The sequence below is a fragment of the Mustela nivalis genome, assembly GCF_964662115.1.
Source record: "Mustela nivalis genome assembly, chromosome: 6".
Classification (NCBI taxonomy): domain Eukaryota; kingdom Metazoa; phylum Chordata; class Mammalia; order Carnivora; family Mustelidae; genus Mustela; species Mustela nivalis.
Genome location: NC_139025.1, coordinates 90,509,411 through 90,797,768, shown reverse-complemented (window position 1 = coordinate 90,797,768; position 288,358 = coordinate 90,509,411). Strand labels below are relative to the sequence as shown.

Sequence of the window (288,358 nt, the reverse complement as noted above, 5' to 3'; positions counted from 1 at the left end):
GCTGTAGTAACTTTCATTTTTTAAAAATATTTTATTTGATATATATAGAAAGAGAGCACAGACAGAGGGAGCAGTGGGCAGAGTGAGAAGGAGAGGCAGGTTCCCCACTGAACAGGGAGCCTGATGTGGGGCTCCATCCCAGGACCCCGACATCATGAACTGAGCTGAAGGCAGATGCTTAACTGACCAAGCCACCCAGGGGACCTGTACCTTCCATCTTAAAACACAATAATCTCTAGATGCTGATTTGCAACTGCCCTATTTTTGTTCCCCTATATAGCAAAACCCTATGAAAGTGTGGTCCAAATCCACTGTGTCTTTTTGCCACTTGTACTTTCACCATAGCTATCAGGCATCTATCTCTACCTGTCTGTTGAATCCAGTCTTGTCTAGTTCTCAATAAACCCCACTTGGCCAAGTCCAGAGGTCAGTTCCCTGTTGTCATCTCATTCTATTCAGAGCAGCATTTATTTCGCTACTTCAGTCTTCATTATATTTTTCCCACTCACTCATTCTTTATTCTTTATTTGCTTGAGATAACATACTTTCTTGGTTTTCTTTTTATCTCTAACACATAGAGATCCACAAAGGAAATTAACTGATCTTATTAAGAGTCCTTCTCCTCTTCACTTCTCTAACTTTTCTCTATAGGTGATTTTATTCCATTCTTAGATTTTAATCTGCATTGATCTGCTATGGATTTCAATTTTATATCTAGAGACCTGACCTCTTCCTTACACTCCTGACTCATATAATCATGTATCTACTTGATAGAGCCACTTGGATGTCTACCAGGTACCATAAATTCAACCTTCTCCAGCAGAAGGAAAACTGGATTTTCTCCCATCCCATTACACTTGCATCTTCATTACTCTTCCCCATCTTAATTTATAGGACTACCATTCATTTGATAGTCAAGCCAAATATCTAGACACCACCCATCTCCCCCCGCCCCACACTCCCCGCCGTTACTTGAGTGTAGTTGACACAGAATGTTATATTAGTTTCAGGTGTCAGCATAGTGATATGACAAATTTATACATTATGCTATGTTCATCACAGGTGTAGCTACCATCTGTCCCACTACATTGCTACTACAATATCACTGACTGTATTCCTTATCCTGTTCCTTTTATTCTTGTGACTTATTCACTCTATCTACCTTTCCCCTTCCCTTCTGACAACCATCAGTTTTTTCTCTATATTCAACATTTTTTGTTCTTTCATTTGTGTGTTGCTTTGTTTTTTTTGGCACTTTTAAGTGGAATCATGAGTGGTACATGTATTTCTTAGCCTGACTTATTTCAGTTAGCATAATACACCCTACATCCATCCATGTTGTCTCAAATGGCACAATCTCATTCTTTTTTATGACTATGTAATATTCTTGTGTGTGTGTGTGTGTGTGTGTGTGTGATCCATTCTTCTATTGATAGACCCTTAGGTTGCTCCTCTGTCTGGGCTATTGTAAATAATGTTTCAATAAACATATGGGGACATATATCTTTTTGAATTATTGTTTTCCTTTTCTTTGCATAAATACCAAAGAGTGGAATTACTGGATCACATGGTATTTGAGGAACCTCGATATTGTTTTCTATAGTGGCTGTACTAATTTATATTCCCAATAACAGTGCACAAGTGTTCCTTTTTCTCCAATCCTCACCAACACTTGTTATTTCTTGTCACTCTGATTGTAGTCACTCTAACTGATATAAGTTGTTATTTCATTGTGGTTTTGATTGGCATTTCCCTGATGACAAATGATGCTGAGCATCTTTTCATGTGTCTTTTGTCTAGACATCATCCTTAATTCCTACCTTTCTTTTACAGCCATTAGCAAATTCTGTTAGCTCTACCTCCAGAATGTACCAATTCATTCCCTCTTCTTTATTTGCTATCATCATCTCCTACCTCTCTAACCTTATTTCTGACTATTTTTCTCCTCATTCACTATACTGCTCCCGCCCCCAATCCTTCCTGCCTCTTTCTGCAGATCTTCACAAGCTAATCCTTAGGGGAAAGACTCTCTAATCTAAAAGTGAATACATGTCCTAATTATTCTCCATGACTGTGTCCTAATTTATTTTTCTCCTAGTATTTGTAGATTCTGAAATTATTCCATTAGTTTGTATATTTAGTGTCTGCTTCTCCAATAAAATAAAAACTCTCTAAGTTCAGGGCCATATGTTCAGCTCTAAGAATGTAGCTGAATGAATGAATGGGAGCTGAAAGTGTAATAGAGGTGGAAAGAGTAGTGATGGAAAAGGAATAAAGAAGTCAACAAGATCAAAAATGTACTTTTAAGAAATATCACTCTGGCTAGAGAGCCAGAGTTGACACCAAGACCATGGAGGAAACTGCTAGAATAGGCTGGGTGAGTGATGATGTACTAAGATAGTGGGGGCGGAGATGGTGAGAAGAGAATGGGTTCCAGAGATACTTAGGAAGATCATTTGATGTCCTATCACACTATGACATAAAAAATTGAGGGTCTGGGAAAGAGGTATTTGGAGGATGTCATCACAGTTTTGTGCTTAGGTGTAACTACTGACTTAGGGACATTGGAAGAGGCCAACATTTAGGGACAAGTCATGACTTGTTTAGGCATGCTAACTCTGATTTCTCTTGACACATTTATGAAGAGATAACAAAAATGGCATCTAGATATAAAATTTTGGAGTTTTGAGAAATAATTTTTTTCTATAAATTTGTGAATCATTTGTATATACACAGGTATGTAAATTTGTGAGTCATTTGTATATACACAGGTAGTGACTGAGGTCGTATGTATGGAAAAATGGAACTTTCTACATTTTTGCCTTCAGAAACTGGCTGAATATTTATGATGTTTCCCATGGTGGGAAAGACTCAAGGAGAAATGATTTGGGGAGATAGGTGGAAGTTAGGTCAGGTTAATAAACTATTATGGCGCTTTATTGTCTTTCACCACACATAGTAAGTCTGTATATCACTTAGTAATTCTGGTGGGTGTTTCCTTAGGTTAGTGCTGAGGACTGAGGCTCTCAAATATTTTTTGCAACATTTGAGGACAAGGAATCTCCTTGGTAATGATCTCTTATGCCTCTTTAAGGTCACAGGCACATATAGTATCATTATGCTGGGTCTTATACTTTATTCAACTATATTACCTGCTTGATAGAGTACCATCAGTACAATTCAACAATCTATTCTACCACCATTTCTCAAGGTATGAGAAAAATCATCCACTTGCCAACTATTAGTATTGGATGATCACAATGAAGTTATTCAAGATTATTTCTTGACCTGAACTACAGGAAAATGATCCTGTTCCCAGGTTTAAAAAAAAAAAAAAAAAAAGGAATCAAGAACCAAGAAGTTTCCTGAATTTAAAACAAAATCACACTAATTATTTCAAATAGTACTATGTAGGTTTCAAGAAATTTAAAATTAAATGTATTACTAAAATATCCCTTCTAATATTCATTTGGCCAACTAGTTAACCATATATTTTATCATCCATGCCAACACATTACTAGGAATGAAAGGAATTACTGATTGTTACATGTAAAGACCAGGACTGCCCAGGTATATTGGGACTTATGGTCCCTCATTTTATATAGCCTGACATCTTAACAATGAAGAGCCAGAGCAGTATCTGTTTTCATTTACCTAAATCAGGTGGGGTAATATGAAGCATAAAATGAAACTCAGGAATTATGCATCTACTTGATGTTCTTCTTTGTTTTTCATTTGGTTGGTTTAAATACATAATAGCTGATTAAGTTTTGAAAGTTGAATTTGTTTACATACCTATGAATTAAATTTGTGGTACAAATCCAGATAAGATTCTCATTTTGTTATATCAACCTAGGTCATATTTTAGTGCTTTAAAAACTTAAAGATGGTGCCCCCAGGCATATCCCTTATGCATTAAAAGAAAAATTAAACAGATTTCAGAGGCCAAAATTATAAAATTATTAAGATTAAAAACACCAATGCCAACATCTGTTGTAATCAATACATAAAATGCGTATATTAATAGGTTTGTTAAATATATGCATACAAAGGAAATAATGTTTACATATAGACTATAACTATCATGTCTAAGTTAAATCAAGCTAAATACCACATCTTTAGAAACCAAAGGGAAAAGGTTCCCCATAATGTAAATATATACTTGGGGGTGTTTATTTTCTCATTTCAGTTCCATTTTCAAAATATGCTGTATTTTCTGTGTAACCCATTTTTCATCTGCCCAATTACTAGCAATCTTTTTTCTACTATCAAAAATGATCATTTGTTTCTTTATTGTCGTAGATAAAACATCCTTTCATTGTTTCAGCTCACAAGCTGTGCAGATCCTACCCACTGTTCTTGCCTCCAGCACTTCACATTATTGGTGTATTATTTCATGCATGCCCTACTCTTTTATCAATTGCTTTTGAAGTAATGTTAATAGACTAGAAAATTGAGACATTTATGAAGTATAGGCAGTGTTTATGAAAAAATCCATAAAATATGACACAGGCAAGACAAGATAAAAGCAGCATTTTAATAGATTATGGCAAAGAGATCCTGTCAGAGTTGACAACTGACTCCTTCGAGATCACTAATTTTTATGGGATTAATTCTGTGGTATAAAAAAATGAAGTTAAATGTCCTAATTAATCTGTAAATAGCACACCCACAATTAAACCTTGTGGCCCCTTCTTGGATTGGGGCTGCAATGATTTTTGAAAAGTAATTATCTCATATTCATAATGAAGAAGGTTTTTCCTTTTTCCTTTTTTTTTTTTTCCCCTCATGGCATTTCAACTAAAAATCCACCTGGATGCAAACTAGAATAGCAGCCTTCTGAAACACAAATCAGCTTACAGCCTGGTGTGGAGCGACAGCTGCTAGACTTGTAAGCCAAATATTTATGGATGGTTTATGTATTTAGAAAATAAAATTTGGGGCAATGGTACAGAATGAGATGGTGGAGGAAAATCTAGAGTTTCTACATATTTGAGTAACTCTTCTTTGTTCCACAATTTATAGCACCCAGCAAGGTATAGAGTTCCCGTCTCTTACGGCAGGGATAACATGGCAAAGGCCTATCTCTTACAGGAGTTAAAAAGTGTATTATGTAGAAGGTGGAAAACAAAGCTATTGTCTGGCTTTTCCTGATACTGTGGCGGGCTACTCAAGAAATGTTGGTTCCCTTCCCCTTCCTGACTTCACCTTTTAATATTTTAGTTTTATAATACTTTTTGTAGACATATGATGTTATCTGTACATTTTCAAATGGAAATAATGCAATTTATTAAATATAAAATATTTTACAATATTTTTGTGAGAGTTAATGTTAACAACACATACTAGCCTTTATGATTCACATTCATTATTTCATTCATTCAGACAACAGCTCCAAGATAAGGATTACTGCTACTACCTTGTTAAAAACAAGGAAACTGGGGGCGCCTGGATGGCTCAGTGGGTTAAGGCCTCTGCCTTCGGCTCAGGTCATGATCCCAGGGTCCTGGGATAGAGCCTGCTCTGCTCAGCAGGGAGCCTGCTTCCTCCTCTCTCTCTGCCTGCCTCTCTGCCTATCTGTGATCTCTGTCTGTCAAATAAATAAATAAAATTTAAAAAAAAATAAGGAATCTGAGGCTCAGAGATGTTAAAGGAATTATCCTAATCATATCTACATAATAGGTAATAGAACGGATTCTTGAAGACAGATCTCTTGAGTTAAAATCTTATGCTTTTTCATTATAAGTAAACTGTGAGGCTGTATCTTTACAAAGAAATACTCTGTTGATATAGTAAAATATTCTGTTTTGTAAAGAAAAAAATATTCTAATTAGTGAGCTCTCAAGTTAAAAAAAGGTTAAAGGGCTACTTCTTTTCGTTTGGATATTCTGTTTCTTAGAGAAATAGGGATATAGTTGTCTTTTTTAAAGAAGGGCAGTTATTTTCTTCCTTGAGTCCCATGAGAAAGTAGGATTCAGAAAGTTAATCTTTTTAATTTTTAAAGAATTTTTATAGCCTATGGCCTGGCAATAGGTAAGCTATGGTTATAATCCAGAAGATAATATTGTAGCAAAATCATATACTACTACCGTATTTGAAAGAAAGATCTTTTAAATTGCCATTACTTGGGAAAATAGTACCAATACTAAGAAAACCGATATTGATGTTCTCAAGATATGACAATGTAGTTTTCTTTTTTCATATTTTAAAGATTTATTTATTTTTAGAGCGAGAGAGAGAGCATGTGAGAGCAGGGGGAGGGGCAGACAGAGAGGGAGAGAAGCAGAGCCCAGCATGGGACCTGATCTCACAACCCTGAGATAATGATCCTGAGATCATGGCCTGACCGAAATCAAGAGCCAGAGGCTTATCTTACTGAGCCACCCAGGTGTCCTGACAATGTAGTTTCCTGACTGATCATAGTCTTACTATAGACGCCTTAAGTGTTTTGGCTGATCAGTTGCTACGGTTAACATGATTAACTGACTTATTTATTTGATACTTAACTGATTGAATGTATTTTGCACTGGAGGAATCTACAATCCGGTTGAAAACTCTCACAGTTCATATGAGGAAATAGAGAATCAAAAGACACTAAGTGATTTGTTCAAGATCATATATGAATTATCTTGCAGATTCCTGACTAGAACTTATTACTTCTGATTCCAAGTTGAAGGCTGTCTTCCAATACGTCACCTTATCTGATTGTATTCAGTGAAAACCTTGGGTATATACATTCTAAGATTTTAGCCCATCCTCTGATGGAACATTCTTCAACAGGTAAAACATTTAAGAACAGATAGGCCCCGTATTATAAACATGATCACAAAGAGACATCCTAAGCTGACAGAAAGAGAAAATAATAAATGGCACCTTTCTCATCTCTAAACTCTCTAATACCAAGAAAACACCTTAAAGCCCTTGCCTTGGGTAAAAAATATTTGAAATGCCAAATCCAGTTATCAATTCATCTCTATGTGTGTCGGGAAGGATTACTACAGTTAAGTATATTCTAAGCCTGTTTATAGCCAGCATTACTCCTAAAGTTCCAATAAGAGTGCCTATTTTTATTTTTATTTTTGAAGTGACACTAACTTGAGAAGAAAGAAAAAAAAAAGAGTAAGTTTAAGCCATTATTTAAAGTTCATTGCCATGAAGCTTTTGTGATGGTTTAAAAAAAGAGGAAGCAGGCTGCAAGTCAATTAGGAGGTCTCGCTCTCATATTCTCTGAATATAGATAGCAGATGATGACGTACTTACAGAGTTTGATGATCACATTTGAAATTCTGTTTATTTATACAGTGATTATGTCTTAGAATTGAGCATAGAGACAACTAATTACATAGGAACACTTTTAATGCTACTGTTTCCACATCTTCATGTAAGAGTAAATGGGGAAGCTTCCTTCCATGGTATGGTGCATGTGACAAGGTGTTGTTACATGCCAACCTGTGTGCTCAGGAATGCTACAGAGATAGGCACCAAGTCTTTTGCTGAATACTTAGTCACACTTGTGGAATACATAAAGTTGGGTCCCTCTCAGTCAGGCTGTACGCTGTTGATTCTACTCTTTGTGGTGGGTGCTTCATTTCAAGTATCTTTAAAGGGTACACAGTGACTCTTTTCTAGGGCATGTAATAATGATCAGTGACATTCCTTACACTCACAAAGTGGTCAATATTATTGAATAGAAAACGATGACCACAGTCTTAAAGAATGTAGAACTATTTTTCATGATTTTAGACCGTAACACACTCAGAGACAACAAAATTAACATTTTCCAAACCACTGTTGTTTCCATTTCCTGATTACTTCCATGATTCAAACCACTTTGGCTCTAAGTTTTAGATTATTCCCTTTTACATTCAATTACCACATCAGAAGGCATATAATTGGCTTGAGATCTACCATCTCCCTACTTGCCACAGAAACACCTGTGTTAGAGTTTGAGGATTTTTGATGCAGGCATGGAGAAAATTATAGATTCTTGTATACTGTGCTTAGATGCATTTAAAAAACCTACTGAAGATCTCACATCAACAGAATTCTATACATATTTCTAAGAAAGATTTGTTATATTTCCTTTTTTAAGAACATACACACACAAATAACATTAAAATAGAAATAGAAAACTAGCATGATGGAAAAGAAACACACATTAGTCAGACCTCAAGGGTCAACATGGCAAATCAAGTTTCATAATTTTTTTAATGGTTATTCTGTTATTCTTGTGTTAGGTAATGGTATTGTTGGAACAGTAAGCCCTTAACATCTGTGCACTTTGGATCACCTTAAGCCAGCTGGTTCCTCTCAAAAATGCTCATCTTTTGTTCTTACTATGTCCTGACCTGGGCCTCTAGGCTTAAGATAGTTATGTGCTTTCTGCAGCCAGGATATCCTCTTCAAGACTGTCAGGCAATTTCAAATGATTGATGTGCTAGTCTGGTGCTCTGGTATTTTTCCCTTAGTAAGTCTCCAGTAAATCCACAGCTCATTCTGTAAGAATGCTAATTAGATCTCCCTTTACTTAACTTCATGCACATTTTTCTTATTTTCCTATATTTTTGGAGGTGAGCTTAAAGTGTATAACACAGCGTGTTTCTAAAATATTTTTTTATAATATTACATATAAATAAAACACATTTCCCACCAAGGGAAGCAATTCCAGCAGGGAATTCAGTTGACTCTCTTCTGTCCAGAACTGTGCCATGCATCTATTAAGCCAACCTGAAGCATAGAATTCCTAGGCCCACTCTAAAAATCAGTAATCATTTACTCACTTGCCTTTTATTCCCCTTCTTCTACTACTCCTTACTATACCAAATCTTATCTGAATGCTGCTTTACTCCTATCTTCATGATCAGGAGCAACCAATAGAGGAAGTCCTGGACTCATATCTCTGAAACCCACATTAGGTCTTACTCCAGAGGATCACTGATGGAAACTCACACCTCGCATAGGCCATGCCTCTAACTGAGACACAGTCTTCTATCAGTCAAAGCCCAAGCATGGCAGACATAGCTAGAAGATTAGAAAAACATACCAATTTAAAATGTACTTGTATGTAAGATAGTATTCTTATTCTTAGAAAAAATATACCCTGAAGGATGTCATGAAACTAACTTTTAAAAGGCTCAGAACACCACATGGGTGCACATACCTACACACATATACAAATACACACATAATAAGTATGTTTTATATACACACAAATAGAGGGAGAAAGAACAAGTGAGCAACCTCATTTGCTAAGGAAAAGGGGCAAAATGTCAACAGCAGGTGAATCTAAGTAAAAGATGCAGAAGTATTCCATGACTACTCTTATTCTTATCATTTTGTCTAAGTTTTAAATAATTGCAAAATAAACCCATAAAGAAACAAAAATTTTGCTTTAGAATGCTAATAGCTTCTACCACACAAGCTAGGGGCAGCTATGATGAGGGGGTAGGGAAAGGCAGGAGAATTTGTACAGTAGACAGAAATCTCTTAATTTAAGAGCTTGGTGGTCAAAGAAAGAAAGAAAATACTTGGGTAACCCGTAACTGGAAAGGCGATTCCTAGAGAGATGAGAAGTCTAGAGATGTCTTTGTTTTTTTACATACCACAACCATTTAGGAGTTGAAATATTTGTATTTTATGAAGACATAAAAAATGACTTTGTATATCAATGTCTATGTTATTTGTACTTCTATACATTAAATGTAACATATGCAACCTGAATGTAACAATAAGAGAATCAACACTATGGACACAGTTAATATGTGCTTATCTGAAACTTAGCAGATAAAGAGATACTGCCAAAATAAACAAGCCGAAAGTGAGAGCGGACATTCGAAGTGCATTATTGTGTTACTGGAACATCTGGTACTAACACTGTCAAGTTTACATATGTTCTCAAATACGTATTTATGTAACAATCAAATGCTAAGCATTCCAGCTGCACTTGTCAACTTTTTATGAACTGAAGTCATATGCACAAGCTCAGCTAAATGTACTTGACAGAGGGAGGAGCGTGAGGAAACTATTAACTCTCAGAACCCAAGTCTGATTGCAGTGCGGCCTCTCTCAGTGCTATATGGACCAGTGTTTGTTGGGAGAGTTGAGCTGCTTGGCTCACACGAAATTCACTTCATTCTGGTAGGTAGATTCACAAATATCTAGTCAATGGTGAAAATCATGATTTAGCAGCTAACTTCTTTGGATATAACTTAGTCAGGAAAGAAAATTGTATATAGATTTAAAAAAAATACAGCAGAGAACATGATATAAAGTCATTTAAAAAAAAGAGTATTGGATTCTAAGGTGGAAAAATATTTTCCTCAATAGATTCTAGAGTCAGACAGATAGTCTGCCTGTAGCAATGCATAAATTAGAAAAGATAGCATAAAAAGAGGAGGCTCTTTTGCATGATGACCATCTAATATTACTTCTAATGAAAATTACTTGTGTGAAACCTGCTTCCTTAGAGACAGAATAAACAATAACTACGTTAAGCCTTCTGAAAGAGTAAAAAAAGCAAGAACAAGGGAAACAAGTATTTCTGTGACGTTTTCCTCTTCTACAAATAAAAGGAAGAAGATAGACATGACTTTTCCCAAAGCGTGCCTAATCATTGCTTTGATCCAATTTCTAGAGTATGCCATACTGCAGGAACTTACCAAGTTCTTTATTTTATGAACAGAAGCTCTTAATCAAAGTGATTTCTGTCAGGTTGGGGATAAAAGCATATATTTTGGGGGGTGAGAATTAAGAATCACCTCCACCCTCAATCTACTGGCAGGATTCTGAAAGTTTCCTTTAGAATTAACCAGACGTTTCAGAGTTATTCCTAGATCTGTAAGTATGAAGATGTGTAATCTGTGATCCTCTGATCTGTACTTTACTTATGCCAGAACTTGCAGTCACAGTTCTTGCGCCAGAAAAATACCATCTCAGACCAATTAAATCAGAGTGAAACTCGGGCATCAGCCCCACTTGATTGTGCAGTTAAGGTTGAGAATGAGGATGGGCTTAGAATAAAGATAGACATTCTTCATTCCTATCATGAAGATAGGCATTACTTTTTATTAAAAGAGCATTATTCCAAGGCAAAATAACTTGGAAGCATTAGGCACTCCCCATACTCTCTTTTTTTTAATTTTAATTTTTTGAATTAACATAATGTATTATTTGTTTTGGGGCACAGATCTGTGAATCATCAGTCTTACCCAATTCACAGCACTCACCATAGCACATACCCTCCCAATGTCCCTCACCCAGCCACCCCATCCATCCCATGCCCCTCCACTCCAGCAACCCTCAGTTTGTTTCCTATGATTAAGAGTCTCTTATGGTTTGTCTCCCTCTCTGGTTTAGTCTTGTTTCATTTTTCCCTCCCTTTCCCTATGATCCTCTGTCTTGGTTCTCAAATTCTTCATATCAGTGAGATCATACGATCATTGTCTTTCTCTGATTGACTTATTTTGTTTAGCATAATACCTTCCAGTTCCATCCATATCATTGCAAATGACAAGATTTCATTTTTTGATGGCTGCATAATATTCCTTTGTTAAACACTGGGGCGCACATTTGTATCTTTGGGGTAAATACCCAAAGATACAAAAGTGCAATTGCTGGGTCCTAGGACAGCTCTATTTTCAACTTTTTGAGGAACCTTCATACTCTTTTCCACAGTATGAATGCCACAGTATGAATGCCAAGCTGCCACAGCTTGCATTCCAATAATGTAGGAGGGTTCCCCTTTCTCTACATCCTTGCCAACATCTGCTGTTTCCTGACTTGTTAATTTTATTCATTCTGACTGATGTAAGGTAGTATCTCATTGTGGTTTGATTTGTATTCCCCTGATGGCAAGTGATGTTGAATACTTTTTCATGTGTCTGTTGGCCATTTGGATGTCTTCTTTGGAGAAATGTCTGTTCATGTTCTCTGCTCATTTCTTGATTGGATTATTGTTCTTTACGTGTTGAGTTTGATAACTTCTTTATGGATTTTGGATACTAGCCCTTTATCTGATATGTTGTTTGCAAATATATTCTCCCATTCTGTTGGTTGTCTTTTGGTTTTGTTGACTGCTTCCTTTGCTGTGCAAAAGTATTTTATCTTGATGAAGCCCCAATAGTTCATTTTTGTCCTTGCTTCCCTTGCCTTTGGCAATGTTTCTAGGAAGAAGTTGCTGAGGATGAGGTCAAAGAGGTTGCTGCCTGTGTTCTTCTCAAGGATTTTGATGGATTCCTGTTTCACATGTAGGTCTTTTTTCCATTTTGAGTCTATTTTTGTGTGTGGTGTAAGGAATGGCCCAGTTTCATTCTTCTGCATGTGGCTGTCCAATTTTCCCAACACCATTTGTTGAAGAGACTGTCTTTTTTCCATTGGACATTTTTTCCTGCTTTGTTGAAGACTGGTTGACCATAGAGTTGAGGGTGTATTTCTGGACTCTGTATTCTGTTCCATTGATCTATGTGTCTGTTTTTGTGCCAGTACCATACTGTCTTGATGATGACAGCTTTGTAATAGAACTTGAAGTCTGGAATTGTGATGCCACCAGCTTGGTTTTCTTTTTCAACATTCCCCTGGCTATTCGGGATCTTTTCTGGTTACATACAGATTTTAGGATTATTTGTTCTATTTCTTGAAAAAAAAAAAACTTGATGGTATTTTGATAGTCATTACATTAAATGCGTAAATTGCTCTAGGTAGCATAGACATTTTCACAACATTTGTTCTTCTAATCCATGAGCATGGAACGTTTTTCCATTTCTTTGTGTCTTCCTCAATTTCTTTCATGAGTACTTTATAGTTTTCTGAATACAGATTCTTTGCCTCATTGGTTAGGTTTATTCCTAGGTATCTTATAGTTATAGGTGCAATTGTAAATGGGATCGACTCCTTAATTTCCTTCTTCTGTCTTATTGTTGGCATATAGAAAAGCAACTGATTTCTGTGCATTGATTTTTAATCATTACTAAGTAGATGACCTTAATTCTGATTACTATCTAAACTTAGCAATTGATGTTCAATGGTTTTGGACAAAAAAGCAAAAAAAAAAAATAATTAAAAATAAGAAAAGACAGGAATGGCATTTAGATCTGCTTTAAGTACTATCTTAAAATGTTCTCTTGTTTTGACTTACTCCAGAAGGAAAACTTGAAACAATGAGTAAATGAGTATAAGTTACAAAGAGGCATATTTTAGCTCAACATAAGGATTTTTAAAATAGAGTTGTCCAACAGAATGGATTGTTTCAGGAAATGATGAGCTCCTTTGCTGAAGATATCCAAACTGAGACCGGATGAGCATATGCCAAGGATGCTGCAGGAAGCATTTCTGCACTGTGTGGGAGGTTAGCCAACAGAAGATGACGTCTTAGGTTCCTTCCAGTGCTAAATTCTATAATCTTAAGACAATTCCAAACACGAATAACTATTTTAATGATACAAACTCTGAGGCCTGGCTAAGAAAATGAAAAAGATGAAAAACAAACAAACTTTACTTGGGTTCGAGGGAAAATAGACTATGGGAAGAAGCTTTTCTTTTTAAATGCTGAGATAAGGGGAGTTGCTACAGTCTAAAAGTCTGTTTTATGATATATGCAATTATTTTATAAAATTTAAGGTAAACAATAAAGCACGCATTTCCAAAAGATAAATGAACTGAAGAATAAAAAATCATTCGCTGAATTACCAAATTTTACAAAACAGGAGGGTAAGAAGCTAGGCAGAAAGCCACTGAAGGATTAAGCAAGGTTTTCCATAGTCATACAGTCCCACAGAGAAAAAAAATTAAGTTCAGAAACTTCTAAGGGGGAGAGATCCTAATTAAAAACCCCAGGATCTCCAGGTATCTGGGAGGCTTAGTTGGTTAAGTATCCAGCTCTTAATTTTGGCTTAGATCATGAACTCATTGTCATGATCTCTGATCATGAGATTGAGCCCTGCCTCCTGCTCTATGCTCAGTGTGGAGTCTGATTGTCCCTCTCCCTTCCTCTCTGCCTCTCTCCCTTCACACAGGCATGTGTGCACTCTCTCTCTCTCTCAAATAAAATGAATAAACACGTTCTTAAGCAAAACAAAAGAAAACAAAACCACCCAGGATCTCAACTAAAAACCCAGGTGTCCACAGAGGCAAAGCAGAAACAAAGAAGAGGTAGATTGAGCAATTGCCAGTTGAATCCCAGCATTAGAATGAAGTAGTCTGTCAATAGTCTATTATCCAACCAAATCCACAGAGAAAGAGGACATTATCCAGAGTCACTACAGTTTAGCAAATGTAGTATTTGGCATTAATAACACACATATAAAACACAAAATGGGACAGGGAGAAAAAAACAGATCAACGGATGAACTATTAGAAATATCAGGTTGGTAAAAAAGGCATGATTAATAAGTTTGAAAAATAAATGAAATGAAGAATTTGTAGATTCTACAGTGGCAAAGTTTATTTAGAAAGTCAAATAGGATTTCTAGGGATAATAAGATGTAATAACTGGAATTAAGAACAAGATTGGTGGCTTAAACAGAATACTGGAAGCTAAAGAGAGGATAAGTGATCTGGAAGAAATAACAGAAAGTATCTGGCTTGAATTTGGGTAATAAAAGATATGAAAATACTAAAAAGTTTGTAGCTACAATATGAGAATGGTAAAAAAAATATATTTAGTTGGTGTCCCAGACTGGGGAGGAGAAAAATAATAGGGCAGGAAACAACTGAATAAATAGGGCAAAGAATTTTCAAAGTGAAAGACATCAAGGCAAAGAAAGACGCATCATATTAAAACTGTTAAAAACTGGGGCGCCTGGGTGGCTCAGTGGGTTAAGCCGCTGCTTTCGGCTCAGGTCATGATCTCAGAGTCCTGGGATCGAGTCCCGCATCGGGCTCTCTGCTCAGCAGAGAGCCTGCTTCCCTCTCTCTCTCTCTGCCTGCCTCTCCATCTACTTGTGATTTCTCTCTGTCAAATAAATAAATAAAATCTTTAAAAAAAAAAACTGTTAAAAACTGTAAACAACAAAACAAAACCTTGAGAATAGCCAAATGGAAAAAATATACCTTACTTTGAAAGGTACAGAAATAAGAACGGTCGTCAACTTGTCAATGGGAATAATGAAAGACAGATAATGGAATGGCATTTTCAAGTTGCTGAAAGACAACTGTCTTCCTGGATTTTATACCCACCAAAAATACTCTCCAAAAGTGTTGGTAAAATAAAGACATTAGCAGAGAGACAAAAAGTAAGTGAAATTATCAACAGCATATCCTCGTTAAAATACATATAAAAGTTAGTTTTACTGGCAAATGGAAAATGGTTCCAAATGGAAGCATAGAAATTCAACAGAAATAGTAAACTGTGGATAATAAAAATGAATACTGAGCGTACAAAGCAGTAATTACACTGCCTTCTGGGAACTAAAACAAATGCAGTAGTACAATGATTGGTAACAATAACACAAAGGATGGCGACACATGAACATAAAATATTCTAAGGTCTTAGTCTTGGTCAAGAAGTTTTAAATGTATGGAATTATATTAGGTTGTAATAAATCCAGACTAGAGAATGTATTCTTTAGGATATGTACTCAACATAGTGAAAAAATGTAGAGTTAACAAACCAATAAGGGGGGGTGCAAAATAATAAAGGAAGTCTATTCAACCTTAAATAACATAAAGAAGGAAAAAGAAGAACAAGAAATAAGTAAAAAGAGCAGAAAGCAGATCATTATAAACATGAACACATGAATAATTACATTAAAAAATGTTGCTCTATTTATTTATTTATTTATTTTTTAACTTTTTATTTTTTATAAACATATATTTTTATCCCCAGGGGTACAGGTCTGTGAATCACCAGGTTTACACACTTCACAGCACTCACCAAGGCACATACCCTCCCCAATGTCCATAATCCCACCCCCTTCTCCCAAACCCCCTCCCCCCAGCAACCCTCAGTTTGTTTTGTGAGATTAAGAGTCACTTATGGTTTGTCTCCCTCCCAATCCCATCTTGTTTCATTTATTCTTCTCCTACCCACTTAAGCCTCCATGTTGCATCACCACTTCCTCATATCAGGGAGATCATATGATAGTTGTCTTTCTCTGCTTGACTTATTTCGCTAAGCATGATACGCTCTAGTTCCATCCATGTTGTCGCAAATGGCAAGATTTCATTTCTTTTGATGGCTGCATAGTATTCCATTGTGTATATATACCACATCTTCTTGATCCATTCATCTGTTGATGGACATCTAGGTTCTTTCCATAGTTTGGCTATTGTGGACATTGCTGCTATAAACATTCGGGTGCATGTGCCCCTTTGGATCACTACATTTGTATCTTTAGGGTAAATACCCAATAGTGCAATTGCTGGGTCATAGGGCAGTTCTATTTTCAACATTCTGAGGAACCTCCATGCTGTTTTCCAGAGTGGCTGCACCAGCTTGCATTCCCACCAACAGTGTAGGCGGGTTCCCCTTTCTCCACATCCTCGCCAGCATCTGTCATTTCCTGACTTGTTGATTTTAGCCATTCTGACTGGTGTGAGGTGATATCTCATTGTGGTTTTGATTTGTATTTCCCTGATGCCGAGTGATATGGAGCACTTTTTCAAAAAAAAGAACAAGAGGCAGTACCGAAGGCTAGGGACCTAATCAATACAGACATCGGTAATATGTCAGATCTAGAGTTCAGAATGACAATTCTCAAGGTTCTAGCCGGGCTCGAAAAAGGCATGGAAGATATTAGAGAAACCCTCTCGAGAGATATAAAAGCCCTTTCTGGAGAAATAAAAGAACTAAAATCTAACCAAGTTGAAATCAAAAAAGCTATTAATGAGGTGCAATCAAAAATGGAGGCTCTAACTGCTAGGATAAATGAGGCAGAAGAAAGAATTAGTGATATAGAAGACCAAATGACAGAGAATAAAGAAGCTGAGCAAAAGAGGGACAAACAGCTACTGGACCACGAGGGGAGAATTCGAGAATTAAGTGACACCATAAGACGAAACAACATTAGAATAATTGGGATTCCAGAAGAAGAAGAAAGAGAGAGGGGAGCAGAAGGTATACTGGAGAGAATTATTGGGGAGAATTTCCCCAATATGGCAAAGGGAACGAGCATCAAAATTCAGGAGGTTCAGAGAACGCCCCTCAAAATCAATAAGAATAGGCCCACACCCTGTCACCTAATAGTAAAATTTACAAGTCTCAGTGACAAAGAGAAAATCCTGAAAGCAACCCGGGAAAAGAAGTCTGTAACATACAATGGTAAAAATATTAGATTGGCAGCTGACTTATCCACAGAGACCTGGCAGGCCAGAAAGAGCTGGCATGATATTTTTAGAGCACTAAACGAGAAAAACATGCAGCCCAGAATACTATATCCAGCTAGGCTATCATTGAAAATAGAAGGAGAGATTAAAAGCTTCCAGGACAAACAAAAACTGAAAGAATTTGCAAATACCAAACCAGCTCTACAGGAAATATTGAAAGGGGTCCTCTAAGCAAAGAGAGAGCCTACAAGTGGTAGATCAGAAAGGAACAGAGACCATATACAATAACAGTCACCTTACAGGCAATACAATGGCACTAAATTCATATCTCTCAATAGTTACCCTGAATGTGAATGGGCTAAATGCCCCTGTCAAAAGACACAGGGTATCAGAATGGATAAAAAAACAAAACCCATCTATATGTTGCCTCCAAGAAACTCATTTTAAGCCCGAAGACACCTCCAGATTTAAAGTGAGGGGGTGGAAAAGAATTTACCATGCTAATGGACATCAGAAGAAAGCAGGAGTGGCAATCCTTATATCAGATCAATTAGATTTTAAGCCAAAGACTATAATAAGAGATGAGGAAGGACACTATATCATACTCAAAGGGTCTGTCCAACAAGAAGATTTAACAATTGTAAATATCTATGCCCCCAACGTGGGAGCAGCCAACTATATAAACCAATTAATAACAAAATCAAAGAAACACATCAACAACAATACAATAATAGTAGGGGACTTTAACACTCCCCTCACTGAAATGGACAGGTCATCCAAGCAAAAGATCAGCAAGGAAATAAAGGCCTTAAACGACACACTGGACCAGATGGACATCACAGATATATTCAGAACATTTCATCCCAAAGCAACAGAATAAACATTCTTCTCTAGTGCACATGGAACATTCTCCAGAATAGATCACATCCTCGGTCCTAAATCAGGACTCAACCGGTATCAAAAGATTGGGATCATTCCCTGCATATTTTCAGACCACAATGCTCTAAAGCTAGAACTCAACCACAAAAGGAAGTTTGGAAAGAACCCAAATACATGGAGACTAAACAGTATCCTTCTAAAGAATGAATGGGTCAACCGGGAAATTAAAGAAGAATTGAAAAAAATCATGGAAACAAATGATAATGAAAATACAACGGTTCAAAATCTGTGGGACACAATAAAGGCAGTCCTGAGAGGAAAATATATAGCGGTACAAGCCTTTCTCAAGAAACAAGAAAGGTCTCAGGTACACAACCTAACCCTACACCTAAAGGAGCTGGAGAAAGAACAAGAAAGAAACCCTAAGCCCAGCAGGAGAAGAGAAATCATAAAGATCAGAGCAGAAATCAATGAAATAGAAACCAAAAAAACAATAGAACAAATCAACGAAACTAGGAGCTGGTTCTTTGAAAGAATTAATAAAATTGATAAACCCCTGGCCCGACTTATCAAAAAGAAAAGAGAAAGGACCCAAATAAATAAAATCATGAATGAAAGAGGAGAGATCACAACTAACACCAAAGAAATACAAACTATTATAAGAACATACTATGAGCAACTCTACGGCAATAAATTTGACATTCTGGAAGAAATGGATGCATTCCTAGAAACATATAAACTACCACAACTGAACCAGGAAGAAATAGAAAGCCTGAACAGACCCATAACCAGTAAGGAGATTGAAACAGTCATTAAAAATCTCCAAACAAACAAAAGCCCAGGGCCAGATGGCTTCCCGGGGGAATTCTACCAAACATTTAAAGAAGAACTAATTCCTATTCTCCTGAAACTGTTCCAAAAAATAGAAATGGAAGGAAAACTTCCAAACTCATTTTATGAGGCCAGCATCACCTTGATCCCAAAACCAGACAAGGATCCCACCAAAAAAGAGAGCTATAGACCGATATCCTTGATGAACACAGATGCGAAAATACTCAACAAAATACTAGCCAATAGGATTCAACAGTACATTAAAAAGATTATTCACCACGACCAAGTGGGATTTATTCCAGGGCTGCAAGGTTGGTTCAACATCCGCAAATCAGTCAATGTGATACAACACATCAATAAAAGAAAGAACAAAAACCATATGATACTTTCAATAGATGCTGAAAAAGCATTTGACAAAGTAAAAATGTTGCTCTATTTATAAGAAAACATTTTCAAACAAGATTAAAAAATACAATCAGATGCTATTTATTTATTTATTTATTTATTCATAAAGATTTTATTAATTTATTTGACAGACAGAAATCACAAGTAGGCAGAGAGAGAGAGAAGAGGAAGCAGGCTCCCTGCAGAGCAGAAAGCCCAATGTGGGGCTCGATTGCAGGACCCTGGGATCATGACCTGAGCCGAAGGCAGATGCTTTAACCCACTGAGCCACCCAGGCACCCCAATCAGATGCTATTTATAATTGATATTCATTATATATAAAGATAGAGAAAGGGTAGAAGTAAAAAATGGAAAAATATATACCACTGTAACTCTAATTAGAAAAACTGGTGCAGTTATTCTACTTTTAAAATGGCTATATGATAAAAGGTAATCCATCAGAAAGATAAAACAATTCTAAATTTGCTTTCACATACTTTCAAATAACTAAAGCAAACATTGACAAAACTTAGAGAAGTCAAATCCATAAAACCACCTCTTTCAATTATTGGTAAAGAAATGAGAGGAAAAAAAATCAGCAAAGTTATAAAAGATCTAAAGAATACTTTTAATAAACCTACCTTAATTGACGTATATACAATATTGCATCCAACAGTAATAGAATACACATTATTTATAAATGCATATTGACCATATATCAAAACTGGTCATGTGGGCCATAAAGCAAGTCTCAACAAATTGCAAGAGGCTAAGTCATTTAGAGTACAATCTCTGATCACGACTTAATTAAGCTAGAAATCAGTAAGCAAAAAATAACAAATATCATTGTTTGGAATATCCTAAACTAATAATATCATATCCTAAATTAAGACTACAACAAATAAGAACCATCAGAAGTTTTCCACTGCAGAAACTGATCCAGGAGTACTTTTGAAAGATTTAAAACTGTGCTGTCAAATAAATTTACATTTATTTTCAGTTATTTGCCAAAAAAATCCACATAGCATATTTTTTAATTAATTTTTATAGGTGAAATAATATATAAAATTGCTTTTCTTAATTGTTTTTGCTTATAAATCAGGTTCCTTCTTTTAAAGGTGTCACTCTATATGCCTGGATCACTAACATGGTAAAGATTATAGTCAAATTGAAAACTTTGTTATTAAAAAAGAGCCAAACTGTCAACTTACTTCACATATCTAGTCAACTGCCACTAAACTAAGAAAAGTTTAAACATGTCTACTAACCTTGATAGACTGACCATATGGTCCATTGCTAGCAGGTGCCCGATGAGAAGTATTCTGAACATTTAGGATTTCCTTGGGATGAGACAGGCCATCATCAATCTTTATGTCCTTCTGAGGGGCAAGGCAATCTATTGAGACAAGTAGTCCTTCAGGCAACATAGTTTCTACACATACTCCAAAAAGGAAACTAAATTTGTTGAGTTCATTGATTCTTTGTGTTTGTGTAGGCTGTTCTTGAATTTTGGTTCTTGGTTAGCTATTTGTATCTATAGGCAAAGATCTTGGTTACAGAATATTGTTAGCCAGAGCATATTTCAAGTGACAATGTTCACCTGGGTCTGACAGCAAAGATGATGACATGGTCAACTGCCGGGCTGGCTTGTCTATATAGCATGCCTTTTGGGTGGACATATTTCCTTATTTGGGGGGCCCATGAATCAGAGGAGATCCTATCGTATTAAAATCTGCTTTGGGACTCTCCCATGTCATATTTAGAATTTCAAATTTGTGGCTTCTTCCTGTACCCAGCAACATTAGGTACTTTGAAAGCAGGGTGCTGGTACAGTTCTATCATCCTGTAATTAAATGGCCAACTAGACATAGCCTGTTCCTCTCAGTTCCTTATAGCCTTTGATCTTGGGCTTATTGAAGGTTCCTTTTTATTTTGGAAGATCTTTTCCATCTCTATGGAGCTGTAAGCTCAGCTTTGTTGGGATATGCCATCAGTCTTATCCTATTTGCTTAATGTCTCCCAGAAATTTGCACTTCTGATGGCACCCTTCCCTGCTTGCTATGGGTTTATTATTGTTTTACGTTTCTTCTGTCAGTTCAATAGAATTCGGGTAGGGAGGAAAGACAAAAGCTGTCAAAATGTTCAGTCAGCTCTCTAACCAGTATATAAATTTCTATGTCAACTCAGTTGAATTATCTGAGCAATTAAACAAATGTAATTTGATAACACTTCCTAGTTTACTGAAATGGGAGCCATCTGTCTTAATTCCAACTCCCCATCAATGTTTTAGTAAATTCATTCAGACTCTGATTTTCCAACCTTGCTTCAGTATAACAAGAGCACTATTCCATTCCCCAGCTCTCTCTTTTGTATCTCTAATCCCTCTCCTGTGGGTTCTTCTTTTCTCCTACAACAGATGATAAATCTTCTCTATCCCAAAAGTATCTCCTCAGTTTTACCTCCCTCCTGTCCTTCACAGACCTGTCATTAATTCCTTATTCCTACAGCGATGAACATTGCCAATGCCAAACACTCTTGAGTAAGTCTTCCTTGGGGCTCCATGATCCTTACTCTTTAGGCTTGTCTGAAGATAGGGGGGATGGTAGGGATTCTCTCAATAGGGAGTGGAAAGAGCAGTAATGCTGAAGACCAGAGAAGAATCATGAAAATTCTTCAGAAATGGGGAAAGGATGGAAAACAATGCTAAAAGCCTTTATAAGTCAGAGTCTATGCTCTTTCTTTTCTTAGTGTTGATCTATAGCAATGAACACTACTGAACCCTCTCTCTCTGAGGATACCTTCCATGCTATGACTTAAACTTGGTCTTCTTCTACCTTTTTGACAATTTCTTCCTAGAATGAAGGAAGTCATATAATGGGGGAGGTTTCTACAATATAGAGTGCAATCTATAGAAGTGACAGAGATTAAAAAAAAATTCCTTGAAATTCATTAGAACTTGGAAGGAAAAGATGGAAAACAGGACAAACAGGAAAACAGACTGGAAGTAAGATAAAGTAAAAGGTAGACCTAGCCGTTCAGCTGGGGAAGCAAGCAGAAGTAACACTGGGTGTCAGAGCCACTGAGGTCTGTGTGGGAAGTTGTAAACTTAGTGTTGCCTCCAGAGTGGAAGAGCTGGCAAATGTCGGGTACTTGACCCCCTAACTGTAAAGTGCCTGATGAGCATTTCTTATTTCATCTGCCTAATGGTAAAAGAGCTTCCCATATCCTGGGTCACTGTTCACTGCTTTTGGGGACAAATGGTAGTCTGCTCATGGATGAATACTGCTCATTGTGCCACCTGAAATAGGCCCAGAGCAAAGCAGATGTTCCTGCACAAAGTACCAATTGCCCTAGTTAATTCTACAATACTCTGATCATTCCTTCATCTCATACCTACTAAGTATAGAACATTGTCTCAGTGGTAAATAATTTTCTGCTTGTTAATTTGTGATGGACCTTGGGTTGTTTTATAAAATTGTATTATCTAATTCTTTAAGAGTTAGGTTCTCTAAACCTGTCAAGAAAAATCTTTTTGATTTCTTTCTTTTAAAAAATGTATCTCCCTAGTTTAGTGTTCTGCATAAAAATGAAATGAATACCAATTTCTAGAAAACTTCCTATAACATCAATTTTTCTGTCAAACTACTTTAGACATTTTCTATTATATAATCAAAATCATTTTCTTTTTATTCCTTTATTTAATTGAAAGATTAAGGATTTCAAAATAATTGCAAAATATAATTAAATATTAGTAAATTTCCTTGGTTAGTCTTATGTCGGCAAAATAAGAATGAAACATATGGTCTTCAGTTATTAAAAATTATGTCTGAAACCATTTATTTTAAGGATAAGGAAAATAGGCCAAATTACACCATTTGAAAATGAGCATAGATTGGGTGCAGAGAGATGAGATAAAAGAGTAAGAGGGAGGTGTACTAGCTCCACAAGGATTCCTTTTTGACCTCACTGCCAGTACCAGTATTAATTTTCCTCTGCTTATACTCCAGAATCCCTTTACTTCTCAAGTCTTACCATGAATGCATGTCTCCTGTGCAGATTACTAACAGTGGTTGTTAAAGAATAGTAAGAATAGCTGCAAAAGATAGGGATATAGAAGAAATATGTGAAAACAACACATTAGGAAATACGAAAGACACATAAATTTGAAAAACAACATAACCACTCTACCAATGGGAGAGAAGATGATAAAAAGCAAGCTTCAGAGCCAGGGATTGCTATATAGCAGAACATGAACCTGGAATGAGGACTTAAAGGGGATAATCAGAAAAGTTCTTAGTATTAAGCATTCACACAACTTTCTCTTCACACGACAATAATAGTTACCTACTTTCCAGGCAGGAAGAGCTTGAATTGGTCACATATGCTGAGTCAACAGCTGAGAAATTTTTCATGCTTTTAAGATAGATGGACCAAAATGATGTCTTTTCAATTCCATTCCCCTAGATTTAACAGTAGCTGCAGAAGAAACGATATAGTCATAAGTTTAGGACAATTTTAATTAAATTACAATTCTCCTGCTAAGAAAATTATTAGTGATATTTTGAGTCAACTTCATACAAAATATATTCCATATATGTTGTATATATTTCTGATCATGGGTTAGTGTGATTGTAGCATCTGGTGATGAAATAATGTAGAGGCTGGCAAACTTTCTCTGTAAAGGACTAGTAAATATTTTAAGCTTTGAGGACATGAGGCAAAAATTAAGACATCATATAGAACTTAACAAATTACAGAAAACCTAACAAAATATAGGCAACAAATTGCTTTATTAACAAAATTCAAAGTATAATAATAATAACTGAAACATTAAAAAATATATCTACTACTAAGAAGAATGGAGTTCTCTCTTTTTTTTCTTTTAGGATATCATTCCACTTAACAAGCGTTCAAAGTTACTCTTCCTGACATCAAAATGTTTGCAAGAAGTCATCTGTTTTTTAAAAAAGATTTATTGATTTATATTAGAGAGAGAAAGGGAGAGCAAGGGAGAAGGGAGGGACAGAGGGAGAGGGAGAGAGAATCTTAAGCAGGTTCCATACCCACTGCAGAGTCCAATGTGGGGATATATCTCTTGACCCATGAGATCATGACCTGAGCCAAAACCAAGAGTTGGACACTTAACTTGACTAAGCCACCCAGATGCCCCACAAAAGGACATTTGTAAAAATCATTCATATCTTGTGGGCAGAATCAAGATGGCAGGAAACTGGCTTTGGTCTAAGAGTTTTAATTTATTGACTTTGGCAGTATTGAGCTTTAAAGCTATCATGATTTGGCCTTTTATAAAAATTAAAGTGTGACTTTAAACTTTAGATTTTGGAAAATCAATTGACTTCAATTTGCCAAGTTTTTTCCTTATAAACGTTATATTAATAAGATTAAATAAATGAATTCACATTTTAAAATATTACATTATGGAAAAAATACTGGTTTTCACTTTCACGTATTTTTTTTTTAACAAAAGATTCTACTTATTTATTTATTTACTTGAGAGAGATAATGCACACAAGTTGGGGGAGAGGCAGAGGGACAGAGAAAATCTCAAACAGACTCGAACTGAGCATGGAACCCACACATGGCTCAATCTCATGATCCCAAGATCATGACTGGAACAAAGTCAAGAGTTGGATGCTTAACAGACTGGATTACTCAGGTACCCCCATTATAGCATACTTCCAAAGAGTAATCTCAATGATTTTAATACCTCATCCCTTACCAAACAATAGCCAGAATAAGGAAAGAAACCCTTACCACATTTTAATTAAAACAAGTCAAGCTTATGGTTTCACTTACTTGTGGAACATAAGGAATAACATGGAGGACATTAGGAGAGGAAAGGAAACATGAAGTGGGGGAAATCAAAGGGGGAGATGAACCATGAAAGGTTAGTCTGTGGACTTCAAGAAACCAACTGACAGTTTTAGAGGTGAGAGGGTGGGGAGATGGGTGAGCCTAGTGGTGGGAATTAAGGAGGACATGTATTGCATGGAACACTGGGTGTTATATGTAAAAAATTAATATTGGAACACTGCAACAAAAACTAATGATGTACTGTATGGTGACTAACATAACACAATAAAAAAACAACAAAACAAAACAAGTCAAGCTTAATTTTGATTTCTGAAATTGCTTGTAATGCCCTCTACAATAGATCTGAGATTTGAACATTTTGCAGTTAGATCCACCTTAGATGGTAGATTGTAAATACTAGAAAATTAAGATAAACAGCATTCTCTTAGAGTGTTAATTGTTTATACACATTGTTATCCCTACTTTCTCCAAAGCTCTAAGCAATAATGAAAAAAATCTTCCAAGAAACAAAAAACCTAAAGGATTTAATGTGATGAAGAAGCAAGAAACCAGAACCACATCTGATGAGACTGAACATTACTGATAAAACAGAAAAGGGAAATAATATTCTTGGGGTGAACTTAATCCTGGTATGACATTTGACTTTATGGAACTCAGTTGTTAAGGAACTTGAAAGGCAGTATCTCTCCTTCAGGGTGTTCCAGTTAGAACTGAGAATTATAGGCAAAGAATGCAGAGAGGATAACTGAACAGCAAAATCATCAATAAAGCAGATAAGAGAAATAGGATTTAAAATATACTATATATTAAAAAAAAATAAAATATACTATATATTGAATAAAAGAAAATAGCTAAAAAATGAGATAATAACTTACAAAGAGTTCTGTTTGAGGATCTTAAGCTGTTTTCTAAATCAATATTATTTCATTCTTATAGACTAGAAAATTAAGCCAAAATAACAATCACTTCCTGTGCCAGAAAACAGCCATCCTTTTCTGGTCAGATCCATTTCTTTGGTGGGCACTAAACTGTCTTATTCCACATTCATTGGTGATAGTATTTCTTTAAGTACTAAGAACATGAATTAAAACTATTCTAAAGTTTTATAGTTTGAAATGCAAGTTAATGCTTAAACATGAACCAAAGATAAAAGGTTAAAGGGGAAATACCTAAGAAAGGATGAAATATTTAGCCACAAATTTTTTAAAAAAACCCATTTCTTGATGAAGGACCTCAGTGTGAGAAAGGAATCCATCAAAATCCTTGAGGAGAACAAAGGCAGCAACCTCTTCACCCTCAGGCACAGCAACTTCTTCCTAGAAACATCACCAAAGGCAAGGGAAGCAAGGGCAAAAATGAACTATTGGGACTTCATCAAGATTAAAAGCTTTTGCACAGCAAAGGAAACAGTTAACAAAACCAAAAGACAACTGACAGAATGGGAGAAGATATTTGCAAATGCCTTACCAGATAAAGGGCTAGTATCCAAAATCTATAAAGAGCTTAGCAAACTCAACACCCAAAGAACAAATAATCCAATCAAGAAATGGACAGAGGACATGAACAGACATTTCTGCAAAGAAGACATCCAGATGGCCAAGAGACACATGAAGAAGTGCTCCACATCACTCGGCATCAGGGAAATACAAATCAAAACCACAATGAGATAGATACCACCTCACACCAGTCAGAATGGCTAAAATTAAGAAGTCAGAAAAAGACAGATGCTGGTGAAGATGTGGGGAAAGGGGAACCCTCCTACACTTTTGTTGGGAATGCAAGCTGGTGCAACCACTCTGGAAAACAGCATGGAGGTTCCTCAAAAAGTTGAAAATAGAGCTGCCTTATGACCCAGCAATTGCACTACTGGGTATTTATCCTAAAGATACAAATGTAGTGATCCGAAGGGGCATGTGCACAAAATGTTTATAGCAGCAATGTCCATAATAGCCAAACTATGGAAAGAACCTAGATGTCCATCAACAGATGAATGGATAAAGAAGAGTGGTATATATATACACAATGGAATACCATGCAGCCATCAAAAGAAATGAAATCTTGCCATTTGTGATGACGTGGTTGGAACTAGAGGGTATTATACTTGGTGAAATAAGTCAATCGGAGAAAGACAACTATCATATGATCTCCCTGATATGAGGAAGTGGAGATGCAACGTGGGGGGCTGGGGGGGTAGGAAAAGAATAAATGAAACAAGATGGGATCAGAAGGGAGACAAACCATAAGAGACTCCTGATCTCACAAAACAAACTGAGGGTTGCCAGGGGGAGCAGGGTTGGAAGAGGGTGGTGGGGTTATGGACATTGGGGAGGGTATGTGATATGGTGAGTGCTGTGAAGTGTGTAAACCTGGCGATTTACAGACCTGTACCCCTGGGGCTAATAATACATTATATGTTTATTAAAGAATTAAAAAATTTTTAAAAATCCCATTTGTAAAAACTTCTTATTGTAAGAATTATGAAATATTTGACTACTGGAAAGATTTTTGAGTTTCATGCTTTATATTTTTCGAAGACTGCCTACTATTTTTCCAAGTTCAAGTATAATTCTGCCCAAGAGTTGAGATTTGGCCCAGACAAGCTCTTGCTATTCCTTTCTGTTTGGTGATCCTTTGTTAAATATGACACTCAACAGCATTTACATCTAGGAGACAGGGGATACCACTATAAGGCAAAGGATCTGAAGCTCTTATGTCAGAATTTTTCTCCAACTTCTCCTAGTCTAGAAGTAACAAAGAGAATTAGAAACTTTCCTCACTCATGTCTGTGTTTTCAATTGTGTCTGACAGCTGGAGATAATGAATTTAAACTCATGTTATACAAAATGTGTCTAATTTTAGGATTTGGAGTTCCCAACCCAAAGTTATTCCCTAAAAGGAAGATAAATAGGTGATTAAAGTTTCCTGACCCATTTGCTCGTGATACCTGGCTGGTTTGTTTGCCACCTGAAAACACTTGGTATGGAGCTGCTTCCACTCGTGATGGTCTATGGATACTGATGTTCTTGCACTACCATGCTGAGAATACTAAGTGTCCTGATTACATGCAGTTCCCCCAACAAACATTAGTAGATAAGAGATGGGCTGTAAGTTCCACTATTATCCATACATTCTCAGAAGATGAAGTCCATCTGTTACTGTAGCAATCTCCTTTATCTCAAAAATTTGAATAAGAATAGAATGCTATAACCTACTTAACCATATTAGTGAAAGATATTATTAATAATAGTTTATGTAATTTTTGGCGTGTGTGTAAAAAAGTTGGAACTCTCATGCACATTTTAGTAGGCATATAAATTAATTCAGCATTTTAAACAGTAATTTAACAAATGTTCACAGTCCATATTTGGAATATGGAAGATACAACAATACAGCTTTTGGAAAATTACATGGTCTTAGTGATCTTGAAATAAGGAAAATTATTCTTAAATGAAACACAAAAAGCATTAACCTTAAACCACCCTCCCAAAAGGAATAAATTGTTCATCAAAGACATCATTTAGTGAGTGAAAAGGGAAGCCACAGTATAGAAGATGATGGGGCGCCTGGGTGGCTCAGTGAGTTAAGCCTCTGCCTTCGGCTCAGGTCATGATCTCCAGGTCCTGCACATCAGGCTCTCTGCTCAGCAGGGAGACTGCTTTCCTTCCTCTCTCTCTCTGCCTCCCTCTCTCTCTACTTGTGATCTCTCTCTGTCAAATAAATAAATAAAAATTTTTAAGAAGATGATGATATTGCAACACATGTATCTAACAAAGGGATTACATCTAAAAAAGTAAAACAAATAAAACAAAACAAAACAAAAATTAAAACAAATTAAAAAAAAAACAAAACCACTCTTACTGATCCATCAAAAAGTACAAGACATAATCCTGTAAAAGTATGTATAAGAGACTAAAAAACACTTTACAAAAGAGGATTTCCAAATGGCTACAAAGCAAGTTATGAATGAACTACCAATTAAGAATACAAGGCAATTCCACCATAATCTCACTAAGATGGCAAATATTAAAAAGACTGACAATATAAAGTGTTGGTGAGGCTATGGAGCAAATGGAACTCTAGTAAACTGCTGGGAGGAAGGTAAATTATTTAAAGCACTTCAGAAAACCCAGCAATTCTTTTCAATAAAAATGCATACAAATTTGAACAAAAGTTCTGTATAAGAACGTTCATAATACAATTATTTATAAAGCCATAAAATGCCAAAATGTCATTCTTGAATGGATAAAGGATAGTATACCCATACGATGGAATATGTTACAGAAAAAAAGTTAAAAGAAAGAAGAACCTGGGCTATCTTTATGATAGCATGGATGAATTTCATAACCATAATGTTGAGAGAAATGAAATGAAAGAAGTCAGGTACAACAGAATATACAAGAATAAGCAAAATATTTTCATTTATGTAGAGTTCAAAAACGAGCAATCCCAAGTACCTGTGGTATTAATTGTTAGAGTTGGTGACTGTCAGGAGAGGAGATAGATCAGTGACAGGGAAAGTCAGAGGAGAATTTCTTGGGAATGTTTTACTTCCTGGCCTGCATAACAATGACAAAGGTATGAGCACTTCCTGAAAACTCACTCATCTGCATATTTGAGTCTTGCTCTTTTCTGTGCCTTACTATTTTAACAACAAAAAGGTAAGAAAAAAAGCAGTCATATGGATTTCCCTAAAGTGACCTCCCCAATATCACTTCATTCATGCAAGGGTGACTCTGGACAGATATATTTCTTCCTGCTTCTCACTTCACATGGCCACCATCTTCTAATAAGTTTTGGCATGTCATCTGTATTTGTAAACATTTTCTCTCACCATCCTTTCTATCTTACTTCATTTCGTTTTTTCATTGGAGTGATAGACTATAACCCTGAAAGCATCCAGGAATAGTTTTGGGCGGGAGCTTTAATCTGAATGATTATACCTTTTTAAACTAAGGATAGTTTACTTCTATTTATAAGATGATCTTTCCACTACCCATTTGTGTTCTGTTTATTTGAAAGTGGCCCCCCCCCCAATTTTTCTTCCATATCTCTCAATTTTTCTTCCATGTATTCCAGGTTGTTCTATTATATTCTGAACCATATCATTGACTGGTAGGAAATTATTAGATTACAAACTTGTTCTTGTATCTTGAACTAAATTATGAACATCCTGTTAATCCCAGGTTATATATACCTGATTTCAGGAACCCAAGTGGCTTTCCGAATGAATTTATCAATGTTTATGGAAAAACCCTTGATTTTTATTGAATTTTTAAAATTTTCACTCAAATATGTTATTTAAACATGTGAAAGAATAAAGAAAAAATAATGAAGATACTGCTCATGGATGAGTTTGAGAAAGATTTTAAACTTTCCTTTCTCAAATGTTATAAACAGCAGACATAAAGTGATTAAAATGGATTTTTAAGAAATTAAGGTCCAATTCTGAATATGGCATTTAAAAAGCATCTATTTAAAGATTAATGTTATTAAGATATAATGTGCATTGATGTGTAATTTTCCTATGTCTTTGAATCATCTTCCTTGTAGAGAATTTTGGTGTGGCTTTGAACATTTTTTTGGTTTTGTTTCAATGAACATATTTGTGGGACAACAGCCAAGAGAAGGTGCCATTTGGGGAAGGAAGGGGAAAACATTTTGTTTCTTTTTTTTCCTTGGGATATTTTTGTTTACAGAGTGAACACAGGTTGCCATCAAACTTTTAGATCTTAACAGCAGAGGTGACTTTGTCAGCATCACTTTGTTCCTAAAGTCAGTAGCTTTCCAAAATAGTGCAGTTGCCAGCTGACCTCTTTAGCTACTGCCACATTTAGACACTTTAACAAAAGCCTATTGTTTACTTTAAGGGGTATCATTTCATTTTTATGTATTGCTTGCTCAAGGTGAATTTATTTATAAGTGGGATTAATGCTCTAAAGTTATTCCATCATTAAACTGCTTTAACAACACTGAGAAATTATTTTCAGCCACTAATTAAAAACTAAATGCAGCGTCAAAATCCATCCAGTATTTGCTTGCTTCAGAACGCTGAGAAAACAGTCATTAGGATTCTACTGGAAATAATTTATTTGACAACATATGACAAATTTCTACACTTAAATTTCTCACTTAAAATTTCATACCTAAGTAGCTTGAGAAATGCACCTACATTTCTTTTTTTACACAATCCTTCAATAACAGACTTATAAGGTAGGTATTTCACTAACCCGTGGAGAAACCATATACCATTGAAGTTAAAAGAAGTTTAAGAGCCAGTGTACTTATGTTTAACCCACCTACTGACTACTTGCATGAACTCAGCCCAATTAACTTTTATTAATTAATTAATTTAAATATTTTATTTATTTATTTGACACAGAGAGACACAGTGAGAGAAAGAATGCAAGCAGAGAAGTGGGAGAGAGGGAAGCAGGCTTCCCGCCAGCAGGAAGCTTCTTGCAGGGCTGGATCCCAGGACCCCACGATCATGACCTGAGCCGAAGGCAGATGCTTAATGACTGAGCCACCCAGGTGCCCCTTAACCTAATTAACTTTTAGATACCCCAGTTTCATCATCTGTAAAATGGGGATGACAATAGTATCTAACTCATAGAGTTATTATGAGGATAAATGAGTTAATACAGTGCCTGGCACATAGTAAATATTAGACAAAATTTATCTAATTCCTCACTCTTTTTAGGGAGGAGTCAATAGAGAGTATCTGAAGATGCTAAATAAGTAGAGATATAAATGTCCTGTATAAAATTATGTCATCTTCCCAAAGACCTAAAAATAGAATCTGCTAAACTATAGAAGGGGGTTGGGAAAGAAAGTTAAATACCTACTTTTCCTTAAACCTGATAAAATAGCATAAAAATAAGAGCATAAGCTAGTTAAATATAAACCACTCCTTCCTCTCTCTGTGCCTTCTCACTTTGTTATTTCTGTTATTCACAATGTTTTTAGCAATCTCTTTATGATTTCAAACATTTCCTATACCTGTCTCCCAAAGACTGAACATATACACACAATCCCACAAAGCTGAGGGACCTGCAAATCTCAAGACAGGAAGTGAAGATTACCACATACAAGTTCTTATACTTTTCCATCTCTGCAATTTTGCTCTGGGTTGTGTAAAAATTCCTGGGCTTAACCTTGCAGCTCCTTAAACTGATGTTTAGATAATTTCTTTCTACTATTCATCCCAGTACTAAGGTTTGGATTTGTTTAAGTTTATAACTGATTCACTGTTACAACAGCAGCCCTTTTTGTTAAGCCAGCTGTGTCTTCTCTAATTTATCAGATGCTAATGGTAATAATTAGTTTTCCTCTGCTTCTCATAATAACTCATCAAACAGGTAAATTACTTCTGTGGGTTGAAAATGATGCCTGTCTTCTATGCCTGTATTGGTTTTCTTCAAATTTTTGGTGGTTCTTGGTTTTCAGTTTATGTTTATGGATAAGCATCTAGATACCTGATCATTGCTAGCTGCAGTATAAGTCTTCAGTCCAAGTGATAATCTTTTCTCTTCTGGTTCTGAGTATACTGATTATATGAGTCCCGGCCATGCTCCCAGGCCTGTTTATGTAGGCCACTTATCTGCATGCAAGTACTCCTTTTCTTGTGAGACCACCCATAGCCTATGATCTTGGGCATGAAATCTCCCTCTGAGAATCTCTCTATTAGAATTAGAGTCACATACGTGGTCTGGCTTTAGATGGCAAATTTGGCTGCTTTGAGAGGAAACTACTGCTAGAACTGTTCTACAACCTGTAATTACATTACTGGCCAGCCAGCCAGAGCTCATCCTTCCCGGTTTACCACTGACTCTAATATTTGGCTTATAAATGTCATAGATTTACGACATTTATAGGCTGATGAAACCCCTAGGTAAATTACACATTTTAAAAAATGTTAACATGAGGTATATACTATATTGATGTCAGAAGTCTCAGTATTGCAGAAATCTCCATTCTCTCCCACCTGCTTTATATATTTAATGTATCCTTGATCTAAATTCCAGCATTATTTTTGGTTGAAAATGACATGCTAATTCTAAAATTTTCATGGAAATGCTCAGGGTTAAGAATTGCCGAGATAATTTTGAAGAACAAAACTGGAGGATTTATTCTACTGGCTATCAAGACATACTTAAAAGCTGCTCGTAATTCAGACAGTGTGCTACTAGGGCAAAGATGGACAAATCAACCATCAGAACACAGCAAACAATTTGGGACACAGTGATATAAATAATTAATGAAAAATGGTAACACTGTAGACTCCTGGAGAAAGAACTGTCCCTTCAGTCAATGGTGGCGGTTCAATTGTATATGTTTATGGAAAAGATAAAATTTCAACCTTATCTCACTCTATATGCAGAAATCAATATTGGGGGGACTGCAGATCTAAATGTAGAAGTTAAATGATAAAGCTTCTACAAGATACCATTTCTTCATAGCCATGGGCTTGAAAATGTTCTCTTGAATAGGACACTGAAAGCAGTAACCATAAAGGAAAAAGTGATAAACTGGCCTCCACTAAGTGAACAGATATGATTCAAAAGATATCATTAAGACAGCAAAAAGGCAAGCTAGGGAATTGGAGAAAATATATGCAACAGACATATTTGACAAAGGTTTTGTATCTAGAATATATAAAGAACTCTTTATATAGCTAGCCCAATACAAAAATAGACAAGACACTTCAAGAGGTATTTTATAAAAGAGATGACCAAGATAGCCAGTAAATATTAAAAAAGGTATGCAATCTCATTAGCAATAAGAGAAATGCAAATTAAACACCCACCAAGATACTACAACACATCTAATAGGATAGACAAAATGGAGAAACCCAACAATACGAAGTGTCAGCAAGGATGTGGAGTGAAGACCAGGCATCGCTGGTGGAAGTGGACTAGGTGCACTAGGTGCACTAGGACTTTGCACATGGTCAGCATCATTTAAGACTGGACATGTGTAAACCTATGGTACCTTAATTTTTTATTATGTACCCTTCTCTAACATTGAGTATTTTCATGTGTATGCTTAAAAGTGTGATAAACCTTAAGTTTTAGGCATTTAATTCAGATATTTATTTATTTATTTATTTATTTACTATATTTATATATTTGATAGAAAGATAGAGAGCACAGGTAGGCAGAGTGCAGGTGAGAGGGAGAGGGAGAAGCAGGCTCTCGGTTGAGCAGGGAACCTGATATGGGGCTCAATCCCAGGACCTTCGGATTATGACCTGAGCTGAAGGCTGCTGCTTAACTGCCTGAGCCACCCAGCTGCTCCTAATTTGGATACTTAACAGCTTAAACATTTTATCTTTATTTCTTGAAAGCGGACACTATAAAAACCTATTCCTATTTGCTAACTACAAGAGAGAATCACCTACCAAATCTAACTGGTCTCTGGAAATTATGTATATGGAAATACTTAATTACATACATAGTTTCTAAGCCACATTTTACTTTTAATTAATTTAAAATGAGCACAGTGATCTTATAAGTGAAGAAGTATCTGTGTTTTATGTAGTACTCAATAAATATTTATTGAGTACCTTTGGTGTGTTTGAATCCTTTCCACTCCCTCCCCACCGTACTCTGTGGCACCAAGCTCCTGCATTCTAGCTGAGGAACAGAGTATAAGCAAAGTGGAAGAAGTAAAATATATCCCACATTAGATACAGATGAGTGTTAACAAGACATTTATAACAAGGAAGCAATGGACAAAGTGTTGGAATGGGTAGGTAGCATTCACAGATAGGGCAGCCAAGGCAGGCCTCCCCAAGGTGACACGCTCCCAGGGGCACAAAGTAAGCCACTGGGGCTATCTAGGAGAAGAATGTTCCAGGCAGGCTAAACTGCAAGTGCAAAGGCCTATAAAACTGTCTGAAATTTCCACAAAAGGAAGCTGTCCTAATCACTCACATTTTGTCTTTTGGAACTTAACACTGGTTATGCATTTGCTTTGTACTGCCAATAAGATGTTGCAATTTTTTTTTTAAAGATTTTATTTATTTATTTGACAGGGAGAGATTACAAGTAGGCAGAGAGGCAGGCAGAGAGAGAGAGGAGGAAGCAGGCTCCCTGCTGAGCAGAGAGCCTGATGCAGGACTTGATACCATGACCCTGATATCATGACCTGAGCCGAAGGCAGCGGCTTAACCCACTGAGCCACCCAGGCGCCCAAGATGTTGCAATTTTTGAAGCATTATTCATTTTAGTTCTTGCTGAGCATTTATAATCTAGCTACTTTGTAAAAGCTTTCTAAAATTGACTTTCCAAAATCAAATATAATCTTAGTACCCCAAAAGTCCTGACTAAAATCTCCAGGGAAGATTCTTCAAGCAATGTTGAGAGTGTCTGAACTGAAAGTCTGATGACGTGTGCTCCTGTCCCAGCCGTGACGGTAACCTGTTGGAAGGCAGGATTCTAATTTCTCAGTCCTCAGTCCCTCCTTTATGGAATGGGATGGGTAAGTTGATTCAGAGGTCTTAAGTCCATGTTTTGTTCAATGAACAGAGTGTTCTGGATAACCTTAAATTGAACTCTACAGTTTAATTCTCTGCTTCGCCCCAGTAAAAATCAAAACTAGCCACCTTATACCTGGCCCATTTCATCCCTTAGTTATCTGCCTGACTCCTGACCAAGTAACTTTTAGGGACCCTCCCAGTTATAAGGGCATGGTGCTATGACTGTACCTTATTTATTAAACCCTTCTAAACATAATGGCCTGCTCTGGTTAGTTCATTTATCTTCACATAACAAGAATGATCGAAACTTCCACTCACTGGAATGAAGTTAGGGAAACATTGTGAAAAAAATGATAATGAACTTCTTGTTTCCTGATTGGGAAAGGTAGCGGCAGAAACATACTTAGGACATTTTTCAAGCAGCTGCCTTTACGTAGCTAAGGCCAGTAAAGTGGCTAGGAGAGTCTTCATGCAATAAAAGTATAATTCTTTGAACAGTCTACAGAGCTTATTTTTTCTGGAAAAACAAATAAACCAACCCTTCATCTTAATCCTTTAATACAAACTGAATACACATGCTGCCAGTAGATTATAAGCTCTTTGAGGGTAGGACCTATTTCCTAGTTTTCTTTGCATCTCAGTGGCATAACACAGTACTACCACACAAAATACACACCAATATATGCCTATAAATTGATTCATGTTCATAATTTTCTGCCTCCCCTTTCTGCCACTATTTTTTGGCCCTTAAGGCATCACACTCTCTCTTGCTTTGAGAGCTCACAAGAATATGTGTTGCCTTTGACAGGCAGCATTTTTCTCCTTCTTTTTCCTATCTTCACCTGGTAACTCCCAAGACACCTAAATCCCTTCCCCCACCCCCCTAAACCTAGGTCAGGTGCATCCCCCCCATCTAGGTCAGGTGCATATATTTGTATAATTATGGGTACTGTCCTCTCTAGACTTTAAATCCTGTGAGCACATACACTAAGTCTGTTTCATTCTCTGGGATATACCTGGCACCTAGCATAGTATGTGGCACAAGATAGGTGTGGAGGCCACTTTTAGGCAAACAGGCTTGAGTGATGGAGGGGGGAAAGGGCCACAGCAACCACCTGGCTGAATACAAACAGGCTCATCAGGTGACTCACCTGATGGAAATCTCCATAGGCCCTAACTGACAAATGGGCTACTTACAACCAGGCACAGTTAACAAAAAAAGGAGAATTCAGTCGCATAACTCCTCTTCCTCACCTTCCCCTTTTAAATACAGCCCCCATCCACTGCCTCCTGGTAGACAGCCTCTCATCCTGCCCACTTCCTTGAGGAGTATTCAATAAACTTCTATCTCCTTTGCTCTACCTTAGGTGAATTCTTTCACCTCCTAGGCCACGGGCTTCCATCTGCTCTTGGGCCCACATTTGGGGTACCCATCTGATTAGACAGACACCCCATTAGGAACCACAACAGGTACTAAAAGGTGTTTGTTAAATGAATGTTATGAAAAGAAGGAGTCTTAGGAGGTAGCTGGCCAAAAGAAGAAACGGTGATGAGAGAAATAAGTGATAGGAGGAAAAGAAGACTTAACACTATTTTATCGAGGAAGATAAATCAAAGTTAAGTCTTGAAAAATTATTTAAAACTAGTGCTACAAAATGATGGGTAAAAAAAAAGTAAGCTGAAGAATCCTCATAGATCAAAATCCTTAATATTGAGATTTATTCCAAATAGGTTAGAACATAATGCCATTAGTGTGAGCAAAAATACTTCCTTAGGGGTTAGTAAAAGATATTAGAAAAGTATAAATTCATCGTTACTGAGGAGCATTTCAACATGAAAAACTAGTGTCAGATGATTACAGTGTATACTAGCCATTATTCACACCTAGAATGTATTGCCTGCTAAGATTATAATACACAAATGCTATCTGGTAATATTTGTTACTCTGTAAACCAAGGGAAAGAGAGTTGTGAAGGATGGGAGGAGTGTCAGCTTTCAAGAAAGTAATAGAAAACAACTTAGAAATTTAAGAAATAACTCAGTCTTAATTTTAATTATACTTAAGCTCAGCAATGAAATTCTAAATTCTTAAATTTAGACTTCTAAATTCCTCTGGCAAAATTTATCTTCTTTGGGGGTTATTAGATCAATTAACCTTGGAAAGGGAAGGTTAAAAGGACTTCTGTGGGCTACATTCTCACAGCATGAAAAAGAACAGGCTGAAGCCTGAGTGAACTGCTGGTAGGGTTCAAGGAAAGGTTTACACTAGCAGATGATCAGCTCTGTTCCTGCTAAAATTTGGCAAAGAAATACACTGTGGTTTCTTCAGATGACAGCATCATAATTCATTTAGCTCTCCCCTACCTTTTCACAAAAAGGCCAAAACCCCACAGGAAATGTGAGCACTGACATTTTCTACCCAGGATCAAAAACTGACTATTTTGCCAGAAATTGAAAACAATATAGCTAAAACAGTAAATACACAGTAATGTGTTGAAAGAAATAGGCTGCTGGACTGGCCAGTGACACAATCCATCATTTCTATTTTAACTTCTGATGGATAGAAAGGTAAAAAAGGAAAAAAAAAAAAAAAAAAGGAAGAAGAAAGAAAAAAGAGGAAAAAAATGTTTGGATTGGCAGACTTCCATGCAAATATAATGGAAACCAAATAAATGTTAAAGAATCCCTTTGTGTTAATTTACATACTATGCTCCATAGATTCATACTAAACACTGTACCTTTAATGGCAATTTTGATTATACATTTCTAGCTGATTTCCAGGCAGTTAAAAGCTAACTTAAGGGCCATCTAGAAGGCATGATTTCTTTTCTTACCACAAAATGCTAAAGCTTCTTTATCATTCTGTATTCAGCCATGAACTCAGCCGCACAAGCCAAATGTAAAGATTTTATGGGCCAATCTATCATGTGAATTCGTGAACAAGAATACAAGCCTACTCATGCAGACACTAAGGGTGATTTCCATTTTTATGAATGAAAAAGAACCCTGCATAAACATTCTTTATTTAAAGTTTTAAATGAAGAAAGATGCAAAACAAAATGGGAGCATTTTGTTTTATATGTCAATATCCTGTAAGAGGGGCAAAGTAAGGGATCTGGCTCACATGGTTCCCAAGACAGCAGTATCTCCTTTGCATTAAGTACATAAATGAGATTTATGGCCACTGACCTAATCTTAGATGCCAAAATGTACAGCGGGAACAGCTTTCTGAAAAACTTAATTTAAAATTATGGTGTTAACAAAAGCACTTTAGGAAGCAGACAACACGGCCGGCGTGCGTGCACACATGCACCTAAGAGAATTGACTCTAGGAAGGAGCCATGGCTATTTGCATAAAGCTTTACAATACGTTTCAGAGATAATTCAAATCCACAGGCTTTACTTTTTCTCCCTACCACCCTGATGCTTATGGATTTCCAAATAAATGCTTATCTCCAGACAGTTGATTTTCATCACTAAAGGTCATTTAATACCAGACATTCATAGGCTTAGGTTTTGAGGAGGCTCAGAATAAAGAAAAATAAATAAACCTGTTTATTCCTTTTCTGAATTTTAAAAGCAGTTTCCTTACCCACTAAGTACTTAACTAGATTAGCACCTTGTAGAAAAGAAAAGGCTTGAGCAGCTGTACCTATAACACTTTATTACTAAATGAGAGAGAGGGCTAGTATACTGCTAATCCACTGGTAACCACTTGGAGATTTTCCTGAACATTGTTTTTGACCTGAAAAAGAAAGACAGAAAAAGACGACAAAAAAAAAAAAAAAAAAAAAAAAAGAGGAAAGCAAGCAAGCCAGCAAGAAAATAGTAAATGAAACCTATATTGACAGATGTCAAGTTAACACTTCCTTAATATAGTCCCATAAAATAGAATTCCTGGAAAAAATAGCAACCTGTAGAATAAAATGTCAAGTTGAAGAAACATATGCCTTCCCTTATCATTGGATTTTAACAAGTGAACTATGCATAGTTAGAGGGGGTAAACATATAGTAAAAACTGTGTCTCAAATGACTTAAAAATTTTTTGTTTTTAAATACAGATTTGAAGCACTGAGGTGTACATTTCAGATCCACCTAAATATATCATCTCCCTGAAACAGATAAATCAGGCCACCATGTTACATGTCCACAGGGCTAAAACGATTTTTAAACAGTATCGCTGAAATTTTGAAATTAAAATGCAGGGTTTAAAAGAACATTGGACTATGTAAATTATCTGAACATTCAATTCTAAATTCCTGTCTTACTTTAGATTGTCTCAGAAGAGAGTCCAAAAACTGAACTTGGCTGTAGGTAATTTCCTTGGGAGGTAAACCCCAGGAAGCAGAGTGGGAAAGCATGGAGATTGAGACAGGGAGAGAAAAACCAATAATGCTATTGTGTTCATTAACGATCTGGGCAACCAAGAATCAGTTCTACTGGGGATTCTCTGAGGAAATCTGTAGAATGTGCCTCAAAATGTTCATCTGAAAGATGTCAGGCTGGTGCCTTTATTAACAATATCCTCTTTCCCATTAGATAAGGGCTACTGTGAATGGCAGTAGCTCCCTGACCTTTTCAAGCTTCCCTGGCATAAGGGCTGAATAAGGTTCCTTGGCTTCGGAGAAAGCCCCAGCCAGGGCCAATGGAGAAATACACAGCTCAAGCGTCTGGTAGGACACTGTTGGTGTGCCTAGAACTATCCAGTATTGTTATAGTTGGGATCAGAGGTGAGGTGACAGCATGTGACAAGGGCATCAAACAGTATACCTGAGATGCTAGATCACATACAAAAACCTTGAATCAGCTCATGGATACAGATTAGTAAGACTCTTCATAAACTCAAAGGTTTTGCTTTCATTATTATACCTAAACCTTAAGAAGCTGAAATAATCTAATTTATAAAAATAATTTATGTGTTCATGTAACCAATCCAATTTCCTTTCTGATTAACGTGTGTGTGTGTGTGTGTGTGTGTGTGTGTGTGTGACCTGGGTGACTCAATCAGTTAGGCATCTGACTCTTGGTTTCAGCTCAGGTCATGGTCTCAGTGTTATAAGATTAAGCCCAGTCTTAGGCTCCCCACTCAGCATAGAGTCTCCTTGAGATTCTCTGCCTTTGCTCCTCCCCCAGCTTGTGCACTCTCTCTCTCAAATAAATAAATAAATAAATAAATAAATAAATAAATAAATCCTTAAGCTGAGCAAAAGGATAAATTAGAAACTTAAAGAGAAAGAGGAAAGAGAAGGAGCCAATGATATTAAAGGAGAGAAATAAAAGTATTTATGACAGGTATTTACAAGTAATTTTCTCATTGTATCAGTACTACAAAATTATTTAAATGGAAAATAACGTGATATGATTCTTTTGATTGTTTTTTTTTATCTCAATAAAGAACATTCTGGTTTGGATTAATTTAACACTTTTCAAATGGTTGTGTCAGCATCATGAACACTTTGTCTTCACTGTACTTCTTTTAGAAGACCATGTATCATGGTGGTTAAAATTGCTCAGGCTTTGAGGTCAGATACTTATGTTTGAATTCTCACTCTATACTTTACCAGCTGAGCAAAATGACAGTTAAATTATGGTGGCAGTTAAATTATATTAGAATATATATATACATCTCCTCCATAAAAGTGTCTAACTCATAATAACTGCTCAGTAACACTGGCTATTATTATTGTAAATAGTCAGCAAAAATTAGGGGGTAAAAAGTCAGAACAGCAAGTTTGTAATTATATGTGTATTCATATACTATTACACTACAAAGCAATAAATGAGAAAAAGAGCTTCTGAGTAAAATACGGATTCACTCTCTTGTAGAAGGTGAGTCAATGATTTCTAAGGAGAGGTGGAGTTTTACTTCAGTCTTCTTCCTCTGTTAGAGTGAGGATGTTGTCCTCATTACAGTTCACCACACATGAACAGTTATGCATAAACGGCTTGTCTCAGGATGCCAAATGCTAAGAAAAAAAGATTAGTGAGAAGAATAAGAAATGATGAATCAGGAAGCTTTAAAAAAAAGCTGAAATTGGATAGGTAAGTATAATTTACATTTATTCAAGATAAAATGAAGAGGAAAAGCAAAAAGTTTAGGAAAATGCAATATATGAGAATGGCAAACAAATCGATATTGGTGACACTCTATGTTCAGTGACTGGTGGAGAATAAAGAAGTGCTACTACAGGCACACAAATACTTAGTGTAGCACAATCATACAAAGCAGCAAAAGCATTATATGACAACAGCATAGAGTTGTGGACTGTTTAAGGGAAGGGGAAAAATATATAGCTGTTAAAAGCAGAAGACACAAAGTAAGAGTGCATCAGTAAAATACCTTTAAAAATTTTAAAATTGCAGTAGGAGAAAAGGCTGATCATGTAGTATTAGGCCAGCATTAGAAACTTGTATGTTCGGGCACCTGGGTGGCTCAGTGGGTTTAGCCTCTGCCTTTGGCTCAGGTCATGATCTCAGGATCCTGGGATCGAGCCCCACATCGGGCTCTCTGCTCAGCGGGGAGCCTGCTTCCCCTCTCTCTCTCTGCCTTCTTCTCTGCCTACTTGTGTTTTCTCTCACTGTTAAATAAATAAATAAAATAAAATCTTTAAAAAGAAAATAGAAACTCGTATGTTCAATGGAATATTACTCAGGCATCAGAAAGGATGAATACCACCATTTGCATCCACATGGATGGAACTGACAGGGATTATGCTAAGTGAAATAAGTCAAGCAGAGAAAGACAATTATCATATGGTTTCACTCATACATGGAATGTAAGGATAGCACAGAGGACTACAGGGAAAAGGAGGGAAAACTGAAGGGGGGAAAATCAGAGAGGGAGATGAACCATGAGAGACTGGACTCTGGGAAACAAACCGAGGGTTTCAGAGGGGAGGGGAGTTGGGGGAACGGGTAATCAGATGTTGGGTATTAAGGAAGGCACATGATGTGATGAGCACTGTGCGTTATTCACAACTAATGAATTGCTGAACACTACATCAAAAACTAATGATGTACTATACGGCGGCTAATGTAATAATAAACATTATTAACATAACAAAAATAACAACAAAAAAACCTTGTATTTTAGCATCCGTTAATAAATGAGTTCAGTTAAATAAGTACAGAAACATTGTGTAAAATAGGACAAAGTAGTATAAATGAACACAAAGTACTGGGCATACCTGTAAGAAACTAAATTTACATTCAGTCTGGGTTAAATGCATTATTGCAGACTGCCATAATGGATCTAAGCTACCATAGAGATCTAATAAGCATCAAATAGTAGATACCATTTTTAGTTCTTTAAAGTCCTCTAGTTTTAAAAGTGGAATACAGAGGATACTTACTTGGGATTCTGTAATTTTAGCTTTAAAAGAAACCTCAGTTTTAAACTATTTTATTTATTTTTTTCCTCCCAGGTTTTTAAAAAATTCAAATTAGTTAACATATAGTGTAGCATTAGTATCAGGAGTAAAATCTAGTGATTCATCACTTAAAACACCCAGTGTTCATCACAAGTGCCTCCTTAATACCCATCACCATTTTAGCCCTTCCCCTCCACCCACCTTCCCTCTAGCAACCCTGTTTGTTCTCTATAGTTAAATTAAGCTTATTTTAAATAAAAACTTTCATCTATTAACCCCAACAGATGATTGGATTTATAATAAAGTTTGGTTTAAAGTAGATACACACACACAAAGTATGTGTGAAAGGTAAATTTGTGTATCACAAGAGAAAATATATTTCCCAGTTATTCAAATTGGTTTCCAAGTAGTTTTTTTAAACTGGGCTTTTATATCAAAACATAATGTTCTTATTACGTGGGTTTTCATAATGTGAACTTGAGGAGAAGTTTAATGTTTTCCTATAAAACTAACCAATAAATTTTAGAGAAGTCAAAGATGATTGATTCATGCTCATCAGGTCTGTTTTTCTCAGTAACACTTAATGGGGTTTCAGTAATTCATGGGTTATCCCTTCCTTTGGATACAGTCAAATGGGAATGCTACTCAGACTAGTACTCCTGCTACTCAGTTTAAATACATCAATTCAAGTCTAATCTTTTCACCTATAATTTCATCCATTTCTCTTTATCCTCACTGGGATTATGTTGAAGGGAATCCCAGATCTCATAGCATTTCACCCATATATATTTCAGTAACTTGATAGAGAACTCATTATTTTCTTTTTAAAATACAACCATAATACAATTATCCACCTAAAAAAAGTTAATTCCTTAATATCAACTACCTTGTTGATAGTCACCTCAAAATTTGATGAACTGTAACAATATGTAAGACATCTGAGCAGATAGTACAATAAATGGCCAAAGCAAAATCCAAACACCTACTCTGAAAAATGTGTCTTGGTTTTTAAAACACATTTGGTGGAGCCTGGGAGGCTCAGTGGGTTAAGCCTCTGCCTTTGGCTCAGGTCATGATCTCAGAGTCCGGGGATTGAGCCCCACACTGGGATCTCTGCTCGGCAGGGAGCCTGCTTCCCCCCCTCTCTCTGCCTGCCTCTCTGCCTACTTGTGATCTCTCTCTCTCTGTCTGTCAAATAAATAAATAAAATCTTTAAAAAAAAAACCACATTTGGTAATTAATTGCATGTTGTTCTCAGATGAATTATTAGTAAAGTTGTTAATTATCCAATATTATTTAAAATCTCCTTTAAGCAATGTAGAAGGATTTTGACTTTAAAATTCCATACTCACCAGTGAGTAAAAGTGTTCAATTTTTCTGTAAACAGTCACCCTAACTTGTATTTACACATGCACACAAACTACAGAGATGATGTACTTCCATGCCTGTAACACAAAAGTGCATGAGGTCTTTGTAGCTATACTGCTACCTTATTTTCCATTATATACTACTTCATGTTCTAAGAACTGTTTAATCTATGGTGACAATGAATAGGTAGGGCTCTAGACTACTGTAAAAGATGACTTTTAAATTCAGTCATCCTTTGACAAATATAGAGAGCTGGCCAATTCACTTCAAATTAATTTAATAAATATTGAGTGTCTACTAAATACCTCTGTGATATTATGTGTACTGTGATGTTAGCAGTCACTAAGAGAGAAATGATCTCCTCTCTCATCAAGCTTATAATCTAGTATAGTAGAAAACTGTAAAAATATCCCAAAGCAATAAATGCCCATGTAATCAATTTCTAATATTTAGGAAATGTGATATTTAAAACAATCTCTAGGAACATTTGTTTCTCATATGGAAAATATGATTTTATTAAGAAAAAAATGGATGAGAAGTGGAAGGTTTTACATATAGAAGGCTACTCAATTACAATTAATGGGACTAAACTGATTAACTTAGGATTTTTCTCTAGAAAAGGCATTCATTACTTTTCATGTTTAGCTGTTAGCTGTGTTTAAAGCACGAGAGATAATTTATAATTAAATCTGAAGTAATCAACTAAGATAAGTCTGAAACATTAAGTCAGTGTTTTATTATTAGATATCTTTTTTTCCCCCAGAAGTTTATCATTATCACTGTGATTAAGGGAAGCCAGACCAGCAAGAAAAATGATTGGGGGGGACATACACTAAAAAGTTCAAAGAGAAAATGTAATTGCCAATCCTAAATCCATTTGAAAATGATCTTTGTCTTTAGAAAGAATATTTGTTCCATGCTGAAAGTGCCATTATATGCAATGGAATGGAACCATAGTCTATAATTGGTGTTGAGTCAAAAGTATAAACCAGAAATTCCATAAATACTTAACCTGAATACAGAAAGAAAGTCTCCAGTTAAGTGAAAGCTGTACATTTTAAAGTTCGCAGGAGACTCAATTACTATGCCTCATTCTTTTAGTAAATACAATTCAGGAACGGCTTAAAAGGAAGTATAAAAAAAGTTTAGATTCCCAAAAGATTTATATTTTCTTGTTAGATATCCACTTATTTAAGTGAATAAATGACCAAGAGATAGATACCAAATTGAATCAACAAAAAGAAGCAACTTAATAGTATAGGATATGGATATATTATAAAATATTTTCCTACATGTGTATCTTGGTTGAAATCATAAATAAAACAAAAAAATAGGTTATCAGAGTCCATAATTTTGTTCTGAACTTTAGTTATAATAAAAAAGATAGAAAATTCTTTATTTACATATTGTTGCAGTTAAAGAATGTGCAAAAAACATAAGCGGATATCAGTTTCTATTTTATTTCAAACTGAACTTGAACTATCTTTGGACTTAATCCAAGGAAATTACTTTTAGAACAATCAGGAATCTTATTTTTAAAGAGATCTTTATCCTTCCTCCTTGGTTAAACTATTAAAAAAAGATACTAAAAATGTAATGTACAATAAATATAATGACTATGGCTAAGACTGCTGTATGATATACGGGAATGTTGTTAAGAAAGTAAATCCCAGGGGGGCGCCTGGGTGGTTCAGTGGGTTAAAACCTCTGCCTTTGGCTCAGGTCATGATCCCAGGGTCCTGGATCGAGCCCCGCATCGGGCTCTCTGCTCAGCAGGGAGCCTGCTTCCTCCTCTCTCTCTCTGCCTGCCTCTCTGCCTACTTGTGATCTGTGTCTGTCAAATAAATAAATAAAATCTTCAAAAAAAAGAAAGTAAATCCCAAGAGTTCTCATCATGAAGAGAAAATTTTTCCCTTTCTGTTTTGTTTTCTTTTCATTGTATCTATGAAGAGATAAATGTTAGCTGGATTTATTGTGGAGATCGCTCCCCTCTATGTGAATGAAACTGTCATGATGGCTTGCACATCTGAAACCTATACTGTGATGTACGTTGAATATTTCTCAATGAAATGTTTGAGTTGGCTTGACAATCCAACAACATCCACCTGTATATAAAAGGATCAACAGGGACTGCCAAATATGTAGCTGCAAAGTATCATATTAGTGTTTGTTTGCTCAATAAGGATAGAATTTTTGATGTAATGTGGTACCCGACATGCTGCTAACATTCATTGTGAAAAAACTAGCATTTAAATAACATAACAATATAATAAACATTTTTATGATTACAGTAGCCATTTTAATTAATAGATATAAAATATTAATATTGTTTAATAATGGCATTATTAAATATTAGCTTTTTATAATATTTCAGATCGATGTGTTTTGGTGAGGTGTTGCATCAATCATCATTTCTTGTTGAGACCTTTCTTTTATTCTGTCTGCAGAATAGAAGCTTGCTTCTATGCTTCCAAGAGCTTCAATTCCTAATCCCACTTTTAATAAATTGAAAAGGCCAAATATAATAAAAACATTACACTGAAAAAAATTATTTTTTAAAATATTTTATTTATCTATTTGACAGAGAGAGAGAGAGATCACAAGTAGGCAGAGAGGCAGGCAGAGAGAGAGGGAGAAGCAGGCTCCCTGCTGAGCAGAGAGCCGGATGCAGGGCTCAATCCTAGGACCCTGGGACCATGACCTGAGCTGAAGGCAGAGGTTTAACACTCTGAGCCACCCAGGTGCCCCTCAAAAAAAAATTCTAATTTTCTCACAGGAATTCTATATTTGCAAGAAATTGGGAAGTTCCCCCATCTTTAATATATAAGTATACTATGTAAGTAATAGGTAAGTAGATTCTGTCCTTAGATTATAAACCATAAGGGATTATAAAGATTATCACCTAATTTTAGCACAAATAAGAGAAATTTAGAAGCAAAAATCCTAACAAATCATTCTTAATGTTTCTTCTCGTCCTTTTTTTTCACATGCATAGATTTTACATGGCTATAATCATACCACAGACACAATTATGTCTTTCATTGAAAGGTATGTCATAAACAATTATTAATATTGTATAATAAACATTTTCAATGAATGTATTCCACTAAGTTGGTGTGCTATAATTTAACGATTGCCATTAAAAAGAAAAAGGCAAGGGTGTCCATATTTAAAATGCTTAGAAGAGTATCTGGTATATACAGTTAAGTTCTGCATTAGTGTTGGCTTTTATTATTATCATTATTATTGTTATCATTGCAACTGTTCTTAAAGTACTGAGAAAATAAAACTTTAAAAGAATAAACGAGATATAAAAATATTCAAATCAAATCGATACATATATAGTTGACCTTGAACAATGAGGAGGTTAGGGGTGCTGACCCCCCTGTGCAGATGGAAATCTGCATATAACTTTTCTTCATTTTCCAAATTTTTATTTAAATTCCAGACAGAAGACATACAGTATAATAGTAGTTTCAGGCATAGAATTAGTGACTCATCACTTACATACAATAACCAGTGTTTATCACATTAAGTGCCCTCCTCAATTTTTTTTAAGTAGGCTCCACAGCCAAAGTGGGGTTTGAACCCATGACCTTGAGATCAAAGGCCATATGCTCCTCCAACTGAGCCAGCTAGGTGCCCTTCTTAATCCCCATCACCTATTTCACCCATCCCTCTACCTACTCCCCCTTTGGTAACCCTCGGTTTGTTCTCTATAGTTGAGTCTATTTCTATATCTGGTTTGCCTCTCTTCTCCCTCATGTTCATTTGCTTTGTTTCTTAAATTTCACATATGAGTGAAATCATACGTTACGTGTCTTTCTCTGACTGACTTATTTTGAGTATAACTTTTGACTCCCTAAAAACTTAACTACTAATAGCCCACTGCTAATTGGAACCCTTACTGATAATATAAAGTCAATTAACCCACATTTTATATATTTATTAAATACTGAATTATTACAATAAAGTAAGATAGAACAAAGAAAATGTTATTAAGAAAATCAAAAGGAACAGTAAATACATTCAGAGTACTACACTGCATTAAAAAAAAATCTGTATACAATAGACTCACACAGTTCAAACCCATATTGTTCAAAGGTCATCTGTATCTCTTGTGAAATCCAAGAGAATCAACAAAAATGTTATCAGAAATTTAAAAAAAAAACTTTTGTAAGTTAGAGCTATAAAATCAATTTATAAAAAAATCAGAACTTTTATGCAAATGATAACTTGTTAGAAAACAGAATGTAAGAAAATGATAAAGTATAGCTAATATTTAGTGAACATTGTTAAGTGCCAGGCATGGTTGCAAATACCTTAAATTTATCATATTTATTCACTACCTCTTCAAAACTACCTTATTCATCAAATCTAAGACAACATCTACTGTAGGACACATAATTTCAAAGATGTTAAAATGTAGCAAAATGTGCCCTATGATCAGTAAAACTCAGTACTATCATCCTTAGTTTATTATTTTTTTTAGCGATTTTATTTATTTTAGAGGGAGAGAGAGCAGATTTGCATGAGTGGGAGGTAGGGGCAGAGGGAGAGAGAGAGAGAATCTCAAGCAGACTTCCTGCTGAGTGCAGTGTCTGACAGAGGGATTGATCCCACCTGAGATCATGACCAGAGCTGATATCAAGAGTTGGATGCTCAACTGACTGTGCCACCCAGGTGCCCCACATTATTCCTATTTTAAAGGAGAAACTGCTACAAGAGAGGTTAGAAAATTTGTTCAAGGGTAGTCAACGTGAAGGTGGAAGGCAGTCCAATTCACTTTTTATTTCTGGATGCATATAAATCAAACTTTTCTCTAAATTAACCTTGAATCCAGAAACTTTACAAAACTTGGTATTAATTCTAAGAAGTTCATAGATTTGTTTTACATTTTCTATTTATACAGTCATAATCTGCAAATAATAATAGTTTTATTTCTTCCTTTCCCTAACATATATTTTATTTTTCTTGACTTCTCCACTGGTTGAAAAGAAGTGATGATTTCAGAAATCCTTATTGTGTCTTTAAACTCAAGTGAAAAGATTTTATCAATTCACAATGAAATACAATGTTTGCTACATCTTTTGCAATGGTTATATGCTCTTGTCTTTGTTATTCTGTTAATATGGTGAATTCATTGACTGATTTTCAGTTGTTAAATCAGCCTTGCATCTCTAGAATAACCTAGCTGGGTCATGATGCAGTATTTATCTTGTATCTCAGAGGTTCAATTTGATAATATTTTATGAAGGATTTAAAAATCTGTGTTAATGACTGAGATTGTTTTACTATTTTTAAAATTTCTTAATAAATTTCTTAATTATCAGATTTCATTATTTCCAAGTACATTAAAAAAATTAGAATCATGAATCTAAGGTAAATATAGATTGAACATATATCAAATATCAGTGATATTTGACCTTACCCACTGAGTAAAGCTTTTTCCAAGGGAATCTGAGAGAAGATAAACTAATGAAATGAACTCTGGAATAAGACAGAGATAGATATGCAAAAATGGCTAATATCCTATAGGGCAATAAAATTGTAACTTTTGGGGCTATTTGTTCTACATCACAGAAATCATTCACATCCCTACTGGACAAAAATCTATATATCACTTAGTAACTTCACAGATTCTAGGCCTTAATCAGTAAATTTCAAGTGAAATAAAAGTCCCTTGACTAGAGAATTAAATATTATTGTTCAATACTCCAGAACAACACTAAAAGGACATGTGTCATCCATTCCAAAATATTTTCAACAGAAACGTCAGTTACATGTAACAGTAATCTACATTACAATAACCTCAAAAAATGAGTCTCCAATATATTTTTTTAAAGTTTATATAAAATTGTAAGTTTTTCCCTTATATGCTTGGAAAAATTTGCAAATGAAATCATTTATATCTGGAAATGTGTGGTTTTTAATAATTAATCGAATTTATCTAATGTATTAGATAAATATTTGATGTGTATTAGATAAAAAGACTATTCAGATTTGGTAATTTTTCTGGTGTCAAAGTTTTTTTTTTAAAGAATTTTTCCAATTCATTTGGTTTTCAAGTTCACTAGCATAAACCGATTGTCAATATCCTCTTTTTTACTTTTAACATCTGAATGAACTGTAATGACATCTTCCTTTTAAGATTTCTAGTACTATTTACAGTCAGCCCTTGAACACCATGCGGGGGGGGACTAGAAGCACCAACCTCTTGTGCAGCTGAAAATCCACATATAACTTTTGACTCTCCCAAAACTTAACTACCAATAAACAGTAAATTAACAAATATTTTGTATATGTATTATATACTGTATTCTTACAATAAAGTAAAATACAGCAAAGCAAATGTTATTAAGAAAACCATAAGGAAGAGAAAATGCATTTACAGTACCGTGCTGCATTTATGGAAAAAAAAAAAAGGCATGTTCAACTGGACCCGTGCAGTTCAAACCTGTGTTGTTCAAGGGTCAGCTATATTGGTGCCTTTGCTTTTATCTCAGTGTTGCCAGGTATTAATCAAATTTAGTTTTTTCCAAGAATGAACTGTTGGCCTTGGTGACCTCTTTATTAAATGTTTATATTTTATTTAATTTCTATTAAAAACTTTATTATTTTTGTTTCTTTGGGTTAAATTGCTATTTTTTATCTAACTTCTTATGATGATTGCTTAGCTCATTGATTTCCAGCTATCTTTCTTATCTAATATATATGTGTGTGTGTATATACATATTTGAAGTTATAAATTTCATTAAAAATTATTGCTTTAATGTTATTTCACAATTTTGATATGTCAAATTTTTCATTAGCAATTTGTTAAAGAAATTAAGTTCTCTCAGGATTTTCTGTGTCATGGATTACTTAGAAATTTATTGTTAATTTCCACATATATGAATATTTTTCAATCTCTATTTTTAAACAATATTTATCTACTTATTTATTTGAGAGAGAGAGAGAGAGAGAGAGAGAGTGCATGAGCAGAGAGGAGGGGCAGAGGGAGAGGGAGAAGCAGGCTCTCTGATGAGCAGGGAGCCCAGTGTCGGACTAGATCCCAGGACCGTGGTACCAGGACCTGAGCTGAAGGCAGATGCTTAACCAAATGAGTCACCCAGGCACCCCTCAATCTCTTTCTTTTTAAATAGTGGCTAAAAATATGCAACATAAAATTTATTATCTTACCATTTTCAAATGTACAGTACAGCTCTGTTAACTATATGCATATTGTTGTTCAACAGATCTCTAAACTTTTCATCTTGTAACACTGATATACACTTACTATATACTCACTGAACAAATACTCATTTCCCTCTCCCCCACCAGCCGCTGGCAACCAATGTTATACTTAACCGTTTCATAGAATTTGAATACTTCAGATACGTCAAATAAGTGGAATCGCGAAGGAATTGTCTTTTTGCGATTAGATTTCACACAGTGTAACCTAAAGTTTCACCAATGTTGTTGCAGGACTTCCTTTTTTTAAGGCTGAATAATATTCCAATGTATGTATATATCACTTTTTGTTATCCATTCATCTGCCAATGAACATTTAGGTTTTGCCACATCTCAACTATTAAGAATAATGCTACAATGAGTATGAAAGCACAAATTTCTCTTTAAGACCTTAATTTCAATTTTTTGGGTAAATACCCAGAAGTAGGGTTGCTGGGTCATGTGGTAATTCTACTTTTAATTTTTTGAGAAACTCTGTACTGTTTTAATTATATAATGGTTCCATCATTTTAGATTCCTACCAAAGGTGCACAAAGGTTCCAATATAGCTACATCCTCACCAATTGGTATTTCTTCTCCTTCTTTTCTTCTTTTTTTTTTGAAAGTTGAGGTCCTAATGAATGAGGAGATATCTCATTGTGGTTTTTACTTGCATATCCCTAATGATTAGTGATGTTGAACATATTTTTAGACATCTGTTGGGCATCTGAATACCTTCTTCGGAGAGATGTATGTTTAAGTCCTTTGCTTATTTTTAATTGGATTATTTTTGTTGCTGTGTTGCAGGAATTCTTTATATATCCTAGATACTAATATGGTTTGCAAATATTTTCTCCCATTTTGTAAGTTGCTTTTTCACTCTTTTGTTTATTTATTTATTTTTTGCTGTGCATACGTTTTTAAGTTGGATGTAGTCCATTTGTCTATTCTCGACTTTATTGTCTGTGCTTTTGGTGTCATATCCAAGAAATCACTGCTAAATTGAAGATTTTCCCATTTTCTTTTAGGGGTTTTATGTTTTCAGGATTTATGTTTAAGTTATTATCCCATTTTAAATTAATTTTTGTAAATGGTGCTAGGAAAGGACCCAAATTTATTCTTTTGTATGTGGATATACAATTTTCTCAACACCATTTGTTGAAACTTGTATGCCTTTCCTATTGTATGGCCTTGGTAGTCTTGTTGAAGACATCTGACTATATACATGAAGGTTCATCTCTGGGCTCTTCATTCTGTTCTATTGATCTACATGTCTGTCTTTATGTTGGTACCATACTGTTTTAATTGCTATGGGTTTGCAATGTTTTTTAAAATTAGTAAATATAAATCTTTTTTTCTTTTTTTCAAGAGTTATCTGGACTATTTGTGGTCCACTGATATTGCATATGAATTTTAGGTCTTTTCTATTTCTACAAGATAATAATTAAAAAAGCAATTGGGATTTTAATAGGTATTACATTAAATTTGTAGATTGCTCTGGGTAGTATGGATAATTTGACAATATTAAGTCTTCCAACCTGGAACCTTTGACTTGAACATGGACTGTTTTACATTTGTGTCTTCTTTAATTTTTTTTTTTAGCATTTTTTGGTAGTTTTTAGTGTATAGGTCATTCATCATCTTGGTTAATTTTATTCCTAAGTATTTTATTACTTTTGAGGCAATTGTAAATAGAACTGTTTTCTTAATTTCCTTTTCAGATTATTGTTAGCGTTTAGACATACGACTGGCTTTTATGTGTTATAACTGGTTTTGTATCTCGAAACTCTGCTGAGTTCATTTATTAGTTCTAACAATTTTTTTGAGTGAAATCCTTAGGGTTTTCTACATACAAGATCATGTCATCAGCCAATAGAGAAAGTTTTACTTCTTCCTTGCTGATTTGGATGTCTTTTGTTTCCTTATCTATTTGCTCTGTCTAGAACTTCTAGTACTATGTTGACCAGAAATGGTTTTATAAGGGGAAGAATATTCAGTTTTCCACCATTGAGAATAATGACAGTTTATGGGCTTTCATTTATGGTTTTTATTATGTTGAAGTAATTTTTTTCTAATTTTAGTTTGTTGAGTATTTTCATTATGAAAAGATGTTGAATTTTTCTGTATCATTTGAATCAAGTAGTTACTGTTTGTTAATGTGATATATTGTTTGATTTTCATATGCTGAACATCTTTGCATCACTTGGTCATAGCATATAATTTTTTTTTTAATGTTTTGTGGAGTTCAGTTTGCTTGTATTTTGTTGAGGATTTTTGTGTCACTATTCATCAGAGATACCAGACTATAGTTTTCTTTCCTTGCAGTATCTTTGCCTGGTTTTATGCCAGCTGAATAAAATGAGTTTGAAAGTGTTCCCTCCTCTTCACTTTTTTGGAAGAGTTTAGGAAATCATGTTAATTCTTTAAATGGTAGAATTTTTAGTGAAGCCATCTGGTTTAGGGCTTTTCTTTGTGGGGAAGTTTTGATTACTGATTTAATCTCCCTACCATAGAGCTCTGCCCAGATTTAAAATCTCATCATGATTTTATCTTGATAGGTTGTATTTTTCTAGAGTTTTATTCATTTCTTATAGGTTATCCAATTTGTTGGCATGTAATTGTTTATAGTAGTCTCTTATGATTCTATTTCTGCTACACTACTTGTCTTCTCTGCTATTTTTTATTTTTGTTAGGTCTTCTACTTTTCTTAGCAATAATCGTGCCTCGGATAAACCTCATTGGCTACCATACTGCCAATGGGCAAAGCTAGGTTTTCTACTTTTCTTAGTCTACCTAAAGGTTTGTCAATTTTGTAGATCTTAAAAAAAAAAAAAAAAAAACTCTTACTTTCATGGTTTTTTCCTTTTCTTTCATTTATCACTGCTTTATTCTTTTATTATTTCCTTTCCTCTGCTATCTTTTGGTTTAGTGTGTTCTTTTTCTAGTTCTTTGAAGTATAAAGTCAGGTTGTTGATTTGACGGCTATTCTTTTGTGTTTAATGTATCTGTTCTTTTCTAAATTTCCCTTTTAGTACTGCTTTTCCTGTATCCTATACGATTTGGTATGGTTTTTGTTCTGTATTTGTCTTAAGGTATTTTCTGATTTCTTGTGATTTTTTTTTCTTTGACCCATTGATCAAGCAAGAGTGTAATTTTTGAGAGAGTTATAAATTTTCTAGTTTTCCTTTTGCTATTGATTTCTAGTTTCATTTCACTGTAACTGGAAAAGATACTTGATATGATTTCAATTTTTAAAAAATTTACTAAGACTTGTTTTGTGATCTAACAAGTGATCTGTCCTGGAGAATGTTTCTTGTGTGCTTGAGAAGAATGTATACTCTGCGGTTGTTGGGTACAGTGCTATTTTTAGGTCCAGTTGGTCTATGGTATTGTCCAAGTCCTCTGTTTCCTTGCTGATCTTTGAATGGTTGATCTATACATTATTGAAAGAGTGGTATCAAAATCTCTACCATTATGGTGTTACTGTCTATTTCTCACATCAGTTATCTCACTATTTGCTGTATATATTTGGGTACTCTGCTATTAGGTGCATATTTATTTATTACTATGCCTTCTTTGACTTTTTTTTTTATCATCACATAATCTTTGCCTCTTGTGACAATTTTTGACTTAAATCTATTTTATCCCATATATGTATGGCAACTCCTCATCTCTTCTTGTTATCATTTTCATGGAATACTTTTTTCCATCCTTTCACATCCAGTTTATGTATGTCCTTATATCTAAAGTGTGTCTCTTGAGGACAGCATAGAGTTGTATTTTGTTCTTGTTTTTTAAAGATTTATCTATTTGACAGAGATCACAAGTAGGCAGAGAGGCAGGCAGGTGTGGGGGGGGAGGGAAGCAGGCTCCCCGCTGAGCAAAGATGCGGGGCTTTATTCCAGAACCCTGGGATCATTACTGGAGCTGAAGACAGAGGCTCAACCCACTGAGCCACCCAGGCATCCCTTGGTTTTTGTTTTTTGTTTTTTTTTTTAAATCCATTCAGCCAGTCTTTGTCTTTGATTGAAGCATTTAATCCACTTACATTTAAAGCAATTACTGATAAAGCAGAATTGCTACTGTCATATTGTTAATTCTTTTATGTCCTGTTAATTCTTTTATATTATTTTTTATAATTCTTTTATAATTCTTTTATATTCCTGTCTTACAGCTGTACGTGGTGTGTTTGGTTAATTTTGGGGTGATGGGGGCATGCTTTGCTTTCTTACTTTTATGCATCCTCTATAGGTATTTTCTTAGTGGTTACTATTGGAAATTACATGGAACATCTTATAGTTATTATAATCTATTTAAACTGATAACATCAGTCACAAATAAAACTCTCCTCCTTTACATTTCCCCCTTCCATTTTATATTACCAATGTCACAAATTATCTCTTTGTATATTTTGTATTCTTTAACATAGATTTATGGTTATGGTTATTTTAAAATTTTTATTTGTAAAATTCCATACCAGAATTAAAAGTAGTTAATGTAGGGATGCCTGGGTGGCTCAGTTGGTTGGGCGGCTGCCTTCAGCTCAGGTCATGAAGCCAGCGTCCTGGGATCAAGTCCCACATTGGGCTCCTTGCTCAGTGGGGAGCCTGCTTCTCCCTCTGCCTCTTCCGACCACTCTGTCTGCCTGTGCTCGTGCTCTCTTTCACCAAAAAAAAAAAAAAAAAAAAAAAAAAAAAAGTAGTTAATGTAACACCCATTACAGTTATAGGATTCTATATGTCTCTGTATTTATATTTATCAGAAAGTTTTACATTTTCATATGCTTTAGTATTGCTTCCTAGGGTCCTTTTTTCTTCTTTCTTCTCTTTTCAACTTAAAGAACTCCCTTCGGCAATACTTTTTTTTTTTTTCATTTTATTTTATTTTATTTTCAGTGTTTCAGCATTCATTGTTTATGCACCACACCCAGTGCTCCATGCAATACATGCCCTCCATAATACTCACCACCAGGCTCACCCAACCACCCTTCTCCCTCCCCTCCAAAACCCTCAGTTTGTTTCTCAGGGTCCACAGTGTCTCATGGTTTGTCTCCCTCTCCAATTTCCCCCAACTCACTTCTCCTTTCCATCTCCCCATGTCCTCCATGTTATTCCTCATGCTCCAAAAGTAAATGAAATCATATGATAATTGACTCTCTCTGCTTGACTTATTTCACTCAGCATAATCTATTCCAGTCCCATTCATGCTGATACAAAAGTTGGATATTCATCCTTTCTGATGGAGAGAACCAAGGTGCCCTTAAGCATTACTTTTAAGGAAGGCATGTCTAGTCGCAATGGACTCCCTCAGCTTTTGTTTGTCTGGGAAGGTCTTTATTTCTCCTTCCTTTCAACTTTTCTGTATGTTTAAAATTTTCCTTAATAAAATGTTGGGATAAAGCAAAAGTGAAGAAAAGTTTCAAATAAAAACTAAAAAAATTTATTACTAACAGACCCACACCAAAGGGCATTAAAGACCTTAACATGAATGTTATTAGCTAGAATTAAATATTTGCTTGTTTCTTGAGGAAACAAATTACAGTGAGATGAATAAACCATAAACATACATCAATGAATTCTGATGAATGCCTTACTGTCATCCTGAAAGTATTCTCACTTTAATGTCTGAGGGGTATTTTTGCTGGGTACAGAATTCTAGGATTGGGTTATTTTCATTCAGTATTACAAAATACATGATTCCACTGCTTGCGTTTCTTTCTTTCTCCACCCCCCCCCATTTAAAAGTTAGGTTTTATTCTAATAGTTGCTTCTTTGAAAGTAGCCTGTTTTTAGCATATTTCAACTGTTTTCAATTTCTTTACTTTGCCTTTTGTTTCTAGCATTTTCATCATTATATGCCTAAATATGTATTTTAAAAAATTTTTTATATAGCTTAGGGTTCATGAAACCTCTTGAATCTATACCTTGGTGTGTTTCATCAACTTTGGAAAGTTCTCAGCCATTATCTTTTGAAATATTTTACCTTTCCCATTTTCCCTCTCCTCTTTTTCTGACATTAATTACATGTATTCTAGACCACTTCATGTTTTTACTTTCTTAATCTCTAATGTATACTTTCTTTGTTTCTCACCATGTTTTCATTCTTAATATTTTCTCTTGAACTTTTTTCCAGTTTACTGAATCACTCTTTGGCTGCATCTACAGGCTTCTCACAAGCTCACTAACACTATCACCCATATGACCAAAAAGTCTGGTCTTATTACTCTGTCACCATGGAAACCCAGGATTCTCAGACTATGCTTTTTCCATAAAATCTAATCCCATTTTTATGGATAGTAAGACAACTTTCTCACCATCTCCCTTATTTTAAACATTTATTTATTTGTCTCATTCTATAAGATATAAGCTTCATGAAGGAAATAATTTTTGGATGTTTAGTTCACTACTGCATCCCTAGTGCTAGGAAACAGATGTAAGCACTCAATAAATATGTGTAAAATAAATGAGGAGTATTCTACTTTTCTTTTATAAGAAATCACCAAAGTGAAACTTTATAAAAACATCAGAAACTTTATTTTTAAAGCAACAATGACAATAACAATAACAAGCTGCATACAAGAGCTTAACAACTAAATAAATAGTAGGACAAAATATATAGTTCACTAGAATTTGAAAGCAGACAAGAAAATCAACTGACTGATTATTTTTATTGCCTCCCCCCAAACTGATAGGTCCACCATAGATTTTGGATTAAAAACACTTTTCCACTGTCCAGTTTGATCCTCTTGACAGTGGTATATTGTTGCTACTACTGAAATCCATGCATTAGGGATACAAATGAGTCAAGCGGCTCTCTAAATCTGAGTGAATCTGATGCTTGATTTATTACTCTGCTCCAATGACAATTTGCAGCAGCAGTGACTTAGTAGTACCCAAGGCCGAAATCTCTCTGAATGTCAAGTTATATCATTGAGGTTTGTAGAATTGGATTTAAAGTTTGCGATCCGCTTTGCTCCTTCTTATCAAATCATTTTTCTTCTCTTTAGCTTGAGGACAAAGGTGGGGGAGAGAGTGGGGTAGGAAAGCTGTACTGAACTCGAATGCTGGTGAGTGAAAAGTCATCATTCATCTTCCTTCCTCCATTGTCTCTTCTGTAAGGAAATATTTTTGAAGTGGCATAAAGACATGGCAGCTTGTCTCTCTGGACAGGATCTTCAAGTTTATACATGTTGATATGAGTAGTGAGAGCAATTCCCACGCATAACAAACTCAAGAGGCCCGCTATCTGAATGTTTTTGGTCCTTTTTTTATGTATACTTTCCTCCCAGCATTCTCTGTGCAGACTTTACTACAGGATCAACTAGATTTCAACCCACATTGTGGGTACTGTTTTCACTTGAGTTCTATGGAAAGTTTTAAAGAATCCTAGTATGTTTCTTTCTACCTTGACTACAAAAGTGTTGTGGAATAACATTTATGTATTTGTTTAGCACTGGAACTCATTATATCATCTCCACCTCCTGAGGTTAATTTTCTTAATCAAATATTTTTAAATTTACATGTATATACTCATTATAAGAAGCTACAGATTATAGATTATATAAGTATTAAGCTTTTCTGTTTTCCCTCTTAAGCCCCTTACCCCCAAGATAGCCAATATTATCACTCTGGTTATTACGTGCCCACCCTTACCATCTTCATTCAAATATAAATGAATATATAAGCTCCTTGACTCCATCAGTATTTTTCAGAAAAACAGGATCATATCCTATACATCACTCTAGACAGACTAGATATCTGTCACTGTAATCATGATGCTGGGAATAATGATTACCTGTAATAACTTTGATTTGAACTTAGAATTAAAATTACTCTGTAATTTGTCATTATTTATAGTGAATTCCAAGGGGTGCTAACAATTTTTTAAACAGAGTAAGTACTCTTAGGTATGTTAGATTGAACCAAAAAAAATAAAAGCACAGAGACAGTTTAATGCTATAGAGTTTTTCAAGATATTTGATGGTATTTCTGAAATAAAGCAAAATAAAATGAAAAGAGCCAAGAATGGGTTATGAGACTATGATATCTTTAAAAGTTACAACTTCTTGGAATGTGGGCTTTTACAATCATATAAAGTATATACTTGTCCCATGAGATTATTCGACAAAAATCAAATTAAGTAATAAGAAATAGTAGTGCATTAATAAAATTGGGGCTAAGTGTTTGTGAACCTGTTTCTTTAAAAATGCAGTGGCTTTGTCAACAATTAACTTGAAATATTATTTCTCACAGAGCTGTTTGGAAATTCTAAAACAACTATATAAGGAAGAAAAAGCTTGTGAATGGTGAAAAGTAGAAGTCTTGATTTTTCTGTTAAAGGTTATGCATTTTAATATGATCTTTTGGCTGATTTATGTAAAGCTTTGTATTTTTCATTTTCTCAAGCCTGTCACTGCAGTGATGTATGGCATATTTTAGCATCAAGTTTGCCATAAGCAATAAAGTCAAGGCCCCAAAGAAATTTTAATATATTTCCCCATTTTTAACCTGGAGCTTTCCATTATTCAGTTATTTTTTTTGGGATCCCCTGTTTAGTTGACAAAAGTTTTAAACTCGCATAAATAACTTTATAATTTTAAAGATAAAATTTAACTAGATTAATTATTGCGTAAGTTTACAGGTCATCATATATAAAGTGAAAATCTTAGTGATAACTTAAATTTTACAGTAACAACCTGTCTAAAGGTTATATTTTATATTCTAGCTTGCTTTAAAAGCATTTTCCTCTAACAAGATAAAAGAAAAATGAACGAGAAAGTGACTTTCATTAAATGGTAGGCAAGATGAAAAGGAAGCATATGTTGATAAAATTCTGTAAGAAGAAAAAATGAAGTAAAAAAATAACAATCAATTATAAACTCAAAAATCTTATTCCAGAACAGCTGTTACAGAGTACAAAAATGAAAAAGGAACAGTCCTCAAGAAATTTACAACCTAGTGGAAATAAGTCCTTAAATGTTATAACATAAAGCTGATTAAGTTTTTGTCACAAGAAAGGAAGAATCAAAGTATTAGGACAGTTGATCTGGTATGGCTAAATGTGTAAGTATTTGAGTTCAAAAAGGAAGGAAGACAGGTAAGACAGAATAACCAGAGTCAAGGGAGGAGAGAAGCAGAAGGCACAGTAAGGGAGAATCCATCCAATTGTTCTGTACTACTAAGGGGAAAGGATACATGAGGGGGTTCCTGAGAGCGAGACTGAGAAAAGAAGTTACACTACCATATTATACAGTCTTCAGTTAAGATCTACACATCCTGTTTATTTAAAAAACAATGTAGTTGTATTATGGATTTTTGTGCAGAGACACAAAAATAAATACAGCAGTGGAATAAAATAGGGGGATAATGAAAGCAAAGAGTTCACTTAAAGAAGCTGTATGCTGTCCAAGAGTTTGGGCAAGATATGACTTTAACTAGAGAGGTGGTCATGGAGATGGAATGGTGTAAAATATATATTAGAGAATTAGCATGTAAAGAATTAGACAACCAACTGAATGTCATGGTAAAGGAGACCCAGCTGTAACAGATGATGCCAATATTCCGTTCCTGAGTTACTAAGGGGAAGACAATTGTGTTAAAGAACAAAAACAGGCAGAAGTTACACCTGTAGGAGAAAATGGGTTCAGGCTTGTACACAATGAACCTGATACATATTGGCAGTGATGTCCAGCAGCCAGTCAGAAATACGGAGAAAGAAATAAGCAGAAAGACCAGAAAGGGAGTAACTTTAGAATCATTTGCATAGAGCTGAAAAGTAGATGGTGGGAGAAGACAAAATCCCAGAGACAGAAAATGTAGAAAAAGAAAAAAAATGCAAACTTAAAAAGAACTGGGGTTAAATACATTTGTTGAAGGTAAGAAGCAGAGGAACTACTGAAGGAGATAGAAGAAATCAGAATGGTACAGTGACATATAACCATTACAGGGGAATTTTTCAAGGAGATGGTGGTCAATATTATCAAGGAAAGGATTAATTAGGGATTATAAAGTTGAGAAAAGAGCAACAGCAGTTTATCAAAGTAACTGAGGTCAAGCTAGATTGCAAATGTGTTATAGAATGAATTGAAATAAAGGACTTTAGGGAACAGATACAGATTTTCAGAGTGATATTCAAGGTACTACATTCTACATCTCACTATTATTTGGGGTGGAATGTTAATTTACTATGAATTTGAAATAGCAATGTGATTTTGATGAAGCATGTGAAAAGGTATCTGTATTTTTGTCCTCTAGCATTTATTCATCTTTGTTTTGGAAACCATAATTTGTTTTCCCTCTAGAGCATACTCTTCTCTATTACCTGTGCGAGGACAGGAGTAAAGATGGTGACTTAGCGCAACCTTTGCCCAAGCCACTGAGATGCAGTGGGATTTCTGGGAAAGAAACTCTCACTGTTTCCTTCTGGTTCCACACTAAGAATGCCACAACAAAGCTTGTCATTTGCAAAAAAACAAAAACAAAAATAAAAACAAAACCCAAAAAAGGGCCTAAAGGAGGCAACATTTAACATAAATTTTAATAATGAAGACAAGTAAAATGTCTTAGCAATACTAATGAAAGAAATCACACAATGGAGATATTCCATGATCATGGGTAGAAAGACAGTATTGTTAAGATCTCTGTTTATTTGTTTTTTTGTTTTTGTTTTTTTTTTTCTAATTTGATCTACAGCTTCAATGCAACCCTAATAAAAATGTCAGCAAGTTACAAATTTATTCTGATATTTATATGGAAAGATTTAGAATAGTCAACAAAATATTGAAGAAAAAGAATAATCAGGAGGCTGACATTACTGACTTCAAAACAACTATTAAGTTATTAATTAAGGCATTGTGGTATTGATAAAAAAAAGAGATAAACAGAGCAACAGAACAGAGAGTCCAGAAATAGATCCACACAAATATAGTTAACTGATCTTTGGCAACGGAGCAAGGGAAATAATGGAGAAAAGATAGTCTTTTCAACAAATGGTAACAGAACAGCTATACTTCCACATATAAAAAAATGAATCCAGACATAATCCTTATACTTCCTTATAAAAATTAACTCAAAATGGAACACAGACTCAAATTAAAATGTAAAACTATAAAACACCTAGAAAATAACATAAAAGAAAATCTAGAAGATCTTTGGTTAGAGGATCACTTTTTAGATACAATACGATAGATAAAGGTACGATATATGAATGAAATAATAATTCATTAAAATTAAAACTTCTGCTTCATAAAGGACAGTACCAAGGAAATGAGAAGACAGCTGTAGACTAGGAGAAAATATCTGCAAAAGATATAGCTGATAAAGAATTACTATCCAAAATATACAACAAGCTCTTAAAACACAATAATAAGAAAGCCAACAACTCAATTAAAAAAATGAGCAAAGAGCTGAACAGACACTTCACCAAAGATATGGGAATGGGCAAATAAAGCATATGAAAAATATTCCACATCAAATGTCATCAGGAAAACACAAATTAAAACAAGATAATGCTGCACACCTATTAGAATGGAAAAAGTCCAAAATATTGACAATATTGAAAGCTGATGACGATGCAGAGCAACAGGAATTCTCATTTATTGACAGTGGGAATAAAAAAATTGTACAGCCACACTGGAGTACAGTTTGGTGGTTTCTTACAAAACTAAACATATTCTTAAACGTACAATCTGGCAATCACACTCCTTGGTGTTTACCCAAGGGAGTGGAGGACCAACACCTGCACATGGATATTTATTGCAGCTCTACTTATAATTGCCAAAACTTAGAAGTAACCAAGATGTTCTTCGGTAGGTGAATGAGAAGTAAACTGTGGTACATCCAGACAATGGAATTCTCAACACTTAAAACTCGTGAAAAGACATGGAGAAAGTTGAATGCATATCTTCTAGGTGAAAAAAGCCAGTGTGAAAAGGACATGGCTACACATTACCTGACTGCAATTATATGACACTCTGGAAAAGGTAAAACTATAGAGACAGTAACAAGGTCATTGGTTACCAGGGGTAAGAGGGAAAAGAAAGGATGAACAGGCAGAGCACTGACAATTTCCAGGGCAGTGAAACTATTTTGTATGATGCCATAATGGTGGATATATGTCACTATACATTTGTTCAAACCCATAGAGTATGCAATACTAAGAGTAAACCATAATGTAAACTATGTACTTTGAGTGATAAAGATGTGTCATTCATTGTTTGTGGGTTCATTGATTGTAATAAATGTACTACTCTGGAGCCAGATGTTGATAGCAGGGAAGGCTATGCATGTGTGAGGGCTGGGGGCATATGGGAACTCTCTGTTCCTTCTGCTCAATTTTTCCGTGGATCCAAAATTGTTGTAAAAAATTAAGTCTATTCAAAATAAAGTTGTCTAAAGTCAGCACAGATAATACCAAAATATTGTGGGTTTTTTTTTTTTATAAGTTGGCTATTGTAAGTAATGCTCCTATAAATACAGGGGTGCATGTATCCCATTGAATTAGTATTTTTGTATTCTTTGGGTAAATATCCAGTGGGGCAATTGCTGGATTATAGGGCAGTTCTATTTTTAACTTTTTGGGGAACCTCCACACTGTTTTCTAGAGTGGCTGCACTAGCTTGCATTCCCACCAACATTGCAACATTGAAAGTTCCCCTTTCTCCACATGCTCACCAACACCTGATATTTCAGTCATTCTGACAGGTATGAGATGATATCTCATTGTAGTTTTGATTTGCATTTCCCTGCTTATGAGTGATGTTGAGCATTTTTTCATGTGTCTGTTGGCCATCTCTACATCTTCTTTGGAGAAACATCTGTCCATGTCTTCTGCCCATTTTTTAACTGGATTATTTGTTTTCTGGGTATTGAATTTTCTAAGTTCTTTATGTATTTCAGACACTAACCCTTTATCAGATATGTCATTTGCAAATATCTTCTCCTATTCTTAGGTTGTCTTTTAGTTTTGTTGATTGTTCCGTTTGCTGTGTAGAAGCTTTTTATTTTGATGAAGTACCAGTAGTTTATTTTTGCTTTTATTTCCCTTGCCTTAGGAGCTTTTACCTAGAAAGAAGTTGCCATGTCTGATGTCAAAGAGGTTATTGCCCTTGTTTTCATCTAGAATTTCTGTGGTTTCAGGTCCCACATTTAGGTCTTCAATCTTTTTATAATTAATTAATTAATTTTCTTTTTATTTTTTTTTTTTCCTCACCATAGCACATACCCTCCCCAATGTCCATCAGCCAGCTACCCCATCCCTCCCACTCCTCTTCCCTCCAGCAACCCTCAGTTTGTTTTCCGAGATGAAGTCTCTTATGGTTTGTCTCCCTCTCTGGTTTCATATTGTTTCATTTTTTTCCCTCCCTTCCCCTATGAATTTATTTTTGTGAATGGTGTAAGAAAGTGGTCCAGTGCATTTGTTTGCATGTTGCTATCCAGTTTCCCAAACACTGTTTGTTGAAAAGACTTCTTCCCATTGGATATAAAAATTGCATTATTCATTGTTATAAAATACTCAGACCTAATGATATTCTTCCTGATTGTCCAATACTGTTGATAAAATGAATACTATATCGAAACAAAAAATGACAAGTCATGCCAGTAATATACAGTAGAATAAACTTGACTGGCTAAGTAAACTGCCTTTTCATTCTGATTTTCAAATGCTCTGCATCATTAGACAATTGGCAGAAATGAGAGCAGGAAAGAGAAAAGGAGAAAAATAAAACAATGGGATGAAGGAAAATAAATGTTACAGAAATGAGAGTTGGAGATGAAGTAAAAGGGGAAAAAAGACCACATATTATGTACAGGTCATGGATAGGACATGGTAACTTAAGTCAGAGAAAGTGAATCCTGAGGAAGTCACCAATAATAATGAATGAGACTTTCACATTTCCCCAATCATCAATGTTCCTATTAACTTCTCCTGATAAAGATACATATTTCTAATAAAAAATGCAGAGAATGAGCTCGATATAATAGTTGAGAAAATGTTATGTAGTTTTTTTCATATAGAATTGGCAGCTTAGTAAACAATGTTCAAAATGTTCTTCAAGAATTATGTATATAATTAGATGTTCTGTAGTTGTCAGGTACTGTGGACACCTAAAAAAAGAAAAAAAAAGAAGAAGAAGAAGAAAGAAAATGCACCATATTTATTTAGTGTCAGTGAATATTCCACCTTAAAGAAATAACATTCTTTTCTTTGAGAGGGCAAATGGACTGTGAACAAATGAAATACTAAAACAACAAGGTGAACAATGAGCTATTTAGGTATAGTTGCACATATAATGGCTGATATGTCTAAACAAAATAAGTTTCCTCAAAAAAAAACCCCCAAAAAACAAAACAAAAAATTCAACAGTTTATATTTTGTGTGTGTGCACATGGCAGCAATAGCGGCAGAGACCGAGAAAGTAAGAGGTTCCTTTCCCTGGATATGAAGGATGTTTGAATAGTACAGCTTTACTTTTTCGAGGATTACCAGCTTTTGACTTACTTTCTATCTTAATTTTGCTAGACACTGATAATTATATTCTTCCTAGAGAAACTCTTTCATCCTAATTTCTGGTTACCATTCTTTTCCTTCCTTTGCCAATCTTCATTAAACTCTCTTGATTCTTCAGATTCTCTATCATAAATAGCCTCAAGACTTGGTGATAGAACACTAAAGATGCAGAAAACTTCTTCCAATCCTTTATATTTCAAGTGGCGGACTTTAAAATTTTTTTTATTTAATTCTAGTTAGTTAACATACAGTGCAATATCGGTTTCAGTAGAATTCAGTGTTTCATCACTTATAACACCCAGTAAGGAGAAGACCCTTTAATCAAAGGGTCTAATCCAGATCTCTACCTATTCCACAAGACATCCTTAAACTGACATTCTGCTATACCTTGACAATCAACGTATTTAAAATAAAACTCTTTATCACTTTTGCTTCACTTTCCATCTTTCATTTGTACTTCTGTTTTCTTGGGTATTTTTGGAAAAGCTTTTATTTTTTCTTTTCTTCCACTCCTAAACTTTGTATAATGAACTCCAGTTCATTCTCAAACCTTTCCCCTCATGCTTATGTACAATGAAGCAATTCTTATTTTACCAGGTGATCTAATATTTGGTTGTATACTGTCCTGTCTTCTCATTGGCTAATGTATATATGATTCCCTTTTTAAGTGAGTACAAGCCCCTCAGAAATGTAATTTCTTAGGCATCATATAGAGTTCTCAAAACCATAAAAATTTGCAAAATTTTTAGTTACTGACTGAGGATCTGGAAAAAAATCATTAATGATAAAATGACTTTTTTTTTTAACCTTTTATCTGTTGTTATAGCATTATAGATACAGAGCCAATGCATATATCCCAATTTTCTCTTGAAATCACTGGGAAAGTGAATCTTATTTACTTGCCTTGTCCTCCAAGTGCAATTCCAAAAAGCGTAGATAAGCAACAGGTGCAAATGCATCAGCTGAATGTGTGACCACTTCTGATGAATCCCTAAAACATAAAAATTTTATAATGTGTTTATTTACTATGTAAATTGTGGCAAATTGTTCTCTGCTAGTGACTAGAAGAGACCTAAAATCCTACTTTTGTATTTATTTCCACTGGTAAACAATATGTAGTGATTAACATCTATTTTTAAGAATCCAATATTTTACTGGGAAAAGGATCGAGGATGCTAAATTTACAAGAAAAAGTAAAGACGCTTTTGTCTTTATAATGACATAGTTCAACTTTCAGGTTCACTCAAAGCTCTCTGAACAGTTTTGAGACTTAAAATTCCTATTCAATTTCATTTTCACAAATTTGCTTGGTAGGGGCTAACCATTAAACAATAGCACTTTATCTTCATTATTCCTTTCATTTTCAAGAGGTAATTCATTCAGTGTTTCACACAAAATCTCAATTATCCTTCACAAAAGCAGTACTGGTGACGGTTTTAAGCTCTAGGTGAACTCTTCACACTGCAATATCATTGCTATTAAAATTGATTGTCTGACATAGTAATTACCACATTCAGGTAAAATGGTATGAACTGCTTGCTGGCACCATATGGATACATGTAAATTAACTGAACTTTTATCAAAGATACCCTGTAAAGCGCATATGAATAACTAAGATTATGTGTGAAGTTCTAATAACTAATTATTTTTTATTGTTGTTTATTAAGAAAGCAATAGTGTTTTGCATTTCAACTAAATTTTAAAAATAGAATTTCCCCGTATCTCTTTAATGCCTTGGGAACTAGTTCCATTATTTATATTAATACATTGTTAGCATTTTAACCTTTGTAGGATAGCAAAACAAATTGTTAACTTTATTTGACTTTGTCACTAATGTAAGATATTTTTGAGTCAACTTTTATAATGTAAAGTTATTTAGTGGCAATAAAAGGAACCTCAAAATACTTGGCTCCAGAATATTAAATTTTCATGGACAAAATCTGTTTACTTTCCCCTTTGAAAGATCAGAGATAGTGAAAAAAAAATATGATTAAAAGAGTCAGCTACTATTCATGAACCTTTAATATCAAATATGCCTCTTGTTAATGCTTACGAAAAAATAACATTAAAAAGGGCTTCAGTGACATTACAAGGAAAGCAACTTATGTTATAAAAGAAACAGAATTATTAAACAGTCAGGATCCTGAAAGAAAGATATAACCTGCTTTCACAGGTACATCAACCAAAAGATGTCTCTGGTATAATGAGGACGAGAAAGAGAAAGTAAAGAGGCCGGCTTGCTTTCTCACACCTGCCCCTCTGGCTTGTTAGCCCTAATCTTGTTTTTCCTACTTATCCCAAAACTGTTCATTCTGGTCATATCTTAGATCATCGATCAGATGCAGATTCCAATTCCTATGCACAACCTTACTCTTACATTAAATTTCAATCTTCCTGTTCCTGATCTCAACCTTGGAAACTGACTCTGAACCTCAATTATGCCTAATCTAGGCAGCTTGGTTTTGATATTCTTGACAATGGAGTGAACCAAAACTGTAATTAACCCAGAACCAAAGCTATGTCAGTAGAAAGGGTTTTGGGCCCTCCCTTCTCATGCCAGTTATCTGCACTAGAAACAGAAGGTTGACAGCAAATAGCTCATTTAATTAATGTAATTACTGCATTCTGAATAAAGATGGTTATCCAGAGAAAATACAGAATATTCTAAGCACTAAATAAAGAAGAATATGATTTTTACAGATCCTATTAAACCCGTAATCTTTAGTTGACTAACATCATTTCATTCACTTATACAAAGTCAAACAACTGGAAGAGACTAGATCTCAAATAAACAGTTTTTAGTTTCAAACAGAATAATGCCACTATTGCTCTTCTTCTCCCTTTCAGACACTTAAATGAAACTCAGCTTTCAAGGATCTTTGGTTTCTACTTCACGGATTTCTCTGAAACCTAGAGTAGGAACTGATGAAATGTCCTTAGAGTGACCCAGAAAATTAAGACCAATTGTGCCACAGCAAAAATTCTTTCCAGTTGGTGTTCTCCTCCCCTTTCCCTGTTAATACAAATAGTCAGTCTGGGCACTACCTCTTATACAACCTTGGCTTCTTGATAGCCTCGGGGGCTAACCCATGTTTCCTTTCACTGTTCCATTAGGCTTACCCCTAGGTACAACTTCAAAAGGACAGCTGAGTCAGGCCAGGCTCCCATGGTGTGAGGTCAGGCCCTATCCCCTCACTTCAGAACAAAAAAACCTGACATTGTCTCTTCAGACAGCCATGGTCTTTGTTTCTATCATTGCTCTGAGAGAATAACATATACAGATATTCCCTGTGGACTCACACTTGTCCTCATAGACACCTTTAGTAACATTTCTGTGAAGCCTTCCTTGACATTTTCCAATAGTCCTTACTTGTCTTCTTTTATGTGCTTTTGTAATGTGTTCACAGGCCTTTCATTGCACATCCACTACATTACAATTATGTGTTTGTATGCTTATCTTTCTTCTTAGAGAGGGACGAAGTTTTGATCACCTTTGTGTGACTTCCCCCACCCCACCCCTCTTGGCTCAGTACAGAGTACACTGTCTGGTATTTCATCAGACTTTTGTTGAATAAATGATTATAGTTGAAATTTTGTTAAGTATCTTCACATTACACACTACTGAATTCTCATAAACCCACATTGATTTTTAAAATTACCTATCTTCTCATGAATAGATACTTTCTCATATGTGTACACTGCATGTATACATGTACATATATATACATGCACACACACCAATGTACCATATGCTATCTTCTAGCATAATAAAGATAACACTTAATAGGTCTAAACATTTAAATATAAGGAAAATAGTTTGTAAGTTTAAATAAATCCCACATAATACAGGATAGATGTCAGAAGGTAGGTAAGTACTTGATTCATCCCCACTGCTAAATGCCACAATGTGATGCCCTGTGCTGAATTATGCCTTGAGTGGGGAGAAAATAGGAGTAGGTGGGAAAAATGAGTACAAAGTGTTTTAACCACAGAATTTAGTACTTCCTTCCTTCCCCCCTCCCTTCATCCATCCCATGTGTAGCAACTTTATTAGTATAGTAATATTAATAAAGCAAATGAAAGATGGGGATGTACTGAATACTGACATTTTGAAAATATGTTCATTAATAGAAGAAAATCACTTTCATTAATACAACATTGAGAGTTCTGTTCTTATGTCTGATAAATACACACATGTATTTTAAAGTAAGAATAAAAAAGTAGGCTCTTTATTTGAGGACCTTCAATTGCCCCACTATTATCCTCCTTTCATAAAGGTTAAGCTGTAATTGTTTTCCTCAAGGCCTCTCAGAAAAAAACCCTTCACTCTCTGAACTAAAAATCTCTATCTAAAAGTGAGTAATCACATATTAATTGACATGAAAAGTGAATTGTAAAATGCTCTAGTGAGAAAATTTTTAAATTACTTCCAGACAAAGACTGCTACATCAGTCTTTCCTACAAGATTTTTAAAAATGTTAATTGGGACAAAATGTATCTTATAGTAAACTTCTAGAACCACCCCAATTTCTCTAAATTACTTCGATTCAATCTGTGTTTTTGAAGGGAAAAAAAAAAGCCCTAATAATAATCAAGTCATTTTGCAGGTAAAAGTTTATTTTTTCTCCCCTTAGAGATGATCTCTTTTTCATCAAAACAATTTGAATCAGACATTTGAAATGGGATTCCTAACAATCAATTAGCTTTATGAATTGTGGCAGACTACAAAACAGGAGAAATTTTAATTTGTCCAAGAATGAATTCAAAGTTACCAGATCCAGTATTATTAATAGTCAGTTTTTAACAGACAGTTATAAGAACTTATCTTTTAGTTGTACCATCTCTAAATAAAGTAACTTTCAGGGGTGCCTGGGTGGCTCAGTGGGTTAAGCTGCTGCCTTCAGCTTGGGTCATAATCTCAGGGTCCTGGGATCGAGTTCCACACCAGGCTCTCTGCTCAATAGGGAGACCTCTCTCTCTGCCTGCCTCTCTGCCTACTTGTGATCTCTCATTGTCAAATAAATAAATAAAATCTTTTAATAAAAAAAAATAAAGTAACTTTCATTTACATACAGTTTTAGAATGTGCAATGTATATTCACTCCCAGTATCACATTTAGTGCTTATCAGGTAGGTATGATGATGACATTTTCTATTTTAAAGAGGATGAAAGATTTTATATATAATAGGTGACATGCTTTTTCCACAAACTAGGATATGTTCCAACCTATCACCTCCAATTACAACCTAAAAAGGAACACATAGAAGTAAGTGGAAATGGGATAGATTTTTAAAAACAATAAATGACTGATTAATTCAACAATATTTAACAAACACTTATGAGTGACAACTATGTGTTCTAAGAGTTTAGGAATGAGAACAAGCACTAGAAGGGATGGCAACAGAAGCTTTTAAAAATGGAAGGACTTTTACAGCATAGGAAAGATAGTCAGTGGCACTCTAGTAGTAGTGCTGTATGGTGACAGACGGTGGCCATACTTGTGATGGGCAGAGCAGAACTTATGGACTTGTTGAATTGCTAGGTTGTACACCTGAAAGTAACATAATGTAGCATCGTGTGTCAACTATATTTCAATTAAAAAAAAAAAAGGAAGGATTTAGCAAAGAGGAGAAAAATGGGAAGGCAAGCTAGAGAAAAGGCATCAAATAAAAAAGTTATGAAGATAAGGTGAGGCATAGCCTATGAAGAAAGAAGCACAGAATATGTTTAAGCATCAGAATTAGATGAGTGATGAACTGATAAATGAGCAGGAATGAAAAGACAGTGCTTCCTCTGTGCTCTCAAGATACACACCTGTATATATTAGCACTTACATAGTTGATGCACCTGTCTCTCCTGTTATGGAAAAAACTTCTACAGAGCAGAGCAGTAGCTTGCAGAGTTCCACCCATATAATTCACCTCAATAAATGATTATTCAATTGAACTAAATATTTCAGCACTAAGAGTTTAAATATACCTCCCCTGACATCCATCTCTAAAAATAGCATGACTGATTTCTCCCATGGCATTGTCTTGGCCAGGCTTAGGTTCCCTTGCCTACAAATGCAGTCTACAAAAGTTTCAGTTTTCAGGTCTAAAGCACTATAATAAACAGACCTTCTGCTTATATAGTACGTCTCTTATAATTCTAGGTTCTAAAGACTTTTAGAACCTCAAGTTGTCAAATAAATGGGAAAAATTGTATTCTCTGGCATTTTCTCCTTAGCATGTCTTTTTTTTTTTTTTTTTACAAATTTAGTCTCATATTAATAAGTAAATATACTGTAAGTTCCCCAATTATACTATATTTCACCTGCGCATGCGAATACTCTTCTTGAATAATAGAACGGTATTTTCTTATGGAAGTAAGACTTAATGTACATTTCATTCATGAATTATTTTGTGATCATAGTAGCCAGAAGAACGGTCTCCTACATATGAACCTATAACTTTTATCCCTTATCATCTTGTATCTTAATTGTACATAGATGTGTCTTCCATTCAACCTCTGAAGGCAGGAGCTATCTTTGAACATCAACAGTGCCCAATAGAATGCTTTAGACATAATAGGTACTTGATAAATATTTGTGAAATAAATTCTGTCAATGATTATTAATGGAAAAGAAGTTAGAAAAACATGAAAGAAGTAAGAGTGGATGAATATTACATATACGATAATGAAAATGTCTTGGCCGTGTTTCACTAGATAAACGTATTTAAAAAAATTTTTTTTTAGTTTATTTATTTGACAGAGATCACAAGCAGGCAGAGAGGCAGGCAGAGAGAGAGGAGGAAGCAGGCTCCCCGCAGAGCAGAGAGCCCAATGCGGGGCTCGATCCCAGGATTCTGGGACCATGACCTGAGTTGAAGGCAGAGGCTTTAACCCACTTAGCCACACAGGTGCCCCGATAAACATATTTTTTAGAAAATTCACATAGAGTTGTCTTAATTTTATTTCTCTCTCTCTCTTTTTTTTTTTTTTAAAGATTTTATTTGTCAGGGAGAGAATGAGAGAGCAAGAGAACACAAACAGGGGGAGGGCAGAGGGAGAAGCAGGCTCCTAGCCGAGCAAGGAGCCTGATGCAGGACTCAATCCCAGGATCCTGGGATCAAGACCTGAGCTTAAGACAGACACTAAACGACTGAGCCACCCAGGCATTCCATTTTAATATTCTTAGATCACTCCTTCACTCATTATTAATATGTACAAAGAAATAACCCCTTAGTGGTGAACATGTTGAAGCTGTCCACTCGAAATAGGATGCCAGTCTTTCATCAGATGTGGTTCCTGAAGTCGAGCATAATTCTGCCAATCCTTCCCAAGAATAAGAGCTTAGAAAAAGCAGATTAAGTGCTCTCTTAGCATAGGAGAAGAGGAACACAAATTAGAGTATAGATTACAACGTTAACAGACTGCAAAAAAAAAAAAAAAAAGGAAGTTCTTGTTTTTCACTACACTAATTTTAACAATCTATAGCAAAGAAATCACAGTGCTTGCCAAAAACCGAATTCACTCAAAAACAAAGTTTATATGTAAAAATAACCCCAAATAATAAAAGAGAAATGTTTAGCATTACTATTCCAAGTTGTAAAAGCCAAGAAAGGGGAAAAAGAGGATGGAGTTAATGGAACCCACAGGCTACTGATGTGGCAGTTTATCAAATGTAGCTGTAATGAAAGATAAATAATACAGGCAATTCACACTTCATGAAAGGATAAAAGTGTCAGTGTGTAGGTACCAGTTTTACTGCAGGGCATAATCAGCAAGTAAACGAAAGTGCAATATCTAAAAAGTTTATAGCCTTCTATGAAGGCCTCGTCTTGTCAGGTATTGATTTAGGTATTCAGACGACTTCACTGGTATTAAACAAATTGAGTGTTTGTGAACTTGGAGGACACGTTCTATTTCTCCCAACAAAAGTTGCCTCAAGCTTAATGTTAAGTTGTTTCCATCACTTAAATTTAAAGAAAGGGAAGAAATGCTGAAATGGTATCTTACACAATTATTTTCTTCTTAAATAGAGGGCAATCCAAAGTGAATGTTTCATACTCTCCTCCTTCTCCACAAACATGGACTCCATACTTCTTAGAAAGCTGAAAGTAAGAGAATAACAACAACAAAAAAGGAAACTCAAAATTAGGCAGCAAAAACACTCATTTAACTAATATTATTTTTTCCTAAAAAAAAAATCCATGCAAGAAACTTTAATTCCAAAAAGGATCACAAGCTACAGGAAAATAACTTTGTATTTCAACTTAAAATGTGTTTAAAGCCATCTGAAAAATGTTATCATAAAAGCACAGGAGTTTTAGTAATCCCAAAATCCCTATATAAAGATGTAAAGGCCAACATTTTACATATAACGAGAAAACATAGAGATTACCATAAATTTTAGGAATGACATTAGCTTTAGATTCAAAGAAGACTAAGGAGAAAAGGTACCTAGTCATATAGTAGTAAATGAGACTATATGCAGTGGAACTGTGCTTCCCCTTTGCCCTTTGACCTATATGTGAATGGGGGGAAATAGGGTGTGTTTAGAGCATTTCTAGGAGACACATAGAAAGCAATGTAAGGCCTTTCCTTTGGCCTGTGAACAAAGGGGAGTCACAGACATGGTCATTATGCTTGAGATTATTATTAGTGAAGTTCCAAAGGTACTGAGAACTAATGCAAGTTCCAAGGCTGTAGACAAGTCTTAGGAAGGTCTAACGCCAAGAGAGGTTGGGATAGCTTATCATGTTATCTAATTAAACCTGAAATTAAAAAAACAGGCAAGCAAAGAAACAACAAACATCCTGTGATTTGCATTAAATAGAAGTTATATTACTTAAATAATCCCAAGACTGAGAGTAAAATCATTTCCCATTTGGTCCATGTATGGCTGGACTCAGGGAACACTCTCACTGACTGTGTCAGAGAATCTTCCTGTTCCTGTGTTGAGGCTTTATTACTATGTTCCATCTTCTTCACTCTGAATTTCATAGCTTTCCTTGCTTATAGCCTCTCCCTAGTCCAAAGTCCTCATTGCCCAAAGGAAGAGTGACTCCACTGATGCTGCCTGCTACTGCCAGTGCTGGCAGTATGGCACAAGTCTTCAGTTTTATTTGAATAGTTATACATTTATTTCTCTGGTTATTTTTGTAGCCATGCTGTAATTCTGAAGTCATTATATTTAAACTCTTGACTATATGCCCATAGGGACTTAAAATATGGATCTGTGTGAATTCTACTGCTCTTTTCAAGGATCAGCAGTAATGTGAATGACACTGTAAAGCCAAAGAGTAAGGAAAGTGAGGGAAAGAAAGCTGGGTGGCATTTTCTATATGAGTTCACAAGAGCAAAGCAGAAATTTTCACCTTGAGTCATGAAGTAGAGAAGCACTGAGACAGAATTATGGCAGTTGGTCCTTGTAGGAGCAGATAACAAGAACAGATTACTTTACTATATTAAATCAAATTAAATTAATGTCTGCTCTGCAATAAAAATGTAGAAATAATAACAGGATATGGGTTTCAGGGATGTTTCCTCATTCTGTAGCTAGGATCTGTCCTCTTTTTTGCTGATATCCCTTTCACTGGTTTTCCCATTCCAGGAACTTCCCATCAAATGAACCTCCTGACCTCACCTTTATGGTCAGTCTTCTTATAAGGGAGTATACCTTATCAATTATTAGCTTCCTTTCATCAGAAAATTCTTTACTTAAGCTTTGCATAATCTCTATAATCTACCACCAAAGAATAACTGGATTTTTAAATTAAAGTTGGCATGGCTGTTATCCTAGTGAAGTAGTTAGTGAAGTAGTTCTATTAGTCTCTAGTAAAAATAATGTAAGCTGCTATTTAAACGAACATACTCTCATTATAAAAAGACTGCCAGAAGGAGGAGTCAAGATGGTGAAGGAGTAGCAGGCTGAGATGACATCAGGTAGCAGAAGTTCAGCTAGATAGTTATCAAAACATTCCGAACACCTACAAATCCAACAGGAGATTGAAGAGAAGAAGAACAGCAATTCTAGCCACAGAAAATTGACCACTTTTGGAAAGGGAGGACCTGAGGAGAAGTGAATCCAAAGGGAAGGAAAGATAGACTGCAGGGGGAGGGGCCGGTTCCCGGCAAGTGGTGGAGCAACAGGGCACAAAATCAGAACTTTTAGAAATCTACTCCACTAAGGGACTTCACTCAAGAGGCTAAGCGGGGGTGGAGCCCTCATGGGGACATTGTAGTCCCGGGTCCTGCAGAGTCACAGAAGAATCGGGGGTATCTAAGTATAGCAGAGTTCACAGGTATTAGAGTAGGGAAGCCAGTTACAGAGACAGAGCAGAGGAGTGAGCTCACAGTAACAGTTAAACTGTTATCTGTGGCACAGTTGGGCCACTGCTCTTTGAGCAGGGACCCCACAAGTGGCAGACCCAGGGAGATCTCTGTTCCAAGAGTGGCAGGTATCTGCTGGGTTTGGAGACTCCAAGCAGGGCTGTGTGCCAGAGATAGAAGCACTCAGTCACAGGCCACAGGCTGAGTTAGCTTGGAGCGTGGCTGGAGACCAGGGAGAAGGGAATGATTGAGTGCTTTTCTCTGAGGGTGTACTGAGGAGTGGGGCTCTGAGTTCTCAGTAACTCTGAACGGGACACTGGGAGGCCACCATTTATATTCCCATCCCTCAGAGCTCTACGGAAAGCGTTCAGGGAACAAAAGCTTCTGAGAGCGAACCAGAGTTGATTACTTAGCCCGAACCCTGGCAAGGGAGCACAATTATGCCTCAGGCAAAGACGCTTGAGAATCACTACAACAGGCCCCTCCCCCAGAAGATCAGCAAGAAGTCCAGCCAAGACCAATCTCACTGATCAAGGAGAACAGCAGAATTCCAGAGGAGAAAGCAAGCATGGAATTCATGGTTTTCTCCCATGATTCTTTAGTCCTGCAAAGTTAATTCAATTTTTTTAATTTTATTTTTTTCTTATTCTAATCTTTTAACTTTTACTCTTTCCTCTTTTAATGTTTATTAACTAGTTCATCTTAACAATACCTTTCTTAAAAAAAAAAACTTTTTGAACCTTTATTATTATAGTCATATTTTATCCTTCATTGTATCGAACTTAATATTTTGTATATACATAGGGGTTTTTCTCCTAAAAAATTTTGGCATACAACTTCTTCTAATAGATCAAAATATACCCTAAATTTAGCACAGGGTTTGTTCTAGTCTCCAGCCTCAGCGAATTCTCTCCACTTTCTTTTTCTTTCTTTTCCCAACTAACTTATCTTGTCAACTCCTTTTTTAGAATTCTTTTTAAAAATTTTCATCCTTACAGTCATATTCCATTACTTCATTGTGATGATCCTTATTTTTTTTGATAGACATAAGTTTTTCTTTCTTTAAAATTTTGGGAGGTAGTTTCTTCTAAGAGATCAAAATACACCCAAAATCAAGTGGGTGGCTCTGTTCTCTTCATCAGTCTAAAATATATATTAATATATATATATATATATATATATATATATATTTTTTTTTTTTTAACTTTTTACCCCCTTTCTTCTCCCAGAAGAGACCTTCTGATTTGGTTACTGCACTTTTTTCTGGGGTCTTTGCCACCTCTTTAGTATTTTATTCTGTCATTCATATATTCTTATCTGGATAAAATAACAAGGAGGAAAAACTCACCACAAAAAAAAGAACAAGAGGCAGTACTGAAGACTAGGGACCTAATCAATAGGGACGTTGGTAATATGTCAGATCTAGAGTTCAGAATGATGATTCTTAGGGTACTAGCTGGGCTCGAAAAAGGCATGGGAGATATTAGAGAAACCCTATCTGGCGAAATAGAAGCCCTTTCTGGAGAAATAAAAGAACTAATATCTAACCAAGCTAAAATCAAAAAAGCTATTAATGGGGTACAAAAAAAAATGGAGGCTCTTGGGGTGCTTGGGTGGCTCAGTTGTTAAGCATCTACCTTCGGCCCAGGTCATGATACCAGTGTCCTAGGATCGAGCCCCACATCAGGATCCCTGCTTGGCAGGGAACCTGCTTCTCCCTTTCCCTCTGCATATATGCCCTTTCTGTCTCTCGCTCCGATAAATAAAATCTTAAAAAAAAAAAAATTTTAAAAAAAGCGGAGGCTCTTACTGCTAGGACAAATAAGGCAGAAGAGAGAATGAGTGATTTAGAAGACCAAATGATGGAGAATAAAGAAGCTGAGCAAAAGAGAGACAACAACTACTGGACCACGAGGGGAGAATTCAAGAGATAAGTGATACCATAAGATGAAACAATATTAGAATAATTGGGATTCCAGAAGAAGAAGAAAGAGAGAGGGGAGCAGAAGGTATATTGGGGAGAATTACTGTAGAGAATTTCCCTAAGAGGGCAAAGGGAACAAGCATCAAAATCCAGGAGGCACAGAGAACCCCCCTCAAAATCAGTAAGAATAGGTCCATACCCCGTCACCTAATAGTAAAATTTACAAGTCTTAGTGACAGAGAGAAAATCATGAAAGCAGCCCAGGACAAGAAGTCTGTAACATACACTGGTGAAAATATTAGATTGGCAGAAGACTTATCCACAGAGACCTGGCAGGCCAGAAAGAACTAGCATGATATATTCAGAGCACTAAATGAGAAAAACATGCAGCCAAGAATACTATATCCAGCTAGGTTATCATTGAAAATAGAAGGAGAGATAAAAAGCTTCCAGGACAAACAAAAAGTAAAAGAGTTTGTAAACACCAAACCAGCTCTACAGGTAATATTGAAAGGGGTTCTTTAAGCAAAGAGAGAGCCTAAAAGAAGTAGACCAGAAAGGATCAGAGACAATATACTGTAACAGTCACCTTACAGGCAATACAATGGCATTAAATTCATATCTCTAATGGTTACCTTGAATATAAATGGGCTAAATGCCCCTGTCAAAAGACAAAGGGTGTCAGAATAGATAAAAATATAAAACCCATCAATATGCTGTCTACAAGAAACTCATTTTAGACCCAAAGACACCTCCAGATTTAAAGAGAAGGGGTGGAAAACAATTTATCATGCTAACGGACATCAAGAGAAAGCTGGGATGGCAATCCTTATATTAGATCAATTAGATTTTAAGCCAAAGACTATAATAAGAGATGAGGAAGAACACTATATCAAACTCAAAGGGTCTGTCCAACAAGAAGATCTAACAATTTTAAATATCTATGCTCCTAACATGGGAGAAGCCAACTATATAATCCAATTAATAACAAAATCAAAGAAACACATCAACAATAATACAATAATAGTAGGGGACTATAACACTCCCCTCACTGAAATGGACAGATCATCCAAGCAAAAGATCAACAAGGAAATAAAGGCCTTAAATGACACACTGCACCAGATGGATATCACAGATACATTCAGAACATTCCATCCCAAAGCAACAGAATTCACATTCTTCTCTAGTGCACATGGAACATTCTCCAGAATAGATCACATCCTGGGGCACAAATCAGGTCACAACTGGTACCAAAAGACTGGGAACATTCCCTGCATATTCTGAGACCACAATGCTCTGAAGCTAGAACTCAATCACAAGAGGAAATTTGGAAAGAACCCAAATACATGAAGGCTAAAGAGCATCCTACTAAAGAATTAACCAGGAAATTAAAGAAGACTTGGAAAAATTCATGGAAACAAATGATAATGAAAACACAACTGTTCAAAATCTGTGGGACAGAGCAAAGGCAGTCCTGAGAGGAAAATATATAGCAATACAAGCCTTTCTCAAGAAACAAGAAAGGTCTCAAACACACAACGTAACACTACACCTAAAGGAGCTGGAGAAAGAACAACAAAGAAAGCCTAAACCCAACAGGAGAAATCATAAAGATCAGAGCAGAAATCAATGAAATAGAAACCAAAACTAAACCAAACCAAAACAAAAAACAAAAAACCCAACACACAAAGAACAAAAAACAATAGAACAAATCAATGAAACTAGGAGTTGGTTCTTTGAAAGAATTAATAAGATTGATAACCCCCTGGCCAGGCTTATAAAAAGGAAAGAGGAAGGACCCAAATTAATAAAATCATGAATGAAAGGGGAGAGATCACAACTAACACCAAGAAATACAAACTATTTTGTATTATAAGAACATATTATGAGCAACTATATGCTAGCATATTGACAATCTCGAAGAAATGGATGCATTCCCAGAGACATATAAAATACCACAACTGAACCAGAATGAAACAGCAAACCTGAACAGACCCCTATCCAGTAAGGAGATTTAAGCAGTCATCAAAAAAGTCCCAACAAACAAGAGCTTAGGGCCAGATGGCTTCCCAGGGGAATTCTACCAAACATTTAAAGAAGTGATTCTGATTCTCCTAAAACTATTCAAAAAAATAGAAATGGAAGGAAAACTTCCAAACTCATTTTATGAGGCCAGCATTACTTTGATCCCCAAACCAGATAAAGACCCCATCAAAAAAGAGAATTACAGACCAATATCCTTGATGAACACAGATGTGAAAATTCTCACCAAAATACTAGCCAATAAGATCCAACAGTATATTTAAAGGATTACTCACCATGACCAAGTGGGATTTATTCCAGGACTGCAAGGTTGGTTCAGCATCCGCAAATCAATCAATGTGATACAATACATTAATAAAAGAAAGAACAAGAATCATATGATACTCTGAATAGATGCTGAAAAAGCATTTGACAAAGTACAGCATCCTTTCTTGATCAAAACTCTTCAAAGTGTAGGGATAGAGGGTACATACCTCATCATCAAAGCCATCTATGAAAAATGCACCACAAATATCATTCTCAATGGAGAAAAACTCAGAGCTCTTCTGCTAAGGTCAGGAACATGGCAGGGATGTCCATTATCACCACTGCTATTCAACATAGTACTAGAAGTCCTAGCCTCAGCAATCAGAAAACAAAAAGAAATTAAAGGCATCCAAATTGACAAAGAAGAAGTCAAACTATCACTCTTTGCAGATGATATGATACCTTATGTGGAAAACCTAAAAGACTCCACTCCAAATCTGCTAGAACTTGTACAAGGAATTCAGTAAAGTGTCAGGATATAAAATCAATGTGCAGAAATCGGTTGCATTTCTATACACCAAGAACAAGAGAGAAGAAAGAGAAATTAAGGAGTCAATCCCATTTACAATTGCACCCAAAACCATAAGATACCTAGGAATAAACCTGACCAATGAGGCAAAGAATCTGTATTCAGAAAACGATAAAGTACTCATGAAAGAAATTGAGGAAGACACAAAGAAATGGAAAAATGTTCCATGCTCATGGATTGGAAGAACAAAGGTTGTGAAAATGTCTATGCTACCTAAAGCAATCTACACACTTAATGCAATCCCTACCAAAATACCATCCATTTTTTTCAAAGAAATGGAACAAATAATCCTAGAATTTATATGGAACCAGAAAAGACCTCGAATAGCCACTGGAATGTTGAAAAAGAAAGCCAAATTGGTGGCATCACAATTCCAGACTTCAAGTTCTATTACAAAGCTGTCATCATTAAGACAGTATGATACTGGCATAAAAACAGACACATAGATCAATGGAACAGAACAGAGTACCCAGAAATAGACCCTCAACTCTATGGTCAACTAATCTTTGACAAAGCAGGAAAGAATGTCCAAAGGAATAAAGACAGCCTCTTCAACAAATGGTGTAGGTAAAATTGGACAGCCACATGCAGAAAAATGAAACTGGACTGTTTTCTTACACCACACACGAAAATAGACTCAAAATGGATGAAGGAACTCAATGTGAGAAAAGAATCCATCAAAATCTTTGAGAAGAACACAGGCAGCAATCTCTTCGATCTCAGCCGCAGCAACTTCTTCCTAGGAACATCGTCAAGGGAAGCAAGGGCAAAAAGGAACTATCGGGATTTCATCAAGATCAAAGGCTTTTGCACAGCAAAGGAAACAGTTAACAAAACCAAAAGACAACTGACAGAATGGGAGAAGATATTTGCAAACAACATATCAGATAAAGGGCTAGTATCCAAAATCTGTAAAGAACTTACCAAACTCAACACCCAAAGAACAAATAATCCAATCAAGAAATGGGCAGAGGACAGGAACAGACATTTCTGCAAAGAGGACATCCAGATGGCCAACAGACACATGGAAAAGTGCTCCAAATCACTCGACATCAGGGAAATGCAAATCAAAACCACAGTGAGATACCACCTCATGCAAATCAAAACCATAGTGAGATACCACCTCATAACAGGTCAGGAAACGGCAGATGCTATCGAGGATGCGGAGAAAGGAGAACACTCCTACCTTGTTGGTGGGAATGCAGGCTGGTGCAGCCACTCTGGAAAACAGCATGGAGATTCCTCAAAAAGTTGAAAATAGCGCTACCTTATGATCCAGCAATTGCACTACTGGGTATTTACCCTAAAGATACAAATGTAGTGATCCGAACGGGCACGTGCACCCAAATGTTTATAGCAGCAATGTCCATAATAGCCAAACTATGGAAAGAACCTAGATGTCCATCAACAGACGAATGGATAAAGAAGATGTGGCATATACATACAATGGAATACCATGTAGTCATCAAAAATGAAATCTTGCCATTTGCAACAATGTGGGTTGGACTAGAGGGTATGATGCTGAGCGAAATAAGTCTGTCAGAGAAAAACAATTATCATATGATCTCCCTGATATGAGGAAGTTGAGAGGCAAAGTGGGGGGTTTGGAGGGTAGGGAAGGAAAAAATGAAATAAAATGGGATCAGGAAGGAGACAAACCATGAAACTCTTAATCTCATAAAAGAAACTGAGGGTTGCTGGGGGGAGGGGGGGTAGGGAAAGGGTGGTTGGGTTATGGACATTGGGTAATGTATGTGCTACGGTGAGTGCTGGGAAGTGTGTAAGCCTGACGATTCACAGACCTGTACCCCTGGGGCTAATAATACATTATATGTTAATTAAAAAATTAAAAAAAAAGACTGTCAGTACTTGGAAATCTAAAATTTGTATGTATCCAGTGATATTTTCAGTTCACACAAAATATTTCCATAATATTAATTCATATCACTTCTTCAACCAGTATTTATTGAACAATGATTATTAGAAAGTTTGTGTGGGATGAGGAAGATCTGCAAGTAAATAAGACAACACCCCTGGTCTTTTAAAGCTTATCAAATATATACACCTTGTATTTCAACACCACACAATAATGAAACAGTGATGTTGCTTCTATAAATGACACACACAATCTCTCCTCCCTTTCATTTACTGATTCATTAGCATGAATACAAATTCTAGGTCAAGAAATCTGAATAAAGAGCTCAGTGGTTTCTATAGCTGATGAACCAAGAAGTAGTCTCTGAATCCTTAGGATGTCTTTTGCAGCGACTCTAAACTCTACTAGCTTCAAGTTCTAACAGACCTAAGTCCTCAGAGAAAATCCTTCTTTATTGGCTTACTTTTGGCCAACTTCAAGACCCTTTGATGTTCTGCAAAAAGCTTCTGAAGAAGCAAAACCCATGCTAGTCAACCACTTTCTGTAATGAATCTTCTGCTAAGACCTAGTATTCTCTTAGAAATTGACATCCTTGCAGCACAAAAGCATGATGTATGCCTGTTATAGAAAGGGTCAGTTTAGGAAGTGGGAGAATCTAGACGTGCACATTCCGGAAACATGTTTTGGGTACAAAATATTCCATTTAGTTTCATAAAGCCTGTTAAGTGTGTGTTCCTAATACACTGTTCACAGAAAGTTGCAACTTTATTTCTAATCTGTCTCAGGTCTGTGTTTTGCTTCAACTCAAAATTGCCATTATTAGATGCTAACAATCATTCCCAATACAGTTTTACAATTCCCTTTGATAAATTTCTCCATCAATCTTATTGTCATTGAAAATGCTAAATAGGTAACAGTTTTTCTAAAGTTTAGTTTCTCACTGAATTGTCATGATTCTTTTCATAATTTAAGTACATAAAACAGCAAACTATATTGAAAAGTAAAAAACAAGTATTTTTCACATTGTCTATTTCTTTACTGAGGTCTAATATTCATTAATGATTAAAATATATTGAACAGTTTCAGTTAGTATGTAAAAAGCAGAAGTAGATAGTTATTCTCACCATAACAGCAAAAATATGCTAAACAAGTTACAAAATCATGCTTTTTTGTTTTACATATGGAGAGCTGAGAATGCAAAGAAGTCTGGATGGACTAAATTCCAGATCAAGGTGAGCCTTTTCTAGGTGAGTAAACATCAACAGCCACCTTCTCAATGGGCAAACAGCATACTTCCACAGACTAGGGATTTCTATCAGTGCGTGTAGAAAGAAGCTGAATACAGGACCATCTGTGGACATTTGTGATGGCTTCTTAGAGTCCTGAGGAGACCTGGGGAGTCTGAATAGCCTACCAGTTCTTTCCCATAGCTTGCCAATTCTTTCCTAAAGGCCTTAACCAGGTGCACTGACATGTGAGCTTTCACTGTGCCAAAGGCTGGAGACAGGGAGGAAGACTAAGATTTTTTTCCAAGGCTTGGAAGGTCAGGAGGAAGGCAAGGAGAGGCTTAGAGCAATAAGCCTGTGAAGAGGCACAAAGAACCTGTGGCAGGACAGTAAAGCAGGGGGAGAGGGAGGGAGGAAAGAAAGGAGAGAGGGAAGGGGAGGAGAGGAAGAAGAGGGGATGGGAGGAAAAAGAGTGAGAGACAGAGACAGAGATATCTAGACTCACCGAAGCATAGATCGCAAGCCCTGATAAATGAAAGCATTTGAAACAAGTGGTAAACTGAAACAAAATGCAACTCAGGTCAGACCCAGCTCAACTGGGAATTAACAGAATAAACACCCTAGACTATCTGTCAGACAGAGGAAGGGACGTGGCTTTTGGGGGGTAAATATTAATTACTTTAGTCTCTCCTGTTCTTTTTTATTGAGTATCTACCACAAAATAAATTAAAAAAAAAAAGACGTCAAAAAGTGAAAACTGTGACTTATAATCAAAAGAAAAACAGAAAAATAGAAACAGATCTAACATTAATCAAATACTGAACTCAGTAGGCAAAGACTATAATGTAACTACTGTAAATATTAAAATATTATAAATACATATATATTTTAATTTATATATTCATACATCATTTTTATCTCCATATCTATATATTTCTATATTTAATATATAATTTATATATATTTTATGCTATTTATATATTATATATTTATATTATGAATAATATATAAATTATATATAATTATACATTAAAATATTAAAGGATTTAGTGAAAAAGATAGATGAAATTCATGAACAGAGAGTAGTTTCAGCAAAGATGGAAACCAGGGATAGATAGATCTAGGTTCATACCCTGACTCTGACACTTACTACGCAAAGGACCTGGAATGAATTACTTAACTTCTCTGGATTTCCATTTTCCTAGGTAATACCTACCGTTTTGGGCATGTTGTGACTGTTCAAACAGATAAATGATACATGCAAAGCCTTTAACTCAGTCCCTAGTGCACAGGAAAACACTCAACACATGGCATTTTTTCTCTATTAGATTTGCCCTTCCCTTGGGCTTTCTGTTCTTTTATCTATGTACTCCCTTCTTTGAGGATTATGATCATTACTATATGTCTTATTTCTGTGCATATGGTTCTCAAAGCAAAAGCCCTAGCCACCAACCTCTCTTCTATCTATTAGTCCCCACTCAAAATTCTTACTGAGTGTTTTACTTCTGAGCCTTGTCTTAAATTTAAAATGAATAAAACAAAGTTCTTGATTTTCTTCTCATAACTATTTCTTCCACCTCATTTCTCTATTTCTGTAATGGTTCAATCAACCTGAATGCTTGAAATACTGAAGGACTTAACTCCTTCCTTTCCTTCTGTCATTCCTTCTGCCACAGAGCCTATATTTTAAAAAAAATTTCATTAATTCATTTACTGAATCAACAAATCTTTACCCAGTACTTACTAAGTGCCCCTAGTATATAGAATATATATACTAGGGGCATGGCAGTAAATAAGATGGATAAAGTGAACAAATGTCTTCTAACATCTTTCATGATCACTTCACATTTGTTATCTCTGGTCTTCCTGCTTAGTTTTCATAGCTCCCAATCTATCCTACATATTATCATCACTAACTTTCCTTAACAATAAATGACCATGGCACTCATCTGCTTAAAACTTTTTGGTGACTATTACCTATTCAACAAAATCAAACTCTGTAGACTGACTGACATTTCAGCCATCTGACCCCATCCTTTGCATGGATATAAAGAGATAAAGCCAATACAATAGATAAAAATTCAGAAAGATCTTTTGATACTAAATCTTATAAAATGAAATAAAAAGTGACAAATCCCAACATTTAGTTTCCTTCTCTTCAACTTAAAAGGAATTGCCCTTGTTACTACTATCTGTGTGACTATCCTGTGCTGCCTTATAATGTATTTCTACATTGTGTCACTATATACCTCCTGAACTTGAAATTCTTCATGTGTGACTTTTCCTTATGAAACCACTTTCTAAATCCCTTAGACACTCTCCTAGCTTCTTTCTTGTGGCATGTAGCTCACAGTATTTAGTGACCAATGGGGTGCCCTCCTTATGGTCCAGATACCCATGCATGCTTCCAGAAAAGGGCCTGATAGACATAAACTGATAGTTCTAATCTGAACCAGAAATAAAGCCATTCCTAATCAGAATTTGCCAAGCAAAAGGGCAGGGAAAGTTATTGACTTCTTTTTCTCTACCCTTAGAAATTGCATTTTTATCCTCTGGTGTTGGAAATCTGAAAGAGTAAATAAAATTCACATGTGATAGTCAATTTTTTCCTTATCTCATTAGCCACTGAATCAGTGATGTCCCATTCCCCTCAACCCCCACTTTTAGCGATTTGGAGAATGTTATATAGAAAAAGATTTGGATCAGCTGACCACTGGGTAAGATGAACACACATACTATTTTGTCTGACACCCACAATTTGGTCCCAACCTTTGTATGAATACAAAGATATAAAGCTAATACAACAGATAAAATAAAAGTTCTAAAGGATCTTAAACAGTTGAAAAGAAATACGTTGCTGTTTTCTAACCAGTTGGATTATTAATAAAAGAAGATCATTTTTTATTAATTATACAATGTGATTTTCATTGCATAAAAGCATGTTCATTGCTTCACATATATCTAAATTGTGCTGTGTTCTCTTTTAAATAAAGCTTACAGGGAAAGTTAACACTGGTTTGCCATCTAACTTATGTTATGATGAGCATTTTAAAAAGCATTTTGAACAGATGTGGCTGACTTGGGTCATTTCATGGATTATAAGAATGCCTTGGAGTCTGAACATTTAAAAATTCTGAATTTCTAGTAAATGAAAAGGAAATTACTTATATGATTCTATTTTCTCTGACATACTTTTTTATATAGATGAATATTCATACTCATAATAATTCCATTTGAATGCTACTGTTTATTGAGTTGAAAATGTTAAGGGCATCTGGTTTCCACTTAATTTTTATCCCTTTAAAAGACTATAATAAACCCAATTGTGAGAGTTTCTTATTAAATCTAGATTTTTTCTTCTTTTAAACCTGCCTCATATATGTTAATCATTTAAAAATTAGAATTAAAAAAAAAAAGTCAAATCAAACCACACTTCATCCCTCTCGCCACCTATAGAAAACCCTGAGGTTTATAATAACTGCTAAAATTTCATTTTATAAATGATATGCTTAACATACAAAACAATTTCATGCTGCATATAATCATTCATAGCACTTATTCAAGAAGTATTTATCAAGTATCTACTATAGGTTTGGTATTGTTTCAGATGCTGGGGATAATGATGAGAGCAGATATAAAAAATTCTGCACAGAGCCACTTACTGTCTGAAGGTAGAGACAGAAAGTTAAACAAGAAATTACAATAATGGGTAGTGATTGCTTTCGTGGATGCATGAGATGCTGAGGGATTGTAAAGTACAGTAGCTAACCAGAAGGAACCAAAAGGCTTCTCAAAGTAAAACCTAAGCTGCTATCTGAAGAATGAGTTAACCAGAAAAGGCTAAAAGGGAGAGGGAGAGGCCGAGGGAAAGAGAAGACAAGAGAGAAGGAAAGGCTGTTCCAGAGGAAATGACATATGTTAAGTCCCAGAGCACGTGATGGGTACTAGAAACTAAAGTAAGTATGGAACAGCTAGATTACAACTAGATAAATAACAGTGAGATGAGAAAGACTAGAAAGAGAACAGATCTTATGGGGCTTCATAAGTTATGCTAAGTCATTATCCTAAGGTCAGTGAGAACCCATGATAAGTTTTAAGCAGAAAGCTGAACTGCTCACATTTATCTTTTAGAAACAGTGTGGTTGCAGAGTGGGGAATGGGCTGGAGGGGAGTAAGTCAAGAAGCACAAAGAACTGAGAAGTTGCTGGAGTAATCTAGGCAGGAGGTGAAGATTTCCTGAACTGGGGAAACAGCAGTGAGGACAGAGAGGAGAGGGCAGATATTTTGAGAGATATTGTTAGGAGGCTGAATAAGTGATTAACTGAATGGAGGAGTGAGGAAAGTTCAAAAAGAATTAAGGAAAACTGCCAGCTTTCTGCATTGAGAAACTGGATGGATGATGGCTGTGTTTCTTGGTAACTCAGTATGAATAGTAGTTCACTGGGAGAGTCCAATGACCTTACCCTTTTCAAATTTTATGTGGCATGATACTATGATATATATACTATGTATGTTTCTAAGCTACTGTTAAGCTATTCTGACACCTTCCTGCTGCTCCTAAATTATAAATATCCCTCATGAATATCTGTAATATATTCTTAATCAATTTATTCCCTTGGGTATAGCCTATGCACTCTGTGGCTTCAACCATCACCTTTATGCTATTCTGCTTCTGGTAAAACCAACAGTATCACTACTAACTAAAGACTATTTATTTCATGCCTTAAAATTAAGAAAATGATATAATTCTTTTAATCCTCAAAATGACTTTTAAGAATACAAAAGAGAATAGGTTCTGAAATCAGATAGATTTAAGCACATATTCAACATTTGCTACTTCCCAGCTGTGTGACTGTGGAAAAAGTAACTCACCCTCTGAATGATCCCTCATCTGTAAAATGCAAATATCAACAGTCACAACCTCATAAGTTAGTTGATCAAATAAAGTAAGTCATAAAAAGCACTTAGCACACAGTATGCTGCTTAGTAAGCACTTACTAAATACACTAAATACACTACATACTTACCAAATACACTAAAAAGCACTTACTAAATACATAAAAGTAGACAAAGCACATATTTGTTGAAGACCTATTTGAGAGTACAAACTTTAACAAACCTTGTAAAATAACAAAAAAGAAGAATACTTTTAAGAACATTTAAGGAACAGTTCTAAACCTTTATAATTTGATGCAACTCATATATTAAAATTCGTCTACTTTTTGAACAATGAGAAAATAAATAGTCCTGGGGGGAAAACTGACAAAGGATAAAATAATTTTAGACTCCATTTGTTCACTTATCAGATGATAATTTTGGAAACTGAAGAAGTTTAAGAAGGAATAACTATCATTATTCCATAGTTAATTTAGAGTAATAAATGTACAATCCTTCAAGTATTTTTTGACCCAGGAATAATATTCCTAGGAATTCATATGAAGCAAGTAATAATCAGAAATGTATAGGAAGATTTATTAGGAAAGATCATAATTATAACATTGTTTATAAAAATTTTAAAGTATGTAACATTGTTTATAATAATTTAGAAATAACAAATATTTCTAATAAGAGGCAATTTATTGAATCTGTCAAAATACATTTATATGTGGGATGCAAATATGATGGAATCCATATAACCATTAATTAATGCATTTTCTTAGTATATTCAGTTACATGGGAAAATAAATACAACATAATGCTAGGAGAACAAAGGACACAAACTGTATGTACAGTCAAACCTAATTATGTAAATAAAATATGTACAACTATTTAACTATGTGAACTTGTGTGAAAAACTCTTAGGAAATAAACCATTACAGAGTACACCAACATGTTAGCCATGTGCGTTACAGGACAGAAAAACTATGCTTTTTATACTTCTCTATAACTTTATTATATCTCAAATTTTCAGCAATATGTAGGTACCTTATGTTGTTTTTTTCTAATTACAATTAATTTGTATACTTTATCTCCCTTTTTACCCTTATCACAGGCCAACACTTAAAAGTATTTAATATGCAACTTTTGTCTATGTCTTTGCAAATATATTATTATTTTGTGTGCCTGTATTTTTAATTCCTTTCAATGTTACTTTTATGCATTCAACACTTTGCTGCTATGTGCACAATGAATGTATTTTTCTAACTGCAGACTTGTATCTCATAACAAGTACTCACCACATTTTAACCATCTGCTCTTTCAGAAATGGACATTTATGTTGCCTCCAATAACCCCAACACCATCAAAAGTAACCCTGTAACGACTATTTTCACTAATGTCCCCTTATGGAATTTAAGCATCTCCTCGCATCTGTATTTTGTCTTGCGATATTCTTTTCTACATAGTGGTTCTCCATAGATTTTACCACTTTTCTGTTAGGATTGTTACCTACACGTTGATATGTCAGTTAATAATCTCCAGTTATAGTGTCTACTCAGTTTTGTTTTGTTTTGTATTTTGTATGGTGGAAGAATTGCAGAATTATTCTTCAGTAATAGCAAATATTATTCATAGTATTAAGCATTGCTAACACTTACTGAGCACTTAGAATGTGCCAGATGGTAAGCTAAGCACCTACTGTTATTACTTTCATTGTATTATGTGGGAAACTAACTAGACCAACATTGAGGTAAGCAGTAGCATTGGGGTCCACACCTGGCCTCCTGGGTACAGAGTTAACTTGCTGATTGCTGTCCTATGCTGCCTCTTACTTCATGTGATCTGAATAAACTATGAAAAGGACACTTGCCCAAAGGTATCTTTTCTCCACCACGTCTGCTACCAACCTGTCTGTCATTCTCACAAATAATATTAATTTCTTCAAGGGAAATCACTGTAATACACATAAATTCCCTAACTAAAAAATATTAACTCTTGGATACAATAATATATTAAAGGATTAATGTATTAGCTAAAATAACATTACATTTTGCAAGTGATGTCCACCCACATTACACAAGGGGCACCTAACAGGTGGTTCAGGATACCTGAGGCAGGTGAACAAAATGGGTTCTTCTACTTTAGCCCTTCTTGTCCCACCCCTACAAGTTCGAAGGTTCTTTCCTTTTGAATTTCTTGACTATTCAGGAGAGTTGTGTCAACAAGTCAAAAAATGAATATGTAGTTGATTTTTTATCTCATTTAATGAGGTTAATGACATTTTTCATAAAGATAAGGACTTGGGCAGTTGGGTGGCTCAGTGGGTTAAAGCGTCTGCCTTCGGCTCAGGTCATGATCCCAGGGTCCTGGGATCAAGCCCCGCATCGCATCAGGGCTCTCTGCTCAGCAGGAAGCCTGCTTCCTCCTCTCTCTCTACCTGCCTCTCTGACTACTTGTGATCTCTGTTTGTCAAATAAATAAATAAATCTTAAAAAAAAAAAAAAAGATAAGGATTTATATAGTCCTTAAACCCTGATATATCTTAGGCAATGATGGAGAAGACAGAGCCCTAGAAAATAAGTTTAAAAAATAAAAAACAGCCATTCCCTCTAAATGCTGAAAGAAGATGAAAGTTTGACAAATGACTCATTTGCTTTTATATTAGAACCATTGCACTCTGAATATATCAGGCAATTGATTGAGTCTCCTTTATGAGCATATGTAAAAATGAAAAGAAAAAGAGAAAGCAAAAAACCTGGGTTAAAATCTGGGTTGTGTCAGAAAACTGTTATACATGTAGTGAGAAACAAATTGGCAACAAATTGGTGTAAAAATTGATTAGGCACTCACTTGATAGAAAGCTCACACACACACAGATTAGACTATGCAGAATAGAAGCCAAAGAAAAAAAGGCACTCTAAATTGTTTTGCATAATTTTCTATAACTATCAGGAAAAATAATTCCTGTTCAAAGTAGGCAATTAGCCATTAATATTCAATCTTTCCCTTTTGAGCAATTTTTACCATTCTGAGAAGCTACTTGTCAAAATCAGCAAAAATAACCACAGCTAAATCCTATAGTAAAATCTCTTCAAACATTGCTTCTGTTCTTTCCTCTCTCTCCTTTACTCCTGCAACCCCAGTTACAGGTATGACAAACTTCTCTCCCTTACATCTCATAGTTTTCTCTTTACTTTCTATCCTGTTTTCTTTGTGCTTCAGCCTGGATGGTTTATATCACCCTAGTTTCTGGGTCTTTAATTATCTATACAACTCTATCAAATCTACTGGTAAACTCATGTACTGTGTTCTTAGTTTCACGTTTTGTATTTTAAGTCCTAGAATTCTATTTGATTGACTTATATAGATTCCAAATTGCCCCTAAAATAGTTCATCTTCCCACCCAATGCCACAGTCATCTGAAAATTTGATCATATGCATCCTCTGAAACCATTTCTAGTGTATGTGTTTTCTCTTGTTTTCAGTTATCTCATTGGATCTCCTCATATGCTGACCATATCTGATTATCTGCTGAATTCTGTGTAAAATGTTTTAGAGATAACCTGAGGCTCTGAATCATGTTATCTTTTTAAAGAGAGAAATGGGCAATACGAGGAGCATGAGATCACTTCAATTCAGTCTAGAGTTGATATGATTCAAAGCTGGATATAAGTATTTGCAAGGGCTGGACTATTTCTGGTTGCCTCTAAGCCCTAGGGTATAACCCATTCAGGAGTTGACTGAATACCTGGAGGGTTTTTTTTTTTTTTAATTTCTTTTTTTTTATTTAACTTTTTTATTTTTTATAAACATATATTTTTATCCCCAGGGGTACAGGTCTGTGAATCGCCAGGTTTACACACTTCACAGCACTCACCAAAGCACATACCCTCCCCAATGTCCATAACCCCACCCCCCTTCTCCCAACCCCCCTCCCCCAAGCAACCCTCAGTTTGTTTTGTGAGATTAAGAGTCACTTATGGTTTGTCTCCCTCCCAATCCCATCTTCTTTCATTTATTCTTCTCCTACCCACTTAAGCTCCCATGTTGCATCATCACTTCCTCATATCAGGGAGATCATATGATAGTTGTCTTTCTCCGCTTGACTTATTTCGCTAAGCATGATACGCTCTAGTTCCATCCATGTTCTCGCAAATGGCAAGATTTCATTACTTTTGATGGCTGCATAGTATACCTGGAGGGTTAACCAGGTTTTATTTCCTTAGCGCTATGAAGCTGCTGAAAGCCCTACTCAGCTTCTCAGCTGGAGTTCTCTCCTTAACTTCTTGGTATCCCTGTATCATTTTTTGAATTAGAAAAGTCTTAAGGGGGGCAGGGCGCCTGGGTGGCTCAGTGGGATAAAGCCTCTGCCTTCAGCTCAGGTCATGATCCCAGGGTCCTGGGATCGAGCCCCACATCAGGCTCTCTGCTCCGCAGCGAAGCCTGCTTCCCTTCCTCTCTCTCTGACTGCTTCTCTGCCTACTTGTGACCTCTGTCTGTCAAATAAATAATAAAATCTTAAAAAAAGAAAAAAAAGAAAAGTCTTAAGGATTTAGAGGCTCTGTTCTCACTGGAATTCTGGCCCCTCAAATTTTCTCATTTTTTGTAATTTCCTAATGCCTTCCAAAATTATTTTTGTTTTAATTCCATGCAACTATTCTAATTGTTTTAACTGGGAGAATTGGTCTGATTTAAGTTATTCCACCATAAATGAAAATGGATGTCTTCAATGTCTATTGCAATTAAAAACATACAGACATTCTGACCCAGTATTTCCATTACAGGATTTTATCCTACAGAGAAACTCACACATGTCCTAAAATATATGTACAGTAATGTTCACTCTAGCATTATTTGAAGTAGCAAAAGACATGAAAGAAAGCAGTAAGGAATAAAGCCCATCAATAAAGAAGAGGCTCAATATATTATCCATATATGAAGTCACAAAAACAAACCATCTGAATCCTTTTGTGTTAATATGGAAGATGGAGAATGATGTACAATACGTTCTAATTTTGGTAAAAATGAATAAACACATGCATATATATTTACATATGCAAAAAATGTTTTTGAAGAGATACCTCACAACAGAGAAGAGTGGTTATTCTGGAAAAGAAAATGGGGGGCAGGTAGTCAGTGGAAGATTTTTGATTATTTGATAGTGTTTAAATTTATTTTTTACACATCACATGCTTTAATGTTATAATAAACCACTAGAAAAAACCAGATAGCATGAGAAGTGCTATAGACTGGGAGTCAAAGAAGAAAATGTCAGCTCAAAGGAAGTTTATTTATTTATAAAGGTTTTGTTTATTTATTTGGCAGAGAGGGAGAGAGAGCACAAGCAGGAGAAGCAGCAGGCACAAGGAGAGGGAGGAGGAGGCTCGGGAGCACGATGCAGGGCCTGAAGAGGACCCAGGGTCATGACCTGTGTCAAAGGCAGATGCTTAACCAACTGAGCCATCCACGCACCTCAAATGAGGCTTATTTAAGCTAGAGTTTAAAGCTTAGACTTTCAGACAGATTGGATTTAGTTGAGTAAAGGAGAGAAAAGTCTGCAGAGACGGGGAGTAGAACATGGAGGTACAAGGAAGTACTCAGTTTAGGGAAACTATAAGTAGTTCTAAACTCATGAAGAATAGGATGGATGTAGGAGACTGCCTATCTTACAAGACTCTTTTTCCTCAAGGGTAGATGGTGTTAAGGAGCTTAAATTTTATTTGAGGGAATGGGGAATAATGCAAAATTTTATTTTGAGGGAATGGGGAACAACAACATGATCAGATTTGCCCCTCACATGTATGATGATGACAGGCCTTTGGATTGACAAGGGGTAAAGTAGGGAGGAGATAGATAGACTTGAGCTAGAAGATTGTAATAACCTAGGGGAAACCTTAATGCAGTGACAATGAGGATTCAATGGGACAGATTGTAAGATATTAAGAAGGTAGAATTAAAAGGAGCTGGGGCCTTATTTGTGAATAATGGAATATATGAAATAATTTATTGCAATTCACTTTTTATTGGTCTCGAACAACTGAGTAGACAATGGAACCCTTCACTGTCAGGACACACAAAAATGGCATAGGTATGTCCGCAAAGAAATGTTCAGTTCTGCACAGCTGAGGTTGAAATGATTGAGTACATCTAAGAGGAAGATGTCTGGAGGATAAAAAGGTGGTGGAGGAACACACTTAATTGTCATAAAAATAAAACTGGTAACTGAAGTCATGGAGGTATTTAATATCACAACAGGGGTAAGGCTATAGATGGAACAACAACTTATAAGGGGTGGAATATATACAGTAAGCCCTGAAAGGAAGTGAAGAAAATACTCAGAAAGCTTTCAGAAGTAAGTAGCAGAAGCCAATGGATGACAACGGTTTCAAGAAGGCTTACATTCTTTCAGAGAAATCTAGAAATAAAGTGCCTAAAATGTGTTACTGGTATTGAAGAACTAGGAGATGATATATTTGATCACTGTGTTAGAATTATCTAGTGCTTGTTTAAAGATTAGATTCCTGGTCATTCTTAGGGTGGGAAAAGAGTGTATATTTTAACAACGTCCCAAATAAACTTCACCCTCCCGTCTGAGAACAACTATGGCAGACTTTAAGCTCCTTTAGAACAAGGATCTTGTTTAATTCATCATGTAGCCCTAGTGCTTGCCACAGCATTTGCCATGTAACAGGTCCTCAATAAATATGAAGTAACTTAAGGATGAAAGCAGAGAATGGATAGATGGACAGATGAACACACGAATGAAAGAACTAAAGATGTCTTTGCCAAAATCTTGGTAGGATTATTAGAGCTTCCATTCTGGTGGGGTGGGTGAAAGGGTGACAGATAGTATACATGCAAGCAGATAGACAATTTGTAGAGATAACTTATAGAGATTTGTGTTAGCTGGGATAGTCACGGAAAGCTTTCCTGAGAAGGTATCGTTTGAGTTGTCACTTAAATTATGAGAAAGCATTAACCATGTGATGCTCTGAAGGCAAAAAACATTTGAGGCAGAACAAAGTCCTAAGGAGAAAACGGGTGAGTAAAGTGTATTTCAGTCATAAGGAGGCATCTGTGGCTCTGGCTCAGTGAGTGAGATAGAAGTTGGTGGCAAATAAGGATGCTGATCATAAACAGTTTCATCAGTTGTGATCTCATAGGAATTTGGATGTTATTCTAATTGCAATGAGAAACTATTTAAACTTTAAACAAAGCAGCGATGTGATCTGATTTACACTTTAAAAAAATTACTCTGGCATCTGTATGAATAATGGATCATAGCAGGGCAATGGTGGAAGTAAGCCGACCAGTGAGGGATTGATGAAGTATTCCAGACAAGAGATGATTATCTTGTGGTGGTAGCAAGAGAGACTGAGAGAAGTACCTGGACTTACAATATATTCTGGAGAGAGAGAAAAAACAAGACAAAACTAATGGGTTGGCCAGAGTAAGTAACAGAAAGAGAAGTCTAAAGAATTTGGATTTTAGCCAATAAGCAATGGGGACTCAAAGTCTTGAAGCGAGTGATTGACACAACAACAGTAGAATATATTAAAACAGGTATCTTCAAGTAGTAGGCCAAATGAAATCTTTGGGAAATAAAATGGAAGGTAGAGGTGAATTTGGAGTTGTTAGTAATACTCTAGGCCTGAACTGACAATTACTGAACTAAGATGATGACAAAAGTAATGGCAAAAAGTGACGGATATAAAGGGCCACAATGAAGTTCATGGAGATTTAATTTGCCATGACTTTAGGCACAAAGACTTAGAAAATTTGGGCTAGAAATATTTGGGAGTCATCAGAATATAGATAGCTTTTAAAGCCATGTGAGTGACTGAGATCATCCAGAAAAAGATGATAGAGTGAAAACGGAGCTTAGGCAGTTAGGAACTGGCTATAGAGGCTAAGAGTGACCAGAACAAAAGAGAAAAAACTAGGAGAATGTGGCATCACAGATGCTGATGGAAGCATTTTAAGGAGGAGTGTTTATAATGAACAAATAAGGCTAAGAAGTGTTGGTTGGGTTTGGTAAAATGGAGATCATGCATGATCTTTGTCAGAGCTGTATCCATTTAGAGGTGGAAGGAGAAGCCAGGCTCCAGGTACACGAGGCATCTGAGACATGAAGAAGCACTGACAATCAACATGGATAATACTCTGAAACTTTTGGTTTTGAAGCAAAGAAGAGAAGTAGCTAGAGGAATAACTAGAGTGGAGGGAAGGAATTTTCAGAATGGGAGAGATGGTGCATGTTTCAATAGGATGTAAAAGAGAGTAAAGAGAGAGAGGAGGAAGTTATTGGAGAGGGTGAGTGATTGCTGCTAATGGGATCCAGAGAACAGGAAGGCGGTGAGCCATATGTGGGAGGAAGTGCTCTTCTCCCAGTTACAGGAGCAACAATGTGCCTGGGTGCCAGTAAGGTAGCAGGGGTGGTGCTCAGAGGCAGAGGAATTTCCAGGGTGATGGCTCCCATATTCTTTGTGAAGAAACAAACCATCCACTCAAAAGTGAGGGGAATGGTGAAGGGGACTGAATTTAGAGGAGAGTAGAGAAGGAATGCAATAGCCATTATAGAGAATGGGTAGATAATTTTTCCAGAGAAATATGAGATTGCCTGGCCATACTGAAGATTGAATAAAATGATTTCTGCAATTTTCGTGTTTAAATATTCTATGATAATATCCAGATTAACTCATAATCAACATCATGGCAATCCCAGGCCTTATACGCCTATTCTAGAAAGAACCTCTACATACTGGACACCTGAACTCATAACTTTAAATTTATGGAGTAGCTTACAAAAAGCTCTTTTGCTAAAGCTCCAGTCTCTCATTTCTGAAGTTCTCTTTTTTTTACCCCAATAAATTTAATTTCATTATTTACCTACATTTTTTTTTCAGAAGCAAAATTTAATCTGATGATAGGGAATAGATATGAACATAGATGTAATGTTGGCCATAGCACAAACTGCTGTGAGAAAAGTTCTGTCAGAGTAGCATAAAAAGCAACCATGTCTGTTAGATTGACTTAAACAAGTGACACTAAATTATCTAGAAATCAAATATAACTTGTCACAATTATATGCTCATTTCATTTTTATTTTTACTATTTGTCTCGGATATATTAGATGCTTACTGATATTTAGTGAAAAAGAGATGAACATTTCAGAAATTTCTAAGCATTTGGTACATATTGATAAACCATAAAATAATCAAGTACAAAGAGCTGAAAGAAAATCCAAAGACTATAAGGTTAGTAAAGAAGGTACTTTATGAAGTAAAGAAGGTATCTGCCAGCACATCACAGTAATTGTATTAATAGACGTCTAGAGACAATGTTGATAAATTTTTCCTAAAGATTTTACTTATTTGACAGACAGAGATCACAAATAGGTGGAGAGGCAGGCAGAGAGAGAGGAGGAAGCAGGCTCCTTACTGAGCAGAGAGCCCGATGCAGGGCTCGATCCCAGGACCCTGGGATCATGACCTGAGCCGAAGGCAGAGGCTTTAACCCACTGAGCCACCAGGCACCCCGACAATGTTGATAAATTAAGAGAGGGAGAAGGGAACATGAAAACTTACTAAAGGAGTTCAATTCTTTTTCATAGAAGCAGGATAATTTTCATTTTTTTCCATCATTATTGTGAAATAAAATACTCCCATCATTATACTCCTTTAGTTGTCACTGGCATGTGAAAGCATTTGCCCCAAATGCTCATAAAATAATAACAGTTAAGAAAAAAAAATAAAAATAACTAAATCTTTCTTTAAAGCTTAGAACACATTAAGGATTTGACAATGACATGGGTCAAATGATTGTTATTTGAAACCTTAAAATAATTTTTTTGCTACTCTGCAAGTTAATTTCCTAATTGGTAAAAGAGAACAGGTTAGATTAGATCATCTCTGAAGGAAGTTTCTACTCACATTTCTGATTGAAAAGCATCTAATCACAGAGACTATCAGCTACTTTAGGAGTATAGTACTTCCTATATAGCATACAATGTCCATGTTAATTAAAGAAACCTGACAGGACAGTTTCATTTTAGGTATAGCTTACTTCTAATTTCAGATATTTTCATATCCATTAGAAGTTGAATTTTTTTCACAAAACTATATCATGAATGTTATCAGAATTTTTCCAAAATAAAATTAATTTTATAATCATCATATCATGGCCTTATTTTTTTTCTTCCTTTAGATGCCTATATTTTGAGAAATAGTATAAATTCTTACCTCTAAGAGATAAGGTTCCATTTGATCCAGGGTTTTTCCAAGATGTTTATCTGGATCTAAACCTGCCAAGAAAGATTAAATTTTTTTTTTAAGATAATTATTAGATTGGAAGACACATTTCCCTGTTCCCTTTGCCTCTCCTTGCTTAGGAAACCAGTATATGTATATTTCAAATTGCTTTGATCCTAAAGTAAAATGTATTTGGCTAGTATTTACTTTTCTATTCCCCTTGGAATAGGGGATTTTCTTGCCCCTGAAAAATAAGTTCCATGCTAAATCATTTCATTGCATTGTGTCAACTTCCAAATGCATTGTTTTAATTCATTTTTGAGCAATTGTAATTTGGATGGAAAAACAGGTATCATTTCAAAGATAGGACATTTATGTCCTTGGTATTTTAATTATTATGACTATTTTATGCATGGACAATAGTGAGAATTTTCTTATGTATTCCTGTTTTATCTAAACTTTAAAATTCTAACTTAGAGAATAAGAGTAGAAAATAGAAGAGCGGTAGACCCTTATGCCTATATAATTAATTCACTTCATAAAAGGACACATATATGGGCACAAATAATTGTATTATCAAATTAAATGATGTTTCATTTCAATGACCATTTGCATGATAATGTTTTCTAAGCAAAGATAGAAACAACTCTGAAAAATCATTATTGTGCCAACAGCATGTGTATAATCTTAGATAAAGATGTTCAACTATATAGTAGAGTTGATGTAGGTGATAAGGTACAGGCAGACAAGTATGGGCAATAAACTCTTCCCACATACCAAAGCTAACTTGCCAGGAAGAAAAAGTCACATACTACAAATCTGCTATGAAATGATATTACATTCATAATATATTTAGATATTTACATACGTAATGCGTGTATTGACTTAGCCTCATTTAAATCAGTTGTTTTTATCTTTTACTGGTTTAAATTATTTAGCTATTAATTACACAAACTGATCAATAATTTTCTGCTTCTAGTTGGATGCTTTTTTTGGTAACATGTTATTTCTTATATCACATATGAGAAGAAGGGAAGTCAGGCCAAGATCGAAAACTCTTCTGCCACTGAGTATTTTTAGGTGAAGCTCAAAGCAAACAACTCAGACCAATAGCACTGGACAGACTTTTTGTCTCACCTCCCTTCACAGCAATCTAATTCTCATAGTGTATTCACTAAAATTAAAATTTCAAGGAGATGGGTGAACATTTAGATGAACCAATCACTGACTCTGTCTAGTTCCTCTACTTTCATCACAATTTAGCAATTCCATATTTAGAATGAGTAAGTAAATGAAATACTTTGAAAGAAACACTCATGTAATCACCACCCAGATTTAATAAGCATTAACATTGTGCCATATTTTCTCTACAACATTTTTTTAAAGAAATAAACACTACTAACACAATAGAATGTCACAGTATAACTATCTACTCTTAATCTACATCCCCTACACTTCTACATGGTAAGTACTCTTTTGAAGCTGGTGAGTTACTAATTATGCTTTTATAATTTTACTACAAATGTATGTATCTAAACACTATTTAATACTGTTCACATATATTAAATTTTTATGTGAATGATATAATCTTTAACTTGATTTTTTCAATTCACATTGTTAATGAGATTAACTTACATTGATTGCTGTCGCTCTGGCCCATTCATTTTTATTACTGTATTCTATTCCTCTATATGGATATACCAGAATTTAATTCTACATTTTCCAGTAGATAGGTATTTAGGCACTGGGTTGTTTCTAATTTCTGTTTTGCCACAAGTACTTTGTAAGCTGCAGTAAATATGGTTTTCTGTGAAATTACCATGATACAAGAAAATATATACATATAATTATACAATTATATTATTGTATTATTGCAATGTATGTGCGTGAGCGCACGCGTGTGTGTGTGTGTGTATAATCTTCAAGTCTATTAGATATAACCAAATTGCTCTCCAAAGCAGTATTACCAATTTGTACTTCTACTATTAGGACAGAGAATTCCTATTTCACAATAGGAATAATGCAATATATTGCATTAAATAATGCACAATATTAAATAATGCACAATAATGCAAAAATAATTTAGGTGTCTGAATTTTAAAATCTTTGCTAATCTGGTAAGTAAGTAAATAAATAAATAAAATTGTTTTAGACACTTATTTTAATTGTCATTTTCTGATTATTATTATTAAAAGTAAGCACCATACCCAATACAGATGGCTTCCCAGGTGAATTCTACTAAATATTTAAAGAAGAGTTTAGAAGAGGAAGGAAAACTTCCAAATTCATTCTACAAGGCCCACATTACCCTGATATTGAAAATCAGATAATTAAACTACAGAAAAAGAAAACTACAGGCCAATATCTCTGATGAACATAGATAACAATCCACAGTAAGATATTAGCAAACTGAATCCAACAATACATTTAAAAGAAAAAAAATCATTCACCATGATCATGTGGGATTTATTCCAGGGACACAGGGGAGGGTGGTTTAGTATTTGCAAACAATCAACATGACACATCAAATTAGCAAAAGAAAGAATAATGGCTGTATGATCATGTCAATAGATGCAGAAAAACACTTGTTGAAGTACAATCTTCATTCATGATAAAAACTCAACAAAGTAGGTTTAGATATGGTTTCATTTACTTGTGGAGCATAAGGAATAAAATGGAGGACATTGGGAGAAGGAAAGAAGTGAGTTGGGGGAAATTGGAGCAGGAGACAAATCATGAGAGACTGTGAACACTGAGAAACAAACTGAGGGTTTTGAAGGGGAGGGAGGTGGGGGGTTGGGTGAGCCTGGTGGTGGGTTTTAAGGAGGGTGGGTACTGCATGGAGCACTGGGTGTGGTGCATAAACAATGAATCTTGGAACACTGAAACAAAAATACATTTTAAATAGTTATTGTGTCAAAAAAAAAGAAAAAAAGGAACAGCTCAACATAATAAAGGCCATATATGAAAAACCCACAGCTAACTTCATTCTAAATGGTGAAAACAAAGATTTTCCCCTAACATCAGGAACAAGACAAGCATGTCCACTCTCTTCCCTTTTATTCAACGTAGTACTAGAATTCCTACAGCCATCAGGCAAGAAAAAGAAGTAAAAGGCATCCAAATTGGAAAAGAACTAAGTAAAACTTTCATTATTTGCAGATGACATGATAGTATTAAATATAGAAAACTCTATAGATTCTACTAAAAAACATGCTAAAACTGATGTATAGATTTAATAAAGTTGCAAGATACAAAATTAATACACAAATAATGTGCTGCCTTCCTATACACTAATAATGAGATAGCAGAAAGAAAAATTAGAAAAATAATCCCATTAAAATAGCACCAAAAAGAACAAAATACCTATGAATAAACTTAACAAAGGAAGTGAAAGACCAATACTTCAAAAGCTATAAATTGATAATGAATGAAATTGAACATGACACAAACAAATGGAAAGATACTCCATGATCATTGATCAGAAGAACTCATACTGTTAAAATGTTCATACTATCTGAAGCAATCTACAGATTTAATGCAATCCCTATCAAAATACCAGTAACATTTTCCACAGAACTAGAACAAATAATCCTAAAATTATATGGAACTACAAAAGACCCCAAATAGTCGAAGCAATCTTGAGAAAGAAGAACAAAGCTGGAGGTATCACAGTTATGGATTTAAAGATATACTACAAAACTTCAGTGATAAAAACAGTGTGGTGCTGGTACAAAATAGGATTATATAGATCAATGGAACACAGATCTATAGTTACACAGATCAATGCACAGAAATAAACCCACACATTTATGGTCAATTAATCTATGACAAAGGAGGGAAGAATAAAGAATATGCAATGGAGAAAAGAACGTATCCAACAAATGGTGTTGGGAAAACCAGACAGCTACATGCAAAACAACGAAACTGGGCCACTTTCTTATACCATAACAAAAATAAAATGGATTAGACCTAAATGTGAGGCCTAAATTTATAAAAGTCCTAGAAGAAAACATAGGTAGCAATTTCTTTGACATCAGGCGTAGAAACATTTTTCTAGATATGTCTCCTAAGGCAAGGGAAACAAAAACAAAATCCAACTACTGGAATATACCAAAATAAAAAGTTATTTGTATGGTGAAGGAAACCTTCAACAAAACAAAAAGGCAACTAGTGAATATTTGCAAATGATATATGCAATAAGGGGTTAATATCCAAAATATATAATTTTCAAAACTCAACACCAAAACCCCCCACAAATAATCTGATTTAAAAATCAGTGAGAACCTGAATGGATTTTTTTTTCCCCAAAGACATACATATGGCCAACAGACACATGAAAAAAAGCTCAACATCACTCATCATCAGGGAAATGCAAATTAAAACTACAATGAAAAAACACACACACACACACACAATGAAGTATCAATTTACACCTTTTGGAATGACTAAAATAAAAAACACAGGAATTTAAGTATCTGTGAGCATGTGGAGACAAAGAAACCCTTGTGCATTGTTGGTGGGACAGCAAAATGCTATAGCCAATGTGGAAAACAATATGGAAGTTCCTGAAATATTTGTGCTTTATGTATTTGAGAGCTATGTTATTATGTGCATATATACTTGCAATTTCTAAAGTTTTCTGATAAGATTATTCCTTTCATCAACAAGTCATGACCTATTCATCTCCATATATCTTCATACATGATTTTTATACTATATTCTACTTACCAACATTATAACACCATCTTTATTTTGTTAACATTTTACTGGCATATATTTTTTCCATAATTTATTCTTGAATTTTCTGTGTGTATGTGTGTGTGTGTGTTTGTGTTTTCATATGCCATTTATCAACTACATATAACTGGATTTTTAAAAATTTTATCCTGTCTTATAAATTCAACTCTAAAGAATGGAGTTTAGCCATTTTACATTTTTAACATTTTATTCTATCAAGTTATTATAGATTTCCTGTTTTACTAAGCTTTATACATATTTGTTCCTTTGGTATTTTCTGCCTCATGCTGCATCGAAAGGATTTTTGTCTGTTTGTTTTCTCTGCTGATTAGGAAGCTATAGACTGAATTTCTACTCTTTTAGTAATCACTTTTAATTTTTAAAATTCATTCAAAGCCTACATACAGTTAGAGCCTAAATGTATTATCTAAAAGTTATGAATCTTAGAATATAAATTTAACTATTTGTTTAGCACCCTTTTGACTAAGAGAAGTTAGCATGTTTTCACTAGATATTAAATAAGCCCCACCATTTCGGTTGCTGCTACTGTGTTAACTTTTAGTTGCATCCTTTTTGTGAAGAAAAATTAAGCCCACTAGCATATTTTACAATGTCTCCTTTCCCAATTGTTTCTCATTCATTTCTCCTGGAAGTCAATCTATTTCTAACTGAAATCCATTCTTTATTTTTTTTTAATATTTTATTTATTCATTGGATAGACAGAGATCACAAGCAGGCAGAGAAGCAGGCAGAGAGAGGAGGAAGCAGGCTCCCTGCTGAGCAGAGAGCCCGATGCGGGGCTCGATCCCAGGACCCTGGGATCACCACCCAAGGTGAAGGCAGAGGCTTAACCCACTGAGCCACCCAGACGCCCCCATTCTTTATTTTTTTACTGAAGATTTGTGAGTGGTAAATTCTCAGGTTTTAGATGGCTGATAATGTTCTATTTCACTCCCACCATATAATAGTTTAGTTGTAATATATTACTTCTTCAGAAATTAGTCATTCTTAGTAAGATTTATACTGTCAGTCTAATAGTGATTCCCATATAATAATTTTTTTCTGTGCTAAATTGTAGTTTTCAATGTACTTGTGACATTTCATAATTTTAATACATGTGTGGGTGTATATTTACTTTTTTAATATTCTACAGCACCTAATACACACTTTCAATTCCAAAACTTATATTTTTCTTCAAGTCTAGAAAATTTTCAGTCATTATATTTGTAAATACTGTTTTTCTGCCTTTTCTTCTATTTTTTTCCTGAATCATCTATTACACAAATATTGTGACTTCCAAACTGTTCTGCATATTTTTAAATTGCTCTTAAAAGTTTTTTTTTTTATGTTGCCTTTTGGGTCAATTATTTATTTTTTTTTTAAAGATTTTATTTATTTATTTGACAGAGAGAAAGATCAAAGGTAGGCAGAGAGGCAGACAGAGAGAGAGAGGGGGAAGCAGGCTCCCTGCTGAGCAGAGAACCCGATGCGGGGCTCGATCCCAGGACCCTGAGATCATGACCTGAGCCGAAAGCAGAGGTTTAACCTACTGAGCCACCCAGGCGCCCCAGGTCAATTATTTTTTTTTTTCCTGGTTCATTCATTCTCTTTGACTTGGCTCACCTAGAGTTTATTCTGCCCACTGAGCTTTTTGTTTTTTAAGTGACTATATGTTTCATTTCCAATAATTCTAATTTGTTACTTTTCATGTCACCTTGTTGCTGTTTCACTGTGATTTCTTTTTCTTTTTCTTTTTTTTTTCTTTTTAAAACTTTTTAAAATATTTTATTTATTTATTTGAAAGAGAGAGAACACAAGCAGGGAGAGCAGCAGGCAGAGGAAAAGTAAGCAGAGGGAGAAGCAGGGTCCCTGCTGTACCTGTCCATGAAGAACAATGTTCTTTATTTTTCTAACTGATTGCTCCTCCTTTAATGCATGTTTTATTTTTCTTTATCTCTTTGAGATTCTCCCTTTTATGGGGGCACTTTTACTCTGTTTACCCAAGGATTATAATCTCCCAACTGCTTTTGTTTGCTTCCTAACCTTTGTATTATAGCCCCCTGGTTCAGTCCTGCTTACTATTTTGTGTCTCCTCATTTCTACTTCACAGAGATGTTTGTAATGTTTTCTAGGACAGCTATGTCTTTCATACTTTTCCTTCATATATTCATATAAAGCATGAAGGTGCAAGGCCATGATGAATGGAAGTCACTTTTGATCTTTCCTTCCAATTCCTTCTTACGTATCGGTCAAACAACATAACCTATCTCACTCAGCATTTAGTACACATCATTAAAACCAAAGTCACTTGGTTGAATCTAATAATTTATGTTTTGATTCTTTATAAGGATCTGGGAATAAAAAAATGCCTGTCTAAAAGTCATGAAGGGAATTTAAGAGCATATGGTTTTATACAGGTAAGACTGAGAGATCAAACTTATGATCTTCCCATTTTTCTTGTAGTAGTATTTTAATTCATTAGAGAATCATCAAGTCTCAGTTCTGAACTCTTATCATATAGAAATAACTGTTGCATCTCATTTTAGCGATTGCTGCATTCCATGATATAGATAAAGTAATTTGGTTTACCTTTAGATAAAAGTCAGTAAAATATGTAAACATAGGCCACACAGGGCACAATTTTTTCCACATGAAACTGATTATCACACAGACAAACTATGTTAAAAATTAGTTGATTATTGCAAGATTTTTCTGTATTCATAAAAATACTTTAAATTTATTTATTCCTGGGCTAAGCAGTGGACATTCTGTGGCACTAAAAATATTAATTCAAATTTAAAACTTAAAGAAGATTTTCAAATATTTTCCTGAAATAGGAAAATAGACCATTTCATTACAGTAGGAAATTATTATAAAGCTATAAAAATAGCTAAAATAAAAGAACTACATTTCTTTTCTCTCAGTGTTAATAATGAAATAAGCTGCACGTATAAGTCTTTATAGTATGGCAATGGGGTCTGTGTCACGTTTAGTGAGTGTGTTAGGTACTGCTATATTTCATGGTCTGATGCTTTAGACATTTCACACAGAGAATACGACCAATTAGTAATATTTCACATACACAAAGCAGTAGATGATTTCACTGGACATATAAAACCAAGAGAATGACAGGACCTGAGAAATAAACAATTTTGAAACATTGTAAACTTATTGGAGGTTGTAGCTGGTGATTTTGGTAAGCTTCTTTGGCATGAACAATGATTTAAAAGTTCTTATCTCATGATCTGATATTATTTGAATAGATTATAATTCTTTTCTGGAAAATGTCTCTGTTTTATAATAAAACTGTTTGTCTAGATTCAATATAATATTCTACCTATTCTCTTGAGTGGGTCTTTCTACTTTAAATCAAGACTGTATATAATACACACTTGTGTCATGCTAACATATTCCATTGTACTTGATTATGAATACTTGAGTTCTTTTCTCCTGATGTTTTGCTGGGTACTCAGAGTGCAATCTGTCTTTGCTTCCATTTTTCTGTTCATTATAAAGTGACAAATCACTGGGGACCTCATCATCACTGCCCACATGAAATTTCAGACTTTTTACAAAATACATTCTTGGATAAGATCCAGAGATCACTAGGAATTCAAGCTACTCTCTTTGAGAACTCCAAGGCCTAAAACCACCCTGATCTCAGAGATCTCTTCTAAATCAATTGACCCTATTGCATGTAGGACGATATTAGTCAGATGTGGTAGGTAGGTAGGATGTGGTAGGAAGATTATTCATCCTATCCCAGAATATACTCAGATATGGAACTTTTCTTAAGAAATCTTTACTGCCTAGAACACTTATAATTCCATAAATATTAAACTACATGCAAATGAAAACTCTTTGTAACTTATTTTTATAAATATAATGAAAGATTGAATATTTAATTTTCTTACATTTCCACATATTTTTTCACAAGCTTCCTCATTTAGAAACATTCCAGCATTGTATATACAGTCTTTATGATATTTAATTTCTCTAAATGGAAAAAGATTATTATTTAAAAATTTAAAATAAGAATCTGAGAAACAAATCACTTTAACATGAAAAAACTGTTAGCTTATCTATAATTATGAAGCTCAAGGATGCCAGTCTTTTATCTCATGTATTTTTGGTTTGGGTATTTTTTTTAAAGATTTATTTACTTTAAGCAGGAGGGCCAGAGGGAGAGAGAATCTCAAGCACACTCTCTGCTGAGCATGATGCCCCATGGGGGGCTTGATCTCAGGACCCTGTGATCACAACCCAAGACAAAACCAAACCAACAGATGTTCAACCGAATGTGCTACCCAGGCACCCACGTTTGAGGCTTTTTTTTTTTTTTTTTAAATTTATTTATTTGACAGAGAGAGAGCGAGCGAGAGCGCACAAGCAGGAGGAGCATCAGAGGGAGAAGCAGGCTCCCTGTTAAGCAGGGAAGCCCAATGCAGGGCTTGATCCTAGGACCCTAGTAAAATGACCTTAGCCGAAGGCAGACTCAACCAACTGAGCCACCCAGGCATCCCGGTTTGGGTATTTTTTAACTAGATGATACACATGGAGAATTCTGATATTCTTGAAAGTCTCTCCTAACTGAGTCCTTCATAACTCAAAATGGAAGGCTGGGATCAGATTAGAATCAAGAAATATTTTTATCATTGGACTTATTTTTTTAACATTTTTGCTTCCAGTGCTTTAAAGAGAAACAGTTTAATAATGAAGTCAATGTTTGAGTTAAAATTTAACACAAAGATTGGAGAACATTAATAACTTCTCAGTTTAATTTCTTGTTTTACCTACCTTTAATTTCTTTAATTTCTTGTTTTACCTGTAAGAATCCACTTATATTCCTAAGAACATTAATAACTTCTCAGTTTAATTTCTTATTTTACCTACCTTTAATTTCTTGTTTTACCTACAATTACCTATATTCCTAAGTATAACTAAGGATGCTAATATACCAATATATTTGTATTATATTTGATTACACAGTCATTTAATGTATGTATGTATGTATGTAATGTCCACACCCAACATGGGGCTTGAACTCACAACCCTAGGATCAAGAGTTGCATGTTTTACTGACTGAGCCAGCCAGGCACCCCATATATAGAGTCATTTTAAAGTATAAGAATATATAACAATACCTCAGTAATTTTTAGAGCTATTTTATACATTCATTCTATTTTCAATTTTTAAGCAATAGCGATTTAACTGGTATCTGTAGTCAGTCCAAAAGGCATATAATCTCTTCTTTCTTTAAATAAACCCTACCTACTATCTAGACCCAATACAATTTCAGTACAATCTGAAAATTACTCTCCTAATCTTTGTAATGTCATCATTCCATTTTCTTTTATGTAAAATTGCATTAGGTTAAAACCCTTTGAGGGGCTGTGAAAAGCCTATGAAAAAGCCACAATGGTTCATGGGTTTTTTCAATGAAATTCAACTTTATCTAAAAGCTTCAATTTATCACAGTCCTTAAAAAAGATTTTTTTTTTTTAGATTCATTCAATTCAGGTATCTCTTTCCTTGTGCAGCCTGGGTCATGAATGGACATAAACTGTGCTCCCCCAAAACAGTACGGTCTATTTAATTTACCTCCTAAATCAGTGACTGATAGAATGTGAGTCTCAGTGTATCTATCTCCCCTCTAAAAACCTTTTTAATGATTGAGGTTATATTATTAATGTTAATATACATATCAGTATCAAGAAATATCAATATTAATAAAGAAGATTAATACAATCCATAAAACTTAGAATGCTATTATGTTTAGAGTAAATTTTAACAAATACATAAAAAAGTTACTCAAAAGTTACTAACAAATTTTTCTCCAAAGTGCAGAAAAAAATTTACTGTAAATCCTGACACCTAATGATTTAATCATGTCTTATAGACATTCCTTGATGGAAGCTGGGTGGATGAATAAACCTACAACAAGACCTAGGCACTGGATAACTCCATGCAGAATTAAGAAATTAATTAGGAGGAAGAACTATAATTTGCAGAGCTGACATCTATTTTACTTTACCCTCATGTATCAATGGGAAGCAATTACAATTCAATTAAAATATTCAAGTTTATTACTTTACTGACTGACCTTGAAGTTAATGCCTGTTTTATTTAATTGCATCATCTATGAATAAATGTTAACCCTACAATGTTATGCCCCATTATTTTCAATGCATTTTTCAACTTCTCAACTGAATTGTATCAGTCAATTTATTATCTACTGTCATGAAAGCAAGTGGAGGTTTATTTCTTCACGACAGCCCAATATACAATATGAGAGAAACATCACAAAATGTTTGATAATGCTATTTTTAAGAGAGTCAAGTAAAATGAATTGTGTTCTCATCTCAACTTTTGTAGCCTACACTTTTACTGTAAAATCAGTAGGTGGTATTAGAAGAGGTATAATCACTTGGAGAAGCAATTTCTAGTTTGCCTATAATTCTTGATAAATTCAGTACTGACAGGAATGGAGCATCCTATTGTATCTTCAAAAGCTAAGCACGTGTGCACACATGCATACACACACACACACATGCCCCCACACCTAATTATCTCTTCCTATTTCTACCAGATTGATCAGCCACCAGAATAAGTAGATCCCATTTAAAAAAATTTAATAGTTTTGTTGGTAAATACAACTTATTTTTGTTGTTGTTGTTGATCCTAGACTCCAGGTAAGCACACCATTACTCTATAATGGAGCATTTTAGAAATAAAATGACTGAACTTATGTTAAAATGAACAGATAAGAAAGCCTGATTATCCAAAGCAAAGATAAACTCACATATTCTGAAAGCTCAATATTTGGGGAAGGATATTATTTCATTTTCCAAATTTTTCCATTTCTACAATTATATCACTAAATGTTTAACCTTAGAGATTGTACTGGAACTCATCTCAACATAGCTTCTTTTTGAAATCTATTAATTGTTATTTTATTTCAATATAAGTAACATAAAGGAGACTCATATACCTTATAGATTCACCTTTAAGATCTATGACATCCATAAAATGAGTGACCAATAAATCATATTAAGTATAATTATTATACAGTTAATGATAATCAATACTTGCTATTGATCCCAAATTGTCCTTTCTTTTACCTTTAAAATATTATAGAGTTAACATGTAAAAAATGAATCAAAGTAAAAAGTATGAGTTTCATATAGAGATTTCTTTTTAAAAGGAGGATCTGAAGTTATTTATTTCAGAAATACCTTCCTAACTTTTCATAGTAGTATTTAACATGGTAAGTACTGGAAACTGGAAGAAGTTCAATATGAGTAGGGAGTGTTTGAAGTAGTAAAAGTTGAGGTTAAAAAAGCAGACAAAAGCCAGATCCTAAAGGGGCTTGTGTTTCATCCTAAAGAATTACACTTGAATATCAGGCCACAGAGAAGCAGAGAAATGTTAAGCAAAGAATGACATATTCCAATTTGACTTTCTAGGGGCAGTCTAATTCCTTGGCAGGAAACAAGACTGAAGGCAAAAAGGCACATAAAGGGGCTGTTCCAATAGTGAGAGAGAATGTAACTGACAAGGCAATCAGTATGAAAGGAAAAGAACACATTTGAGAGCAATATATAATAGGTAGGATATACAGTATTAGCTGATGAACTAGGTATGGGAAATACAGGAAAAAGAAAAGGCAAGGATGATTTTCGGGTTTCTGACTTTGAATAAATTTAAAGATGATGGTAACATTTACTTCAGGTATAGGACAAACACAGAAGAAGATTTGGGAAGGAAAATAAAGATAGAATCAATTTAGACATGTATTTGAGGTTCCAGAGAATCACCAAGAAGAAATATCTAATTTGCAATCAGATGTAAGGGGTTAAAGTTCAGTACAGACGGCTGGGCTAGAGATACTAATGTAGGAGTAGAAACTATGAGATAAAAATACTCAAGGAGGCTATACAAAGAAAGAAGAGAAAATAGGGAAAAGAGCTTTGAGGAATATAAAGTTTTAATTGACACTGTAGTCAGAGAGTGGTCCAAAATGAAAATCTGATCTGGTCATTTTCATATAAAATCTTTCAGCCATATTCTGGGCAAGTTGGTTATACCAGCACTAGCTTCTGATTCTTCTCTTTTCTTCCTGTGATGTTTCATTTTATGTGTCAACTTAAATGGGTCATGAGGTCCCCAGATTAAACATTATTTCTGGACGTATCTGTGAGGGTGAGGGTGTTTCTGGATGAGACTGGTATTTGAATATGCGGTCTCAGTGAAGTAGACTGTCCTCCCCAGTGTAGGTGAGCCTCAACCAATCCATTAAGAGACTTGGTAGAAAAAAGCACAGAGGAAAGAGGAATCTACTCCCCTTTTCCTGACTCAGTGCTTAAACTGGTACATAATCACATCTTCTCCTGCCTTTGGGCTTGGATTTATATCACTGGCTCCCCTCGTTCTCAGGCCTTTCAACTTGGACTAAATTATAGCACTAGTTTTCCTGGGTCTCCAACTTGTAGGCAGCAAATTGTGGGACTTCTCAACTTCCATAACATGGAAGTCAATTATTCATAATACACCTTCTACAACCTACTGGTTCTTCCTCTGAGGAACCCTGACTAATACATGGCCTAATACATTTCTCCATTCCAACTCCACAAAGGGGAAAAAAAAATCACTGAGTAAAGGTAGAAAACATCAGGATTGAAACTACCCAGAACTTGTACTAAATTCTGCTTGAGTGAAGATGGAATCAAATTCAAAGGAAAGTCTGTCCTAGACCTTTCCAGTGAAAGAATAACTTGTTAAAAAAACAAGCAAAGGGGACTCTAGAGAATCCTGATCGTAGTTCATATTTTGGATCTTGCATTTTGAGATGCAACTCCTCATGTGGTTCTTAATGTAATTTTATACTGACTGTAACCTATATACATTTATACAAATTTGAGACATCAAACAATACAGTAATAGCTATCTGAAAGAGAATTTACCAGAGGACAAGCAATACAAACTTTATAACATATCCTTGCTCCAAGCAATTTTAATAGATAAATATTGGGCCCTTTACTGATATAGGATAGTCTCACTTTCCAACCATGGCAAATACAGACTAATACTGGTTTTAAGGTACAAAACAGAAATATCTGCTTGAGCAGTAGAGTTATTAAATAGTCTAAAAACTGAATAGATGAATAGAAAAAGATATGTAAACTTACCTTCCAGGGGGAGTTTTCAGTTAACTCTTACATATTATCATGTAAGTTGTTCTAGTGTAAGCTGCCTGACACAGATATAAATGTTACTATAGAGGGCTAACTTTTTAATAGCTGCATTTCATAAGATCTTATTTTTTGTGAATCAATATAAAAATATTGATTTTTATAGAATGGAGAGAACTGGCACTACTGGTTGAGCTGAAGGCAGAAGGATAGGCTTTAAAAATATAATATAGTACATATTTCTTACAAGGCAATATAGTATATATATTAATACACATAGTAGCTATGGGATGGACAGGATCTTAATCTATTAAAGAACTCAAAGAACATATGCATATCAGCACAAAATAGTAATAGACATAACTTATTTTTAGAACACTGTGCCCTACCTAGAGGGAAAAAAAAAATGTTAGCAATAAAATAAACAAAATCGGCATTTATTTCCTCTGCTATTACAATCTGTTACTTCCCTTCACAGACTGAGCAAAGGCGTTCTATTCAGAGATGGGTGGCTGTGGGACTAATAGTATCTGTATTTGAATCGTAAGGAAATATTATATCTCATACACTTAGAATTTGATATTTAAACCTTGATTTAATTCGCCCTCAACTTAAAATAGTAGGTAATTTACAATACATTTGGGAAATGTTAAAAGTCTCAACTTTGGATGTTTCAATACTTAAGTTAGAAGTTTAAAATTTCTGTGTTAAGTATTTTGTATAGGGGTGCCTGGGTGGCTCAGTCATTAAGCATCTGCTTTTAGCTCAGGTCATGATCCCATGGTCCTGGGATCAAACCCTGCATTGGGCCCTGCTCAGGGGAAGCCTCCCCCGCCCCACTCCCCCTGCTTGTGTTCCCCCTTTCTGTCAAATAAATGAAGTCTTTAAAAAAAAGGTATTTTGTATAAATAAATATATTTCTTCCTAGAAATATATTTCTAATAGCAATTAAACTATACTTGAATGCACATTATGTAACCTTTTTTAACAAAATAATTATTTGAACAAAGTTCAGGTAAAAAATGATATGTTAACCATAGAATATGAATGAATAATGCAAATTGCTTCTAACCTTTACTGTTCAGCATTATTTCCTAGAAAGGCTATTACAATGAGTGGTTTTAATCATGTCCATTATCATCCAAATGAATGATAGAAGAGTATAGTGTGTAGGAGCAATAATTAATATGACTTAGTTTGGCCTATTTGGGCAGTTACAAAAGAGGAAATAGATTAATATGACATACAGGAATTACCACAGTTAAGTATGTGTAGAAGTGGAACTCAGGAACTAGGAAGGTTGCACAATTAAAGCTCATGTTCTTATTAGTATGGGCATCTCTAAATGTTAACCGAAAGGGGTAGACTTTAAGAAGTATATATTAAAAACCTTAGGGGGAAAAGAGAGAGAAAAAAAAAAGGCTGGCAGACCTCTAGGAGGCAAGTAAAGAACTTAAAAATTATTTAGGTTGCTTGGAAGACAGATAAGGACACTGGTTATGAGAGATGTATGCACTATGCCATTATCTGAAAGGTCAAAAGAGAAATCTGTGGATAGTTAAAAAAAACAAAAACAGGAAAACAAACTAGAAATAAGTTCACACAGACATTTACAAACACACTGAAAGTATTTAGAACATTTTTTTAACACTTAATGTTTTTTTTCTGAAATACTAAAAATATATTGTCAAAGAAAGGGAGAATCTGAAAAATAAAGACAAAAGGTAACATTAGGTAGGACTAGACAGCCAACACGAATGGCTGGACCAAGTCCTGACTTTCTTTCCGTCAATGAGGACTTCCAGTGAAGACAGCAAATAAGAGGAAGAGAAGCAGCAGAGAAGTTTAATTCAGATTTACTTGGCATTGACCTTGTCTGTACAGGATACTAGGGAAACGACTATTCCAAGGGCACTTTCTGAGAAAATCAGTGGGGCAGTAACAGAGAGCAATCTCCTAGGAGGAAATAATAGAGCAACTTGAGAAATTCCACAGCAATAAATCACCATGACCAGATGGTATTCAACTGAGAGTTTCTGAAGTAAATAAAGTGTGAAATGGCTGAGCTACAGATGAGGATATGCAATGTATCTAGAAAACCAGAAACTGTTTTCAGATATTGCGACTTTGCTAATACGGTCGCTTTTCTGTAGGAAAGAGAAAAACAATCAAATTAAGATTTATAGAATTACAGACCAGTGGCTCTCTTGGTGATAATGGAGAAACTGATAGAGTCTAATTAAGAATAGCTTCCTTCAACATCAGGATAAGGTTAACCTGCTAAGGTCAAATCACCCACTGAGTCTATAAAGAGAACACTGTTTTTCTCCATCCTATTAAACTTATCTGGAGATGTCAATAAAATACTAGATAGAAGTAAACCAGTAAATGTAATTTATTTGGGAATTACATGAAGCTTTTAACAAGGTCACATGAGACTACTGGGGAAAATAAATAAGCACAGTCTTTGGGAGGAGAGGCCACAAGAGAAACTTCTGTCATTAATTGTAAAACTTGCTAAGTATCGAAAACAAAGTTTCAGGGACAATTTCTCTTTTCTTCCCTAACACTAAGTTACTTCTTCCCAAAGTACAGATCACCTTCAAACAAACCAACAAACAAACAAGCAAACAAGAGAATTTCACTATAGACAAGATACAGAGTAACATATTAGGGAAGAAAGTTATGCTCTGAAATCAAGAAGAAAACAAGAGATCAAAAGACAATGGCAAAATAAGCATGTAACAAAAATTTTACCTATCCACTGGAATATGAATACCGTAACTGGGCTTAAGTTTCTCATCACCATGCTCTCTGTAAGCATCAGAGTTTAATAAAAACTAACAAAAACTAACACGTAGTAAAGTAACGAGATGGATTTTCCATATTCAAATGAGGACTGTCCCTCTCAAAGTGGTGGTCTTTGCACACTATATGCTTATTCCAATAGTACTATATACTTGTCATTAAATCACTTCTAAAATTTCCTCTACAGAACTGCCTTCAGAGGCAGTGGCATATCCCAATGGGGACAGAGCTTCATCCTTCAGCAGCAAAGCCAGAAGCCATTAGGGAAGAATTGCCTTTTCCCCAAAAAGCAACCTTTGTTAGTCCAATTCTACAGCCTCTGATTATCATCTCTGTTACACAGAGCACAGGGGAGCCGTATTATATGGGAAAAGGCAAGGGCCATGCAGTAGAGGCTTGAAGAAATCATACAAAGGCCTGGGGAAACCTCCTATGCCATTATTTAAGAGCTCTCCAAATGTCAGAAAGTACTCATACCAAACCAAGACATGTTTAACCATATGACTTACACTTAACTCTTAGAATTTTCCTCTGAAGCCATGAAAAATGCCAGTAGCCTTTTAAATATTGTGGGTTGCTACAAATCCCCATTCTCCTTGGCCCAATAACCTGCTACCTTCATTTCAGGCTAAATATATAGTTCCTTTAAATAGTCCTCCTATGGCCCCATTGCTTGTCCTTTCATTGTTCTGGTCACTTCCCACTCACTGAACTATAGCTGCCTCTGTGTCCTGTGTTAATGCAATCTTTACCTGTTTAAAAAAGCAATTTCTGTTCATTTTAGGAAATACAAAACCCATTAGCAAAAAATTTAAAATTTTCACATTAACATTATCTGGTGACATCTTCTGCTAATCCACTGTCATTTTTATTTTCAGTGTTCTTTTTTAATAAATACCGTTTGCATAGATCTGAGATCCAATTATTTATCCTGCCTTTTTCTTAAATTGCTATAGTTGTAAATGTCTTAAATGAAGGTGTTATAATGAGACACAATACTCCACATTAACTCTGTTAATGCCACCCCTCAGAGCTCGTTAGCTGCTTTGGCAGCCACGATGTACCAATGACACATATGTGACGTCACACAACCTCAAAGGTTTTTCTCTCAAGTGCTCATGTTAAGCGATAACTCACCCATCCTGTATCGTGGAGTTGGTTTTAGGGAATAACATTCAGAAATCTTTATATTTGCACTTATTACACTTGATCTGGTCAGAGTTAGTACCAACTCCGAGCCAATGAATATAAATCAGTATTCTGAATGCATCATTCAAAGTATTAGTGATTCCAAGAATCTCTGTGTCATCTACATATTTTATGAGTATGCCCCTCAAGTGCTCATTCAAATAATTGTTTAAAAGAAGAAACGTGTAGGATAAAGAAAGAGTGATACAGCCCTTCCTACATGTGATACTGACTTATTACCAACTTCATATTAGTTTTATTTAACTAAATATGAATTAACTATTACATCTTTGTTTTTATCGTATATTACTTACATACATGCATTCTACATATAAAATCTCATATTTTTGAAAAACGAAGCGAATTAAATCAAATTTTAAATATCAAAAGAATATTGAAAGGATCTGTGTAATAAAAAAAAAATCTATCCCAAATATGAGTAATACTTTGCTAATGCTGTTTAATTTTAACTGTATATTGGTGGTATGATATTTATGAGTTAGGAGTGGTAAAAATCAAAACAGGGGCTGAACAGGAGCTAGATCCTAGGAGTTCATGGACATAAGAGCTAAAACTAGTCTGTTGGGGAAGAAGTGGAATGGGGAGATTAATTTGCTAATGTGGATCTGTACTTTGAAACAAGGCTATACTTGTTAGTATGTACAGACAAGATTAAAAAAGAAATAATCAAAATATGATATCTGTTCAAATATATGTTAAGTGAACCTTGAACTTTTCCAGGGAAAGTACATAGAAAAAGGGGAAAAAGATGAAAGCAATCTGAAGTCATGCTATGCTAATTAAATAGGGACACAGATATAATAATTGCATACTATCAGCTGCATTCACTTCTGACTGGAGTCTATTATTTGGTAATGCATTCATTACTGCTTGGTCTATAAAGTACTACAGTTATTTACCTGAAAGATAAATAGATAACCTGTACTCTAACTTTTTTGCTACTTGATATGTTAAACAACCTTCATACTTTTAAAAAAAAAATGCAATTATCAAAGCACAGCTGAATGGCCCCAGAGCACACAGGCTCCATTAAATTTGCTTACATCTAATTACTCCTGCCTGAGGCAGGTGAGAAATTTACTCTTATAAGATCTTTCTTTATCTGGTAGCCAAAAAATAAAATGAAATAAAATCAGTGATTTTCAATCTAATTACTACCTAAAACTATTTGTAGCACTTGCTCTTTCAGACCCTATAAAGCTGGGCTTTGTGCAATAACCATTATAATTATGTTTTTAACTGCTTAATACAAACATTTCCTCTTAGAAAAATTAGTGTAAATCATCATCAATGTCAACTATGAATTCATTTCCTGTATCTTTCAAATTAAAATTTTAGGGTCATTTAAAAACACTGTTATTTAGAAACTGTGGTACTGTTCCAGTTTCCCCAAATGTATAAATTTATCTCATCTTAAATATCTTTTAAAAACCAAATAAAAATGTGAGATTAACAAGTACAACATAAGAAGCCAAAAAACTCAAAGATTCAATCAACCGTAATTTAGACACTGACTTTTCTGGACCTATTAAAAACAGAAAAATGTATCTCCTAGCTCCATTTCCATTGAAAAACCACAGGCTTTAATTGTCTGTATTCCATCTCTTCCATGGGAAACTTCTAGTGGTTTTTTATAGGTGAAGATAGAAAGAGAGGTGTATTGAATTTATGTTGCAGTACATTTATACAGCAACCACGCTTCTTTTTTGCCAAACAGGAAAGCGGAACAACAAATGAAATGTATGAGAAAGCTCACCCACTAAGTAATATTTACTCACATTATGTCACTGCATATCAAAGGTCACTCACTATTACCCCTGGACCTCCTTGGCAGTTAATAATAATGGGTGTAACACTGACGTTAAGCTGTTCAAAAAACTTTCACAGATAAAGTATCATTTTAGTAATAAATGTTTAGTAGGACAGATGCTAAAACATTTGTTTTATTGATAAGAAAATGGGAGCTGTGAAAATGGAGGTCCTGGGTCTAAGTGGATTCTCTAGGACTGCAAAACTAAGACATGATAAAATCAGGCACTGAAATGACATTTTGATTCTGAGTCCAGTACTCTTTCTTAAAGATCAAGTTAAACTATAATAAAATAAAAAAGGTGGCCCTTATAGTGCATAGACAGCAATGCGCCACAATCTGTAACAGTTCCAATTAACATGGCATACCTTCTTAGAACAATTTTGTTATAAGAATTAGAGAAATAAATACCCCCAAATAATGGAATATAATGAGGGTGATAATTTTGATATTAGGCATACAGTGAAAAGTCTAAGAGGTAGCACAACAGATTATTATAATAAGCAGAGAGTAGTCCTCAATCTAGGCTGCCCCTTAGAACCAACTGCTTGGCAAACTTTTAACAAATACCAATACCTGTGCCTTGCCCCCAAACCACCAAAATAGACTATCTGGGTGTGGGGCCTACACATAAATATTTTTTCAAAGTCTCCCCAGAGGATTCTAATGTGCAGCCATGGTTAAGAATAACTGATAAAATATTACACAGGTGGATGAACAAAATATGGACAAGGCTTTTCCAGTTAAATACAAGGGAAAGAAGTACATGAAAGAATAGAAGAAAAAGTCCCCAAAGGTTTGAAATGAGGAAGAATGGGAAATATCTTACAGAAGAATAGATTGCCGATTTATACTCCTGAAAGAGATACAATCTTCTAGATACAGTGTTTGCTGCAGTTGAGTTTCTTACCATTATTCACTATCCTCTTGGGTGGTTCTCCAGACTCTTATATATAACAAGAGCTCTCAGACTATGCAAAGTCCTACCAGAAATTAGACCAAAGAGTACAACCAGGAAGAGAGAAAAGGTGCCTGACCACAGGGAAGGAAGTGAGAGGAGTTGCTTAATCAAATTGAAAGCATTTCCTGCATCCCAGGGGGGAGGAAATAGGAACACCAATAAAAAGTATAGAATTACTGCCAAAGCAATCTCAAGTAAGAACAAAGCTGGAGGTATCACAATCCCAGATTTCAAGATATACTACAAAGTTGTAGTAAACAAAACAGTATGTTATACTGGCACAAAAATAGACACATAGATCAATGGAACAGAATACAGAGCCTAGAAGTAAACTCACACTTTTACAGTTAATTAATCTATGACAAAGGAGGCAAAGAATATACGATGAGGGGGGCGCCTGGGTGGCTCAGTCGGTTAAAGCTTCTGCCTTTGGCTCAGGTCATGAGCCCAGAGTCCTGGGATCGAGCCCCGCATCGGGCTCTCTGCTCTGCCAGGAGCCTGCTTCCTCCTCTCTCTTTGTCTGCCTCTCTGCCTACTTGTGATCTCTCTCTGCCAAATAAATAAATAAAATCTTTAAAAAAAAAAAAAAGAATATATGATGAGGAAAAGACAATCTCTTCAACAAATGGTATTAGGAAAACTGGATGATGACATGTAAAAGAATGAAACCGGACCACTTTCTTACACCATATACAAAAATAAAGTTGAAATGGATTAAAAGATCTAAATGTGAGACCTGAAATCATAAAACTTCTAGAAGACAACATAAGCAGTAATTTCTCTGACATGAGCTGTAGAAACACCTTTCTAGCTTTGTCTCCTCTGTAAGGAAAACAAAAGTAAAATTAAACTACACCAAAATAAAAAGCTTTTGCACAGTGAAGGAAACCATCAACAAAACTACAAAGGAACCTACTGAATGGGAGAAGCTATTTGCAAATGATACATCCAACGTGGGGTTAATATCCAAAATACATAAAAAACTTACACAACTCAACACTCAAAAAAACCCCAAACAGCTTGATTAAAAAATGGGCACGTACCTGAACAGACATACAGATGGCCAACAGACACATAAAAAGATGCTCAACATCACTCATCATCAAGCGAGTGCAAATCAAAACCACAGTATCACCTCATACCTGTCAGAAAGGCTCAAATCAAAAACACAGGAAACATCAGGCATTGGTGAGGATGTGGAGAAAAAAACCCAACAATACCCTTTTGTACTATTGGTGGGAATGTCAATTAGTGCAGCTACTGTAGAAAAGAGTATAGAGGTTTCTAAAAAATTAAAAATGGAACTACCATATGATCCAATAATTCCACTTCTGGGTATTTATCCAAAAAAATGAAAACAGTAATTCAAAAAAATATATGCATCCCTATGTCTGCTGCATCATTATTCTTATAGCCAAGATACGGAAGCAACCTAAATGTCCACTGATAAATGGATAAAAAAGATGGGGGGGGTGTCTGTGTGTATTTATAGATACATAGATAGATATAGATACAGACACAATGGAATATTACTCAGCCATAAAAAGAAGAATTAAATCTTTCCATTTGCAACAACATGGATGGACCTTGACAATATAATGCTAAGCGAAATAAGTCAGTCAGAGAAAGACACATGATTTCACTCATATGTGGAATTAAAGAAATAAAACAAACAAAGAAAAAGGCAAGAAAGCACTCTTATTTATTTATTTATTTATTTTTTAAGAAAACAGACTCAAGTATAGAAAACAAACTAGAAGTTGCAGAGGGGAGGTGAATGAGGAGAAGGGTGAAAATAAAACAAAAACGAAAGTGTTGAATTATTATAAAAAATATACACATAAACAAACAGATTAAAAAGTAGAAAGTAGAAAACTCAAGTTATACATTGTTAAGCTTTCATATGTTAAGGCAAAAGAAATAATCTGGGCTCAAGAAAAAAATTGTTTTTGAGATACAATTCCTGAGGCAGTAACAAAGACATACTCCACTTGAATGAATTAAGGAAAATAATGAAGAGATCACAAATAGGGAAGTTGTAACATAAAATAATTAATGGTCAGCACCAAAACCTGGTCAGATATATAATTGTGTTTAAGAAGTTTTACAAATCTACTGTTAAATGTAAATGTCAAATTCATTTTTGAAAAAGAAACAATATATGTAACTGAAAATAATTAGTAAAAATAACAGCAACAATATGGGTTCAAACTTCAGGGCCTAGAGGGACGCCTGGGTGGCTCAGTTGGTTGGGCAGCTGCCTTCGGCTCAGGTCATGATCCCAGCGTTCTGGGATCAAGTCCCACATCAGGCTCCTTGCTCGGCAGGGAGCCTGCTTCTCCCTCTGCCTCTGCCTGCCATTCTGTCTGCCTGTGCTCGCTCTCTCTCCCTCTCTCTCTCTCTGATAAATAAATAAAATCTTAAAAAAAAAAAAAACAAACAAACAAACTTCAGGGCCTAGAAAATGGTAGGGGAATGTATTGGAAAAAGCAAAGGATGACCAAAAACTAGATATACACCAAAAGGTACAAGCAAAGGATCCTTTAAATTAGAAGAAATAAATGTATGAAGATAGCTTTTCAATGCAGAAAATCAGTGGCATTTTCCCAGGCAGAAAGGCAAGATTCAAAGTTAAAACCCCTCAAAGATACCCAGCTCACAGTGAAATTGCCAGACTAGAGATTCTGTTAGGTCTCACTAGACTTGAGTTTGGAAACTCTTCCTATACAAAGTTAAACAGTAAATGCTTTGGGTTTTGTGAGCCATGAGTTCTCTTTTGCAAATACTTAGCTCTTCCACTGTACCAACACAGCAGACATAAAGAAAAAATGAATATGAATAAATGAGCATGAGCATGTTCTAATAAAACTTTATTTATATATTCAGGTGATGGACCAGATTTAGCCTGCAAGTAATAGTCTGATGATCTCAGAACTTCGTACTGGAATTACCTGAGGAGCTCTAAAAATACACATGTGCCTCAGTTCCATCCCCAGATATCCTAATTTAATTGATCTGGGTTACATCTTGGGCACAGGATTTCTAAAAGGTCAACAGTTGACTCTAACGTGAAGCCAGAGTTATAAATCATTGTTCTAGAAACTTGACCTATGTATGCCGTCTATGGAGTGGGAGAGAAAGGGAGGTAGACTAGATATCTTTATTTGGCTGTGACATTCCCAAATGTACAGCCTCAGGCTCTCCCATACAACATATAAATTAACTGCAAGAGTACCAGAGCATGTAGTCCTGAAAATACTTATATTCATCTCTATTACAAGCTTATAAACTAGTGCATATCAGATCCAACACAACAAATATATTTCTGAAAAAATGCGGCAGGTCAGTTTGAATCAGAGGCCAATCCATTGTATCCCTGGGATCTAAGGATTCCTAATAGGACTGTTTCTGGTCTTTCTATGGGCTCAGCTCCTTAAATTTTTTATACTGACTAGGACGGACTGAAAAGATGTTATCATTTTTTTAATATTGATATTTAAAGAATAAGTTAAAGAATGCTTTTGAAAAGATTAAGCTAATTCCTCCCAGGAAACAAAAAACATTAAGATATCCCATATTGAAAAAGTAGAAAATAAAGAAAAAAGCAGTAAGTCATGAAAAGCTGATGACAAAGTGGATAAAATTTTTAAAAATGAGAAATAACTTATTATATCATAAACTAGGCTATAAAACATCTCCTCAAAATTGCAAGTAACTGAAATACTTCCAAATCTATTATCTCAACAAAATGTGATTGCGCTAGAAATCAATTACATAAGAGACATACAAAACCCTCATATTTGGAAACTAAGTAATTTAAGAAATTAAGTAATGCATGTTTAAATAATTTGTGGGTTAGAAAATAAATTTCAATACAAAGCAGAAAATAAGTTGAACTAACTGGTAATGGAAATACAACTACAAGCTGCAATTAAAGGAAAAATTAGAGCTTAAACATACCTACTAAAAAACAAGAGTGAAATTTAGTATATATGTATACATTAAGTAATTAGAAAGCATTTCATAACATATGCAAATATTGAATCATTATGTTATACACCTGAAATGAGTATTATGTTGTTTATGACAATTATATCTCAATTAACAAAAATTTAGAAATGAGGAACAGCAAATTAAATCCAAAAAGAGTACAAGGGAAGGAATAATAAAGATAGCAGAAATTAGTAAAATAGAAAACCAGTATGTCATATAGAAAACTACCAAAATTAAAAGACTAATAAAATTGATAGCTCCTATAAAACCGATATAGGCAAGGAAAAGAACAAATTACCAACTGGAATGAAAAAGATGACATCACTACTGATCCTACAGATGATAGCACAATGAGAAGACTATACCTACTATTTTCACAACTTAGAACAAATGGAAAAATTCTGGGAAAAACAAATTTATCAAACTGAAATAAGAAATGGAAAATCTAAATAGTCAATCTAACAAACTGGATTTCTAATAGGAAACTTCCCTAAAAGATAGCTCCGTGCCCAGATGGCTTAAGCAATAAGTACTTCAAAACACTGAAGAAAGCATTAATAACCAGTCTTACAGAAAAACTTTCAGATAATAAAAAAGAAGAAACAACTACAAAGCTTTATGAAACCAATGTATGCTTATTATCCACATCTGTCATTACTAGGAAAAGAATTCTAGGTCAATCCCTCTTAGGAACATATATGCAAAATTCCTTAACAGAGTAATAGCAAATTGAATACAGCAATACATATAAAAGACAATTCATCACAAAACATTACATGGCAATAAAAACAAATTAAATACTGATTCATGATGTAATATAGATGAATCTTGAAAACATTATTCCAAGTGAAAGAATCCAGTTACAAAAGACCACATATTATAGGATTCCATTCACATGAAATAGACAAATGCAAATGTATGAAGGTACAGAACATGCAAATCTATAAAGAGATGTGAGGGGAAGGTTGGGGAAAAATGGGAAATAATTGCTAAGTGCATACAAGTTTCTTTTTGTTGATTATGGTTATAATGGCATATCATGAGAATATACTAGAAAACACTGAATTGTACACTTTAAATGTGTGGATTACTGTTAAAAAATAGTATACAGTATATAATAGATTTATGCTCAGGCCAAATAGATTTAGAACTCAAAATGGTAGGGGAAATTCAGAAAAACAAATGTAAAGAGTTCTTTTTAGCTATTCTCAATGATCATATTGGTGGTAGCAATAGCAGCACTGTTATTCTGAGATTGTTTCATATATTGCTAAATTTTTAATATCAATATTTATTAATATCCTGAATGCAAACATGAGTTCCCTGGAGCAGAACAGATTATTATTACTACTTACATATAGTAAGTAGATAATACCATTCTGGCTCTTCTCTGCCCCAGCTCTTATCTCAGGAGCAAGGTGATGAGAATGAGATGTAATCTTTCAAGAAATTGCTCTACAGAAGGTAAGGAATCCACCCAAAATAAATTTGCATGTTTATTTAGGAAAAAGGAAACAATTGTTTCCCCTCCCCTTCTGAGTTTCTTTGAATATGTAAAGGAAAAGACTTGTGTCTTCATACCTTAGAATAAAAAAAAAAAAAAAAAAAAAAACCCAAAAACAAAAACCAAAACAAAACAAAAAACCCACAGGGGGGAATAAATTAGTGTCTTCAGTTTTATAACCTTGATGTCTCCAAGATCTTGGCCTCATTCTGGCATCCTTGAAATGCAAACATATACCTCCAGAGAAGTAAATACCTCTGCATTTCTCACTCTTCAGTCATACATTACATTTCAATGCCTGTCTTTTAGCCTAGGTCCCAAGTTTCTGTTAAATTTGCTCAGAAACCCTAACTGTGCAGACATATTTAAAGAACAGAAGTAATGAAAAAGCACAGCAAATCAGGGAGAGGTCCAGGACCCCAAGAATAGCTTTCCAGGTCCTTCCCTGTTACAGTACTGTGGCCCAGATTAGCATGTGAGGTCAATTAGCATCATAGTAACATTCTTCATTTCTCACCCAACAAAAACAACTCCTCTCATGCACAGTCACATTCACAGAGACTGGGGTGTTGACCAAAGCATACCCTTCAATAAATTCTTGATTCCATCTGGTTTGAGAATATAACTATACCCCAAAAATCCCAGTACAGGCTTTAACAGTCATTGGATTCCAGATGTCATTATGCAAGATGCTCTCTTCAAAACAACACAGTGTCGTTCTGTTATCTGTCTGATCCCAACCCATGTACTGTGGGAAAGACAATCCCCTTTATATCTCTGGTACCCTAGGTCGTTAGAAAACAAGCAGAAAAGCCACACTGTCCAGTAATGTTCACCATAACCAAGACTAGCTGCAGTATTCCCACAGTTGGAATCCTTCGCTTGGCTTCTGATACTCCTGATCATTGATCTTTAAAAACATCAACTGCCATAATGATTAGAATATTAAATAGGCTTTCCTGGGCAAGGCCACGAGCCCTCTCCCTGCACTGACACGATGTTCCATTGAAGTAAAATACTCTTATTAGTCCAGTCATTTAAAGCTTTGTTGTCCCTCCAGGCCCAGGTCTAGATGCAGCCAGTCTCCTGGAAGAGAGCTCCCTCTAGTGTCTCTATTTGGACTAGCAAGTCCTCTTCATGACGATGAACTTCAGGATCATGATTTTGGTCTAATGCAGTACCCCAAATCCCTACAGAACATGTGGCACAGAGGGAAGAGCAATCAAGTTACAACATGGGTTATTACCATAGTATATTAGTAATATCTCTGAGGTTAGGAAAATGGTTTTCACACAAAAATAACTAATGAAGTCCAATGAGGTCATCAATTGGTATATTATACCAAATACAGCTCTACCTGGGTGTCATAGGTTTTCTATAAATGTATTTTATGTAACTTCACAAAGGAGTTATCAGTAATATTGATTCACTGTATCTCCTCCAAATTTATCTCCTAATATTAATAATAATATTTATTTATTATTAAATATTAATATTTATTAATAATAAATTTCACTTTCACTGATGTATTTTGTATTCAAAGGACTAGACCAAGCTATGGCAGGCAGTAGAAATCTGTTTTCCATTATACCTAGGTAGATGTCTTAGCAACATACTGTTTTGATTTATGCCCACAAACAGAGCAAAAGCTCCACTGTTCAGAATCTCCCACTATATAATTCATCAGTAATTATCAAGTCAGCAGAAACATGACCAGAATGGTAACTATTGCCCTTAAACCAGTAACTGAGTGGTAACTGTAATAAACTACCCCTGCAATGAGTCATCAAGTGGCACTCTGTCATTTAGTTGCTGCAAATTATCCAGGTGGAATCTTTAGATACAGCTTGTACATCAGCAATTTCCCTTCTTTGCAAAAATAGGTCCGAGTTTCTCCTGACATTAGTTAAGTAGTCAGCATCAGATCTGAGAAGGATATCTAAAATTCTCTAGCTTGGAGGTCCTATTTCAACCTCACATGAGGTCATGATTTCACCCCTCCATGGAATTGTAATTCACTTATAGGCACCTTTCTATTTCCTATTATTCCCTCCATTTCCATTTATTACCTGTTTGACCCATATCCTTTCCCCTGTGATTGGTCTTTCTGGTTCAGTAGATGCATTATAAATCCAGAGGGCCAGTAAAAACAGCAGCCTTGTTAACGCATCTCCTTGGACTCATTCCCAGGCTGACACTATAGAATTCAACAGATAATCACAGACACATGCCCCTCCGTTTACAGACAGGCCTTAATTTGTCTACATGGATGAAGCTATGACACAACCTAAGAGTCTTTAAGAACATGCACTGTCAAACTTACGGTATTAATATTATGTTTAGTGCACTGATAATACTTTCCTTTGGTACATAGTGCAGATCTGTGGGTGATGAAGTCTCTCAACTTTTGCACATCTGAAAGTGTCTTCATCTGATCTTCATTTTGAAATTTATTTTTACTGAGCATAAAATTCTTGGTAATTTTTATTGATTTTCCATCACTTTAAAGATGTCTTATCATTTCCAGTTTGCATAGTTTCTGAAGCAAAGTCTGCTGACATTTTTATCTTTGCTTTCTGCATAAAATTAATCTTTCTTTTTTTTTTTTTTTAAGATTTTATTTATTTATTTGACAGAGATCACAAGCAGGCAGAGAGGCAGACAGAGAGAAGGGGGGGAAGCAGGCTCCCTACTGAGCAGAGAGCCTGATTCAGGGCTTGATCCCAGGACCCTGAGATCATGACCTGAGCCGAGGGCAGAGGCTTTAACCCACTGAGCCACCCAGGCGCCCCTAAAATTAATCTTTCACACTGGCTGCCTTAGGATTCTTTCTTTACCACTGGTTTTCAGCAATTCAATTATGATGTGCTTTGTGATTTTCTTCACATTTCTTCTGTTTGGGGTGACTGAAATTTTGGATCTGTAAATTTACAGTTTTTCTCAAACTGGGAGAATCTTTTGGTCATTATTTCTTCAAAATATTCTCCTCATTCCCTCTCCTGAGGCTCTACCACTTGTTAGGCTGCCTGATACAGTCTAACAGTTTGCTAATGTTGTCTTAATTATTTTTAGTCCCTTCTTTTTCCCTCTATGCTTCATTTTTGACAGTTTTATTTATCTTCAGGTTTACTCATCTCTTCTGCAATGTCTAATTGCCATGCACTGTTCATTTCAGATAATGCATTTTTGAAGTTATATTTAGGTCTTTTAATATTTTGTATTTTCCTTGTCATAATCATAATTTGACTTTTTGTGAGCATACTAAGCATATATAAGAGCTGTTTTAACTTCACTGTAAGCTAGTTCCAAATCTGATCTATTCTGGTTGATTTTCTCAGTATCAATCAAATGTTTTTGCTTCTTTGCATGCCTGGCAATTTAAATGCAAGGCATTGGAATTTTACATTACTATGTATTAGATTTTCATAGTATTCCTTTAAGTAGTTTAGGATTTTGTAGAATGACCATATGATCCAGTAATTGCACTACTGGGTATTTACCCAAAGAATATGAAAACACTCATTCGAAAAGATATATGTACCCCTTGCTTATTGCAGCATTGTTTACAATAATGAAATCATGGAAGGAGACCAAGTGTCCATCTGTAGATGAAGTGTGTGTGTGTGTGTGTGTGTGTGTGTGTGTTGTACTCAGCCAGAAGAAAGAAAGTTGCAACAACATGGATGGGCTTAGAGGGTATAATTGTAAGCAAAATACATCAGTCAGAGAAAGACAAGGACCTTATGATTTTTCATATAGAATTTAAGAAACAAAACAAATGAACAAAGGAAAAAAAAAGACTCCTAACTATAGAGGACAAACTGATGATTATCAGAGAGGAGAGGGTGAGGGTAGGGGATAGGACAAATAGGTGAAGGGGATTAAAAGTACCCTCAATCACTGAACACAACATCAAAAACTAATAATATGCTATATGCACATATATGAACATAAAAAAAAGTACACTTATCTTGATGGGTACTAAGTAGAGAATAGTTGACTGACTATATTGTACACCTGAAACCACCATTGTATGCTATCTACTCTGGAATTTAAAAAAAAAAAAACAGAAAAAATAGCTTAGGATTTTGATTTATTTATTAGATCAGGTTCATAGCAGCCTTTGGACTAAGACTCAAGACCACCAAGGCACTAACTGTTTGAGGACTCAATTAAGGTAAATCTAATTTTAATGACATGGACAACAATCCCTAAGACATACAGTTGAGTAAAAAAGTCAAGCTGTCAACCAATACAGAGTATGATACAGTTTATGTAATATTTATTTTTAAAAAATCCCATAAAACAATCATAGCATTTCTACTCATACCAAAAAATACCAAATTCTTGGTAATTTTTATTGATTTTCCATCACTTTAAAGATGTCTTATCATTTCCAGTTTGCATAGTTTCTGAAGCAAAGTCTGCTGACATTTTTATCTTTGCTTTCTGCATAAAATTAATCTTTCTTTCTTTTTTTTTTTTTTAAGATTTTATTTATTTATTTGACAGAGATCACAAGCAGGCAGAGGTAGACAGAGAGAAGGGGGGGAAGCAGGCTCCCTACTGAGCAGAGAGCCTGATTCAGGGCTTGATCCCAGGACCCTGAGATCATGACCTGAGCCGAGGGCAGAGGCTTTAACCCACTGAGCCACCCAGGCGCCCCTAAAATTAATCTTTCACACTGGCTGCCTTAGGATTCTTCTTAAGCAAAAGAAAAATGTGATCTAGAAAGATGATCAGTTATTACTTCTGGTACATATCTCTGGGAAAGGGAGTAGCTGGAGAGAAATGAGAGAACAGAAACACATGGAAACTTTATCTAGAAAATTTTAAGATTATCTGGCAAGAATTTTCATGTAGTTTTCATGTAATTACTCATACAATTTTCATGTAGTATACAATTTAAAAAAGTATTTCTAAAAATCAGGATTGTTCTTAAATACAATGTATACAAGGTTCTTTAAATAATTCTAAAACCCAGAAACTTCTTAAAACAGAAGATTTAATGTGCAGATTTCATGAGTTCACTGATGCCTACAAGAGACCAAGGCAATGTGACACAATTATCAAAATACATTTTTATTCAGCTATGTAGAACTGACGCTTTTCTAAGACCACTCCTATAATCTAATGGGCCACAAAATTTTGCTGAATTCCTCTCCCGACAGAAAGTTCCTATTGTCCCACTTTTTGATTAAAAGCCTTTCTGAAAATTTTAAATAGGCAAGGAAGAAAGCTTGGAAACCTATTTCACATCATTTATGTTTTTACATTCTTAGAAATAATGCCCCACTCAATAATAAACCATTCCTTAACAGTGTTCTCAAGAATGACTTTTACCATTTCACACCTTTAGGTAATCAATAGAAACTATGTACTATAAATGTTAAAATCAGATCTATACTTTTGTCATTGGAATGCTGAAGACAAATTAGCTCAGTTTTATACTTTATCTAAAAGTTTAGTACAGTTAAACACCATCTCTAACCCCTCCATAGAGAGACACACATATCCACATAGACAAATGAAAAAAAGAACCATACAGTATCAGTTACACTATAATAAAGGTGTCACAGAGGTTATATCATACGGCTCTTTCTAATGAGGTAAGTTCTCTGGGTTCTAATCCATTCCATTCTCCACTCCATTCTAGTAAAAGTGACAGAATGTGTACTGTCCCATGAGGTGTCACATGAACTTCATTACAAAGTAGGCAATGTTAGGCAATCCAAAAGAGAGAGCAACAGACAAAGAGAAAGCAAGAGAACATAATCTGTATAGATTTATATAGAAACTCAGAGGACAAATATATCTATAGTGAGAACTTCAATCATAAGTGTTGCTGAGCAACCTTTTCTCAAAAATGAGAATACCCCACCTCGATCTTTCTCTTGTTAACAGCTGAGGAGATTAACTTCAGGTTCTCTATATAACACTTTCCACTACAGAGAATGTTTCACCTTCAACAAGGACAGAGTAGCTTCATGTTTACCAAGGAGAAATATTATGGGATCTTTCTTTTAATGTTGTTTAAAATGTGAATTTGTCTTTAAAATCTTCCACAGCTTGAGACCTTGCTATTTCAGAGATCAGCAATGTAAACTTGCAAATGAGGTACATGATTTAGGCTTTGAGAAACCTGAGGCTCCAGGGCATTTACTGTAATAGGTTCGTGAAATAAATGTATTGAGCTCAAACCCTACGGTTTCTTGAAAGTGAATATAATTATAAAAATTCAAAATAACAAATTAAGTGTGTTCGTATATAATATCCATATTTGAATCACATTACCACCTGCCTGTTGTATCCATGCTAACTGATCAAATGATATTCTCGCAAATATAATTTTCTTACCATCCCCTACAAAAACCCACTACTCTGCTTATTTCGGACACCACAAAGCCAATCATTCTATTTTAGCATATTCAAAATGTTTAAAAAATATGAAAAATATGATATGTTGTGTGTGCCAAATACAGATTTTAAGAAATTTCAAAAAAAGAAAAAAGAAAGAAAGAAACCAACCTTCTTATCCCATTTCCTATGAACCTGTGTTCTAAATCCTATAAAAAGAACTTTAATCAAAGGACCAAAATACAATAACAATTTTAGAGGCAGTTATATATTTAAAAAAGAAAATGATGAGGCTCACTTGTAATCACTTTAGTAAATGCTCAAAAGCGCATTTGAAACTTCCCCCTAGTCAATTTGTTCAGTTGTGACTCCACATTTTTACATTCTAAATTATTCTCCTTTTTCTGTTGTAACTGTTTATTAGTGAACACAGATTATCTGTGTGGTAACAGATAACTCCCTTTAACGTCTGGCTACTTACCCAAAGCTGCTACTTTAATGATGATTGCTTGAATGTTAGATGATATCATCTCTCGGAGCAAATCTTCCTGGTTTCTCTGCCAAAGGTAAGCTAAAGGCTGGAGATTAAGCCTTTTACACCTATAAAATAAAAAGAAAAAAATCAGATGATATCTTGATGTTCTATACTTGGATCCAGAGCAATTACTTTGATTCTAAACATAATGCTTCTCTCAAGGATTTTAGCATTTTAAAATGCTTTAAAAAACATGTTTTGCATAATGAAGTTTATATATACAACATAAACATATTTAATTTCCATAGGCTATGCATAAACAGATAAAAATGAAATCTCCAGGCAGATTAGAAATATTAATTTTAGTAAGACTCTAAGTTTAGAAATCTATGCTAAAAAGCTTCCAAATGCCGATGGATGATTATTCTTGTTCTTAGAACTTCCTTAGGTATCAAAATTGTGAAGCATATGTAAAACAGGCAAATCAACTTATCCTAATAAAACAATCATATATTGATTAAATTTACAATACCTATGGTTACATGAACTATTTTTCTCTACTAACTTTGACATTTTTTAAAAAGAATTTGACTTTGAATGAAAAATAATAATAAGGACAAAAAGTACAATATACTGAGCATTGTATTACATATTTTACATTATGGTACAATAGAGAGAATATATATGGTTTTGGAGTCAAGACAAATCTGGATTTGAAATCTCCTCTGGCACTCACTAGCTACATGACTTTGACAGGTTAACTAAACTCTATGTCTTAGTTTCTTAGTTCATAAATAGGAACAAAAATATCTCCTTTCAAAGTTCTTGAGAAGATTAAAAAATTAGGAAGTAAAGCCATCCTTTACTCCTCTTTTTCTTTTCTTTCACATTTCTCACCCAATCTACCATAACACACAACATGATCATTCCTCACCAATACACTGCTAACACCCACGTCTGAGCCACCATTATCTTTGATGTCAGTATCCCTCTAACTTCTTTCCTTGCTTCTATCTTTGCCCGTTCAAAATCAGTTTTCAATGGAGCAGCCAGTATAATCCTTTTAAGACATAAAAATGAATCATGGGATTCCTCATCTCAAACTCTCCCCATCACTCCTTATAAAAGTCCTTGCAAGAGACCTACATGGATCTCACTCTGGTTAGCACATAGCTCCATCTCCTACTACTTTCCCTTCACTCCAACCCACCACCTCTGGCCTCCTCACTCTTGTCTAATACACTAGCCATGTTTCCTATCTTCTTCACTTGTTTTATGCCTTAGCTTAAATGTCACTTTCCCAAGAGGACTATAACTGATTAAAAGAAGTAAAGATAAAGAAAAGAGTACAATGCCTGGATAAAATAGATTTTCAATAAATGGCAGTTAAAGCCAAGTGACTTGCCCAGGTCAGAGTAAGTGGCTGAGATCAGATTTCAAATAAAAAAAACATCGCTCTAAAACTCAGCATCTGTAAGTTTGCCCTGCTGGACTATTCAAGCCCACAAGAATCTTTCTCTCAGCAAACCCCAATACTTAATAAACATACCACATATTTGGTCATTTACTCATACATGGCCTTAAAAATATTACTCTTTGGGGTGCTTGGGTGGATCAGTGAGTTAAAGCTTCTGCATTTGGCTCAGGTCAGGATTCTGGGATGGAGCCTTGCATCAGCATGGGGCTCTCTGCTCAGCGGGGAGCCTGCTTCTCACGCCCCCCTTCCCCCCCCCACCTCTCTGCCTACTTGTGATCTCTGTCTGTCAAATAAATAAATTATATTTTTTAATTTTTTATTTCTTTTCAGCGTAACAGTATTCATTGTTTTTGCACCATACCCAGTGCTCCATGCAATCCGTGCCCTCTCTAATACCCACCACCTGGTTCCTCCAACCTCCCACCCCCCGCCCCTTCAAAACCCTCAGGTTGTTTTTCAGAGTCCATAGTCTCTCATGGTTCACCTCCTCTTCCAATTTCCCTCAATTCCCTTCTCCTCTCCTCTCCAAAAAAAAATATCATTCTTCTTTTTCCAGGTATCTATACCCTGACTTTCAAAGACACCAAAACCTTCCTACTGCAGACTGTTTTTACATACTTACCCTTTGTAAAATGTCCCAGAGTATCTAAATCAATGTTGAGGCAGTTAATAAATACAAAAATAATAAAACTGAAAATCCCCATGTAACAAAGGCATTATAATTTTAGCTGTCCTCCCACCAGCACTTAACACCTACCAATCAAAACGATCTCTCTACCTTTTTAGCTAAGATTTTTTAAATTGAAAAAACCTTATTCTCTTTCTATCTTTATTGTAAAATTCTTGGTTTTTGCTTTGATAGCCATAATCTTTTGACTATTTCCAGACTTAAGTCAAGCTTTTTTGCTTATTTAAATTCTTTAACAGTTCAAAGTATCATGGCTCAAATACACTTCCTCTGTAAGTCACTATTGCATTTGAGCTTGTGATATTTATTAAATATTTTATATCTTGAAAATACACTGATGCAATACAAACTACAAACTGAAGACAGGCTAATTCAAAACTGAGTCTATAAACCAAGGGATTCCCAGTAACAACGCTTCAGAATTTTCAAGGATAAAATTAGTGGAGATATGGTTTACTCTATAAAATCTGAGTACTTTAACCATGTGTTAAAGTGCACCTGAGACTGTTTTAAGAAAAATCTTGCCTCTGTCTATGGGTATGTTCTGGACCCTTCTCCCATACAGATATAAGGCAGCTTCCTAATCAGAAGCACATTTTCATTTGGCTTTTAACTTTCATAAATAAATGTCAGCCCCATCTATAGTTTGGCTACCCATTAAACCATGTGGGCTTGAACTTATTAAAAAACACAGATTTGTAAACTAAATAATTCTCAGAGAATACGACCTAAAACTTGATGAAAATAGTATTTCTAACATATGGTTTAAGGGATATGCAATCCATCTCCATCTGTAGATCAGTCGTTCTCAAATGTAGGCGAGCAGAATGTAAGGAAATCTTTTTCAAACTACACATATGACCTCCCCCAACTTCCACCTCCACTCTCCCTTTTCCAGAGATACTGATATCCCCCAAATTTGAGAGCATCATATTCCTCTTCATTTAATTATACTTTGTCCTATACTTCTTTCTTTTATTTTTAAAAAATTGGATTTTTAAAAAAAGTTTTACTTTTGTTTATTTATTTTTTAGTAATCTCTACACCCAACAAGGGTCACAAACTCATAACCCTGAGAGATCAAGAGAAGCATGCTCTTCTGATTCAGACAGCCAGACGGCCCTAAAAATTCTGGATTTTTGACTGCCTTAAATTCACTGCAGAATTAAGGGATAAAATAAATGCAATTTAAAAAAAAGTTTTCAAGTCAATTAATATATGTTTTTTAATACATAAGTTTTTTATGTGATAGTCAATATGAATGTGTCTTTGTCAAGAATATAAAACTATTACATAAATACAAACTTTATCTGATTTCTATTTATCACTCTGAATGGCAAAATTACTTATTTCTAGGTCAAGCTGTACTGAAGATTAATACTGAAGTCCCTATTTTCCTTTTTGCTAATATAATCATATATAAAGTTTCTATTCAGTATTTTATTTACCCAAATAAACTAAAAATGAAAAAAAAATTCAGATGATGTTTTATAAGCCAACATTAAATAACCAATATTATCATTATACTTTATGGTTTTTGAATAGATGAATAGAATTGATTATTTTGGTATCTGGAGATACAATGTTTTACCATTGCTACATCCTTTGAGGGGTGAGAAAGATGAAGAGAGCAATAATCTAAAAAGTCCTTGAAAGCTGAATGCTTTGTTATATAAGTATTTTAATCACATGAATATTTCTGGCCAAGAGTTGAATTCTAAAGACCAAAGAAGGAAAGATTCCTTAATAAGCTTTTTTATTTTCCTCTTTAAAATACCACTGCATTCCTGGTGTGTCTGGATGATGTAATAGGTTAAGCACCTGACTCTTGGTTTCAGCTCAGGTCTGATCTCAGAGTCCTCAGATTGAACCCTGCATCAGGCTCCATGCTCAGTGAGGAGCCCTCTTGGCTTTCTCTCTCCCTAGCCTCTCCCCCTTTTCTCTTTCTCTAAAATAAATAAATACATTTTTAACAAATTTAAAATTTAACAAATTTAACAAATTTAAAAATGCATTCATTTTACTAGCTGATTTTTATTAACAATGATTGATAAGTTAAAAGGGATTAAAAAGGCATACTGATTCAAATAAGGAAACTGAAACAATACTTTTGACTTTAAAAATCTTTGCCTTGATTTTTTATTATAAGTAATTTATTTTTCCTTACGGTAAGGGAGTTGGAGTTTTCTCCATGTGTGATATTAGGATAGGAAAAAAAGTAAAAGTACAACTTTTGTTATTTAGATAACATAGGTAGTTATTATGTCCATAAAGCATGTAGAATATACATTTTACTTATTATTTGGATACAATTATATTTTTAATTTATTCCCATTCTTAAAATACATGTAATTTTAAAATATAGGACGAGTTTTTAAAAATAAAATAAAATATAGGAAAAATAATTGTTCTCTTACACATTTTCTACTCGAACACGCTGATAGTCAGAAAGTATAGCACCTACTGATATCCCCTCTACTTCTTCTTTTTCCTGAAAATAAAAGAAAAAAATATAGCTTTAAAAATAAATAAAGTGTGGCTATGCATCTTGCTCTGAAAATTATTAAAGTACTGTGTATCATCTAGAAAACCATCTTGAAGCAGAATAATTTATGAAAATGCAATCAACATTCAGAAAAACTACATACATAGATTTAAGTCATACTCTCAGCTGTGGGAAAAATAATCATTCTTTTTACTTAAAATCCAAATAACTAGAGACTACTTTCTGTAGACTGGGCAGACTTAGATGGTACTTTCAAATGTTTTCTCACTTAACATATTTTTAAAGATTCAATGATGTTCAGTTGAAATTTTTGAGAAATTTCTATTTAAGGACAATATTTTCTCAGACTGAGTAACTTTAAAAGAAAAATAAGCAGTGGGTTAAGTACAAAAGGAGACACAATGATTTTTTATTTGTATCTCATGAAAGGTGATTAATAGGAGCATCCAGGAAGCAGAGATGGAAGAGCGATTACCTGAATAACAGTATAGCACAATGGATAAAAAAATTCCATCATGAGAAGGAAACAATGAATTATCATCAACAGAGTTACAACTGAGAACACCCAGCACTACATCCAGCAGAGTCTCATAGGAAAGAGAACTAGTCTACCCAGAGTGCTCATTAATGATGGAGATGTAAATTCAAATATGATCAAGTCTGCAATGATATAAAGCTAGGGCAGATAAAAAAATAAAGAAGAGGAGATCAATCAAGTACATATATGGATACAGAGAACTTGGAGATTTAGAAGGACAGGTCTAAGATGAGATTTAATGTAAGGAAGTATAAGATAGTATACTTAGGGAAGAATAATATACAATACAGGTATACACTAGGGAACTGTTATCTAGAAAACAGATAGGAAGAAAGTGACTAGGGGGTAATTACTAATAACAAACTGAACAGAAATTCTCTGAATAGGCATAAAAGAAAATCCATCCCAGTATATACAGTACAGAAGAAACTACTTGAGAGAGATGACTTCATTATTAATACCCTTTCCATACTTGGAAATCTACAAAGAAAAGCAATAGTGTCTCACATAAAAACATATGTAATATTTCAAGATATACTGAAATAATGGAGTGTGTCTTAATAGGATGTCATAATAAGTAAACAACTAAATGCACAACAGTAATCTCTCATATCTTTGGAGATAAAGTCAAATTAAAGTTTCCCCTCCAAAATGATAAAGAAAGATCTGCCCCAACATCCCCAAAATAAAATGATTCTATTAGATAAGGATGACAGGAAAAAAGCTATTTCCTTTACTTCCCTAGTTTAGCAAATCTGTGAGAGCATTTGCTTATAACCTTTCTCTTCACTTCCTAGTTATTTTCTTTTCATAAAAGTCATTGTATTCATTAGAAAAGGTCAAGGCATAGTGTTCCTGAATAAATACACAGATCAGAGTAGTGAACAGTGTCTCAAAAGATAAAGATCAGTTATATTCCTAACCATATAGTTGTTTATAAGTTCTGCCATAAGAAAATGTCAAGTACTGAATATTGTATGTGTGTGTGTTTGTATGTATTTCTCTGTACATCAAGAAAATAAAGACCAGAGCCACTGGCAAGTTTCCTCTTTTAACTTCAAGTTAATGTTAAGTCAAGACATTGTTAAAATAAAATTGGCATTTATTATCCATTTAAAATTACTATCATTCTATGATTCTCATTTAATGCTCACCACCCTAAATAATTATTATTTAATTCTTCATAGTCTACATTTTTCCTCTGGAATTATTTACTATTTCCATCTCTTTTATTTTCTATTTGGTAATACCTAACTAATCAGCTCTAGAATTATGTATCAAACTGAATTTGGACTATTCTTCCAAACTAGGCCTAAATCCAAATTACCTTTTTTTAATGTAAGAATCGTTTTTTTATTAATTTTAAAAGATTCTAATTCCAGTATAGTTAACATACAGTGTAATATTAGTTTCAAGTGTACGATATAGTGATTTGACACTTCTATCCATCAGATCCATACTCATCAAGGTAAGTGTACTCTTAACCCTTTACATTCACTTATTTCATCTATCTCTTCCCTCTCCCACCTCTCCTTTATTAAAAGTCTGTTTGTTCCCTATAGTTAAGAGTCTGTTTGGGATTTGTCTTTTTTTTTTCTCTCTCTTTTTTTTTTATTTAATTTTTTTTTAAAGATTTTATTTATTTATTTGTGAGAGAGAGAGAGTGAGAGCGAGCACAGGCAGACAGAGTAGAAGGCAGAGTCAGAGGGAAAAGCAGGCTCCCTGCGGAGTAAGGAGCCCGATATGGGACTCGATCCCAGGACGCTGGGATCATGACCTGAGCCCAAGGCAGCTGCTTAACCAACTGAGCCACCCAGGCGTCCCTGTTTTTTCTTTTTTTAATATGCCCTAAAACCTAAAACCTAAAACCTAAAACTGAGCCACCCAGGCGTCCCTTTTTTTCTCTCTTTTGTTCATTTATTTTGTTTATTAAATTCTCCATATGAGTGAAATCATGTGGCATTTGTCTTTCTCTGACTGGCTTATTTTACTCAGAATTATATCCTCTAAGTCCATTTATGTTGTTGTAAATGGCAAAATTTCATTCTTTTTTAACAACTGAATAATCTTTTTTTTTTAAGATTTTATTTATTTATTTGACAGACAGAGATTACCAGTAGGCAGAGAGGCAGGCAGAGAGAGAGAGAGAGAGAGAGGGAAGCAGGCTTCCCGCGGAGCAGGGAGCCCGATGTGGGGCTCGATCCCAGGACCCTGAGATCATGACCCGAGCCGAGGCAGCAGCCCAAACCACTGTGCCACCCAAGCGCCCCTAACGACTGAATAATATTCCATCATATATATAATATTCCATTACACACATACAACTGTATCCAGTTGTATAAAGGTATAACGTTGTATAAAGGCTCTTCCCTTGATAAAAGATAAAGATACTCAGTGTGGTTTTGCTGCTGCCAAATGTACAAAATAACTTAGAATAAATGATGAGATCAAATGTTATGAACCCACTATTCATATCTGCCTACTTTTGATCTGAAGGAAGTTAATAACAACAGTGCAAGGTAGGGCTGACATAGGATAGTCAAGTTCTCCATCTGGGAGATCATAATCTAAACATAGATCTAACGAATGACTTGTTCAACAACCGGATTACTACTACCCACTAAAAATCCACCCTAACACCTACTAGTTCTGTGAATTTAAACAAGTTAGATAATTTTCCTGTTTCAGTTTCCTTATTCACAGTGAGGATAATAACAGTTCCTATTTTCTAGGGTTACTATGAAGACTGAGTAAAATAATCCAGATAAATAACACTGTCTAGCACCTAGAAAGCACCCAGTATTTTCTTCTGTCATTATCATAATTTTCATCATTATTACTACTACTTATGTAACTACTTCTGTTACTACTACTACTACTACTGAATACTGCCACCACCACCACCACTTCTATTACTACTATGGGACAAAGGCCTAACTTGACAGACAAAACCCTTTCATTTCTGGGCATTAACTTCTTGCTCATTATCATTTGAGGAGATTTTTTATAACTTGAACTGGTAAACTAAGTAAAGAAGATAACCCTAACCATTGAGGTGGGCATCATCCAATCCATAGAAGGCCTGAATAGAACTAAAAGGTAGAGGAAGAATGAATCTACTCTCTGCTTGAGCTTTCTCCACTTTCTCCAGACATTGGCACTTCTGGTTTTGGGGCCTTAAACTTGCACTGAAATTTATACCATTGGCTGCCCTGGTTCTTAGGCCTTTGGGTTTGGACTAAAACTGTACCACCAGCATTCTGGGGTCCCCAGCTTGCAAATGGCACATCATAGATCTTCATAGCCTCCATACTCAGATGATAATCTCTCATAATCAATCTCTTTCTGTACATCTTTATATATCCTCAGTTCCCTCTTTCTCTAGAGAACCATGACTAATATATAACCCTTAACACTCAACCCTACAGTCCAGTTACAATAAACTTTTCCAACATAGTGAGTTCTGAATCAACTAAGGCTAAGTAAGACTTTAGTTGAATCCTTAATCATTTAGAACATACTACTAACTTCAAAGAAAGGCAAAATAGACCTTTAAAAGGTAAAGATATAACAGAGTCAATCTACTCCATAAAGAATATAAAGCTAGTAAGCTCAGGCCTTGATCTATGACCTATATCTCCTGGGAGAAAAAAGTTAAAAAATTAACAATAATAGCAACAGCAGTGGAAGTGTCAACTAAGAAACAGAGAAAATGATTAGTAGAATCAAAGATAAACGGAGGCTGCATGAAGACAACTAAATAAATCACTTGGTGCCATAATGGAAATAAAGATGAATGTGTTAGAAAAAATAACTATCACAGAATCTGGGCTCCAAAAATCTGGTCACATTCAGACCACCTTCCTATGATACAATTCTATGACCACTGAGCAACGTTTAGATTCTAAATTAGGTTGCCTTGTTATTTTCAAACCCAGAAACATTATGCTAATCCATCAAAACAAGCACTCTCATCCTTTTAACACAAATGCTTACATTATAAATGAATGAACTGATGTTCCAGTTTACACAGTCTTTAACAGCTTTGATTTGTATTAATGTATACTAGAGAGAACGATAACTTCTTGGTACATCATCAAAACCAAATCTCTAGCCTGGAGAACTATACCACAGTGCTCACCAAATATTGCCAAGCTTAACCAGTCATGTAACCTCCAACAATAATGCTAATTGTCATTGTTCTTTAGTTATTCACTTAAGCAACAAAAGAAGGGGCTTGACATATAAGGGATGGTCAACAGTATGGAGTAGCTGCAGTGGAAAGCATGCATTAAGAAACAGAAGGAAAGGGGCGCCTGGGTGGCTCAGTGGATTAAGCCGCTGCCTTCGGCTCGGGTCATGATCTCAGGGTCCTGGGATCGGGTCCCGCATCGAGCTCTCTGCTCAGCAGGGAGCTTGCTTCCCTCTCTCTCTCTCTCTGGCTGCCTCTCTGTCTACTTGTGATTTCTCTCTGTCAAATAAATAAATCTTTAAAAAAAAAAAAAAAAAAAAAAGAAACAGAAGGAAAAAAAGGCTAGAAAATTTTGGGGTGAGACTAGACTGTTCAGAAATGTGGCCTGCATTCTGAAGGCAATGAAGAGCCCTTCCCTGTACACATTTTTAAAAGTAACTTTACTGAGGCACAATTTATACACAATAAACTGTATCCATTTAAAGTGCACAATTCATTGTTTTAACAAATGTATACTCCAGTGAAACCACCACCACAATCAAAGTTCAAATCATTTTGATTATACCCAAATGATACCTTGAGCCTCTTTATAGCCCAACCCTCCCTTCATTCCTGGCTTCAGGCAACTACTAATCTGCTTTGTATCATTATGCATTAGTTTGCATTTTCTCAAATGTTACACATATAGTAATGATACAATATATAGATACAATATATATCCTTTTGTTTCTAGCTTCTTTCACTCAGTATGATTTTGAGATTAATCCACATGTATCCACAGCTCATTCCTTTGTATTCCATTTTAATCCATTGTATGGATATACCACAATTGTTTATCCATTCTTTTATTGATGGTTATTTAGTTTGCTTCTCATTTGTTGCTTCTTGTGAATAAAGCTGCTATGAATTTTCCTACATGTCTCTGTGTGAATATATATTTTCATTTCTTTCGGATCATGCTAAGGATATTAAGAAGTAAGATAGAATCATATTTACAAGTGGAAAGAAAGACTGGTGAAAGTGTTAAGGGTAAAATGGAGAGTAGAGAAAGAGGAGCTTAGTCTGAAGGAATTGATGGATGCAGATAAGAAGCTAAATTCCCAAAACAATTTAAAGACAATATCAATAAAACTTGGGAACCACCAGCACAGAGACCAGGAACACACATAGAGGTGGGACCAAGTGACTATTAGCTAGGAACTACATGTCTTAAAACAAAATGATGAGTTTATTTTACTTTGTATATGTTTTTCCAGTCTGTTTGCTAAGTATCCAAAGTAGAAAAGAACTATTAGACATATTAAATACTCTGGTGCCCAAGACATATAGAAAAAGATGTGGTTGTTATTAACATACAAGAGAACTTAAAGCTGCAGGAGCAAACAAGAACCCCAAAGCAGCAGGACATGAGTGAGAAGAGGGTTCAGTGTAAGAATGTGAGGGTACAGTAAAATGTAAGGACGAGACTTCAGTGAAGACCCTGGAAAAGAGTGGTCATGATAATAAGAGTAATATAAGAATAAATAAGGACAGAGTAATCGGTGCATGCACAAATACTATTCTGATGAAAAGGAAAGATATTACCAAGTGCCTAGTATATACCAAAATTTGTGCTCAGCAATTTGTATATCTTGTCTTGGTTATTCTTTATAGCAATCCAAAATACTATTAAACAGATTTTACATGTGAAAAAAAAAAATCATTCCATTCAATTAGACACAGCTGGTCAACAGAATAAGCAGCCCTTACATTGAGGCCTGTCTGCCAACCACACCTGTGCTCTTGCTTATACACAAAGTGTCACATGCTGTGAAAAGTTCAACAGAACCACTGTAATTTCCAATTAATAAGTTAGTTATGACCACCATGGGGAAAGCTGCAGTCATGTTTGATGAGAGCAAGAATGAAATATTTGACATGTACCAGTGCCAAATTCTTAAAAAAAAAAAAAAAAAAAATTGGATACTCAGTAAAATAAATGATGAATCAAACAATGAGTATCTATTGCTAAATTCAACACAATTCATAGAATTTTTAGAGTGAACACATTAAATTATATTCTTGTCATCGGAATGAACAAAGGCAGATAAGATAAAAATAAAAAAATAATAATGTCAGTAATAAGTTAGAGACAAAGACTGGGACCCTCAATAGCTGGGCATTTTGCTGAGCCACAGGAGCTCTCAGACACAAGTGGCCACCACTCAGCTTAGAACATCAACACGATCAGTGATAGATGTATTTAGTGCAACTGAGCATACAAATAGTGAACTCAGCAATGAGCATCACTGAGTACTAGAAACAGCAGTATTTAATACCATTAAACATTTATACAGTTACTGCTTTCAACAATGCTTTAAGGAGACTATAATCATCTTCTTTGTCTTGTAAATAAAAAACGCTAAAAGATATTTATAAAGTCAGCTTTGAGGGATTAGCTAAGCACACATCACAGGGCCATTTGTTGCCTAGAGCACCTTTTCCCCCAGTCTTTGTCAATGGGAGACACAAACAAGACTGCTGAGAAGCGAGTCCAGGCAGCTATCTGAACAATTCGGCCAGTCGTAACAATGGAGGGAACATCTGCAGAAGCACACAGATACTCACAAACAGGTACAAAGACAGCTTCATTATAACCAGCAGGTGGTACTACGATATAAGAAAGAACACAGGTATGGTTGGCAGATAGGCCTCAACAAAAACAAATTAGCAACATGGAAGATACACCAAAGATTAAAATTTCTATCACTCTTAAGTAGTCAGCAAACTGTTCTATATCATTTTTTATGTAGAGAATCCTCCCCACCAACTTTCACTGTCAATTTTATCATATACCAATTCCTATACACATTTAAATCTTCTGTGTACATTCTGTTCTGTTCTACTGATCTGACTACTTCTCAGTCAGCACCACATTGTTTTAATTATAGCACCCACAGAGTACATCTGAATACCTGTTAGTGCATGTCTAATCCTTGTCTTTTTAAGTTGGGAGATATTAGTGAACCTCTTGGACTTTTCTGCAATTATATTTTACAAATCTTCACTGGGCTCTTAAGGCCGAGAATTGTGGCTTGACCTTCAGCATTTCTTTCCTTTTGAAACAAACTGTTTTGTGTTTTTAATTAAGATTACCATCCAGAATACATAGGTGATTTTTCCCCTGCTCTTGGGAAGTTATTCTAAACATTTAGAAAAGAACATAAAAGCCTGAAAGATCTAAGGACCATCAACTCTATCAACCTATTGGTATCTGTACCTGTAGATTCTGCCTCCACCTATGAAAATGGTCTCCTAAGCCCTAAGTGCTTCTAAGCATTGCTTTGCAGGAGATTCTACTCCATCTAGATAGCTTAGGGACTAACTTTGTTTTGTTTTGTTTTGTTTTCCCCCACACCATCAATTTTTACTCCTGGTTCATGTTTATCATTATATAATATGCTGTGATAGCTACCAAAAACTCCTCTTCCAGGTATCATTATTTCTATTAAAGTAACACTCCTCAAAAGAGTTTATACGTTTTTCTCCACTTCCTCATCATCCATTCTCTTTTAAACTACTCCAGGCAACCTTGAGTTCACATCAGTGTATTAAAACCTCTCTTATCATGTCAGTCAGTGACCACTAGATTTGCCAAATTCAATGGTCCATTCTCTGCCATTACCTTTACTTGAATTCTTCTTCCTATTTTAATGGCTATTTCTTATTCTCCCTTAATAGTGCCTTGCCCTCTTCATTATCTCTAAAAATTAAAGTGCCCAGAGTTCAGTCCTTGGCTCCCTTCCCTTCCCTTCCCACAGTAATTTCATTTGGCTGGATGGTTCTAAATATAATCTGTAAATTAATAATTCCTACCTCTCTGAGATCCAGAATCCAAATATCTGCTCTAATGCCCATCTGAGGATCTACTAAGTTTCTCAAATGTGAACACTTCAAAACAAACTCTCGGTTCAGAAACGTATACCCATTGTTGCCAGAAGTCCTTCCATATGGCTCCTCATCTTAGGAAATGACATTGCACGTACATTATTGTTCAGGCCAAAAATCTTCAGAGTTGTTCATGATTTCTCTTTCCCTTATGAACTACATCAATTAAGCCATAGTTCTATTAGCTCCATCTTCCAAAAACGTTCAAACTCCAAGCCTTCTCATCTCTTCCACCATTACCACTAGTCCTAATCACCATCAATTTCAAGTGGACTATTGCAATAGATATCTAACTGGCTTTCGTTAAGTCCACACTTCCTCACTACAGTTTATATCCACAAAACAGTGATCATTCAAAATATAAGCCAGAACATGCTCCCTCATTAAAAATCCTCTAATGGCTTCCCATACTACTTAAGAGTAATATAAAGCTCCTTGTGAACAATATACAAGGTTCCAAATGACCTGGAACATCACTACTTCTCTGACATCACCACCTACTACTATCCTCTCAGGTCATTCCAAGGATTCACACTACGCTTACTGTCACTCAAACATTTAAGCTTGTTTATATCTCAGAATCTCCTTCCCTATGCCGATGACACACTTCCTATAGATATTTACATTATTTCTTCCTTTACTGTTTTAGGGTCTTGCTCAAATATCTCAAACAGGCCTTCCTTCTCGGACTTCTTTCTAAAATAGTCCTACTATCTTCTCACTGTCCTCTCCTACCCCTGTCACTATTTCCTTGCTCTGGCTTTCTTTTCTTCATAAAATTACCTGAAATTACATCAAATATTTACTAATTTAATTTTTTTAAATGTATGTCTTCAGTTATATGAGGGCAGGTACTTAGTCCTGTTTCCCTATAGCCTCAGCTCTAGAAAAGTACCTGGGATGACAGAGTATTCAATAAATATTTGTAAATGAATGAAGTTGATTAAATAAAACTACAGTACTTCTACACTTCAACAATTATCCAAAACAAAACTAAGGTAACAAAGAAAAATAAAAATACTATTTTGTAACATATATGACAAAGGGTTAATGTCTTTCTTTTTCAAACTATTAAGGAACAGGTTAATACCCAACAGTAAAAATGAGAAAAGATATTACTAGGTATTTCTTTTTTTAGCCTGAATCTATTTTATTTATCTATTTTTTTACCAACATATAATATATTATTTGCCCCAGGGATACAGGTCTGTGAATCATCAGTCTTACACAATTCACAGCACTGGTCATAGCACACACCCTCCCCGATGTCCATAACCCAGATATCCTATCCCTCTCTCCCACCTCCCAGCAACCCTCAGTTTGCTTCCTGAGATTGAGTCTCCTACACTTTGTCTCCCTCCCCAGTCCCATCTTTTTTCATTTTTTCCCTCCCTATCACCCAGGACTGCCCCCCAACCTCTCAAATTCCTCATATCAGAGAGATTGTATGATAATTGTCTTTGTTAGATTGACTTATTTTGCTTAGCATAATACCCTCTCTAGTTTCATTCATGTTGTTGCAAATGGCAAGATTTTTTTTTGAAAAATAAAAAAATAGTATTCCATTGTATATCTATATCACATCTTCTTTATCCATTCGTCTGTTAATGGACATCTGGGCTCTTTTCATAGTTTAGCTATTGTGGACATTGCTGCTATGAACATTCAAGTGCATGTGCCCCTTTGGATCACTACGTTTGTATCTTTAGGGTAAAAACCCAGTATTACTAGGTATTTTAAAGAAAATAAACACAAATAACTAATTTCAACCTTCAGAAAAACAAAGAAAATACAAGCTGGAATTACTTTTTGTCAAACAAATATATGCGTGTAAGGGTGTAATTTGATTAAAATTTGATTAACACTCAAAGATGATTAGGATATGGAGAGCTGCATAAATTCATGCACCGCAGATGAAGCTGTTAGTAGTGCATCCTTTCTGAAAACCAATTTTGCAGTATGTATCAAGAAGCCTTATTGTGTGTATTCTCTTAGACCCAGCAATTTCATATTTTACTACTAGAAATTTAGTCTATAAAAATAATTGTAACTTTGCACAAAAGTTTATTTGTAAAGATATTCATCTGATTTACATTCTTCATGTTATTGGAACAGAAATCTGAAAATCCTAAAAATCTCAAGTAATAGAAGGATGGCTGAATAAACCATGATACATTTAGAAGAGTGAAAACAGAGCAGTCATTAAAAACATATTTTCAAAGGTTATGCAAATAAGGAACTATTTATAAGATTCAGTGAAAAGAATTTCCCCAAGTTGCGTATTAAAATATATGGATTTAAAAAAGAAATAGCCATAGGCATCGAAAGAAGACCAGAAATAGACAAAATTATAATAGTGCTTATTTCTAAACAGTATTTCATGTTTCTATTTTATTTATAACTTTATAACTTCTCAAATATTTTTATACCAGGTGTATTACCTTTTCAATCAGGGGAAATATTAAAAATACATCTATGCATATGTGTATTCATTCTTTGTCCTATGTGTGGATATACTGGTAGGCAAATTGCTCATGTATTTATTAAACAGCAATAAATAAAACCCTACTGTGTGACCAATCCTATATCAGGAAGGGGAAAATACATCTGAAAACAGCACAGTTGCTGACCTTAAGAAATTAAAATCCCATGAGGGATGCACGAGAATGGACATTTTAAATAAAATAAGTGACAGAAGTTTATACAAAGTATAATAAACTACAAAAGAAGGAATTCTTTCCTAAGAGGAATGACATTAGGAAGTAATTAGAAAATTATATCCTAAGTATTGAATAGTCAAAAATATTGATCCTTTGCCCTTCTTGACTATAGGAAAACACATAACTGCTCCTAATACTGTCTTCCTATATTTTCCTAATATACTGTTTATGTACAAAATCCACCAAATATTTTTCCTCAAAGAAAAAAGTATAACTCTAAAAAGAAACATATATTATAAAAATTTGTCTGCTAACAAACTGACAACAATCCTAATTGCCTACCTTCATTTGATATCTGATTGTATGGTTGAATCTTCTAATAATAAAAGAACCAATTAATAAGGGCCTAATATGCCATCAGTCCTACTCTAATCACCATAAGAAGTATGAACATGGAACTGCCAATAGTCTGAAAGCCTTATTAATGCCTATCTTAAAATTAGCACCCTAAAGTATCAGGAACACTGACATCAAGGATAGAAAGGGATTTCTACTATGAAAGGCACCAGATCTGATTTTCTCATTCATACGAGAAGCTCTACCATATCACAGCTAAAAGGCACCCAACACAGAGGCTGGGATGGTGAAAGCATGCAGCAATCTGGTAATAGCTATAATTACAAGTTTATAAGGAGGGTCTCAAGGTAGAAATTCAGACCCAATTAGATTTGTTCACTCAATATTCACTTGTCCCCATATGAAGAAGTTGGTTCACAAAGACAGCAAGATAAATTGAAAACAACCTGTCCATTTTTTTTTTTTACGAATGAAAACTAGACCTACTTACTCTAAAGATAAGATATGCAGCTTGCATTTATCAGGGAAATTATTTTCTTTGAAAAATGCCTGTTACCAGTAGTATTCTGTTAATGAGTTCCTGCCTGTTGAGAAAAAAATGATCTGCTGAATTTAAAGTGTTTTTCATCTGAAAAGCATTCTAACATTTTTAATATGAACCATTCATTAAAGAAGCACACTTGCATTAGAGCTCTGAGTGTTGATATTTGGACTTCTGGCAACATGACATTATTAAATAAGAAACATTTGTGAATGCCGATGATGTTTTAGGGCCTGGATAACTAAACAAGAAATTTATATGGCCAGTAAAGCACTAGATGCTTTTCCTTAAACTTCCAATTCTTCACTTGAGTAGATTACCAAGTCCAGATTTAAAAAAAAAAAAAAAAGAAAAATGAGAGAAATGAATACTATTTTATATGAAGAAATTCTGAAAGTAACACTGAGAATTTTCAAATGGTAATGACTTCAAATGATATATATATTGCAACTAAAAGTTCTCTTTGACTTGTTAAAAAGGCTTTGTTTTTCTTAGCATCATCAATATAAGACATTTCTGAAATGGAAAATGATCACCATCTGGAGTTCTTCCATTAAACAGTGAGCTCATGACTGAGTATTAGGTCACTAATTTGTAGGATTATTGTCTCTCTTTGTGAGCTTTCTCAATTAAATAGGGAAAAAGTTGTTAAGGCTGAAAATTAAATGACAAAGAAACTGTGGAAAATCATAATCATTTGTCATTTATTTCTTTTTAAAGCTAGCACATTATTTTACTTTTGAGCCTCCACAGTATGACACTCATAGTTTTGAATAAATTAGCTCTTTGCTACATAGTGAGACCCAACCTCAATGCAGAAACTGAGACTGTGCTATTCAGCCTAGACCAAATTCAACCTAAATATGAAGCTGAACAGAAGTCTAGAACTATAGTTGCTTTTCCAATTGAGTTTCCCAAGAATATTCTTGCTAAAATGATAAGGTGACTTCGGTGAAACTTTTTAACAATAACAAAATAAATAAACAAAGGATTAATTTGTTAATCCTTGTTGGGAAAATAAAGCAACAATCATAAAGTATTCAATTTTAAGCAAATCAGTTTGGTATAAAGTATCTAAGCTGTTTAGAATGTGCACCGGGTGTTATACATAACTAATGAATCACTGAACACTGCATCAAAAACTAAAGATGTGTAATACCTATTCTCCTGAAACTGTTCCAAAAAATAGAAATGGAAGGAAAACTTCCAAACTCATTTTATGAGGCCAGCATTACCTTGATCCCAAAACCAGACAAAGAACCCAACATAAAAGAGAATTCATATCAATATCTTTGATGAACACAGATGCGAAAATTCTCCCCCAAATACTAGCCAATTCACCACGATCAAGTGGGATTTATTCCAGGGCTGCAAGATTGGTTCAACATCCACAAATCAATCAACATGATACAATACATTAATAAAAGAAGGAACAAGAACCATATGATACTCTGAATAGATGCTGAAAAAGCATTTGACAAAGTACAGCATCCTTTCTTGATCAAAACTCTTCACAGCATAGGGATAGAGGGTACATACCTCAATATCATCTAAGCTATCTATGAAAAACCCACAGCAAATATCATCCTCAATGGGGGAAAACTGAGAGCTCTTCCACTAAGGTCAGGAACACGGCAGGGATGTCTATTATCACCACTGCTATTCAACAGAGTACTAGAAGTCCTAGCCTCAGCAGTCAGACAACAAAAAGAAATTAAAGACATCCATATCAGCAAAGAAGGAGTCAAACTATCACTCTTCGCAGATAATATGATACTTTACATGGAAAACCCAAAAGACTCCACTCCAAATCTACTAGAACTTGTACAGGAATTCAGTAAAGTGTCAGGATATAAAATCAATGCACAGAAATCAGTTGCATTTCTATATATCAACAACAAGAGAGAAGAAAGAGAAATTAAGGAGTCAATCCCATTTACAATTGCACCCAAAACCATAAGATACCTAGGAATAAACCTAACCAATGAGGCAAAGAATCTGTATTCAGAAAACGATAAAGTACTCATGAAAGAAATTGAGGAAGGGGCGCCTGGGTGGCTCAGTGGGTTAAGCCTCTACCTTCGGCTCAGGTCATGATCCCAGGGGCCTGGGATCGAGTCCCACATAGGGCTCTCTGCTCAGCAGGGAGTCCGCTTCTCCTCATCTCTCTCTCTGTCTCTCTGCCTATTTGTGATCTCTCTCTCTGTCAAATAAATAAATAAAATCTTTAAAAAAAAAAAAAAAGAAAGAAAGAAATTGAGGAAGACACAAAGAAATGGAAAAATGTTCCATGCTCATGGATTCGAAGAACAAATATTGTGAAAATGTCTATGCTACCTAAAGCAATCTACACATTTAATGCAGTCCCTCCAAAATACCATCCATTTTTTTCATAGAAATGGAACAAATAATCCTAAAATTTATATGGAACCAGAAAAGACCTCGAATAGCCACTGGAATGTTGAAAAAGAAAGCCAAATTGGTGGCATCACAATTCCAGACTTCAAGTTCTATTACAAAGCTGGCATCATCAAGACAGTATGATACTGGCACAAAAACAGACACATAGATCAATGGAACAGAATAGAGAGCCCAGAAATAGACCCTCAACTCTATGGTCAACTAATCTTCGACAAAGCAGGAAAGAATGTCCAATGGAAAAAAGACAGTCTCTTCAACAAAAGGGGTTGGGAAAACTGGACAGTCACATGCAGAAAAATGAAACTGGACCATTTCCTTACATCACACATGAAAATAGACTCAAAATGGATGAAAGACCTCAATGTGAGAAAGGAATCCATCAAAATCCTTGAGAAGAACACAGGCAGCAACCTCTTCGACCTCAGCCACAGCAACTTCTTCCTAGAAACATCACCAAAGGCAAGGGAAGCAAGGGCAAAAATGAACTATTGGGACTTCATCAAGATCAAAAGCTTTTGCACAGCAAAGGAAATAGTCAACAAAACCAAAAGACAACTGACAGAATGGGAGAAGGTATTTTCAAACAACATATCAGATAAAAGGCCAGTATCCAAAATCTATAAAGAACTTCTCAAAATAATCAAATCAAGAAATGGGAAGAGGACATGAACAGACATTTGCACAAAGTAGACATCCAGATGGCCAACAGACACATGAAAAGGTGCTCCACATCACTCAGCATCAGAGAAATACAAATCAAAACCACAGTGAGATACCACCTCACACCAGTCAGAATGGCTAAAATTAACAAGTCAGGAAATGGCAGATGCTGGCGAGGATGCAGAGAAAGGGGAACCCTCCTACACTGTTGATGGGAATGCAAGCTGGTGCAACCACTCTGGAAAACAGCATGGAGGTTCCTCAAAGTTGAAAAACAGAGCTACCCTATGACCCAGCAATTGCACTACTGGGTATTTACCTAAAGATAAAAATTAGTGGTCTGAAGGGGCACGTGTACCCGAATGTTTATAGCAGCAATGTCCACAATAGCCAAACTATGGAAAGAACGTAGATGTCCATCAACAGATGAATGGATAAAGAAGTTGTGGTATATATATACAATGGAATACTATGCAGCCATCAAAAGAAATGAAATCTTGCCATTTGCAATGATGTGGATAGAACTAGAGGGTATTATGCTGAGCGAAATAAGTCAATCAGAGAAAGACAATTATCATATGATCTCCCTGATAGGAGGAATTTGAGAGGCAAAATGGGGAGGTTGGGGGGTTAGGAAGGAAAAAATGAAGCAAGATGGGATCGGTAGAAAGACAAACCATAAGAGACTCCTGATCTCACAAAACAAACTGAGGGTTGCTGGGGGGAGTGGGATATGGAGAGAGTGGTTGGGTTATGGATACTGGGGAGGGTATGTGCTATGGTGAGTGCTGTGAAGTATATACACCTGACTATTCACAGACCTGTGCCCTTGGGGTAAATAATACATTGTATGTTAATAAAAAATCAAATTAAACAAAATTAAATTAAAAAAACTAACGATATACTATATAGTGGCTAACTGAACATAACAAATAAATAAATGCTGCTTTCTATTCTTATTTTTTAAGCTTGTAAGGAAATTTCTTTGATTTGTTTGAAATAACTTTGAAAATGCAACTCATATAAATGAGAATTATTTTTATATGATTTAAAAATTACTCCAGCTTTACTGAGTTATAACTGAAAATGAAATTGTAAGCTATTCAAAATGTGCAATGTGGTGATTTGATACATTCTGAAAGAATTCAGAATTTTAACTATCAAGTTAATGAACACATCCGTCACCTCACATATTTCCTCTTTATTTTTTCTTTTGCTGAAAACATTTAAATTATACTCTCAAAGCAAATTTCGATGATACAAGATGGTATTATCAACAACAGTAACATGTTATACATTAGATCCTCAGAACCTTATTCACCCTACAATTTAAAATTTATACTCTTTTACCAACCTCTCCTTATTTCACACATCCCCCAGCCCTGGCAACCACCTTTCCACTCTATGAATTCAAGGTTGGTTTTTTTGTTTTTGTTTTTTGTGGGGTTTTTTTGTTTTGTTTTGTTTTGTTTTGTTTTTAGCTTGACACATAAGTGATACCATGCAGTATTGATCTTTCTCTGTCTGGCTTATTTCACTTTGTGTAATGCCTTCCCAGTTCATCAATGTTTTTGCAAACGACAAGCCTTCTTCTTTTGTTTAAAGCTGAATAATATTGCATCCTATATATAAACCTACATATTTATATTATATATGCATATGTATATATGTATACACACACAGAGAGATATTTTCTTTATTCATTCATCTACCAATGGACACTTAGGCTGTTTCCATACCTTGGCAACTACAAATAATGCTGCAGTGAACACAAGAGTAGAGATCTCTCTCTGAGATGCTAATTTCCTTTGGCTATATATATAGAAGCAAGATTGCTGGACCATATGGTATTTCTATTTTTAATGTGAGACACCTCCATACTGTTTTCAGCAGTGGCTTTGTCAGTTGACATCCCCACCAAAAGTGCACAAGGGTTCCCTTTTGTCCATATTCTTGTCAGCATTTGTTGTCTCTTGTCTTTTTGACGATAGGCATCCTAAGTGATATACTATTGTAGTTTTGATTAGCATTTCCCTGATAGTGATTTTGAGCACTTTTTCATATACCTATTGGCCATTTGTCTGTCTTCTTTGGAAAAATGTCTATTCAGGACATTTTTAAATTAGGTTGTTTCACTGCTATTGAGTTTTACGAGTTCCTTATATATTTTGGATATTAATCATTTACCGTATATGTGGTTTGCAAATATTTTTCTCCCATTTTCTAGGATGGCTTTTCATTTGTTGGTTTCTGAGGCCATATGAAAACATTTTAGTTTGATATAGTCCTATTGGTTTACTTTTGCTTTTGTTGCCTGTGCTTTTGGTATCAAATCTAAAAAATCATGGCGAAGACCATTATTAAGAAGTTTACCACCCTGTTTTCTTCTAAGAGTTTCATGGTTTCAGATCCTACATTCAGGTCTTTAACCCATTTTTGAGTTAACTTTTATTTATGGTCTGAGATTGAAGTCCAGTTTCATTCTTTTGCATGTGGCTAACCAGCTTTCCCAATGCCATTTATAGAAGACACTATCTTTTCCCCACTGTATATTCTTGGTTCCTTTGTCAAAATTAATTGACCATATGCATGAGTTTCTTTTAGGACTCTCTATTCTATTCCACTGACCTGTATATCAATTTCTATGCCAACAACATACTGTTTTGATTACTGTGGTTTTGTGATATAGCCTGAAGTCAGGAAGTGTTATCCCCCATCTTTGTTCTTTCTCAAGACTGCTTTGGCTATTTGAGGTGTTTGTGGTTCCATACAAATGCTAGGATTTTTTTTTCTATATCTGTGAAAAATGTCTTAGAATTGTGACAGGATTGCATTGAATCTGTAAATCACTTTGGACAGTATGAACATTTTAACAACATGAATTCTTCCAATCAATAAGCATGCAATGTTAAGGACATTAACATTGCTGTACCACTAGACTTAAGTTTTTTAAAGATTACATGAGGTACTGATCAGAAAAGTATAAAGTTAGAAGATCTACTCAGGAAACCCTAAAAGAAATCTAAGTAAAAATATGATGAAGACCAAAACTAAGGTAGTGGTTATGATGATAACAAGAAATGGCAGACCTGTGACATAAGAAGAGACCAACAGATTTTAGTGACATGTGGCTGGGAAAGGAATCCAAAATGCTCTCAACTCTAACTGACCCAACAGGTTTATCTTCTCCAAATCAACCCTTTTGTATTCCCCATCTATTAAATAAATTTCTCCCTCTAATCTTATTTATTTTCATAAATCCTTTATATAACTATCTACTATTTAGAGTGAATATGCTAATTTCCATCTCTCAACTTTTGTTCTTACTCAGCTTTCCATCTGCAATTTTCTATCTATCCTCTGGCCCCAATCTCCACCAAGCACAATCCTACTCATTCTTTACAACCAATGAAACCACACCTCATTCCTCTGATCAGAAGTGATCCCTCCCTCCCTTATACCCTTTATATCTCTTACTCTATGTATTTCTTGAAGCCCTTTACCTTATTTTTTATGTATGTTCTAAATTCTGTTATATTTCTCTTAGCAACACAGTACCCAGTATAATGTCTTATATTCAATCATCAAAAAGCACATGAGAAAAAAAATAAAAGCACATGAGAAGAATTCAGTCCTTTTAAAGGACCCTACAAGTATTAATAAATGTAATGGATGGCTATTTTATTCATTACTTGGCAATATTAAAGTTATTTAAGATTAGGACTTCAGTGACTATATCAGTCAAAGCCCAACTAGAAAAACAGAAACCACTCTAAAAATTTAAAGAAAAGTACAGGGAATTGACTACACAGACGACAGGACCGAGAAGGCCAAGAGAGCATAGTGACGTAACCCAGGACCAGCAGTAACAAAAAGCAGTTACTTTCCCTAAGCTGAAGGGACAAAGGACTTCCAAATAGTCCAGCTGCAGATGGAACCTCAGCAGATGTGTCCAATAGGAACTGAAGCAAGAGGGAAAACCAGCCACATCAGATCCTCCACCCAGGAAGACAAAAAGAGTCAAAGGTTTCTCCCTTCCTTTTGACTGTCAGTATCCCCAGTGCCTTGCACTGCCTAAATCCAAGGGAAAGCCAGCTAAAAGGAACAAGGGAATCTAAGCCACCACCGCCTCCGCTCACCACCAAAGGGAAACCGAACCCCCTTGGTATATCAAGCACTGCCTACAATGGGCAAAGAATGGATATGAAGACAAAGAGGTCCAGGACCAACAAGTACAATGACCTTAACAGTATGAAATTATTTAAGAAAATTTAAAGAAAGGGGGGGAAAAAGTACTTACCAAAGAAAAATGTCAAAAAATCAGCAACAGACAAACCCCAACATTTTTTTTTCTTACTTGGTAAATTACTCATTATTTGAGTTTCTATATGCATTCTAGATTAAGCAATACATGGGTAGACACTACCTGTACTCTCATGGAGCTTACTGTCTAATAAAGGCATCCCAGAATACATCAACCTTTTAAATAGATACAGAAAAATCATAAAATTCATTGGTTTCCACCATCACCACATAAAAGAAAAGCAGGTTATCAGTTCTATCTGAAATTTTCTTTTCTTCTGATTCTCTTAAGTGCTAACCTAGAAAATGACAGAAACAACTTCACTGATGACACCAAAAATGGAAACTTAGGAGGAAGAGTCTTTAAGATCCTTGATTTCAAAGTATTTCTTTGCTAGGAGTTAGGCAGGGATAGCAAGAGAATCCATTTTTAAATGTGCTCATTAATAAGTACCACACTGATTACTAAACAAACAGGCACTGTCTCATTTGTATAGAAGTTCTGGTAACAACCTTGGAAAAGAATGAAGTAATGAGATAAATACCCAGTAGTGCAATTGCAGGGTCATAGGGAAGCTCTATTTTTAATTTCTTGAGGAATCTCCACACTGTTCTCCAAAGTGGCTGCACCAACTTTCATTCCCACCAACAGTGTAAGAGGGTTCCTGTTTCTCCATATCCTCTCCAATACACGTTGTTTCCTGTCTTGCTAATTTTGGTCATTCTAACTGGAGTAAGGTGGCTTTTATTTGAACCTCCCTGATGGCTAGTGATGATGAACATTTTTTCATGTGTCTGTTAGCCATTTGTATGTCTTCATTGGAGAAGTGTCTGTTCATATCTTCTGCCCATTTTTTGATATGATTATCTGTTTTGTATGCGTTGAGTTTGAGAAGTTCTTTATAGATCCTGGACATCAACCTTTTGTCTGTACTGTCATTTGCAAATATCTTCTCCCTTTCCGTGGGTTGCTTCTTTGTTTTGTTGACTGTTTCCTTTGCTGTGCAGAAGCTTTTGATCTTGATGAAGTCCCCAAAGTTCATTTTCGCTTTTGTTTCCTTTGCCTTTGGAGACATATCTTGAAAGAAGTTGCTGTGGCTGATATCAAAGAGGTTACTGCCTATGTTCTCCTCTAGGATTCTGATGGATTCCTGTCTCATGTTGAGGTCTTTTATCCACTTCGAGTTTATCTTTGTGTATGGTGTAAGAGAATGGTCAACTTTCATTCTTCTACATATAGCTGTCCAATTTTCCCAGCATCATTTATTGAAGAGACTGACTTTTTTCCACTGTATATTTTTTCCTGCTTTGTCAAAGATTATTTGACCATAGAGATACAGATGTAGTGAAAAGAAAGGCCATCTGTACCCCAATGTTTATAGTAGCAACGGCCATGGTCGCCCAACTATGGAAAGAACCAAGATGCCCTTCAATGGACGAATGGATAAGGAAGATGTGTCCATATACACTATGGAGTATTATGCCTCCATCAGAAAGGATGAATACCCAACTTTTGTAGCAACATGGATAGGACTGGAAGAGATTATGCTGAGTGAAATAAGTCAAGCAGAGAGAGTCAATTATCACATAGTTTAACTTATTTGTGGAGCATAAAAAATAACATGGAGGACATGGGGAGATGGAGAAGGGAGTTGAGGGAAACTGGAAGGGGAGGTGAACCATGAGAGACTATGGACTCTGAAAAGCAACCTGAGGGTTTTGAAGGGGCGGAGGGTGGGAGGTTGGGGGAGCCAGGTGGTGGGTATTAAGGAGGGCACGTATTGCATGGAGCACTGGGTGTGGTGCAAAAACAATGAACTCTGTTACGCTGAAAAGAAATTAAAAAAAAAAAAAAAGAATGAAGTCATAGTACCGGCTTTAAAGAAGCAGCACATGCTATGTTTTCAGAAACTCACCAACTAAATCAGAGGCATCATTATCAAGTCAAAGACTTAACACTGAGTTACGTGTTCCTTTCATTTAAAAAGTAAAAATAAAAGCCTAAAAGCCTAGATTAAAAATAATATAACCACTGTGTTAGGAAAAGCCCAGTTCCTCCTATGTTTCTCCTTTACTCTCAACCCACAATTATCACACCCACAGTACTTATGATGCCAGATGTGTGGGGTTTTTTCCCCACACCGAGCAATTCTGCAATACCAGTGTCCTACAATTTAACTCAATTCTGAACACTCGCTGTCTAGAGTTAATGTCAGATCCCACAGGTTAATGGCTCAGTTCTGTAAGACTGCCTCCCCCCGCCCTTCACATGGCAACTGCAAGTGGTAAGTCCCTAGGTTAGCCACAACGTCTGTCACTTGACTACAAACTGGTGGTCTCCATAAACATTTTGAACATTTTGAATTCTGAACCAGGTGAATGCACTGCCTCCTCAATAAATAAATAAAATTAACAACAACATCAACAATAAAATCCTCTAAATCTTTGCCCTTAGCAAATTTGGCAGGAAACTGATTTCTAAACCAAGTTAATTTTTCCCCCTCTCTCTAAGAGAGAGAAAAATTCAAGGGAAAAATTCCAATTAGCTCTGATCTGCATATTATTGCCTGAAGTGCTGTTACAACTACAGAGTCACTAGGTTTAAAACTCTAGCAGAATGTTGCCACATAAACATATGGAATTGCACAAAGGAGAAGCAAATACTGAAGACCAGTTACATTCTTAACAATTCTTTGCCCCTGATAAACACACAGACACATATGCATGTAGGCCTGCATACACACATCCACGCATGCATACACACACACACACACACACACACACACACACACACACACACACACACACACACACACACCCCAGCCATAACATTAAAGTTTCAAGGCAGAGATTGTACTTTTCAGAATTATTTCAAGGTTAACCTGCTGAAGGCCTACAAGATGAAACACAGATCAACCTGTCAATTTTTCATAGTAGATCATCTTTTAGTTACTCATTTTAGCATTTCTGGGGAAAAAAAAGAGTGTTGACCGCCAGCCAAACAGTGCTTCTCTCAAGCCATTCTGGAATATTATATAAATGTAAAAAGTTAAAATAGCTAACAGATTTTTAAGGTTGATTACTAGCATCATCTAATTAATGAATACCAGCTTTATAAGTGGACTGAAAAGTATTAAGTAAATGTAAGAAATGTCTCCATTCAGATCTTTGATATCAAAAGTTGGGACATAAAGGCCCAGTCCTCTGAGAGGGGTAATGACAATACTGCCCCTCATGCCACCTGCAAACTATCACAATTGAGGGAGCTGAAGACAGTTTAAACAGCTAGCACCATTCTTGATTTTAATCTCTCCTTCAGGCTTCACTTCTGCATCTGGATAATGAAGCAGACATAATAAAGTACATTTAATCTAAAAACATGGCTATCTTGGGTCCAACTAGCAAATATTAGACATTGTATAGAATAGAGATAGGACAGAGAGCAAGAATTAAACAAAACTTGGAGATGGTCTTTACAGGTCTTCTTTCCAAGTACTAAATTATACATACATCCAAGAGATCACTGATGTGATTTTCTAGGTCAGGGTCACATACTGACTGTGGGGCAGATCTAGAAATAAACCCCGTATCAGTAATGGTTTCAGAAGCTATAGATATCAATATCCATTTAGTTTCTCCAAACTTTTTCTGCAATCAAAGGCCCTCAGAAATCATAAAACTGGAGAACCTAATAGGAGCCAGTATTCCAAACTTGCCAAGGTCTTTCCAGACTGAGCACTGACTGAGATGACATCCAGTTACAACTAAGGGATACAGTGCTACTGGAGACACACTGATTAAGTTGAATTATGTATTTCTTAAGTTAAGTCTTTGATATTCTGTGGTCAATTTCAGAAAAGCAAATTCTTCTGATACAGATGCTAAAGACATGGGGGATTTTAATTGTTTTGAAACATTTTGTGTTTTGCCAAAGTTATGTTAACATTTTAATATTATTAATTTCTGAACATAAAGCACCAGAGGAACCTGAAATTAATGTAAAAAAGACAGAATTAAAAAAAAAAAACAAACAAAGCCACGAAGAGGAGTAAGGTAGCAGAACAATAACAATAAAAATAATAGTAACATAAATCAAAAGGAAAAAACTGGAAGAATATTAAAAAGCAATATAAGCCACAGTCTCTACCCTCAAAAAGCTTACTTGTTGCTAGGAAAATAGATATATAGAGAATTAATACAAAACAGTAAATGAAAAGAACAAGAATTTTTATAAAACAAAACATCAAAACATTGCTGTAAGAGGCTACAAAAAGTACGGAAGAAATAAAAAGGAAAGGTTTGGGATAAGAGAAGGCTTATTCCCTTTTAACAAAAAGCTTTAAAAATATACAGCCCTTTTCAATGATAAAAACTATTACATGATTTATAAAAGCAAGAAATATTCCTAACTGAGTTCCCTTAACAGAAATGCTATCTATAAGATACATATTTCTGATAATCACTAACTATGGATCTTTGGCCAAGATTCCTGACTTCTCTGGATCTCAGTTCTCTCACTGGTAAATGAGAGGCTCAGACTTCTTTTCATGTCTATTATTTGGATACTGAGTTGTTGAGGCTAACAAGCATGGCTGCGTCTAAAGAAAGTATGATGGAATAACACATGATCTAAAAAGGTACATTCTGTGTGACTTGGTCCTTCTGTGTTAAGTCTAGTAACTGAAACACAGTCTTGCTTTTTCTAAAGCCAACCAGAGGTTAACGAAGAAATTACTATAAATAAGTGCTAGCAATGATCTTTAATTCTGAAATACCAGAAAACTAGAACACTCATTTAAACACAATCTAAAAATCTTAACTTTTTAAAAAAGTTCTCATTGAAACACAAAGATTCTGCTTATTCTATTTGATGATTTTAGTTTATTGCTATCACAGTATACACTATATTCAATTTACAACAGAAAAAATACACTAAAACTTTGTGATTACAAAGTTTTCAAGATCTATTCTATAGAACTCAGAGGTGAAACGTCTTTAAAACAAGGACCTATTATTAATCAAGTACAACAGAGAGTGACTAGATTGAATCCCATTCACCAGTAATAATGTGTATTATAAAGAAATTTCAATGTATTGATTTAGTCTTCAGAATATTCATTATAGAACAATTATAGCACACTAAAAGTGTTAAGAAAAATAATCTATGAAATGTAGGCAGCAAAAGACTACGCAGATTTCCAGTTAATAAAACTTTTCATTTTTTGTAACATTTTATTTCCGTGGAAATTACTAAATTTTCTATTCTAAAAATGAGCATGAGATTTCAAAAACCAAACCAAACAAAATAAAAACATGCAATTGTAAATTATGATAAAAGACATTTAGAGGTGGGCACAATACTTTATAACATCTACAAAGATAAGACTTCTTAATTATAGGTTTTATTTTTCATACAAGCTGAAGTGATATTATTTTAGCTTTTATTATACCCTATGCATATCATTAATGAAAGTGGGAAAAAACCCTGGAGGCTTACTGCTAGATTAAAATGTACAATTATACAATAACTATATATCAAAGTATAACATCTATTGTCTGAATTACATATAATTTTAAATAAATCCTTCTTTAGATTTTTTTGCTGTTGGTGTTTTGTTAAGGGGTCTTTGGAGGGGAGGGAGGTTTTCTCTTAAATATTAACATGGAGTTAACTATGCTTTGTTATACAGCATAAAATATTTTTCAAAGTTAAAAATGAATCATATTAAGAAGTGTTAAGAGCTTCATAACAAACAAGGTACTGCAAAGGCCCTATAGCATCAGTGTACTTCATCAACCCAGCATATTCATTCATTCGAGTGGTGCCATCATATACTTGGATAGTAGTGATGTATTGGTTCCTGGTAGATGTATTACTTTCACAGGTCAGACCAGTGTAATATTTTATAAACTACAGTACATAGTGATTTCATTCATTTAGAAATTTCATTTCCTCGTCACAGCCTAAAATGAATTTTTCTGAACATTTATGATGGTTTCATTTTCCGTTTTTCAAGTGTCTTAACTGGCCAACTAACCAATTGTTTAAATTAGTATGACTTACATGGGTTTTCTTCAATTTTACATTCTCACTTCTTATCTAGCCATCTTAGGGTTCAGCAAAAAGAAAATTAGTGATAATGCTTTCAATTTAATTAGTATATTACATGCACTGTAATTATTAGCGGGAAATGTTATATTAATGAATGTAAAAGTTAGCAGTAAATTACCTTGTAGCTATTATCAATTTCCCAAGCTACTGCTCCTTAAGATAACCCTCTCCCTATGGTCCTTCCGGTAATTTTTCTTTGCCTGATAAACATGATGATTAAATAGCACACAGAGCAAACCTTTGATACTTTTTAAATTAAATCCATGCCCAGCCTAAGGGCTGTGTCTGATTTCAACTAAATGTGTCAGTTAATCAGATAAAAAATTATCAGTAACTCAAAGAAACAGCAGCCTTAGGCTTCATCAGTGCCAGGGAAAGCTGAACAAAATAAGACATTCAGACAATATCACATTATGTGTAAAGGTTACTGATAAGCCTATAACTAAACAGAACTGCTTACCACTGTAACAATGTCTGTCTGGGAAGAAATGTTATATTCAACATTCAAATTCCTCTAAAATTTTAAGGAAAAAAATGTAATTTAGAAAAAAAGTCTAGAGATACTTTATCTGTATACACAAACACACATGCACACACATACATATATAAACAAATCCACAAAAAGATAATAAAATTATGCAGTGAGTTAGGAAAGTGGAATTCTTAAAACTAGATTCTTGGAGAATTGAAAAAGAATTATTATAGAACTTACTATTACCAATACAACTTAAAGGATACTTCAAAAATTATACAAAGTAAACCAAATGTTTCATGGTATGGTAGGCTAAGATATTTATAAATTCAAGATTATTTATCCACACAGTTTTACCTAGTGTCTTACAATGATGAAATTTCAACATTTCTTTAAAAACCTGCCACAGCCTAAAATTATAGCAAAACCCTAAACTAACTAAAAAACAGATAATTTTTAACCAATAGTCATTTATTTTCAATACTGCCAATTAAAATAATACATATTATCAGGATCCTGATTATTTTATTAAGACAATTTAAAAGCTCCTACAATTATTAGAGAGGCTGGCAAACTCTTAAACTTTCAAAGCATATTATGATTTTTCAAAGTATTCTCAGATTCCTAATTAAGATTGCTTGAACTATAGAAGAAGGCTATCTTATAAACTGATATATCAATAACAACTGCAAGAAAGAAACTATATCTGAAAAGAATAAAAAATTATCATTGAAAGACATAATGGGCAGTAGATATGAAAAATCCATTTATAGAGCAGGAGTCCCAAACCTTCTGACAAAGAAAATTTCAAATTAATACTCCATTATCTTTATTCTTCACTCTCTCTTTTTTTTTTAATTTCTTTTCAGCGTAACAGAATTCATTGTTTATGCACCACACCCAGTGCTCCATTCAATATGTGCCCTCCTTAATACCCACCACCTGGCTCCCCCAACCTCCCACCCCCGGCCCCTTCAAAACCCTCAGGTTGTTTTTCAGAGTCCATAGTCTCTCATGGTTCATCTCCCCTTCCTCAGGGAGCTCTCAACTCCATTCTCCTCTCCATCTCCCTATGTCCTCCATGTTATTTGTTATGCTCCGCAAATAAATGAAACCATATGATAATTGACTTTCTCTGCTTGACTTATTTCACTCAGCATAATCTCTTCCAGTTCCATCCATGTTGATACAAAAGTTGGGTATTCATCCTTTCTGACGGAAGCATAATACTCCAGAGTGTATATGGACCACATCTTCCTTGTCCATTTGTCCGCTGAAGGGCATCTTGGTTCTTTCCACAGTTGGGCAACCGTGGCCGTTGCTGCTATAAACATTGGGGTACAGATGGCCCTTCTTTTCACTACATCTATATCTTTGGGATAAATACCCAGTAGTGCAATTGCAGGGTCATAGGGAAGCTCTATTTTTTTTTTTTAAGATTTTATTTATTTATTTGACAGAGAGAGTGAGCAAAGGCAGATAGAGTGGCAGGCAGAGGCAGAGAGAGAAGCAGGCTCCCTGCTGAGCAAGGAGCCCGAAGTGCGACATGATCCCAGGAGGCTGGGATCATGACCTGAGCCAAAGGCAGCTGCTTAACAAACTGACCCAGGCATCCTGGGAAGCTCTATTTTTTAATTTCTTAAGGAATCTCCACAGTGTTCTCCAAAGTGGCTGCACCAACTTGCATTCCCACCAAGACTATAAGAGGGTTCCCCTCCTGCACATCCCCTCCTGCACATCCTCTCCTGTCTTGCTAATTTTGGCCATTCTAACTGGAGTAAGGTGGTATCTCAATGTGGCTTTAATTTGAATCTCCCTGATGGCTAGTGATGATGAACATTTTTTCATGTGTCTGTTAGCCATTTGTATGTCTTCATTGGAGAAGTGTCTGTTCATATCTTCTGCCCATTTTTTGATATGATTATCTGTTTTGTGTGGGTTGAGTTTGAGAAGTTCTTTATAGATCCTGGACATCAACCTTTTGTCTGTACTGTCATTTGCAAATATCTTCTCCCATTCTGTCGGTTACTTCTTTGTTTTGTTGACTGTTTCCTTTGCTGTGCAGAAGCTTTTGATCTTGATGAAGTCCCAAAAGTTCATTTTCGCTTTTGTTTCCTTTGCCTTTGGAGACATATCTTGAAAGAAGTTGCTGTGGCTGATAACAAAAAGGTTACTGCCTATGTTCTCTAGGATTCTGATGGATTCCTGTCTCATGTTGAGGTCTTTTATCCACTTCGAGTTTATCTTTGTGTATGGTGTAAGAGAATGGTCAAGTTTCATTCTTCTGCATATATCTGTCCCATTTTCCCAGCACCATTTATTGAAGAGACTGTCTTTTTTCCACTGTATATTTTTTCCTGCTTTGTCAAAGAAAAACTACTAGAACTCATACAGCAATTCAGTAATGTGGCAGGATACAAAATCAATGTACAGAAATCAGTTGCTTTCTTATACACCAACAATGAAAATACAGAAAAGGAAATTAAAGAATTGATTACATTTACTATAGCACCAAGAACCTTAAGATACCTGGGAATAAACCTAACCAAAGAGGTAAAGGATCTGTACTCGAGGAACTACAGAACACTCATGAAAGAAACTGAAGAAGACACTAAAAGACAGAAGACCATTCCGTGCTCTTGGATTGGAAGAATAAACGTTGTTAAAATGTCTATACTGCCTAGAGCAATCTATACTTTTAATGCTATTCGATCAAAATTCCACTGGTATTTTTCAAAGAGCTGAGCAAATAATCCTAAAATTTGTATGGAATCAGAAAAGACTCCGAATTGCTAAGGAAATGTTGAAAAAGAAAAACAAAACTGGGGGCATCATGTTACCTGATTTCAAGCTTTACTACAAAGCTGTGATCACCAAGACAGCATGGTACTGGCATAAAAACAGACACATAGGCCAGTGGAACAGAGTAGAAAGCCCAGATATGGACCCTCAACTCTATAGTCAAATAATCTTTGACAAAGCAGGAAAAAATATACAGTGGAAAAAAGTCTTTTTATTCTTCTCTTTTACTATAATCAGATAATGTATTCAACTACATCAAGAATCTCATTCCTCTTTATCAACTGCTACTTTTCAGTAAGTAGACCTATAATAGAATTGGGCCAATTCTAAACAAATATAAGCTGCTAAATATCAAAGACCCATACAAATTAAAGTTATCCAACAAAATTTCATACTCACTAGCCACATAAAAATATAAGATCATTATATCTTTAAGTTTAGATTCTCAATACATTGGAACACTTAACATAGACCCTCTGAAACCATTACTTTAGTTAAGAATTATCTAAGAGGGAAGGGGGAGAGGATGGAGAAAATAGGGGAAGGAGACTAAGAGGGGGAAACTTCCAGTTACAAACTAAATAAGCCATGAAGATATAAAGTACAACATAGGGAATATAATCAATAATATCATAATAACTTTGTATGGTAACAGTAACTAACTCACTTACCATGGTGAGCATTTTGTAATGTATACAACTGTCAAATCATTATGATGAACACATGAAACCAATATAAGATTGCATTTCAACTAAAAAAAAAAAAAAAAAGAAAGAAAAAGAAAAAAAGAAAGAAAAAGAATTATCTGAAGTGCAGAGAAAGTGGTTTTGCTTTCCTAACTGCTATAAGCAGCAACATATACACTTCAGGAAACACCTTGGACTATGGAAGTCCATCCAGGTCTAAAACTGCTTAAAATTAACACAGCTAATGCTTCTCCAAGACATTTACACATTTCAGGGTTCACCAAAGAGCAGCTGAAAAATTATCTTAAGATTACAAGATGAAATTTGAACTGGTTACCAAGAGATTACTTGATTTAGATACTCTTAGCAATCCCCCGGGCTCTCTCATCTCTTCTCATAACACAAACCCTCTGACCTTTGCATGTCTCACATGAATGGTCACAACACTGTCTCTCTGAATGTTCCAAAACTTGAAATCTTGGTAAGAAGGATAACAACTTGTTTAAATAAAAAACGTAACTATTTGTATTTACCCCCAAAATACAGATGTAGTGAAAAGAAGGGCCAAATGCACCCCAATGTTCATAGCAGCAATGTCCACAATAGCCAAACTGTGGAAAGAGCCAAGATGCCCTTTGAAAGACGAATGGATAAAGACCTGTTCCGTATACACAATGGAATATTACTCAGCCATCAGGAAGGATGAATATGCAAGTTTTGCATCAACATGGATGGGACTGGAGGAGATTATGCTAAGTGAAGTAAGTCAAACAGAGAAAGTCAATAATCATATGGCTTCACTTATTTGTTGAACGTAAGGAATAGCATGGAGGACATTAGGAGAAGGAAAAAATGAGGGGAGAGAAAATGGTGTGGGAGACAAACCACGAGAGACCATGGACTCTGGGAAACAAATGGAGGGTTTTGGGGGTCGGGGGTGAGCCTGGTGATGGATATTAAGGAGGGCATGGATTGCATGGAGTGCTGGGTGTTATATGCAAACAATGAATCATGAAACACTACATCAAAAAATAATGATGTAGTGTATGGTGACTAACACAACACAATAAAAAATAAATAAATTAATTAAAAACATAATTATCTGTAAGTATTAGAAATTCTAATTGAAAAGAAAAGTATCAAGACTCTGTAATTCCAATAGTAGGTCCATCCTCTACAAGTAACTGAAAGGAAAATAAGAATGATGTCCTATATTAAAATAATGTATTTGTTATTAGATTCTAAATAAACTTTACTGTTTTTAAATTTATATTTCTGAATAGTAAAAAATTTTTAAAGAATTACTCTAATGATAATATTTATTTTTGGTATGTGATGACAGATGTAAATCATATTAAACTTTGAAGAAAACAAAATAGAAGTTAATCTTAGATTTTTTTTTTTAATTTTATAGCAATAATCAAATTTTACTCCTAGGGTGGTTTCAAGTCATTAAGAAGACTTTATAAAAATATTACCTAAAAAAATCTAGTATCAGGTAAATGATTATTGGCAGCCCAATAGATGCATTTTGTTTTTTATTTCAAAAGCTCAGATATTTGCAGAACATTTGCTTATAGGTAACTCTTTCAGGAAATCCTATGTAAGGATGACTTCCATCAGAGGCCTGATGATGACTTATATTTAAAATTGAATATAAGCTTCCTGAGACTTAAAATTATTCTGCAGTGATGAGGTACTGATGAGCAAACATAACGATTAAATTTAAACGCTAAAGGTTTCTATCCAATACCAACCACATAAATAGCAATGCCTCTGGAATACCTGTAAAACCTATAGTAGTTAATATTTTTATTCTTAAACAAAATGCTTGATGTTTAAAATAAGCACTATCATACTTTATATACACCATACTAATATTTAAGAATTCCACTAAAATAATGGAATAAGAAAACCTAAACCACTTTATATTTAAGAGTGGACATTGTCTTTAAGAAAAGGTTATTTTTGAGATAAGAAACAAGAATTTGTGTTATTTTTCCATATGTACCCTATCACTGGGTAACTGCTGGGTAACCAAATAATAGGCAAAGGGATGATTCTATAGAATATTCCAACTCATAAATAAAGAAGGAATGACAGAATCACTAGTATCACCATTTTGCAATATCCTTTTAAATAAATAAATATAAGTAATGATCATCAATAGTTGTTAACACCACAAGAAAGAGACGTAATTAGACATTATACGAGACGTCTCCTGATGGAAGAACAAAAAACCATTTGTGAGGCATTCTTAAAATTAAAAAAATCAAGCCTGAATTTGAAGAGAGCCTAAACACAAACTTTTTAATTTATGGCTAATTGATTTTTGACAAACTTTCCAAGGCAATTCAATGGGGAAAAGGATAATTTTTTAACAAATAGTACTGAGACTGGATGTCCATATGCACAGTTATTAATTTAATTTGCACACTAACCTCACACCATATACAAAACAACAAATAAAAAATACATTTATATAAATGTAAAGGTAAGTGATAAAACTAAAACATTTAGAAGTAAATGCAAGAGAAAATCTGAATGGCCTTAGCTTTAAAAAAGTGCCAAAAGCAAAATTCATGAAAGAAAAAAAATTACAAATTTAGAATTCCTCATATTTTAAAATTTCATACTCAAAAGATGAAAAGATAAGCCATGGACTAAAAGAAAATACTTGCAAACCATTTACTGAGAAAAGATTTATATACACACTTTATAAAGACTTCTTAAAACTGAATAAGAATACAACCAACTACTAAAAAGTGAGTAAAAGATTATTTTTTTTTAGGTGAGTAAAAGATTTTAATAAATATTCTACTGAAGAAGACAAATGAATGACTAGCAAGCATATGAAAAGATGCTCAGCATCTTTAGTCATTAAGGAAATGCATATTAAAACCACAATGAGATTCCACTTATACCATTTAAATGTCTACAATCAAAAAGAGAGGCAACTGGGGCACCTGGGTGGCTCAGTGGGTTAAGTCTCTGCCTTCGGCTCAGGTCATGATCTCCGGGTCCTGGGATAGAGCCCCGCATCCCGCTCTCTGCTCAGCCGGGGAGCCTGCTTCCCCCTCTCTCTCTGCCTGCCTCTATGTCTACTTGTGATCCCTCTCTGTCAAATAAATAAATTTTTAAAAAAGAGAGAGACAATAACAAGTAGTGAGGAGAATGTAGAGAAACTAAAACCCTCATTCACTGTGAGTAGGGATGTAAAATGGTGCAATCACGTTTGGAAACAATTTGGCAATTCCTTAGAAAATTGAATATAAATTTACCTTATACACAGCAATTCCATTTCTGGTGTCTACACATGAGAAATGAAAATATATGTACATAAAATTTACATGTGAATGTTCATAGCACCATTGTGTGTATGTATGTGTGTATATATATATATATATATATATATATATATATATATTAGCCCCCAACTGGAAACAATTTATTTTCCATTAATTGTTGAATGGATAAGCAAAATGTGGCATATGTATATAATGGAATGCCATTTGGCAATAAAAAGGAATGAAATAAAGAAATATGTACAACATGGATGAACCAAAAAACATGGTAAATGAAAGAAACCGAACACAGAAAGCTACATATTAGATTACTTCATTTATATGAAATGTTCAGAAGAGGCAAATTCATAGAGACAGAAAGCAGATTAAGATGAAGTAGGTTTCCTGGGGTTGAGATATGGGAGCAAGGGCTGAATGCAAATGACACAGAGAAACTCGCTGAAATAGAGATGTTCTAAAGTTGGATTACGGTGATGACTGCACAACTCTGTAGATTTACTAAAATCATTACACTATATAGTTATGAGAAATTTATATTACACAATGGGTAAATTTTATAGCATGTTGTAAATTATACCTCAAGAAAGCTATAAAAACAAACCATCAACAAGGAATAAGGAGTAGGGAGCTACAGATGAAACAAGTTTGGCAATATCCTGGAAATTTTTAAAGCTGGTTATATTAGTTTTCTATTGCTGCATAAGAAATTACTCCAAAACTTACTGGTTTAAAACAAGAAGTATTTACTATTTTGCAGATTTTGTGCTTTAGAAATCCAAGTACAGCTTTGCTAGACACCTCTGATATAAGGGCTCTCAGAAGGCTACAGTCCTGCTGTAGCCAAGGCAATGATCTCATCTGAAGATATAAGAGGGGCGAGATCTGTTTTCAAGCTCCCTCACATGGTTAATGGCAGAACTCAGTTCTTCACAGATTAGTACACCAAGAGTGCCAGTTTCTTACTGACTGTTGCCAGAGGCCTTCTTCAGTTCCTTGCCATGCTGACCTCCTTCAAAGTGATTGAGCAACAGAGCAGGAAAGGAAGTACACAAGATAAAACAAACAAACAAAATCAGTCTTTTTTTTTTCTTCTTTTTAAAGGTTTTATTTATTTATTTGAGAAAGAGAGATAGAGAGAGCACAAGTGGAGGTAGGGGCAGAGGAAGAATGAGAAACAGGCTCCCCGCTAAGTAGGGAGCCTGATGTGGGACTTTATCCCAGGACCCTGAGATCATGACTTGAGCTGAAGACAGTCACTTAATCAACTGAGCCACCCAGGTGCCCCCCAAACCAGTCTTTTTGTAACCTAATCTTGGGTGACATCCCATCACTTTTATTGTATTCCTTCCGTTAGAAGTTAAGTCACTAGGTCCAGCCCACATGCAAAAAAAAAAAATTTCACAAAAGGCCACAGACATGAGGAAGCACAGATCACTGAGGGCCATTTTAGAGGCTGCCAAATGCAATAGGTGATTGGTATCTGGGTTAGTTACACTATATTCTATTTTGATGTAAGTCTGAAAATTCTCATGACAAAAAGCTCAAAAACAAAGAGAAAATACCATCTTGAGAAACTAAATGTAAGAAAGTTTCTACAAAGTAGCAAGAAAATGGGAATATCATTAAATGAAAAAAAAAAAAAAACCTGGTTATCTGCACATTTATTGACCACTCACCACACAGGAGACAATATTCTAAACACTTAACATGTATTAATATAATTTAACATTCGCAACAATCCTCTGCAGTAGATACTACTTTTCACAATTTTAAAGATATGAAAACTGAGGCACAGAGAGGTTAAATAACTTGTCCAAGGTCACAGAGCTACCTAGTGTGCAATAGAACCAAAGAGTTCCATGGTGCTAAGGAGAGGGATGGGCATTGGATGGCACACAGGGAATATATCAAAATTTTTGAATTAGGAATTCTTGGTGAAGGGGATTGAGATATTTTGTGTTGTCGTATTAATGTTTAAATCATTACTACACAATTCATGTGCCATTATATGTTACCATGTCAAAATAAGTAGATAGTCTTAACTCTCAATTCCATTAAAAGATCAGGTTGTTATGAAGATAAATTTATTCTATGGTTCGTCCCCTGCTCAAAACATCAGCATGGATGATTTTCAGATATAAACAATCTTTAATAGCCAATTTAATTTCATATTTATACATATCATAACGTGGCCAACTGTTCTTTTCAACTATCTTTTGTTCTTCTACCACATCACATGCCTTCATTAATCTCTGATCAGTCGGCAAGGTTCCTTTTCCCATGCTTCACTCTGCGTCAGAGTCAAATGTCTAATAATAACTTCTTTGGATAGCACACCTCTGAATTTATGAAGAAAGTTCATACATCTTATCTTATTCAAATCCTTCTCACAGTAGTTTGTGATGAATTTAAGTGTACTATAGGACTGCTAAATTTAGATCCTGCTAAATTAAGATTATAGTGATAATGATGAGAAGATGGCGAATTTAAAACTCACACCCAGACTACTGCTTCTTAGTCCAGGGCCCTTCCCAGTACCCACTGTCCTTCTCTAGGTAGTTCTGGAGTTCAGGAGATCACAAATCACTAGCTGCCTTAAGTAATTAGGTATCAGAAAAAAGGAAAAAGGAATACATTTCACATTATATGAAATATAGTTCTGTGGAACTATAAAAGAGAAAAATGATAAGGAAAGGAAATTATAACAAAAATGGAATTAAAAAATCTGGTTGAGCACCAGAGATACTGTAATTCAGAAATAATGAGACTTGAATTTTGCTAAATTCCCTAAAAATACAAGACTGATACTGCAACTTTGTGCACAGCAAGATATAAAATCACTGAACAACTTGTAATTTTAATGAATGGAGTAAATACATATTTAGTTGTCTGTCCAGTATCTCTTTTCTGCAAACTGCCCACCCACTATCTATGTGGTAACCACAGCAATTTTTTTTTTACAAGATGATTCAGTCCCCATGACAATAACTAATTGGTTCAATAATGGGCACTCCAAGCTGTGCAGTAGTTGATTTCTCAGAAATGTGAAATTGGAACTAAGAGATTTCAATCTCAGCCTAAAATGGGTTCTTGAAAAGAGTTATAGCCTTGGAAACTATTAGCAGCCATGTTTTCTACTACAAGACCTGTAGATCTGAGAAAATCAATCTACTGAGAGAAAATAGAGTGGATAAACAAAGAGAAACAGAAAGTTTTGAAAGTGTTCCAAGCCCTAATCCTAGTTTCATGAGATTCCCTTCCTTCCTTAAAGCACCTTTTTTCTAGCTTAACCTAGCTTAACTTGGTTTGTCACTTGTAACCAGAAACCCAACTAATATATTACACACACAGAATATTATGCATATTAATAAATATTAACTACGGTTAAAAACAAAAATTATACTCTATATTTATGAAGGAAAGGGTGTGTATCTTCCTCATGTTTAAATTTCTCTGAAAAGACATCAAAAATATCTACCCCAGAATACATATCTGGAAAGATATCCATAATATATTAAGTGTGTGTGTGGGGGAGGGAGCTGAGGTATTCAATAGTACATAGAATGAGATTCCTTTTGTTTACAAACTAAAAGATTAAATATGAAAACCATTTTTTCCAGTGCAATATACAAAAACTATTAAATGTTTGGCTTTGGGAGGATGAAAAACAAAGTCTACCTTCATGTACAGTTCTATTGTCTAATAATGTTCGTCTAATCGTCGAAAATACATTAACAAGGTTTATCTGGATTATGGGATTCCAAGATGTTTTTTATCATTCATCTGAATTTAAAAACCTAATAATAATTACTTTTTTAAAAACTGCAAAAAGAAATACTCTATTTTTGGCAAATAAACAATTAGAGAAAAAGGTTGAAAATGCATAAGCCTAGAAGGAATGCCCTTCATGCAAAGAGTCACCCAAACTTAAAGAAAACAGTCAGTGCTAAGAGAAGACTGGGCAATTACCTCTCTACTTGGACTAAATCTATTCCAGGCTCACTAGCCTTTTCTCAACCACACCTCAATTCTCGGGTTAATTGGCATTTCACTTACCAGTCAAGTCTGAGACTGCTGCGAATTCTTCTTAGTCCTCTTAAAGAAAAACAAAACTAAAAAACATAAAAGTCAGCCTGAATTGCCAGTCATGACGAGAGATGTGTAGCAGATCAAATGAATGTGGAATGTAGCTAATAAATGAAATACGTTCCATCACTTTAAAACAAATACCTTCAGTATATTTGACTGAAAAAGGAAAAAAAAAATGAATTATTATGTATATGTGACCACATAGGGCCATATAAGGATAGCAATTTGCTGTGTCAACATTTCCTCTTCTTTAGGTCCAGTATTATAGGAAAGAATATTTTCTCATAATAAATTCTTGTGTGCCACTTCATTCATGGTATTTTATTTAGAATTTCTCTTTTCTAAGATAGCCTCCTGGGACATGCATCTCATTTTCATGAGGGTCCCTGAGAGACTTGAGCATACAGTATTTACTTCAGTACAATGTCAACAACATATTGCAGAACATTTCATCTAAAATAATAATAGAAAATGTTGAGCCATCTTTCCACTTGGAAAAATATATCTGGAAGAATGTGATGTCTGACGAAATCCACATTGTTTAAACACACTGTGCCATCTCAGCTTGCTTTGGGAGTTTAAAGACATTTATATATATATACATATATATATATATGTATATATATATATATATACATATTTTTTAAAAGAATGGAAGAATGTAGACAGATAAAAGTCTGTACAATGCTAGGGAAGAGAAAATTAATGGATATCTACATACTGTTCCTGGCACAGAGGAAACAAGAACCCCATAAGGTTAGCTGACTATATGACTTGGTCCAAAGTAAAATGACTAGATTCGCAGATAAAGAACAATTTTCTACCAAGTAGACTGTTTCTGAAATTAATGTCCTAAACAAAGTTCTTTCAAGTTCTTCCTATAATCACTTCCTCAGTAGCATTTTCAATTAATCATCTGGCCTGCCATGGTCAACATCAAACAAGAGGCCAGTGAAAGAAGATAATTAATTCACCTATAAGGTTACTTGAGTTTTTCATTCAGTCATGAAAATATTCACCAGGAAACAAATGAAAATTATTTATCAAATTATTTATTTATCATCGATAAAAAAAATTATCAAATTATTGCTAGAAGGTGTTCCATAAAATTTCCCTCCCTCTTCATCAGTAATAGCAAACAGGAATAAGATTTCCTAAGACTCAAAAACATTTTTCTCTCACAAAGGATATTTCACTGACTACCACTGATAGATTTTCAAGTTTGAGAGCCCTGCTAACAATTAGAGCTGTTAAATTAATGCATGTTCTCTGCTAAGCGTCTTACATGTATTATCTTATTTAACCTTCACTATAACTTCATAAGGTATGTTCTTTTGCTTTTAATTTTACAAATAGAAAACTGAAGCAAGAGGAACCAAGAAACTTGCTCAAGAACTATTAGGGCCATATGGCATCAGGATCTAAACACTGGCAGATTGGCCTGAGTCCAGATATGTACAACAGAGTAAAGTTATTGAAAAAAATGAGTAATTAATTCCAGTATTTTGGTTTCCTAGACAATATATAGAACTTTACAAATATAGATCCAAATGTGTAAATTACTTTGATCTGATTTTTAGTGCTATCTTTAACATTTAAAAAAAGGTGGTTCTATTTCCTACTATGAGAAGGCCATTAACTTTTCAATTCTTTATCCAAGAATAGTAGATTCATGCTGATCTACCAACATTCTCTCATCTGCAAATAAAATAAGACATATTTGAGATAGTTCTCCATGGTTAAATTTAATTTAATCTATACTTACAGACAAAACAAAGCTAATTGGCTCACTCACTGTTTCTAAATATATGAATTAAACAGCCAGAAATATCAAGTGTATGTGTGTTGTGTGAAGAATGTATGCAAACTTCAACTCACAAAAAAAATTATGCTTTACAAATCTATTTTAAGTAATAGGTAGACTCCCAGGCTCATTTGTTGAACTAATAGTAGTATTTCCAAAGATACATGTACTGAAAAAAAAAAAAAAAGAGTAGACAGCAGTAAAAATTTTAGTAATGAAACAATAACAAAAAGAATTGGATTTAAAACAACACAAGAAAGCTTTTTTCTCATACATATAAAACCTGAAGGAAAACACATTCGATGGGATCAAGAGACAGGAGCAGAATAGGACATTCTAGGATAACTAAAGGGTCATTACAGTTATTTTAAGAGTCTTACTAGGTTAGGTCTAGTCGTTCTAGAATTTTATAGATTAAATTATTCAACTCTATTTTATCATTTGGAAACTTAGGAGTATGATTCATCATTATATCTAATTTCACTGCATGACAGCTTTGCTGATATCCAGAGCACATGAAGTAGTTTGGGGTAGGAAGAATGTTGGCGTGAGGGTCAGACTAGATGGTCTAGGAAAGACAGAAAGGAGGAACAGTGTACACAGCACATGTATGGGGGCAAATATGATGTCTTAATGTGGAGAGCTCTTACAGTTTATGTGGAAGAATTTTAACAACATTTTTGTTGCTCCTGCTATATGTTTTTAGTCTGAGATTAAAATGTATTATTATCCATCTATTTTAAGATTCTATTAAAATTAAAGATTTCTATCCCAGCATAACATACCACAGCCTTCTAGAGAAAGCTCTGAAGCCAACTTTCTGGGTTCAAATCATGATTCCATCATTTATTAGCTGTGTGAGCTGAAGCAAATTACTTATCTTTCTGTGCCTCAGTCTTCTGATCTGTAGAAAGGATGGATAAAATAGTATTGTGATAGTTATTGTAAGGAATTTCTTAATGCATGTAAGTCACATAGAACAGTGTCTGCTCAAAAGCGGGCTATTTTTTTTTTTTTTAAGACTATTTGAGAGAGAGACTGGAGGTGTGAGGGGCAGAAGAAGGGCAAGAGAATCTTAAGCGGACTCACCACTGGGCGTGGAACCAGTGGGGCTCAATCTCACTACCCTGAGATCATGACTTGAGTGAATAGCAAGAGTCAGACCCTCAATCAACTCAGCCACCCAGGTGCCCCCAGAGCAGGCAATTTTTAATTGCTCAAAAATATTACCTTTAGCTATTACTACTTTTACTACTATTATTATAGCTACCATTATGACTACTCCTTGTCATGCACCTATTTTATGATGTGACATACTTTATAATGATCTAAATGATAACAATTTGTGCAATGCACAGTTTAATCTTTTGTACATTCTCACTATTTTGGAGCACCAGACTCCAAATTAAAAGAAACTAGAGCAGTTATTTGCATTAGTAAATGAAAATAAATTATGTAACAACATTGGATACCTGCGTAGCAAAAACTAAAGAATCAAAAATTGTGTTAAAAATAGTAAAATGTTGATGATAAATATCTAGAGATTCTGAAAGAGTAGATAGCTAAGGTTTTAACTTTGTCAATGAACTTATACTTCAAAGTAATTTTCCCAGTTTCCTCCAAATCATTCTTTTCAAATTTACAGAAACTAGGAGATATCACAAAACTCCAATTTCCAAAAAGTTCCTCTCTTCTACTATTTTCGATATCAAAATTATCCATCAGTAAATCCTAGCAACTTTTCTCTATTATAGCAACAATTAACATTCAAATAGTCTATGAGCTTCAAAGTTAGTTCAGGATTAAAAACAAAACAAATGGGCACCTGGGTGGCTCACTGAAGTAAGCGTCCAACTCTTGATTTTGCCTCTGGTCATGATCTCAGAAGTGTGAGATGGAGCCCACCTTGGGCTCCCTGCTGGGTGTGGAGCCTGCTCAAGATTCTCTCTCTCCCTCTCCCCCTGACCCTCCTCTACCTCTCCCTCTTTTAAATAAATAAAATGGTTTAAAACAAAACGTATTAAAAAACTCAACAAATGAACAATGAGCTATAGAAAGGAAGCTATCTTAGTCAGGTAAAGAGTATCTACAAAATTCCTGTAGCATATATCTTAGTTAATTGTGAAATACTAAAGGCTTTATTCTGAGATCAGGAATAAAAGTCATTATTCACAGGTGACGTGACTGTTTATGGAGAAAGTCCAAAATAATTAATAGAAAACACTTTTAGAATTAATAAGTGAATTTAGCAAGATCACTATATATAAGAACAATATTCAAAAAAAATTTTATGCTACATTTTAGCAACAAATAATTTGATACCATTGTGTTATGGGCTGCATTGTGTCCCCTTAAAATTCATATGTTAAAGTCCTTAACCCTCAGAACCTTAGAATGTGACTGTATTTGGAGATGGGGTCTTAAAAGAGGTAATTAAAATAAAATGAGGTCATGTGGATATGCCCTAATCTTATTTGACTGGTATCCTATTAGAAGAGATTAAAACACAGACATGCTTACAGACACAGAAGAAAGACTATGTGAAGAAGAAACAGGGAGAAAAGTGTCATCTGTAAGTGAAGGAGAGAAGCCTCAGAATAAACCCCACCCTACGGACACTTTGATCTTGGACTTCTAGCCTCCAAAACTACGAGGAAATAAATTTCTGTTGTTTATGCCACCCACTCTGCAGTACTTTGTTCTGGCAGCTCTAGCAAACTAATAAACATCACTGTAACATCAAAAAGCACTGAGATAAGCTGAAAGAAATATGTGCATGACTTCTATATAGAAAACTTCAAAATATTATTTAGAGGTATTAAAGAAGATACAAATAAATGAAGGGACATACTATGTTCATATATTAAAGACTCAATATTGTAATGATGTCAGTTCTCCTCAAATTAATCTATAGATGCAGTGTAATCTCAATCATCAAACTAAGGTATATCCATACATAGAATATTATACTACAATAAAAGTGCACATTTTACCACCATGTGCAAACACAGAAGTATCTCATAACTACAAAAGGATCAAAAGGAGCCAGATGTAAACTCCTAAATACTGTGATGGTGACTATATGATACTAGGAACAGACAAAAATTACCTGCGGTGGTAGAAGCCCTTGGTAAAGGGGGCGTTGTGACTAGAAGTGGATATAAGGGATTTCCAAGGCGCTCTTTTGTATAAAGCTCTGGAGCCTTAAACTATTCATTCAAGTGCACTCAAACTTCATTTTTGAAGTATAATGCATGTACAGAAAAGTGTATCAAAGGGGCAGCTTGATGAATACTCCCAAACAAAACAACCTATGTAACTGCTACCCAAATCCACCTACTTCTCCAGACTCCTCACACATCACTCTCAGCTTTCACTCCATATACTGGGGCCATTCTGTCTTTCTCCCAGCTTAATACTGCTCACCAGGTCGCTCTCCTGCCACTAGGTGCCTCTGCCCACGACCATCTCTGGAATGGAAACAATTCCTTTCTAGCACTCACTCAAAAACCATCCAGCTGAAGAAACCACTTAACACTCAAGCCTCACTTCAAGAAAGCCTTTCCAGGGACACCTGGCTGGCACAGTCGGTTTAGCACCCAATCTTAGGTTCTGCTCAAGTCGTGATCTCAAGCCCCAGGGCTGGCTCTGCGCTCAGCACAGGGTTCACTTGAGTTTCTCTCTCCCTCTCCCTCTGCCCCTGCCCCCTGCCCTATCTCTCTCTCCAATAAATCTTTAAAAAATAAAAAAGGAAGCCTTTCTAAATCTTCAACCATTTTAAATTCCTTCTTAGGGCCTCTTATGATTCTCCTTTGTAGTACTTGTCACAGATGCAATTTTCTGTTTTAGATGGTTTATTTGATTAATGTCTATAGACACTAATAACTAATTATGTAATTAATTAGTAATTAACATAGACATTAATTACTAGACTCTAAGCAGATGCTCACCATTACACTCCTAGCAGTGAACATAGGGCCTGTCACACAAGAAGTACTCAATGTTAAGTAAAGGAGTGAAAAGAAATACAATGAAATCAAACTATAAAATTATGTCATGCAATAGGGAAATAGTTTTAGTGAGTTTTTCTTTATACTGAAATTTTTATGTTTGCTGTTTTTCAAGTGTGAATTTCCAACCAGTTACACATTTTAGAAACCATCACTAACACCAATATGCAAAGTTGGAATTGACTGTTCTCTAAAATGTGTTCCTCTTTCATACAGCATATTTGCTTGCCCTAGGAAAGGTACTCCCAAGGTTTTTATAACCATATCCATAGTCGGAAGGAAGTGCTCCATAATATGGTTAGCTCATTCCTAGTAAAAACAAACCAAAACAACAAAACCATTTTCATCAGTCTTTATATTCTGTGGGGAAAAGGAAAAGATAATGACTACTTACCCTGCCAATGTATCAAAATTTCAATCAACCCTCAACAAAATGGAGAGAAAATGATGGTTCAAAAATCAGTTAAAATTAATATAACCAAAGCACAAAATGGAACTAAGTCAAACTGAGTTAAAATTATCCAATATCATTTCAAAACTATTTATTGAAAATATCAGATATTTAAAAAACAACTGCTATTCTACAACACTGCCCAATAGTATAAAAATAATACAAGTAGAACAGTTTACAAATACCAGATACCACATGAGCTGAAGATAACAAAGCAAAAGAACCACCTGTAAAAATGGTGTATTATTGTTCACGGTTGGGGAGCTGTGTTCTTTTTTTTTACGCTAGAAGAAAGCCTATGCAATATTAGTCACTCTGTAAACCAACCTCTTCACTTTCAGTAGTTTGAGTAGACATGAGTACATCAAGTCCAGCATTGTGCAAGATCACTGCTGAGCTTAACAGTGAGCACCTTCTCTCTGTAATTCAGAAATTAAAAATCCATGCCCTTCATAGTATCTCAAATATCCCTCTAACTATGTTCCTGAATATTTGGAAGCTCTCAGGAGGCTTTTCTCAGATAAATCTAGAATGATAAACTATATAAAAAATAAACAAAACCCTCTCAGTCTCAGGCCCCTCATTTTTAACAGCAAGGTCATGAGCTGATACAGGTACTAGTTTCTCTTTCCTGTTCTTCATCTTTCTTCTCCTCCCTACTCTCAGCCTGAAAAATAAAATCACTTCTTGGGAGAAAATTAGAGAATCCCCTTATTCCTTGATTACCATAAGAAACATATTTCTGCAGAGGTTGGCACATGGTTATCAACGCATAAGATTAAATTTATTCCAGTAATCTTCTTATTCTCTCACTCTATCCCTCATCTCTCCACTTCCCAAGAAGTACAGTTAAGAAACTGTTGCTAGTGGAAAGTACATGCTTCTTCGTTGATGGGAATGGGACATTCTGCCTTGGGATTAGGCACATTATTATCCTTAATGATTTCTATATAATTCCAAACAACAGACACTTCCTGATACATTATCACTTTTCCCCCCACAATACCAAGTCTTACAAATTATAATTTTCCACTCCAACTAACACAGCCCTTATATTTTTGTTATATTCCCTTTTAGTCTCTATATTTGTTTTTACACAGATGCTGATAAGGTGTATGTATAATTTGGTATCTTGTTATAGGCTTATATATGTTATATATGTTAAAACATAGGCTTTAGCACTTACTGTAAGGCTGCATAAAATATCCCACTTAATGGGATTATTTATTTAGCCATCCCTACAATGTTACATACCTCTTACAATAGCAAGTTCCTGTAGTTTGCTAATCCTTGAGAAAGTCATTCTATACTTCTCGATTTTCCTAAATTTGTTTCTTTCCAACTCTAAAATACCAAATACAGAATGAACTTACTCATCGTTCTCATACTCCTTTCCAAATCCCTTTGTTATTGACAAATTTCACTTGAGATGCTATGACTGGAATCAAATGAAACAGTCTAAGGGCAGGAGTTTCAGAGCTTACCCAAAAATACAATCTTCCCTCTCTCTCTTCATTTCTTTCTTCCACCTCCCAAGTTCTTTTCCTGTTATTATGAGATTTAATGTATCTTTTTGGCTATAAAGACATATTAGAGGGGTGCCTGGGTGGCTCAGTTGGTTAAGCATCTGCCTCTAGCTTGGCTGTGATCCCAGTGTCCAGGGATCAAGCCCCACATTCAGGGAGCCTGCTTCTCCCTCTCTCTTTGCTGTTCCCCCTGCTTGTGCTCACTCTCTGTCATATAAATGGATAAATAAAATATTTTTAAAAATATTTGATGTCAATACTTACTCTGTCCCAACCTATGAAATTTGGGCTAAGTGCAAATTTAATTAATAGCACAGAATATGGAATTATCTCTGTCCCTTACCCCACTCCTATAAAAAGCTGGCAAAAGGTTTAGATCTGAAACAGGAATTTTCTATGGTATGTTTTGGGAGAGGGAAGATAAAGAGGGAAGAGTTAAGAGAGATGGTCCCTGGCTATTACTATAAGGATAGAGACCCTAAGTATAACCTAAGCATGGTTATGCTATTGACATTAGGGGCTTAGGGTCTCTATGGCCAAATCACTACCATACTAGTAAGTGAACTTGTTTAAGTATTAAGGGGAATACCAGTTACAGCAGCAAAAGGAAATCACAGGTTATGGGTCTAGCAGATACTTGCTCTATTTACTTTCTGGAAACTGGCAGGTTTGCCTGTTGGTCATCAGTGCAAGGGTGTCATGCTGGCGAGCTTCCCATTTAACTCAGTAAGTACCCTGCCAACAGCCACAGCAGTGTCAACAGAAGCAGGAATGATGCTCCTGGCAATAATGTGCCCCTAACAACCAGCTTGCGAAAGGGACCATACAGTCTTCTGGGTGTCAGCAAAGTCACAGACTGCAATGGTGTGACTTGTTTTCATTAGTGCCAAGAGGTTAAGAAGTTGAGAGTAAGGTGAAGCTAAAGTTGACATAGTTTTCTAGGTTCATTCCTATCATTAATATGAGAAACACTTTGATCCTACCCTTTAAGTAAGTCCTCTGTTTTTACAGAATAATGAATATATCCGTGTATACCACAACAAAATCAGTATCATAATTAGCCCTTATTATGCTGATGGATCTTACCCAGGAAAGACAATGATGGGCTCTCTCTTGATCAGAGGCTTCCTATTTTCAGTCTTGAACCTCATATACTTTCTGTCAGTAGAATCATAATGTTATGGTCAACAGAAGAGTGCAATATTCCCCATTCCAATATTCCCCACCTAGCAAATATTTTCAGCCATACTAACAAGGAGCCCAATATGATCCCAGTCAATTTAATTTGATATTCACTATCTTTTCTCAGAACTGTATCTGCTAGCAATGCAACCTGGTGATCAAGGAGAATGAGTTCCAGGGCTATTTTTACAAATAAGTTTTTATTGACTTGGGGAGCCCTATTCTGATTTAAATAATAATTCAACCTATGGTCCTATAAGCAGTAGTTACCCTACTACATACTTGTTCACACGAAGGCTAAACTCACAGTGCTTCATTCCCTAGCATTTATTTTTTAACTTAACAAATAACTGGGAGACCCAAATATGGACAAGCCACCATGCGCACACAAACCTGGCCATCTTCCAGCATCTTGTTTCTATTAGGAATAAACTCTTCTAAGCCAGCAGATTTTAGCATGTACTCTCTTTTTGTGATAATTAACTTTTAACATTAAATAAAAAATGGGTCTTAGTTTGAGTATGCATTGTATGAATTTCCCCATTCAGAAGATCGCCCACTTATTTCTCGCCTTTTCTCCCGGTCTCATTGCTTATTCGCTTTTCAAAAAGTGCTTCCTCTAACTTCTTAATTATCAGTAGTAATAATAACCTAGGATATGGAAAAACACTAGAAGCTTCCTCTCATATTTATATTAGGTTCTGTTGAAAACTATGCCCCTCGTTAATATCATGTTTCTTTACTTTTGAGCAAAGTGATGCTCATGAATGCCAGAGCAGCCTTCCTGTTTGCATTAATGTTTAGCTCAGTGAAAAACTCAATTAGTTCTCTAAAACTGCTGACATGGGTCAATTTCTGACAACTGTAACTTTTTCCAGGAACCTTCATCATGTTTCACAGAAAAGATGAAAAACATAGAAAAATTAGTTGCATATTACTTTTCTGGAAAGTTAACCCAGCTGTTTTTTTGTTTTCAAATAAATACAGTGAAATGTGTTCCTGAAAAATAAACCATAAAATAAAATTCTAATATTTTTGTTCCTTCTTTAAGAAACTTTAGAAACCCAAATTATTACATTTATCTTCTGGAGAAAAAGTAGAAAGCCATTCTGATTTAAATTTTGTGCCTATACTTTTAAGGGTGACTGCATTTTAAAAAGGTTCTCTCGAGTTTTTCTAAGCCGGGTAACAAGGACTATTCAGTGGGTCAAAGATGTTCTCAAGATAGACCTTAACTAATCCAAGTTTAGCATTCCCAAAATAAGTTCAATTCTTCTCATGTAGTTAGTAGATATTCTTGACTTGACTTCAATCTCTCATTTAATAAATAACCTAGAATTATGATGCCTTAATGGCCCTAACTGGAAAACAATAAAAACAATGACTTTAAAATGCTCGCTTAAGAGTATGGGGGTTGGGGGGAGAGTTTCTTCAAAACCTGTTTAGGCAAATTTATGTTTAATTTTAGATGCTACTATGGGTTCTTCTATGTTTAAAATTAAGATATAGTTAATTATCATATTGGCACCAAGACATCTCAGGAATCTGTATGCATTAAGTGAAGCATTCTGTGTTGAAAATTATTGAAGGTGGAGTCAGCTACATGGGGATTCATAATGCTATTCTCTCTACTTTTATACATGCTTGAAATTTTTGTCAATCAAAAGTTAAAAAAGAAGAAAAGTTAAACATTAAATGAGATTTGGGGTAGTTACCAGAGAGGAAATGAAATAAACTCTCGCCAGAGTCTCTGCATTTCTATTTCCAATCACTCTTCCTCTATTATTGACAAAGAATATCCCATTCAGAGTTTTGATTGTTTTCTATTTATGAATCCAAACTATAAGTACTCAGTTTCTCACAAGTTAAAAAGATATTAAGGGGCGCCTGGGTGGCTCAGTGGGTTAAGCCTCTGCCATTGGCTCAGGTCATGATCCCAGGGTCCTGGGATCGAGCCCCACATCCAGCTCTCTGTTCAGGGCGAGCCTGCTTCCCTCTCTCTCTCTGCCTGCCTCTCTGCTTACTTGTGATCTCTCTGTCAGAAAAATAAAATATTTTTAAAAAAAGATATCAAGTAGTTGACATTGGGGTATTTAATAATCTTATGTAATATAAATTAATGTATACTAATTTAAAGTATTCTAAAGGTAATTCTCCATGCTGAAAAATGGGAACACTGTTTAATAAATAAAATACAGGATAAACACTTAAAAAGGAGCATTTGGAAAAAAGCTAATGAAATAACTCTTGAAGCAACTTACCTAATATAGAAAAACTGCAACACCATGTTGTTATGAAGACATTTATTTAACTTATTTGTGAATGTCTCATTCTGCTTTTAATTCATTTAAATGGGCAGTCTAGGCACCTATGTCTATTAGTCTCATTATTAATTCTAAGGTGGGAGGACTATTCGTTTGACTCTATAAATTGTTTTCTGGCATATGATTCTTTCATCACTGATATATTAAAAGACCATCATAGAGTGACTGAATCATCTGTTATTTGTCGCCCAGAAAATATTATCTTTGAGCAGCCATATTTGTTTAAATGCATAGTAATACTGCATTCTCCCCTCTGAAGTATGGAAGGTGATTCTCATAGAAATTTTACTTAACAATTGTCTGCAATAATTTTTGAAATGCTTTATTTATATATTCCATAATAAAATACATTTATTACTTATCTTGATATAAGTAACTTCCTAAAAGAGAGATCTTCCTAACAAATATCCTTAATTTTCTTTCAATTTAACTGAAATTAAACTTGAAAGATTGTCATCTCCTTTTCAAATTTCTGGTTTTCAACCACACACGGGCTCTTGGCAGTTTGGCAATCCTCAGTCCCCTTTTCCTTTCTCCTAAGAGATTATTCCAAATATTTAAAATTCTCCTCAAATCCCTTAATTACTTCCATCATCTCTACCCATCTGAGGGAAATGGTCTTGCCTCTAAGATCACAGAGAAAAATAGCAGCTGCTGGATGGATAGTCCTTTTTATTCCATTTCTGGTTTCTAAATATATCTGTATTCTTCTATCCAGAGCTAACCTACCAACCTGTGCTCTGCTAACAATCATTTCCATATCTTATTCAATCATTTGTACCTTGAGTAACTTTTCTATTGCTACTTTTTCTTAATTGATAAACACAACCCATCATCTCATCATCTCATCTTACAATACTCTTTCTTTCTATTGATCAGCCATTTCTGCCTCCTTAACAGAATACTTCACAGGGGGGAAAACAAAACACCTATTCTAAACCCTAAATAACAGCATGTAACAATAATAATAAGAGACTCTATATTAACTCATTCAATCCTCACAGCAACTCTGTAAGGTAGTCAATTTTGTTTTTAAGTGTACTTATTTAAATGATCTCTATATCCAATGTGGGGCTCGAACTCACAACCCCAAGATCAAGAGTCCCATGCTTACCAACTAAGCCAGCCAGACACCCCATAAGATAGACAATTTTTATCCTTATTTTATGAAGGAAGAAACTGAGGCACAGCAAGGTAAAGTAACTTGCCCAAAGTCACATAGCTAGAAAGTGGCAGCTGGGAAACTAGGCATCTGAGCCCATGTTCTTTCTCACTATGCAACACCTTATCCCCATGTTTACTCTCAGTATCTTGATTATTAATTATACGCTAATAATCACTACTATCAGCTTATCTAGTCTTTATTTCTCCCTATTAATTTTTTCTACTTCCTATTTTAAGATACCTTAATTTCAATATATCTGAAAGACCTAGCCTCCATCTCTCTTCTCCCTATGCTTCCTCTACCCTACTACAAAATACAACTCTATCCACTTTGCTACTTAACAAACTCAATGACTCTCCATGAGCTACAGAATGGGGTCTACAAATTCTTCAGGAAGGCACACAAGGTTCATCATAATCTGTTCCCAAATTACCTTCTTACTCCTGTTCCTACCATTCCTTTACATATCCTCCAGTCACCAAACTTTGAGAAGTGTGTGCCATACTTTGTTGTATCCCACGCTCCACACATAATGTTCTCTCAGTTTGGAAAATCATTTTTAATCTTCTCCTCTTTATGAATCATTACTCATCTGTATTATCCCAATTGCCCATTTCCCCCTTCCCAAGATAAAAGCTAATCTTTCTCTCCTACCTCTCTGTTCCCAGAACATTTGTTTATAAAAAAAAAAAAAAAAAAAAAAAAAAAAAAGTTGTAACTCTATTATCACAATATAAGATTATATTGTCATTAATAATCTAGACTATGAGCTCTTAGAGAGTTAGGACATTCTCTTACTGATATTTGCATTCAGTACCCAGAACAAGAGCAGTCACTCAGAACACATATGATGAATGAATAGATGAAGCACTTTTTTAATATTCAAAATCAATGTGCCCTGGACATGGGAAGATAAATTAATACATCATAGGAAACATCATAATCTTAATTAATCATTATTTGCCCAAGAAATGCCTAAAAACTTAGCAACACACAGAGCATATTTTTGTTTAAATATTAATACAAGTACAGATTCTTTTTCTTGAAGTGCCACTGAGCAAAGAACTCTACCATCTACACAGTGATCTTGAAGTAAATAATAAAATACATGAAAAGAGAGAGAAACCATAAATGTTAGGCCTATCTCTAAGTCACAAGACTTGATAATGAACAGCCATCAAATTATAAGTTCTACAAAATATTCCCATGAACTAAACAGCAAAGTGTTAAGTGAAGTTTAAGACTCAATAGTTTCCCCACGACACTGATTCCCTGACATAAAAAATATTTTGGCTCTGGTATGACACAGTCATGGCATTTACCAAATGGTTTATTAAATCATATTTATAAATCACAACAACATCAGCTTACATGCCTGACTAAATACAAACGTGAGGTGGACCAACACTGTCTCTCTGAGCCTCAAGTGTGGGAAACACACTCCTCTTAAGTTTTACTTATAAGAATAGAAGTAAATAGAAGTAGAAAAAGTTAAAACTGTTGCATAAAGTAAATCTTTAAAGAAAAATTCAACCATAAAGCAATATGATTTCCCACTACTTTTTTTTTTTTTAAGATTGTATTTATTTATCTGAGAGAGAACAGCATGAGCAGGGGGAGACTCCCTGTTGAACAGGGAGCCTGATGTGGGGCTTGATCCCAGGACTCAGGATTATGACCTGAGCCAAAGGCAGCCAATTAACTGACTGAGCCACCCAGGTGCCCTCCACCATGCTTTAAATGGTTGTTTGCACTGCAAGCATTTCCTCCTAATTCTAAGAAACAAACAAACAAACAAAAAAAAGTGAAGAGTACAAAATAAGGTGATGAGAAGAATTCAGAGTAGGGTAATGCTGAAATACCCAAGCAGTTTGGTTATCTACGCTACAATGAAGTTGATTAAATATGTCTTATTTCTTTAAAAACTGATGAATATTTCACTGACAGTATTTTCCTAATTTATATTAAATTCTAGTATCAACATTCTTTGATTGCATTTAATAATATGAGTGGTATTGAGTGATTTTGATCCTAAAGTTACTGTGTTGTTTATACGCTGGGGTTCACATATGGGCTGGTCTAAGTTCAGAGTTCAAAATAATTCAACTTTTAATACATATAATGAAAAATTACACCTAAGTCACTCACCAGAACACAAAGGCAACATTAATATTGCAGCTGTAGACTAAACAAAAGCAGGAGTGATCAGTCTTTAAACTTTTACTGTTTTTCTAGCCTTAAACAGGAAAAGCATTTTGGAAATATAGGGCTCATTAAAGAACACTCTTTAAACTACTGCTGGAATTTAGGATTTTTGCCTTATAGGTGGGACTCCGAACAGAAATCTATTAACCATTCTTATTTACACTTGTCAGAATCTTAAGATTTTATACTTTACAGAGAACAGCTGACGTTCAACACAGCAAAGTTCATTATTAAAACCATAGTATGCCAAGTCCAAGACACAAAAGAGAAATAAAACTTTGATTTGTCAAGAAAAACCTTATTGTGCACAATTTACTTTTCCTCCTACATCACCAGATTTATATTTTTATCTTACTTAAGATCGATGGCCTAAAAATACAATGAATTAAAATTAATTAATTAAAAATAATTTAACACAAATATTAAATCACCAAAATACTAGAACACAAACAAATCCCTAGGAATGCTTAAATAAAAATTCTGGAGCTGAAAAAGAGCTATTTACATGCTTCCCTGCATTAACAAAAGGGCAGGTAATAATGATGGCTTGTATGACAATATTGTCTTTGTTAGTTTAGCCCCAACAGAACTAAAGATTTCCTGATTACAACTTTGTAATCTAAGTCAACTGAAAAGATTTCTGGGGAAGGGAAACAAAGAGGAGTCTGAGTGCTAGCATTAAAGTGGAATATATTACCTAAGTTTATTCTTCAGTGTGGGACACTGTAAATAAGAGGGGCTCCTACTTCGACAGCCCATGCTAGGTCATGACCTGAGCTCACTGTACTGGTGTAAAAGAGAAAGTTGTGCTGGAGTCTCAGATTTGCATGCTTCTCTGCTTCACCTTCAGGATCCTGTAATCACAGAGGGTCTTACAATGAATTGTTCACTCTGTACTGTATCTCATTGTCAGGATTTTTAAACAGTTGCTTTTTTATTGTAATGAGCCAATTATGAGCCAGTCACTCAAGAAGTCATTAACAATAGATTTTTTTAATTGCATTTTTAATGAATTTTATTTTGGATAAAAGCCCTTAAAAGCACCTATGGCAAAGGGTAATCATACATTGAATTAACAGCAAAATCTGTTTAATAATGACTTGTCTTTTATTTACTACAACAAAATAAATTCCGGTGAGAACGCTAACAAATTGACAGTGTCACAGAAAAAAGAGTGGGGGTCGGGGGAGGGAGTTGTATCTACACTGCTAAAAAAATTAAAATGAAAACATGCCTTCTTTGCATTTAGCTATGTCCTTATTCTTTCCTCATTTTAAGGCACAAATAAAACATCTGATCAACACAGACCTTGCTCTATATTTAGAAAATAGTTAATATTTTATCCATAAGTTATCAATAATGTCTAATATAATTATAAAATAAGCTAAACTAAAAAAAAATCCCACCAAACCAAATTTAAAGTGTTCATTCCTAAAGATGAATGTAATATAGAGCTAAGATATGATAAAAGTTAAAACTGTCACTTAAACAAAACAGTATAGTGTAAAAATCTTCATCTTGAAATATTTCTATGCAAGTATGAATGGAAATGTTCTTGTTGAAGATAAAACGTGATCCTAATGAAAATTTGAATGAGCACAGTTTACGATCAGATATAAAAATGTATTTTTTTTAGTTGACTCTGTTGAAATCTCTGAAGTCTTAATCATAAATAAGAGCCCACTACTCAATGTAACTTAATCATTAATTAGGAAATCTTAAGAATGTACCCTGCTATCAGAAAAATTTTCTCTTTAGGGTTTTATACATGTTATACTGTGGCTGGATTTTAAATTTTTTAATCCATTAAAATCACTCACATGCTAAGGGAAAAATATCTATCTACCTATGTATATTGTATGTATATATTCGGAGATTCCTTAGAGTAAGTGTCACTATACACTCTGATTCTGTGAAAGAAAAAAACTTTTAAATGTTCAAGGTCTTAAAAACCTTGCATTATCTGCCTCAAGAATGGGCTGACTCAAAGCACGAGCCTCTGCAGCCTCTGGTTAATTAATCTGCCGGCTGAATGACAGTGTGCCTAGGGGCATGGCGCTGACAACCTACACAGGGTCCCAACGTGCTTTAAGCCCTGGATAGCTACATTCTGCACACCAAGACTTTGCCCAACAAATAGTAGAGAGGCCTATAGAGCCTTTCTTCTTCTGAGACATTCCATTTAATTAATGTAATCCCTCTTTATCTAAAAGTTTTAATAAATTTAGAAGGTGAGACAAAATCAACATATTTATGACACAATGCAGTAACTAGTTGCTCTAACACTTTTTTTATGAACCCAAAAGGTTTCTTTACAAGGCAAAAGAAAATGAAAGCAAAAAAAAAATGTTATATCACATTCAGAAATTTTCAAACATGCTACTTGATTTGTTACAAATATATATTTGTACCACCCAATGTTTAAGAATTTGATTAAATGAATCTGGTCCTTTCCATCTTGCTGGGTTTAAAGATTTTACTGTTATAAAAATATAAATCATACACCCACCCCAAAACTCTTCGAAAATTACGAATACCTAATCTTGAGCAAGGTAAGGCTATTTTTTTTTAGCAACAGGATACAAAGGACATTCTCCTAATCCCTTTTACTGCCAGAACAAAACATCTTTCAAATCAAGATAAAATCGCTACATCATGAATGTTAATATCATTCTGAGAAAAATAATACCTTATGACTAGAAAAGACCATCCCTTTAGGGAGAAATGTTGTGTTAAAGTGGATTATTCTTTTAGTAGTGTAATAGAATGGCTTCTACCTAGTCCCAGATGGAAAATCAAAATCTGCATTTAAATGGAAATATTTTAAAACAGATAGGAAAAAGGCTAAAACCATAAGGAATACCTCCTTCCTTACATCTTAAAAATCCAAAATGCTTCATGAGAACTTTTCTGGAAGGTATGGCTTTAAGATTTTTGTTTGTATGTTTCTTTCATTTTTATGAAGAGCTTGCAGGGCAACATAATTTCAGTTTTGTGATTAACATATACTGCTTATGCCTATTTTATCAAATTTATAAATTGGATCAAGAAGTTGAGCTGCAAAATTTTTAGCATTGCAAGAAACAGATTTATGGTTTAGGCTTATGCAAAGTTAATAAGAATGAGTCCTCCATTTTATTCCTATTTTTTAACCATGATGTTTTATATGTAATTCTTACAAAGCAATAGCAGTTTGTTGAGTCAAATAAAATCTGAGTTTCTTCTAGCATTTGACTCAAATCACCACCATGGTTAAAGTAAAAAGAAAGCAAAATGTTAGGCAATATTATAACAACTGCTCTTTGCGACCTGAAAGATTATTTTCAGTTCTTCAATAGTTGGGGCAATTTTCTTAAATCCTAAAGGAGCCTGACAGCACTGCACATTTCTTAATGCTTGCATTTACTTTTACATTATAAAACAATAAAACAGCAGGATAATGTTCATGCAGTTTAGAGACTTGTAACATTACCACAAATAATTCTACTGTATTATGGCAAAACATAAGCTTTTTAAATGTAGGCTGCCTAAAGAAAGGGCAATCTATATTCATTGAAAGTACATCGACAAGTAAGATTGGAAATATAACTTAAATGTTGTAGCTAGTTCTAAAATAATGGTTCAAACAGTTTGAAAAAGCAAAATCCATGCTAGATGAAATTTTTTTTGGTCATAAATTAAAATATAATTAATTTTCAAGCTCAGTGCTTATTGGCAAAGGAAAGGCTTCCCACATTTCTTTCTTTGGGTTTATAACAGACTACGTGGCTTCAGCCACCTCAGGAACCAACTACATTAGATAATTTGATCATTTTTCCTCAACGATGTTATAAATCAAGACACTTTACAATTACCCACTTTAAAGATGCAGGTGATTTGATGGTGACTAATGGATTGCAAATAATGGACCAACTTGCAGAAGCTGGCCATAGCATTTCCCTTCTAAAATCAGCCCATCTTCTAGTCACTCTATTGCAGGTTCTGATATGTCCTTATTGCCAGAAACTGTCCATTTTTGTACAGGAAATTGTGTGGGTCTCTTTAAAAGACATGAAACATAAAGCATAATGGGAACAACTCCTGTGTATGTATTGGGTGATTTTCTCACTTTCAACAGGTAATTCATTTTAATCCAGCTGTCCATGATCCTCCTAGTGCTACCCATAGGGATGAGAAAGAATAAAGCATTTCTCTGCTGTAACCCAATTATCCTTTACGCTGGTGCCTCCATCCTGTTTCCAATTCCCACCTCTCACCCTCACTCCTGAAACCTGCACAAGAAAAGTTTTTCAATGGGAGATGATACACTATTAAATCTCATCACCAAAATAAACCCCAAGACACATCATCATTAGTCTGCACTAAGGAGCAAACTAAATCAGGGCAGTTGTACATGAGGCCATCACAGAATATCCAAGACTCACAGATCATTTAAATCACCAGGCTCTACAACTGCCTACATTAGATAACTGTATAAACATGGCAAATTTACATTTTAAAAGAAAATGTATGCCCTCATCTTTGTAGATATTAGACTCTTATAGCCAATGTATGAACAAACTGACCTTTAATTCAAATATTTCTTTCTAAATCAATGATACTTTCAGTTAGAAGGGAACCAAACTCTAAAACCTCACTACCCACAGCAGGGCCTCAGACCAGCAGAGCTGGCATCACGGAGGCACGTGTGAGAATGCCAGGCTCCACCCAGACCAACTGAATCAGAACCTGAATGTTTAATAAGATGCCCAGATGACTCATCTACATATTGATGTTTCATAAGCTCTGGTCTAAACTTTGCTCTAGTTGCACCATTTATTCTTCATTGAGAGACATAAAGCAGTTAAGGGCAGAACAGCTTGTACTCATAAAAACAATTAAATGTTACAGATGACCACAATTTAAATAATGAAAGAGAAAACAGGGAGAAAATGTAAGTAAAACTTCAGCAACTGAATTAGGTCTAGACCCTGCAATCTTTATTTTCAACACTTGAAAATTCATGTATATGTTACATGCCCAAATGCATGTAACAGATGAGAGAGGAAGACGGGGGAGGAAAAAGAATGAAAGTGACAGGAAAAAGAATCAGAAGAGAATGGAACTACAAAGTACACACAGTGCATAGAGGTAGATATGCTTAGAGCCTGAAAAGAGAAGAAATGAAGTGAAAACTTCATTTTGGAGAGAAGCAGCAATAACCCCCTCAAAAACATTCCCACATGCACCCTCTTATACATACAAGCCCAAGCCAGTGTGCTGGAATGCGGGTCACATCACCAACAAGAAATTACCAAGAAATAAGTATAACATAAACAGAGTATGTCACAGAAGCCAGTATCCCCTAATACTAACTGAACAACAAATACAAGAAAACACAGCAAGAATTAGTTCTGAGAAAGCAAAGAGACCAATAGCAAAAGGTAGTTACAATACTAAAAAGGTGATCTAAGATTCTTTTTCCAAAGTCTAAATAATCATTTAGTTATAATTACCATAAAATCAACATTACCTATGTATTAATTATTTTTAAGACTTTATTTATTTATTTGACAGAGATCACAAGTAAGCAGAGAGGCAGGCAGAGAGAGAGAGGAAGGGAAGCAGGCTCCCTGCTGAGCAGAGAGCCTGATGCAGGACTCGATCCCAGGACCCTGAGATCATGTCCTGGGCCGAAGGCAGCGGCTTAACCCACTGAGCCACCCAGGCGCCCTAACATTACCTATTTAATACTTACAAATGAACTTACTATTATTAAAGTACTATTGTTATTAGTTATTATACTAAGTCTACTAAATCCAAAATTGCACTGTGGTTTTGTTTTTAATGACATAATAAAAACAGCCAACATGAATAATATAAATTCATTTTTTAAAAAAGGAAGCATAAGGGGCGCCTGGGTGGCTCAGTGCGTTAAAGCCTCTGCCTTCAGCTCAGGTCATGATCCCAGGATCCTGGGATAGAGCTCTGCATTGAGCTCTCTGCTCAGCAGGGAATCTGCTTCCTCCTCTCTCTCTTTCTCTGCCTGCTTCTCTGCCTACTTGTGATCTCTGTCAAAGAAATAAAAAAAAAATCTTTAAAAAAAAAAAAAGAAGCATAAGAGATTTTCTATGGGATATTTAGTGAATATAAAGTAATGGCTTATACCTGCAATAATAATTTATGGAGTGTGAAATATGCCTAAAATGTTATGCTTGATATTAAATATATATACCCCAAATGATTAATCTATGATTAATCCAATAGTCTATCGGCATTTATTTAATGAAAAAATTAGAAATAATTTCTAAATACTGCCAAACTTAATGATGCCAATAGAAAATAAACCAGCTGATAGCCAGAGACTATAGTATGGCTAGTCAGAAAATAGAGCCTGTCAAAAAAAAATGAGTTATAATTAACATTATATCTGGAACTTAAAAAAAATAACATACATGTTACCATGTCTTTATCTGTGTTCATCCACTTGGCACATTATCAATATACAATATACTAAAACTCAGCCCACTTTGTAACTGATCTTTTGAATGTAATCCCATTAAAACACTGGAAAATGACTTCTCACAATATGGGGGGGTGGAAATCACCCTATGCCTTGCATTATGTGACTGAGCTGCCCTAACACATATCTCTTTGGTTTTGCTCCAAGAGTAAAACGCAGTCAAAGATGGGCAGAATGCTACTCCCAGCTTGTATTCACCACATGCCAGGAACTGTAAAAATAGAATTCCAAGTTGAGGTTTCAGATACATTAAACAAAGACTTAGAATTTCAAAATATAAATAATGCATGCATAAATAGTTATATTATTTATGGAAATCAAGTAGGCAATATGTATCAATGGTCTTAGAAATAATCATATACTTTGATCCATTAATTATACATCTAGAAATCTGTCCTAAGAAATTAGTATTTTTAAATGTAGACAATAATTGATGTGCCCACATCAAAGTGCTATAATTTATAGTAAAAATTAGACTCAACCTAATTTACAAAATTAGGGAATCATTAAGGAAATTATTATACAGCTACATGATGGAATATTAAGTAGTCATTAAATTATGTTCATAAAGAGGTTTTAATGGCATGAAAAAATGCTCCTGGTATTTTAAGTTAAAAGAAAGCAGTCTACAAAGTTATATACGCAAATGATTATACACGTGTATGTGTGTATCTATGACAGTATGTTAAATATATATGTGTGGAAATATGTCAAAACGTTAACTCTGAATGATTGAATTTTGAGTAAGATATTCATATTTTTTATACTCTCCTGCCTTTCCTTAATTTTAAAAACAGTTGTAAGTATCAAAGAATATTAAGGAGTAATTTAGATTAACAAAAAAACAAAAAACAAAAAACAAAAAACCAAGGCATGAAGAACAAGGGTGAGAACGCTTCAAAGTTACAGCAAACCTATGCCGCTAAATAGAGAAAGTGTGTGTGTCAGCAAGAGGAGTACTAAGAACCTAGTCCTAGAGGAAAGAAGCTGCTGGACTACCTGAAAGGTGGAAGACAGATGAAAATCACTGATAGTTAAGTATAAAGACAAATGAAAGTAAAATAAAAGAATGCAGAAAAGTCAAATCTATTAGAATCTAATAAGTAGACAAAAAAGCAAAGGGGATATCATCAATGCCAGGGTTATTTTCACTATGCAAAAGCATCAAATAGTTACAGAAAGTAAAATATAACCATTTTAGGAGGATTATTCTAAATCTCTGGTTAAATGTAAGAAATGGGTTACTATCAAATCATAACAAAACACAGTTTATATATCCTCATTTTGTTTTCTACAAAGTTGATACCTACAAAGACTACTTTTTTCTTTTCAGAGTTAAATACATCTTTACACTGTGCAGATAATGAAATTACATACTCAAAAACATGTATAACCCACAAGCTACATCTTTTATAAAATAATATTTTAGCTAGTTTGTTAATTAAGTTAGTTGTAATTTACTATATCTTCCCTTAACCTTCCTTGGTTGTAAATGCTTCATAATCATTTCTATTTCAGACTGCTTGACGGATCTGCTGGTTCCAAATCAATAAAAACATGGGGTAAAGAGTAGCCACACAAAAGGCATTATATAAAACAGAATTCACTGAATGCAATGATTTTAACTACAAAGCAGAAAACATCAACATGTTTCTTCACAAACTAGATTAGTCTTATCTATTATATAGCATTGTTTTGTCTAAAATATACACAAGTAACAGTCTGAGAAGAAACTATGCATAATAGCATGAAGGAAAAAAATCAGGCTACTCAAAGATTAAGACAGAACTCCTGTGTAAGTATAAATGCTTAAAAACTCCATCTGAAACAAGAACCATTGATACTAACTTAAAATTGAAGTTTATAATATTATCTAGGCTTTGACACAATCTAGTCTATGATGGCCCTAAGGAATGTCTGAAATAAATGTGAAGATGCTTCTTTAAGTAATGGTGGGGGGCAGTTACTGGCTTTCCAAAACAACTAATTTAAAATAAGAAAGTAAATACTGTCTAATTAATGATCTCAGGATACACTGAGTTGAAAGTTTGATTTATCCATTCATCTGTTGAAGGGCATTTTGGTTCTTTCCACAGTTTGGCTTTTGTGGAGATTGCTGCTATGAAACGTTGGGGTACACATGGCCCTTCTTTTCACTACATCTGTATCTTTGGGGCAAATACCCAGTAGGTGACTAACATAACACAATTTCTAAAAGTCTGATTTACTTTTAGTATCAAATCACACTTCACACTTCGGTGGTGTTAGCACGAAAAAACTATGTTAATATGTAATGATCTGCTCTCTACTGGAGAGGACCAGGAAAGGGAAGAAACCCAGAGCCTGTTAACACTGAATTGGCTAAGAATAAATGATAAATTATTTCAAGGTATTAATCAAAAGTATAAGCTAAATCAAGAATCAAAAGTATAATTCTTAAACAGACCCAGATAGGGCAATCCTGAGCCTTAAATACCATAGGATTCTTAGACAAACTCAGCAACAATGGCCAGACAAGGAAGGATGAATGCCAAGTCATGGAACAAAGAGGTACAATGCAAGGTATATGGAATATTTTTCAAAGAGCAAAGAATGAACCACAAATAATAATCATGATGAATACACAGCAGTAACCTTCTCCCTCCTTGAGACAGGCGCAGTGCCTTAATCATCTACATCTCCAGCAATTAGAAAAATGCCTTCAACAAACCAAGAGAAAAAAATGTATATTAACATTCTACAACTCCTACAGCATGTGTAAACATTATGAATAATGGTTATATAGTGTGTGACTTTTTATCTTTGCACTTCTAGATTTTGTCAATTTATTGAAGTTCAAAGAAAAAAGCATACAGGATAAAATCATCTGACAAAGTTCCTCCTCATACTGTTTTCTTATATAAACTTTTCAAATTGTTGGTGATGTGTCCGTTTTCTGCCCACAAGGCTTTGCCATTAAGAAGTTTTTAGTAGATAGGACCCTGGAAGACCCTATAGAAAAACTGAACTGTGGAAAATATTCAATTAATTCCAGTTGGTATCTAGCTAAAGCAAAGTCCAAAACAAACATATTAAAATGCACAAAATTTGACATGATATTTGCCAATGTGAAAGCAACTGATACATGAAAGACCAAGAGGAAAGACAATTAAAGACAAAATAAGGAGCAGGAGAATTTCTACCATACTATTCCTGAATTCACAGAAGGGCAAGAAACTTCTCTAAGAACCAGATCAACAGAGCAACCATGACAGATAAAAATATCTTATTAAACTAGTTAAGTATGAGCAATGCTCCATTGCTCCCATGACGTAAGAAAAATATTTTATCTAGTGACTTGGTATAATATTATTGATAATATAACCAACAGTATTAACATTAGTTAAGATTATTATTATTATGTAATAGTTAACATTTATTGAGGCTTCCTTTATGATCTATTTTACATGGATTATCCCATTAAATGCTCATGACAATCCTATGATGTAGGTACTATCGTTAGCCACAACTTTATAAATGTGGAAGTCACCGTGTATAGAAGTTAACTAAACCAAGGTCATATAGCTAGCATGGGGTAGAGCCTAGAACAGACATGTCTGACTCCAGAATCCCCACTTATCTCTTGTAGCCAAAAAATCAAAAAGCAAAAAACCATGTCTTATTACACACAATATTGATTTCCTTAAATATACATAATTATAAAGGTATCATTGGACATCATTAAAATAAAAGATGAAAATATACAGTGTAACAGGGGTTCTCAACCTTTTGGTCTCCAGACACTGATACATGCAATATATTATCCCTTCTTATAAACCAGTGATGGAGTTGAGGAGGAAATACCATCCAGTTGTCTGTCCCACTCTGAGAATTCCACAATATGCAAACCTCTATCTTTATGTGTAAGCAATGCTACTTATGGCTGTACCCAAATCTTGCTTGTGGCTCAAAAAGATTAATAAATAAAATGTATATTCAAATATTTTGCCATGATTCTCTCATGCAAGACTCATGTTAAAATAGTAATTACATACTTCAGTATTAACTCATAAAAAAGAAAGCTGAATTAAGGAAAATAAGAAAATGTTACTTTTTCTTGGGTTTAAGCTGTTTCATTCAGCAGCAAGATCTCATCTCATATTCTACCACCTTGAAGAAATTTAAAGGATTTCTTTGGAGGACTGCTATAAAATTATCATTGACATTTTAATTAAAAAAAGAAATGTATGTTGAATAAACAGGACATTTCCCCTAACAGTCTGCAGTAGCTGCTCCATTGCTTCTTTGTACAGTCTTGGTAAATTATGCAGGCTCTCACTAGACAGAGCAGCTGTATTTCACTGTCTTCAGTAATGTAATCTACATTTATCATTATTTTAATTAAGCAGATTCTTAATTTGGTACTTTCACTGCAAAGAAAAATAGCTTATTCATTTTTTTTTTTTTTTGGTAGACAGCATCTTGTCAGTCTTATAAACCAGAATTTAATTTTAAACACGATTCTTACTGCAACTAGTCACTATTTTTTTTTAAACTACCATATTTGGTTTATTAAAAGCTTGTTCAGTCTCATTCTATCAGTTTAAAACATTGGTTCCTTCTTTATGTTTTTAAAAAAAGGGTACTTTCACAGTTCCCAATTTAACCCAAGTAATATACTAAAAACAGTATGATTTATTATAATATTAAACTCAGGATTCAAAATTAATATGAAGCACAAATAAGAACTTTACAAGAAAAATAATGCTTTACTCAATGTTTAGAAAATTCAATTCACAAGTTCTTTGTGCAAGATTATTTTTATCATCAGGTCACTTGAAGTGTCTGAATCTTTAGCTAAATCCATCATTGAGGAATGCAACAGCTTTTAATCATCTTGAAGACAACTTCTGAATATTTTTTTATTCATTTCCCATTATTATTTGTAGTCACAACATGTTGATTTCTAAAAAATAAATTGGTGAATTACACTTGAGTGCTTGCTTAGAAACAAGTACTCTAATAGTACAATGCCACACTAAATTGCACATTTTAATACATATGTTATCTCAAATCTTCTACATCAATAAGGCCTGACATTTAAAAAATTCTGTATTTAGCATATGTTAATTGAGCATCTTTTATGTGCCAGGTAAAGAATTAGCTGCTCTGAATTCAAACCAAAGAAGAACAAAGCCTTTACACAAAAGAGAGAAAGAACATATATGTACACACACATATGTGTATATGGTAAACTGGTTTTTAAACTTTGTTCCTTCAAAGAGAACTTCAGGCCCCCATCTCCACTTCAACCAGAAAAGCTCCACTTTCATCTATTTTTATGTCTTTTTTGGTAACTGGGTTGAGAAAGCAAAATCCACTTACCTAGAAACTATGAAGAAGGGCTCTAGACTACTACTGAGAACACAGGCAAATGAAAAGTATCCTGTTTTCTCAGATACATTAAGGGAGGAAAAAAAATGAAAGACTCTTTTCTCAAGTTTCATTTATTATCTGTTTTCACATGTTGCCAAATATTGGTTTGTGGGTAAATTTCCACTAAAGTTTATAAACATGGCTTATAAGAAGTTTGGGGATAAAGTCTGTAAAGAATTGAAAGTTAATGTGCACCTCATTTTATCAGTCCACATTACCAAGGAATGCCATGTTAGCTTTCAGATTCACATAAATCATTGGGAGTAAAATTTTTGAAAAATCTAAAGTACATTAAATGTGTTCTAGGTTTTTATTAAAACTTCCTTGTATAAAAACAAAGCCATTTACTTTCACGTTGTGATTTCTGGAACAAAGTAACCATTTGGGCATTTATAATAACTTGGCCAATAAATATACATTATATCTAATTCCTCACAAAAACCTCAAAGATAAGCTATTTTTACTCCCATTTTGCAGATAAGAAAGCAAGCTCAGAGATTTAGAAATGTGTTCACCATTACGTAGTGACTACCCATGGAGAAGCTAGGATTTGCCCCATGCTCTTTTTACTAAAACACTTTCAGAAGCAAAATAAACTTTGCCCATGGAATATTTTTACTTCTAATCGCACAGCTAAATATGACCCTGCTTATATTATCATCTAATAACTTCACATAAAGTTGTGTTTACAATGAAAAATTTAGCTATCAATATATATAATCAAATAGGTAACCCATAAAGAAAGGAAGGCAAATCTAAAATTTAAATCAATGCTAATGAATGACAAATACTTTAGACATTGTGTAACTCCTTTGGTTTGAATTTAAATAATGTCCTGTATAAAGCCTGGGTTGTCCAATTCAGGAACAAGTAAAAGTTAAGTTCTAGGCAGCCCACTTAGGCTCTAATTAAATAGAAGAAATGAGGACAAAGGAACTAAATTATTTTTTAAAATACTCCTATTGGAACTCAACTTCAAAAAGATATTTCATAAAGAGACAGTACAGCTTGTAAGATTCCTTCTATCTCAAATTACTCTGATGAATGTCTGATAAAACTTGAGATTTACCACTGGGTAACAACAAGAGGTAGCCAATAATTCTAAATGAAAACTCAGAATGGTCCTTTGTTCCCTTTGTTTAAAGTAAAGCCGCTAGTGAAAAACAAGAATGTCTACTTAGGAAAAAGGACTCTCTTGTCTGAGAAAAAATTAAATTTAAATATCCTGCTTCCTACCTGAATATTCTAAATCATCTACATGTATCTACTGTTCCCTAAAAGACTACAGAGGGCACTGTTGCATCAGCTTTGAAGCTTTACAATAGAAGCCTAGAAAAACTGTCTATAACATATAATTTCTTAAAGGGTCAAAAGCATGGAAATCTACCAAGCTTAATATAAGGGATAAAACCAAAATGTACGTTTTTTTTAAAATAGGCTGGACTTCAACGGGGGAAAAAAATTAACAAAAACAACTGTCAAATTGAGAACACTGCACCACACACATTTTGCATTTCCTTTTGTAGTGCTTTCATGAGAAAGGTAACTAATCATAGCACCTCCTTATCCAATGGAAACAGGAGCCCACTGCAGAATCCTTTTTACAATCAATAGGAAAATGAATGTGGCACCTCATGCAATCCTTCCATAATTCTATCAACAGAAAGAATGCAGTCTGTTTGCATACTTTTTGTCTAAAAGGCCAATTCCATTTGTCCCCTCTTTGGGTAAAATGACAGCTACAGATCAATCACTCTTACATGAGAGTAAACACACTGCAAGAAAAAAAAAAAAGGATCAAAACTGAAATCTTCACCGTTTCTAAACGTAATTTTGTTACACACATAGGAACGCAAACTCAAAGCAAAATAGAAAAAGCAGGTTTTTCCTCATAGACATGCATTTCGTGCTATTGTGTAAAAGTACTGGGATACAAAATTATAATTAGATATGAGTAACATTCAATTGAACTTCTATACATTTTCTGTTCTCTCACATCATTCCTGTTACAATTCTTTGAAACTAAATTCAATCAAGTATAGTGCCAAAGGTTTTTTTTAATACATGTTTGCAAAGTATTACAATAAGACTTGTATATAAAATATAAAGCTTTTTATTACACTACCACCTAATGTTTTCCACTTCTTATTCACCAATTTAGATTTCTGATACTACAAACAATACAAAAATGAAAGAAAAGTTATTTTATTTTTGTAATTTAAAAATAATGTCTTTAATTTAACTTCTGTAAAAACACTAACATTAGCTGTAAGACCATGACCAGGCAGGCAACTAGAGATAACATGTAAAATGAGAAAGGAGAATACTCCATTAATGCGTATCAGATCACATCACCACATCACATATTAGATAAATCAACATTAATACAGGTGCCATCATAAAACTAAGGCCTCTAATAAAGAATTCCTGATTCCCTAGAAAAACAGTATACAACTCATTTTGTTACTCTCAAACTCCAGAGAGATTAGCACCTTCTCTGAAATCAAAGTGTAGAACTGTGAAAGTGTTAAAAATTCTTCAATAATGTCAACCTACTCATAAATCAAAAAAAGGGGAAGGGCCTTCAGATGGTATGTAGATTTCATTTTATGACAAAAGCCTCAGTTTAACAAGTTATTTTCAGCCAATAAAAGTCAAAAGTAAAGATTGTTAAAGTGGGCAGCACTGATTCTAAGGCTTTAACTTACTAAGTTAACCAAAATGCTACTTGAGTATTGCTCCCTTAAATTATTAATTTACGAGTTTTGCTTAGTCTCCTCCTGAGGCAAGGTGGTTTGTAGGTATATTGAATGCATGTAAATAAACAGAAAGCTTTTATAATAGTCTAATAACACACCAAACATAATAAAACAACCCTTTTTAATGAACACTGAATGCACAATCCTATAAAGCAAGTTTATATAAATGGGCTATATAGATAATTTAAAGAAACTGTAAGATCCTCTAGGAAGTAAACGCACAAATTCAGAAAAATTAAACATAAGCCTATTGATTTTCACTGATATGATAAAAGCTTTCAACAAAATCAAAATGTCACTATGCCTATGAAGAGTATGTCACATGCAGTTTTGGAGAAATATAAGAGAAAACGTCATAAACTGTTAGAAAATTTGCAATATTGCTTTTCATCTATCTTAAGTGTGACTGCAAAAAAGAAAATCAGGTAATGTCTTTAATATTCACTGTATTTAACTAGCTGTTTTAGTTTACTATTGTAGAAAGGAATGCAGCATATTAAAATCAATTTTAGTTAGCTCTAATTTATGCAAAGCTTGATTGTGAGCAATAGCTGCTAAAAGGATGCAGCATTGTTGATTCATATACAAGCATTTTACTTAACTACATTGGATAATAGCAGTGCTCCTAAAGGAGTATAAAAAGCAAAGTGATTAGCAGTCATTACTGTTAATTAGTGCTCACATTACATTCCTTGGGATGAATCTTCTTTAAGTTGAATACATGGGAAGTTTATTTTTTTAAAGAACTGCCAAACCTTGCCTAGGTAAGTACTGGAATAAAGAGTCAACTATCAGTAAACGGACTAAAAAACAGGGACAGATCACCATCCAATTAGTATGTCTAAGTTTTTAAACAGGAAAAAGGTTGAGGGGAATGAGTAAAACTGGAAACTCATACTTCACATTCTGCAATCTCACTGATAAAAGGAGGAAATGTGTGTTTATCAAACTTGCTGTGAGTGCACAGTTCATGTGGAGTCCTGTAAACAATTGCCTGCCTGCCCACTTCCAAATGCATGTGAAAATCTTGGAGATTCGGAGCATCATATTCAGCAGACGAGGTCACTCTAGTGATGCCCTGGAAATGGGAAATTAGGAAAACGTGGCAATCAGAAGTTTAGGGCTGACCAGAAAAAGCCCTCAGGCTGGTTTACCATCTTTCACCACCAGTCAGGCTTTCTGCTTATTCCGTATTAACATGACAGGGCTAAGAGTGAATGAAAAGAACTCCACACACCTAACTGGGACATTGCCTTTCTCATTTAGAAAATGATAGGCATTTGTCATGGGAAAAACAAAACAAAACAAGACAACTAAAAAACTCAAACACAGCTTTTAAGAATAACCTCTGAAAGAAAAAGAGCCTCCTCAAGAATTTTCAGCAAAGAACCTAGAGAATGGCGACATCCTGTTGATTCTCAGGTTTCCTCTCCTTCTACACCATTCTGTGCATTTTAAAATGGAGGCCAAATTTTGGACAAAGAAGCTTCAAATACAATGTATGATCTTTAGAGGGAAAACATTTAAAAATTCAAATGTGCAAAAATTATACAAACATTCTTATTACTTCATATATATGTGGACCTAAAATAGGTCCTTCGATTATTTTTCTATGTATATATTCTACAAATAACTTTTATGAAAATATAATCATAACCATTCAGGGTATTTGCTAATCTATTCACTTCTCTTAATAACATACACAGATGTACTTCTGCAACTTCATTTTTGATGCTATATATTTAACACCATGATTCAGTTTGCCAGCCACTTCTAAATCTTTGAATACATCTTTATATCCTTAGAATAAATTTTCCAAAGTGGAAATACTTGGTAAAGTGAGTCTATTTTTTGTATCTGATGAGATCTGCCAAATTACGTCAGAAAGGCTGAACCAATTTATAGGGCTGCTGGCAGCACATAGGATACCCATTGCTTCAAAACCAATATTATTTCTTAATGCTGCCAAAGTGATAGCCACATTTTTTAGTTAGTGAGGTTGCACATTTTTTGGCTATTTGGATTTCTTTCTCTATGAACTGCCTGTTCATATCCTTGGCCCATTTCTCTATTTGGAGGCCAGCTTTTAAAAATTAAAAAAAAAAAAAAAAAAAAAGAAATTCTTTTCAAATGCTATATTAGAGGATCCCAAAAAGGGATTATTTAAAGAGGTAGATGGTAATTATATAGACATTCAAAGACCCTTTTAAGGTGGGTAACTTCATATGAGACTCTCTTACCACATATTATATTATAGAAGGAGACATCCCAACCTACCCCCCCCCAAAAAAGAAAAATTCAAAACTGACCTGGTGTAAATATTATCTCATTGAAGCTCCCTTTATTTTCTATAAGTAGAAAATCTATTATATTAGTCTATTAATCTGGAACTAATAGTACTGTTCTGTTGTTATCTCTTTTTCTTAAATTTCCTGTTATTCCAGGGAACAGTTTGCACATACAAAAAATGCAAATTATCTTATTAGCTGTTTTTTTTTTAAAGATTTTTATTTATTCATTTGACAGACAGAGATCACAAGTAGGCAGAGAGGCAGGCAGAGAGAGAAGCAGAGGAAGCAGGCTCCCTGCTGAGCAGAGAGCCCCATGCGGGCCTCAATCCCAGGACCCTGGGATCATGACCTTAGCTGAAGGCAGAAGCCTTAACCCACTAAGCCACCTAGGCACCCCTATTATTAGCCATTTTGGTAAGTCATGGAAACAGACTGTAACTATAGATGATGGACAGGTTCCTCAAGCTATTACCCTGGATCAAGGATTTAATTAAAATATGTCATTCTTGGGGTGCCTGGATAGCTCAGTGGGTTAAGCCTCTGCCTTCAGCTCAGGTCATGATCTCAGGGTCCTGGGATCGAGCCCTGAATCCGGTTCTCTGCTCAGCAGGGAGTCTACTTCCCCCTCCCCTCTGCCTGTCTCTCTACTTGTGATCTGTCTGTCAAATAAATAAATAAAATCTATTTTTTAAAAAGTGTCGTTCTTGAAATAAAGTACTAAGCATAAGAAAAAAATGAAAAATGCCCTCTCCCCTCCAGGTGAGCTCAATTAGGGCCTTCTCACAGAGCCAAGGAACTGACAAAGTAGCCAAATATACTAATTCCTACTTCATCTTCAGAAACAGGTTTAAATTAGAATGTAATTTCAAGCTATAGATCATGTCTTTTCTTTTTCAAACAAACCATAGATTAAAATAGCTGTTACCTAGAACAGTGCTTCTCAAGCTGTGTTAAAGACAAGGTTTTTTTCTTTTAATTTCCAAAACTTTGAAGGCAAAAATGTCTATAAAATACAATTGAAATGAATTACAAAAAAAAAAAGAAAATTTAAAAAGATATAAAATATAAAGCCATTTTTTGTTATTAGACTCAATAGATATAAAATTACTCTCAAATAACTACAAAAGTTTCCAAATGCTTATTTTCCATTTCTATAAATAGCTGACCTTGTACCAATAACAATTATTTCATGGATTAGTACCAGCCCCTAGACCACACTTTGAGTAGCAACAATTTAAAAGAATTCTGAGAGTTCTGAAATGAGATGAGATCAAGCACAGAGAAATTACTTTGATCCTTGACTCAGTAACATCACTCCTCCTTATCTAACCACATGTCCACCCCTCTGTCTCACTATTAATTCACACATGCCTGACTGGTTTATAAATATGCACTATATATGCACTATTTTATGATAATATCTGCATGATAACATGTCATAGTGCTAGGAGGCAAAATACAGTGATTAAAAATACATATTCTACTACTTTCTAGCTGTGTAATCTTGGACAATTTACTTAACCACTCTGCATTTTAGTTTACTGGTCACAAAACAGAGAAAATAAATCAGAGTTGATAAAGATAAATTAGAATATAATGTATAAAATGTATAACAGTGTCTGGCAGATAGTGCTGCACAAACAACAACAATTAAGTTATAATGCAGAAATAACTGAAAAAAAATCACATGTCTCTGGGCTTCTAACAATTAATATAAAAAGAAAACTAGAATGAGCTGCATGATTTAGTTTTCACACATTAAAACTGTCCAACAGTTATAGTAAGACAAAATATTTAAGACCAAGTCACACAAGAAATTCCATCCCTGAAGTGTCATAAATTTGAAAGTGTGATATGATAAAAATCTGGGTAAAAATACCTGAGTAGTTTTGTCTGTTAGTGTCCAACTCTTGATTTCTGCTCAAGTCCTGATCTCAGAGTCTGAGATCGAACCCTGTGTTGTGCTCCATGCTCAGTGGGGAATCTGCTTGAGATTCCTTCTCTCAGTCCCCTGCCCCTATGCACATGTGTGTACACACTCTCTCAAATAAATAAATCAATCTTAAAAAAAAAAAAAGATAGGGGACGCCTGGGTGGCTCAGTTGGTTAAGCAGCTGCCTTCGGCTCAGGTCATGATCCCAGCGTCCTGGGATGGAGTCCCACATCGGGCTTCTTGCTCGGCAGGGAGCCTGCTTCTCCCTCTGCCTCTGCCTGCCATTCTGTCTGCCTGTGCTCGCTCTCTCTCCCTCTCTCTGACAAATGAATAAAATCTTAAAAAAAAAAAAGATATGATAAAAATCCTCAATAGCATCCTTAGAGCAAATATACCACAAAAATTTTGAGCATCTCATATGGACTAGGCCTCATGGTGAGCACTGCAGAGTATCCAAAACCAAAAAACACAAAGTTCTTGCCTTTAAGAGGTTTAAGCTAACAATGAAGATATACTGTATATGCAAATAATTATATAAAAGAAGGCATAATGTAATAACTTCCCTCAAAAGTCATTAAACACAACAGAAATTCAAAAAATGAAAGCTATACTTCAGGAAATCACCTTTTGCATCTCTATTCTCCTTCAACACAAAACCCAAGGGTCTATTATGAGCCAGCCAAACCATGTACAGGTCCCCAAGTCTAGGGTTCCTTCTCTGGTCCCCATCACTTCCTACCTGAAATTTTAAGATACCACTTTGCACTCCATTTCCCTTGAAATCTTCTTAAGAGATGCATGTCATCCTCATCTGCTCTCTGGTGCTACCTCCATTCTACTGTCTTCCTCACCCCTTGTAAGACCTAGATGGCCCCTCTGACCTCACAGCACCTACCGACACCTTTGAGCACCAGGCTCAAAGGATAACTGATTCCTGAGTTGAGAAATCATAAATACCCCTGGGCTACAAGGCTTTCTGAAATTTATGGTTAAAACAGTAGTTACCAGACTTTTGAAGAGAAGAGACCAATGTGAGACTGTAATAAAAATCTGGACCTCTGCCCAGAAAAATTTATATATACAAAAAATTTACACAAAACTTCAGAGTTCAAAAACACCTCTCTCCTTGTCTTATAATATTACATTATCTTGCACTGAATTCCATTAGACTGTTTTTTATTAGTTTTCAATGACCAAAACTAGGTTATATGAACACTCAAAGTCAGTAGAACTTTGGTGAGGGTTAAAAAAAGTCACCAAATGACTATGAGATCAGTAAAAATTACTAAAAAATATGATTTGTGAAAAACTGAAAAGGGAGACTGTGAATTATTTATCAAGTGACAATGATTCTCCCTACTTTCCCTCACTTCCAGGAAGATTACTATGTAGGATTAGATTACTATATAGATTACTATATATATCTATATGTAGATATATATACTATATATATCTACTACATAGATTACTATGTAATTTCACCTTCCAGTGAAATTACTATGTAGGAAAGAAATCATAAGGAAACTGGTCTTAAAATAGACCTTGGGTCATTTCAATGGCTCTGGAACCAATCCTATAGTAGAGAGCAAAGAAACCTGTATGAGAAAGGTTAACAAATGTCTGATAAATAATTTCTGTCTTTCTGATTCTCAACATATTTTTACAGAAATCTATAAGGAAAAATATTAGCTGGATGTTGTCAGGGTTAGATGGGCTTAGCTTTGTTTACCAAGTTTAATTTAACAACTGCTCGTTGAACACACAATGTGTGTAAGTATACGAAATAACCATATGACCCAGTACTGTAGATGTTAGGAATAACTGTGATATAATTCCCCTGGCATTGAGAGGTAAGAGCTTTCACATACAGGATTGCACACAATGGCCCTTTTCTATTGCCACTGGACATCTCTTAATTTCTCTATTCTCTTTCAGAAGTTTAATTTCTCTAAAGTCAGTTCATGTAACTTTCAAATGGAAGTTCTTGCTTGAGGCTTTTTACAAATGAGTTAATAGAAAATACACTGCTTAGATTTTAAAGATAAGCACAGAATTTTAAAAGAACATGCCAAAATAAGTTTTGATGGAAAGAAAGCGTCTATAAGTAAAAACCTTTGTCATCTTCTGGTTCAATTCCTTATCTTCTTTTGAAACAACCGATACATCAGTTTATTCACCTTGGTAACTAGATAAAAAACATCAATTCCATATGTCCTCAGAAGGTTCAATTATCTGAATGTATGAGTCTGAAAAAGACTCAAGGGGGCCAAAAATTAAAGGCAACAAATGTAGAAAGATAAATTCAATCTAATATTAAATAAAAATTTGCCCACATTAAAAACTCTTTCACTACTTGAACGATTACCATTCTTTTTCTTCTCTGTATTAACTTACTAATAAAGTTGAGAGGAATTACACTCATCTCAATGCTAACTTGTAGCTACTACTTAATTTTAATTAAGTATTAATGCACTAATGGAACTTTGTATGTAATGGAAAAAAAAAAAAAAAAACAAGCAAACCTGACTTTATTTAACTTCACTGGATTATTTTGGAAGCAAAGGAATAAAGAAGAAAGACTACCTGGCACTAACATGAAATTGACAGGGTACAAAAATAACAACAACAACAACAAAATTAATTTATACAGCATCTTTCTTCCTAGAAACCTAAAGAGACTCTTGTATATTTTCACCTTATTCTCAAAACAGATAAATTAAAAAAAAAAAGATATATCCATAGTTTACAGATGCAATAAATGAATTCCAGAGGAGTACAGTTAAACACAATGCCTGTATAGTTCAACAGTTGTATAAAGTACCATAAAAAATAAAAAGTGAAATATAATCCCTGCTCCTCAAGGTACTTAAGATCTTTAAACAAAACCCACAAGATAAAAAACAAAACAAAACAAAACCTAGTAGCTCTGTATATCAAGACAGATTAAGTACTATAAGAGAAATACAATGTTATATGAAGGTTCCAGAGAGGAAGTTATTACATGCAGTAGGGGCATTTGAAGGAAAATATCAAAAGGAGATGCCATGTGAAAGAAGCAACTGGAGAGGAAAGGTTATTTCTGACTATAACACAGCACTATGCAAGAAAGACATGGACTGTGGCAGTGGGGGGCAGGCGGGATGAATTCTGACATAGTCTAGTATAGATGGAAAGTAGGTACTGTGTAGGGGAATACTGGGAAAAGATGAAACATAAGTGGAAGCCGTACTACAGAGCACCTCACAGATCAATGGTAAGCAATGAAGATTTTTGATGAAGAGAGGAATGTGACTTCATCTATGCTTTTTAGTAAGACTAATCTGGCAGGAGTTTGAAGGATAAATTATAGAGTGAGAGGAAAACCATAAGTGGAATATAAGGGGTCAATTAATTTACAGGTCTGAATCCAGGTTCAATCTGACATGATGCCCAAAAGCCTATAGAACCTATTAAGATTTTATATTTTGTAAATAAGTGCAACTAAATCAAACTAAAAAAACTTCTGCAGAGCTAGAAAAGCAATCAACAAAATGAAAAGACAACCTATAGAATAAGACACTTGCAAATTATATATCTAATAAAAGGTTAATACTTAAAATACATAAAAAATGCATACAATTCACTGGCAAACAAAACAAAACAGTAAAAAAACTACAAAAACCCCCACAAATAAATGGGCAGTGGAATAGAATAAGTATCTTTTCAAATAAGGCATCCAAATGGCCAGCAGGTATACAAAAAGGTGCTCAACATCATTAATCATCAGAGATATGCAAATCAAAACCACAATGAGATATCACATCACATCTGTTATAATGGCTATTATCAAAAAGACAACAGATAGCAAGTGCTGGTGAGGGTATGGAGAGAAGGGAATACTTGGGCACTGTTGGTAGGAATGTAAATTGGTACAGTTGCTATGGAAAAAACAGTATGGAGGTTTTGGAAAAAAACTAAAACCATATGACCAGCAAGCCCACTTCCGGGTAGATATCAAAGGAAATGAAAACAGGATCTCAAAGAAATAATCTGTACCTCCATTGTTCATTGCTTCACTATTCCCAACAGCCAAGATATGTTAACAACCTAACCTTAATCAACAGATAAATGCTAAAGAACATGTGGTATGTATATACCTCATTATACTAAGTGAAAAAAGTCAGCCAAAGACACATGTGGAAACAAAAAAATTCCAAACCCAGAGAAACAGAGTAGAGTGGTGGTCACCAAGGGCTGGGGAGTGGGGTCAATGGGAAGATGTTGATCAAAGGGTACAAATTTCCAGTTATAAGATTAACAAGTTCTGGGGATCTAATGTACAGCATAGTGGTTATAATTAATAATAGCGTATTATATACTTGAAAATTGCTAAAAACATAGATCTTCAATGTTCTCACTATAAAAAAGAAATGGTAATTAAGTGATGGAATGGGGGTATTAGCTAATGCTAGGGTGATAATCATTTTGCAATTTATACATATATCAGTCAAAGCACTGTACACCTTGAATTTATATAATACTATATGTCAATTATATCATAAAACTAAAAAGACTATATTTTGCTTGTAAATACCAGTAATTTATTGGCTTACCAGTAATTACCGGTAATTTACTGGTAAAAATAAGTAAACTTTTCAATGCAATTACTATGATAACTTAAATCTCACCTAAATGCATTGTTATGTTAAACTCATTAATACCATACATTTTGCTTCCTTCTGTGAATTCACACTAGGTGATTTTATTTCGAGTTGAGAAATAAGGATAACATATTTTAGTTGATATGTACTACATATAACAACATGAAAAAAATTAAATGTTCAATTAAAAGGACCATCAGACCAATATTTACTTATTTAAGTTTTTTTATTTTAATCACTGGGTGCTCATCACAACAAGCACATTCCTCATTCTCCATCAACTATCTCATCCATCTCCCCACCCCTTATCCCCTCCCTCTAGTAACCATCAATTTGTTCTCTATAGTTAAGAGTCTCCTTCTTGGTTTCGCTCTCTCTCTTTTTCCCTTTGTTCCTTTGTTTTGTTTCTTAAATTCTACCTATAAGTGAAATCATATGGTATTTGTCTTTCTCCGATTTTGCTTAGCATTACACTCTCTAGCTCTATCCGTGTTTTTACAAATGGCAGGATGTCATTTTTTTTTTCATGGCTGAATAATATTTGTATGTGTTTGTGTTTGTGTATAGCTACATCACCTCTTCTTTATCCATTCATCAATCAATGGAGACTTGGGTTGCTTCTATAACTTAGCTATTGTAAACAATGCTGCTATAAATGTAGTGGTACATGTATTTTTTGAGTTCGTGTTTTTGTATTCTTTGGGTAAATATCCAGTAGTGCAATTGCTGGATCATACGGTAGTTCTATTTTTAATTTTTTGAGGAACCTCTACATTGTTTTCCAGAGTGGGGATACCAGCTTGCATTCCCACCAACAGGGCAGAGGGTTCTTTTTATCTCCACGTCCTTGCCAACACCTGTTGTATGACTAACATTTATTAAGAATTAATCTTGATTAAATGAACCCAGCTTGATATGAAGCATCTTCTATATCATCCTATACCAGCTTAAAAAGATGACAAAGATAGGGCACTATAAAATTTAGTAACATAATATTTGTAATATACAGCTATTGTAATTCACTCAGATTATCAACACTGCCCAGTGAAATCTGAATGAATTAGCCATGGAACTGTTAGTTTACTAAGTGTTTTATATAGACTCCCTGTCACTTTTTATATAAATACCATCTTTTTATTTAAGCCACCATCAAGCCCTCTCAATTCACCTCTGCAATGTCCTCTCTCTTTCCCACTGCTACTCCTCTAGTTCAAGTCCTCAGAACCTTTCAGCTAGCCTCATATCTCAGTTTTCAATCTGAACCCCTCATCTCCAGAATTCCACTTCATCAATCCATTTCTTACATCATTATTGTGGTTCAACTTAATGACAAGTTCCCTTCAACTGTACAATTCTGTCATTCCTTTTGTAAAGTCCTTCAGGATAGTGGCTTTCAAATTTGTTTAACCTTAACAATTTGTTTAACAGACTAGAATATACCTAATGTACATGCATACACACACATGAATAAACATTTCACAAAATATAATTAACCTTACTATGTACAATGCACTTTGATACTTTCTATTTTATTCTGGTCTCTTTCATTTAAAGGGAAAAATGGTGTGACACATTAAACTGAGTTTGGAAAATACCACCTTAGGGGCTTTCTATTGCCTAAATAATACTTGGCCTAAAATTTAAGACACTATTTTTTTGCTTCAATCAACCTTTGCAGACTGGTTTTCTACTACCCCTTAAACTCTGATCTCTAACCACACTGAACTTCTTGCTATTTCCCTAATATATCTCATGATTTTCTGCTTCCATGACTTTGGCTAAGCTCTGCCCCTAATTTGCAACATTCTTTTAGGCATTCACCCATGCTGCCTTTGTCAAAATCCAAACAACTTTCAAGGATATCAAATGTACTTTCCCCCATAAGGCCCTCCAAATGCCCCAACATAAGATTTTTTTCTCCTCAGAATCCTCACAGCCGGGGCACCTGGGTAGCTCAGTGGGATAAAGCCTCTGTCTTTGGCTTGGGTCATGATCCCAGGGTTCTGGGATCGAGCCTCACATCGGGTTCTCTGCTCAGCAGGGAGCCTGCTTCCTCGGGTCTCTCTCTCTGCTTGCCTCTCTGCCTACTTGCGATCTCTGTCTATCAAATAAATGGGTAAAATCTTTCAAAAAAAAAAAAAAAGAATCCTCACAGCCTTTTAAATTGCATTCTCCAATGGCAACTCTACCTTGTAGTAGTTTCTTTATGTACAGGTCTTATCTCCTCAAGCTCTGTGAAGGCTGAGACTGTCTCATACATCACTCTACATTACTGGTACATTATAAACATCCAATTAATGTTTGCAGAATAAAAGACATAAAAGGGTCTATAAATTGTAGTAGTATCAAGTTAAAGTTAAAAGGAAAAGTCAAGGGGCAACTGGGTGGCTCAGTGGGTTAGAGCCTTTGCCTTCGGCTCAGGTCATGATCCCAGGGTCCTGGGATCGAGCCCCCATCAGGCTCTCTGCTCATCAAGGAGCCTGCTTCCCTTCCTCTCTCTCTGCCTGCCTTTCTACCTACTTGTTATCTCTGTCTGTCAAATAAATAAATTAAATCTTTAAAAAAAAAAAAAGGAAAAGTCAAGGTCAATTAATACACCTTTTTAATTCACTCAATTTTTTCTCACATAAGCATGTCACAGAAAAGGCCTCTATTGAATTATCTCTTACCAATAATACTCATTTTTAAAACTCTAAATATTTGTTGAGTTTATCTTTGCTTTTTATGGTTACTGTATGATTTAAGAACTACAAATCTGCTGAATGAAGATGTTCCCAATTTAAAAGGGAAAGTCATGGGGCTCCTGGGTGGCTCAGTTGGTCAAGCATCTGACTCTTGATTTCAGTTCAGGTCATGAGATTGAGCCCCACATGGGATTCTCTCTTTCCCTCTGCATTCCCTACCCATGGTTGTGTGTGTGTATGCTCCATCTCTTTAAAAAAAAAAAAAAAAAAGGAAAGTAGATGTAAAAATATCAGTTTAAGATCTAACATATTGTTGTGTGACTACCAATAAAGTCCTGTGCTACAAAAAAAATATTAAGGATAACAATAAATGAATAAAGTAATTTATTATTTCTAAAAACTATTTTATTTGTCAGATAGAGAAAGAGAGAGAGAAAAAAAGCAGATAAGCAGCGGTGGCAGAGGGAGAGGGAGAAGCAGGCTTCCCGCTGAGCAGGGAGCTGGATGTGGGGCTGGATCCCAGGATCCTAGGATCATGACCTGAGCCAAAGGCAGACACTTAACTGACTGAGCCACCCCTGCACCCCATGAATAAAGTAATTCATATTTGTAAATTTGTTTTTTTTTAAGATTTTATTTGTTTATTTGACACAGAGAGAGATCACAAGTAGGCAGAGAGGCAGGCAGAGAGAGAGAGAGAGGAGGAAGCAGGCTCCCTGCCAAGCAGAGCGCCTGATGTGGGGCTCGATCCCAGGACCCTGGGATCATGACTTGAGCGGAAGGCAGAGGCTTAACCCACTGAGCCCCCCAGGCGCCCTTGTATTTGTAAGTTTTGATAATACGTTCTCAGTAATTTAATAGAGAATATGACAAAGACAAGGTAAACTACAGATCCAGAGATGAAGTAAAAGACTATAAGGCAGAAACAAGCATCTAGTGTCTTAGACAACACAACTCCAAACTGGACAACTACAGAAAGTTTCTAACCAAATAAAGTAAAATAGTCAGGAAAAAAGACAAAAAGTCAATAGGACACAAACAACAGAGTCTTAAAAGATAAGTCAAATATACCCAACATACTTTAAAATATATAGAGTATATTTTAAGATAGAAATTATAGTTCACAGAAGAGAAGAATACAGGGACATAAAAGTCAACTAGTGAATTTATAGAGAGGCACTGAATCAGGCAAAAAATAAAGAGTATACATGTGCATGTTTAATACACACACACTCTCAGTGATACCAAGTAGAGAAAGTTCAAGGTTGAGGAGAAAGAATAATTATTTTGCTACAATGAGGGAGTCACATTTTCTAGACGTTAGGGGGAGTCTACAGATGAAGACTCTAGATCTGTGATAAGTTTACAAACTATAATAACTGACAAGCATAAGCCAGTATTTTATTTCCAGACAGATCATCCATCATGAGCTTTCTATGTATGCTTGACTTTATTGTCTGAAGGGCCAGCAAAACACAGCCTCAATAAAATCACACCTGGGAGTCAAAATGACACTTGTCTGTGCTAATTGCAACTCTTCTGTTTGGGGTCCAGAATTGATACTAACAAAACATTTCTTGTGCCAAGGGACCAGGTTTAATGTCCAAAATCTTGGGAACTGACAGGGCTTGAGGCAAGCTGTGCAATGCTGAAGAGCCAGGAGCAATCTGTATAGGGCTATGTGCCTGTTTAATTAGCAGTATGTTTGGGTCCTCCCTGAAAATCTTAAGGCCCTCTTATAAGTTTCTCACACCCTAAACCCTTTGGATTTGCTTTAAGCCACCCAACCATATAAGGCTTTTTTCACCAAGATCCAAAGCAGAAAGAAATCCGCAGAGCAATTTTCCACCATAATAAGCATGTTTTCTAACATGCAGATACCAAAAACAATTTGAAAAAGTGTCTGCTTGGCATTTTTATAGAATATTCTGCAGCTGGAAATTATTCCTGGTACACTTAGTGGTTATGCTGCCAAATCTGATAGGATATCTTATTTTGCAAAGTTTCATTATGATGCCTATTCCAAGTGTAGAAACAAAAGCAAATAAGCAATCCTACCAATGTCCTGAGAAAGAGTATAGGTATGGAAAGCGGACAAGTAAAAGACAGGAAATAGATAAATTAGAGCCAATCTCACAGAAAGGTATGAGGTGAGAAGAGGTTCTTCAGAACAGAGATAAGAGTATAGAAAAGCACAGGCAAAGATTCAGACATGAAAAGCAATCTCCTGGAAACATAATCAGTTCATAACTTGAACCCAGAAATCTGTGTGGGAATGACAGGATCAGACAGGTAGAGATGCAAGGGTCTCTTCTTAGAGTCTTTTTATGTCAGAATAATGTGTTTGTAGTTTGTCTTAATAATGGGTTATTTAAGTATTTGTGCAGAACAGCTGATGACAATATAGTAGAAGGGCTGAAAGGTACACAAGGCAATATGGAAGGCAAGTTGACAAATCTTCTCACTTGTGATAAGAATGAGACCAAAGCATCGGATATCAGAAGCCACGGAGTAATATCAACAAGTACTAGGGATGTAATAGTGGTGGTTGGCATGGGAACTGAGAGAAAGTAGAAATCTAGTAGTGAGGCTCTAGGTTAGACTCAGGTGATAGGGTAAATGAGGATGATTTTAACTAAGAGGGAAATATAGGAAGTGGAGCAAGTTCATGCAGAATGAGAATGACTATATTTTGAACTTGTTGAGTTTATCATGCCTATAGAATATTAAGGTGGAGAAATGATGAGCAACCGAATACAAGTTCCAGAGTATAAGCTCACTGTTGTGGTTCCAATGATAAACTATTTCTGAAAGAGGTTAAGAGAGAAGGAGGGCAAGAAGAGATGGAGGAAAGGAGGGAGACAATAAAAGAAGAACCATTTAGGATGGTGCCCAAGTTTGTAAGCAGCTGAAACCTATTTATTTTTCAGGAAACCTGCTGCTTTTTACCTCTCTGACACCGTTTGCACTTCTACCAGCAACAGCCTGCTTTGTATTTGGGGACCCAATTTCCCCCAAGGGGTTCTGTTCTTCCCATAGAATCATAGTAAAATGTGGTTCCAGTAATCGTGACTCCCATCTCTTGCTCCAGGAATGGCACAAGACCTAAGTCAAGCCAGTCAAATGAAGTCATCTTCTCCCATTAATAACTAGCTAATGGATGATATAAGTCAGGCCACTGACAGTGAAATATAACTGAATCTTCCTTTGAGTTATTTTAAAAGACTGGAGCTTTTCCTTCTAGATTTGAACCAGCAAGAATGTAACCGGGAGCCTTCTTATAACTATAAAGGTCTAATCAGAATGGAATCAACAGAAAATAAAGTAAAGAAATGGAAATGGGGAAAAAAGACTTTGATTTTATTCTCTGTTGTCTGTATCTAGTTTTCCTGAAGCCAAATTTATCTTTAGGTTATTGTCAATAAATTTCTCCTTTTCTTAAAGGAACACCTGTGCACTGTTGGTGGGAATGCAAACTGGTACAGCCACCAGTGAAAAACAGTATGGAGGTTCCTGAAAAAGTTATAAATAGAACTACCATATGATCCAATAATTTCACAACTGGATATTTACCCAAAGAATATAAAAACACTAATTTGAAAAGATATATGCACCCCTATGTTTACTGCAGCATTATTAACAATAGTGAAATTATGGAAGCAGCTCAAGTGTCCACTGATAGATGAATGGATAAAGCAAAGGTGGTATATATAGTCCATGGAATATTATTCAGCCATAAAAAAGTCTTGCCATTTGCAATAACATGGATGGATCTAGAGAATATAATGCTAAGTGAAGTAAATCAGTCAGAGAAAGACAAATACCATATGATTTCACTCACATCTGGAATTTAAGAAACAAAACAAATGAATAAAGCACAAAAGAGACAAACCAAGAAGGAGACTCTTAACTACAGAGAGCAAGTTCCCCTGTGGTTACCACAGGGGAGGTGACTGTGGGGGATGGGTGAAATAGATGAAGGGGATTAAGAGTATATTCATCATGAGAGCACTGGGTAGTGACAGAATTGCTGTATCACTATATTGTACACCTGAAACTAATAAAGCACTGTATGTTAACTACACTGGAATTAAAATTTTAAAAATTAACATGGAAGAAAACAAATAATACTCAAAAAGTAAATAAGTAAAATTCTTTTTCTTTAAAACTGCTTGAATATGACTTTCTACTTCCTGTAATCAAAATAAATCTAACCAATACAAAGAGTAAAGTGGCAACCACGATGTTTTCAAAAATATTAAGTTAAAATCTAGTTTTTAAAAATCAGTCAGTTTATAAACCTTTCTATCAACAGCACTTTTTATTTAAAAAAACAAAGACAGGGGCACCTCAGTGACTCAGATGGTTGGGCATCTGCTTTTGGCTCAGGTCATGATCTCCAGGTCCTGGGATCAAGCCTGTATCCAGCTCCCTGCTCAGCTGGGAGTCTGCTGCTGCTCTCTCTTCTTTTGCCCCTCCCCCTGCTCATGTTCTATCTCTCCATATCTCTCTGTCTCAAATGAATAAATAAAATCTTAAAAAAATAAAATAAAAAAATTTTAAAAGACAACTACTCATTTATTTTTGTATTCAAATTACAATGAAAGTGTCAATTAAGCAATTTAAGAACATAGATAGCAAGATAAAATGCCTAATGAGAAAAAGAATATGAGGGAGGGAGGTTGGGAGAAGGGGGTGGGATTATGGACATTGGGGAGGGTATGTGCTTTGGTGAGTGCTGTGAAGTGTGTAAACCTGGTGATTCACAGACCTGTACCCCTGGGGATAAAAATATATGTTTATAAAAAATAAAAAATTAAAAAAAAAAAGAAATCATAAAAGCAAAAGGGCTTATATATAGGGCACTGGATAAATAAATAAAACAGTAAATCAGGAAAAAAAAAAGAATATGAGAGGAAAAAAGCAAGGATTAGAAGAGGAAGACTGAAAGTGAATATTCGACTTTGGGAAGAATATTAAGTGCATTCCATTAGAAAGAAATTAACAGAGATTTCTGGATGAAGAGAGTTGATTAAAATGAAAACAAAGGTATAACCTCTAGAAAACAAAGAGAATGTGGGGCAGGCAGGGGTAGACATCAATGGCAAAAGGATTTCCATAAATTTCTTGAGTCAGCTGATCAAGAAGAAACAATGACTGATAAATCAGCATAAGAAGCTGTAACCCACTATTTGCATTGAAGAGAAGAAAGCCAAGGAAGAAAACAAACTAGGCTGCATTATCCTGAACTCCAAACATAACAAGTGTGAGATGTGGGGCTGAAAAACTCTAAAATCAAAAATGTTCAGTCATCTTTGCTCTTGCCTTATTTTTAGATACTAGATATGAATAAGTAACCAAAACAGTTGAGAAAAGACTATGACATGAAAGAGAAAAAATAAGAGAAAAGAACCCTAAAGAAAACATTAATATTTTAGGAAGCAAAAGACAGTGTTTAAAATTAATTTGTATTTTAAGAGGGATATAAGGATATTACATCTACAGAAAGAGAAACTAGCTATTATAAAAATGAAATAATCAATAAACAAGTAAAGTTACTGAATACCAAAACTATGCCTGCTAAGAAAATAGGGAATTTTAAAAATAATCTTATATAATGTACAACAAAACAACATAAGTGTAGGAAATAATGTGAGAAAAGATAAGAGACATGCAGATTCAATCTAGGATGTCTAATATCTGATCAGTGAGAATACCAGAAAAAGAGAACAGGGAGAATCAGGAGGGCAAATTATCAAACAAATAAAAGAAGAGGATTTCACAGAGCCATCCTCAAACTGCAATCCTATTGGCTCTGCTATTTTTTGTGTCAGATTTGACATCAGGTTTTTATCCATCCAGAAACAAAAAGCCATAGCAGTCCAAGGTCTTATACCCACACATTCTTCTATACTGGGGAAAGTGTTTATCTTCTGCCAACAATTCACCATCCTAGGCTTCATTCTATTTGGTACACATAAGTTAACAAAGCCATCACCAATCTAATCTCTATAAGTCAGGAGAATGCCATATTGTGACTGGCTTCCCCTGGATTAATACCAACTCTGAATGGTCATTATGGGGAAGAAGACAGGGACATGCTGCCACTTCAGAAGGGATACTGGAGAAACAACGTTCAATATCTAATGCATTGTTGTGATATTTCTGTACACCAACCATAAAGGCACAATCATAAAAGTTAACAGGGAGGAAAAAGACTCAGCTAAAAAGAACAAAAATCATATCAGCCGCAAAACTCTCATCAGCAAAATGCTAGCAGACCATGAAGCAGTATCTTCAATGGTTTAAGGAAAAATTATTTTTCAATCTAAAATTTTAAGTTTAACCAATATATCCATCAAATGTGAGGGCAAAAAAGAAACGCTATCAAAATGTAAGGATTTCAAACTACCTTCTCAATGGAAGTTTCTTAAAGATGGACTCTGAAGAGAGGGAATAATATCAGAAACAGTAAGAAGGGCCTCCAAACACTGGAGAAAGAATGGATATGTTAATCCTTAAATATATTCTCCAGCGGGATATGGTGTTTAAATGTATCCTTCAGTAACAATTACATTTCTTCTATGACTTAAAAAGAAAACACAAAGAATTTGAAAATTACCAGGAAAAAATCCAAGTTATCTATATGCCAAATTAATCCAGATGAAAACCATGGAGAAATTTTAATATTAAATAAATTCTAAAGAAAAAAAAGCTTAGCCTATGAAAACCACGTTATCTTGTAACCTTGAAATATACATTTGTATCTACTTGTTATAATCACCTGGTCATCCATGAGATACAAAGGCTTATTATATTTCTAGTAGTTTTCAATACTTCTACAAAACAGTTAGGAAACTTAACTCCAAATTCTTCCAAGTCATTGTGACTTTTTTTCAGCAATTAGTCAATTACATACTTTGCAAAAAGAAACATCTCCTATTCAAAAATTAGCTCTAGTATTTTGTGGAAAAAAGAGATATAAGAACAAAAGATTGACTTACATATAAAAGTCACAAAACTGCAACCTGTTACAAATAAATGTTTATAATGAAAATGAATCTAAATGCTTCCAATGCTCATTAATATTCAAAGATTTAAAAATGCAATTTCATCTTTTTCTTAGAATGAGTAAACACTAACTTGAAGAATTATAGCTTTTCTAGATTCATTTTTTTCCACAATTACTCAATTATTCGTTAGAATATGTAAGACCTCTATTGGAATCCTTATATGAGTGCTTCATAAATGGATTAAACTATAAAAGTCTGGTTATACAATATCTTCTATAAAAGCAATATATTTCCAATATTTATATCCTTAAAATATCCTATAGTAAAACTAATATTTCTATACAGAAAAAGAAGGAACTATTTAGTCCCCGACAACTTGATAACATCTCTTTCAACTATAGTTATAATTATCATGTACGAACTTCCAAAGCAGTTGTCAAGATTTAACATTAGCATTAATTTATGTCATAACTGACGGTTACTATAAAGATAATGGGAAAGCATCCATTTCTCCAAAGACAGCATGGATCAAAAGGGAAATTTCTTCTTAATTACTACTAATCTGCCCATTTTTAATTAAATTGATTAGTAATTTATTATCTTTCCCTTTCTTGGAAGGCTGTTATTATCACATAGCTTCTCTAAAGTTATCAGTTATCAGTGATTTTTAAGCAATCCAATTACTTCTCATGTGAATCCCACCATTTTGTAATACTGGTTTATGCTAAAAACTTATTACCCAATTTCTTTGTACCCTGAAAAAGAAATTTTAAAAATGTAGACTTTGTACCTCAGTATTTCACACCTTAAAGTGAACAGTGTCAAGATCTTATTTATATAGAGAACACCATTTAAGTGGAAATTTTTATGCCTTTCTCCCTTGTTTGATAAGCAAAATAGTTGTTATTAATATGTATCTTCCCACAGGAAAGAAAGGAGCTCCCTGTAATTTCCTTTGAAAAATATATATTTCTTATACTATCTACAACTAAACAGTAAATTATGGCATTATTCCAAAAATTTTCCCTATTAGTTTTTTTTTTAAGGGTAAATAAAAATGAAAATGTTCTGACATACAAAATGAGATATATTTTAATTAAGCAAACTTTCAAAGAATTTAAGTGCTTCATATACTTTTCTTAATTAAAATCCTTAATTGGTATTAAGCTTTGATCAGTATCAAATTTTAAGTATAACACGGAAGTAGCTATTTGACACCAGCAAATTTTCATGACATTAGTTCATAATATAACTTCTGAAAAGCTGAGCTTCTATGAAAAATGAGAAAAATAAAATGCAATGCCTCTTGGTAGAAAGGACAGAAATCTTCCTTTCTTTTGTGAAAATATGCTAAGACAAGCAGGAAACATCAGCTGAAATAGTCCCTATTTCATTAAATATGCCCTGTATGAACTGACTACAGCTGACTGAAAAACACTTCATATTAAGAATACAAAATGTAGTCAAATAGTTAACTATCAATATGAATGAAAAGATAATGGCTTAATATAAAATAATCTCCATGAATTAACATATAATGAATATAGTATATATTAGATATATGAGTCCCAGGTTTTCTCTCCTAAATTTTCTGTTTGAAAAAATGAACAATCAATGCATAATGGTTGCTAACCTCTATGTACTGGGGCTTAAGTAATTATTTATTTAGTTAGTTTCTTTCAAGAGTTTTATTTACTTGAGCAAGAGGGGGAGAGTGAAAGGATGAGAGCAGATGAGCAGTGGGAGATGCAGACCCACCACTGAGCAGGGAGCCTGATATGGGGCTTGATCCTGGGACTCCAGGATCATGACCTGAGCTGAAGGTAGGCACTTAACCAACTGAGCCACCCAGGTGCCCCAGGACATAAGTATTTAATTCATAACTCTCTTACTAGATTTAAAGCAAGGCTCAGTCTCTTGCTTTCATTAGGTCTATTTAAATTTCACCATACCAGAAAGGTCTTGCTTGACCACCCCTTGTCATTACTTCTTATCATTCTTCTCCATAATACACCAAGTGTATGATTTGCTTGTCTGTCTATTGTCCATCTGCTTCCACTGGAAAGTAAGCTACCGCAGAACAGGGCTTTGTCTGATCTGTTCATTGTTCTAGACACATCTCCAGTGTCTAGAACTATATACCACACACATAGTACACATTCAATAAGTATTTGCCTAGAAAAAAAATCATGAAAAGATGACCAGCTAGAAAATCCTAAGGAAAACTTAATTAAATATCATCTGACAATCCTGAATGCCAAACAATAACAAAAGTTTTGTTTTTAAATAGTATTTAATATAAAGGCATAATAAGTTTTCTTTTCTATCCAAAAAGATAAAATACCTTTTCAAAGAACAGTTGGGCCACTAACAGTTGTTATTTATTACTAAGTAATTCAGTTAATATATTTGGTCACTGGACATACCTTAACAAGTTTCAAAAGCTCATAGAGATCTTCGACCTCATCACCTTCGCATTTAGTATACACTCGTCCTGTATCCACACTCCTTCCTCTTATGGTGCGGCGGTAGAGAGGAAGACCCATTGCTTCTGCATACAAATCAATAGCATGATGACCCACTGTCTGATACATGTAGCTATCCAGTTCATCTGCCCCCGCTGCAACAATGAAAATGGAAATAATCAGTAAAACAGAATGAAAAAGAAAAGAGATTTGAAAGTCCATCTGAGTTTTACTGCTTGGAGACTTACTACACTATTTATCTCTCTGCATTTACTAAGTGAAATAAAGGGGTAGAGTTGCACATTTGTCCATAGCTGCATCCACCTCACATCAGCTCTAGTCATCTCTACTGCTAATTACAAATACATATAAATTTTTAAAACTACATACAATGTTTAAAGAGAATAATATAGCCAATAAATTTTAATTAGTTTATTTGATTAAAGATTTTATTACATAAATGTTTCTCAAATCATTCAAGGTTATTTACAAAGTCATCTAGAGTTTAGGAAAAAAACCTTGACAAATACATGTAAAAATAAATCACATGCTTTTGATATATTTTATATTCAGCATTTCAACAAGACATACAAAAATATATAAATTATGGGGGGGCACCTGGGTGGCTCAGTGGGTTAAAGCCTCTGCCTTCAGCTCAGGTCATGATCTCAGGGCCTTGGGATCGAACTCCGCATTGGGATCTCTGTTCAGCAGGGAGCCAGCTTCCTCCCTCTCTCTCTGCCTGCCTCTCTGCCTACTTGTGATCTCTCTCTCTATCAAATAAATAAGTAAAATTATATATATATAATGAGGCAGTCCAAGACGGCTGCATGAAAAGACCCTGAACTCACCTCCTTCTGCAGACATATCAGAACCATAGTTATGTATGGAATAATTCCCCGTGAATTCTAGCTGAATAGCTCCCTTCACAAGGGATAAAAGGGCCACATTAAGGTGGCAGAAGCAGACTCGATCTCACCCCAAACCCAGCAGTGATCTACAACAAGGAGGGAGCTTACAATACTGAAGCCTCTCTCTGAGGAGTGAAAGGTTTATGCAGTCTGACACCTCAACCCTGTAGGACCTGCACAGGAAAGACAAGGCCCCAAAAACATCTGGCTTTGAAAACCAGTGAGGCATACACCCAGGAGGACTGGGAGACTGCAGGGATTTGAGATGTTCATTTTGAGGAGCTTGTGCAATGACTCACTCCTCCCAGGACCCCGCACAAAGTCAGCAGTTTGAGAAACGACTGGATTATATGAAGATTTATCTAATGTTAAAGTGACTTTGAAGGCATAGAGACAAATGAGGACTTTCTTTGGGGATGGAGAGCACCATTTTCCCACTCTCCATCTCTCTTTACCTTGCTAGTACTGGTGGCAAGTGCAGGTGTCTGGCTCCCAATACTTTTCTCCTATGTGGGTAAAGTTATGGGCATGCCCCACCCTCAGGGCACTTTCCTGGCCCTGGTAAATCCACAGGTGAGCCCTACCTCCGTGCTTTTTTCCTGCGTTGCCAAAGCTGTGGGTATGTCCTACCCCAGTGCTCCTCCCACATCTTGCTAAAGCCATGAGTATGCTCTACACCCAGCGCTCTTCCCCCTGCATCACCAAAACCATGAACAGCTCACCCTCAGCACTCTCCTGCAGCCTGACTAAAGCTGGCCACCAAGCACAGTCCACACAAGGGACACCCCTTGATCACTGCAACCCGGTAGCCAAAGGGGCTTCTGTTTCTGGGCCCCACAACCAGAGAGACAGTTCTGCACAGGTTACCAAACCCACAGCACTGCACAGACAGCAGACTGAACTCATCTCAAGTCTGCCTGTGAAAACGGCCCATCTACTTGTCCTGGAGCTTCAACCTGAGGGACAGGCTTCATGTTAGTTACATATTGAGAAATTATAGAGGTGCTCTCAGGGACCACAGGCAGGGAGATGAGACCTGCCTTCTTTGAGCCCCAACATGGCCTTGTCACAGTCACTGCTACCTCCCAGAAAGAAGCTTATACACTTGTCAGAAGCCCTGCTTTTTGTAACTGTTGCCCAGGGGACACATCCAGATCTCCCGGTCTGGCAGCAGAGTTTACTCTTGTGGTCCCACAGAAATGTATATATTTGCATTCTTCAGAAGCTGCTGCCTGAGGATCTAGTGTCCAGAAACTAGGTCTTGATTAAGATCACTCTATTTGGAAGGCACAAACAAGTCAGCTGCAAAAGACTGGGAGCAAGGGACAACAGTCGAAAAGGACTGCTGCCACGAGCAACTCTACAGTCTCACTTTTATTGGATAGAAAACAATAGCCAACAGAAGGATTGATGAAGGTCAAACGTTAATCCCGTCTTGCAGACAAGCAAGAAGGAGGATAAGGTTTATAGTTAACCAAGCACATTCAAAAGAATCATCTAACTAACAACAACGAGCACTTCTGGGAAGAGAAAGGAGTGATCACGAAAAAGGGAAGCAGGCGGTCTTCATTCCACCCTGAGCTGACCAGGAGTTCCCAGGTGCTCGGCTTCCCTGAAGCAGGCTGCGTTCCGCCCTGGGCAGGCCGGGCGTTCCCGGCTGCCCAGCTTCTGTGAAGGGGCGGCGTTCTGCCCAGAGAGAACCAGGCATCCCCAGCTGCCCAGCTTCTGTGAAGGGGCGACATTCCACCCTGAGCGAGCCAGGCATCCCCAGCTGCCCAGCTTCACGGTCATACATCACCCTTCTCCCCAAAGACCTGTTGTCAGTATATGTATTTCTTAAGGCCATATCTAAATGTGCTTGGCAACTAGTAAAATCCTCCAGGGGTTACAGTTTAAGTAAGAAATTATTCTGAGGGGCAGCAGTCCTTTTCGACTGTTGTCCCCTGCTCCCAGTCTTTTGCAGCTGACTTGTTTGTGCCTAATTCTTCTCTCGTCGCCGACTGGAAGCGGCAGGAACACTGACAGATCTTGACACACCTTCAACAATGGGGATCTATCAAAAATAAATAAGTCTATTTAGACAATCACAAAAATTTAAGAGACAACCAAGAGCTAGGGCAAAGTTGAACAACAAGTTCATCTCCTATAGAAGTCCACTCCTTTAAGACTAGAAGAGGTATCTGTTGCATCTAATAACAGAGCAAACAAAGAGAGTAAAGCAAAATGAAGAAACAGAGGAATATGTTCCAACTGAAAGAACAAGAAAAAACATCAGAAAAACATCTTAATGAAGCGGAGTTAAATAATTTACCTGATAAAGAGTTCAAAGCAGTATTTATAAAGATGCTCACTGAATTCAAAAGAAGAATGGATGAGCGCAGTTAAACGTCAACAATGAGACAGAAAATATAAGAAACTACCAAACAGAAGTCACAGAGCTAAAGAATACAAAAACTGAACCAAAAAATACACTACAGGAGTTGAATAGCAGACTAGAAGAAGTAGAAAAAGTGATCAGTGAGCTGCAAGACAAAGCAATGGAACTCACCCAAAAAGAGCAGTAAAAAGAAAAAAAATAAGTGAAGATAGTTAAAATGACTTATAAGACAACATTAAGGGTAATAACATTCATATTACTGAGGTCCCAGAAGGAGAAAAGAGAAAGAAGCAGAAAGCTTATTGAAGAAATAATGGCTAAAAACTTCCCTAACCTGAGGAAACAGACATCCAAGTTCAAAAAGCAAGCAAAGAGAGTTCCAAATAAGATGAATCCCCCAAAATGCATACCAAGACACATTATAATTAAAATATCAAAAGGTAAAGATAAAGAGAGAATATTAAAATCAGTTAGAAGTGGCATTTGGGTGGCTCAGTCCTTAAGCGTCTGACTTCAGCACAGGTCATGATCCCAGGTTCCTTGGATCAAGCTCTACGGGTTCCCTACTCAGAGGAAAGCCTGCTTCTCCCTCTGTGGAGAGCCATGAAATAGATGCAAGGAGTCACGTATGCGGAAGTGCCCGGGGATTGAGGAAGCGAGACTGATTGGCTGGCTGCAAGCATGGGTGAGCCCGTGCTCACAGCGTGATCAGGGAGAGGGGCGCGGACTAGATCGGTGATTGGCCGAGGTAAAGGATATAAAGCGGAGAGACTGTCGGGACAGGGGGAGAACTAATAAAGAAGCTTGCCACCCATCACGTTTGCGGGTCGTTCTTGCTGGCGAGAGCGACAAGTGGTGCCGAAACCCGGGAATTCGCCCGCGTCGCAAAGAGGTGATCGAGGTAGAGCAACGATAAGGTAAGGAGTGCACCAATAACTGTCTATTGACAGTTCCCTGAAGGTTCCCTGAAGACGATTGGAGGTAAGGTTGCTTATAAGGCTCTTCAGGGACGATAGAGAGAAAGTTTTCCCAGGATGGGAAACGAGATTGCTAGGTGCAGGATGGAGGGCCCTCTAAAGGATATCCTCAAGGCAAATGGCACCCCCTTAAAGACGAAAACAGCCCGCTCTTTCTTGAGAGAAGTAGGAGAAGTTGCCCTCTGGTTTATAGAGGAAGGGCTCCTGAATGTGCCACAGTGGGAGCACCTGGGGGAGGACTTGAAACGATGCCCATTTGTAACCTCGGGAACCCTTGCCGTGTGGTCCTTGGTGAGAGTGTGTTTACAATCTACTCGAGAGCCCTTGAAGCAAGCAGTGCAACAGGGAGGGGAGGTTCTGGAGCAGGTAAAGGAGGAGTCTCATAAAGGGTCTTCCCAAGACTCCGACTCTGAAAGTGAAAGTTCAGAAGGACTCTCAGATAGCGAGTTGCAGGAAATAGGGGAGAGAGAGGCAGATAAGAAGGAGAAATCTCCCAGTCTCCAGGCATTACAGGATTTGGAAGCCATAAGACAGCAATTCGAGAGTAAGGAGGTGGAGTTGCAGAAGGCATTAGAGGAATTAAGAATGCAAGGAGAAGTAATGGCGCAGCTGAAAGCAGAAGCGGAAGCTGCAGCTGTGGCGCAGTCAAAATTAAAAGCGGAAGCTATGCCGCTTCCGCATTCTAGCCCTACGGCGCCACCCTATGAGTGACCCCCGCCTTACAGGCCAAGCTGCGCCAAAACGTGCCATTGTTCAGACTGCACGGCACAAAATTGGAGAGAGGTTCTTGGCCCAGGAAAAGGCTTTTTTCCCGTATTGGAAGATCAGAACCAGCAGAGGTATCATCAGCCGTTAGATTTTAAGTTGGTAAAGCAACTTAAGGAGGCAGTTAGCGCCTATGGACCCCAGGCAGCCTTTACTGTCTCCCTTGTGGAGTCACTGGGAGCGCTCTTCCTCACTCCTGAGGATTGGGCCAACCTGGCCAGAGCGGTTTTAAGTGGAGGGCAATATCTGGAATGGAAAATCCAAAATCAGGACAATTGTCAGGATACAGCACGGAGAAATGCAGCCGCAGGCAACCCACAATGGAATTTGGACATGCTAACGGGCACGGGGCCATACCTCGGGGCCCAAGTGCAGAGTACTTATCCCCCTGCGGTATATCAGCAGGTAGCCACGGCGGCCACCAGGGCTTGGAAAACTCTGAGGGGGGCAGGAGACCTGCAAGGGCAACTATCCAAGATATTGCAGGGGCCCAATGAGCCCTATGCTGATTTTGTAGATAGATTAATGCAAACCGCTGGCAGAATGTTTGGGGATGCCGATACAGCGATGCCGCTAATCAAACAATTGGCTTTTGAAAATGCCAATAAGTGGTGCAGAGAGGCCATCAGGCCCTGGAGGTCAAAGGACCTATCAGCTTACATCAAAGTTTGCAGGGATATAACGGGACCCATGATTCAAGGACAGGTCATGGCGGCAGCTTTTGCACAAGCTATGCAGGGCCAGGGAGGAGCCCGCACCAAGGGGTGCTTTCAGTGTGGCCAAGAAGGTTACATAAAGAGGGACTGCCCGCAACGTGGAACCCAGATTGGGAAAGCACCCTCGATCAAGCCGCCAGGGGGCTCCAAGCCTCAACTCTGCCCGCGGTGCAGAAAGGGAAATCATTGGGCGCATGAATGTCAGTCTGTAGCCGACATTGAGGGGAACCCATTGCCACCTAATAATTGGGGGAATTCAAAAAACGGGAAGCAGGGCCCTACCCCCTGGGGCCCGAATCAAATGTATGGGGTGGCGATGTCCCTACCCACCAAGCCGAGATGGGTTTTCCCACCTTCCAATCAGGAGGGCCAGCCCACGTGGGACCCAGAAGAGCCACAGCAGGCGCCGCCGGACTTGATGTCTGTGCCACCGCCCGAATGGTCCTAACGCCCGATATGGGGGTGCAAGCTGTGCCATCGGACTTGCATGGGGGCCCTCCGAAGGGATCAGTGGGGCTCCTCCTTGGTAGGAGCTCCTCCACAATGCGGGGACTCCAGGCTCACCCGGGAGTAATTGACCCTGATTTCGAAGGGGAGGTCAAGATTCTGATTTCATCTCCAAAAGGTATTAACATTATAAATCCAGGAGATAGGATTGCACAGCTCCTAATATTGCCTAGCCATCGTGAAAAATATCCGTCCACAGGCCGGGCGAGGAGGGGTGGCCTCGGATCCACGGGACCTTCCCTCGCATGCCTTACCATGGACATGAAAGAGAGGCCCATGATTAAACTGAAAATCAGAGGGAGACAGTTTTGGGGGCTCCTGGATACAGGAGCAGACAAGAGTATCGTTAATTGTCTAGATTGGCCGAAGTCCTGGGCCTTAGTCAAGGCTAATCAAACCCTCCGTGGGTTAGGGGTGGCTACCAGCCCAGATATTAGTGCCGCGTCCCTAGATTGGGAGGATGAAGAGGGACACAAAGGCATTTTCCAACCATACGTTTGCGCCACCCCAGTTTCGCTGTGGGGACGTGATGTACTGGAGCAAATGGATGTCAAAATTACTACTGAAAAACTTCATAGTGAGGCCTCCCAAGACATGATGAAAAACATGGGATATAAACCTGGCCAGGGCCTGGGGGCTAAAGGCCAGGGAGATCCCAATCCGCCTTCTATGGGGGGTCAGGGTTTTTCGTAGCGGCCACTGAAGCAATTAGAATAACTTGGAAACAAAACGAGCCGCGATGGGTGCCTCAGTGGCCTCTGACAAAAAACAAATTACAAGCGGCAAAAGAACTAGTCCAAGAACAACTCAGAGCAGGACATATTCAGGAGTCCACGTCCCCGTGGAATACCCCCATATTTGTGATAAAAAAGAAATCAGGCAGTTGGCGGCTGCTACATGACCTGCGACAGATCAATGATCAAATGCAAGTCATGGGGCCCATTCAGCTGGGGCTTCCAGTCGTGACGGCGCTGCCCAAAAATTGGCCCTCCATTGTAATTGACATTAAAGATTGCTTCTTCTCCATTCCATTACACCCTGCAGACACGGAGCGCTTTGCCTTTACTCTGCCATCAATTAATCATGCTGAACCAGACCTTAGGTATGAATGGAAAGTACTCCCTCAAGGAATGGCTAATAGCCCCACCTTATGTCAGTTGTATGTGAGTCGAGCATTGGAGCCCTTTAGGAAAGCATTCCCAAGCCTAGTTTGTTATCATTACATGGATGACATCTTAATCTGCGGGCCAGATGAGGGGTCCCTACCCCCGGCTCTAGTCTTCCTACAAAGACAATTGGCAGAATGGGGGTTAACTGTGTCCCCTGAAAAGATTCAGGCAGGAAACCTACAAAAATACCTTGGTATGCAACACTCTGGCACGATAGTAAGACCTCAATTGGTACAAATCCGCAGGGATTGTCTGCACACATTGAATGATTTTCAAAAACTTCTGGGGGATATTAACTGGATCCGACCATATATAAAAATTACTACATCAGAATTGAAACCCTTATTTGAAATTCTGCCTGGAGATCCTAGGCTGGATTCCCCAAGAGCACTTACCCCGGCTGCCATCAAAGCATTACAATTGGTCGAAAACAGATTAGCCCTGACAGCAGCAGATAGATGTGATCCAGAAAAACCTGTAAATGCCATAGTTATCCCATCCCCTGGGTCACCCACAGGAGCCTTATGGCAAGGAGGACCCCTGCTATGGATCTACCTGCCCCATAATCTCAGCCGCGTCATCACCCCGTATGCTACAGCTGTAGCTATGGTGGCAAACAAAACACTCAAAGCTAGCATACAAGTCCTCGGGAGACTGCCCGATGCATGTATAATCCCTTATGACAAAACCCAAGTGAACATTCTGACACATGAAAATGATGATTGGGCCATTTTGACGGTCGCCTACCCTGTTACATTTGATAATCATTACCCCTCACACCCCCTAATTGAATTCTACAAAAATACACCTCTCATTTGGCCTAAATCCTGCCGATTGGAGCCACTGGTCGGGGCTCTCACAGTGTTTACAGATGGTGGTAAATTTGGAACTGGCGCCTACGTGGTGAAAGGAAAAGCAATTCCGGTTGTTGTGCCATCGACCTCAGCCCAAAGAACCGAATTGTTGGTAATTATGTGTGTTTTGAAATCTTTAAAAAGATTTCAAAATCAGCCTATCAACGTTATTTCAGACAGTAAATATGCAGTTGCAGCTACTAGATCTATTGAAACTGCTATTATCTCAGCCAGCCAATCAGAAATTTCCTCGCTACTGGCTGAATTACAAGACATTATACTCTCCCGTGGTGCCCCTTTTTATATCGGACATCTCAGAGCGCATTCAGACCTTCCGGGGCCTATGGCTGAGGGAAACCGAATGGCTGACGCGGCTGCGCGCTTCACTGTTTGTAACGCTCTGGAGGATGCTAGAAAGTACCATAAAAGATGGCATGTTAATGCCTTAACATTAAAGGCACGCTTTCACATCTCAAGAGCTGATGCATGAGACATCGTGAAGTCCTGTAGCAATTGTATGGTGCACTTACCCATGCCCTCTTTGGGGGTAAATCCCAAAGGGCTACTGCCTAACCATCTGTGGCAGATGGATGTTACACACGTTCCCTCCTTCGGCAACAAAGGTATGTCCACTTAAGTGTAGACACTTGCTCAGGGGTTGTTAGTGCGACCCCCTTGCGCGGAGAGAATGTCAAAAACGTGATGACCCACTGCCTACGCAGCTTTGCCTGCTGGGGAGTGCCAAATCACCTAAAAACAGACAATGCCCCCGCCTATACTTCTGCAGGCTTTCGTGGCTTTCTAGCCTGCTATAATATTCAGCATACCACAGGCATACCATATAATCCTCAAGGCCAAGGCGTCGTGGAACGCGCACATCTGACCTTTAAAACTACCCTACAAAAAATACAAAAGGGGGGAGTTGGGGATGAATACCATACACCCAATGACCTCACCAATTTGGTCACCTTTATTTTAAATTTTCTCACGGTTGACAAAGATGGCACCTCGGCCGCGGAGCGTCATTGGGGCCAACAGAAAACACAGCAATTAATGGTGAAATGGAAAGATGTCCTCACTGGCTTATGGAAAGGGCCCGACCCGGTGCTTAGGTGGCACCGAGGTTCCCTTTGTGTTTTCCCGCAGGATGCACCCGCCCCACTCTGGGTACCAGAGCGACTCACCAGGCTGGTGGCCACGGAGCCCATGGAGGATGCTGGTGACAATGACAATAGTGATGACGACCGTCCTACAGCCCAGTCCCACGACGAAGGCGGAATCAGTTCAGCTGTGGGCCCTGGTGAAGGCTTGGCCGTCCCCTCTACCCCTGACTAACGAGTCAGATATTTTACCCCCTTTTTTCACCACTAACGCTTCAACAGGACTAATGGACAGTTACACGCAGGGATTCTTATACTGAACCAAAGGGTGGATCTAGTACAAGAGCAGGTCGATACCTTAACATCTTTGATGACTGTTGGGTGTATACAAAACCTGCCTGGACTCTGTGTCACCCTGGTAGCTTATAATAATTTGTCTCACGCTGCAAATTTATCCAAACAACTGAGTCGCATGCTCAATGGTTCCTGGAGCGTTGAATTCCAGAACCTGACCAAACAGTTGCGAGCCCAAATTGTTATCATAAACGCCACTAAGGTACCCATTGGCGCTGTCCATGATTGGGTTGTCATGCTACAACAATCACTCTCGCTCCTCAAAAACTGGGCAGGCATAGGAGCCCTCGTTATATTAATGATTCTGGCTCAAGTGCTCCTACTAAGATGCATCCGTAGAGTTGCGCAACGGCAGCAACAAGTTTTGGTTCAAGCTATGATGGCTCTAGAGGCTGGTACCTCCCCCCAGATATGGCTCAATATGCTGGATCGGTAGTCAAAGACGGGTAAGACCGACCCCACCCTATAGCAACCTAAGACAGGGACCCCTCGGCCAGGAGGGGCACCTGATGACGGGTAAGCGTAGGGAGTGAGGGCGGCAACCTAAGACAGGCACGATTCCCGCCATCATATATAAATAAAAAGGGGGAGCTGTGGAGAGCCATGAAATAGATGCAAGGAGTCACGTATGTGGAAGTGCCCGGGGATTGAGGAAGCGAGACTGATTGGCTGGCTGCAAGCATGGGTGAGCCCGTGCTCACAGCGTGATCAGGGAGAGGGGCGCGGACTAGATCGGTGATTGGCCGAGGTAAAGGATATAAAGCGGAGAGACTGTCGGGACAGGGGGAGAACTAATAAAGAAGCTTGCCACCCATCACGTTTGCGGGTCGTTCTTGCCGGCGAGAGCGACATCCCTCTCCCCCACCCACTTGCTTGTGTTCCTTCTCTCGCTATTTCTCTCTCTCTGGCAAATAAATAAATAGATAAATAAATAAATCTTAAAAAAAAAAAAGGTAGTAAGAAAATAAACTAGTTACATACAAAGGGAACACCCCCTCCCCTACATAACACTATCAGCTGATTTTTCAGCAGAAACTTTGCAGGCCAGAAAATAGTATCAAAATATACTTAAAGTACTGAAAGGGAAAAGAAAACAAAACAAAATAAACAAAGCAAAACAAAACAAAACCTCCAACCAATAATAATCTACCTAGCAAAATTATCAGTCAGAATTGAAGGAGAGATAATGATTTTTCCAGACAAGAAAAACTAAAGGAGTTTACCACCATTAAACTGTCCTTATAAGAAATTTTAAAGGGACTTCTTTAGGATATAAAGAAAAGGCACTATCTAATAACTAGAACACATATGCAAGTAAAAATCTAATGGGTTAAGGCAAATATATAGTAAAGAGAGTGAATTAACCATTTATAAAATCAACATAAAGGCTGAAGAGCAAAAGTAGAAACATTAACTATAATTATAATAGTCAGTTTAGGGATATACAAGATTAAAAGATACCCAGTATAATATTAAAAACACAGAGTGTAGGGGAGGGAATGTAGCTTTTAAAATGCATTCAGATTAAAGTTGCTATCAACACAAAACAGACTGTTATATATAGACTGTCAGGTATATATGAAACTCATGGCAAGCAAAAACCAAAAATCTATAGTAAATACACAAAAGATAATAAGAAAGGAACCTAAACATAATGCTAAAAAAAAAAAAAAAAAAAGGCATTAAACCACAAGGGAAGACAGCAGGAAAAGAAGAAATTAACAGAGAGAAACCACAAAAAAGCAGGAAACTTAACAAAATGGCAATAAGTTACATACCTATCAATAATAACTTTAAATGTAAATGGACTACATTTTCCAATCAAAAGGCACAATGTAACTGAAAGGATTTATTTAAAAAAAAAAAAAGGCAAATCACAAGGCTCATCTCTTTTGCCTAAAAGAGACTAACTTTAGATTAAGGACATACAAAAGAAGGAAATAAAGAGAATGGAAAAGATATTCCATACAAATGGAAATAAAGCTGACAAAACAGACTTTAAAACAAAGACAGTAACAAAAGACAAAAAGCATCATATAATGATAAAAGGATCAATCCAAAAAGATGTAAAATTTGTAAATGAAGAACCTAATTATATAAATATTACCAGATTGAATATTACTGGACTAAAAGGAGAAATGAACAGTAATACAATAATAGTAGAGAACTTTAATACCCCTACTTACAGCAATAAATTGATCATCCAGAGAAAAATCAACAAGAAAATATAAGCCTTAAATGAATGACACAAGACCAGATGAACTTGATAGATTTATAAAGCACATCCTATCCAAAAGCAGCGGAATACACAGATTCTTCTCAAATGCACATGGAACTTTCTCCAGGATAGATCTCATGTTAGACCAGAAAAAAACTGAATAAATTTAAGAAGTCTGAAATAATATCAAGCATCTTCTCTAATGGTATGAAAACTAGAAATGGTATGAAAACCATTCTCTGAATGGTATGAAAACTAGAAATCAATCACCAGAAGAAAACTGGAAAGATCACAGTATGTGGAGATTAAACAACATCCTACTGAAATAATGCATCAATAAAGAAATCAAAGAGGAAGTCAAAAAATACCTTGAGACAAATGAAAATGGAATTAAAACAATCCAACAACTATGGGATGCAGCAAAGGCAGTTATTAGAGGATAGTTCATAGCAATACAGACCTACCTCAAGAAACAAAACAAATCTCAAATGCACAATTTAACTTAACATCTAAGGAACTAGAAAAAGAATAAACATAGCCCAAAGTTAGAAGTAAGGGAACAACACAGAGTATAGCAGAAATAAATGAAGTAGAGACTAATAAGACAAAAGAAAAGATCAATGAAATTAAGAGCTGGTTCTTGGAAAAGATAAACAAAATTGACAAATCATCTAGATTCAGGAAGAAAATAAGAGGACTTTGAATAAATAAAATCAGAAATGAAAGAGGACATGTTACAACTGATACCACAGAAATACAAAGGACCATAGGAGTTACTAAGAACAATTATATGCCAATTAGGCAATGTAGAATGAATGTTTTTAGAAACATATGGTCTTCCAAGACTAAATCATGAAGAAATTGAAAATCTGAAGAGACTGATAACTAGTAAGGAGACTGAATCAGGAATCAAAAACAAAAAATAACATAAGACCAAATGGTTTCACTGGTGAATTCTACCAAACTAAAAAAAAAGGTTTTATACCTATCCTTATCAAACTCCTCCAAAAAAAAAAAAACAAACCTCAAGAATACTTCCAAACTCATTTTACAAGGCCAGCTTTACACTGATAACAAACCAGAGCAGAATACCACAAAACAAGAAAATAACAGCCAAATATCCCTAATGAACACAGACACAAAAATTCTCATCCTGAATTCAATAATATATTAAATACAATATATTAAAAGGAACATACACTATGATCAAGTGAGATTTACTCCAAAGTAATAAGATGGTTTAACATCTGCAAATTAATTAACATGAGGCACTACATTAGCAAATGAAGGCTAAAAATCATATGATCACCTCAACAGTGTAGAAAACACATTTGACAAAATTTGGCATCCATTTATAATAAAAATTCTCAGCAAAATGGATATAGAGGGAATGTACCTCAACGTAATAAAGGCTATATATGACAAGACCACAGCTAGCATCATACTTGGTGAGATGTTGAAAGCTTTTCCTCTAGGATTGGATGAGACCATTCTCATCACTTTTTTTTAAAAAGTGTATTTGAGAGAGAGAGTGTGAGTGGAGAGAGGAGAAGCGACAGAATCTCAAGCAGACTCCACAATGAGCACAGGGCTCAACACGAGTTTTGATCCTACAACTCATGAGATCATGCCCTGAGCCAAAATCAAGAATTGGATGCTTAACTGACTGAGCCACCCAGGTACCCTATCACTCTCATTGCTTTTATTCAACATAGTCCTGGAAGCCCTGGACACAGCAATTAAGCAAGACTTTAAAAAGTCCACATTAGGAAGAACTGTCACAATTGCAGATGACATGATACTATATAGAGAAAACCCTACAGACTCCACAAAAATATTAGAACTAATGAATGAATTCAGAAAAGTTGCAGGATACAAAATCAGTATACAGAAGTCTGTCACATTTTTATACACTAATGACAAACCACCAAAGAGAAATTAAGAAAGTAATTCCATTTACAATTGCATCAGAAAGAATAAAATACCTACTAGAAATAAATCTCACCAAGGAGGTAAAAGTCCTGCATACTGAAAACTATAAAGTATTGGTGAAAGAAACTGAAGAGGACACAAATAAATGCAAAGATATTCCATACTTGTGGGTTGGAAAAATTAACATTGTTAAGATGTCCATACTACCCAAAACAATCTATAGATTCAATGCAATATCTATCAAAATTCCCATGACATTTTCACAGAACTAGACCAAATAATTTTAAAACTTACATGGAACCACAAAAAGACCCTGAATGGCCAATCTGGAGAAAGAAGAGCAAACAAGGAGGTGTCAAGCTCCTTGACTTCAAACTGTTCTACAAAGCTATAATAGCCAAAACAATATGGTATTGGCATAAAAACAAACACATAGATAAGGGGAAAAGAATAGTGAGCCCATAAATAAATCCACAATATATGTTAAATTACTTTACTACAAAGTAGGAACCAAGAATACACACTGTGGAAGGATAATCTCTTCAATAAATGGTGCTGAGAAAGCTGGACAGCCACTTTCAAAAGAATGAAACCACATATATCATATACAAAAAGAATTCAAAATAGATTAAAGACTCGAACAAATTAGAATTAAAAATAGATGAAAGACCTGAAACCACAATAGTTCTACAATTTCTTTCACACAGATGGTAGGTTCTCTGACATTGGTTTTGGCATTGAATTTTTGGATTTGACTCCAAAAGCAAAACTTAGCAAATGGGACCAAACCAATCTAAAAAGATTCTACCCAGCAAAAGAAACTATCAACAAAATGAAAAAGGAACCTGCTGAATGGAAGAAAATATTTGCAAATCATATACCCAATAAGAGGTTAATAGTCAAAATATATTTAAAAATGTATACAACTTGAGAGCAAAACAAAACAACCCAAACAATCCAAATAAAAATGGTCAGAGGATCTAAACAGACATTTTTCCAAGGAAGAATAGAGATGACCAAATGGCACATGAAAATATGTTAAACATCACTAATTATGAGAGAATTGCAAATCAAAACCACAATGACCACTGAATACTGGCTAGAACGGCAATTATCAAAAAGATAAAAAATGACAAGCATTGGAGAGGATGTGGAGAAAAGGGAATCCTTCTACACTACCAGTGGGAATGTAAACTGATACAGCCAATACGGAAAAACAGTATGGTGATCACTCAAAAAATTAAAACTACCACTACCATATGACCCAGCAATTACCTCTGGGTATTTATCCAAAGAAAACAAAAATGTTTCAAAAAGATACATGCACCCCCATGTTCACTGCAGCATTATTTGCAATTGCCAGGATATAGAAATAATGTAAGTTTCTATCAGTGGACAAACGGATATAGAAGATGTGGCATATATACTGCTACACACAAGGGCATTATGCTAAGTGGAATAAAGTCAGATAGAGAAAGAAAAATATCAAATGACTTCACTCACGTGTGGAATTTAAAAGAAAAAAAACAAAAAACAAAACCAAAATCATACAGATAAAGAGAACAGATTTGTGGTTATCAGAGGGAAAAGAAATTGAAGGAGGATGGGCAAAATGGGTGAAGGTGGTCAACTGTGTGGTGATTGATGGTAAGCAGATGTGTTGTGGTAATCACTTTGTAGTTTAAACAAATACTGAATTATTACATTGTGTACCTGAAACTAGTATGTTATATATACCAATTATATGTTATATATCCCAATAAAAATAATAAAAAGTTACCATATCTCAGGTGGAGCCATAAGTTTTTTAATATATTTTAAATAAAATTGTCTATCTTAGAAAAGAAAATGAAATTCAATATTGTTAGTTAAATATGAGTACAGAAACATAACTTAAGCTAAGCAATAACACAATCATGGTTGTCACAAGAGTCCACAAATACTGATACAGGTAAAATAAATGAGTTACATCAGACTTTTTGATGATACAAATAAACTGACAAATATATTGGATCAGACTTTTTGATCTTCTACATTTACTTTTTAGAAAAAAGAATCATGAATGTACAAAATATTATTTGCAAATATTCATCATAACATTATTCACAATACACTAAAATTATTGTGTATTCACATAATGAAATACTATGCAACCATTAATATAAGTTTGAAGAAAAGCATTTTCTTTTTTTTTTTTAATTTATTATTGAAGTATAATTCACATACAATGCTGTATTAGTTTCAGGTGTGCAACATATCGATTTGACAATTCTATACATTGCTCAATGCTTACCACAATAAACACAGTCACCATCTGCCACCATGTAACATTATTACAATATTATTAACTATATTCACTATGTTGTGCTTTACAACCTGATCTGATAAATATATCTGTATCTCTTAACCTAATTCATCCATTTCACCCTCCACCCACTTCCCCAACCACCACTAGCTGTTTTCCACATTTAAGAGTCTGTTTTCTTGTGCTTGGTCATTTGTCCAGTTTAAATTCCACATATAAATGAAATCATATAATATTTGTCTATCTTGGTCTGACTTATTTCACTTAACCCTCTAGACCCACCCATGTTGCTGCAAATGAAGAAGGAGCATTTTCTAAAGCGTGTTCTATAGAATAGGAATCGCATGAGATATTAATAGATACTGGATGCAAAAAGGATTCCACAATCAAATAGCTTTATTAAAAATGGAGAGAACCATGTTAAGTAGGTATCTTTGCTGAATTCTTCCTAGGCTAATGTGCTTTAAGCTACTCCAATAAGGGGAGAGTATGAATGATCTCTGAAATGGTCTTAGAAGACTACATTGCATCAGGTATCTGTGTTTCAAAGACGATACCTAGGGAATGCTGTGATGGGATAATACTTAATGACACGGGAGATGTTCACACTATGTTAGTAAGTAAAAAAAAAGTCACAAACAATTTGTTTGACCTATATGTATGGATGCGTGTATGTATGCATATATGACAAGAATATCTAGTGAATGTGAGTATGAAGGATAATCTACAAAAAGGGATGAAAAACTGTATTTTAAGGGCCCCTTCTGTGTTCAAAACCATCATCACATGACATCACATTTTGGCCCACCAGGTCTGAACCCAACTCACACATCATACTGGCTTCCATGTACTTGCATTATTATTATGTAACTGTCTATTCCTGGCCACAGTAGGAAGTACAGATATAGCCAAAGTCACCTAAAAACCTTTCAGCTTAATCCCATCTCAGACTTAGACTGTATCTATAAATGTATTAGTTTTAAAGTATATTGATACAACTGAATTTATATATTTAAAGAATTCTGAGTTTCTGAGCAAGAAACCTCCTGATGTCAGCTAGTAATTACAACATTTTACTGACTGGGGTGCTTGGGTGGTTCAGTGGGTTAAGCATCTGACTCTTGATTTCAGCTCCTGTCAGTCTCAGTCTTGAGCCCCCTGTCTGACTCAGTGCTCAGTCCTCAATGGGGAGTCTACTTGGGATTCTCTCTCTCCCTCTCCCAATTCCCAACCCCCCAACCCTGCCCCTGCTCATGTGCTTGTGCTCTCACTCTTTACCTCTGTCTCACTCTCTCTCTGATAAATAATAAATCTTAAAAGAACAACAACAACATTTTACTGACTTCAAAAACCTAGAAAACAATTTTCCTTTAAGGCTCCATTTAGTCCTAACCACAATGTAACTTGTATTAATGGAACCTACACTCAACAATGCTATGAGATCAGATAAAACCAAAAGGCTCCCCTGTTGCCTGAAGCACCTCAATTAACATGCCACAAAAGTTCCTACTACATAAAGAGATGGTTTTGTGAATTTTAAGACAAGTTCACATTATCCCCATTGATGGGAATAAATTCCTTTTCAGACTACCCATTGAAAACCCCATGCCATGAATTCACTCTAACAAGTTTTATACTGGAGTCCTCTCTACCAGTTATTCCTCATTAAGATTTCTTTTGCAACATGTTTGGGGGACAGGGGAAAAAGTCAATCAATGAAACATTCAACAATCCACCAACTTCCTGCTGACTTTAAATCAAGATTAGCTAAACCCTTTCCATCTACTAACCCACAACCATCTATTCTCTTCCACTACAATTACTTTAGTTTCAGCTGATTTTCCAGCCTTTACTTCGTAAGATTTTAATTCCATTTACTATTGAATTTTTTCTCACTAACAGTATTCTAAGTAAATGTCTCCACACCATTCTGAGGTATAATTTAGAGATACACTTTGTTTATCATTTTACCCATCCTGCCAGTGAACCATGAGACATGGAAGATTATACATTAATGATTCAGTACAAAGTCACTATAATAATTCAAGTAGAAAAGCTTAAGACAAGATCGAAACTCCAGGAAGGGAAATTATATCATTGTATGTATTATATATGATACAAACTTCTGCCTTTTAAATATCAAGACCTCCCAAACAGAAAGCTTAAAAAACCCACTTGCCCGATTAGCTACAAGGAGTAAGGGAATTTCTTCCCTTTGATAAATAGAACATAAGTCTACAACAAAATTCTGCTTCTTCTTTTACAATACAGAAGTTCCAGGATGTTCCCACTCACCCTTAGTCAAAAAGTTTTCTCTTTATCATTTAAAGTCAGAAAAAAAGGTCATTTTCCACACATTTCTAAAATGCTATTATTCATCATTGCAATCCTAATGCAAAATCCTAGAGTATGTGTTTCCCCATGACCCTCTATAAGACCCATTTTCTCTTCCTATAAAATATTTCTAACCTCTGTCTTCCCACATCACTTTCAGCATTACTTGGGTCTTAAAATGTGAAGGAAAGAAATTTCAAGGATCTGACTGAAATACCTGCTTGCTCTTCCAGGCCTAATTCTAGTTAGGTCATTATTCATCTGTCCACACCAGTAACAGAGTAAATGCCTACCAGAGGCACAGAGCTGTCCCAAGTGCTGAGGTGCAATTAAAACATAGAAGGTACAGAAAAGAAACATAGAAGATATGACCTTCCTCTCTAGAATCTTAAAAGCAATCTATTTGGGGATAAAAGCCAAAGACAAAATAGATAGACAACAACTGTAAAATGATATAAAAACAAAAATTCAACAGACTGGCAGCCTTGAGGAAGGAAGGAAGGAAGAAAAAAGGGACATATTTAGAGCTAGATTCAGATTCAACTAAATTTACTGGATGCTTACTTCATGCCAGGAACTCTAATTAGTGTTTTCACATATACTACTCATTTAATTCATCCTAAAATAACAATAGAGCAAAAGCATGGTCTTGAAAAAAGCTGAGTAAAGGGGATGATAAAAAGATCTTACTAGAAGAGCCATGTGGAGAAGCAGTTTAAATAAAGTCAGACAAATGTTAATCTCTCCCTATTATACTTAACAGATAATATCTATAGTTATATGGGTATAATAGAACAGTATAAAACACAAATTGGTGTATATTTTTCTTTTATTTAAATTCTAATTGGGGGAAAAAAAAAACCCACCAGATGTGGCAATAGATGTTAATTAATCTTGTGGTAATCATTTTGCAATATATACAAACACCAAATCATTAACTTGTACAGCTAAAATTAATATAATGCTGTGTCAGTCGGATCTCAAAAAATAAAAGAAATTACTGAAGGTTGAATCCTAACATCCATTGTTCAAATTGTGTTCTTATTGGGAACTGGGCTCACTGCAGATGTGATTAGTTAAAATGAGATCATTAGGGTGGCCTTTTAATCCATTAGACTCATGTCCTTGCCCATAGAGGAAACTTGGACACCGATAAGGACACAGGGAAAACCAACTTTCTGATAAAGGAAATTTCATGGGGAAGAAAACTGAGAAACACAGCTAAAATGAGGTCTGTGAATTATCTCTGGATATCCTTGTTATCACGGGCAAATAAAAAGCAGAAATGTGTTGCTTTATGCCTCTCTCAAGTCTTACATGTTTAGCTTACATCTAAGATGGATCATTTATCAATATATGTCTTACTTCTCAAGCTCCTAGAGGTTGTATCTTATTTATCTGTGTGTTGGTTAAAACACTTGGGAGTTTTATGGAGGAACAACAGTACACGCTGAAGATTGATTCAGGGGTTCAAGTCTCAGCTCTGCAAGTTTGTTCTAGCTATCTACCTTGGACAAATTTATAAAACTGTGAGTCTCAGTATCCTTGTCTAATAATGCTCTCTAGGAGTTCTTATGAAGATCAAGGACACGTAATTAAAAACATTTAGCATAGAACCTAGCATCTAATTAGGTGCTAAATATATATTAGTTCTATTTTTGTCTTTGCGTGTTGTACACAATAGAATGCAATTATGAAGTTGGAGTTCCAGTCCTTTAGAAAACTTCCTATTAAAGGTATGCACTTACCTTGGTTTTCAGCTGGTCTCAGATTTGCTAAAGCAACAATCTGATGCCCAGCAGCAATGCACTGCATCATATTATAACAGCTATCCTTCCCACCACTAAAAAAGAAATAAAAAGATAAATATCAGGTTACTGACCATTATTAAGCATAGAATCATTAGATATTAAAATATATTTACTCAACTTTTCTGAATACTTGAGAGGCTGCTATACAATTAAGACACAAAAAAAAACACATGTAATTTCCATCACATAAGAAAACTGAGCAAATGAATCTGAATGTATAAGGCTACTATTCATAAGGGCTTATGAAATTATGTGCCATTATCAAAGATCACTCTCAACAAAATACAGTAAACTTGGTTTATAATAGTGGCTTTCCTTTATATACAAAGGGCTTCAAAAATTTTTTAAAAATGATTTCATTTTACAATCTAGCTAAAGAGCTATTATATATATTCCTCAGATGAAATTCTCTATGGAAAAACAGAAAAAAGATCTATTCTGTTCTCCTGTCAGAAATCTAACAATTTGCGACCATCACCAACTAAAGGATCTAATTAAAGATTTGAGATCCAATCTAATGACAAAGTTTGATGTACTGGGTGGGTTCACATTCTGTAGAGATAGAAAACAAAATGCTAAAATACACTGATGAAGTTAAACATCAGTACCATTAGTACTTTAGCCATCACTATCCAGATGCTGGCAGGGTATGCTTGAGCCTTAGAGCTAATAAACAGATTGAAAGAACTTGTAAATTCTAAAACCATATCTACTGAAAGCAGGGGCATATAACTTAGTCAAGACAAGTAGTTTCATCTATAACAAGGCTGAATGACAACCTTTATGTCAATGGCAACCTCTATGACAAGTTCATCTATAACAAGGTTGAATGGCAACCTCTATTTTGGTTTAAACTCTATTGCTTCTCACTATACATATTTCTTCCTTTCTTATCATTGCCTCTCTTCCCACTCCCCCTTCCCTTTCTTTCTAATTTTTGCCTACAATCTGCAAGTGTATCTACAGGAAATAGATATATTCACAGGCCAAGAAACTTTTAAAAAGAGACTGTTCGTCCTAAAAGCTAGTCCTTTTGCCTTATATTTTAGTTCCCAACATTTATTTGCTTCTACTATATCAAATCATTAACTACTGTTCCAGAACTTCTCATGGGGAGACCTTGAGAGGCACAGTAAAATTATACATTATTCTCCCTTTTCTCAGACTCTGATATGCCATTATTATAGCTTCCACAACTTTCCCTATTGAACTTCACTGCTCTATTTTCTCAAGACAAAAAGATTTGGCTAATTCTTTAGAATATCTAGAACATCAAAGATGAACAGGTATACAACCACAATTATAATTCTTTAGAATACTAAAGATTAAAGGGCATCATCTACAATCAGAACTCAGCTTTATAATTCACTTGAAAATGTGCTAAAATCTCAAACATGGTTTTAAAAAGTATTTCCCAGGTGCACCTGGGTAGCTCAGTCAGTTAAGCATCTGCCTGCCTCTGACTCAGGTCATGATCCCACGGTATTGGGATCAAGCCGAGCATCAGGCTCCCTGCTCAGCTGAGAGTCTGTTTCTGCCTCTGCCCCTGCTCCTGCTCTCTCTCTCTCTCAAATAAATGAATAAAATCTAAAAAACAAAACAAAACAAAATCCAAAAAACCAAACAAACAAAAAACAACAAAAAAACACAGTTATTTCTCAAACTGTGTTCTATGGAACACTAGTGTCCAACAAAGATTTTAAGAACAAAAGGTTTAAGGAATGCTGAGTAACTTACTCACATTCAGAATATTACAAAGTACATAAGCATATGTTAGGTGAGAAGTCCTATAAAAGATTGAAATTTTAGTTCCCAACTCTGGTATACTAAGCAGTTACTCAATGTGCCTGGGTACATGCTTCATTATAAAACTAGAGAATGGTTTAGCTAGTCCTCAAGCTGTCATTCAACTGTAAAACTGACTAATTCAATCTTTTGTGTATAAGGAGAACAATGTTCTTTATGTTCTAAAGATATTGTGAGAATCTTGGTTTCACTTACTCCTTAGAGCAAACAAACATATTCCATCTCTCATTTTAGTACACATACACACACACAAGATATATTACAAATAGATCCACTGTATTTAAGTTTAAATTCATATATATTCAAATGTATATTCATATAAATGTATGTATTATGTATGCATTCATATTCATATATAAAATTGTTATATATTCATACTTACAGCATTCATTCTCCTAACATTTATACATTTATATATATTTCTTACAATCTAGCAAGAATTTTCCAACATTGCCATTTTTAAGTAATTTCCTTTTTTATAATAGAGTAATATATGCACATTACTGAATATTTACTGTAATGGATTACAGCAATCTTCTATCCTTCCTTCCAAGATCTCAATCTTCAGTTGCTGTGTCTTACTTCAATAGCTAAACTTTAGGCAAATCACATATGATGTGAATTACTCATTTCCTGAACTACTTTTTATTCTTGTCTATTTGATCAAATGAAGACCACAGTGGTCAGGGATTAATCACTTACTTTACGGAAGAAATTTACTGAATAACAGTAATTAGTTTGACGTTATAGAGTCCCCAAAATGGCACTGAAGTAAAATAAATTGGAATATTCCAATCACTACAGAAGGGATTCAAATGTTACATCAAGAGTTCTTAATAGGTCACTATTGTTAGCCAGTATCAATTAACTAGGACATTGAACAAAAACGTGTATGAAATATTCAATGGGCTTACAAAAGAAAACATGGTTTGTTGTGTATTTCAGATACTCTGTACAGGTCCAAACCTCATCAAATATTCAAGTACTGCAGTTTACAGTCCCTTTTTAATGTTACTAAGTGTACTTTTGCTTCAGCTTACAGATTGCATTTGGAAACATTTAAACTGACCTGTCTTTAGTTATTTTAGGACTTACTTGAGACACCTAAATATAATGCGTTACTATAGATTTAAAACTTCTTTTGGAATAGACTACGTTACCATAGGTCAATCTAAAAGCACTTAAGGTGTCTGTAGCAAAAGCAATTAGACCTAGGATAAAACTAACACAATTCCACCTTAACCCCGAGGGAAGAGACCCTTTTCCAGTACTTGAGCCCAAGGTAAAACACACCTTTGTCCTAATCAGGTGAGAAGGGGTGGCCGTAAGTGGGAGGGGCCTGGAGCTATTAACAGCCTCGGGAGAGAAAGGCGGACCCGAAGGACCGAGCAGAAAGACTGAAGGAACTCTTGTAGAGAACTGAGTGAAGCCGTGGCTCTCAAAGGTCACTGCCCATCACACTTTTTAAGAATGAAATCCTGGGCCGTGTCACAGTAGTGAAACCAGCGTTCTGGCGGGAGACGCAGACATGGGTGGGTTTTAAAGTTCCTCCTGTGCATCCAAGTTTGAGGGCCAGGAAAAAAGAGAGAGGCGGGGACAGGCACACAGGACGAGCGCCAGTCCCAGGCGGCGGGACACGCCGGGCCAAGCAATGGCCTGAAAACTCCGCCTCTTCCTGTGACCGGGAGGAGCCGCTGGATGCCCCGACACGCGGTTCCCACAAAAACTCTCTTTTCCGCGCAACCGAAAGCGCCGGCTGCAGCTCCCACCAATCAGCAGGAAAAGATGACAGACTAGCAGGGGAGGAGGAAGGCCACTCCGGCGCCGCGTTACCTGATCAGAGCCGCGACCCTCATGCTGGGCTCAGTGCGCGTGCGTGCGGAGGGCGGGGGCGGGAGCCGGGGAGTCGCCGCCGTAGCCGTAGCCGTAGCTGTAGCGGTAGCCGCCGCCGCGGCCCGCCGTGACGCGCGCCGGGGCCTCGCGCGGGTGTTCGCCTCGCCGCCTGTCAGCGGCCCAGCGCGGCGACCCTTGGGGCTACCTGCAGGACGCCTGGCCGGAGAAGACGCGCCATATCGGCGGCTTGTCCCTGTGACAGGAACCTCCTGGCCCAGAAAAGATTGATATTTAGGCATGGCCTGACCACCTAAGTGAGGGCATTGAAGCTGCTCGGGGAAGGGCAGGGTCCGCGTCGCTGGGCCCTAGTGCGGTGGCCAGTGGAGTGGATTTGTTTTGGTAGGAGAATATTCAAAGTCACTTGTGTTGCAAATTGAAACACTTTGAACGTGCAGAGGGAGAGGAAGTTTGCCTTTACTTCCTCAGCCACCTGCAAAAAACTAACTGCACCCTTTAGTGGTTTTTTGTTTTTGTTTTGACCTTCTATGTCCTCTATGGAACTAGCCTTCTATGGAACTAGCCCCCTGACCTTGAAGTTCCGTGGGGTTTGGACCTTTGCGTAGTACAAAAGCTGAGAAGCCAGAGAAGGCTCCTTCCGGAACAGCCTTTTTGGCCCTGGAGAAAGAAAATCTAGCTTCCAAATTCATTCGCTAAGTTTTTATTGAATGTCTCTCATGTACCAGGCACTGACTGAGGCTCTTTAGGATACATCCATAAATAAAACAAGGCTCATTATCCTGGAGTTTATATAGGGTAAATAGAGCAGACAACATACAGTTTAAAAAATGTTATACAGTACATTAGAAAGTAATACGTACTATGAAAAAAAAAAAAGGATTCAGGAAGTAGGGAGGATTCAAGAGTAGGCGGAAGAGCTAGTTGTTGATAAAGGGCAAGATGGGACTTACTGTGAAGGTGAGAGTTGAGCCAACTTAAAAGAGGACAGTTAGCTGTGTATAACTAGGGGTGTGCTCCAGGCAGGAGGAAAAGCTAGAGCCAAGGGCCTGGATCTTTTATGTGTTTGTGGAAGAACAAGGCTGGCCATTGTGGGAACAAACAAGTCAGAGAGTAATGGGAGCTGAGGTTCTTGTTATCAAGGGAGGAGGAAGATGACATAGGGTCATATAAGCCACAAAGAACTTTGTCTTTTATTCTGTGTGAAGTCAGTGACCACCACAGGGTCTTGAACAGAAGTATAACTTAAAACTTTAAAACGATTATGCTATGCTGTTCTAAGGATATATACCTCTTAGGAAGCTAATGCAGTAATGAGAAGAGAAATGATGGAGCCTCGAAGTGAATTTGGTGAGAAATAGGAGGAGTCCAGGTCCATTTTCAAGATAGAGTTAATTGAGTTGGATAGATTACATATGGGATGTGAAAGAAAGAAAACCATGAAGGATGATATCAAAGTCATGAATTAAATAATATATGTAAAAAAATTTAGAATGATGCCCAGAATATAACAATCATTCAGTTAATTATACTATAATGTTCTCATTAACTCCTGTACTCTTAGTATGAGTGACTACAGCTGTGACAATCTGCATACCAGTTTCAGCATCTAAAATGATGCATTTTTAAAATTAGGCATTTGTGAATATTTACCAAAGGAGGCAAGTATTTATAGAGTTTGTAGTCTATTTGGGGAGATAAGACAAACACATTAAACAGATATTCACAATACAAGAGGGTGTGTTTTGGAAGTAACAAGTTAGGTAATGCATAAGGCAAGAACCCCATGAGTTGAACCCAACAGGGTAAATACTAGAATGAGGACAGGTTTTAAAAGATGGGCAGAAATGAGCAGCAGGAACAATTAGACCCTACAAACAAAGGTAACAAGACAGGAGGAGTTCAGAGCATGTTACCCCAAAATATGCTACTTCAACATACTGATTATTTTGCATTAAAGGCACTTGAGAAATAGTAGATGCAGGAAGGGCACTCTGACCCTCCTTTTTATTCCTAAAAGGGGGGAAGTAAAACTCCCCTGTAGAAGGTCTCCTTTCTCTACCTGGGATAAAGAAGATATTCTTATTATCAGAGAAAGGGAATTGAGGAAGGAAGGTGATAATGACCTAAACATTGATTCCTAAGGGGTTGTAGTAGACTGTAGTCTCACACCCTTCTTAGTCTGGGGTTGTTGCATGTGTCCATTCACAGTTACCACTGGGCAAGGGGATACCAAGAGGCACCCAAGTAGATCATCCAGGCTCCACATGTATTCTTCCTTGTCTCTGCTGTATGAAAGCAGCCCCATCTCTTCTGGCTAATAAGAGTCAATTATCCTTGGATGCTGGCCCCGGGGTGCAAAAGGTTACAAGTGACCTACTACTAAATATCTTATATTTCAATAGATCACTGTCCTGCCCCCTGGCAAGAAAAAAACTTTGAAGACTGGGACTTCTAACTCTGGTCACTCAGAGTTGTGGGAGGAGAAACACAATGTTCCCCCATGGGTCATTGGGAGTGATTATAAAGGAGACCATTCTTGCTTTCATCCCTTGGTTCCCAGATCCATATATTTTTCCTATTGGAAACACAGTGCCATATAGAGATCTTTGATTTAGTGTCTATACTATATCCTGAGGGATGGTACACCCTCATTGTTGAGTATTGTCTTTGAGCTGCTGATTTAGCTGTTACTTCAGTAGGCCTTTCCAGTACTCTATGAGGACAGTTTCTTGTAAACAATACTGCATATGATACAACAATAAGATCTCATGGGCATGGACCCACTCCTGTACTTCATTCTCTACATGAGAATTACATAATTCTGGGTATTTTTTATGAAATCTGTGCTAGATGGGATTCTGTGCTTGTAGACTTAGCACTGCTAGCAGAGGCATTGCAGACCAGAAAAGCCAGTTAGTATCCCTTTTGTGTTCAGTCATAGTCTGGGAGCAGCCTGGGGAGGCATGGTATGCTATGTACTCCACAGTGGATCCAAAAGTGTGGCAGTTGAAAGATGTCAGTCATCTGTGTTTCCTACGGCAGGTGTTTTTGAAGGAATATCTGAGTGGGACACCTCCATAGTTGCCACACTGATCCAAATGACTTTCACAGCATCACATGATGTGGAACAGGAATGTTTATACTACGTGTTTCATATTGTGTCCTGTTGGAGTAGGAAATGTAGAAAGAAGGGTTCACTCTTAGAATAGTATTTGAAGAAGGGTCAATCTGAATTTGTAAAAATCTAAATAATAAGAGTATTTTAAAGAAATGCTTTAATTTACATCAAAACAAATATATTCGTTGTAAACGTAGTAGCAAACTAATACTGAATCCTGACAAGTGTTTTTAAGAGGACTCATAAGTTAATAGGGAAAACGTATATTTAATTAGTAATATCCACTTGCCTATAAGTAGTTTGCTCAAATTTCAAGAAAGGTTGGCTTAGCAAGCCTTTAGATGCATAGTGTTCTATATGGATAGTGTAAAAGTTATTGCAGCCTAGTCAATGTCAACAAGTTAATAGATTCTGTATCAGTATAAACTAATTCCTTTTATAATATACTAAAACGACTTACCCATGATTCACATTTTAAATGCATTGTGAGCTCACTTCTGTAGTCTCAAACTCTTAACGTATGAAAGACTATGGATTAATTTGTAGAGCCAACAAAATAGGTGAATAGAAAATCAAACTCAAAATAATTTCAATCCCTTGACAGTTTACTTGAGAGAAATTCTCCTTACCCAAACACTGTTGCTGGTAATAAAAAGTTGCAAGCTGTCATTGAATTCTGCTTCCTTGGCAGCATATGGCAGTGATGCACTGATTGATAAAGACCGAGATAACCAAATCAAAAATTCTACAGGTAGTTATCTCAGAGACCTTGAGAGGATTTATGTCTAAAGCCTGTACATCCCCCTGTAGTCATGCAATTTGTAGGAAGCCATTGGAAGTTTGCTTGGTAAGAATTTAGGAAAAAAAGGAATTAAGTAATTATCTGCAACATAAATTTAGGGCTATCATTATATGAGTATCTGATCCATCTGTGTTAATAATGGCAACTTACATGGACCAGACACTCTTCTAAATGTTTTAGGTAGAGTGATTCATTTAAATATCGCACCAAACAAATGAAGTAGGATACATCATTATTCCTTTTACAGATGAGGAAACTCAGTAGAAAGCTTTTAAATAACCTGCCTATGTTAGTCAGTTTAGGCTTCCTTTTAAAAAAATACCATAACCCAGTGGCTCAAACAACAGACATTTATTTCTTGGGATTCTGAAGGCTGGGAAGTCCAAGCTCAGAATGCCAGCATATCAGGTTCTGGGGAGAGCTCTCTTCCTGGTTTGCAGACTACTACATCCTTACAGGGTGGAGAGAGTCTTCTCTTGTAAGTACTAATCCCATTAAGGAGGGTCCGATGTCATGACCTAATTACCTCCGGCAGGCCACTATCTAAATACCATCACTTAGGTTTAGGTCCTCAACCTCAGTCCACAGCATGCCCAAAGTCCAGCAGATAGTGAGTGGAAGAACCAGAATTCCAACCCAGGCAGTCTAGCTCTGAAGTCTATGCTCTTAACCTCTATACTATACCTGCCATTGAAATGGTCAGCTGTTTTTTTGGCAAAAATATGCTATTTCCAAGATATGTTTGGAAGGACAATGCTATCACTCACCTCCTGAATCACCTTTTTTCTATGCTTCCAAGCCAACCACCCCTTTTTCCAAAAGACACAACTTGTTGTATTATGTGAATCAATATATTGTATGAAATCACTATTAAATATTGAAGCCCTGAGAGTCATTCAGTCTCTTTTATATATCTTTTTTCTTCATAATGGATAATATCACATTCAAAAACTATAGGAGCCAGGCAGGTAGTATAAATGAGTAAAGTGGCCTAGTATAAGATAATATAGGATGGTGAAGACTGTGGCAAACCATTACACACTCATCACTTGGCTTCAGTTGCCCTGTACAAATGTGTACCCACTTTTACCAGACCTTCTGATGGTCCAAGATGACAGAAATCATCATTTTAGTTAACTCCTTTAAAAAAAAAAAGATTTTATTTATTTATTGGAGAGAGGGAGTGTGTGCCTGTACTAGTGGGGGAGGGGCAAAGAGAGAAGCCGACTCTCCCCTGAACACAGAGCCCATTATGGGGCTCATCCCAGGACCCTATGATCATGATCTGAGCTGAAGGCAGATGCTTAAATGACTGAGCCACCCAGGCACCCCAGTAAACTACTTTTTTTTTAAATTTTGGAAACTAATTTTTAAACAGTAATCACTTTGCACACCAAATAAAACACCTGTTTATTATTAATTTTGTAATTTAGCTTTAGAGAGCAATCTTTATCCTCTATTCAACTAGCATTTATTGGTGGCCTATTATGTTTATTTGTCAAAATTTTAAATTCCCATATCCTTACCTTACATTAATATTTTGTCTCATATATGTGTAAAAATGAACAAGAATGTCCACTGCAGCATTATTTGCAAAATAGAAATCTCATCCAGGCAGGGACTTTGTATTATTCATTTCTAGAAGACTCCTGGAATTATAGTAGGAAATACCTATATCTATATCTATATCTACCTATCTATCTATATTTCATCAGCGGAACAGGATAAATTATGGTGCCTCCACTGAAATACTGTGTAACAGTTAAACAAAAATGAAAAATTCTTTAAGACATATTTTCAGCATAAAAAGCAAGTTGCAGATGTTTCCATTTGTACTAAAAGAAAATTAAACATATATGCACAAGTATGTAAGTAGATATTACGAAGTTATATGCTAAACTGTTAAAAAGAGAAAAAGAGATGGGACTTCTACTTTTCACTTCATGTACATCTGTATTGTTTGACTTAGATGAATATTTTTAAAAGACTATATATTTAAGAAGACTGTATATTTAAAGAGACTAAATATTTAGCCCCGTTAATGAATAAATGAAATAAAACAACCATGTAATGTCATTTCTTAATTTTCAGGTTAGCAAAGTTTTCAAAAAAATAAAAAGAAAAGAAAACCTCTTGAAGATAGATACCAATATTGGCAAGAAGAAGGGGAAAGGAGCAGTCTCATGCTCAGTTTCAGGAAAAGTAAGGACAAGTTTTCCAGAGGGTAATGTGGGACTACGCAGTAAATCTTTAATATGCATACTTTCTAAGCATTCCCACCTCCAGGAATTTATCTTAAGGAAATAATTGGACAATAATACAGAGATGTATATATTATAACGTTCTTTGTGATGTTTATAGTATTAAAAATAGAGGGGTGCCTGGGTCGGTCAGTCAGTTTAACATCTGTTTCAGCTTAGGTGGTGATCTCAGGGCAAAAGATTGAGCCCACAGTAGGACTCCGCACTCAGTGCAGAGTCTGAGATTCTCTCTCCCTCTGCTCCTCCCACTTGTGCTTGCTGTCTCTCTCTCTCTCTAAAATAAATGAATCAAATCTTAAAAATAAAGAAAAAATATTGAATATCAGTAATTAGGAGATTGATTAAATAAATATACTATGGTAAATATACCATAGTATACCCACAAAGTAGAAGATTATGCAGTCATTATGAAAGGTGATGTTTATGTATGTTTGTTACTATGTAAATGTAAGCTTGAGTATGATAGCATTATCATACAAAAAATACACACATATACATTTACATAGGCATATATATGAGACAGTGCAGACTCGGTTCAGTACTGCACTCTGCAGTCAGACTCACACAATTTGACTGTGAGAACTACTACTTACTAAGTTTTGTAATCTGAGACCATTTACTGAAATTTTCTTTTTTTAATTTTTTTATCTGTCATATAAATATGACCTACCACACATAGTTGTTGTAAGAATTAAAGAGACCAACATGATCACAGTCTATTTTTATTTAATATAAAAAGAAATATGGAAAAATATCATCAATATGGTGGTGGGTCTTTGGGTGGTAAAATTGAATCTTCTTTTTGTCTTTCTTATAGATGTCTTACTATATTATTTTGATTTTCTAAAATTAACACTTTTTTTGTTAATAGAGTAGATGATAGTTGGAAAATGAGATGATTGGTAGAATGGAAGGAAGGAAGAGAGGCAGGATACCTGATGGCTTCAGGGTAAGTCTCATAGGTACCCAATTCTCTGATGAAGTTACAAAGAAGTATAGAATTTACTCTTCAGCTCTATAGAATACAAAAATCAACTTGACCATTCTTCCAGTATAGATCATATTGTAGGGAACTGATGGAAGCTACATGAAACTACATTCATATGTAGCTATAGATGAAGCTACACACCTTCACACACATTAATAAAGCAGCATGTGTATGAGTCAGCTGATTCTTTTGTCAATAGGAAGACACAAATTAGAAATACTCTCCCTGATATGAGGAAGTGGTGATGCAACATGGGGCCATAAGTGGGTAGGAGAAGAATCAATGAAACAAGATGGGATTGGGAGGGAGACAAACCATAAGTGACTCTTAATCTCACAAAACAAACTGATGGTTGCTGGGGGGAGGGGGGTTGGGAGAAGGAGGGTGGGGTTATGGACATTGGGGAGGGTAGATGCTTTGGTGAGTGCTGTGAAGTGTGTAAACCTGGCGATTCACAGACCTGTACCCCTGGGCATAAAAATATATGTTTATAAAAAATAAAAAATTAAAAAAAAAATAAAAAGAAAAAAGAAAAAAATTTTCCTAAAAAAGAAATACTTTTCATTGAAACATTGTTTGATAAATGCAAACCACAGTGAAATACCAGTACATACTCACTAGAATAACTAATGTTATAAAGACTGGCAATACTAAGTGCTGACAGGGATAGAAATAAACTAAAACTTTAATACATTGTTGTTAGGAATGCAAACATGGTACAGCATCTTTGTAAAACAGTTTGACAGTACCTTATAAAGTTAAACATACTATACCTTATGACCCAGCAATTCTAGTTCTAGGTATTTACCCCAGAGAAATAAATACATATGTGCACAAAAAAAAGTATATGTGAATGTTCATAACAGCATTATTTATAATAGCTGAGAACAAAGGCAACCCCAGTCTCCATTATGGGTGAATATATAAACAAATGGTATATTTATACCATGGAATACTGTTCAGCAATACACACAACAACTTGGATGAATTTCAAAAGCATGCCAAGTGAAAGAAGTCAAACACCAAAGACTGCATTAAGGATGATTTTGTTTGTATGAAATTCTAGAAAAGGGAAAGCTACTAGTGATAGGGGATCAGTGTTTTCTGGGGTCAGGGATAAGGAGAGATCATCAAGGGCAAAAGGCCTTGAGGAGACTTTTAAGAGCAAATGTGCTGTTCTACATATTGCTAAAGCAGTAGTTATATAATGGCATACAGTTACCAAAATTCATCAAACTATACACTTAAAAGTGGTTAAAATTTTTATATGCAATTAATGTCTTAACAAATTGTCATTAAGTTATTGGTAAGGTTGGAGCCGATTGGTATGGATGAAAACTTTGAAGGAGGCTGAACTATTTCTTTCATTCTTTTTCCCAAACAATGGGAGTTCTGGAATTCTGTTTCCAAGATGTTCTAGGAGAGACTATGTATTTAAAAGTGGAGGCAAGGGACTTGTCTTAAATCTGCATTTGTATGGTAAACAGTACTCTTATTTACATTGTGAGCTTATTTGAGTGTAGTATTAGACATTTTAGAGGCACTAAAGCCTCCAAAACCATCTTCAGTTGCATTTACAGTTTCAAATACTATATTGATTTCAGGCACCAGTCACTTATAATATCTGAAAGGAAATTTGCATTACACGTTAATATTATCAACAACATATTTTAAAACTTTGCCTTAAGATTTTACTTCTACAGAATTTCTTCACTGTTCACAAAATTTCTTCACTGTTCTATGTTTCTTTTCATTGTTCTGTTTTTTTTATAAACATGTATTTTTATCCCCAGGGGTACAGGTCTGTGAATCACCAGGTTTACACACTTCACAGCACTCACCAAAACACATACCCTCCCCAATGTCCATAATAACACCCCCTTCTCCCAAACCCCCTCCCCCCAGCAACCCTCAGTTTGTTTTGTGAGATTAAGAGTCACTTATGGTTTGTCTCCCTCCCAATCCCATCTTCTTTCATTTATTCTTCTCGTACCCACTTAAGCCCCCATGTTGCATCACCACTTCCTCATATCAGGGAGATCATATGATAGTTGTCTTTCTCCGCTTGACTTATTTCGCTAAGCATGATACGCTCTAGTTCCATCCATGTTGTCGCAAATGGCAAGATTTCATTTCTTTTGATGGCTGCATAGTATTCCATTGTGTATATATACCACATCTTCTTGATCCATTCATCTGTTGATGGACATCTAGGTTCTTTCCATAGTTTGGCTATTGTGGACATTGCTGCTATAAACATTCGAGTACACGTGCCCCTTTGGATCACTACGTTTGTATCTTTAGGGTAAATACCCAATAGTGCAATTGCTGGGTCATAGGGCAGTTCTATTTTCAACATTTTGAGGAACCTCCATGCTGTTTTCCAGAGAGGTTGCACCAGCTTGCATTCCCACCAACAGTGTAGGAGGGTTCCCCTTTCTCCGCATCCTCGCCAGCATCTGTCATTTCCTGACTTGTTGATTTTAGCCATTCTGACTGGTGTGAGGTGATATCTCATTGTGGTTTTGATTTGTATTTCCCTGATGCCGAGTGATATGGAGCACTTTTTCATGTGTCTGTTGGCCATCTGGATGTCTTCTTTGCAGAAATGTCTGTTCATGTCCTCTGCCCATTTCTTGATTGGATTATTTGTTCTTTGGGTGTTGAGTTTGCTAAGTTCTTTATAGATTCTGGACACTAGTCCTTTATCTGATATGTCGTTTGCAAATATCTCCTCCCATTCTGTCTGTTGTCTTTTGATTTTGTTAACTGTTTCCTTTGCTGTGCAAAAGCTTTTGATCTTGATGAAATCCCAATAGTTCATTTTTGCCCTTGCTTCCCTTGCCTTTTGCGTTGTTCCTAGGAAGATGTTGCTGCGGCTGAGGTCGAAGAGGTTGCTGCCTGTGTTCTCCTCAAGGATTTTGATGGATTCCTTTCGCACATTGAGGTCCTTCATCCATTTTGAGTTTATTTTCGTGTGTGGTGTAAGGAAATGGTCCAATTTCATTTTTCTGCATGTGGCTGTCCAATTTTCCCAGCACCATTTATTGAAGAGGCTGTCTTTTTTCCATTGGACATTCTTTCCTGCTTTGTCGAAGATTAGTTGACCATAGATTTGAGGGTCTATTTCTGGGCTCTCTATTCTGTTCCATTGATCTATGGGTCTGTTTTTGTGCCATCATTGTTCTGTTTTACTATATCCAATTTCACAGAGAAAGTTAACAGTACTATACATGTTGATTTTATTTCTGAATTCTCACAACTCTTTACATTTAGACCCTTTGTCTCTTTACAGTCTCTATGTGTATATTCAATACATTAAAATGTAATACCAACTCCGATTTTAGCCTGTGTCCTTTTTGTGGACTTCTGACTGTATTGAAGGTTGAAAAGTTATTCCAGTATTTTCCTAAAAATATGTTTTGCAGTTGGGCATACTTGAGTTTGAATTCTGGCTCTGAGTGTTACTTAGTAAGTTTGCCAAGAAGTTTTTCCTTCAACTGTAAAAAAGGGATATCCATGCTTACCTTATGAAATGAAGATTAAATATATATAAGTGCACTGGTCACGGTATCTGTCACATGCAAACTCTTAGGCAAACACCACACATTATAGAGCAAGGATTTATAACTAATAACCGATAAAGGGATGAAGATGGATTCCTATAGAAAATACTCAGCCCAAAGAAGGCAAGAATAAAAGAGGAAAGGCAAAGGAGAAAAAAAAAATGAAACAGAAAACAAATAAGCTGGTAGATTTAAATCTAAATTTAAATCAATAATCCCATAAAATGTTAATGTCCAAACACCTAAAATGCGGGTTGAAAGATTCAACCAGAAAGCAAGACCCAACTACCATGTTTATAAGAAACACTGTATAAATATGAAGTCACAGACAAGTTAGAAGTAAAATGATAGAAAAAAGATATATACTATGCAAAGACTGGTCAAAAGAAAGCTGGAGTGAGTACATACCAGAAAATGTAGTTTTCAGAGCAAGGAATAAAATTTGTCTCTCTGCTTCCTCAGACCTCCAGTCCCCCAGATCCCTTCCTGTGAGGGAACACATTACCCATTTTTCTGTATCTTTCCAGAATGAGTTTATGAATATATAAGCATATATATAAGCAGATATCACTTTTATTTTTCACCAAGGGGAGCATAGTATATTCACTATTGTGTACTTTGTTCTTCCAAATATATCTAGGACATTATTCTGTATCACTACATATAGATTTATCTCATTCTTTTTAACTACTGTATGGTAAAGAATGAAGTTTTTTGAAGGTCTCCATCAAGAACACTAGGGCTCCAAATTCTAGCTAACATGGGTAAGTGAAACTCCTCCAAAGTGTGATTGGAAAGTTCGAAGAACTCTGGACACCTGCATTTCCAGCACATTCAAAACTAAGGTCAATATCCTGACATGTCACAGTTACTCCATGTCACACTTCTACCAGTTCGTTAGTTTTTGAGGACATCATCCTCCACCTACTTAGTCTCCAAGCTAATTCTTAACTTCCCCTTCTCCCTTATGTTTCCCCAGTCTGTAAGTCTTACAGATTCCACTCTGAAGGTCTCTCAGCAAGTTGGAGATGGATGATGATATTCTTCTTGAAGTTCATTGTTGCATCTTCAATGCATTGAGCTAAGACTAATATCCACATCCAGTCCCAAGCTTCATTACCAAATGTTTTGTCTATAAAATTGCATCATAGAATTTAAGAGGTTTTTTTTAAGTGATAAATTAGTGTTTTTCATAATCTCTATTTGAAAGGTTTCTTTCCAGATTGTTTCTTTATACTTGTATTCATTGTTATTTAGGAAGATATTCTGGTCTTGTGGGATATATAGCTTTATAATTATAATGTGGAATTATGGATCATCTTTTGACAAGCTCCAAGTACTTTAACAAGTTCTGTTTCATATATCCTAATAATATCCCTTTAAATAGGTTGAAGAAAGTATAATTTTTTCAGTTTACTAATGAAAGAACAGACACATAGGTATATCAGGTAATTAGTGCTTGGCTGCACAATGTGTTAGTGACCAAGCTGCGACTAGAACTCAGATTCTTGACTTTCAGGCCAGATTATGCTTCAGAATCATAAAATTGTCTACTCTGTAATTTTGAAAAAATAATGGTGTATACTCTCACACATTCTGAATTTCTAGAGCTGTAGTAATAATCCATTAAAAAAAGAAGGTAAGTCTTTCTTAGAGAATCTCATTGGAAAAGAACATTTCTTGAGAAATATAGAGAAGACATGTTCAACCAGTGATTTTCTTCATTAAGTACTTCTCTGTAAAATGAACTTAAATTGTGATGACATCAGGTTCAATGTTACATCTATTTTTACTCCTCTAAAATATTGTCCAAACATACAAATGCCCTAGACTTTAAATCAATCATTTGAAAATGTTTGACTACAGCTTTGAAAATTTGGGGAGCATCGTAAACATCATGCCCATCTGTTATTTCTTTTTCATCATGGAACACATATAGCCTGCAAACATTCATAACAATATCTCAAGGATCTGGAAAACTCTTAATAATAACTTTCTCAGTCCAGTTGTGTATTTCTCAGTAATTAGATGAACTCAAAAGCCCAACAAACTAAATTCTAAATGGTGACTCAATGACAGAAGGAATAGTTAAATAAACTAGTTTATTTAAATGGAAAACCCAAATTTCTTTGAAGTGGAGCAATTTCCAAGAAGAACTGAAAAAACTAGCATATGAAAGGAGAATTTAAACTTGGAACATTTTCATTGCAATTATAGAATACATTAGAATTTGATTGAACATTTTATTTATGGCCCTTTTCTCTTTGAGCTTTATTTCACCAAGATTTCTGTACATTGGTGTTGCTTTTTTTATAGAACCCAGGATATTAAAATTTTATTGTGTTTAGCAATGTGAATTTTGGATTATGTGTGTGCATAATTCTAATTTAGTTTTTCATTTCTCATCTATTATCTGAGCATGTGCACATATAAGACAGATAAGTGATATTTGAGAACTATTCAGGTGTAAGGAAGGAGAACATGTGGTTGATATGATTTAATTTATCTGCAGTAAAAAAAAAATGACAAGTGAAATAGGTAAGATTTTTAAGCAAGCAAATTGAGTATATAAGCATCTATGGAATCAAAATAATGAGGGATGGTTTGATTTTGTTTTTTTAAGATTTTATTTATTTGTCAGAGAGAGAGGATGAGAGAGAGGCCAAGTAGGGGAGCAGCAGGCAGAGAGAGAAGCAGGCTCCCCACTAAGCAAGGAGCCTGATGTGGGACTTGATCCCAGGACCCTGGGATCATGACCTGAACCAAAGGCAGATGCTTTACTGACTGAGCCACCCAGGCGTCCCTTTAATGAGGGATGTTTGATGATAAATAATAGTGAATACTTAAAATAATTTATCACTCTATTGGCATTATTCCAGAAATTAAATAGAAGAAAGTACTTGTATTTTCTTACAAACATTTATTTTCATTTTTCCACATTTAATTTTTGTTTGCACTTATACACACAGAATTTTAACATAAGTATTTTGAGTCCATGTAATTTTGTATTTTGACCTGGAAAAATGAATGCTTTTTGCAGATAAGAAATTCTTTGGGAAACTGTAGTGGATACTAATTTGATGCAACATCTTAAAATATTGATAATTAAAATATTTAGTAGGAAGAATATTTCTCTAAAATCCCCTCAAATATGTTTTAAAATAAAAGGTGGAGTGATAAAATAATAAAGAACAAATAAATTAACCTATCTGATTTATTTATAGGATTTTCTTTCTCTTTCTTTATCACTGACTCCTTTGCCCTGTTCAGGCAAAAGAAAATTTATGTGTTCTTAATTCTGCTTTCTTTTAAAATGCATAGTAAGTATTGTCAATCAGTTGAAATATTCTAATGTTATTAGTGTAGAATACTAATGAGCATGGATAGATAGGAATATTTTGCCCATATAAATTAAACCTAATTAAATATTTAATATTAATTTTGTATCTCATGGAAGAGACTTTTGTTTCCTAAGACTTGCCAAGACTTTCCAAGACTACCTGATTTCTATCCATTGGCAAGATTCTATTTGATACATGTAATAGCTTTTATTACTGTTCACTAAAATTTCTAGTTTCCTTCCCTATGGAGTCCCTTGCTGAGAGATTATCGATCATTGCCCAGTGATCATGTGATTTATTCTGGCCAATGAAATGAGCAGTGGTGACAGAATTCACTTCTGGGAAGAGCCCTTAAGAGCCAGCACATCGTTCATTGATTCTCTTTTCCCTGTCTCAAGAGACTGACAATCATTACCCTTTGCTCTGAAAACCTAGGTCTTCAGACAGAGCCCTTCGCTGTTTGGACGCTTACAACAATTGAGAAGTAAACCATTCTTGTTGTAAACTACTGAGATTTTAGAGATCACTAAAATTAGGAAGCCACTGAGTTATATCAGGAAGGAGATAGTACTGCCCAAAGATGCGGGCAGCAACCTGGCAAGCGTGTATAGGAATGGCTTCTAAAGGTGCTAGATCAAAGAGAATTAACTGTGAAATTGAATAAGGCAAAATTTACCTTATCTTAACACTTAACAAAGATAGCAAACGTTTTTCCTTGAAGTCACTCTTCAAGATTCTCAAGTAGTTTTAGTTCACAGACCTCTTTGATGCAAAGACACAGAAGACTTTATCTGCCAAAACTTAAATACACACATACCTATCTCTTTACTCCTGGCTATGTGATATTTAACATCTCATACAATAAACCATTCTGGACATGGCAAGCTAGACAAGATAACCCCCCTCCCCACTGTACCTTGTGCTTTGGGGTTATAACATACTAAATGTCTATATTCCCTACTACAATCTCAGTTTCACAAAGGCAAAGACGTCCCATTTTATTGTACCAGTCAAGCTAATGGCAGGAAGCTGGAATTTGAAAGAAATTGAATGAAAAGATTGTGTGTGTGTGTGTATGTGTGTGTTATGAGCAAGATTAAATAATCACCGAGGGAAGTTGAGACACCCAGGAACTAGCAATACTAGAAAGATAATAGTACCTATATGTCTAAAGAGACAAGGGAAGAAAATGGTATCATTAGATCTTTTTTAGAGAATAGAGCGATAGAACAGGGGCCAGGCAGTAAGAGCTGCAATAATGGAGGGGTACAGCCACTACCAAAATGGTGCGCCAAAAAGAGCAATCCCTGGGGAAGAAGCACCCTGATCTCTTTCCCCATCTGCTTTGCCATCATACATACCTTTACTGATGTATTTACCTTTACTGATGTATTTCCAGTTCCTGTTTGTCTGCCTGGTGCATAGGAAGTGCTTAAAGATATGTGATGAGTGGAAGAATGAATAGCGTAGACACTAAAAGCAAAGTAATTTGAATGCTTAAATGCAGGCTGCTCTTCTTAATTTTTTAGGAAATTATGTTACTTCAATGAGTTGTCTTGTCATAGAATATTGTCATAAGGGACTTTCAATTATTGATATTAAATACTTCTAAACCACATTTTGAACTCCTCTGAAGAACACTGAGAAGCAAAGTAACTGGGGAAACAATTATGAAAGATCATATTGGTATGCAAAAATGAAGTGACTCAATTTGAACAAGTTTACTGAGTAGATAATTAAGTGTAAGAAGGTGAGTCATAAAATGTAATTCAGGGCATGCAGTGACAACACCAAGTACTCTAATAATTACTGGTATTGGTGCTGGGTAGAATGTCAACCAGGGCAAGGCATTAGGAGTTAATGTGGTTGTGGCATTTGATCACTATGGCAGCAGTGATTAAAAGATTGAGAGCTGGGTTGGATATCTCTTTGTCAGTAAAGCTTGTAAGAAAGAAATAGTGAAGCTTAGTGCTTGAACTCTTAAACCAAAACATGAAAGGAATATAGAAAAGTTTCTATGGATGTTTTAAGGAAGATTTTCTATCCTTGGATCCACGTTTAGAATTCATGTCTCTTATATAAGGGTAGGGGCATTTGTTGGGAAAAAAGTGAAACATTGAGATTTGAGATAGGACATTTAGGCAGACATAGATGAGGCTGAAACTCTAATTGTCTTGAACCTACCTTGAGAGTGAAAGCAGCTCTTTTCTATCGTCTGAAAAAACAGTTTTTCATTGCAGGGAAACTTTTTAGTAACTTCTCCTCAATTTAACACCCCTTATAGCCTTTAGGGCCATAAAGAGAATTAAATACCAGTGTAGCCCTGAGGGAAAATGACTTGGTCTGCTCTGGGAGGAGATCATCTTACCAATTTGTATAAGCAAGAATTGCGGGCATGAATTAGGTTGAATTCTAAAGAGATTAGGTTGAGGTGAATGAACTACAAGATTGAATTAGAACAGTGTTTCTCAAAGTATGGTTGTTGGGCCAGTCAGCATCAGTTCTCGCCTGACAACTTGTTAGAAATGCAAATTCCCAAGTCCTATCCTATACCTAATGAATCAGAAACTAGAGGGCATGAGGCTTGGAAATCTGTTTTAACAAATCCTCTGGGTGATTCTGTACATATTAAAGTTTGAGAACCACTGGAATATGTTAAACGTATGTATGTGACCTCTACTGAGATTTGAGGTTTAGAGTTTTAGCTAGAACAGTTGGGAGTGAGTCTCATAGTTGGCTGGTATGGAAGCCAGGGACTTAACAGTTGCCCATAATCAATGAGGTTGAGATTAAAACCTACCCTGACATAATGTAGGAAAGGAAATTTGATGCCTTAAAGAAATGAGAATGTTAGAAGAGATTTAAAATGTGCCATTGTCTCTACTGTCCTCTCACCTTCATTACCCCCAGAACATCCGGAGGTCACTTCTTTCATTTAAAAATATTAAAATGCATTGGTGAGGGGAACAGTCACATCCTTGAAAACTTCTGTGGTGGCTGTCTCTAACAGCTAATGATGGATATGGGTAGTGGTGCCTTGAAAATGAACCCTCTGACTTGAGCAGAAAAAAAATGGGATCCCAGGGTAGTACAGCCAAGTGTCTGTTCTTAACTGTGAGACAAGGTGGCACAATTATCTGAAAAGCGCCTAGCTTCCAGAATGGTTATCAGAGTGTTTTGACTAGCATGGACATATGCCAATGACCAAGTGATCATTAGGTTACTGGGGATTAAACAGATGGGCAACCCCCTAAGGTGTTTCTTGATTTATATAAAATAAAAACTGACTTAAATTTTTGTAGTCTCATATTCAGTTCTTAGCTTCAGACCCAGTTCCCGCATCTGGGAACATGCAGATCTAAAGCCCTTTAATGAAGGAGCAGGCCAGGTTCTTTTGAGGAAGTGTGGCCTGCAATATGGCCACAAATGAGGTCCTTGGCTTTTCCAAATAAACCTATTGAATTACTTACCAAGAAAAATTGGGGGGGGGGGTGGAAACACCAGAATTCCTAGGCCTTCTGGAGGGTTTTAGATAGTGACTCTGAGATATTGCCAGTACTTAGGATATAAAACACCATCATAGTCCAGTAGTCATGGTATGGACTGAGGAAGCTAAGGTGATAAAATTTTGACTCCATTCTGTTTAATAGTAGCTCTAATAAGTCCACAGATCCATCCTGTGGTTATTTGCACATTTTCTCAATATATTCTCAAATAGATATTTTTCTCAGCTGAGGGACCAGCTTAGAAACAAACCCTGGTTAGGGCAACTGAGTGGCTCAGTGGGTTAAGCATCTGACACTTGATTTCTGACTCAGGTTATGATCTCAGGCTTGGCGCTGGGCATGGAGCATGCTTGGGATTCTTTCTCTTTCTCCCCCCACCCCCTACCCTGCCAAGAAAGAGAAAAGAAACAACCACTGGTGAATTTAGGTTGCTGTGCTATAGAATGCAGATGAGGAACCAAAGAGTGGAGATGGGAGCTACCTCTCTCACTTTTATATCTTATATTTCATTCAAAGATTCAGAAGGTTTAGAAGTTCTAATTCCCAAGGTAGGACAATTTCTGCCAGGAAACATAGTTACTATTCCATTAAATTGGAAGCTGAGACTGTCCCTTGGCTTTTTGGGCTTTTCATGCTGAAGAACCAACAGGAAAACCTGACTTTACTGGCTAAGGCAATTGGATCAGGTTGCCATGGGGAAATCAGGTTACTGTGATACAATAGCAACTAGGAAAACATGGTAGAACTAAGGAGTTTCACTGAAGAACCTTTTACTATTCCATAAGAATGGCCAAATGGGAAAACGTGGAAGCTCAATAAAGACAGCACTACTAAGGATTTTAAATTGTGGGAATAAAGGTTTACCTCTACCAGGTAAATAAGCCCAATCAACAAGAATACAGGGAAAAACAAGTGCTAGATATCTCTTTAGGTCTCATGATTAGTTACAGAACCAGGTATTATTATAGTGGCTCTGTCTGATGTTTATCTTTTCTTATTCCTCTTTTCTCCGCTACTGAATATGAAAAGATCTCATGGGAGGATTAGTTATATTTTAAGTTTCAGGAAAGGACATGGATGAACTGAAATAACTCCATGATTATAGGATAGCTGATGGGAGTTAGTATCACATTTGTGATTCCTGCTCTGTGGAGAGCAGGAGTTTCTGCATGAAGAGGCAGAAATAAATGCTGTGAGGCAAAGGGTGAACTGTGCTTATTGCTCTCAGACTTTTCTCCCTCCCCATGTATCAGTTATCTATTTCTGGATGACAAATTTTTTCCATATCTAGCAGCTTAAAACAACAATTCTTTATCATCTTATAGTTTCTGTGGGTCAGAAGTCCAGACCTAGCTTAGCTAGGTCCTCTGCCACAGGTTCTCTCAGAAGGCTAAAGCCACATCCAAAGACTTGACTAGTGAAGGATCCACTTCCAAGCTCATTCACGTGAATATTGACAGGATTCCGTTCCTCATGTGGTTGTTGGACTGAGACCCTCAGTTCCTTGCTAGGCTAGAGACTTTTCTCAGTTCCTTGCCATGTGAGACTCTCCATAGAGAAGTTCATAACATGACAACTGGCTTCCCATAGAATGAGCAAGTGAGAGAACAAGAGAATATCCAAGATGGAAACTCAGGATGGAAGCTCAAGGTGGAACCCAGGATGGAACCATATCATGGAAGGATATTCTAACACTTTTGTCATATTCTGCTCATCAGAAGTTTGTAACTATGTTCAGCACACCTTTAAGGGGAGCATTTTACACAAGGAATGGATATCAGGAGGCAGGGACCTTTAGAAGCTACCTCAGGGACCGCTTCTTATACCCCCAATTTATTCTCAGCCCTAATGTGGAACTTAGTTAGACTGCATTAGCCAGGTCCTCACCCACTAGCTTTTTGCTGGGTTTTGCCAAGGAGAGTTCCAGGCAGGAGAATAACAGACAGAAAGTCAGAATATTTCCTTCCCTGCTTTCTGTCTTCATTCTGTGTTTCTGGCTATATTCTTCTGTCCAAAGAATATATATACATATTCAGAATACTAGTATTTCCTCCCTTACCCACTTTAGGCCTGGGAATGATTTAGGCTTCCCATAGTTGCCAGTCCCTGGCCACATCAACATCCCTTGCTGATTCTTCACTTCTGCACACACCTCTATAAATAGTCCTTTCACTGAATTCTTTTGTTTTCCTGCTAGCACCTTGAACGATATATGTCTCTTAAGACAAGAGATTGTATATTAATATTTTTCTTTAGTCCTCATGCTTAACATGGATTAAAGACATAGTCAGTGTTGGGTGATTAAGTGGTTGGCTGGGCACCTAGTTTGAGTAACATGTAAAAAAAGAAAGAGAAAATATTTTAAATTATGTGAAAATTCTTCACTGACATGGAATGGGCCTAATGTGTTTTATCTGAGACCATAAATGAGAAAAGAATTAAGTGATTTCTAAAGAAAAATGGTAATTTCAAAGAAGTAATTTTTTTTTTCTTCTGATAGAGAAAGAGAAGCTAATATAGAAACTTACCTAAACAAGCCACTAAATCTATAGTAGTGTTAAGGGGAGTTTTATCAGAGGATTATCAAATTTATAGAGGCAAAATGCATATTGCATTGGCTCAATATGAAATAATCATAACTAAAGGGTGTGGTTGTTTTTATGCCATTCCTAAACAATTAAGATTATTCTAACCATGTGTGTCATTAAAAAAATTTTTACCAATGATTTTTAAAATTTATGCTAATAATCAAGGACAATTAAGCTGATGTTTTAAAGTATTTAAGAGTTTTAGGCATGACATGCTTCACAACAATCCATGCTGTGTTCTAAATATCAATGTACAAAAAGTAAGGAACGTTGACCCTTTGAAGGAAGATATAAGAGGATTTAGTATGTTAGATGACCTCATTCTGCAACAGGTAATATTGTGGAAATCTGGCATTTTCACAGTTTACTTTGTGAGGGCAGAGTACCATATCCTCTGAGATGTTGGCTTATGTCCCTTTACCACTATAGTATAAAATACCCTTAGTGTTCTGGGTTTTAATTTCCTTGTTAATATAATGCAAATCCTAAGGACCATCTGTTTTCATTTTGTAATGTTTGTTAAAGCAGCCTTGCAAATAATTTTCAGAAATTGACTTACTTAGTATTTTTCCTGCCTGCTCTCACCTCAGGAGACATTTGCTTGTGCAGTAAATTCATAGTCTTTATTACTCCTAAAGTCCACACGGTTAGTTACAGTGGGCAAGTGAATAAGGGAATATTGGCAAGATCCATGTAAAGACTATCAGAAAGAACAAAATTTAAAGTAGACTCCAGGCAACCCAAAAATGTTATATTAGTGGAAATTTATTTTTTAAAATGCATTTTTATATAGCCCAATTACATAGCTAACTCGTGTTTTAAAAAAATATCTAGGAGTACCTTTTCTTGTCTTAATTGGCGGTTTTACTGGCACAGCGTTGACAACAGCCCTCATTAATACAACATTCATTTCACTTAAAGAAACCTAAGATGGTATGCTTTAGGGTGTAATAATATCTCAAACTACTCTGCACCTTCTTTCCAATGCTTGCGATCAGTAAAATCAAAAAGTTGAGAGAAATTAATAAAGTGACAGAAACCAATAATATTAAAAAAGAAACTCTAACACAAAAAAAACTCAACTTCTTAATTAGGTCCTCTCTTCAATTTCAAACACGCACAGGCATAGGCCTACATATATCTTAATATCAATGTATTCAAGTATATGCTCATTTTTATAGACTTGAACTACCTTATAGATCCCCCCCAAAAAGCAAAAGTTCTAGGAAATTGTTCAGTTAAGAGAGAACCAAGAATTCTTTTAATTAAATATATTTGTAATCAACCTCCCAAGTGGGTAATAAAATAGGTGACTGAATGTAAAATAGGCAAACAAAAAAGAATCACAAATCCATTTATTTTCCCCAAATCAAAACATTATATCGAGAAATCTGTTACTCACCTGCCAAGTTCTAAGATTAGAAATCTTTGTTTTTACTGTAACAGTTGATGCTACTGAAAACTGCTAAGTCGCTTGAGGAACCTGTTCCCTGTTCTGAAATAAATTTCCCTGAAATATCAGATGTTTCTTCCTCAATAATTTTTTAATTAAAAAGCTTTACAGATAACCCTAAACTTAAAATCATGAGAACAAGACTTTCAGATTTTTTCCCTCTCTTTTGTGTATACATATACCTGTAATTCTTCAGATCTCTTAAAATAACTACTGTCCTGTAGGCTAAAACAAAGCTACAAGTACAATCAATGTCTGTCACAGGTCTCTAATTATCTCTCGTGAATTTCTACCATTGTATTAATTAGCTTCTAGACTTCTCAACTCTGTTGACCTTATGGTTCCTTTTTTCAGTATCATCTGTTATCAGTCTTGTTCACAGTTAAAAAAAAATAATAATAGATCAACTTTTTTCTGTAGGTTTCATTTGAACATGACTTGGAGTTATCACAGCCATCAGTCACCCTTTCATCAAGACAATGACTTCTTTATGCATAATATTACTATGCTATATTTGTCTCTTTGGAATAGAGAGAAATAGACAATATCACGTGTTAAGAGGTGCGATAAGGCCAGAATCTGCTGAAAACGATTCATCTTCCTACGTGGTACAGTGTATGAAACTCTTACCCTTCGGGGCACTCTATTTAGTTAAGCTAAAGGCACCAGAACAATTATGTATTCTGATAATGTTACAAGGAAAGTAATCTAATAACACAGCAAATCATGCATGCTTGGGGTAACTTGAAACTTACCTAAACAAAGTAAAACCCATAACCCTTGCCAGTGGGTTTGGGATCAAATGTAACTTTTCAGTGAGTCTTCAAATTCTACAACTTTTCCATTATTTAAGGTACATTCTTCAAAACTCCAGAAAGAAATTCCCAACACACCACCATGTAGCTGAGGTTTAGAGAAAGCTCCAAACATTAAGGAATGTGTGTAAAAGATCTTAAACAACAGAGCTGTTTTTGTTCACTCTCCCCTCCTCTTCTACGAAGAAAAACAAGAACATGGGTGACCTATGAGGATAAAGGAAACAGATCTCCATCTGTAAGCCTGTAAGAGGCCATTGCAAACAAGAGTATGAAAAGAAGTTTTAAAAGTTATAAGGAACACATTCAGAGAAGACTTTCAAATGAAAACAAGCAATTAATGAATTGAATAACAACAGAAATTGAGCATATGCCAAGGCTTGCCAAGGCCTGCTATCTATCTCATGCTTCTTTGGTGGGAGAAATTGCTTTCTTTTACTGTGTAATTCTATCCTGAACTTTGTGCCATATGGAGGAAAGAAAGGTGCTCAGGAAATAGGATTATCATTACCAGTAGCAGAATGAGAAGCTTAATGGGTTTATTGTTTAGAAGCCATTCCAAGTAAGAATTAAATTAAAGTTTGTCTGAAAATAACTTTATACAAAGAGCATATTATAGCTGCCAGTTAATAAACTGTAATGTACTAGAATAATTACATGGTCAGTTTGAAATGATATTTTAAGCAGTTTGTTCATATGTGAAAATACAGTTGACCCTTAAACAACACGGGAGTTAGAGGCACCAACCCTTTGTGCAGTTGAAAATCCATGTATAACTTCTGAATTCCCGAAAACTTAACTACTAAATGGCCTACTTTTGACTGAAAGGCTTACTGATAGCATAGTCAATTAAGACATATTTTGTATGTTATATGTATTGCATACTGTATTCTTATAATAAAGTAAACTAGAGAAAAGAAAATGCTGTTTAGAAAATGATAAGGAAGAGAAAATACATTTGCAGTACTGTACTGTATTTATGGAAAAAAATCTGTGTATAAGTGGACCTGTGCAGTTCTAGCCTGTGCTGTCCAAGAGTCAGCTGTACTTAATATTGATAATTTAGTGAAGTAGTTATGACCTTGGGCAAGTTTGGTCATCTTATTTTGTGTGCCTCACTTTCACCATCCTTAAAATAGGAATAACAAAGGACCTATCTTATAATTTGTCTTTCTGCTATTAATTTGTACAGCATTTATAAAATATCTGGAGCTGTAACAGTACAAAGTAAGCACTCAATATTACTACCAATTCCTTAAAAAATTAGAGACTTTTAAAAAAATATCTGAATAAGTCCTTCAATTTTCTAGTATTTCTTAATGATATGGGTTTTGTATAAATGCCTGTAATAGGCTAAATTATATCCCCCAATGATATCCAGGAGAGTTGATCTCTGGAACCTAGAAATATTCCTTCAAATGGCAAAAGGATCTCTGTAAATGTGGTTGTTAATCTTGAGATTGTGGGATCTTTGCAGATGTCATTAAGTTAAGAATATTGAGATTGTGAGATTTTCATGAATTATCCAAGTGGGCTTTAAAGATTTATTTGTTTATTTGAAAGAGAGAGAGAGAGAGAATGACAGGGTGGAGGGTCATAGGAAGAAGCAGACTCCCTGCTGAGCAGGGAGCCTGATGTGGGACTTGCTGCTGGGACTCCACCAGCACAACCTCAGCAGTTGCTTAACCAACTGAGCCACCCAGGCCCCCTACAGGTGGGTTTTAAAAATAATCACAAACATTCTTACAAGAGACAGGCAGAGGGAGATTTGCATATAGAAGAAGGCCATGTGATGACTAAAGCAAGATGACATTATATTGGCTTTAAAGATGAAGGAAGGAACCAGAAGCCAAGAAATGCAAAGAATGCAGTTCTTGAAGCTGAAGAAAGCAGGAAACAGATTTTCTCCTAGAGCTTCCAGAATGAGTGTGGCCCTGCTTGACATTTTGATTTTAGCCCAGGTGAAACTGATTTTGGACAACTGTAAAGGGACACATTTCTGTTATATTAAGCCACTAAGTTTGGGGTAATTTTTGTAGCAGGAACAGGAAACCAATGTAATATCATACTGTCTTATAAATGCATTTATTATGCATGTACTATGGATGAAATGGTTATGGGAAAGTGTGGTTGTCTGGTTTAGAAGTCAAAATATGGATGTATTTGCTTCAATTTTGCAAATTGGTGAGATTTCTCCAGCCTTTTGTCTCTCTCCAAGTGTTCACAACTGTTTTATTTCAACTATTTAGACAGAGCTATGGGCATTTAGTGGGAGGCCTTTTAGCTTCCTTTCTATGTTTAAGTTATCACTTCAAACTTGTACTCTTTAAGTTGCTTATCTCAGGTTTGATGATACTACTTTTTAAATGGCTGTTTTAATATAAGCATACAGACTTGCTGCATTTTACAAAGCAAGAAGAGGATGGATAAAGGAATGGTGGTATTGTAATAAATACTGGCTTTGGAATCAGGTAAATACAGGTTTGAGTCCTGGGTCTATTACAGACTTTGAGACCCTTATCTTCTATGGGCTATAGTTTACTCCTGTGTAAAAAATGATTTTTTTAAGTGCCATCTATGGTAAAATTTGTCTCATTTACATTAATAAACAGATTACAATTTTCCAAGTCTACATTGCTCTTAGTAGCAGGTATTCCAGTCATTTTCCCCAGAAGATCCCCTCATCAAATGCTTCTGAGAATGTCTCTACTCTCGGTATCAAATCAGATGATGCCTCTAGGTGGGCTTTAAAACTGTTGGCGCCTTAAGAGACCTTGGTATCTATTGGTTCCAGAAGCCATAGTGTTACTTTTGCTCCCTGCTCTACTTCTGAGACAGGCTGCAACCTACTCTGGTGCCCTCTGAGAAGAGCTACACTAAATTTCCAGGGGTGGGGGAGAAAGCCAAGAATGGGTTCTTTAGATGAGTGGCAAAAGATGAAAAACATCCTTTCTTCTCTTTAATTCTTAGGGCATATTCCAGAGCATATAGCTGGACCACAAACCAGCATCATGGAGACGTTATGTTTCAACTCTTTTGATTCTCCCACATGTGATTGCTTTCCCCTTGGCATAATTCCCAGTATTAATTTGATTAATCCAAAAGGATGTTGGCAAGAATTTAGATAGACCTACATAGACAAATCCAACAAGTGTTATTTGAGAGATGTCATCTCTGTTTAGGAAAGCTTCTTAATCTCTTGTAGATGATACTAAGAAAGAACTGTGACTTTCTAGGAATAACGGCAAGTCTTGACTAAACAACACTTGGCCCAGATTAAAAAATTAATCTCAGGCTCTTCTCTACAGAGAATAAAATTTATTAAATTTGAAGATGTTTTCCTCAGACTAACAATACTGACAATCTTCAGAACTTATGTGATCCTTATGAGCCTGGAATTGACAAGCCATGTCAATTTTCTGTCTCAGAAAACATGTAACTATAAGGGGGGAAATGGTTTATATAGTCCTCTGACAAAATTTTCAAGTTCCATGACTTTCTCCACTGAGTCAAACATCTCACTGTGGACTAGCCAGATCATTCATTTGATGATAAATGATTATCCATCTAAACAAAAGCATATAGCATTGGGTTTTATTTCCATTAGGGAATAATCTGTCTTGCCTACTGATTAATCAAAGAGAAAGTGTGTCCCAAGGTTTAAATGGTTCTGACTTTTGGGAATGACACATTCTCCCTATCATAATGAATATATACAAAGCCTACAAAATATGGCATATAATAAATATTAAGAGGCTAGTGTGTGTGTGTGTGTGTGTGTGGTCTGTGGCCTGAGACACAAAGAATTTCAAATATAAAGCAAGATTTTCAGATTACATCTGTGTGATAACACAGAATTTAGGGGTTCAGCTTGCATTTTTATTCTATTGTGACCCTGAGTTGCTCACAGTCAGCAGTCAGTTGGATTGTCTTTAATGAATTCAAATGGTAGAATCAGTCAAAATAATAATATTTATGATTTGATATCATAAATAGATTTTTAAAAATTCCTTTTTATATTATATAGCACATTAATTTGTTAGAACTGCCATAAGAAAACAGCATGGACTGGGTGGCATAAACAACAGAGATTTGTTTTCTCCCAATTCTGGAGGCTGAAAGTCTAAGATCAAGGTGTTGGGAGGGTTGGTTTCTTCTGAGGCTTCTTTCTTTGGTTTGCAGATGGCTGCCCTATTGGTTGCTTTTTCATTTGTCTGTCCCTCTAGGTTTGCACCTCTGGTGTCTCTTCATGAGTCTAAATTTTCTCTTCTTGAAAGGGCACTAGTCAGATTGGATTAGGACCCACCCATATGATCTCATTCAAATCGATAACTTCTGTAAAGGCTTTATTTCCAAATACAGTCGCATTCTGAGGGACTGGAGCTCTAGGGGTTCATCATGTGAATTTTGAGAGAGACATAATTCAGGCCATAACAAAGTATCTGAATTTAATTGCCTTTAAAAGTATTATTTCACATGTCCAAAATTTTGTAGTTGAATTATCCTTCAGGTTGTCTATAAATTGTACCTTAGTTTCTTAGTTTAACCTGATGTCAGTAAAAATGGCATCATTAATCTGGTGGTCCAAAGAAAACAACCATAGACAAAGGCTTTATAAAGTAAAAATAGTAATACCTGGAGTTTGTTGAGCTTGTCATGATTTTAAATGTCATCATGAAATAAACAATGTAAATACTTTATATATAGTCTTGAAAAGGCTTATAATATTTAATTGTTGTGTTTGCTTTTTATGTAGAAGAACTGGTATACAGGTTGTTCTTGGCAATTTAAGGACTGCACAAATGATTAGTACCCTCATCATTTAGTACCCTTCCCTCACCAAAGATCTTTTTACAGTCCTTACCACCCTAATGATTTGGTTATGTTATGTCCTTACCACCTTAATGATTTGGTTATGTTATGTTATGTTTGCATATTTGCAAATCTGCCATCTGAGGATGGAAATTGCAAGGGAAAAAGAATCAGTGGGTTTATATTACAATAGGCTAAAAGATCAAACATTAGACATTTATTTACAAATAGTACATTTATTGTTAACTTTCACTGTTAAACTAACCTCAAATAAAATATCTTATATTGGTGTGCATGCAGAAATGACAAAAGGTGAATACAAAGAGGGGAAAATTATACAGCCGAAGCATGGCCACAAATCCAAAGCAAATAAAATTAATATTGGATATTAAAATGATAAATATTTAGGCAATAAATCTTAGCATAGTAAGGTTATCAGTAGGTCAGCTTCCATATTTGTGAAAAAGGTATCAGAAAAGAGACTGGTCTACTTAGTACCCTTCCCTCACCAAAGATCTTTTTACAAATAGGAAATCAGGATTTTGTAAGAATTGGGCTTTTTTTCCCCCCATTTTCCAATTTCCAAACCAGTTTTGAGCAATATTAAAAGACATGTAAATTCAGGAAATATGCAAAATATCAATAGAATTTTAACCCTAATGCACAGTGCGTCAGATGAACGACAGAAATAATTGCTGTCGGTTTGTACTTTTTTGACCAATAATTCTCTGTATTTCCTGCAAGTAACTTGAGTGATGCAAATGACCTTATTTTTACAGCATGCTTTTATTAAATAGTTTATTATTTTGGCAGACTAATAAAGATTTTGGTATTTGCTTTTATTTGCAATAATATTACCACCACATAAAAAAGGATTTTATGTTCTTTTTGAGGAACAAGGAGGATAAAAGTGGTGATGGATAGCGCAACTGAGGCATCAGCAATGAGCTGGAAATGAGACACATAAATATGAAAGCAGAGCTAAGAAAATAGAACTGCACCCTTGGCCTTTCTTAAAAGAACATGCACACTTCATGGTTCATTCACACTGTTACAGAAACTCCTTTTGTTTCCAATGAATCAGGGAATGCACGCAGTCTAAAACCCTATTCTCACTCATAGCTGACTGACTCCTTCTATTTAATTAGACTCATTCCAGGAAAATATTTCCAAGCTTTCTGAGGATGTTTTGATTTGAGGAAAAAAAATAATCAATTGACTGAAAAGTTGGTGGATGGAGGGGCTGAAGGGGAAATCAAAACAGATTTACTAATTTCACCATTATTTAGCACAGAGCACAGAAATGAAAGCATTGCACACTGTCACGTCTTTGCGATTGGGCAGTTGTGTAGTATTTAAGGATATTTGATGAAGGTCGTTTTGCAATTGAACGTGTCTTTAAGGACAGATAATATTCAACATGTATATAGAAACATTGGGCAGACCACATTAGATGGCTTTGGGAATTATAGCATTATATCTTGCCAGTGATGGTACGTGTTTATTCAAAAATTATAATTGTTTGCATGTTGCCTGTTTTCTGATTTAATGTTGGTATGTAAATTTTGCACGTCAAATATTATATATTTATTGTCAGCAGAGTATGTTTGGCATTAATTTTTATCTTCTTCCATTAATAACTTGTTTCCTCATAGCAGCATTTAATTGTTACCACGAATGAAAGCAGATTGTGATGAAGAAACCAAAGGGAAGGTAAATTTCTTATCAGGGCCAGAATCTGAATTGGCACATAGTAGCTCTTAGCTCAGTAATATTCATACGTAGAACTATTTTTCTTTGCACATGGAAGTGCAGCCAATAGATGAAAGTAGAAAGAAGTAATATGTTGTGAGCCGAGAAAGCCACTGCTTCGTTATCGACATAATTCGAATCTTACAGAGGGAGAGAGCTCTACCATTTGGACTCTTGTCTCAAAGGCTTACAATAGACATGATTCTGACAAGAGGTTGGTGGTAGCAGAACAGACTTAACAATTAATGGTATGCCAAGGCTGAGTTCAGAGAATTGCTTTACCCAATGCCAATCATTCATTCCTGGCAGTAGTACTTCACATCTTTCCTGGGATGCCATCCAACCGCAGTGGCATCTAAAATATATCGAGCAGTGTTGTTACAGTTGGAGGTGAAATTGAAATTTGCGCCAAACAGAAGTGACAAATTCACATGGCTGAGTGTTGCCTAGCAATCAGGTCCAAGGGGGACGCGGCAATTCTGCCTTTACCCGTGGGGGTGTGTAAGGGGGGGAAAGAAACATTGACATTAGAGCCTAGGTGGTCTCTCACAAGTACAGCCAGGTATATGACAGACTTCATTTCACTTCCAGGGTGTAAGGAGATAAGGTATTAGAGCAGCACGGGAAAGGAGGGCAACAGCTGAAGTTGGTAGGGTAAGCAGCTTTCAAGGCGGAGATTCTCAGCAATTAACCTGGGGGAGGGGGAGAGCAGCAAGATGCCAAGATGCCAGACACGCTGCAGAAATTCCTGGCAATTGGCCATCCTGCTGCCTTTTGACTGCAGGCCTCTGATGCACCTCTGTTCAGCTGACACTTGGCAGCTGTGTGGCCCCAGGGTAAAGGGAGCAAATGGTGGCTTTCTCTTCCCAGAAATCCACCTGGGAGCAAAGCTCCAGGCGGGTAACTGGATTCTAGAGATTCATGGAAGGAATGGAACAGTCAGGCTGAAATTCTTGTCTTGTGCCCTCATTTACTATTTCTTTTTTGGGTTCCCCATTCCATCTCTTTTGCAATGGTCTTTTATTTACCTTGGAGAATACTACCCAAACGACCCCCCCACCCCAGGCCCCCCTGCTGTCCTCTACAGTGTGAAATGATTGTCAGATCAATGATTAACATATGAAACAGCAAGTGGATACACAAAAACACCAACTCTGGGGGAAGAGACACAGTGCTGGCCTTATGAAATGTTCTCGGGTCGCAAACTGATAAATTTTGTGCAGATATATTTTTTTTTTCCCACGGCTCCCTTATTTGGAAGAAGCATGAACCTGGACGTTTATAGAATGGGTTTAACTGTTTGATGGAGGAATTTATGGAGGTATTACAGCAACCACATCATAGATTATTTTCCCTCTTTGCTTACATTTGCTGTTGTTCTTTTTCTCTTTGACTATTGGAGACTAGTTAACCTGCTGGGTCTAGTCTTCACTGTTCGTGAAAGAAGAGCCCAGTCTCAGCTAAGATAGTGGATACTCTCATTTCCTGGTGTGTTCCCCCTACTTTACAGGCTTACTCAGGAGTCTCAGGCTTTAGTGAATTGTCTATGTTGCCAACCTTCAGTACTGTGTTTATGGTATTTGGCTGGATTTGTATGTAAACTATTGCTATTCTTAAAGAGACTATAAATTCCTAAGAGCAGGAACCATTTCTTGTAAGTAGAGTCAGATAAGATAAATAGATGAAATTGCAAAATGCTATCCAATTAGATTTTGTTATTCCTGTTATGTATAGTGCCGCTCTCCATTTTGCAATAGATGTCCAATAAATGCTGGTGGATCAATGGATGGACTGAATAAACGGATGAGCTGATAATGACTGAGGAATAAATAAAACTACACATGAATTTCAGAGATTATATAGAACATAAAGCTAATAATAATAACAGCTAATATAATAACAATATAATATATAACAAGCTAATATAATAACAATAATGCAATAATAATTAATTGTATGGACTTCTCATTTTGCATCATCTTAAATTCTTTACATAAATTAATTCATTTAATTCTCACAACAATTGAGGTAGATATTATGATTTAATGTGAGGGGGCTGTGGCTCAGAAATATTGACTCATTTTCCTAAATTATAAGTGAGGAGAACTGCTTTCTAACTGGACCTCAGAAGCAAACTCCATTAATGGTATTAATTACCTATATATGAGAATGTAAACTTTGGATCTATTCTGTTGGAGTTCTGTAAGCATGAAGAGCTAGGGCAGAATGCACTCAGTACACTGTTGCGTAGGCAGAACAGTGGCTCTTCTAATCCCGGGAATCCCTGAATATGCTAGTTTACACGGCAAAGGAAGACTAAGGTTGCAGATGGCCTTATGGTTGCTAATCGACTGACCTTGATCTGGAGGAAGGTTAGCTTGGATTATAATCACAGGATACTTAAATGGAAGGCAGAAGAGTCAGTGCTAGAGAGAGATTTGACTGGCTATTACTGGCTTTGAAGATGGAAGGGGCCACTACCCAAGGGATGCACACCATTTCTAAGAAGCTGGAAAAGGCAAGAAAATGGACTTTACCCTAGGCCTTACCAATACCTCAGTTTCAACCCCACGAGGCTCATTTTGGACTTCTACCTCAAAACTGTAGGATAATAAATCCCTGTAGTTGAAGTCATTTAGACTGTGGTAATTGGTTATAGCAGAAACAGGAAACTAATAAAGCTTTCACATTTTAAGTTTACAGAACAAATTTTCACTCCTGGCTAATCCAACACTGAAATTTAGTGACATAACTTACGAGAATTGAAAGTTGGAAGTCTTGGCCTGACTTAGCTTCATTATTAAGTTCATTTCGTCTGAACTATGTACAAGGAAAATCTCTCCACTTAACCTTGTAGAATTCCTCAACACTTTTCTTCTCTAAAACAAGCAGTGTCTATTTTTATTCTATTTTATCCATATTATGATATTTAAGATTAGAAACATAGTCATGAAGAATTACTCAGGAAAGAGAGACATGAAGTCCTATGGACCATAACTGAAACTTCTCTGTCCTGTTGCTTCAGCTTCCTTGCTCTTGTTTTCTCATCTACCTCTTGTCCTTTGTTAACTCTCAAAATGATGATGATCAGCTCAAATCTGCTAAGTCTCTGGCTAAAGATCTGTAAGGATGCATCCTTTTTTTTTTTTTTAAAGTCGCAGTATCCTAGTATTTTTTATTGTTCTTATTTTCCCCTTTAATAATAGTAGTAATAATAATGATGATGATAATTAAGCAGTTCCTGATGTAGGAGAATGTTGGGGTTTGAAGCCGATGGCCAAAAAAGGATTCTTGAGATGCCTTTGGTGCAAAAAGATGATTTTTATTAAAGCACAGGGATGGGACCTGTGGGCAGAAAGAGCTGTAGTGGGGTTGTGAGGGATGGTGATTTTTATACCTACAAATTGGGATGGGGGTTTAGGGACAGTGTAAGTCTCTAAGAAATTTTGGAAAGAAGGTTTTCAGGACCTTGAGGGGACTTAGCTATTGTCGAGAAAAGGTCATTTATTGTGATCTATTAAAACCTTAGTTATGAGACCCTTCAGATGTATATTGGTGGGTCATATTCTTGGGGTATGACTGCCAACACGTATCTTGGGGGTTTTGAGATAAAGGATAATTTCTGAAGGAATTTTTATATGTTAAAGCAGACTTAACAGGATTGGGGGGTGCTAGGTGGGCCTTTTGCCCTTAGCAAGTTGTCCACACGGACATCTAGGCAGTTGAGTCCATAGAGGAATGTCACTTTGCCTGTTTAAGGACTAGTCAGTGGATTGTAGATAGTAAGGACATTTAATAATTTTTCTTGCGCCTTTGTTTCCCACATCACTTTCTGTGTGCCATTCTTGTGTAAATGCTGTACAGATGTCATTTAATCCTCATAAAACTTCAGGAGGTAAGTACTTTTGTTATTTCTGTTTCTTAGTTAAGAAAAGTAAGGCCTAAAGAGGGTTAGAAACTTGCACTAGTCTCTGAACTCAAAAGTGGAAGAGCTGAGATTCACATCCAGAGGATGGTCTAACTTTAGGTGAGTGATTTGAACCATATACGCTGCTGCCTTGTTTAATGTCACCCTGGGAGCCATTGCTAGCCCACCTGCTAGGCAGGAAGTACTAGAATTATTCACAGTGCTTAAGATAACAAAAGATAACTGGGTGCTTAAGTGCTCTGTCCTGAGGATAGCCTTAGGTGGTCAGGAAATAAGTAGAATAAACCCAGGGGAGGTAGAAATCCTGGCAGGCGTGCATTCAAAAGCCACGGTTATCCATATCAGAAAGTAGACCTTGAGCATATCAAGGAGGGGCCCTAGGATTATTTAATGTCCTATTTTGAGCATTTAGTGCCAGGTTCAGTCTGTAGTGTTTCACCCGTGATTTGAAATCTGGGTTTGCTGGACCACCAGGAATGTGATGATAATATTGGAGAATCCATGTGTTTTTCAGACATTATTCTAAAATGTCAAAGGAAATTATCCACTGACAAGACTGCACAGACTTTTTAAAAAGATGAATTTCTTGACTGTTGGCTAGAATTCTACCAGTTTAGTAAGATTATATACTGGTTACTTCATGATAACCAGAAGCTTTGATTAACAGATGTGCATGTACGATAAAATGAGAAACCAAATATGGCTTAAAAGGAATTTTATTTGAAAAACAAAAGGTTTCAACAAGGGACCATGAATTATATGAGTACAATGAATTATGAATGCTTTACTTAATGGTTTTGATGCAGACAGGCTGAGTCCGAAAACCCAGGAGAGAGTCCTGTAGGACCATCCAAGAGGGTCCTTGGCTTCACATAGGATAGAAATAAAATATAAGCCAGAGAACATGAAAACAAAGTTTACTGAATAGTGTCAGTGACAGGTAGAGACTAGCAGAAGGCGTGTCTGGGAGACTCAGGAAGGAAAGAGAATGAGTCTCATTGTTGCTTAGGGTTAGAGATTTATATTGGAAAAGGGTCTGGGTTTCGGTGGTAGGTCTAGGGTAGGGTCTGATTAAAGGTGAATGTCTGGTAAACAATAGGTGTTATTTCATAAATTACCAAAGGTATTGATGCATATGTGAGCGGAGATTTACTTGCTCTAAGCTAATGTCCTGGAATGTTATTTGATATCTGGCTCTTTTTAGATGTTATCAAGTGTTTGGGGCCTAGGACAAAACTCACAGATTAATTTTCTTGTTTCCCACTTGAAATGGGAACATAGCTTCTTTGGTTTATTCAGACACAAAATATGGATCCTGAGTAAAGGGAGCCTAGCAGGCAAACAGCAGAGATGGAACCTTTCTACAATGGAGTCCTTTCAGTTTCCCTACCTCAGTGGACACATTGAGAACTATAACCCATACTCAAGTGTTAATCACAGAAGTTGAGTGAATGGGTTGAAACCTTGTGTTTCCAAATATCTGCATTATATTTGATGCCTCTGTTAATAAATTACTTCTTCTAGTGATCCTACTTAGTGCTAATTACCTCAACTTCTGTGACCAGTGACATGTATCTGAGCTCAGGCCACACAGAAAAACTGTAAGTTTTGTTTAGAGGGGAAAGTAATTTTCTAGAAAGAGCAACAAAAGTTTGTCTATTACGAAATGTTAAAGGACTAGTTCCTTTTGGGTTGGGGGTGTAGGCATAGAAGAGAGTAACATAAAGAGGAGAAAAGCATTAAAAGAAGAGATGAGACGATACAACTAGAGACAAACATTGTCTACTGTACAATTTGCCTATTCCTGACACTTTTAACCAAAACAAGAGTAATTAATCAATAATTTCTGAGCCTCTACTTTAAAGGCCTGTGCTATACAAAATAAGGTTCCTAATTTTTGTCCTTAAGGGGAAATGGGACATACACACAGAGCTGGCACTAGGGTAAGAGGAAGGCACTTTGTCTAAGCATATGAAAACATAAATGGTGACATAAAATAAACCATAATTTTATCCAACAGTACAGTAGATACCATGAGGTAATACCAAAAAAGTTAACCAGGAACAGGAAAGGATACAAAATTTAGGGGAAAAGCCATCATTATTGCCTGGAATCAAGAGGTTCAGAGCTAATGTATTGGGATCTGGAGGGGGACATCCACCTGACTAGTTCACTCTTTCTAGACATGTTCTACAATGGATTACTCTTGCTACAATAGATTTTTTTTTCACTTTCTCTTAATAAATAGAAGAGAACAGGTGAAGCTCAAGGGACTTCTGGTTTTTTCTTTTTCTTTTTTTTTTTTTTCATGACAACCCTAGCATCCTAAACTTCACTGGTCCATGCTGTAGCACTCATCAGAGTGCTAGACCCATGGATCCACCTGATAAATATCTTCTAATTACACGGTAAAACTTACAAACATTTAACTTAGAGAAGACCTCACTAAATGGCCACGCCACTACTTCCTAGCAGTATGAGTGTGGGTTAGTTATTAATTTTATTTTTCTTATCTGTATAATGGGACAGCTAACTTCTATAACAAAAGGTTAAGGAAACCATCGGCATAACTGAAATAATTCGTGAAAGTATCTGATACCTATCAGACCCTCAAATACTGACTATAAATGTGAAAATTGACCATTTGGGTATAGGCAGATGGAAGTGGACACCTGTACCTATGGTTGAGGGGAGTTGTGTGGTGTTTAACAGTTAGGTTCTGCTGGTCTTCAAATTTCTTATCTACAAAATGAAAGCATTGAACAGGTGGGTTTGAAAGATCACAGAAATTCTAATGGTATCTTGCTCCTAAGAAGCAAGATATTAATGAACCACCCCAATCAAATTCTTTCTAGGCTCCAAAGCACTGATGCAATATTAAATATAAAAATAATGAGGGGGACTGCGTGGCTCAGTCATTAAGCATCTGCCTTCGGCTCAGGTCATGATCCCAGGATCCTGGGATCGAGTCCCACATCTGGCCTCCCTGCATCACAGGGGAGCCTGCTTCTCCCTCTACCTCTCTCTCTTACTGTCTGTCTCTCATGAATAACTAACTAACTAAATAAATAATCTTTAAAAAATATAAAAATAAAAATTGAAAAGTCACCACTAACTAAAAAGACAACATCTGTCTGCTCATTGGGCATATGCTTATGGCTTGGATATATTAGCTGGTGCCAGTCAATGACGATAGTTTTAGATGGCAAAAACAAAATTAGTGAGTGTTTTATTAAGCCAAATTATTCAGCTTGATAAGAAACTATATCTTATTCAGGGATTCTTCCCACTACTTTGGTATCAAATTGTCTTTTCATGATAGGATAGAGATAAAGGATAGTAATTTATTCAGATTACAGAAAGGGAAAATGAAAAGTTGGCAACTCTGTGTTATTTCCCAGTTGTTATTTTATTGTTGGTTAATTTTCAGGTTCATAAAATTGGAAAATCTAGCAATTATTAACCTGGATTACACCTCCCCCCCAATAAATAGTTTTTATTTTTATCATTAGCACTGACAGTATCACTAACAATGTTGAGAACAAAGTTTCTGAAAAGAATGTTGGATTGTTCATTGAAAAGTAGCAAGTTGTTTAAAGCCTCACTAGCCTTTCTCAGCATCAAAGCTTAAAAACACATCTTCCCCCTCCCCCCACTCTGAGGAGAAAAAGATGTTAAGAAAGAAGGGGCAAGAGTCAGAATTTTTTTTTTTTTTTTTCTCCCTGCTCCTGGGGGATTCTACTGAGTGAAATATTTACAAGTGTGGAAATGGCACAGAGGAAGTCCACTTACTGATGGGGAGGAAGGTCGGTTCAGGCAGGCGGCCTCCTCAGTGAGCCAGCTCAGAAGGCTTGTCTGTTCTGACCTAGCTCTAGGCAAGTAGCTATCAGGCCTGTTTGGGGTAAGCGATACAAAGAAGATAAAACATCACGGCACTTTTAATGTCTGAGCAGTTGCTTGAGTTGCCCAGTTCCCAGCAGAATAATATAGTCAAAGTTCTGGAGGATTTTCAGGAGATGAAATGTTAACCGATATATTAGAAAAACTGAGGAAAGTAATTTTATAGAAGTTGAAAGTTCATGCATAGTGATAGATTTTTTAAATCCACAGTAAAAGCTTGGTTTTGACCATCTTCTGACGGACTTTTGAAAACATTTCTCTTATAAATTAATACACTTTTATAATGACTAGAGACATTTTCTAATTTAAGAACTCAATCATGAAGTAATAAATCTATAAATGATTTATTAAGTGTAAAAACTGCTATTGTTGCTACCATTTTTCCAACTGAACAGCAATATTTTTTGTTTCTTATTGTTGTCTCTGTATGGAATTTGACTTGAAAAATGTTTCTTTGTGTATGTTAACCTTGAGTGTTACGTTCAGTTATATCAGACTTGTTGTTCAGACATATTGACATTAAGAAAAACAAAGGGAACCCAAACTGACTTTGAGAGTTCACCATATTAATCTGTTATCAGAACCAAGGACGTGCATTTACAAGTTGGTTTGCTCACATTATATCAGGCCCCATCGGTAGTCCTAGATACTTAGTTTGAACATAGATTCCTATGTGAGGGAATATGCCAAACAACTTCAAGTCAGTCCATGACGGTACTGGCTGCAATAGTACGTATAGATTCAACAACAGCAATGATAATATCCTACAAACGCGTATTCCCTAGAGAAATAACATGACCTTTAATATGTCGTTATCCAGTCCTCATTTAAGTTTTGATGTTTTATTGCTCAGTAAAGGATCCCACCCTTTGACCTCTTCAGAGCTGATAATTATTATGATTCAACTTATCGATCTGAAGGTACAGAAAAGAGTTTTAATTCTTTCCCATTCTTATGCATCATTTGTGACTTGCATAAAAATATCATGAATGCCCGCATCCGGGTAGCTCAATGGGCGAGGCTTCTGCCTTGGCTTGGGTCTTAGAATTCTGGGATCTATCCTCTGTCAGGCTCCTTGCTCAGTGGGGAGGTCGCTTCTCCCTTTCCCTCTGCCTCCTTCCCCTGCTCATGCTCTGTCTCTGTCTCCCTCTTTCTCAAATAAATAAATAAAACCTTAAAAAAAATACCATGAATGCATGTATCTGTGTTCTCAAGGTTATTCTGACTATGTGTGTGTGTGTTTGGTAGTGTTGGAAGGGGGTAATGAGTATAGTCAGTTATATTTTAACAAAACACTTGAATGACATAAAGTAAAATTTATATTTAGTATTTTTCTTTTTTAAGTCAATAAAAGACCGTACATTTAGTTCATCTATTGCAAGGTGAATTGACTTGAGAAATATGTATTTTCTTTAGCTATTTAATTTTATATTTTGACTGGAAAATTATTTTTACCTTCTTTCCCGATCCTCATATGCCTATAGTTTTTGAAGATACTCATCAGTAAGAGTAGATCTCCAGGTATGTGTTTGTGAAGGGTAGGGAAAGGGGGCACATGCAACCTTACCATCACTCTAGTCTTTAAACTTACTAAAAAATCCTTTAAAGGACACAATATTATGTTTTAATCTATCCTCAACAAAATTCAAAAATGGAAATTGTTTTCATAATTGCTTCAAAACTACAACAGTATGGTCTAAAGAATATTTGTGACCTCATGCTACCTCAAGAACATAGGTCAGGCATGGTTGTTCAAGTGTGGTTCCCTAACCAAGTCATATAAGGTAGGATTTTTCCTTCTAGACTTTCAGACAACAAGTTTTAAAGAATGAACACATAGTTTGCCTCTAAATCAGTTTCCTTTGGAATCAGTATGTGTTCTTCTGGGAATGTGGGGGCATATATGCACTATATTTGTGTGTAGGATTTGAATGAACCACTCTGGGAATAAGCTATATATTTGTATGTAGGAGTATGTATGTATACACACATATGTTTAATAGTCTAATAAAAAGAACCCATAGGCCTATATTCTAGCGTAAGTGCACATATTCATATTTTATGCTCAAGCACAATTCTGACATCATCGACACTTTGTGTTGGGATAGGACAAACTGGTTTCACCAAACAGGAAAATTAATTCACTCAATCCTTAGTATGCTCATGGAAACCATACAATTCATTATAAGCATATTGCCAATACAAAGACAAACAAACAGTACATGTATCCTATTAGATCTAAATCATAGAAGGGGGGTGATCTGGTAGAAAATATAATGCCTCCAGACTTGAGCATTCTGAGCTGTACTCATGAATTACTTAGTGCATGCCTAGGTTCCACTCTAGTTTCATGTAATTTATACAGGGTATTATACATTGTGCCTCTTCCCAAATCAGCTATCTCCATAAGAGATTCATGCATTATGGAGCCAGGGGAACACTCAGGACCAGTCTAAGAATGCTGGGTCCATGGGGGAAAAGACAAAGTAAAAATCAGCCCCTACCTAAATGCACAAAGCACGTTGGTCTCTGAAATGTTCCTGAAGCCCTACCTGTGAAAAGTCTAAAGGCTGGTCTCACAAAGTATGTCACAGAGAGTTTGGGTAGATAATTTAAGTCATCATGAAGTCGGGGACAGTGGCTGGTTAAATCTTTTGTGAGCTTGCTTCTTCTCCATTCTGCACAGAGTCTAACATACAAACACACTTTATTGAGCACCAGAGGGTTTTCACCCACTTCTGCTCCATTACTCAGACAAATATAAGAATTAAAGCCAATGGAAAGGAAAAAAGTAAAAGCCTAGATGTCTAAAAGTTCTTTGCTCAGAAAAGATTTATAAATAATTTTAATTTGGATATTGCAGCACTCACTCATGAATCCTCTGCTTTTAATGTTCAGTATGACTTTAGTGATA

General features: G+C 35.6%; 2 protein-coding genes across 2 annotated transcripts; one reads left to right on the top strand and one right to left on the bottom strand.

The window, feature by feature from the left end:
• Nucleotides 1–58,128: 58,128 nt before the first annotated feature.
• Nucleotides 58,129–250,598, bottom strand: DPH6 (diphthamine biosynthesis 6). Its single transcript, XM_082737745.1, has 9 exons — nt 248,597–250,598; nt 244,895–244,989; nt 224,589–224,782; nt 137,106–137,179; nt 132,530–132,648; nt 99,467–99,528; nt 74,128–74,222; nt 67,030–67,117; nt 58,129–65,723 (listed from the first exon to the last, which is right to left on the bottom strand). The coding sequence occupies exons 1-9, from the start codon at nt 248,893–248,895 to the stop codon at nt 65,670–65,672; spliced, it is 1,080 nt and encodes a 359-aa protein (XP_082593871.1). The 5' UTR covers nt 248,896–250,598; the 3' UTR covers nt 58,129–65,669.
• LOC309866469 (uncharacterized protein) lies at nt 228,910–229,992 on the top strand. The gene is made up of 2 exons (XM_082734229.1): nt 228,910–229,536; nt 229,859–229,992. The coding sequence occupies exons 1-2, from the start codon at nt 228,950–228,952 to the stop codon at nt 229,887–229,889; spliced, it is 618 nt and encodes a 205-aa protein (XP_082590355.1). The 5' UTR covers nt 228,910–228,949; the 3' UTR covers nt 229,890–229,992.
• Nucleotides 250,599–288,358: the final 37,760 nt, after the last annotated feature.

Coding starts and splice junctions, on each gene's coding strand:
- LOC309866469 (XM_082734229.1), top strand. CDS start 228,950: ATGGGAAACGAGATTGCTAGGTGCAGGATGGAGGGCCCTCTAAAGGAT. Junction 229,537..229,858: donor GAAGCTGCAGCTGTGGCGCA/GTCAAAATTAAA, acceptor CTCACTCCTGAG/GATTGGGCCAACCTGGCCAG.
- DPH6 (XM_082737745.1), bottom strand. CDS start 248,895: ATGCCTAAATATCAATCTTTTCTGGGCCAGGAGGTTCCTGTCACAGGG. Junction 137,180..224,588: donor AGCTTTTGAAACTTGTTAAG/GTATGTCCAGTG, acceptor TTTTATTTTCAG/GAAAAAGAAGAAGTAGAGGG. Junction 65,724..67,029: donor AATTGCACTTGGAGGACAAG/GCAAGTAAATAA, acceptor TTCTTTTTTTAG/GTGTCCACAGTACCTGACAA.